Source organism: Squalius cephalus, assembly GCF_949319135.1.
Source record: "Squalius cephalus genome assembly, chromosome: 3".
Lineage (NCBI taxonomy): Eukaryota > Metazoa > Chordata > Actinopteri > Cypriniformes > Leuciscidae > Squalius > Squalius cephalus.
In genome coordinates, this window is record NC_137124.1 from 37,189,953 (window position 1) to 37,478,310 (window position 288,358).

Here is a 288,358-nt window from a genome sequence, read left to right on the forward strand (position 1 = left end):
CAAAGAAGGGCACAGTAATTTAAGGCAATGGAGTTTTTGACAGCTCCATTTCAACCAGTCAATAATCATTAATGTCTAACTCAAGTGACAATCAAGCCATACATGGCAGTAATCATTTATTTTATAGGATATCCATCTCTTTCTCCTAGCGCTCTTTATGAACTGTTTTATGATTCCTTGCCATTTCTATTAAGGATAGCCATTTTCATTGTTTTAACTTAAAAGGAGATTTACTTACACTAATCCCATTACAAACTTGTATGATTTTCTTTCATGGTAAGGATAAAATTCAGGCTTTGCAAAAGGAGAAATCCAGACTGTGCCAGTCACTCTTTCCCATTGAATTGGACTGAAGCTTTCAAGCACTAAATACAAAAACAAACAAAAAAACATTGGTCCATACATTTTGTGCACTATAGTTGAACTCAAACAATGAATCATTTCATTATTTAACTCTTAAAAAATTATTTGTTCACATATCAGGTATCACATCATGAAATCCTTCGGTCTGTTTCTAACACAAAATTATCATATGGCTTCTGAAGACTTAACATATAGTCTAGTGCATACTTTCTTATGGACTACTCTTACGACATTTTATTGTGCTTTTGCATCCTTTAAGCTTGAAATGGTCTGCTGCCCAGATTCATTTTCATGATTGCGTGAAATACTTGATAAAAAAAAAAAAGTAAAGTAAAGTAGTGTATTCAAAACACACAACATGCCGTGATGCAAAATAAATTGTCGGTTTCTAGCCAAAAGTGCAATGAGTTGTTTATCATATTCTATTATATTTAAAAACAAAGTAGAAAATGTCCCAATTTTTACTTTGATCATTACCTTTCTGCTTTCAGAAAAGCACTAACTACTATCCTCCTCTGACATTCAGCTTCAAACCACAGCAATTTTCTGGTCACAAAAGCAATTTCATCCAACTTAAGTAAATACCATTTGGAGGTAAAAATGTCAAATAGTTTATGTATAAATTTTTACCCCTCTTGATTTTCTAGGGAGATTCCATGTGGCCTACATTATATTCTTTTATAATCTATTAAGTGCCATTTCCCCTCTTTTCATTCATTCATTTTCAAAACCTAAAAGCAGGGAACAGATGTCAGTCAGTGATATGTAGGGTTGTGGAGGAACAAATTGCTTGCCATTTTGTGTTGTGCTGCATTTACTACTTAAATAAATGAATGCAACTTTTGTTCCTAGCCATTACCAGCTTTAAATGAGAGAAATAAGAATAATTAAATTTCATAGAAGGCTTCAGAACAGACATAAATCTCAAGCAATTATGCGGTCACCTTTGTTCCCTGCTTTATCATTCTGATTTGACCTCAAGGTTGCCTGACAAAAAAAAAAAAAAAAAAAAAAAAAAAAAAAAAAAAAAAAAAAAAGACATATGGAAAGTCATCACCTGACAGGATTCCAGGATGAACATCAACATATTTACACATAGCCTACCGTAAACAGACAATTTTCTACCAAATAACACGCATGCTGCATCCTCTCCTATAAACCAATATATTATGTTCTGGCAGAAGACTTTGGTGATTCACTGACTTTTCAGTTGCATTTTCTGAAATACCTGTCAATTTTATTATCTCAACTTTACCCTTAAAATAAAACCCCAAAATTAAAATTGTCATTACTCGCACTCATGTCGTTCCAAACCTGTAAGACTTTGTTCATCTTTGGAACACTTTTTAAATGACATCTGAGAGCTTTCTGACCCTCCGTTGACAGTCTAAGCAACTAGCACTTTGACACTTCAAACCGTTCATAAAGAGATCGTAAAAACTAATCCATATAAAGTGAGCGGTTTAATCCAAATTTTCTGAAGATAAATGATAACTTTATATATTCACATATAAACATTCACACACATCATCAGTTGTGATAAACGGAAGCTAAAGCATGTTCGCTTGACGTGCGAGAACCAGTAAGGTTCATTCTTGTGTTACGCAGCAAGTTTGAGCTGATCAATGTGAATAAAAGACTAAATAAAATCTGTTCATCATATAAAGTGGTTGTGTCTCTTCAGAAAATGTGGACGATAGGCCTACCACTCGATTCATATGAATTAGTTTTACGATGTCTTTATGAACTTTTTGAAGCGTCAAAGATGTATTTACGTAGACTGTCAATGGAGGGACAGAAAGCTCTCAGATTTTATCAAAAAGATCTAACTAAATTTTATTTTATTTTTTCCATTTCTCCCCTCTCTCGTCTCTGTCGCTCCTCATGCTTCCGTCTCCTTTTCTCTCGCCTCATCTATCCATACCCCCAGGTGCCGCAGCCCTTAAAACTAATCAAATCAAATTAATAATCAAAATGATATTTAAACTTTTTTTGTGTGTGTGTGAAAATGCTTGGAATATAACTCTAAACCCTTGCTTCATATAGTACATGCGGATCCATGAAAATACAAATTGATCACTGCCTCCGCTCAATCACACCAGCTCAGAATACCTGATCCACTCAGTCAACTTTAGAAAAAGCTGCACAATGGCAAGTGCAAATATTGGTTTAATTCAGCCATATATTTTTGAACCAGAAACTGATTCAGAAAAAAAAAGCAGCAGAAGAGTTTTTGGAGAGAGGTTTTGGTCGAAAATGAGTTATTGATATTTTTGGCACATTCAAGACCTCCTTTATCATGTGGATAAGTATCTTGAGTCAATTCCGTTGTTTTTTCGAGAAAATAATGGGTTGTCTTAACAGTAACTTCCAAAAGCCAATGATAAACCAAGGCAGAAGTTACTGCAGAAACGCACGTTTAGCAAGTCTTATGCCACTCGGTACCAATTGAAGATATATTTACCGCTATGGAGGTATTTTGTATGTCTAATGTGTTTATGCCATCAGAATGCAACCAAAGCACAGGATAGTAATAAGTAGATGGCCATAAGTAATTGTAAATCATACAAAATAAATGCCATGATCACTAGATTTTATACAGCTTTGTTAATGGTGATCAGCAACCAAATATTGATAATGTAGAAGTTACTGCCTTTTGCCTTTGTATTGACAGCGAAAAAGTCAAGTCGTCATACCAAGGCAGAGTACTCTAATAGTGGTCAAAAGTCAAGTTTGAGCTCAATATTTTTTTATGTAGATAATTTTCATTACTAAAACATTTAATTGCCAGACTTCCAGTGTCTTATCTATAATTAATTTGGTGGGACAACTAAACATCTTTAAAGTCATTTTTCACAGTTCCACACTCTAGCAAGTTAAGGTCTTTTGCCTTTGTAGGGCAGTGTTGCTCTCAAAAACGTCGGACACATACAGTAACAGTAATTTGACTTGACTGCATTATCAAACAGCTAATAATGTGTTGCTAATGTTACACAAACCATGTTCTCATCTACCATCTCAGACATAGACATATAATCAACATTAAAACTTGATTTTCACCACAGGGGGTCTTTAAAAAAATTCCAAGTGTTCTTCTGTTTGTTAGTATAGGGCTGCACAACTTGGCCAAAAATTTGTAATTATAACATAACTATGACAATAACATATTGACTGGGAAAAATTTGGGAAGATTGATGGTGCCAGTTACGTTCCCAAATGCATGTTATAAGCAACCAAACCTTAGAGCACATGCAGATATTAGTTCATTTGGAGCAGAATTTATCACGAACTGAGCTGCTCTGAGACACCACAAAAAACCAGATCATGAGCTGCTCATGTGTAAAAGAACAGTCAAGTTTCACTCTGAAACATGCAGCGCATATATCAATTTAATTAAATCACAGCCTTTGCGATTTGCTAATCTCACTTAGCCATATTGTGATTTCGGTTTTATTTTTTTATTAATTGTGCAGTCCTAATACGACTTGACGTTTGCAAACAAAGTTGTCAATAGTACTATCTAAACTTGTTGCAAGCAGTGCACACAGACGTTGTCCTGTCTTTGTGCATCGTTTCCTCAAAAAAACAATAGTTTTGCTTTGGCCTGTCTGTAAGCGCAGGCTTAAATTAACATTATTTCACCCCTCTGTTCTCCCATTTTAGCAGGTCCCTGTAGCAGCAACACTGATCATCAAATGAAAATGAAACATTTGTTCTGCAGGCATCTGCAGCACCTCAGCAGAAGTGAAGCTTTAGCTCAAGCTAAGGAGCTTGAGGCATATGATTGATGGCAGGTAGAGGGAGGCTAACTTTAGCCCTTAATGGTTTAAAATATGCTTGCGTCGCTCTCTTATTCTCGGGCCAAATGAGCCCGGGTGCCAATTTATCAAAGTGCTCTGTCCTCAGCTGAAAACCGGGCTCTTGCTTCCTAATGCCCTTGATAAATGTCCTTCTTTACTTTTCTGTATTCATCCTTTTCACCTGCCTGCTGGTAACTGGATCCTTTCAGCAATTAATTTCAATCAATATTTGTTTAGATGTGTGAGCCCTCACTTATCATAAGGTATGTCTTCTATGAATTCCATCACAAATGCAGGCTGCTTTCGAGAGTAATCCCTGCTGCATGTTCTAATGGATCAAATTAAAATTAATATCAAGGTCTATTGCTATACATCCAATGTCTTTCCTAGGCATCATATTACACCTACCAGCCACAATTACGTTGTAGAAAGAAAAAAAAAGTTTTTGCCTGGTCCTTGTGATTGTTTGGGTTTTCATAACTTTAGTGTTTCAATAACTATTTACAATAAATAATGCATTAAATATTATGTATCATGAACTAACAATTACATTTTTAGGTACATTTATAAAATGTATGCTCACCAAGGCACAGTACAGTTATTTGATCAAAAATACAGTAATATTGTGAAATATAATTTAAAACATTTTCCATTTTTATATATTTTAAAATGTAATTTATTCCTGTGATGGCAAAAGCGTTATTTTCAGCAGCATTACTCCAGTCTTCAGTGTCACCTGATCCATCAGAAATCATTCAATGCTCATCTTGTTCTTGATATTAATATTTTTGTGGAAACCGTTATGCATTTTTTTTTTTTTGGATTTTTTGACGAATAGAAAAGTTGAAAAGAACAGCATATATCTGAAATAGAAATATTTGTTAATATTATAAAATGTTTAACTGTCACTTTTCTTCAGTGCTAACACATTAAGGTTCACTTATATTACTGCATAAATATTAAAAGTCAACATATCTAGATTAATATACAGTATGAGGTACTGTTAATATAGTTCATGAAACCTAATGCATTAACTTATGCTAACAAATGAAACCTTAAATGTCAAGAATAACCTCAATGCCTCAAATAATAACTTCATAAGCCAGAGACTTGTAGCACCATATGCTCATATTGTACTAGAGACAACTTTATCATGCAGATACTGTTAGGACCTGTTTGGATTTAAGTCTTAAAGACTCCCAAATGAAAGTCTTTTGAACAAAAGAGTATGTCAGTGAAACAGAGACTGTTCTACTGCTCAGACTGCCCATTAAAAGATCAAAAGATGTCACTATGCCACAGGACAGCAATATCACAGCAATTAGCTCCCATTATCCATGTAAAAATGACATTATGCTATTCATCCGTCTTAAGATGAACAGAAAGACAGCGAGATCATCTAATGGCTCCTTAGCAAAGGCTGGCACAACACACACACACAGCCTTGACCTTTTGCCCTCTGGAAAGGTCAAGCCATCATCCGTCAGATTTCGATGTACGGAGTGTCATTAACCTCCACCAGAGTGATCAAGTGTTAAGTACACACTCCTTGAAATGCATCAAAATTGCCCTGACCATTGGAGCTTGTGATTCAGCTACATACAGGAACATTTTTCACAGCCTTTGTCAGTGTCAATGGGCAGTGGGAGGGAACCCATCCAGATATCACAGGGATGAGCAACACTGACCTGCTGTGTCAACACAGACACCGTGTCTCAATGCTGTCTGAAGCCATACCAATGTAGCAGGATAGGCTGTGTCTGATTTAGAGTGCAGATCGGGCCGAATTTTTCTGTCCGAGCCCGGCCCGCGTCCGACAGAGCAGTAACCGAACCCGACCCGAGCCCGACAGGCATAAAGATATTTATGTCCGAGCCCGACCCGAGACCGACAGTTAAAATCCCATTTTTTTCTCATACTAATGACACATGTACGTTTGTTTGTGTGGAAAGCCCGCTTTTATTAAGCAACTGTAGGAAGGCATTCGGAAATGTCAACAGGATGAGTGCATCAGAGCGCACGGAGAAACAAGCGCACTTAACATAGGCGCGCATGCACGTGTTTGGTTGTCACGGCTACATAAACAAATTTGAAATTTGCGCACACAGGAAGACATGTTATGGTAAAATTTTACATGCATTTTAATCACAAAAACGAACGTTTGCATCAAGTGAAAGCATCAGGCACATTGGCTAACGTTACCTACATAATAAGCTGTTTTAAATTTAAAATGTTCAATGCCTTATCGCGCTGATGTGACCGAGCCCGACCCGAACCCGAACATAATTTCTAAATATCTGTCCGAACCTGGCCCGGCCCGTCGGGTACCGACGGGTCCCGTCGGGCTCGGGTCGGGTATCCATCCTCTAGTCTGATTATATGCTCTTTTTTGCTTGCAGATTATCGTTAGCCTATTAGAACCCTCCTTTTGTGAATACTAGGGAAGATACACAGTTCAAATGTTTTGTGTTGGTAAGATTTTTATTTTTAAATGTTTAATCCTTAAACGAATACCTCGGGTCTTTAGTGACACGGGACGTCATTCACTACCCCTCTCCTCGTTCATTCAGTTCAATTAGACATCAACCTTTTTAGTACAGTAGTCCTCAATTTATGCATTATAAACAATATAACAAGAAGAAAAAAAAAAAAAAAAAAAGCCTGTTTTCCCATTATTATTTTTTTGTAAAAATTGTATAGGTTTGCTAACGACCCGAGGTGTGTAACAGTGCTGTACATTCGGTAATGCTTTAGATTACAGCCCAGAAAGTACTGCGTAATTAAAGCGATTTTACAGTTTACTTTTGGTAATTATAGTGTACCTATAAATTACTTACATGTAAGTATAAGGGAACAATATGTAAAGTTTGGGGAATAAAGGGGTAACAACCAGGAGAATAAAAAAAATATGTATACTGTAAGTATTATAGAACTAAAGGGTTCTTATTCTACTATTATGATACAACAATCTTACTTTTGGGAGCAATTTAGCGAGAACATAAAATGCAGTACACCCTGAAATACATCCTCACCATTTACTCATATTTTACCCTCATGCCATCTAAGATGTATACGACTTTCCTTCTTCAGATTAACACAAATGAAGGTTTTTAGAAAAAGAAAAAAAAAACATCTCTGGGAATACATATAATGCAAGCTCATGTGTTCCTAAAAGTTAATTGGAGCGTCAAACAGCATATACTGCAATAACTGTAGTAATCCATATGACCCCAATGGATGGATCAATGTCTTCTGAAGTGAAACGATAGGTGTTAGTAAGAAAAATTGCAATATTTTAAACTTTTTAAACTGTAGACTATCGCTTCAGACCAACTGCAATACGTTGTTCTCTTACGAGAGGTTCTCTCGTACTTGCGTAATATCTTACGCTAGGGGAAAACCTCTTTTCCTCGAGATATTGAAGCCAAAAATTATCCTAAATTTTGCAATAATGTAAAACGCATTGCAGCAGCATGCAGACATGGGCGAGACAGCTCGCGCGCCCATTGGCTGCTCTGCGGCAACTGCATCAGCCTATCGAGAGAGGCCCCTCATGACGTCAGAACCAATGAGGGTGCTTCGCGCCCACTACGTCATGTCCCGCCGAAAGCGGGTGGGGCTGGGCTATAAATACGGCCCCGAGAGGCTGGTTTGGTCAGTTTTTCATCTCTTCAGCGAAGCCCACGCATCGCTGGATCCTAGAGAGGAAGCCGCGCCGTCTGATTCAAGCACTCAGCGGGATTAGTGCTACATCTGAAGCTGCTGGTCGACAACTCGCCGCCTTCAGTCGCCGTTCCTGCTAATGCTTTCCGGCGTTATATATCCTTTTTCTCTGCTACTGTGTTTTGTGTATGTGTGTGTGCTCGCCGCCGCGACACACACTCTCATTTCACTAAAAGAGCCGGGTGTCTTTTTCAAGACGCCCAATTCCCCCCCCCCAACCCGCAAAGCTCGCCGGTGCTCCCGCTTGCTTTGCCTGCTTAGGGGATGATACCCGCTCTCCCTCTGTTCGAGCCGCGCAAACCGCGCCGTTCACAGGGGATGTCAGGAGCGGATGGTCACGGGGCTAGCTTTCTCTCTCCCTCTGTTTGAGCCGCGCAAACTGCGCCGTTCACAAGGGACGTTGGAAGCGGACGGTCAGGGTTAGTTTTTCTTTACGTTACAAGAAAGCTACCCTGCCCCTGCGCCCCATTCACGCGTCACTCACCGGCGAAAGGAGAAAAGAGTGTTTTAGTCCCGCTGAGGCCGAACTGACATCAATTTCTCACACATTTCTCAGTTCCCTGATCAGGCGACTGGAAATATCAATATTGCAGCAAACGAGCCTGTTATATACACACACGCCTGCAAGCAAACGCCGAAGAAAACATGTTGACGCATCTGAAAGCCTTTGTGTTCCCCCCCTGTGGCTCAGTGGTGGAATCTTAGGTTTTTCGCACAAGAGACCGGTGTTCGAATCCCGGTCTAACGGCAGATAAATTATGCCGCCAATGCTTCGCTCTGTCAGTTCCCTGCAAGGCGACTGCAGATGTGCATTTTGCAGCCAATGAGCGCGTGCTACAGCCCGCTCGCCTGCACCCAAACACCGTTTCTATGGTTCCCGTGCGTCACTGGCGAAACGAGAAAAGACTGTTTTAGTCCCGCTGCGGCCGGGCCGACCTACATTTTCTCACACATTTCTCATTCCCCTCTGAAGTTCAGGCGACTGGAAATGTCAATATTGCAGTGAGCGAGCCTGTTGTAATACACGCACGTCTGCAAACAAACGCCAGCATGTTGACGCTCTCTGATAATATTCGCGCTAACTGAATGCCTATGTGTCTTCCCCTGTGGCCCAGTGGCAGATTCTCAGGCTTTCGCGCGAGAGACCTGTGTTCGATCCCGGGTCTACCGGCAAATAAAATTATGCCATCAATGCTCGCTCTGTCAGTTCCCTGCAAGGCGACTGCAGATGTGCATTTTGCAGCCAACGAGCGCGTTCTACAACCCGCTCGCCTGCACCCAAACACCGTTTCTATGGTTCCCGTGCATCACTGGCAAAACGAGAAAAGACTGTTTTAGTCCCGCTGCGGCTGGGCCGACCTCCATTTTCTCACACATTTCTCATTCCCCTCTGAAGTTCAGGCGACTGGAAATGTCAATATTGCAGTGAGCGAGCCTGTTGTAATACACGCACGTCTGCAAACAAACTTGCGTATCTTGCCGTGCATGCGTCATGTTCTGATTCGCTTCGGCGATGAAAAACTGACCAAACCAGCCTCTCGGGGCCGTATTTATAGCCCAGCCCCACCCGCTTTCGGCGGGACATGACGTAGTGGGCGCGAAGCACCCTCATTGGTTCTGACGTCATGAGGGGCCTCTCTCGATAGGCTGATGCAGTTGCCGCAGAGCAGCCAATGGACGCGCGAGCTGTCTCGCCCATGTCTGCATGCTGCTGCAATGCGTTTTACATTATTGCAAAATTTAGGATAATTTTTGGCTTCAATATCTCGAGGAAAAGAGGTTTTCCCCTAGCGTAAGATATTACGCAAGTACTCGTTCCCTCTCTAGAGAGAACCGAGGTTACGTTAGTAACCGAGTACGTTTTTTTTTTTTTTTTTTTTTTTTTTCAAATAAAGGTTTCCGAATCAGTGATATTAGATTGTGTGTATGTATTTTTATTGCACTTACCTGGAACAAGAGGGTAACAAGCACCACTTTAAATTTACGGCCCGCAATGTCACACTTACCCTGTAACTACATGGAACAAGAGGGTAACAAGCACCACTTACCCTGTAACTACATAGAACAAGAGTATTTCCCAGTATTTAAAAAAATGCAATAGTTTTAGCTTTACTTGCCTTGAAACAAGCCCAAACTTAAACACCTGCACTTTTGCTATTAAAAATAAAATAAAATAAAATAAATAATAACACTTAAAAAAAATTTAAAAGCCTATACAGTATGTATTGGTACACAATTATTTCAAAAAGGTACACAGTGTATGTTCGCTAAATTGCTCCCAAATGTAAGATTGTTGTATCATAATAGTAGAATAAGAACCCTTTAGTTCTATAATACTTACAGTATAAATATTTTTTTTTTATTCTCCTGGTTGTTACCCCTCTATTCCCCAAACTTTACATATTGTTCCCTTATACTTGCATGTAAGTACTTTATAGGTACACTATAATTACCGAAAGTAAACTGTAAAATCGCTTTAATTATGCAGTACTTTCTGGGCTGTAATCTAAAGCGTTACCAATCTTTCTTTTTATCCAAAAGGTAACAATGTATGCTTTATTTTATTCTTCTGTAATTGTTACTCTAATATCAGGAGAGTTTAGTATTATTTTGACAGGTAGAGATCCATCTGTGTTAGATATAGGCTAGATCCAGGTCGATCCCGAATATGTAATATTGAAACATTCATGCATTTAAGTATGTTTGCAGATATTTAAGAAACATGCTAAGTTCACATACTAATTTCTCTGAAAAACAATGCTACAGCCAGTTATTTTACTTTGAATTTACTTTCGTGTGATTCCACCCACTGCCAATTTACCCAATAGTATTTCGACAACCCGGGTTGCACGTGTGCCGAAAACACAGTGTATTGCAGCCATAGAAGCCAGCAAACAAACTGCGTCAGAGATCGCAGTTTCTACCCAACCTGAAAATCCTTGGCATCCATCTAAAAAACTCTATTAATGGGAGCATATTAACACACGGATCCATCAACTCATTAACTTACAGTGTGTAGGTCTCATCACCTTCCAGCGTTAATTGTGCTTGCTCTTGTTGCATGTCCTCAATCTGGCAACCCAATCTGCAGTACCCATTTCAACTGCTAGCTGTCAATATTAGACACTGCACCTTTAAAATATTTTATGCTCACCAAGGCAGGGAGATTGATATTGTAATAGAGATTGGCATGGTAATGGATATGGCAATGTTAATATAATTGTTTTTTGCGAAAAAGATCTGCTACACTGCTGCTGCAGAGCAAATACATAGACTTGCTGCTGCCAATAAATTCACAGACATTGCTGTGAGCATGTAAGACATGTCGCTGCTGCTGCACATGTAACATACATGAATTAACCCCCCAACAAAGCAGGAAATAAGAGAAAAGGGAAGATCCCTCTTCAACGCAAATATCCAAACAGATAATTTACAGGTTGTACAGCCAATGACAATAAAGATGTGGGCAACAGCTGAAAGAAGTCTATTGCTATACATTTGTAAAACAACTTTTTTACCCTACACAGTCGCACAGGGTAATGGGAGAAATAAACAATACACATGATGTTGATTGGTAAAACAAGCTGCTGAATCGGCAGATATATCTGCACAATGATGACATAGACAAGAGACAGGAAGGGATAGGAACCCCCTGGCAAAGCTGAATTTTCAGCAGCTATTACTCCAGTCTTCATTTTAGTCCAATTATTTCCAATGTTGAAAACAGTTGTGCTCCTTACGATTTTTTGTAGAAACCATGGATTATGAATGAATTTAAATGTAAAAAGTTTTTTTTTTTTGCAACAATTTAAACATATTTACTGTCAATTTGATCAATTTATTGTGCCCTTGCTGAAAGTATTCATTTCTTTATAAAAATAAATAAATAAATAAATAAATTTAAAAAAACGTACTGCCCTCAAACTTTTAAATGGTTGTGTATATACACACATGGACATGTGCCACTGTTCAACAACCAAACCTTATGCCACCAGACATTGTCAGGTTCCAAAAGTTGTGTTTTAACTTAGCAATCGATGATTTGCTTTGTAATCCCAACCTAGGCTCATTGTAAAAACATAAACAAACACAAGTCTCTACACAAGTCTAATAAAATAAAAACACAAGTCTCTACCTAATTTTTTTGCAAAATTACACAAACAATTCACTTCAACCAGTTTCCAGCTTCAATGAACAGTAGTGGCAGTGAAATACCAACAACTTGTATTCCTGCTCACACAAATAATGATTACAGTAGCAAAATATTGATTTAAAATTACGGTTCTTAGCACAATACTATTTTATAACCGCAAGATAATTTAACCATAGTGCATGATTTGTAAACTAATACATTTTGTCATCTGTATCACATAACTAGCTCCATATGTGTGGCTTTTCTGACATAGCTGACTTGGTATGAGGTGCGCTCAGGTATGAGTTCCGTGAAACACGTCATGATAAAAGAGCTAAAAGACTTGCAGAAGCAAATTAAAATGGAATGGTTGCATAAACAAATGTGCTTTTATTTTGTTAATGCTATCAGTATGTTTAGAGTTTAGCGTAGTTGGTACGTTATTTTTAAACAATAGAGCATTAAACGTTTAGCTTCACTTACCAGACATTACATTCCCAAACTGTCGCAATACATACAACAAGCTATAATATAATGTTGTCAGATTCATGTTCAACTGTTTCAGATAAAACTGAACAAGCTTTTAGTGCCACTCACTAGACATTTCACTTTGAAAGTGTCACGAAACGTGCAAGAAGCAGCATAATATCATTTTGTTGCCACAGGCATGCTTTTCCCAATGAGCCTGGGTTAGGTAATCCAGCTATAGTTCAATTATCTTCCTGGCTGATTTGATACGGTGTAACAAGTGATTGCAAGCTTGTTAGTGTCCATTTTGCAAGATGTTAGGTTTTACGGTTTTAGACTTTTCTTTTTAAACAAACCTTTTTTTTTAAACAAACCGATTCATTAAAAGTAGGCTGATCTGCATGTCAGATTGTGCTTTATTTTGCCAGGGCTATGTGGCTGTACTTGTGCACTTCATGAGAACGCTGCTATCTTTCTTCCTTGCACTGAAAACATTGTGCGTCTGTCTGTACAGGAGCATTTTGAACATTTTGTTTTTCACACTTTGAGTCACTCTGCTTCCAGTATTACCACTTCTATTTTGTTTTGCTTTATTTTTACTTTTTTTGCTGAGTCTCGGTTTTCTTTGTATTTCTCGCTTGTGGTTTGAGTCAATTTACTTGTTTTGTTTATTTCATTTATGGGGTTTGCTTTTTGTAGCTGTCATTACATTTAATTTGTCCTTTGCGTCAACCTATCATTTAAAATTGTCAGTTTTGTTTACTCTTTCTGTTTATTTATTCATTTATTCATTTATTTATTTATTTTCTAAACACGTTTTTACTTTTTCACTACGCCCATGAGATTTACCATAGCTGCTCTCTGGTCTGTATTTAAGCCACTTTTTCACTAATGTAAACTATATTATCGCAGATCTCTTTATATAAGGTTGGATAAATAAGTATATCCAATTTTCTCTGCATATACTCATGTAAAGCGATATGGGAAATCTCAACTGATTGATTGTTTGTATTGTTGCAAAATGTAAACTACACTAAACAAAATTATAAACACAACACTTTGTTTTTGCCCCCATTTTTCATAAGATGAACTCAAAGATCTAAGACTTTTTCTATGTACACAAAAGGCCTATTTCTCTCAAATTTTGTTCACAAATCTGTTTAAATCTGTGTTAGTGAGCACTTAAAATAATCCATTTACCTCACAGGTGTGGCATATCAAGATGCTGATTAGACAGAATGATTATTGCACAGGTGTGCCTTAGGCTGGCCACAATAAAAGACCACTCTAAAATGTGCAGTTTTACTGTATCGGGGGGTTTGGGGGGGGTTTGGGGGGGGTTTGGGGGGGGTTTGGGGGGGTTTGGGGGGGGTTTGGGGGTTTGGGGGGGGGGCTGGGGGGGGGGATGGGTCCGAAAATCAGTCAGTATCTGGTGTGACCACCATTTGCCTCACGCAGTACAACACATCTCCTTCGCATAGAACTGATCAGGTTGTTGATTGTGGCCTGTTGAATGTTGGTCCACTCCTCTTCAATGGCTGTGTGAAGTTGCTGGATATTGGCAGGACCTGGGACATGCTGTCATATATGCCGATCCAGAGCATCCCAAACATGCTCAATGGGTGACATGTCTGGTGAGTATGCTGGCCATGCAAGCATAAACAAGCCCAAACTTAAACACCTGCACTTTTGCTATTAAAAATAAAATAAAATAAAATAAATAATAACACTTAAAAAAAATTAAAAAGCCTATACAGTATGTATTGGTACACAATTATTTCAAAAAGGTACACAGTGTATGTTCGCTAAATTGCTCCCAAATGTAAGATTGTTGTATCATAATAGTAGAATAAGAACCCTTTAGTTCTATAATACTTACAGTATAAATATTTTTTTTTTTATTCTCCTGGTTGTTACCCCTCTATTCCCCAAACTTTAAATATTGTTCCCTTATACTTGCATGTAAGTACTTTATAGGTACACTATAATTACCGAAAGTAAACTGTAAAATCGCTTTAATTATGCAGTACTTTCTGGGCTGTAATCTAAAGCGTTACCAATCTTTCTTTTTATCCAAAAGGTAACAATGTATGCTTTATTTTATTCTTCTGTAATTGTTACTCTAATATCAGGAGAGTTTTATATTATTTTGACAGGTAGAGATCCATCTGTGTTAGATATAGGCTAGATCCAGGTCGATCCCGAATATGTAATATTGAAACATTCATGCATTTAAGTATGTTTGCAGATATTTAAGAAACATGCTAAGTTCACATACTAATTTCTCTGAAAAACAATGCTACAGCCAGTTATTTTACTTTGAATTTACTTTCGTGTGATTCCACCCACTGCCAATTTACCCAATAGTATTTCGACAACCCGGGTTGCACGTGTGCCGAAAACACAGTGTATTGCAGCCATAGAAGCCAGCAAACAAACTGCGTCAGAGATCGCAGTTTCTACCCAACCTGAAAATCCTTGGCATCCATCTAAAAAACTCTATTAATGGGAGCATATTAACACACGGATCCATCAACTCATTAACTTACAGTGTGTAGGTCTCATCACCTTCCAGCGTTAATTGTGCTTGCTCTTGTTGCATGTCCTCAATCTGGCAACCCAATCTGCAGTACCCATTTCAACTGCTAGCTGTCAATATTAGACACTGCACCTTTAAAATATTTTATGCTCACCAAGGCAGGGAGATTGATATTGTAATAGAGATTGGCATGGTAATGGATATGGCAATGTTAATATAATTGTTTTTTGCGAAAAAGATCTGCTACACTGCTGCTGCAGAGCAAATACATAGACTTGCTGCTGCCAATAAATTCACAGACATTGCTGTGAGCATGTAAGACATGTCGCTGCTGCTGCACATGTAACATACATGAATTAACCCCCCAACAAAGCAGGAAATAAGAGAAAAGGGAAGATCCCTCTTCAACGCAAATATCCAAACAGATAATTTACAGGTTGTACAGCCAATGACAATAAAGATGTGGGCAACAGCTGAAAGAAGTCTATTGCTATACATTTGTAAAACAACTTTTTTACCCTACACAGTCGCACAGGGTAATGGGAGAAATAAACAATACACATGATGTTGATTGGTAAAACAAGCTGCTGAATCGGCAGATATATCTGCACAATGATGACATAGACAAGAGACAGGAAGGGATAGGAACCCCCTGGCAAAGCTGAATTTTCAGCAGCTATTACTCCAGTCTTCATTTTAGTCCAATTATTTCCAATGTTGAAAACAGTTGTGCTCCTTACGATTTTTTTGTAGAAACCATGGATTATGAATGAATTTAAATGTAAAAAGATTTTTTTTTTGCAACAATTTAAACATATTTACTGTCAATTTGATCAATTTAATGTGCCCTTGCTGAAAGAATTCATTTCTTTATAAAAATAAATAAATAAATAAATACATTTAAAAAAACGTACTGCCCTCAAACTTTTAAATGGTTGTGTACACACATGGACATATGCCACTGTTCAACAACCAAACCTTATGCCACCAGACATTGTCAGGTTCCAAAAGTTGTGTTTCAACTTAGCAATCGATGATTTGCTTTGTAATCCCAACCTAGGCTCATTGTAAAAACATGTCTCTACCTATTTTTTTTGCAAAATTACACAAACAATTCACTTCAACCAGTTTCCAGCTTCAATGAACAGTAGTGGCAGTGAAATACCAACAACTTGTATTCCTGCTCACACAAATAATGATTACAGTAGCAAAATATTGATTTAAAATGACGGTTCTTAGCACAAAACTATTTTATAACCGCAAGATATTTTAACCATAGTGCATGATTTGTAAACTAATACATTTTGTCATCTGTATCACATAACTAGCTCCATATGTGTGGCTTTTCTGACATAGCTGACTTGGTATGAGGTGCGCTCAGGTATGAGTTCCGTGAAACACGTCATGATAAAAGAGCTAAAAGACTTGCAGAAGCAAATTAAAATGGAATGGTTGCATAAACAAATGTACTTTTATTTTGTTAATGCAGTATGTTTAGAGTTTAGCGTAGTTGGTACGTTATTTTTAAACAATAGAGCATTAAACGTTTAGCTTCACTTACCAGACATTACATTCCCAAACTGTCGCAATACATACAACAAGCTATAATATAATGTTGTCAGATTCATGTTCAACTGTTTCAGATAAAACTGAACAAGCTTTTAGTGCCACTCACTAGACATTTCACTTTGAAAGTGTCACGAAACGTGCAAGAAGCAGCATAATATCATTTTGTTGCCACAGGCATGCTTTTCCCAATGAGCCTGGGTTAGGTAATCCAGCTATAGTTCAAATATCTTCCTGGCTGATTTGATACGGTGTAACAAGTGATTGCAAACTTGTTAGTGTCCATTTTGCAAGATGTTAGGTTTTACGGTTTTAGACTTTTCTTTTTAAATAAACCTTTTTTTTTAAACAAACCGATTCATTAAAAGTAGGCTGATCTGCATGTCAGATTGTGCTTTATTTTGCCAGGGCTATGTTTCTGTACTTGTGCACTTCATGAGAACGCTGCTATCTTTCTTCCTTGCACTGAAAACATTGTGCGTCTGTCTGTACAGGAGCATTTTGAACATTTTGTTTTTCACACTTTGAGTCACTCTGCTTCCAGTATTACCACTTCTATTTTGTTTTGCTTTATTTTCACTTTTTTTGCTGAGTCTCGGTTTTCTTTGTATTTCTCGCTTGTGGTTTGAGTCAATTTACTTGTTTTGTTTATTTCATTTATGGGGTTTGCTTTTTGTAGCTGTCATTACATTTAAGTTGTCCTTTGCTTCAACCTATCATTTAAAATTGTCAGTTTTGTTTACAGGTATTGGGCTCTTTCTGTTTATTAATTAATTAATTTATTTATTTATTTATTTATTTTCTAAACATGTTTTTACTTTTTCACTGCGCCCATGAGATTTACCATAGCTGCTCTCTGGTCTGTATTTAAGCCACTTTTTCACTAATGTAAACTATATTATCGCAGATCTCTTTATATAAGGTTGGATAAATAAGTAAATCCAATTTTCTCTGCATATACTCATGTAAAGCGATATGGCAAATCTCAACTGATTGATTGTTTGTATTGTTGCAAAATGTAAACTACACTGAACAAAATTATAAACACAACACTTTGTTTTTGCCCCCATTTTTCATAAGCTGAACTCAAAGATCTAAGACTTTTTCTATGTACACAAAAGGCCTATTTCTCTCAAATTTTGTTCACAAATCTGTTTAAATCTGTGTTAGTGAGCACTTAAAATAATCCATTTACCTCACAGGTGTGGCATATCAAGATGCTGATTAGACAGAATGATTATTGCACAGGTGTGCCTTAGGCTGGCCACAATAAAAGACCACTCTAAAATGTGCAGTTTTACTGTATCGGTGGGTTTGGGGGGTCCGAAAATCAGTCAGTATCTGGTGTGACCACCATTTGCCTCACGCAGTACAACACATCTCCTTCGCATAGAACTGATCAGGTTGTTGATTGTGGCCTGTGGAATGTTGGTCCACTCCTCTTCAATGGCTGTGTGAAGTTGCTGGATATTGGCAGGACCTGGAACATGCTGTCATATATGCCGATCCAGAGCATCCCAAACATGCTTAATGGGTGACATGTCTGGTGAGTATGCTGGCCATGCAAGAACTGGGATGTTTTCAGCTTCCAGGACTTCTGTACAGATCCTTGCAACATGGGGCTGTGCATTATCATGCTGCAACATGAGGTGATGGTCGTGGATTAATGGCACAACAATGGGCCTCAGGATCTTGTCACGGAATCTCTGTGCATTCAAAATGCCATCAATAAAATGCACCTGTGATCATTGTCCATAACATACGCCTGCCCATACCATAACCCCACCGCCACCATCGGCCACTCGATCCACAACGTTGACATCAGCGAACCGTTCACCCACACAACGCCATACATGCTGTCTACCATCTGCCCTGTACAGTGAAAACTGGGATTCATCCGTGAAGAAAACACCTCTCCAAAGTGCCAGACACCATCGAATGTGAGCATTTTCCCACTCAAGTCGGTTAAGACGACAAACTGCAGTCAGGTCGAGACCCCGATGAGGACGACGAGCATGCAGATGAGCTTCCCTGAGACGGTTTCTGACAGTTTGTGCAGAAATTCTTTGGTTATGTAAACCGATTGTTGCAGCAGCTGTCCGGGTGGCTGGTCTCAGACGATCTTGGTGAAGAGGTGAAGATGCTGGATGTGGAGGTCCTGGGCTGGTGTGGTCTGCGGTTGTGAGGCCGGTTGGATGTACTGCCAAATTCTCTGAAACGCCTTTGGAGACGGCTTATGGTAGAGAAATGAACATTCAATTCATGGGCAACAGCTCTGGTGGACATTCCTGCACAGTCAGCATGCCACTTGCACGCTACCTCAAAACTTGCAACATCTGTGGCATTGTGCTGTGTGCTGAGTGGCCTGCACTGCACTGCGGGAGGCAAATGGTGGTCACACCAGATACTGACTGGTTTTTGGATTTTATAATTTAATTTCATTGACTGGTTTATAATTTTGTTCAGTGTATATTATCACACAGCTTTAATCTGCTAAATATAAGTAACGATACAAACGATACAATACATTTCCAATGAACAGTACAGAAGCTGCATGGATTTCCAGGGTAGAATAGTTAGTTCCACCTTTTTACGATCACTTCACTTTCTTGCCACACCAACATTTGAAGATAAACCCACTACAGTAAAACAAGTTGATCACAGAGTAGACCTCTGAGCCAAGTGGAAATGGCAGAACTATAGCCTACAATGCAATGAAAACATCTCGTTTCATGCTTCTTTCAAACCTCTCCTTTTTTTTCTGCCTCACTGGACGATTGTGGCCGTTTATTTTGTTCTTCCTATATTTTCGGATTTAAAATAGGCAATTTTATTTTGACAGCAATTTGTATGTAAAGTGAAGCCAGGAGAGCCTCATGCATTCTGATACCTGCCTTCCTGCTGTTTGCTGATGCAGCTTTTATTTCCAGAATAATCCGTGACATTTCCTCTTTGAATTGTGGATCTCTGAGCTTTGAGGTCGTTTAAAACAACATAGCAAATTTTTTAATGAAAATATCAGGCATTTTCCATGGCAAGCCTCATTTTCAATTCACTATTTTCTTTAATACAATTGCCAAGTGTGAATGTGCAATCTTGCAAAGAAAAATGTAATTGCTTCTTAACTTTTGTCACTTCCTCTCGCTTTCCCTTTTCTTCTAAATGATTTTCATGTGTTATTTATGGGTGTATTAAGCCAAAAGCATCTGTTGCCTCTGAGAATTTATGATGCATTACTCCGATGGCTGAGGGCAAGCCATTCTGTCTGATGAAACATTACTTCAGATCATCAATTAGAGTTGTGGAGTGGAGCCTGATTTTTTTTTTTTTTTTTTTGTCTAGGAAACGATCATGAAAAAAGAAAGAAAAAAATCACTAATTTAATTAATCAAGACGAAACATTTTAATTTGTATATAAACACTGGGAATTACACAGGCCAATACAAAAATACATCCAGAGGTCAGTCATTTGTCTAGTGTAATAGTGTAAGAACAGTTATATTAATAATGTAAACACTAGTTACTAGAAATCTCCATTTATTTACATTTTTACTGTTGGTAATGCATTAACTAATTTCTAACTAGTCCTACTAAATCTCTCCTCTGACACAAATAGAGAGAGAGCAAGAGAGAGAGAGAGAGACAGAGGGAGAGAGCTGATTATGATGGATCTGCCATAGGTCAGTTATGAGTCTCTCTATGCCAGATGAACCTTGACTCCTGTACCTTTTTAGCACTGGCTATCGCTCAAAAATTTAACAGCTATGGCAGGGTTTAAAATAAAATTGTTTCACCACCTTTTATGTGTTGATTTCATGGATTGGTTAGAATGGTTTGAAGACCTTGAAAGGTCTTGTCATCAACTGTAAACTTTGTGGTCTAGAACAATTTGTGATCAGTCCTAAACAAATGATTGTTAATCTTACTTAATAAAAATTCCTCTCCAGTTGCGTGTTTCCATGGTGCATCAGAAAGTCTTTTCAACCCTCCCCTGTGTGCTCAAAACTGAGCAACCCTGTAAACATGCATCCTTCAAGAAACTTCCCCACAGCAATTTAGGTTCTATTAATAATTAAGTGACCCAAACTAGATGAAGAAATGAGAAAATGTCTTCAATCTTTGACAAAGGATTGACTATAAAGGAATGTTAAATTGCTCACAGTGGTTTTCACTTCCCAGAAAATCAATAATTAATCCTAAAACTTAATCCTGCTGATCCGTAATGTAGTTCTGCAGTGTAAAAAAAGTACTGTAAACAGCAAACGGAGCAATATATTTCAAAATAATATATTGAGATTTAAAATCCTGCTACGCCTTGTAACATGTTAGTAGATAGCAAATAAGAAATATTAAATAGAAAAATACTACTACTACTGCAGTCCAGCTATTAAGAATATAAGCTATGTTGTGCACTAAAATCGAAGGCAGTCTTGTGACAGTAAATTGGATTCGCTGTTATACAAACATTTCATCAGCAAAAAGCCAGCCACTAACATAACTGTAATGGGAAAACACGCTCTCTCTTTCTCCCCAGCGTATCTTATGCAAGTGTGAGTTGTTCACAGTCATGCTAGGGGTTACCAGGCTGATCCTGGTGAAGATGTGTTCATCTCTCCTCAGATTTGAGCCCTTCTCCCTAATTTACTAGTCTCTGAGTCCTTCTGCACTAGGGACTGGAGGAGGCAGATTTACATTCCATCTCAAATTATTGTTTGGGCTTAGACCCACAGGACTGATATACATCCGAGGTAAAGCTAACACACTGCAGCTTCATTTTTGCATCATAGATAACGTGGTAAGCTATTTGTTTCTGGATAAGCATATATCTGACAGCTAATTATTTCTATGGACTGGTGTTTGTTACACAGGTGCAACATTTCAACAGTAAGTGCTATCTGCTAGAGATACAGTATATGGGTTTATTTGGTACATTTGAAAAGGATACTTAAAGGTGCCAAGAGGCTCTGCTGTAAGAGCCTTGCGCCCCTGACAGGAAGGCCATGGTTCAAATCAAATCAGGGAACTATCATTGTGCCCTTGAACAAGGCAATTTACCACATGCTCCAGGGCCTTTGAAGTATGTATGAGTGTCTCTGTGCTGTAATGCCACTCTCCTTCGGACGGACAGACAGATTTTACTTGCAATAACAACAAGGGATCAGTGGACAGAAAGCACACACACACACACACACACACATTTATTTGCCCCCACACTTCTGCAAAACAATACCGCTCCCCGAATTCAAAACCAGCTAACCACAGCAGAATAATGCTCTCCCTATAAAATTTTCATGTGCTTTTCACCTCCAACCCAGCTTCTTTTTTTTTTTTTTTTTTTTTGTACACAGAGTTGTTTATTTAACTATTTATTTATTTTTAGGAAATGTGAAATTGCATGAGCCGAGATGCCTGCTTGCCATTTTTGTGCACAGTTCACCAATTCTTCAACCCCTGTTTCCACTATGCTGAAGATATGGATGCATGTGCCGTGTTTTGTTCTCAATAATACATGTGGTTTCTATTCAATGCATTGCATGCTGAGGTCCCATTGAAAAAGCACTCTGGGCAATTGGGTGTGGAGCAGAGGTTGTGGCGTAGTTTAGCTATTTTGGGTTGGCCCTGGAATAGTTCAAAGATGTTGTTTACTTCAAAGTTTGCTTTTAATCTTGAAGCGGAAGTAGCAACATATTTTCTTCCTTAGTGTAACATCAATTCTAAAAAAGAATCAATAGAAAATATGCAAGGTTAAACCTATTTTGACCCCATACTGGGGCTTATTTAGATAGGGCTATCATGGAACCCATGGACAAACCCATAGGGCCCATACCTCAAGCCCCTTTTTGAATATTGTGCCAACATTGGGCTTACCATGAAATGGGTGTCTAGTTGTGCTTCTCATTTCTTATTTGGGCATCCTTGTTTCCGGTCTTCACTTCATTCCCTCACATCTTAGCTCCACCCCCTTTAGGTTGCAGCGAAGGACAGAGGAATCGAAGGAAAGCTTATTTGCACATTGGAATATTCTTGATCACTCAAGCGTCACTTCAAAGCTTCATCAGCTGCACTGAAGGGATCTACCCTTATGTTGTTAAAGTTTGGTTATTTAAGAAACTCCTATCGAATATTAATAAAGCAAGATGCCCTTTTGAAATATTTGAGATTTATATGGTTTATCTGAACTGAAAAGGTAAAACATAAATAAACATTATTCTGACAGATGTCAAGGGGGACACATGTGCACCCTCACTCACAGCCCCTCTGGAAGCTTCCTTACTCCTTGTTCCTCGCAGGTCAATTAGTGAATTGAGATCCTTCAAGGCGGCTTACTTTAATTGGTTTCCGGATCACAGGCTAAAGGACGGAGGAACAAGGAAACGAGGAGGAAGCATCCATTTGAGTATTAAGAAGCACCCTGGGTATTTTGAGACATCAACTCTATACTCAAAGGATTCCAAACAGTAGGTAATTCATACAAGCAGAACTTTGCTTGTGTGGAATTCATGATTTGACAAAAAATACTCGTAATTCCTACCACAGGAGACCCCTCATATTCTCTTTAACCAAAGATACTGTAATCAAATCACTGGGGGGTGCGCTATGTATCGTCTATGATAATATAATTGTTTTAACAATGTGCAAGCTGACATTATAGAGTATGTCATTTGCATTACAAAAAACAAACAAAAACGCCTTAAGAGTGCACACTTTCACTATGTGATATAGACTATTTCAATGCTGTTGGAAAGTCAAGTCACCTTTATTTAAATAGTGCTTTATACAATACAGATTGTCAAAACAGCTTTACAGTGATAAATAGGAAAGTAAAGCAGCACTAAAAAGACAATAGTGTCATCATTCGGCTGAAGCCAGTTCAGTGTTGATTCAGTTTGGTTCAAGGACTGTGTAAAGTTCCTCAATTATAGCTCATTCCATAAAGCAGCTATGTCATCCAGTTCAGTTCAGTACTCATTTGATAGTGTCAGTGCAGTCAAATCAATAAAATTGCTCAATATTAAGTGTCCCCAACTAAGCATGCCAGACGTGACAGTGGGAAGGAACCCAGACTTCATCAGGTGACAGAAAAGGAGGAAAAAAAAACCCTAGGGAGAAACCGGGCCCAGTTCTCCTCTAGCCAAATGAACAAATAAGGTGTGATCTGATTCCATTCTGCATCACAAGTAATTAGGGCTGTCGCGGTGAAGAAATTTCCCTTGCGTTAATAATAGCTCAATAGTGCGATATGCGGTATTAATTGCCATTTATTTATTTATTTGGATTTATTTGTTGCTATATAAATACGTGTTACGATGAGGTCAGCATGCACAAAAACGAGGACATTTTCAGTAACCAATGTAACCGAAACTAAACAGTGTCTCTGCGCATTGAAAGGCTGTCACTCAGCACTCAGTTACATTGTAACGGCAACGGACTGTCTTTGAGTGAGTCATTAAACCGTTCATTCAACGAACACGTTCAAAAATGCTGATTCATTAAAAGATAGATGTAATGAAACATGGTGGTACTCGTGGTACTTTGTCATACACCGATCGGTCTGCACAGCGCCGCTTCAAGTCGAACACACCTTACCTCTCATCTCGACAAATCATGTGAATGCAAACAGAGTTGATCTACCCTATCGGAAGTTCTCTTTTATGATGGTAAATTGAATAACCTGAATGAATGACATTGACACCTAGGCCTGGTTTCACATACATGGTTTAGATTAAGCCAGAAATAGGCCTTAGCTTTTATAAGCTTTATAGTAGCTTTTATAAGCATGCCTTAAAAAAAAAAATTTGCACTGACATGTTTTAAAATATGTTGCTATTCAGTTGCTTTCAGTTAAAACAGCTCAAACATGCATTTTAGTCTGGGACTAGCTTAAGCCTTAATTGTCTGTGAATCCGAGGGATAATGTAAAAGTTAGTCGTGCAAGGAATTCTGTATTAATATCACAATTCTGTGATTGTTATGTTAGCCTGGCTTCAGAAGGGGACCAAATGGATGAGCACGTCAGACACAGAACTTCATCCAGAAAAAAATACTTTAAATACTGTCCATGAGCCGCAAGCTAAGCTAACCAGCAGTACTTACGAGCAATCTGCTGTAGCAGCAGCACAAACACCTGCAGCAGCAGCAGCTAATGTCACTGCTACTAAAAAAGACAATAACGATGATAACAATCGCTCGCCTGTTGGTCAAGGGATCAAATTATGTATTTTTGCTCCTAGAACAACTGGTTTATTTTCAAAGACCATAAGGTTGGCTGAAAAATAATGTTTAAATTATGTATAAAATATATTCATGTATAAATATATATGCATATGTAACCCCCATAAGAAGTCTTATAGGAATGTAATTCTTATAACTTAAAATGTTAATAGCCTATATTACTATTCATATTGTCATATTATTGTATTTTATGTTATTCCTCCAATTATACTGCATTAGTATTATACCTACAGGCCTATATATTATGCTGAATATAACCTGCATTGAGTAAATCTGCCTAGCAATTGTTGAGCGGTCATGAACAGGGAATTGTGATTGGTTAAACGTATTCAAGCTCCGCCCTACTATGTTGTGTGCGTGTTTTTGAGAATGCAGTGGAAGACGCTGATAATTGCGAAGAGTGCTATGAAAAGCTGCATAAACTCAGCGAAATTATTTGTGGGTTTAAAACTTGATTATGAGTAGAAGAAAAGAGTATATGCATTCAGGAAGAGGTGCAGAAGATTTATAATTTTCATTTCTTGTTGATTTCGGGAACAAAATAACATTCATTGAATCTCGGTGAGTGCTCATTTATGAATCATATTTACGACTGGAGACTAGATTCATGTTTTATGTTTATGTTTAATGTTTTATTTCTTGTTTTGTGCTACACTTAATTGATATAAGGTTGATTTAACCGAACTGTGTGTGATTACTGAGGAATGATGCATTTTGTTTACACTTGTGCAATGGCAAGATGCTAATTGCTATATTACAAATATGCAAGTTAATATTGCGATTAACTGCTGTTGTGTTCTAACAAAACAAAAGAACATTTCTGTTCTTTTGTAATTTTGTTTACAGTTATCTGTAAAGTATTATATTGACTCATTTTGACTTATTAATGTGTTAATATGTTGATTAATATGTGATAAACATGTATGTGTTCATTTTCACTTAATGTTATGTGAATTCAGGAACTGAGTTATTGAAATTCTAAATTTTGCATTTAGTATTAATGTTTTTGACAGACTGTTTGATTAACATTAATCTACCTGTTCCTATGCAGGCCAGGTTTTTTGGTTTTCCTTGATTTCTCTCTTCCGGATGGAAGATGGCGAGCCACTCAGCTTGATTTTGGTGATCTTGAGGCGATCTTCGATTGTGCAGTGCGATCCTTGCCTTCCAGCTATGTGGTAGGATTGTACATAACTTACAACCCACGGATTTCATCTGCCAGAAAATTTCCTTTGATTTTAAATATAAAGGAAACTTCACTTTTGAACTAATCTGAGCTCAGCAACGTGAACTTGAGTGGACAGAACTTGTGATCCTTGATGGCTTATTAAGTCATACACGTACACTGATAACGCACCCACACACTTGTTTATTGTAATTGTTTATTTCAATTGTTGTTCAATTAATACAAATTGTGATTTCTGTATGCCAATCCTTGTTGTCGTGATTTCAATTTTCTTAAGGTGAAGTATTTTTTTATTAGGGGTAATTGTATATTCATTCAAACTAACCTAGTGTGTACTTACCCGTACTTGGGTTACACAGTAAAACTTGGCGAGCCAGCCAGGAGCATTTTGATTTTACGCAACCCTATACTAGATTTTTTTTCTTCTTCCTGTGAAAAAATTCATAGAGAAAAAAAACATGGATGTAATACTTAAGGAAAATTTGAAAGTTCCCAATTGTGTCTTAATAAGTGGGTTATCAAACACCTCTGTTGATGATGAAGTTTTTGAGTTTTTGCACGAGTATGGAACCATCTCTAGAATGGTAGCGATAACTGATGCTCAGACAGTAGTTGAATTCGAATGTGGTTCTGCCTTGGCAGCGTTAGAGTCTCTTCCTTTACCTCATCACAGACCCTGTCATGGAAATCCTGAAATAGTTCATCATATTCAGTGTCTTGCAGGCGTGTACAGTGAGACCTGTGGCACCAGCACAACAAAAGCCTACCTCTCTGAGCTTAAACAGCTAGCAAAGTTGAGTGGGAAACAGTTTGAAGATGTTCTCAAAGATGAACTAAGTAGGATCAGTGAATCTGTTATGGATCGTTCTGTTCTTGATGTCCTAGACTCACCTTTAGATTCAGAAAGGCCTTCTTTACCTGGAAAAAAGGGAGAAATGCCAAGCGATGGGTTCCAGAGTGACTTGCATGGACTTCCGGAGGCCACAGGCTTTCAAAAACCCAAACTGACTGCAAATCCTGAGAACATTCCTTCTTTAAACATTAATAGTCCTCCTGTCATGCTTGCTTCCAGCCATTTCACACCACCAGATGTTCAGCGTGTGGTAGTGGAGCATGTAGTCAGAAGTGGTGATTTAGTCTCGCAACTCCATGCACCCTTAAAGCTGAAACCTTTCTCTGGCAGAGTTCCTCACCAAAACTTTGAAGTTGATTATGATACGTGGCGTGGAACAGTCAATCTCTATTTGAATGATCCTATGATTAGTGATGCACAAGTAGTCCGGAAAATCATAGAGAGCCTCACACCTCCAGCCTCTAACATAATCAAATCCTTAGGCCCGTCAGCCTCATCCAAAGCCTATCTTGATCTTCTTGATTCTGCTTTTGCTGCAGTCGAGGATGGGGACGAGCTTTTCGCTGCATTTCTCAATCTAAATCAGAATGCTGGAGAGAAGCCATCTGATTATCTCCATCGTCTTCAGACAACATTGAGTTCTGTGGTAAGAAGCAATGGCCTTGCTGCGACTGAGTCAGATAGACAGCTGTTGAGACAGTTTTGCAGAGGGTGCTGGAATAATTCTCTGATCTCCAATCTTCAGCTTGAACAACGGAAACATAATCCTCCAACCTTTCCAGAGTTCTTACTCATGTTACGCACTGAAGAGGATAGGCAAGCATCTAAAAGTAACCGAATGAAGCATCACCTTGGGGTGACCAGAGTAAAGACCCAGCCTAATGTACAAGTTACTTGTAATCCGTGTCTGACAAATCTTGACTTACCAGTTGACGGTGACTATATACCTTCGGCAGCAGTGCAGTCATTGCAGAAGCAATTAGCTCAACTGCAAACTCAGGTCGCAAAACTTTTGACGCTTCGTGATGGAAAGAAACCTCAAGGAAAAAGTTCTAAACAGGAAAAATCAAAGCCGGTTCCACATAAGATGGATACTAAGCTGATGACAGGCCATCCTGTTTCTACTTCAAGGCCTAAGCCTTGGTATTGCTTCAGGTGCGGTGAAGATGCCCATATCGTTTCTTCCTGCTGCAATGCACCAAACCCTACCTTAGTGCAACAAAAAAGACAGGAGCTAAGAGAGAAGCAACGTGCTTGGGATAAGCAAAATGGTGCTTTGGAAAAACAGGATTTAAACTAGTAGAGGCCCCTGCCTTGGAACACACAGGGGCCGTGATTAATTTATGTTCCACCTCAGGGAATTCTCAAGAATGCGCCTTGAAGACACACGCTGTTTCACAGAACAAAAATCTGCTAAGACAACTGGTTGGAGAAAAATGCACTGCGGATGTACAAGTATTTGGGAAAGACTGCCATTGTTTATTAGATACTGGTTCTCAGGTTACAACCGTTGCACAGTCATTCTACAACGATTGTCTTTTTGACCAAACCATACACCCTATTGATCAATTGCTTGCTGTGGAGGGAGCCAATGGTCAACTAGTGCCTTATTTGGGGTATGTTGAAGTCTGCATAAAGTTTCCAAAACATTTTATCTATTCAGAACCTGAGATATTTACACTTGCTTTGGTTGTTCCGGATGTCAGTTCTAGCAGTGAAGTTCCATTGTTGATTGGCACCAACACGCTGGATGCCCTTTATGAGCAGTGTAGCAACCAAACACCCGAACAAAGAAATTCTTCTCATCATGGTTATGATCAAGTCTGGAGAGTACTGAGCAAGAGGCAAAAACAGATTTCGAGTGGTAGGTTAGGCTTAGTGAAACTTCGAGGAAGAACAAATGAAGTCGTTCCAGCAGGGCAAAAGATTTTGCTTGAGGGGTACATGGTCCAGTCTGTTCCAATGGGAGATGAGACATGGGCTGTTCTTGAACAGCCATTAGAATCTGCTCTTCCCGGTGGAGTGTTTGTGGACAACTGTCTCATTACCTTACCAACGAACAGTCCCTTCAAAGTCCCTGTCTCTTTGAGGAACGAAACTGATCATGATATTTTGCTTCCCAGTAATTGTATCTTGGCTGATCTCAGTATGCCATACCAGCTCATCCAAAACCCTTCCTTAAAAGAAGAGAAGATGACTTCAGCCGACTGTTTAATTCAGCAAGAGAGAACTCCTGATCCTAAATTACAGTTTGACTTTGGGCAGTCTCCACTATCTCTTGAGTGGAGGGAGCGGATAATCCAGAAACTGAATAATTTTTCTGATGTCTTCGCCCACCACGATCTTGACTTTGGTCACGCTACAAAGATAAAACATCATATCAAATTAAAAGATGAGACACCTTTCAAACAAAGAGCGCGTCCAATTCATCCCAGAGATTTTGAGGCAGTAAAAAAACATTTACAAACTCTTCTCAGTGCTGGTATAATTCGGGAATCTGAGTCTTCATTTGCTTCGCCAATAGTTGTAGTACGGAAAAAGAACGGAGATGTACGCCTTTGTGTGGATTATAGGAAGTTAAATATGCAAACCATACGGGATGCCTATGCGCTTCCAAACCTGGAGGAGTCATTCTCAGCACTCGCGGGATCGCAGTGGTTTTCTGTGATGGATTTGAAGTCCGGATATTATCAGGTGGAGATGGAAGAGGACGACAAGCCCAAAACAGCGTTCACTTGTCCATTAGGCTTCTGGGAGTTCAACCGGATGCCTCAGGGCATCACAAATGCTCCCAGTACTTTCCAACGCCTTATGGAAAGATGCATGGGAGACATTCATTTGAAAGAAGTTCTCGTTTTCTTGGACGATTTAATCGTTTATTCTGACACATTGGAAGAGCATGAGAGTAGGCTCAACAATGTTTTAGGACGCCTTAGAGACTACGGACTCAAATTGTCTCTTGATAAATGTAAATTCTTCCAGACTGAGGTGCGCTACTTGGGACACATTGTGTCTAGGGGAGGAGTGAAAACAGATCCTGAAAAAATCCGCACTCTAAAGACCTGGCCGAGACCCCAGAATCTGAAAGAACTTAGGTCATTCCTTGGATTTTCAGGGTATTACAGGCGTTTCATAAAAGACTACTCCAAGATAGTCAAACCATTGACTAATCTCACAGTAGGTTATCCGCCTCAGCGAAAGGGATGCAAGGTAGCTACCAGTGGTCTGTACTTCCATGCCAAGGAGCCTTTTGCAGAGCGTTGGAGTCAAGCGTGTCAGGAAGCATTTGAGACCATTATCGACAAGTTAACTTCTGCTCCAGTGCTGGGTTTTGCTGACACAAAACTGTCTTACACCCTGCATACCGATGCTAGCACTACTGGTTTAGGTGCAGCATTGTACCAAGAACAGGATGGTCAAACTCGGGTGATTGATTATGCAAGCAGAGGGTTAAGTCACAGTGAATCAAGATACCCAGCCCATAAGCTAGAATTTTTAGCCCTTAAATGGGCTATAGTCGAAAAGTTCCACGACTATCTTTATGGTAGTCAATTCACTGTGGTTACAGATAATAATCCACTGACTTACTTGCTCACCACAGCTAAATTGGACGCAGCAAGTTATCGTTGGCTAGCTGCTCTGTCCGTCTTTGACTTCAACATCAAGTACAGGGCTGGTAAGCACAACATGGATGCGGACGGATTGTCCAGAAGACCTCATGATGTGATAGAGGACGACGCTATTTCCGGAAGTGAAGGTCAACGGATCCAGCGGTTTACCTCACATCTCTTATCGTCTTCTAGTCCACTGGGAGATATCACTAGAGAGACAGTTGAAGCAACATGTCAAAGACATATTGTTAGCCAAAACATTGAGCACCTTCCTTACCTTGGCTATGTGGAATCTTTAACAATGCAGTCATCAGCAGTTCCGGCTAGCTATGAAGAACAGGACATTGAGTGTGGTGTTTCAGTTCTTCAAAAGTATAGTCAATCAGATCTCAGGAAACTGCAAAGGGAGGACCCTATCATTAGTCAAGTCATAAAGCATCTAGAGTCTGGAGAAAGAGTGCCTACTAGTATTAAGATAAACAGTCCTGATCTTCAGTTGATGCTACGGGAGTGGGATCGATTCCAGCTAAAGAGTGAACTCCTGTATAGAACGCGGATGTGTGATGGCCAAACAGTCTTCCAGTTAGTATTGCCAGAAGTGGTTCGACCCCTGGTACTCCAGACACTCCATGATGAAATGGGCCATTTGGGGATTGAACGAACGCTCGACCTTGTCAGGTCCAGATTTTATTGGCCTAGAATGTCCTTGGAAGTGGAAAGGAAAATTAAGACTTGTGAAAGGTGTGTCAGAAGGAAAACTCCACCTAATAAGGCTGCTCCTCTTGTCAACATATGCACCACCAGACCCATGGAACTGGTGTGCATGGACTTTTTATCACTGGAGCCAGATAGTCAGAACACCAAGGATATACTTGTTATCACAGACCACTTTACAAAATATGCAGTGGCCATTCCCACAAAAGATCAGAAAGCTGCTACAGTTGCCAAGTGTCTGTGGGATCAGTTCCTCACTCATTACGGATTTCCCGAGCGACTCCATAGTGACCAGGGCAGGGATTTTGAATCTCATGTCATAAAGGAGCTATGTACCATCACAAACATTCGTAAGGTGAGAACAAGTCCTTACCATCCAAGAGGGAACCCTGTAGAGCGATTCAATCGCACTCTGTTGAGTATGTTGGGAACACTGCAAGACAAGGACAAAACTCACTGGCGTGATTATGTGAAGCCATTAGCCCATGCTTATAACTGTACAAAGAATGAGGTTACTGGTTTCTCACCGTATGAGCTAATGTTTGGCCGACAGCCAAGGCTACCAGTCGACATTGCCTTTGGGTTACCCGTCAAGGATGGTAGAACTACCTCTCACTCTCAATACGTGAAGAATCTGAAAGCCAGATTAGAGTACAGTTATGGAATTGCTATCCAAAATGCAAAGAAAGTAGCTGAAAAGAACAAGAAACGCTTTGATAAGGTTGTTCGAGAGTCCACTTTGGAGAAAGGAGACAGAGTTTTAGTCAGAAACTTGCGCTTGCGTAACAAACATAAACTTGCTGATCGGTGGGAATCTACCATTTACATTGTGACCAAGCGTATGGGAGACTTGCCTGTGTACTCCGTTAAGCCTGAGAATGCGGAGGAACCTGTACGGACATTGCACCGTGATCACCTTCTTCCTTGTGGATTTCTCCCTGAAACAAAAGAGACAGAAGAAGTAGTTATTCAAGCTAGGAAGCCGAAGACGAGGCAGAATTGTATTCAGTCTGACAAACCTGAATCAGAAGATGATGAAGATTACTGGCAACATACATTCATCATGCCAACTCTCACAAGTGAGGGAATTGTGGAGTCATGTGAAGTGCCCTGGAGCCACACTATTCCAGATGAGCCTGAAAAAAAAGATGAGTTGGAAGGAATCCCACTTGCGGCTTCTCCAGGCCTGAGTACAAAAGACCAACCCTTACCTGACAAAACTGTTGAGGAAATTAATTTTGAAGATACAGATATTGAAAATCAAACAAAAGACGAAGCTTCAATCAGAGTTGAAGAGGGAGATTCACTTGAGACATCTGTGAGCAGAGGAAATGAGATCTCACCTGAACTTCCAGCTGAGTTGGATTTGTTGGTACAAAACAGTCCACCTGACATTAGTGTTGACAAACAAAACTCTGAAGTGATGGAACCTGAAAATAATGCTGAAATTCCTCCAAATGAACCATCAAGTGAATGTACTGTGCGCAGATCAGAAAGAACCCGTAGACCTCCAGGATTGTTTCATTACCCGACATTAGGGAAACCTATAATCTCGTTTGCACAGACATTACTGGAAGGGTTTCATCAAGCAGTAATTGACACATTTGTGGCAACACAGGATGGTAGCTTAAGAAATCCTACAATCTCAAACTGCGATGTAGTTTAGTAACATGAAGAGACTCATGTTGATTCAGAGGAGGAGGATGTAACCCCCATAAGAAGTCTTATAGGAATGTAATTCTTATAACTTAAAATGTTAATAGCCTATATTACTATTCATATTGTCATATTATTGTATTTTATGTTATTCCTCCAATTATACTGCATTAGTATTATACCTACAGGCCTATATATTATGCTGAATATAACCTGCATTGAGTAAATCTGCCTAGCAATTGTTGAGCGGTCATGAACAGGGAATTGTGATTGGTTAAACGTATTCAAGCTCCGCCCTACTATGTTGTGTGCGTGTTTTTGAGAATGCAGTGGAAGACGCTGATAATTGCGAAGAGTGCTATGAAAAGCTGCATAAACTCAGCGAAATTATTTGTGGGTTTAAAACTTGATTATGAGTAGAAGAAAAGAGTATATGCATTCAGGAAGAGGTGCAGAAGATTTATAATTTTCATTTCTTGTTGATTTCGGGAACAAAAGAACATTCATTGAATCTCGGTGAGTGCTCATTTATGAATCATATGTACGATTGGAGACTAGATTCATGTTTTATGTTTATGTTTAATGTTTTATTTCTTGTTTTGTGCTACACTTAATTGATATAAGGTTGATTTAACCGAACTGTGTGTGATTACTGAGGAATGATGCATTTTGTTTACACTTGTGCAATGGCAAGATGCTAATTGCTATATTACAAATATGCAAGTTAATATTGCGATTAACTGCTGTTGTGTTCTAACAAAACAAAAGAACATTTCTGTTCTTTTGTAATTTTGTTTACAGTTATCTGTAAAGTATTATATTGACTCATTTTGACTTATTAATGTGTTAATATGTTGATTAATATGTGATAAACATGTATGTGTTCATTTTCACTTAATGTTATGTGAATTCAGGAACTGAGTTATTGAAATTCTAAATTTTGCATTTAGTATTAATGTTTTTGACAGACTGTTTGATTAACATTAATCTGCCTGTTCCTATGCAGGCCAGGTTTTTTGGTTTTCCTTGATTTCTCTCTTCCGGATGGAAGATGGCGAGCCACTCAGCTTGATTTTGGTGATCTTGAGGCGATCTTCGATTGTGCAGTGCGATCCTTGCCTTCCAGCTATGTGGTAGGATTGTACATAACTTACAACCCACGGATTTCATCTGCCAGAAAATTTCCTTTGATTTTAAATATAAAGGAAACTTCACTTTTGAACTAATCTGAGCTCAGCAACGTGAACTTGAGTGGACAGAACTTGTGATCCTTGATGGCTTATTAAGTCATACACGTACACTGATAACGCACCCACACACTTGTTTATTGTAATTGTTTATTTCAATTGTTGTTCAATTAATACAAATTGTGATTTCTGTATGCCAATCCTTGTTGTCGTGATTTCAATTTTCTTAAGGTGAAGTATTTTTTTATTAGGGGTAATTGTATATTCATTCAAACTAACCTAGTGTGTACTTACCCGTACTTGGGTTACACATATATATGCATTCGTTTATTGTGTGTTAGTGAATTTCATTCATTCTTTTACTAATTTATTAATATTTCTCATTGTTGTCAGTAAATTAAATATAATTATTTAATGAATGCTTTAATTCATTGTTTGAATTAAAATGTAGATATGTTCACTGTATACACATCTAGAGTGTATTCATGCATAGCTATGTCATATGACATGCATTGCATTTTGTTTGTTTTATTGAATTGTATCATTTTCAGTAAAAAGTAATATAATTAAGTATTGGTCAGCATTTATCGTTGTTATTATTGTATGTTTTGGGGTGGGATAGCAATGCAATTCATTCTGGGGTAATATTAATTTTTAATATTAATGATACTTAAATTTTTCGAGTATAAAAATCAACAGTTTTCTCCAAAGGCGAATCTTCGCACAGCTGCCCTTTGTGCAGACATTACAAACACTGAGGAAAACGGTGGGGCTGTCAAGTTACTGATGTTATGAGGTGTGTGTAAATATATATATATATATATATATATATATATATATATATATATATATATATATATTTAATATGAGACTTTATACACAGGAAAAAAGAACCTACAATGTTGAATATCTTAATATATATTTTATTAAATAATTCATTATACAGTGAGGAAAATAAGTATTTGAACACCCTGCTATTTTGCAAGTTCTCCTAATTCGAAATCATGGAGGGGTCTGAAATTGTCATCGTAGGTGTATGTCCACTGTGAGAGACATAATCTAAAAAAAAAATCCAGAAATCACAATGTATGATTTTTTAACTATTTATTTGTATGATACAGCTGCAAATAAGTATTTGAACACCTGAGAAAATCAATGTTAATATTTGGTACAGTAGCCTTTGTTTGCAATTACAGAGGTCAAACGTTTCCTGTAGTTTTTCACCAGGTTTGCACACACTGCAGGAGGGATTTTGGCCCACTCCTCCACACAGATCTTCTCTAAATCAGTCAGGTTTCTGGGCTGTCGCTGAGAAACACGGAGTTTGAGCTCCCTCCAAAGATTCTCTATTGGGTTTAGGTCTGGAGACTGGCTAGGCCAAGCCAGGACCTTGATATGCTTCTTACAGAGCCACTCCTTGGTTATCCTGGCTGTGTGCTTCGGGTCATTGCCATGTTGGAAGACCCAGCCTCGACCCATCTTCAATGCTCTAACTGAGGGAAGGAGGTTGTTCCCCAAAATCTCGCAATACATGGCATCCTCTCCTTAATACAGTGCAGTCGCCCTGTCCCATGTGCAGAAAAACACCCCCAAAGCATGATGCTACCACCCCCATGCTTCACAGTAGGGATGGTGTTCTTGGGATGGTACTCATCATTCTTCTTCCTCCAAACACGTTTAGTGGAATTATGACCAAAAAGTTCTATTTTGGTCTCATCTGACCACATGACTTTCTCCCATGACTCCTCTGGATCATCCAAATGGTCATTGGCAAACTTAAGACGGGCCTTGACATGTGCTGGTTTGAGCAGGGGAACCTTCCGTGCCATGCATGATTTCAAACCATGACGTCTTAGTGTATTACCAACAGTAACCTTGGAAACGGTGGTCCCAGCTCTTTTCAGGTCATTGACCAGCTCCTCCCGTGTAGTTCTGGGCTGATTTCTCACCTTTCTTAGGATCATTGAGACCCCACGAGGTGAGATCTTGCGTGGAGCCCCAGTCCGAGGGAGATTGACAGTCATGTTTAGCTCCTTCCATTTTCTAATGATTGCTCCAACAGTGGACCTTTTTTCACCAAGCTGCTTGGCAATTTCCCCGTAGCCCTTTCCAGCATTGGGGAGGTGTACAATTTTGTCTCTAGTGTCTTTGGACAGCTCTTTGGTCTTGGCCATGTTAGTAGTTGGATTCTTACTGATTGTATGGGGTGGACAGGTGTCTTTAAGCAGCTAACGACCTCAAACAGATGCATCTAATTTAGGATAATAAATGGAGTGGAGGTGGACATTTTAAAGGCAGACTAACAGGTCTTTGAGGGTCAGAATTCTAGCTGATAGACAGGTGTTCAAATACTTATTTGCAGCTGTATCATACAAATAAATAGTTAAAAAATCATATATTGTGATTTCTGGATTTTTTTTTTAGATTATGTCTCTCACAGTGGACATGCATCTACGATGACAATTTCAGACCCCTCCATGATTTCCAAGTGGGAGAACTTGCAAAATAGCAGGGTGTTCAAATACTTATTTTCCTCACTGTAATACTTTTAAAAAATACATTTTTTTGTTATAGGCCTAGGCCTGAGGGATGAAACGAGAGTTAAATTCAACAAGAAAAAGAGGAAAACAAAGCAGTAAGCCACTTTTGCTTGTGGATGAAAATGTTTGGATATAAAATAAAGAAATTAACAAAAATAAATATTGTTAAGGATAAAACGGTGGGTCACATTAGAAGGGTTAAATATAAGAACTTAAATTAACCCTAAATGTATTCACAAAATAAATGGGCAGCAGTTTCTTCAAAAAGACCACAAAATGAGCAAGTTTAATCAATATCAAGATATTTACAGATAGATGAATTAAACGTGTCGTTCAGATCTTTTAAGTTGTTGCGCGTGTGATAACGTGTCGTAGGTCACATGATAACGTCAACATGGCAGATGTCCGGTTCGCATTCATACTTAACGAGATCAGGCTATAAAGTACCTACTCTTTTAGCGCTCGTTAAGTAAGTATTTATTGAAATTAAGTACTTACTCATTGAGTATGTGCTTTCGAATGCAGCCAGTCATTAAAGGAGTGGCCAATGGACTATCGCTCCACTACAGTATATAAGCCTGTTGTTTATGCCTCTTGGCGTGCGTCATGGTTGAAAGCCCACCCCTTCCTTTCGTGGCTTCGTACTATGGAGGTATGTTTTTAACTGTGTAGCTTAGCCATGTAGCAAAACATGGCACGCTTAGTAGCAACCACCCCAGAGTAACGGTTCCCAGAAAATGACCCAAATTTAAAAAAAAGGGCACACAAGTACGTTCCACTTAAGAAACGGCAAGAGGCCTGAGTTTCCGTACAAAAATATTTGCTTTTATTAAAGTTACAATAGTTAGCCAATAGTCATTTAAGGTCCGTAATCAGCACCATTGCCAGTAGCGCTGGGAGAATTTATTTATTTTTATTTTTTTTACAATTTTAAAATAGATTTTTTTATTATTATTATTACAGAATCGATATTAATTCAAATTCAATTTCTTTATTTTTGTCCTTGCTTATAGACGAGGTTGACAGAAGTTGGCCACTTTCGTTCTAACAGAGGATGAAATGTGTCATTATCTTTGAGTGTTGAGTGATGTAATATCGCGTAAAAGCAACGTGAGACTGAATGCATTGAAAAGCCCTCGCGCTTCTCATATGCTGAGAGAGAGATAAGACAATAGAGCTGCACGATTCATCTTTAAAAGACTGTGATCTCAATTCAAACGCCCACGCGATCTTCTTCCATTACGTCTGTCTATTAAACTTTGACAAAATCATATCGCAAAATTCAAAGCTGTGTTGGTGCTGCCACTGACCCGGAGAGAGTTGTCATGAAATCGCTTCACAGTCTCTTCAACCTCATAGTATCACTATTTCTGTGATACAATATTTCAAATTATCATAGAAGTACTGGGATAAAAGTTTAAAGTTCAAATATAAACAATGATGTCTACGACAGCAATCAAAACAAAGTAAATCAGCTTTTGATAGAAACTTTGATAAATGCTTAAAGGGATAGTTCGGCCAAAAATTATATTTAACCCATGATTTACTCACCCTCAAGCCGTTCGAGATGCATATGTCAATCTTTTTTAAGACGAACACATTTTCAGTTACATATGCATCTCGAACGGCTTGAGGGTGAGTAAATCATGGGTTAAACATCATTTTTGGCCGAACTATCCCTTTAAAATAACGCATTTAACGATTACTTTGTTTCGCCACTAGGTGGCGACAAGTGACTATTAAAAAATGTATTTGTTATTGAATCATATATTAAAGAGAATGTAGTATTGTATTATGCTTGTTTTTGTGTATGAAAATGTTTTTGTAAATATGACTCATCTTATACAACATGTAGCTACAGTCTGTATAAGTGTATGTTTTAACTTTTACCCATGGTCTAGTGTAAAAAAAAAAAAAAAAGAAAAGAACGCAATATTGAATCGCAATACTTGTAGAATCGCAATTCTTAAAAATAAATAAATACATTAAAAAAAATAAAAAAAATAAAAAGCAATACATATCGTCTCGGCACCTAAGTATCGTGATAGTACTGAATCGGGAGATGTATCATCCCATCCCTAATTGCCAGTGTTCGAATGAAGCAAACAACAAAACAAAAACAATAATTGCAGGAGGGCTGAGGCTTCCAATATGAAGTACAGGCTGGTACGACAGCACCAGGTACACAGAAGAGACACCGCGCCAATCGGAATCACACCCACCAGATTCACTGCAAATAATGACACAGCAATAATGACAACCCTTGGTGAAGTAAAGCCTGTGCAGCAAATAACCAGCCCACTTCAGAAAGCACTCAGCTCCTACAAAGGAAGGAACAAAAAGAAACAGAAATCACATTAGGAACAAAATAAACCAAACGTTTATAAACAGGAATAATGTAAATAAAGAAAAGTCAAAATTACAATATACTCAAAATAAACAAAAGAAAGGATAAATATTACAGAACCATACACATTAAAAACAAAACAATGACTTATACTGTCACAGAAGTATAAAGATCACACCAAACTCAGAGCTAACTACAGGTCATAGGTTAGCAAAAATGACTCAAACATCTAAAACCACAATTGATACAATTGATGGAGACTGTTGCAAAACGGTCATAATCAGTAAACAAGTCGGTGACAGTAACAGAACAAATCTACAAAAATAAATAAATAATCCAAACAAAACCAAAAAGGAACTTTCACGCCCACTTGGGCTTTGGACGAGGAGGTGATTGGACCCCAAAAGCAACAGCGTGGCTCAGAGCGAGGGATAGGAAGAGAGCTGCACTAACGTGACTGCTCTCACTCAGCCTGCCCTAAAACATGCACAGATGACCTTAAAACACAACAAACATTTATTAAAATCTCAATTTAAAGCAACACTAAGTAGGATTTTTTACCTTCAAATAATGTTTCCAAAATCGTTTCAGTGGTTCAAGTCGTAACAGGGTGAAAGGCACTTATGCCACGGCTTTGCGGTCCTTTATCTGGTATATCCACGCTCTGTAAGATTGCCAGATCGGGTTGCGTTTCTGTACTGTAGTTCTAATGAGACATAAGAAAACTACAAATTTGACTTGCTTTACGGCAAGCGTTACAATAGATTCCAAAGCCGGTGCTGGATAAACAATGAGCGTGCGCAACGTGTGCGACAGTAGGATGCGGTAGGATAAATTATTTACGACAGCGGTAATGGACAATTCCACTTCCAACCTGTAGGGTGACCGCAGAGGAAAAGTTCCTTGGTGTGGTTTTAAAAGGCATACAAGTTTATTTAGCGCACAAACAATTGCCTACCTTGATTCAATGACGCAATACTCACAACGGCACATAAAGAGATCGTAGAGTAGCTTCTTTAGTGGCTTTAACAGCAACAGTCGGTGCTCCGACCTGGCTATGGTACCACACAGATGGGGGCCCTAAAGGCACACCACACCAAGACCAACAGCACTCCACACACAGCCAGCCTTGGTAGCCCAATGTCACACTACACAAGTAAAATCGTATACTGTCACAAAATAACACAAAGATCAAACAGCTAAGCTACACAGCTAAGCTACACAGTTAAAAACATACCTGTATAGTACGAAGCCACGAAACGAAAGGGTGGGCTTTCAACCCATATTAACACATATCACAAACATCACTACATTTGCACTTCTAAATGTCTGTCTAAAACAATTATGACTAGTAAAAGGCCTAGTTGAAAATGCTTTACAAAACACATGCACATCTCTTCCCAAATACAGGAAATACTTTATGCCAGGGTTCCTCAAATTCGGTCCTAAAAGGCCAATGCCCTGTAGAGATTAGTTCCAACTGTAATCAAAAACACATGAACAAGCTAAATCAAGGTCTTCAGAGTTACTAAAAAATTGCAGGTAAGCGAGTTAAAACTCTGCAGGACAGTGGCCCTCCAGGGCCTGATTTGAGGAACTCTGCTTTTCGTTTTAGTACCAAATTGAATGCAATATCCAATTAAACAAAGTGGAAAATAAGGGCAGTGAGCTTTGGCATTTTTTATATTTTGAACAGTCTAGTGCACTTAATTTATGTTGTGTGCATGTGTTCAATGACCAAGACTGTACTTGTACAGGCCCTTAGTCAAAATGTTTAAGTATACTTATATTCATTCAAATGAATGACCATACAAGTAAACAGCTTCACCTTTGATATGATGTGCTTTTTTTTTTTTAGCTCAGAATAAAAGCAGATGTTTCTTGAAGATTTCACTGCTTTAACGTACATTTCAAAGCAAATAATCCACAACAGACACAGAGCCGATATCAAATAAATTAGAGATAAAGTTGAGGAATGGTACAAGTCAGCAGATGGGTGTAGAAACATTTCAAAGGCTTTATGTATCCCATAGATCCTCCCTCCAAGCTGGATGAGAGAGAAAGGAGACTAATCACATCCACCGATAGCCACAGGTTTAGTAGTTAGTTACACCACAAACTAAATGGCAAATATGGTTGCCATGTTTGAGCTAATTTAAGAAATCTTAAAAATAGTCAGCTACACAAGTCATTTGATGTCACTTGGTCATGTCATGCGTTTTTCATAATGTAAAAGACGTAGGCTACATGACGCAATTAGGATGAATAGCAATCTGATCACTCAAACCTCCTCAAGAGTTGATTTGAGACACATAAAAGCCACGACTTTGGACAAATGTGTTTGTGGGACAAAGATAATTGTCAAAAAAAAATAAAAATTACCATTCGCAAACATTCTCTTCAGTTACTGTTGCTATGTCCGAAGGAACAGCCATGTCGCATTCACGCCACACGTTATCACGCAGTGAAAAATACATCTCGGAGCAGAGAGGACACTGACAACGAGCTGACAGACAGGACACTTTCAAATGTTGTAATTTTTTTAAAGATTTTATATTTTTTTATTTAAACAATAAATACTGTTTTGTGTCTCTTTAATGTTTGGTGACAGATCGCTGTAGCACCTCTGTTAAAGCTGCTCGTGAACTGATCATCTCTTCCTTCTAGTTCATTTATAGCATCAAATAAACATGAATGAACATCAGAAGGAACGTTGTTTCAACCGCGGAAAGACGCCAGTACATCGTTTTTCAAGTTCAAGTCCACCGACGTTAATCTACTAAGGCCCTGTCCCAAATGGCACACTTCTTATGCACTTTCGGTCTTGTGGACTTACAATGGCTGCAGCGTGTCCGTTAAGTCCCCGAGACCATAGGTTTCAGAAGGGTGCTCGCGAGCGCCCCCCAATGCGGTCGATTTGCGCCCTCGGTGCGCACTTTTGCCGAGCCTGCACTGATGCGAGCTCCGCAGCAGACTTCTTCCCAACAGTCAAAGCGGCGTTACGTCACTAAAGTGCGGACTCAGAGGAAGACCACGAGTGCTTAGGGTGCCATTTGGGACAGGGTCTAACTCTCCTGACTGCTTTGTCTGTCAAAATGGCAGATGTTGGATTATGATTGGTCAGATCGTCTGTCAATCAAACTCCCGGCGAAGGGTGAATTGGGACATTTTAAAACACTTCAAATCAACATGAAATGGAAGTTGCGATATTTTTTCTTCCCCATCTGAGGGATGGAGGTATGTCTGAGTGGAATGGCTTCAATAAAAAATGTAGGATCAGGAAAGAATGTAGGAGGGGAATTGATTTTGTCCATCGGGTATTGATTGGATCGATGACACTTGCTAATTACTGCAATCTCATGTGATGTGATGGTAAGTTATTTTGATTAAAGATTACAAGGGCATGTTCATGTGTAACAGAGGCCTTGTTAGCGCACCTTCCCATGAAGGATGTTGCACAAGGATAAATTGGTTCTCTTACGAGAGGTTCTCTCGTACTGCGTAATATCTTACGCTATGGGGAAATCTCTTTTCCGCGAGATACTGAAGCCAAAAATTATCCTTAATTTTGAAATAATGTAAAACGCGTTGCGGCAGCACGCAGACATAGGCGAAACACCTCGCGCGCCTATTGGCTGCTCTGCGGCAACTGCAGCAGCCTATCGAAAGGCCCTGTCGTGACGTTAGAGGCGTCCTGTCTGGCGTTATATCCTTTTCTCTGCTACTGTGTTTTGTGTGTGTGTGTGTGTGTGTGTGTGTGTGTGTGTGTTCGCCGCCGCGACACACACTCTCATTGCACTAAAAGAGCCGGGCGTCTTTTTCAAGATGCCCCTTTCCTGCCTGGGTGAGGTTCACGCAGCTCTCGTGAGCTACTGCCTATGGCGACCCTGAGGACTCGCCTGGCATCCTTTTCTGAGACTGCACCTCTGCCCGCCGCGGTAACGCGCCATAAAAAGCGTTGTGCTCGGAACCTCACAGACATGACAAGCCCAGGGCTCGCACAAATAAAATCAGCTCATGTCGATTGTGCGTTAAATATCCGGCCACGGCCGATGGTGTTATGAGTGTAGTAAAAATGCCCACTGCCCAGTGCTCATTCCTACACACAGACACAGCCCGCCCCACAGGGCTCACGCACATAAAATCGACTCATGTCGATTGTGCATTAAATGTAGTGAATGTGCCCACGATCCAGTGCCCACAAACACTACACACTGCATATCTTTCGGTTTCTGTAAAAACGAAACCAACACACATACAGTCAGCTCAGGCCGACGGTGTTTTCAGTGCAGTAAATGTGCCCGCTGTTCTGCGCCCACATTCACTCACAAACATGACAAACCCCACGGGGTTCCCCCGCTCGCTCTCTCTCAGCTATCCACCCAAAGAGAGTCGAGCGCGGACAGGCTGCCCACTGTGATCAGCGCGCCCCCCGCCTCAAACGCTGCAAGCACTATGTTACAGCATACCGAAGCTCTCCAGCCGCCACTATGTCACAGCCAGAGCCCAGATCTCATTCAACCCCTAGATGCATGGGCAAAGCTTCCCGGGGTATCAGAATGGGTGCTGAACGTTATAGAAAGAGGCTATTCGCTACAGTTCACTCGACACCCCCGCAGTTGCGCGGCTCGAATCGAAACCACGGTGAAAAAGGAAGTAGCACATCTACTTCGAACCGAGATTGCGAAACTGTTGAGCAAAGGGGCCATAGAGCCTTTATCTCAAGCTCAGAGCGAAGGGGGTCTGTACAGCAGATATTTTCTGGTACCGAAAAAAGACGGGGGTCTCAGACCCATTCTAGATCTAAGACAGCTGAGCAAAGCGCTTGCAAAGCGCCGGTTCAAAATGCTCACAACCAGGAAAATCCTCTCGCAAATTCGCCAAGGGGACTGGTTTGTGTCAATAGATCTGAAGGACGCGTATTTTCAAATACAAATACCATCACGTCACAGGCGATTTTTGAGATTTGCCTTCGAGGGCCAGGCATATCAATACACAGTCCCGCTCAGAAAGTTTCAAAGGATGCTGGGTCTCATGGCCTCAGCATCATCAGTACTTCAGTTGGGTCTGCTTTGCATGCGCCCACTGCAGTTCTGGTTAAAAGCGCGAGTGCCGCGCCGAGCGTGGACCTCCGGTCTTTTTCGCCTCAAGGTCGATCAGAAATGCGTCTCAGCTCTGAAACCTTGGAAAGCGATCGACTGGTACCAGTCAAGTGTAAGCCTGGGGACTTCCTCGAGTGTGAAGGTGGTGTCTACGGACGCCTCCACCTCGGGATGGGGAGCGCTGCTCGAGGGCAGACCATTCTTTGGCCAGTGGTCATAACGGGAAAAGCTTCTACACATAAACTGCTTGGAAATGATAGCAGTTGACAACACTCTGAGGCGCTTTTTGTCCCCAGATAGCAGGGCACCACATCTTGGTCTGTTCGGACAACATGTCAGTGGTGGCCTATATAAATCGCCAGGGAGGTATCAGGTCCCGAAACCTTTACAGGCTGATGGAACGCCTCCTGGTCTGGGCTCAGCTCAATCTGCGCTCGCTGAGAGCAGCGCACGTGCCCGGCCACCTGAATGTGGGACCAGACAGACTGTCCAGGAACAATGTTCCAGCAGGAGAATGGTCTTTACACCCACAGACAGTCCAGCTGCTGTGGGAGACATTCGGCAGAGCGGAAATAGACCTGTTTGCGTCTCAAGAAAACGCTCACTGTTCGAAATTTTTCTCCAAGAGCAAGGATGCGCTGGCCCACGTCTGGCCCCGCTGCCCGCTCTATGCTTTTCCCCCCGTCGCGTTCCTACCTCAGGTATTAGAGCGGATCAGGGAAAACGGATGCTCAGTGCTACTAGTAGCTCCGTTCTGGAAGAACCAGGCCTGGTTCCCAGTTCTGATGCAGCTGACAAGCACTGCCCCATGGCCGATACCAGTGAGGAGGGACCTCTTCTCAAGCCAGGGGCTCGATCTGGCATCCTCGCCCGGAGCTTTGGTCCCTACATGCGTGGGCCATCAACGGGTACCCGCTAGCCTCCCGGAGGGAGTGTTAAACACGATCACGCAGGCTAGAGCCCCCTCTACGAGACGGCTCTATTCCTCAAAATGGTCTGTGTTCTCTAGCTGGTGCACAGCCCGTGGCATATCACCCCCAGATTGTGGGGTGATGGAGGTTCTCTCCTTCCTGCAAGAGCTACTGGATAAGGGCAGGACCGCATCCACGCTCAAGGTTTACGTGGCGGCTATAGCAGCGTTTACTAAACCAACGCTTGGCCAGTCATTTGGAAGGAACAATCTGGTCATTCGCTTCCTTAGAGGAGTTAAGAGGTTAAATCCTCCCAGACCTCCCTCAGTTCCCATATGGGACCTTTCCACGGTCTTGGAGGCCATGAAAGGTGCCCCATTCGAGCCAATCCAATCAGTGGATATCAAACACGTGTCTTTCAAGACAGAGTTTCTTCTGGCTCTCGCTTCAGTGAAGCGTATTGGGGACTTACAAGCGCTCTCAGTGAGCGCGACATGTATGGAGTTTGGGCCAAATGACTCGAAAGTCATACTCAAACCGAGGCACGGGTACGTTCCTAAATCCCTCAACACACCGTTCAGGTCTTGGGTGATTTCCCTGTCAGCCCTGCCGGTCTCTAACGAGGAGAAGGATGCCAGCTTCCTTTGCCCGGTCAGGGCATTAAGGGCTTATGTGTCTCGCTCATCTGTCTTCAGACAGACAGAGCAGCTCTTTGTCTCGTTCAACGGACGTTCTAAGGGACTAGCCGTGTCGAAACAGAGCCTATCCAGATGGATAGTTGATGCTATAGCGCTGGCTTACGCCTCTAAGGGCTTGCAGTGCCCTTTAGGTGTTAGAGCGCACTCCACGAGAGGCATGGCCTCATCGTGGGCTTGGTCTAGTGGGATTGCCTTACAAGATATCTGTATGGCGGCAGGCTGGGCCTCCCTGTCTACATTTATAAGGTTTTATAACCTAGAGGTTCCCGCTTTGCAGGCTAAGCTGCTTTCGGTCTGATAAATCGGTATTGTCTGCCCCGATGTTTTCGGCCCAGAATACTGAAACTGCTTGAGCAACGCTCGCTGATCGATCATGCAGCTCTATGGGCAGTGTGTAAGACCCATAATATTCACCAGACTAGGCCGAGTTTTCGCCCTGGCTGTGTGTGAAACACTATCTATATAATTGCTCCTTTTAGGATGCTATTTATTACAGGAATGATGCTATTCTAGCCCCTCTTCCTGGACTCTCTGTGAGTCCCTGATGATCATGTACTATATGGGCCCCAGGCACCTACCCTTGGGACTTTGGTACTGGATCTCAGCATGCACAGCGTTTTACACTGTGTTCCCCATAGCGTAAGATATTACGCAGTACGAGAGAACCTCTCGTAAGAGAACGTACTCGGTTATTAATGTAACCTGGGTTCTCTCTAGAAGAGGGAACGAGTACTGCCTATCTTGCCGTGCCTGCAACACGCTCTTGTTCGCTCTGGCGATGAAAAACCAGCTATACCAGCCTCTCGAGCTATATTTGTAGCCCAAGGCCACGCCCGTTTCGGCGGGACGTGACGCAGTGGGCGCGAAGCGCCCCCATTGGAGCTGACGTCACGACGGGGCCTTTCGATAGGCTGCTGCAGTTGCCGCAGAGCAGCCAATAGGCGCGCAAGCTGTTTTGCCTATGTCTGCGTGCTGCCGCAACGCGTTTTATATTATTTCAAAATTAAGGATCATTTTTGGCTTCAGTATCTCGCGGAAAAGAGATTTCCCCATAGAGTAAGATATTACGCAGTACGAGAGAACCTCTTCTAGAGAGAACCGAGGTTATGTTAGTAACCGAGTACGTTATAAGCACTGCAATATTCCAAAAAATAAGAATGTAGCTTACGTTACTGAAACTATGGCTCCTTTTCTCGAAAATCTACACACAAAACCACAAAACACATACATAACATCACACAACTCAAAAAGAAAAAATGCAAAAGTGCATTTTCATTCATTCAAAACTATTTTAGCTCTTCTAAAATTTTTTTTTTTTTTTTTTTTTGCAGTTATTCTACATACAAACCATTAAATGATTAACTACTGTATGTACAATACACGCCAAACTACACATGGATATGACAAATGTAAAACACTACTCTTGCTTCTTCAGGGTACAGTGGAGTGTACATGAGTTTGTCATAGCACTCACACATGCATGTGCACAAATACATTGTATATACAGCATGTATGCACAACTCATAACTTCACAGTTATTGAACTGAATCTACACTAAACTAACCCGAGCTGTATAATGACACTATTTTGCTTGTTAGAGCTGATTTACAGCAGTGTTTGAATGTGTTACTATTGTGAAGCTGCTTTGAAAATCTGTTGGTGTATACAGCACTACAGAAATAAAGGTGACTTGACTTATGCATATTTTATTCAATATATATTTACAAAATAAACAGATGCAAGGTGGTAAAAATAATGCATTTTCTAGAAACAGAGTTTTGATTTCTAAGTGAACAAATGTATAAGTGTTTTCACACATTGGGTGTAGTAGGTAATCAGTAAATGAATGTGGCATTGGCAGTGTTTTCCAATTGAAATAAGAGCTGTTGTTCTAAATGACACATAGAAAACGTAACATTTTGTTAAATGTTTTTTTTTTTTTTTTTTACAATTGCAAACTGAATGTAAAGCAGATAATGTGCTTGCTTTTATTGACAAACACCAAGATTGTGTGCTAATTTAATATTTCTCGAGTTCAAAACCACATCTCTGAGTTTAGAAGAGATCAATTCAAAATTTAGTTTAAATCCTCATTGATCACTGCAGAGCACTGTACGATAACCGTTGTACTTCGCTATATTTTGTATGGATTTTAAAGATGTGCGCTTTTATTACTGGAATGCTGGAAAGTATTTACAAGAACAATATTTCATCACCGCTCCACCTCAGCGAGTGAAAAGAAAAGCAATCAAACATTTGAAATGAGCTGTTACAGGTAGCCAATGCAAAACTATTTTAAAATATATGCATTAAAATGTATATATATAAATATATAAAAAGACATTTAAAAAAAATTTAAAGCAGTTCAAATATTGAAATCTTACCAGGATGCAATTTCTCTTATAGTTTAGGCTATACTCTTTATTATGCACATAAACGGACCAAGGCGAACACATTTAGACAAGTTGTGAACCATGTTTTGTTTTCAGACAGTTACAAAAAGTTGCCTAGCTTTCAAAAAAGTCCAGTACAAACTGCGCAATATCCGCGTGCTTCAAAGTATGCATCCTCTGAATTGGGACTTGATGGCTGATTCTGCTTAGACTTTGCTGCTTGCTGTACCGAACCGTGCCGTACCGTACCTGTCATGTGGTTGAAGGTAGACGAACCTAAAAGCAGACTGAATGCTCACACACAATTTATTGTAGACAAAACAGAGAAAACAAAACCCACGAGGGGGCAAAACAAGACAAGAGGAAATTAGCCTTGACTAAGACTCGACTTGACCTTGACAATGACTAGACAGTAACTAACAGCAAAACAATTCTCACTATACGTAAAAACAAGATTCCAGACAAAGTACTCACAGAGGTATATCATAAAGATAGACAAGCAACGATAGACCGTGTTTGACAATGAACCGACAAAGGACAGAGAAACACAAGGGGGTTATAAAGGGAGGCTAAAGATGAACACAACAGGTGAGACTAATAAGGTAATAATTACAAAACGAGGATAACAAGGGGGCGGGGTTAGAAACGAGACAACGCAAGCACATGGCCCAAACAAATGGCCATGTGCTGCACATGAAAACATGGGTCTGTCATGATTCTGCCTCAAGACGAGAGAAAATCAAGAACAAGATGGCAGAATCATGACAGTACCATGCAGTGGAAAAACGCCATTTGAATTACTTTAGTTTAAAAAAAAAAACAGACAAATTAACTGGCAATAGAATGTCTAAAATAAGCTGCTTAGGAAAGGAACTGCAAGGAACTGTTGTGTAAAACATAATATGTTTGTGACCTTGTCCCTACAGCTGGTGATATTACATTGCAAAAGTGTTAAATATAACGGAAAGTATTAGAACAAAACCAAACTTTCACTCAATAAAACGGTTTGGAACAGAACTGAAATCAATTAACTGTAATGTTAGTGGGACAACACACTGGTTGCAGTCCCGTTGCTTTTGTGCGTGTTGGCAGTGAAAACAGAAAAGATCATCACAAACTTAGCCAAGACGATAAATAAAGAGTACCTCAATGACGTGCAACCTGAATCAATGATCTCCACATGCAAACTCCAGCTGTTTATTTTAGACTATCCAAATGTCTCGTTTTCCAGAAATCAGTTAATCAAAGTCCTCCAAACTCAATGGTAAATTCTCTCCAGAGCAGACACGGGTAAACTAAATATATTTTGGAATCCGCTATCCCAAAGCAACAACAATAATCATAAACCGAAAAAGAAAAAAATGATTGTATTCGGCGCACACACACCCTTCAATTAACCCCATTGTACCTGTGCATGCATGGGTGAGGTTTATTCATTCAGTAGCCAATCAAATAAAAGAGAATCTGCTACCAAACTTTGTAATTTGGGGGTAAGGCGATCTTGGCTATATATGGCTTATTCTTTGAATCATTTAATAAGATTATTATAGCTACAGATAGTTTTGTGGCAGCAAGCTGACAAATAAAAGTAAATTATTTATCATGACTACTAGCTTTATTTGTTTTTTTTTATATGGATTTATTGGATCATCATACAATCAAACCCCACTGCTGATAAGTACATATGGAATGTTACAAAATAAAATTATCATCACATACAATATATATTTTTTTAAAGGTAAGGCACAAGATGTTAGCCTGACGTCGTCATATCAGATTCTAGTCAGAATGTGAGTCTGATACTGCTCCATTGGGCTGTGATTATGGGGCGTGTTTCAACCGAACCAGGAAGGACAATGCCTCTGCACTCAATTGGATAGACCTACAACCAATCAGAGCAACGGAGTAAGTGACCTATGATCTTCATTCATCTTTCCGATCGACAAATGCCTTGATCGCGGTTCTCTGTTCCTCTTTTAAAATTAATGCGCTGTCGATATATTCTATAACAGATGCAATGGCGGAATCTACACATAGTGTTTCATAAACAAAGTTCGGGAGGAGCACGTTCAAATAATCAATCCAATCAACTTGTCATCAAACAATTACCATGTCTACCCTATCAGCTTGAGAGGAAGCATATTTATTCACTCTGTCAACTCACCTAACATTCCTTGACAGTTTTAAGCATCCCTCCACTCACTCTTGGCCTTTTCTTCCACAGCCTGGAATATGGGGGGAGTACTTTGGGTTCGGGCCGAATACCGATCCCGGAGCCCTCTCCTCGGACAGTACGCCAAATATGCATTTATTCTATATGACTTATTTGTAAGTGTGAAATCTCAATTCTCCAACGACAGTCATCTTTGTTGTAAACAAATTCAACCCAAGCGTTTGTGGGTGACGTGTCCATCATCGTATAAAGTCCGTCCTGACAATTTGATTGGTCCGAACAGCTTTGGTTCGGGCATAATAGTCCAGACCAAACTTCCCGACCTAAAAATGTTGTGGGCGGGGCTAAGTTCAGCTGGCATCCAGACTAACAAGATGTATTATTTCCTTGCTAAATTCAATTTTGTATGTTACTCAAGCTCTTTGTGCCCAGTGCATTCATTGTTTGGATCTGAAAACTGAAAATTGAGTTATAATAATATTGTAAAATGATATAGTAGTATCCTTTAAGACAGTGCCACTTAGTTGAAAGTGTCATCTTTCTATCATAATGCTTAATGCAGTTAACTATAGTTTAGTGAGTAGAGTAGACTAATTCATTGGAGAGAAAAAAAAATTGAACAGAGCATGCAGGAAATGGAATGGTTTGACAACCAAACATGGTGGAACAGCCAAAGATCAATTTATTGCAATAAAGGGAAGTCACCTATGCACATTATGATAAACGCTTCATAAATGACAACTAATTCATGTACTGTATAATTAGACTGTGTGAATTTTGTAACTTATTTACTGGAGTAAAGTGTGGCTTAAAACATAAGAGGAACTGCTTATTGTCAGGGGTTCATATAATCCAATGAGAGATGTGTGACAAAGAATGAACACATAAATATATTTTAAGAAACAACAGGAATGAATGAACACTACACAAATGAACATAACATTAACACTATGAACATAGGAAAACTGAATGTTTTACACTGGAAGAATACTTGAAGTGTACTTAATCTGTTTGTGCTGGGATTACATGAATGATTTGTGTTGCAATAACTGAAACTGGGCAGTGCTTGTTAGTTCCCAGCATGCTTTGCATGTGGCTGAATCAAGTTATTTTGTGTGTTTTTTTTTCAGCAAGTTGAGAAAAGGGGGAGACTTGATAGCGTGTAATAGTGTTTCATATTTAATGTTCAATTATGTTGGAATTAATAGAACCATTTAAATTACACTGGGTTACCATTGTGGAGAAAAGTGGAGCATTTTCTTGGACTGATACATCTAATTTTATAACTGCATTGCTGAAGGAGCTTTTAATGCTAACCATTATAGCTTTTTAGATGCTAATGTGTGCTATTGCTAGCTAAAAGTTTTCTAACTAGATAGTACAGTCTTGTAATTCAGTTGTGACACTAAACTATATGAAATTGAATTGGATGAATGAATATGTGTAATTGAATGCCTGAATCATGTCAAGGAGCCATATAAAATTCGCTTTGAGACTACTTAATTAGGTCACTTAAAATGACTTCATTCCATGATGAAGTTACATGAACAAATTATGTTTAACTTAATTGAGTCATCTGAGGCTGATGTATAAGATTAAATCATGTAAATCCAACACACTTCAAATATATATATATATATATATACATATATATATATATTTATTTTTTTATTTTTTTATTTTTTTATTTTTTTCAATGAAATCTATGTTACATGTATGTATTTAATATACACATGTCTCCTCATACATATTTCCTTTGTATGCACCATGTTTGCTTTTCTTTTAAAATATTGTCTGTCTACTTGTGCACAGCATTATAGATTTTTTTTCCTGCAATCTAATGAGGAGGAAGATGCAGGTGGGAAATAAGGTGATGAAACAGATTATTCTGGGAGCTCTGTTTTTATTACTAATTTTAGTAGGTATAGTTAGAAGTTGTAGAACTGACGCTATGTTTTAACTCAGCGATAACCACCAACATTGAATAAAAGATAAAAGGCTGCACTGTGAAAGAATAATATATATAATTGTATAGTGATCCTATTAATTTAATTATTGTAACTTCGAATTTCCCTTTTTAGTTTTTTTTTTTTTTTTTTCAATTTACATTGTTGTCATAACATGTTAAGGAGGATTAAAGCCCACCCAGGGTTTAGAGCAAAGCACAGGGGCCTGCGTTGCCTCTGGTAGTGTGTGTATGTATTATTTAGCACTGCAATGGAAGCTCTGTGATAAACACACCATGGCATCTCCAACCAAAAAAAAAAATCTCTTTACTCTCAACCCAGCTAGAGGAAAGAGGAGGGTTTTGTTTTGAGAGTGATGTGGCAGAAAATAGCCCTCCTGAGGTTCATTTCTTCTATAAGCCAGATATAGTTTCGTGGCAATGCCCTGATTTAACCTCTAAACAAGCAGACTGTAGTACAAGTGTCTTAACTTAAATATTGTAATATATATATATATATATATATATATATATATATATATATATATATATATATATATATATATATATATATATATATATATATATATATATATATATATATTGTCAAGCTGCTTTAAAAAGAAAAAAAGGAACAGTTTTATAGACACTGGGCAGGAGGATTTCCATTTCCCAGCATGTTACTGTTTAATCATTGAGCTTAATCGGACGGTTAAGTGTTATTTAATGTGTTTCCAAGAGAAGGGAGTAAGGGAAATGCATTAATTTTTAATGTTCAGTTACTCTGGTTTTAAGAAGAGTTCTGCTGGGTTGAAATTTTGGAGGGTATGCCACTAATAAATAGTGGGATTTTTCGGTTCATTGGTTTTTAGACTGTGGTCGGGAGTACTAGGGGGTGGAAAAGTTTAAAGGAAAAAATAGTGTGCAAAATGAAAAACATAAAGTAAAATAATAATAAAATAAAATGGATGTACAGATTTTGACAATATTACTATTTCATTCTGCTTTCTAAAGACCGGTCGGAAATCATGATATTAAACCCAGTTATTATTTATTTATATTTTTGTCTATTAATAGTTATTCAGATTGATATATTTAACAATAATCTAATTGGTAGAAAAAAAAAATATATAGTGTCTTAATACAACATTAAATAGAAGCTCAATAGAAGCCAAATCTTTTTCAAATAATATTTTACACATATTTTTTTTTTTTTTTTTTTTTTTTCACAGCATAAATTGGGTCTTTATTTAAATGTGCCTTTTATTTTTAGGAAGGGGGTTTCTTGCAAGGGGAAACCTCCTTCCTAGAGATATTTCTCTCCTATTCTCTCCTTAATATGTTGGGGTCTGTGCACTTTATCATAAAGTTTGAAATCTCCTGTCTGTGACACACCAAGCCGACATCAAAACATGACTGTGTTGTCACCTCACGTCGGCTGTGTCTGGGCCAAAAAGCTGTGCTTGAACACACCAAAATGACTACAGGCGACTGCCAACTAGCATGTGTGTTCTGCGCCTGCGTGCATGGAAATAACTGTCTATAGGGGCTTTCGCACATGAACTTAGTTATACTAGCCACAAGGGTGGTTCTCCGAGAACCAAATGTTCCCCTAGGGCCTTTTTCCTGGCTCCATTCGCACTGCCAGTAGGATCTCTAAAGTGATGTAAGCCGGCCGACAGCAACATCATTTAGGCACAGCATTCAACATCTGGAGAATGGAGGATGCCATGATCGGAGCTGTGTTTTTGGGCACTGTTTCGTATGGCTTGTCTTCGATCAATCAATACACTTACATCACTTTTATTGTGCTGGGATGGAAGTCTACTACTCTGAAGTAGAAGCTAATTTATTCCCCCCAATAGACGTTCCTAGATATTCTTTTGTTCCCAGTTCCTGCGCCAAAAAGTGGGTACTTTCGGCATTAATTCTAGGAACTATGAAAAGGTTCGCCCAGTGCGAAAGCTACTTATATCAGCAGGTATCAATAGTCTATATTCATCATTCAAAAAAGGGAAATTGAAACTAGGACTGCAGATATACAAACCGTATTCCATTTTGAATAACCATGCTGATCACTTTCTTCATTCCAGGTGCTTATGAAAATATTTGCGTATTGGATGACGTAAGATAACGTAAAAAAGAACAGCCTACTGTGTGTGCCGTCTTGACTTCTTTGCTTGCTTTCATCACTTTCGTTTTTATTCTCATGCACTGACTCATTCGCTAAACTGAACAGCCAATCTGGGGTGTGTTTCCCAAAGCCAACTATGGTCGCATGTTCCTTCGTTACCAACAAAATTCAATGGAACTTGCAACCCTAGTTGGCTAAAGATGTTTTTGGGAAACTCACCCCAGAGCGATCTCTCTCTCCAATTCAACATGCTGAATTGGGCAACCTCCCACCAACATGAGTCCGACTAGAGCTGTATGGAATCTGATTGTTAAATGCAAAGACTGATATCATCTTGTTCATGCTACAAACCAGCATCTTATACTGCATTATAATAGAATGGCACCATGCTTTTTAGAACTTGAAGGATGTTTATATTGCTAGCACTTTTAGGCCTGAATACTTGTTTTAGATTGGTTAATTTTGATTAAATTGTAATTATGCTAAAATCTAATTTGCCATTAACAAATTTAGGACAAAAATTGATAAAATCAGGTTATCCCCTAATTGCATATGGATGATTCACTACCTTGCAGAGCAGCACTGCTTTGGTCTAAAATTAAATTCTATTAGTGCACCAATTATCACACAATCAAATAAGATGGAAGAGAGCAACAAGATGAACTGGCCCTTGATATGCTGGTATCAGGGACAGGAACAATTATACCCGTATTGATCGTATACTCTGATAATTGAATTTTACGAGAGGTAAAAATCAATTGTAATTCTGGCTGTGGAATGCGTTTATGTCCATTTCACAAGACACCTTATTTCTTGCCTCACTTTTTCATACCAGTTTAGGTCAGTCAGGTGAGATATGATAACCATAGCAACCATCAGAGTCACAGATTCTTCTGTAGTCAAGAGCAGTCTTTGAGTGTCTTTCTTTTCTATACTGGTCTCATGTTCTCACTTAATGCATCAGCTATAGGTTTATGAGTTTATGTCTGTTGTGTGTATATTGTGGGCATTTGTGGAATATGGGTCAGGTATGTTGTAATTGATTTCTTCATTTTAACTCCTCTCAGACTCGTCGTGCCAATACGCAGGTGTCTTTAAGCCCGTTTGTGCATGTATTTCACTTTCTTTCATCCACTTTTATTTCTAGTCATTGCCTGATAAAGAGTACAAAGACCAAGTTCCCTTCACATCTTGTCATATTGTAATGACAGGGCAAATGTGCCCTTTCACAGTGAGGCTTTGCTCTTGCATTAAAGAACGTCTCCCTTATGATATTAATCTCATTAGACTGAAACCTACTAATTAATGTTTCATGACAATACACAATGAGTTCATCTCCATCTGGTGGAGTAAGGCCAAAGAAGACATTGAGTTTCACTGGACGAAATGGTTAAAACTTTTAAATATTTCCTTTTCATAGAGAGTGAGGATAGGCTCACTGCACTCATTTATTTGTTGGATGACTTGATGGATTATTGGCAAATTATTCTAGTCTCCTCCTTTCTGTGCTTAATCCATCTTCAAGATTGTCAACTGCAGTACTGTAAATATCCCCAAATGAAAAATATGGCGTCCCATTTCTCCAATAGTTTTTATTTTAAATTCCATTGTGATTGATTATCATTCTCAACGTACTTTCACTTTTTTTGGGGGCATTCTTTGGCCAACAGAGCTGCTGATACACACTCAAAAATATTTGGCCAATGTGATAACATCAAAATTAACATTAACCGTGGGCAAGAAATGTATATATCTGGGCTATGCCAACAGATGTGTTAATTTGTGGTCATAAAGATCTCAAGATGAACCAGTTGCTTTAACTGAGTTTTAAGATTTGATTTTGAACTTACTTTACTGTGTCAGCAAACACTTACTGTATAATCAGAATGATTTCTGACTAGGCAAGACAGCATCAATTTGAAATAACACTAAAACCAACTTTAAATTCACTATTCTGAAAGCCAAGCCACAATGTTAAAACTATGTGCTATCTGCTTTCTTTTTGGCCTTAAAGGGACACTCCACCCATTTGCATTAAGCTTTGCATTGTTAGAAACCCAGTCATACTATTGAATGGTCGTGCAACACTCTCTCATTTTCCCCTGAGACGGGAGAAATCCGTTATTTACCTTTTACACTTCCTCCTACAATGACGCAAAAATCGTCATTTTGCGTCATTGTAGGAGGAAGTGTAAGAGGGGGGGATTTCTGTTGAGACTACAAGCACTAGTTCCTCATCTTTCCCAGGGGGCGGGACCCGCTCACGCTACAGACCTATTACAGATCAGTGGGTGGGACTTTACTCTCTGAAACTGAAAGCAATATCCTCCATCTTGTTTGAAGCTAAGCTAACAGGCGCTGTGGAGACAGATGTAAAGTAATGACAATAGCGGAGGAGAGTGCTCAATATGATATGAGGATTTCGGAAGTCTGATGCTTGAATCAGGTGTTTGTGGCTACCTTTACAAGCCACATTATAGTGAAGAGCAGCCGAGGCAGAAGACCTGCCTGCCGCGGACGAGGAGCCCGGACTGGCTCGAGTTAGGGCGGACTGGTGGCGCCGGTGATCTCACTATGCAACTCATAGACTGTAAGATGCAACTACGAACACAGAGATAGAGTCCGTCTGTGGCAAAGAATTTCAACGATGACAATTTCTCCTGGACGAAATCTCTGAATCAGACGAGGACACGGACGTTTGTGTTGAGAACTATCCTAGTTTCGCACCGCATATGTTCTGACTGAACATCCAGGTACCATGCAATAATTCACCTTTTCGAAAGAAATACAAACGAGGAGTAATGCACTAATGAGTTCGCCAACTAACTAGACATTTTGTGTGAATGTGAAATGAATTTCAAGCTCTGGTAGTAGCTAGCCTTGTAGACGGAAGAGTGATTTCTCTTATAGGCAGATATGCGCTTTCTGGATTAGTGGGAGTGGCTTGCGGAGCTGTGCAATGTGGTGCATTGTGGGAGTTGTTGTCTTTCATACAAATGCGTCCTGAAGTTATTTTTTGTCTTTCCTCGGTCACGAAGGCACCAAATTTAAAATTGATTTTACATTTCGACTACATATATGACCCACTTTAAATAAAAAACAATGTTCAAATGGGTGGGGGGCATTCCATTTAAGTATTTTCAGATGAAAAGCCAACAACAACCCTGCAGAGAATGCATCTGTTTAATCCATCCAATGATATACATCATCACTTGAAGGTCCCACCGGCTTCTGCATCTATTATGTAAAATTAAGGCTTATTTGTGACCCTGGATCACAAAATGACGGACAATGGAATACAAACTAGTACTTAAAACATTTAAAACAAGTGCAAAATCAAACCTTGAACAATAATAATACAATAATATAAGGTGCTAGGAATTTATTGGGCTCCTGTCTTATTTTTGATACACATTTGATCGCTGTGTTCTTGATTAGCTGTCAACAATAAGCGACCTCTTGTTCACCTTGCCGCTGATCTAATCCCTTTAAGACAGTGGGTCGGATCAGCTCTACGGATGCCAAGTGAATAAATATGTGCTCGTAGAAAGCCTGAATATAAATCTTCGCATTCATCCAAATCGGTCTATCCACAAATCTCCTGATGCTGCCCATCTTCATACCATTGTCTTTAACCCTTCCATAGTCAAATGCTAGGGATTACTGAGCAGTTACATATTTTCATCATCTCACACTCTTTTTATTTCTGCAAAGGGCGTGGCATCGCGAGGAAAAGGATGAGCTAAACATTGAAGTTAAGCTGGGCTGAAGAGAGAAAGGTCTTTCTCCCGAATCCCCAGAAGAACAATAAATTGGATGATCTTATAGAGAGAATACTAATAGCGGGCTGAGGTCAGAATGGACCCCCTCACGCATCGTGCCTCCGTTCTCTTCCATTATCATTTCTCACCTTGTTAGCCTTAACACCGGGCCTAGGTATGTTAGCAAGGCTTTCGTGGTGTGATCAATACTGCACTGAGCCCGGAGAGAGCCTGAGCGTGGAACAGCGAAAACAGAACAGAGATGATAGTGGAGGGAGAGGCTGGGGGAGGACTTTTCCCAGCGAAAGAATGGTCAATGGTTTTAAAATAATTGGCACTACCTCATCCCGGTCTGAGGCAGCAGATGAATCAAGCACTATCAGAGAAGGCCCACAATGTTCAATTATTCATGTGTGTGCCTGTTACACCAGCTTGCTCTAATACAGCCCCCAGTTGCACCATTTGTGGAGAGCCGCCCAATCAGTGCCAAAAGTTCGATGAAAAATATAGGGCTCTGGCAATGTCTCTGTTTATCCTGCAAAGGCTGCGCAAACCAAGCTCAGCTGTAAACAGAGTTCATCTAAGGGCAAGGATGAGATTGGATTTCCATTTTTGATGATATGCTGTCTAAGCATATACAATTACGTGCCAAAAACTATTCAGTTCAGGTATAGGTTTTCGTATTCTTTGTGAGCGCGAGAGACCCAACCTTCTTAATAACTCAGATTGGTATCACTGAATGCAGTTATTGTAATTGATAAAAATTATGGATTAAATTAATCAAAAGGTATTCTAAATTATGTTTCATTAGCAAAGTTCGGGAGGAGCATGTTCAAATGATTTAACCAATCAGCACAAGGGGAGTCCATATATATAGCTGACTCACATGTTCCTTGACAGTTTTTTTCTGCATCCCTCCTACACCCTGACTCCTCACTCTCGGCTGGTTCCTATTCCAGCCAGGGATACGGGGGAGTACTCTGGGTTCGGGGCACATTCCGAGCACAGAGCCCTCCCCCGGACAGCAAGCCAATTACGCATACTCTTTTACTCTATCTGACTAATTGTAAGTGTGAACATATGAAATACCAGTTCTCAGCTATAGTTTCATTTAATTGCCAAATAAAAGGATGAGCAGAGAAACTTTCATTTCCCTTTTTTTTTTTTTTTTTTTTTTTTGTGTGTGTGTATGTGTCAGGGGATTGTGTGGGATGTTAAGTGACTACATTCCAAAAAAAAATTGGAGTGGCCATCTGAGATGACTAAGTCAGTTAAAAACTTAAAAATTGGCACTAACAGCTAAATTCATAGAAGAGCAGTATTGATTACTAGGAATCTGGACAGCAAGTTCTGCCAACACACTGTTGAAAGAATACCTGAGATGACCACTTAAACGCCACTTAAAAAAGGTTATACACTAAGAGCTTATCAAAGTAAGCACACTGCAAGGCGTGTGATTGTTGAGGAGTTTGCACACTGAGTCTGAAGTTATGTCTGTTTCTAGTTAAGCATTGCAAAAGCAAAGCACCTCTGACTAAAGCAGCCTTCAGCAAAAAAATGTACTGTAGAAACAGTCCTCCACATGATCCTTGGGAATAAACTTTCGGTTCCACTTGATTGCACCACTGAGATTGCAGTTTAAACATTGGGTGAGTGAGTCATGCTATCATCATAAATTATAAATAATAATAGCAATCATAAATGAAATGTACAAGTAAAATTTTAATAGCAACAATAGATTAAGCTGATATATTGTATTTGTATATGTTTGTATGCAAAAGTTATCACATGATGCATCATTGGAAATTCGATTATTTTTTATAGTATAAAACAATATGAGGTTTATACAATTAATTGTATTTTTTTCTTGGATTGCATTGCAGGTTATCACTAATTTCTCACAAAATGATTTTTCATGGAATACTATGGGATTATTTTTGTGCCTTTAATATTGAACAAAACTTTTCAAGAAACGAATGAAAATATCAATAGACACTGAATAAAATGTCTTTGAAACCGGAAAAAATAAATAGCAGGCGAAATTTTTGACTGTGTTTTTAATACACTGCATGTTTTGCTAACTGTTTTCTCCTCTTTCTTCCGCTGATCTGTACTTACAAATGTGCTTCCAAAGTTTTCATTTACGCTTCTGAAGTTTTCGTTTTCTGAGTTTTTGTTCGCCATTCTGGCACATTTCTCTCGTGGGGGCGGGGCTAACAGTGGTGTGTACTCATTGGCTAATGAGTTTTTCATTTACATATTCTTGACAAGGGGTGTGTTTCCCAAAGGCATCGTTAGCCAACTATGTTTGCAAGTTCCGTCGTTATCAGCATAGTTCAACGAGTCAGTGTTTCCCAAAACCATCGTTCTAACGAACAATCGCAAACAGCATCGCAAAGTTGTGTAGTTGGAATGACAGCTCTCGACCTGTGGTTAGAAGCATAGTTTCTAGTTTGCAAGACATGTGGACTAAATAAATCCTTATATTGAGCAAAATAAGCAAGCTGACATTCAGTACAACCTGTGTCTTTTATTTAGAATACATACAAATGTCATTTACGTCTTTTAGTTTGTCAAGAGATTTAAAGCACCATTTTTGAAGACTGCGCATGTGCGAACATGCTCTAGGCTACTATGTAAGAACGAGCCTATGATTGAATCTGGAAATAAAGCAAAATAACTGAGAAAAATGAGAAATAGTCCTCAGATGCCATTTCTGTAATTTATAGCAAAACATCTAGCATTAATTCGATCTCAAACAGATTAATTAAAAGAAGTTATTACTCCACCACGTGTGTGACGTCATAAACTAACGTGGTTGAACGACCACTTTGCGACAATACGGTTTCGGGAAACAGTCGTGACTAGCTAGTTAATTTCTTCAACAATGCATCGTACTATGGTAGTTAAGCAGTGAGTTACGTCGTTGTTCGGGAAACGCACCCCTGGAAGTGAAGACGTCAGTGGTGTGTTTACATGTGTGGATGTGAGTGTCTGAAAGCGGCTTCCTATTTCATTTTAGTGATATAAAGTTAGGAAATAAACTTTCACCTCTTCTGTTCATTCTATATACAAACATGTGTCAGAGCAAATATGTAAATAGAACCATTATTAAATATGCGGACGACACCGTTATAGTGAGTCTGCTCCATAAAAATGATAGAGGCCATGGTCCATTAATTGAAGACTTTGTCCAATGGTGCGAGGAGTCGCACCTTCAGTTGAACATATCCAAAACGAAGGATATGTACATTGATTTTGGAAAAACTCCAGGATATGAGGCTATAACTATAAATTATCAACTAGTGAATCAAGTACAATCCTAGATACCTAGAGACAATTATTGACTCTAAATTAAATATCCAGGAGAATTGTGAAGCTGTCTGTAAAAAAGGACAACAGCGTCTATACTGTTTGAGAAAATTGTACCATTTCAATATAGACAAGACTATGATGACATTATTTTATCATGCTTTTATTGAAACCATCATATCTTTCTCCTTAGTGGCATGGTTTGGTTGTGTCTCAGTCAAGCACAAGAATCGCCTAAACCAAATTGTAAAATGGGCAAGTAAGCTGACTGGGGAGCCCCAGCTGCACCCCACATCCCTGTATGCTAAACAACTACAGCGGCTAGCTATGGCTATCAAAAAAGATAGCCTACATCCTCTGAATAGGGAATTCCAGTATCTCCCCTCTGGATGGAGACTAAAAGTTCCTGGTTACAGAACCACAAGATTTAAAAACAGTTTTGTACCAGCGGCAATCTCTCTGTTAAACAAACTGTAAAATTATTTGCACAAAACGCACAAGCACTCTGGTCATGTACTGGTCTCTGTTCCTCCTTTTTTTTTTTTTTTTTTACTTTTACTACTTGTTTTTATATGGTTTAATGTTTTGTGTGTTGCATGTTTTAAGGATGCCCTGCCTCTTAGACTGTAAAACTACAGTAGTTTACCTACGGGTACCAGTAAAGTAACCTAACCTAAGGAGTTTTGTTTTTAAATTTTATCTGTATTTGCTGCTACACTACATTGTTGAGATGAGTTCCTAGGAATAGCTCTGACGAATAATATCATCATCATCATCATCATCATCATCATCATCATCATCAATCGTCGTTATCAGTGTAGGCTAATGGAGATGCTGGAGACTCGCGGTAAGTCAAAAAGGTGGAGAGGTATTTTAGAGCTCATTGAGAGCCCACACCATTATACAGCAGTGTTGTCTTTATTAAGCACAATTCATTACACAACCTATATGCATACAATTACACAGTCTTTCTTCGATTACATAATGTTTGCTTCTTCATAGGTGCAAAACCTAAGAACATAATGAGGTTCAGTAATTAATAATAGAATTCTCATCATGTGTGACATTTTTAGCAACTTTTATTTAGTAGCCTGAAAATCCTTTTCAAACAGGCTAATCGATAAATTAATTAATTAGTTTGAAATGAATAGTTTAAGTCTTCAATTTGTTATGTGCAGTTTGTATTGTTAGACTAGTATAATACTTCTTTCTCATCTTGCAGGGAGTTGAGCAACTTTTCCATAAACAAAATTCTGATGCTGACCCAGAGGATGGAGTGGTGTATTACCAGAGATCCACTGTCCCTATCAGACAGGAATCTTACTTTCTTCAGACACGACACATTACTTTTGAATGACAAGGATCTTGATCTTCAGACACCTGATATTATGCAAATATTTTAATTTATTTGGAGTGTTAGATAAAGACAAACACAGTTCACAAGTACACAATAGGTTGCACTTTATTCTTATAAATCTATGCTGATCTCGGATTAGCATACCGTCAGCATATGAATGTTAAGGGGATAGTCCACCCAAAAATAATAATTCTCTCATATTTTACCCACCCTCATGCCATCCCAGATGTATATGACTTTCTTTCTTCAGATAAACACGAATGAAGAGAATTCATCTGTGAGTCCATACGGTAATGCAAATGAATGGTTATTTAAAAGTTGACACTTTAAAAAACACACACAGTGACTGTGATGGGTTATACATACAACCCCAGTGGATGAATCAATGTAAAACAACAGATAATAAAAATACTAATAATTTAAACTGTGTTAACCATTCAATGCACAACTGTCATACACACTTGGACTACAATATACCTGTATATGGCCCGGGTTCACGGGGATGGATTATTTTCTTAAATATCTTTGTTTGTGTTAATGTGAAGAAAGAAAGTCATATAGTACTGTACATCTGGGATGGCATGAAGGTGAGTAAATGATGAGAGAATTTTCAGAGTATTTGTTTAAAGACTTTAACTTTAACTTTGTACTCCATGATAGTCACTGCTTTGTCACATTTACTGTAACAAGAACTGTTCAAATGATCATTGCATCATTTAAAATATGAATTTTACACAAATGTTGTATATTATGTACTTGTGCATTTTTAGTACTTGTGTATTATGAGAATGCTGAGGTCTTTCCTGTCACAACATCCAAGACTTTCATACTTATGTATATTGACAATAAAGAATATAATGAAATATCTTTGAAGGTCTGCACCATCTGACAGCAAGCCACATGGTTGCAATTTTCATATTGTTTGAATTCTTCAGAATTGAGTGATCATTAATTGTGATGGTGTAAGTGCTATGCTAACAGTGTTAGTATGATGTATGATGGCCAGGGTTGCTAACTTTTATTATCAGGTTAGAGTGAGACTTTATAGATGGCTGGAAATGTCACACACATGTATATGACACCAGTATTCTCTTTAAATTGTTACATCACAATCTAATCAAAGCCTACAATGCAGGCATTATCAGGAGCAAACAGATATTCTCCAAAAGCATTGGACATTATTATACAGTATTTTAATGTACAAGTATACATCTAGACATTCATTTTCTCTCGCGCAGAAGAATTTTGCTCCTGAAAGCTTACACTGATAAAGTAGTAGAAGAAGATAAATACACATAAAATAAAAAAAATAAAAACTCCTAACTTTATATTACTAAAATTAAATAGGAAGCCGCTTACAGACGCACACATCCACACATGTAAACACAACACTGACGTCTTCACTTCCAGGTCCAGAATCTGACAATCAAAAACTAATGAAAACACACCGCTGTTAGCCCCGCCCCCATTAAAGAAATGTGCCAGAATGGCGAACGAAAACTCAGGGAGCATAAACGAAAACTTGAGAAGCGTAAATTAAAACTCTCGAAGCGCATTTGTAAGTACAGATCAGCGAAAGAAAGAGGAGAAAACAGTTAGCAAAAAATGCAGTGTATTAAAAACACAGTTAAAAATTTGGTCTGCGATTAATTTTTTCCGGTTTCAAAAACATTTTATTCAGTGTCCATTTATATTTTCATTTGTTTCTTGAAAAGTTACGTTCAATATTAAAGGCACAAAAATAATCCCATAGTAAACTACTAAACTTTTTGTTCCAGGCAATACTGGGATTCGTACTGTGGCAGTGGTCACACTCACACATAATGCATCTACCGCCTAAAAGCACACGAGAAAGGTGAATGACCAACTGTGTGTATATGACCTGCCTCTACCATGTCTACTGTCAGTAATTGAAATCACTGAGGCTGCATTACTGCTGACCTAGCTGAGTTTTGTCTTCTTCAAGAAACCTGCTAGAAAAAAACAGGTGATCATCCTCATTTTAAAGGATATACTACTGGCCCGCTCTCCCCCTAAAGCAGGTTTGAGGCTGTTAAGTACAATGCAGAACATGTCATTTACCACAAAGAGTTCTTGTTGCTAGAGGATTCATCACCCCCAGACAGTCACAAACAACCTCCACCTGCTGGAGGAGAAGGAGAAGGCTCATACTGTCAAGTGGTTTTGATGTCAATTCAGATCATGAGGCAGAGACAGATGAGAATCCAAGGAGGTTCTTGACCATCTCCATGAAGCATTCCACCTGGCCCTCTCAAAGCATCAGGACACACATCCAAAACAAAAAAAGGGCTTGACTGAGAGATTTGCAAGGGTTGCAGATGTAGCATACATGGCTCTAAGGCTACATTCACAGTGCTCAATTCCGATGTATTGCTCAGATCAGATTTTTTGTTGTTTTAAATGTGGCCAGTATCAACTTCCAGTGTGAACGGATCATGGTCCTGGACTGACCCGCATGCGCAAAAGAACGATGAAAAGACGTCAGGCAGCAAGCTGTTGTACGGAAGTAAACACGGAGGACATTAAAGTAAGTGATTACGTGTTTATTTATGGTGTGATCTGACACCAAAGCCAGCGAAACAAATTTATGTGCAGACAATATAAAAAACAAAGAAGATGATATGAAAATTGAGAGCAAAGTTTTTAAACATTTATGATGCGAGCCCTCATGTTTTGCTTGTATATAGAGCTGTCACTGTAATACTTATGTGTTATGGCACATCACTGTCCTCCCACTGACTACCCTTCACAACTGTCTTGATAATTTTGGGCGTGTACAGTCTTTGAAGTGACTCCCATGAGTGTAGAGTTGTGACGAATGTCGCTCTAGAGTGACGTAAAAGTCACATGAATTCCGATATGGCGGTTCAGACTGAGGTCGCACTGCAAAACATGCATGAACGTGCCAATGAACATTGGCCAGTGAGATTTCATGCCGAGTCACACCCATCCAGACATACGGGTATACATAGGACCGGCATTTCTCACTTCTGCTCTTTCCAATTCACCTCTACTGAAAGAGACATTTCTAAGAACAAATAACACCAATTTTAACTGCCATCTTGAAAAATGCATCCTGCCGCATTCCAGCGGAGTTTGCATTCAACTGTGCATACAGTGAAGCATTTTGGTTAAAAGACCAGTTCCCTAAAATAGCAAGCACGGGCGGTCAGCGTCTTTTTCAAGATGTCCAGGTTTGAGTGGAACCCTCCACCGTGTCCTGAGCTCTCACGGTTGGATGATTGGTTCATGGGTACGCATGCCGCTCCAGTGCCTTTCTTCCTGGAGGTGCAAGAGAAGGTTCAGAAGTCGTGGAAGGCAACTCTCACTGCCTGAAGCCGCTCTACTTCCTCTCACTACTCTCGATGGCGGGGAGAGTACAACAGGGTTACGTGGCCAAGGGTTACGCGGACACTCCACAGGAGCCCTTATCGCCGCAAAGTCCCGCCGTTCTCGTCTCCTGTCCAAGGCTGTTCAGATGACAGTAGCCCTGGCTGCTAAAGCTTACTCCGCCGCCTCTGGGCCATACTGGGTCTGTGCTGACAGTGAGCTACACTTTGCTTTCTCACTCTTGGCCACACCATCATGCACCACGGGTGGGGAGTCTGCGTTTTGAGGACGCACTGCCTCCTCACACCTCCCCGTTGAGTCCCTCAGGGAACCCATGGAGCCAGGTAAGTGCACCACACTCACCGCCTACTCCTCCCCTACTCCTCCCCAAACGGATGAGGTGTTTATATTTGACAAGCTCACTGTTGTACTTTTCTTTGAAACGAAAACATCAGGAATCACCGGTGAGAAGAAGTAAGGTACACACGTGACTGTGGCTGGATCCCAAATGGCACACTTCGGCCTTGTGGACCTCCTTCGAGTTCACACTTGGTGACGTCAGGAAGTGCAGACCTAAGGGGCGCTGGCCTCGAGTCTATGCAAGAGTGTATTTTGGAACAGGCTTGATGACATCATGCCACCAAAAGTCAAACAGCCACGAAACTCCTCCCCCCTCATTTATCTGATTGGGCATTTGCAATGATTCCTGGGTAGGTAACTCGTGTGGAAGGTGCGAAAGTGCGGGCTTCACCGAAATCCGCATCGAGGGCACAAAGGCGGCGCTCGCGAGCATACTTCTGAGCATTGAAATGCCGAATGGGACACCCTACGGACTCGTACACTTGGCGAGCACATGCAATTTAAGGCCACAAGACCGCGAGTCCACATGAAGTGTGCCATTTGGGATCCAGCCGATGTTTGTTTTAGTACACTTCACCAAAACCACGCAACAAAAGAATCATGTAAAACCCAGTAAACCTTGAGATTATTGCTTGACATTAGAACAAAATATATGGATATGAGAACATGTGTATAAAACTAAATTAAGCAACAATATCTTAAATATTTTCTAGTTTAATTAAATTTAATTATTAATTTAATTTCATGAACATTTTTATCAAACAGGGACCTTTATTTTCATTAAAAAAATGCCTATTTCTGCTGTTGTAGGACCATTTTGTAAATGTAAGCAATTAATTTAGACAAGCGCAAACTGGGTGCCAGTAAGATGCCAGTACAGAAGTACCTGTTCGGCCAGAATCGTCTCGAAGTCGTGCATCTTCGGAAGCAGAACCGCACACAAAGTTGCAAAAAATGCAGCGCACAACGTCACACAAAATATGTCTCGTGCTTGACCTCCGACACCACAATGACATCATTTTTGCCTAGCGCGTTGTCGCACTCGTGTGGACACGGTGAGTTTAAAACCGAGCTTCAGGGAACTTTAACATGTTTTTGCTAATGTTGGGATGGGAAATGCAATGGCTCAAAACTTGGGGGAGTTTCCCAAATTTTACATAAAGTTATTGTTAATACTTCTGGCGTTTAGATAAAATATCTATAGTTTTCATAGTACATTAAAATATATTATTTTAAAAGACCAGGGAAAATTACAGTCATTATTATATGAATATATATACTTTGCTAACAGTTCAATATGAATCGATAAGTTATTTGAGCATATCATAATCATTTTATTATTGGAAAAAGAGAGCCCAAGAAGAACATCAGAACAGACAGATATCATCTAGCACTGCTTCAGCTTGTTGTTGTAGTGATAATGGAGTAAATACATTCAGAAGCACACAATTCTTAGGGCCTGGGGTGGCAGGCAGCTTCTTGACTTGTGTCACCATGGTATCAGATAGCGCTTACTTTGATTCATTAAATTGGCTTTAAAGAAACTTGATCACGTACTAGAGTTTGGCCACTTTTGCAAACCCCTTAAAATACACTGCAGGACATAATGTAATTGCCTCTTAAGTTCAAGGCACATAAAAAAAATTCAAGCATAAGTCAGGTAATGACCTTTTCCTTCTTTTCAACTTCTTTTTTTCCCCCGTTTTTTCCCCCTCTCAGAATCTAAAATGTATCCATTTGTCTAGGTTTTCTGGATGCTCCTTATGGAATTCTGCCTGGTTCCAATCCTGATGGACCTTAATGAAGTACAAATAGTTCCTTAGGGAAATACTTGAGGAGCATGTGTCACTGACACCATATGGGAAAAAGAGATATTGAACAGTAGCCTGAATTACAGAGGGTCAGATAAAACTGAATTATGGAGTTCTTTGTTTTAAAATCAGCTGACTTTGGGTTGACCAGGCAGGCTATATCAGGTAATCAGCAGACAGTTCAGCTGATTCATGATACATACAATTCAGACACTTATCATATTGTTAATAATCCATAAGGTAACATGCCTTTTTCATGACTTTTTTTTCCCCATGGAAGTAGTAATTAGTATGGCACTAAAATTTGCATCATAATATCTGAGTTACTTTTTTTTTTTTATTTAGTTACAACTGCCAAGGCAAGTCGAGACAAGGCAAGTTTATTTATAAAGCACATTTCATGCACAATGGTAATTCAAATTGGATTACTTAAAGATTATTTGAAACATAATCATAAGATAATAATATAGCTTAAGAAATAAAATTGCTTTAAAATTATATATATATATATATATATATATATATATATATATATATATATATATATATATATATAAAAATTACAAGTACCTATATCCTTGATTTTTTTTTTTTTCTATGTGTGAGCACGAATGTAGGTATAATGTGTCTTGTATAAACAAAATTTTCTTTGAGTCCAAAGTAATTTCTCAAATATCCTGAGCTGACAACAAAGATAGCAGGCAGGGAGAAACATACTTTTTAGAGGTTTAGATAAAGGGGTTTGAGTAATTAATTATCAGTATCTAACCTGACGAAAAAATATTTATTCAATGTTATCTGCAACAGCATTGTGAACTTTTGTTATGATACGTTTGGTCATTAACTTTTAAATCCATCATTATGCAAATAGCAAACACATGAGGAGAGTTTTAAGTTTAAAAGTGTAATTCGGCAATTTCTCAAAAAAATAAATAAATCCTGTTGTCACTGGGGTGCAAAGAATTCTGGGGTAGGCAAGGCCATGAATGATCCATTTGTTGTATCCTTCATTTAACGGGAAACAAAGGACACACTTGGAGGCCGCATTTGGAGGAGCCTTCGAATTGGGACAGGCTTTGTTGTGCTGTGGTAACGCAATCGGCCTTTGAATGCAGCCTCTGAATTGGGACACAGGAAACTGAACCAAGAACCAGGTGTGCAACATAATTATTTACCATGACAACAAATGAAGAGTGAGAACACAGGGGAACAAAGGAAACAGGAACAGAACACAGGAAAAGGTGAGACAAACTAAAAGTCCATAAACCAGAATGAAAACAGCTTTTAAGAGCCTATCAATGGAGAAACATACTTTTTGTGTCTATCATAGCAGGGAATAACTGCACCATACATTCGGCAATATGCCGTTATTGCCGGTAATTGTGAGTTTGGTGCTAGTCACTATTCACTCTGTATGGACGAGCACAAGCAGAACATTTTTAAAAAATTATCCTCTTGTGGTCTGAAAATGAAAGAAGGGCATATGACATTAGAACAACACCAAAATAAGGAAGTGATGACTTCATTTTCATTTTAGAATGAACTAACCCTTTAATCTTAAAACTACTCTTTGTGTTTTTTACAATGGTACAACTTATTGTAACCAAAACTTTATTCTTACAACAGGAAAAGCAATGTTGATCTGAGTCCAGCTCTGAACAAAATACCCGTTACCATCTTACCACCCAGGATGACCTCCCTCGACACCTTCATCATCATATCTTAGAGACGACCCTGCATCTTATTACACTTCCTCTGCACTGGTCCGCCCCTGTAATTATCCCCAGATTTTACACCTAACCTTTTGGTTCTCACTCATTTATTACCTCCTGCCCTCCACTTCCCCTAATTGACTACAACCAGGTACAGTAACATTTAGACTGTACAGGTTCATGATCCTGCACATTCTCCATATTACAGTCTCTGTGAAAGAGGAGAAGTTGACTAATGATAATTATGATGTGTGATTCAGGCCCACTCAGAAGGTGTCAGACCTTAAGGGACCCAGTAAGGAGCCTGGTTATTATATTTGTTCAGTACCAGATGGCACAGATGAAGACACATACTGGAGCCTCTATATTTGGGTCAATGTGATTGAGGAGAATTTCCAGTGCAGAAAAAAAGAAAAAAGAAATGATTGAATAACGTCTAAAATTTTTAGGAATTGCAAGATCTGTAGAGCTGTGCAAGGCATTTGTAGAGCGGTGTGATATTAGCAATAAATAAATATAAAAATTAAAAAATCATACATTTAGATTATATTCTAAGAAGACTAAAACATTATAATAAAAATAATATATATATATATATATATATATATATATATATATATATATAAAAGAAAATGATCCATTCAGAACTGATTTTTCATTACAGAATTTGAATTGAGCGAAACTAGGAAGCAGAATTGCAAGATCAAAAGAACACCATTTATTTGAAATATAAATATTTTGCAACTTTATAAATGTTTTTACTTCACTTGTTTTAAATGTGTTAAATGTCACTTTTGATCTAATTAGTGCATCCTAGCTGAATAAAAAAGAAAAAGAAAGAAAAAAATCTCACTGTCCTCAAACACTTAAACAGTAGTGTAGACACAATGTTTTCATGGTTTCATACCCAAACCAAACAACAGTCTTAATTTGAACAGATTCATCCCTTGAAAACATAAAACCTCTAGAACTGGATGCTGCAAATAAAGTTTCCTTGCAAACTTAAGGCAGAGTCAGACAGCATGTATCTTAACGTAACCCCACAGCTGCAGGCATTGCTGTTCATGGGTCAGACACATGCCATTATAGCAGTAGACATGACCATGCTGACATGATGACCCGTCCAGGAGGTAAATGTTAGAAGGGCAGTAGGGCGAACCTCCCGTGCAAAAATCTGACAGATCATAGGCTCCGGCTGGTCGAGGAACATGGTGCCGGCCTGCTTCAACTGTGGGCAGAGTGCATGATAAGGAGACTGAGGTCTTTGATGAAAGTAAAAGAGAGCAGGTGGTGGGCACACTACAGAGAAAAAGTGGAAATGAAATTGTGGCAGCTGGTACTTCTCAAGATTGAGGAAACACAGGCAAGGCTTTAGCCCCTCACTTTCCAACTATTCTGATGATAGATAGATCAATTTCTCTCAGTTTTTCAATTTCTGTAAATATAATTACATTATTCTAGAATATACAGTACTAAAACAATTATAATACCATACAACTCTGTCATATTAACACACACGGACATTCATATAACCTATATTAGATATAGTTTGTGATGCTTGCTTAAAAAAAATCCATTAGTCCCTTTTAGATTCTCCTCTTCTTCCGCTGCCTCCTCTTCCTCCTCCTCCTCCTTCTCCTATTCACCCTTTTGTTTTCCCAGAGTTGAAAGCAGCCCGGAAGGCTTGCATTTGATGTTTTAAAAGGTACTCACGGAAAGAGTGCTGAGTTTGCATCAACTCTAAAGATAGATGGCATTCAGTAAGTGGAGGAGGCGGGCGGCCCAACCTGGCTCACTGATGAGAACTGTTCTGAACTCTCACCGATTGAATGCGGGCCAGAAGAAAGCCTAAAGCAAGAGAAAGAGAGAGAAACAAGATTGATAATGATGCTGTGTGCACCAAACACTGACTTCAAAGCCCACCTCCAAAAACATCTTTAGTTGTTACAGAATAAACGAGAAGCACCGAGCACAGATCACTCTAAATGAGTTGTAAAAGGATGATTGGTCTTTCTTGCTTTGCAACTAGCATATTTTCAAAACCTACTTTAAACATTTAAACATTAAACATACTTTAAATATATTCTGAATCAAATAGTTTTCAGGCTTCAGAGTCACGCATCTGTTTAGCGCTTTATACAAGCAAATGTACAAAATGCCTAATCAAAAACCACTCCTTTAGTGCACTCAATATATAAAACAGTCCAGATGCATAATGATATCTAAAGTTAATGGCTCCACTTGGAAGAACATATTTGAAAAGTCAGCCTTGAACTTGAAAAGGTATATAGTAGTAAGCCTATAAACATGGTTCCCTAAGAAGGGAACGAGATGTTGCGTCAGAAGTAGCAATAGCAACACTATGGGAACAACTCTGCATGTTTACGTCTTGAAGCACATGTGAAATCAGTCCAATGGCATGGCGGGACGTCATCCCGTAGCATGTGACGTCAGGAACAGGAAGCTATAAAGTGCACCTGGACCAAACAAGGACAGCTTCTGATTGGCCAAATCAAGTCGATCACAGGCATGCAGGAAGTATGGCAGGGCAATTCAGTGTCTCGTTCCATTCTCAGGAAACCATGTTTACAGTCGTAACCTGAGACAGTTTTAGAATCAGATATTTTTCTGAGACAGACTCGCTCAAAGGGTGTCGTGGACAGACCTTCTAGTGCAGGGTTCACCAATCTCGGTCCTGGAGGGCCGCTGTCCTGCAGAGTTTAGCTCCAACGCCAATTAAACACACCTGAACCAGCTAATCAAGGTCTCACTAGGCATACTAGAAACTTTCAAACAGGTGTGTTGGAGCTGGTTGGAGCTAAACTCTGCAGGACAGCGGCCCTCCAGGACCGAGATTGGTGAACCCTGTTCTAGTGCCAAGGCCAAATACTGAGCTGGAACCTTTGCAAGGCTTGCAGGTCTCAGCCTCAAAGTGTCACAAAGGAATCGAGATACCAGTGGGTTTCTCCCCAATGCCTCACCACCACAAGTGCCATGGCACCCAGCCCTAGCAGAGCTGGATGCATGAGGGAGAACCAGAGCAGACAGTGTGTCGATTCTTGATAAGCAAATAAGTCCACTTCAGCCTGGCCGAACTCCCTCCAAATCAACACCACCACCTCAGGGTGGAGTCTCCATTCCCCAGGCCTCAGCCCCTGACTTGACAGGATGTGTGGTCCCTGATTTAAGTGCCCAGAGATATAGACTGCTCTCAACGAGGACAGTTTGCCCTGGGCCCACAAGAGGATCTGGTGGGCCAGTTTGTAAAGTGGGCACGATAGCAGACCCCCCTGATAGTTTATGTACAGTAGGAGACCACTGATGTGATGTCTGTCTGGACAAGCACATGATGGCCCATCAGGTCATTTGCCGGAAGCATCATGTGACAACAAGATTCCCCAACATAGTACTTTTCATTTTCTCAACATTTCTGCCCTTGGTCTTGAGCCACCACTGCAAAGGTCTCATTTACAGCAGGCCAAATGGTATCACATTGGACTGCCATCAGACCTAACAGTCTCTTAAACTTTTTCACAGTGAGTGACTGGCCTATCTTTATCTTGTAAATGGCTGCCAGGATCAATTTGATACAAGCAGGAGATAGACATGACTGCACTGTCATTGAATCCTATACCATGCCCAGCCAACCCCGAATTCTTCATATTAGCGAGGATGATATTTCAATGCTGAACCTCCCTATGCTCTGATTGAGCCAGAATCAATCAATTATCAATATAATTGAGTATGCGGGTGCCCTGGAGTCACAACGGAGCCAGAGCTGCATCCATGCACTTTGTGAAGGTGCAGGGTGACGACGCTAGACTGAATGGAAAAACTCGATACTGGTCATGGTTTGCCTCTGAAAGCAAACCTGTGCTGGGAAGCATACATGGAAGTATGTGTCCATGAGATCCTTGGATCTGATTTGAGTCACGATTAGTTTAAAAAACAACACTTTTAGTGTACTTATTCAATGTACTATTCAGCTGGTGCAGATCTAGAATTGGACTCAACCCCCATCCTTTCTTGGAACTATGAAATAAAGGCTATAGAACTTGCACTTTCTTTTGGGAGAAGAAATGTTCTCTATAGTCTCCTTCTCCCAAAGAGCTTTGACTTATTGGAAGCAACACTCTGCACCTGCTGTGCCCTATATGAGGAGTGGTGTGACAGCTGGGACTGCTCCCGCCCAGCAGGCCCTGAGACCTGGGTCCAGTGAGGGAGAGGCTAAAAGGAGACAGCAGAGAGTCCAGGAGTAAGGCTTTGTCTTTCTCCTTAATACCAGACAAATTGAGCTATAAATGCCTCTCCTTGGCCACCAGGGCTGTCATAGACTGGCCGATAACTCTGATAATCTCCTTGGTGGCCTGGAGTGATAAATCTGTGGCCTGCGGCAGTTCTCTAACTGCCTCCGTGCCCACTCCCTCGCCTTCAGCCAGGTCTGTCGGCAGGTTGGCCTGGTATGCTTGTAAGATGGCCATAGTGTGCAAACACTGACCTGCTGCCATGTATGCCTCCAAGGCCAAAATTGTTCTGCATGGCCTGGTGGGTAATGTTGGGTCCTTGAGGGGCGATGCCATGTCAGGGGAGATATAACTCACAAGCGTCTGCTCCACCTTCAGCATCGCTCCATACCTGTGCTCCTTCAACCCCATAATCGATGAATAGTTGGGGACATGGGGGCAGACAGGGGCAGATAATGGTTTCATCCACGATCTCGACACCTCAGTATGGAGATCAGGGAAAAAATCCCTGATGTGGAGGTTGCACTTTGCTAAGCAGGAAGCCCTCATCAAATTTGCTTTTAGGACCAGCATCCTGCCTCTTGGCCGGCCAGTCAATGTTTAACTTGGCCACAGCATGAGAGACAACTTATAGCAGCTCCTCATATGTGAGTGAGGTGGCGAGTCCTCAAAATCTCCTCACTCGGGGCGAAAGAACACTCTAAAAGTGCTTCCGACACCTGAGAGAAGACACTAGATCTAGCGGGTGAGGGCAGAGAAAAGGCAGCGCCTTTCCATCTGCAATCCCCACAATCTAAGCTGCTGTTGTCTTAATTGATAAATGAAATTGTCAAAAATAAAGACATATTAGACATGACAGGCAAAGTATGGATTGCATATACTATTCTCTAGCATTTTGCTTGCAGGCAATGCCTTACTTGTTAAAAGATACAGGAAGTGAGGCTATCAAACTCAAAGAGTGCTTTATAAATTTAATGAGATCATTCAGCTTGAGAGGAATTCATTAAAGTAAAATAAGGCAACAGACAGAGAATCTTCCCAAAAGCCTAATCATCTGATTAAATTGAGGCAAAGACATTTTTTAAACAGTGACTTACAGGTGGTCATCCTAAGACCTTCGTTTTATCTTGAAAGCTTTAAGCTCATAAAATATACAGTTTAGAATTGAGCTCTTTAGCTGATTATGTGACATGATTTTTTTCTAATGAATTTAAAGAATTGCAGCCAATTAGCTTTAAGAAAAAGCCATCCCTGTAGTGTCATTAATCTATGCCACCAACAGGGTGTGTGAAATAGTTAGCTTGGATCTAATGACGGTAATCAACAATAATTAAAGGGAAATTATCATAATTTACCAAGATAGCTGATGGCAAAGCACTCTATGTGACCCCTCAAAAAGAAACCAGACAGTACTGTACCATGAGAACTTTTTATTCTGTTATTTTAAAATTGACTGTGATTCAGAGAGAGTGATGTGGTTGGGACCAAATGGATCAAACCATATGGATTTTTAGATACCCCAAAAATAACCAAATATGGAAAACACAGTATTTTTTAAACTTTCAGTTGTAATAAGACATGTTTTATAGAAATTACCTTCTTAGAAATACATTTTTGTTATAGTCACTCTACTTACAAGTGTTAGGGTGAAAACAGAAAAGGGGCTTGACTTTTTTTTTTTTTGTTTGTTTTTTATCCAAACAGACAATTATGTAAACAGGACCATTCAAGAGTCACACCTGTAAGTAAATGGTTGTCAATTCTAATCTTTAATTCATTTGTAATAGCTGTAACCATACCGATAGATAACAATTTTAAGTATTAAGGCATTGTGGTAAGTATTTTAGGCTATAATTCTTATACAAAACTATTTCAGTCAGATCCTGCTGTTTTCATTTTTAGATACAGAGCCAAAAATCATCTGGTTCCATACAGGTTTTTATTTCACTTCCGCCCAAACACTTAAACAGGAGTTTTGTCTTTCTTCCCAACCGAACAAGCCAATATCCATATTTTCCGCCATATTTCATAACCAGAGAGAGCTCTAACATACTCTAGTGACTGACAGCAAAGAATAACCTACAACATATGGCCCATGACATACATATGTCAATGATGCGACTGACAACTAGTTTTTGACTGCAGTTTCATGCATGCAGCATGTCAACCTAAATTGCTCTGAAAATGTAGTCCTGAAAATGTAAGGTTAAAGTACCTACAGTTATAGAATGTAGTTGTCACTCTTGAAACGAACCAAACTGAATATAAACTGACCTGCACTTAGCACTACAAACAGGACTGACAACCATAAACCATACTCTGCTGCTGTGTGAACGTAGCAAAGGCCATTCAGAGGTTGTCTATATTTCATCTGCTGAAAACATTTTCAGATTGACAAGTATATTTGAGTGGATGGCCTTATATATTTGTATAATTTGCTTATAACATGCACTGAGAACATAAAGTGCTATTCACTTTATTTAGTTTAATTTACTTTAAAATAATCAATAAAAATGTAATGCAACACAATGACAAAAGTGACCTTTTTTGTAGGAATAGGTGTACAGAATTTTATCAAATTTTAATATAAGATGTTAAATGTTTAACTGTTCAAAAATGTAAATAATGTGTGTTGTTATTCTTTTTTTTCTTATTTTTTTTTTTTACAAATGCACATCTAGTTTAAAGTGATGCCGCCCCACACTGCCTAGCACTTTATGCAGGCAAAGTAAATGTTTGGCCTAGTCCTTGGGTGAATAACAACTTAAAGAAATCATAGTACTTGAAGTGAAGTTGAAGAATAATATTAATGAGATGCAGGAAGGTGAAAGGTGATCTGTCCAATCTGATCAGGAGGTCCCAGTACTGCCAGTGCCTATAGGGGCTTAAAGGGGCTTTTCCAGACAGAGGGAGAAAGAGGAATCAACACTTTGGTCAATTTCATTGTTGGAAAAAAAGAAATAATAATTGGCCAAGTCATGATGTTGCTGTCCAACGTATACTTGAAACATAACAGCAGAAAGCATCCAGTCATTTCAGAATCATCAGGAGTTTGCTCAAACTGTGGAATTGGCTACCTCACATGTTCCACACTCTCAGTTACAGCATACACCCCCTACCAAGAAGCCAAAAACTTTGAATTAGCACAGGAAATACAGTGCAAAGCTAAACTCATATCAGCGCACAGGTTTATTGTATGTGCTCTGCTGGGAGCGCTGAGCTTTCAGCTTGTGTTCTCTTGCCAAGGGCATCAACATCAGTGCTCCCTCATGCCCCATATGTGCTTGATCACTGACCAATGGGGAGATGGCTGTCACTCCCAAGCTACTGTGGCAACATTCAGGAGCCCCTGTAGCATTCTCTCAAACAATGGTTCAAAGAGGCTTAGCCTTGTGGAAGCCTGGAGTACAGCTCACATGTCAGAGAAAATTAGGTTCCAGTCTTGATTGTCCTCTGCTATCACCTTCTTTTCTGCCAGACCACTGTTGACTGGGATCAACGGCTTCCCTAGTTGTTTTTCACACATCGGGAGATTCTTCAGTCATCAGCCAGCTTCTTCTTGTTTGAACTGCTGTACTCTTGACAAGCAGGAGGCCCCCTGGACTTACTCAGAGAACACTGGAAGGACCCAAAGCATTATCATCTCTGTGGAGCTCAAAATAATTGATGGCATTATGAGGAGGTCTCAAAAGGTCTGATATGACCAGAAGGTCTAAACGAAAGCTGGAGGGGCTGTTGTTGCTGCTCCTGAGATCAAGCTCTTGACCAAGTGGTGTGTGCCACAACAGTCACCTGATAGTCCAGCCCACTGATTTATGGGATTTTTGGAGACAAGCAAAAGGTACCCCACAGTACTTTTCTATTGCAGGACCATTGCAATCCACAGATCTGTCACATTGTGTTTTAATATCTCTCCTGTGAGTGGTGCTCAAGATGCTTTGATGTTGTAGAGTTGCTTCCAGATCAATGGCTGCAGAAGAAGTAGGGCTGTCAGGGGTTTCTAGCCAGCACAGTGAAGTGAGAGTTAAACTCTGTTATGGCAGAGAGATAGAATAAGCATCTTACTTGGTGCACTCGGTAAACAGTGCTTGTTTTGAGCCCTGACTAAATAAAATCATGGATAGGTGATACTTTCCTTCTTCCCTTTTTTATGTGTGCCTGTGTTTTGTGGAATGACATGAATCATACTTACTCCTAAACATAATATTTCGGGAAGACAGGATGGTTGTAACACAGGGTGAGTTGTTTAACCACTTAGAACAGTGAAATCACTATGAAATCACTGTCATATAGCCTTTCTGTGACTCAAACCAATAGAGCATGGCACTAGCAATGCCAAGGACATAGGTTTGATTCCCAGGGAAAGCAAGAACTGATAAAATATATGCTCTGAATGCAACAGAAGTCACTTTGGATAAATGGGTCTGCCAAATGCATAAACTGTAAAATGTAAATAATTCATGACTATCATCCTCTTGAGGTGACAGAAGACATTTAAAGAAACTGTGTAAACATGTGAAGCATAAAAACTTGACTGATTTGATATACACAATTTTCTCAACTTTCTAACTACTTTTAACTAAATGTTAAAAAGTAGAAATATCATAGCTGAGCAGGCTCAGAGTGTTGTTTACTATAACACACACACAAATTGGACAAAATGGAGTGTAACACTATATTAAAGTCCAATGTAAAAGAAGACAATAAGGGTTCAAAATGAATGGTGCAGAAAGTGTTGATTTCTGGTAATGCTGTTGATATTTGAAATCACCAAAACAAACATGTTACCAAACACCTACCCAAGAGGATCACACTCGTATCTTGATGCATTTGCACCCACATTCACATACATGCTATACAACACAGGCAATGACTATGGCGGAATCTGCCAATGGGCCTGCTGCCCGAGGGTATGATGTCATCAATAAGTGAAAGCAATTTGTGTTACTATGATAATTCAGGTCGAATGTCTAATTGTTATTTAGCTCCTCTACCCCTTCGATGGCAAAGTCATCCCTTCCATCCCAAAAAACCAACACCGTTTTCATGAACAGCTCCCTACATAACACAATAGTCCAATAACATATTACAAATGTGACAAGATTAAGGGGCTGTAGCATTACCAAAAAGGTGAACCAAAAGAAAAAAACATAGATTAGGAGTGTTATCTCACTTTTTCTCACACTGATGCTTGAAATGGTCGATGGAGGTGGTTTACACGTTCCAGGCTTATAATTATAATACTGCAAATGAACAAACAAGCGAAGATGACAGACGACTATATACAAGCAAAATACAGCATATCTTAGTTCTGTGAAACACAGCAAAACTAATGTTATTTGTGTATCGTGAAGTGACGAAATAAAGCAACCTTGCCGTCCGTTTTCTGTCTGATACACTTTTCAACAGCGTTTTTCAAAAATCGTTTACTGAACCTTTAAAGTAAATATTTATTAAAGGAGAACTCGGCAACTCTAGCGAACTCTAGTCACTTCTTCGCTGATTTTCCCTTTTGTTGTCGCATGTTTTCCCCACGAGCTCCCCCTACAGCTGTGGGGCGTATATTTCACAGCACTCACTGTCGTAATAAAACTCACTTGCGGCGGCCTCCTCCCCCTCTCTACCGCTGCTCATGTGCGTTTGTTTTGATCGGAGCAAGCCAACTGTATCGTGTGGAGCTATGTCTACCGAGGTGGGTAATACATCATACATGCTTGTGTGTTTATGTCGAATTGCCGTAAAGCAATTCGTGTTTCGCGCTCGCTCTCGTTCTCGTTCTCGTTCTCGCTTCTCACGAGACTTCCAATTTCTATCTTGCCGGGACGGTAGTCCCCAAGTTGCAAGGTTGGTTTTCCGCCTGGGAACGCTGGGGGGAGCGGGGAAAGTCACCAATATCACCAGAACAGGTTGTTTAACCATCCAAATGAATTCTAGGCAGTTTTATTAAGTTAAAAAAAGTTACCAAGTTCTCCTTTAAATAAAACAAACTCAGGTAGAGTAACAGGCAAACAGCGATCAAACAGCGTGCTAGAATATAAAAAAATGCTAAAGCAAAAGGGTCATAACAATCCCCAGTTTACTCAGATTACTTGCGAGACTTGTGATGGGACATTAATAAAAACATTTAAAAGAAATTAAAAAGTTCTAACATACTTTAAATAGACAATTCAGCTGTGTGCGTCCTTGTCTTTTTGACCTTTTTTTAACTAATCAGCAAATCTTTTTTCTTCCAGTTTTGATCCCAAAGTAATGCAATGAAATGATTCAATTTAAGATAAAAAAGACAATTAGAAAAAAAAATATAATTTTATGCCAAGAACAATAATCCCCAAACATCATACAAGACAATCTCCAATGAGCAACAATCTGGTTTTCTCGGGTTCATGTCTTGAACCAATCAGATGGGCTTTGCCCTCGTTGTCAGCTGGTGAAGACAAAGTATAGTGCATGCAAAACATTTTTTTTAAGCTTCCAAAGCAATCTTCTTGTCTTCTATTGTCTACATTGAATTAAGCATCAAAGGAAAGTGAGAAGAAAGTTCCTTCTAACAGTTAGAATATAGTGCATGGTTTGCAGGGAGCCAAGTGTCTGACAACAACTTGACAGAAAATGAATTCTGATAAATATAATCACAGCTTTTAGTGTCTGTGAACTTGCCTAGTTATGAGTCAACGTCTGAAGCAATTTGTATTAAAAGCAGTTTACATATGAATATGTATGTCTCAGATGTAATCATACCTGTGCCTTGAAATATGGGTTCAGTACCAAATGGTTCATATAACCCTCCCAAAGAGTATAATTTTCTCCCTTTTTCAGTAAGTTGCTCTCATAATACCAATTCACTTTGTCTAATGTGACAATGTCAAAGGTGACAGACAGGCATATTAAATGCTAAGCAGATAATGCTTGCTAAATAATACAACAAAACACAAATCCCTTGTTTTTTCACCCCCGTTCTTTAAGGTGAAAAAGCTTAATAATAATTTTCTCCTTTGTCCAATGAATAATACATCCCTCTCATTTCAGGTGAGGGCACATACCTCTAGAATTGCAAAATAATATAACCATTTTATGATTGTGGCAAAATCCGTAAAGCTGGATTAATGCTTTTAATCAACAGTTTATGCCTGGGAAGTTATAAACCTGCAAAAATGTAATGCAATTATTGAAAGCGAATTAAATGTTTTTAAAGTCGGCTTACTGAGCCCTGATAAAAAATAATATAACTATAATGGTGAATTTTTCTTTTTTTATTTCTCATGTATTCTTTCAGCTTCTTTTAGAAAGCAATTTGATTATAGCTGCTTAATATTTACCTTTTAGAAACCCAGAGAGCAAGAGGGAATGAGTTTATGACGAAAGAAAAAACTGTTGACTCTGTGACTCTGGGAGCAGCTGTTGTAATAAGGAGCAATGATACACAATTATCTCCTTTAATGCTCATTATGAATAGAGGGTATAAAACCTGGAAATTATAAGGCCCAATACATAGACTCAAGGCCATTCAGTTTAAAAAAAAAAAAAAAAAACATTCAGGAATATTATACAATATGAACACATATTGACATACTTTTAATGAGGATTAAACCTAGCAACAGCAACAAAGCATTCCAACATAAGGCTGATTGAGAGGATAGCGGAGAGCAGAAGGGCTTTTAGAAAGATGAAGATGGCCCTTTTTCCAACAGAAATCGATTAAAACTGCCAATTCCCATTGATTAGACAAGCAGGAGACTGACTAAAACCCATTGGGATTAGAGGCAATGCAGATAGCCATTAAGATATTTCAAAAGCAACAAGAGGAATGTTTTTTCATACCCCCTTCGCCTATATTTTCATTTCTTTTTATAGATATTTTATATTTAACATTTAGATATTGGCTATTACTGCACTTTATTCATTTCTAATAAATTACAGCGGTTTGTTAGTGAATTCGACTAGGTTTTCTTAGTGTTCTGTTGAGCTGATGAAGTTCTCAAAAATCATTATATCTTCAGGGTGACAAAATGGTTCTTTAAAAACTTATCATCATGCTCAGCTCCTACAGTGCTTCAGTTTTGGGTCTTGTTCATACACTTCAGATTATTTTAGTATTAGTAAAAGTTCGAAATCTACTCACTTGGAACCAAAAAAAAAACAAAAAAAAAAAACTGATCATATTCTGCTGTGGGAATGTTAACAGAATCAGATGCTCAGCATCTTTCCTCTCTTTAGATTGACATTCTCACTCAGCTTTCTGTGTTTCAAGACTGCTCCCAGTGGATGACAAAAAGCCCAACTTTAAATACTCTTAACACTAAAAAGCATATTTCAGACTGAGGGCCTTTGGGGTGCATGTGGAGGCAGGTGTTCTGGAAAGTTATTTGAATGATTAAATCAAAGGCCGGGGGTAGTGATGTATGAAGAACTGTAGCATTTCAGCTTCAGTGGCTGAAGGGAGTCATTACAATTTAAAATGAACTTTAATGTTCTTTCAGAGCAGCAGGTAATTTTAGTTGGGCCTCTATAATGTCAGCATGTGTATTTGTTAAAAGGGAGAGAGGGGAAAAGAGAGTAAAGGAGATCATAAAGCCATATGTACAACCACACACAAATCCATCCTTCCTTTACAAACTGGCCACATTGAGGATAATATAAATGAGAAAATGTGTGTATACATGTGTGGGTGTGTCCATATGTGCATTTGCTTGTTTGCACACATAAGTGTGTGATTTTTTTTAGAAGGAAATTAATGTAAGCTTCCAACAGTGTTTACTGATATTAAGTGTGGTCCAGACACTGAAGCAGATTGCATTATTCAACACTTAACAGCATATGACAGCTGTTTGATGCAGATGAAGTGCTGTTGGCTTCTCATACTCTTAATATTTAACACAATTCAGGAGTTTTGGCTGGCCAAGCTGGGCTGCATCACAGGTCAAAGAATGAAATGTCATGACTTTCGCTTCAATGTCATGATAATCATGACATCGAGAAGAGTATTAATTATATATTACTTTATAGTTAAATAAAAAATGTGTTGCATCAAATATTTAGACGTCCTTTCACTGAAATTAAGTTTCTTATTCACATGTCCAGTGCTCATATTTAATATTAAAACAATTCAAGGGTCTTCAAGTGAGACTTGCATTTGAAGGTCATCAAATGATGATGCTTTGGCCATTGTTCTAGAGAGTCCCATTTTAAATAGCAAATTAGTCATGCATGAAGTCTAATTTACTTTTGATTGTCAGTTCTGTTCCAGTTTGCATTATATTTTATTAGTTATTTATTAGTTACCCTTAAAAATAGGCCCATCTCATAAATGAATCCTTTCTCCTGCATGGTCATTATTGTTAAATGTGGTATGCAAGGTTTAATTTCTTTAAAATCCCTTGTGTCTTGGAATGATCTTGAGCTTTTGCAGACATTGGCTCTATGCCTCTTCAAATGCAGTATTGTGCAATATATTTAGTATCCCTAAGACACCCATTATATCAACTGTGCTTCATATACTGTATGTGAGCTTACTTAAATTAAATTTGGTCCCTCTTGGTTTGACAGTAAGCTAAAAATACAGCTAAAACTGGAGAAGATTGGTGAGGTCTAAGACAGGACAGAAAAAGACTGTGTCTTGCTTATTGCGGTGCAATAGTGACCAGATGAATAACACTCGACCGTGGTCTTTAAAATCTTTGTTACAATTTCCAAGAAAGATTGAGAATTATATGGCCATGAAAATGAGGGATAGAGGAGGCCATTGAGATGGAAGAGCATATCAGTAACTCAAATATTAAGAAAAGGAAGATGAACAGAAGTGCAAGCTGTGTGTTCAATGTGTGTGTTCACTGATGTGTCTCTATATCCACAGATCTATCTTATCCTGAAGACCTTAGATGGATAGTTCACCCCAAAATTTAAATATTAATTTTGTTCCAAACCTGAATGACTTCCTTTCTACTGTAAAATACAATATATGGTTATGTTTAAGGGTGGGTTAAGGGAAGAGTCAACAGTGGAATAGATGCAGAAATTAATTACAGCTGTAGGTATTTTTAAAGTGTACAAGTTTAATGTAAAATGTGTATGTACTCAATAAGTATAGTAGTTAAAAACACTTATAAAAATATAAAGTGGAACATCTATCCCCTAAATGTTTGCAAGACAGATATTATGGTTATTTAGCCTTTTGAATTGTGGAGACATGTCCCCGCATCATAATAGTTTTCATGTTTTCATACACTACAAGGACATTTCCATTTCTGTAATACTGTTGGTGAACCAGAAACAGGCAAGCAAGCTACACATTTAAAATGATGCAACATCTTTTCTTCATTAACCTATACATGCTTCCTTTTACAAGCTTTTACCCAATCACTGCCATGCTGCAGTTAGATGTGTACTTTACTTCTGGAAATGTTGACTTAGTACATCATTAGCTGTCTCTAAGTACACCATTAGAGGGGGAGAGGAAGGGGGAAAGGGAAAGTGGAAGGAAATGGTCATGGGCTCAGAGGTCCCCATTATAACCTCCACCTCTCATCTCTGCTATTCAGCACTGGTCCCAAAATGGAATATAAAACACTCTCTCTCTTTCTTTTTACATCTCTCTCTTTCTATGTGTCAAGGCTCTGGAGGGGTCTGGTAGGGTTGTGGCATTGAAGTAAAAGTTAACCTCATAGGGAAGCTTCTTATAGAGCTTGTTAAGCTGGACGGCTGCATGCCACCACGGCCCACTTCAGCATCGTTTAACTTCATGTCATTCCCTTTACCCCTTCATCATTTTCCTTTTCCTTTTTCCCTCCCTCAGAAAGGTTATGACATGCTGGAGGAGAGACACCGGTGCTAAAGATGCTTCAAGGAAATGGGATAAAATTGTAGCGATGTTAGGCACCCCGCTGAGGCAGAATGAGCATCCCCCGCCTGACATCCATGAGGGCTGTGAGTTATGCAGAATGGTGGAATGAAAAGCAAGAAACGGCTATGTTCTGTGCTTCTGACATGCAACAGGGGCAGATAGCTATAGGAAAGTGAGCAAGAATGACAGAGCGAGATTTACAGAAGGCAGAAATAGTCAACTTTCTAGTCATTCTCTTGACATTCAAACGATGAAAAATGGAGGAATAGAAGACCTGAGAGCAAGAGAGAGCTCATGTGCTCCTGGATGTGAGTGACTCTTGGACACAGGGCGGATACCTCAACAGCCTTATCAATAGGTCACTCTCATTATGAGCACATTTCCATGGTAACCATCAGGTGATGAGTAATAGCCAATGGCTATGACCTGTAGACTCCTCATTTATTATGTAAAAGTTAAAGAGACCAGCTTTGGTTAACGTATTTAATAAATTGCGAGATTGTATGCTTCATACAGACAGTAATCACAAATGTACTCCTATCACCCAAATATATGCTCCTATATTCTTTTCATAATTGTTCCTGTTCAACTGTGATTGTGATTTGTATAAACGTGTGGGTGAAAGAGAAAACTTCCTTTGTCTATGTGTCCTGTTTATTTTGTGACACAGACAGACACTGGGAGTCAGGTGCTACATGTTCCATTAACAAATGCCACTCATCTTATGTATTCTTAGCTTTCCTTTCTGTAGGAGTATGGGATGTAGCATGATTTCATGGTCCACAAAGTTTGGCAAAACAAAGTGAAGAAATAATTTAATAATTTCAAAATACCTTCCTACGTCTGAAACTCAGACACTCTCCACTGTGTAGAGTCAGATAAGAACAGAAAAGATAAATACTGAATACATTTTTTTAATCCAAAAGGTGGAATAATAGAAGAGATTAACATACATGTATATTATATGATTAGTATCTGCCCCCTTTACAGTATTTGATATGAACTTATACCACTCTCCACACTACAACCTGGCAGGCCATTGTGACACATATTATTCTTCTGACTATGGTCACGTGCGGATTGCAAATTTTCCATACTAAAATAAAACAATTATATTATTGTTCTGTGTACGGTAAACAAGAAATTGCGATGAATGACAGGTGGTAAACATAGCAACGTATTGGAGTCTCAAGGCTTTGAGCAAGAAACATTAATGTTAGCAGTTTATGATGTTTGGTGTCTGATCATTTTGACCAAGGGAATACTAGAGACCAAAAATCCATTATGTAAATCACTGTTGACCATTTTGCTTTTAAACAGTAATTGATTCAAGTACATGTTTCTTTCTTTCTTTCTTGATTGAGCTCCTAACATTATTATATATATATATATATATATATATATATATATATATATATATATATATATATATATATATATATATAATGAATGTCACTATAACTTTTTGTTTGTTTCATACTTCTTGTTTTACAGTATAATTCCTGTTCGGTTCTGAATACCGTTAAATGATAAACATTAAAATATACAGTTAAAGGACTGAAAGGATTTGTTGTGGAGTGAGGGGATCTAAAATACTTTGTATAGTGTTTATACTGTTTGTAAATGTTTTGCTTTGATTACCAGTATTTTACATTATTTCTGAATGTAATGTCAGGTGACACAGAAGAAAAGATTTGTCACTTCTTCCATTATATTGCAACGAACGTTAATGCAGTTATCACTACCTGATTTTTTTGGTAATTCAGTTGTGGAATGCAGTTGTCTATGGAAGCTTGTTTCCGCCACAAAAAAAAAAAAAAAAAAAAAAAAAAAAGGTAAACGCAATTGTGAGTTATAAAGTCAGAATTGCGAGACAAACTTTTATTAAAATGAATTTTAAGTTATTAAAAATAAAGCAAAACCTTTTTTCACCTTTATAAATTGTGATATATATCATGCAATTCTGACTTTATAACTCCCAATTGCAAGTTTATATCTCGCAATTCTGACTTAATAACTTGCAAATGCGAGACTATCGCAGTTCTGACTTTATAACATGCAATTGCAAGTTTATATCTCACAATTCTGACTTTATAACATACAATTGCAAGTTTATATCATACAATTTTGAGAAAAAAAGTCAGAATTCCGAGACGTAAACTCACATTTGTGGAAAAAATTTTTTTTTGGTGGAAACAAGCTTTCATAGTTGTCACTCACATAAATAGCCAAAATAAGTGTGTACAGAAAGGAATTGAGCTTGAGGAGAGACTGGACAGCTGCCCATTCCAGTGGCAACTCTAATACTGTGGAAGGTTAATTAAACTGGCTAGCCCTCCCCCATCCAGTGGCATAAGCTCCGAGCACACTGGTAAGTGGAGTCAAAGTTCAACATGGCATCATGTAGGAGGAGTGTCGAACCTGCACTAGGAGAAGCTTTCATTGGAACACAGTAGCTAGTTTCATCCAAAACCGTCATGCAACCTTCTCCCATCACCTGTGCCCCTGATCTGTCAGTGGTGTTCAGACAAACAAGATTTGGGTGCAGTCATGCAGGATGGAGAGTTTGACCCAGAAAAAAAAGCAATGGTGAATGATAGTCATTGTTCAGGGGTGAGATGAGGGGCAGAGACCACTATTGCCTCCGTTATTGCTTGTGTTTAGTGCAGACCAGGGTCTAATAATGGACGTCTGTTGAACTGCCTGCTGCTACTGGCAGATGATAGCTGAGAGGAAAGTGACCTTGAGTAGATGTTTGGCTACAATCCTCAAGTCCAAAAAGAAGATGCCAATGGGAGGGTTTTGTTGTAACATAAATGCTTTATTGGCTGACAATATGACACAACTGAGAGCCACAAGTTGGCCACTTTTATGGAACAACGAAGCATTTATGTGCCTTTCAATGGGACATGAATCGCGCGCCTTACACAATTACTCAATACGTCATTGTCTTCAGTTCTGCCAAGAAAAATAATGTATTCTCCTCTCTCAACTCACTGAAGGATGGCAAGGTGTTCCATGACACTCAATCATAGCTTTGATCAGGTGGCACACGCTAATACTTTTGATGTTAAAAGACAAGAGATGCCATGCCACAATGTTGCCTTTCAACAGACTTTTTTTTTGCCACATCACAGCATTACACCTTTAACAGCAAACAAGTTAAAACTCATCTGTGAAATGGGTTTCAAAGTATAGCATTTCTTTTGAACAAATTCCATAGGGCTAATGTATTTCTTATCACAAAAAGATGAATACAAGCCGTCTCATTACTGCTGATAAGCCATTTCGTTGAGATCAGAAGTACAGTATTACCCATTACTGCCTTCCTAATGGGCGATATACTGATGCTGCTTCAGGCATGAAGCCATAATTGCCCTCACTGACGATGCCCAAAGGAAAGAGAAACAATCATTATGTTTCAGAGTGATTTTACAACATAGCAATTAAGTTTTCATAAATTGAGGAGAATGAATTAAAATGGGGGGTTATGAGGACCAAGTGTAATACTTGAGCTCAGGTGTGAAGATAAAAAGGTGAGCAAGTTAAAAAAGCACTCTGTCTCTCTCATTATGCCTCATTTTGAGTTGGGAAGATTGCTGTTTTCTCCTCCGTGTTTACTCTGTGTAAAACCACCTTTAAGACTTTGATGTAAATGCGGGGAATTTCTTTGAGAGAAAGATCTTTGTTTGGGACTGTCATAATTTCATTGTACATGTTTGCAGATTAAATAGAAATGAATCAGAGTCTTCGATGAGAGGGACAAATAAGGTGAAAAAAGTGTGGGAGGGAAAGATTCATAGTTATTTTCTTCCTGTTAATAATCCTTTCAGTTTCAGTCTCTGATTATTATTTTTTTATAGCAACAAAGAACAAGGTATGTAAAGTAAACTTTGTCAGGCATGAAACAGTTACCTTTTAATAATTAACTTTCATTGCAAACTTTCACACAAACACGTTCTAATATCCAGTGAAACTTTAAATTAGGGAACACATATTTACCATAGTGTAGTTGCTTATTAGCATGAATATTACACATTGGCAGTTTATTAGTACTTATGAAGCACATATTAATGGCTTATTATGCATGGCTATATTTTGCATGTCTTAACCCTCCCCTATCAATTACAACAAATACCTTACTTACTATCAATGCACAGTGATTAGGAGTTTATTGAGGGAAAACTCCTTGTTAATAATGAACATGTTCCTTACTCTAAAGTGTAAGATTATTCATCACTCATACCATCACTGATATTTATCTCTTTTTTTTTTTTTGGACAACTACCTCTTAACCTCTGATTTATCTAAATTCACTTCATACTGCAAGGTTAGTGTCTCCAGGGCACATTGATATTTATAATAATAATACTATGGCATCATCATTATGCAGTCAGAATTAATTACCTTTCATCTGTACATCTTTTGTTCTTTTGCATTGTTTTGAGAACTTGTTTAGCTGTAACGGGACCAAGAGGGGAATAATGTTCATAGAGTGTGATTTGTTTTTGATGTTCAGAGCGAATAAACCAGGTGTTAACAAGTGCAGACAGTCGTGGCAGTGCTGGGGAAATGCTTACAATTCATAATCATAATTACTTCATGAATAATCATGCAAGTAAGATCAGGTACCATGATAATTATTTGACTGAGAAATGAGGAAAAAAAATGAAACATTAAAAGTTAACTTTTTCCTCCCAATTTTGTTACAGTTCGTAAAGTGTCAGATAAGTTGAAATCACTCTTTTTAGGGTAATTTTCATCTCCATCCAGAGCTCCTGTGATATGGTGAATTGAAGAAAAGCACTCCCTGTCCTCTAATATGTCTGTCTGAGCGATGGTCCTTTGAATGCTAACAACACCGAAGGTTGACAGGCCCTCATGCCTTTTTTTTAAGATGGAGGGATGGAGTGCATGACCTGACTCTTTATCTTGTCCGCTCTCATTTGATTCCCCATTGTAGAAGGACAGCTCAATCATACTATATCGTACAAAGCCACAATAGAGCAGTGAATGAAATAGGAAGGGTGAACGTGGCACCAGGGCTGTGATAAGGGTTGACGAGCGACACCGTCTCTTCTCAACGGCACCTGGTCATTATCACCTAGTTGAGATTCTTCCATGCTGTATCACCAGATGTACCTGTTATTATTCGCGAGAACAGCTGTTTGACAAAGCCTGGAAGATGCAATCTGTCAACACTGTACTGTGAAGCACATTCATAATAGTTCTCTGTTTTTATATACTGTAGCCCTTTTTTTTGGCACTACTCAAAAGCTTTACATTGAGAAACTGCTCAATTAATGTTAGTCATCCATCCGCCTTCAATTATGCATCAGAAGCTACTGTATAGTGCAGCATTTCTCAACCAGACTGCCGGGGCCCACTAGGGGGCCTCAACAAACTTCCAAGAAGGGGTTCAAGATTAGATACAATTATTTAAAATAAGCATTAAAATAAGCCAAAACATAAATGCATTCTTAAATAAAATCTTAAATAAAAATGTGATTTTTTTTTTATTATTTTTTTTTTTTTTTGTCTGAAAAACCTGGCTATATGAAGTAGCCTCATTTTGAATTTCTAAGTTCTATATGAGGAAATGTCATGTAAATTAATAAACTCCATGGGCATTTTTACAATGAATATACATGTTTTTTTTTTTGTTGTTGTTGTATTTTGTTTTTTTTTTTCATTATGCCAAGCTCTAAAGTTTTTTTATGATGTAGAAATTATGAGTAAAAAAAAAAAAAAAAAAAAACATTCAGTCAATCACACACACACACAAAAAGTCAAAAACTGGTATAGTACAAAGAGACTTAGGGCCCTATTTTAATGATCTAAGTGCATAGTCTAAAGCGCAGGGCGCAAGTTAACTTAGGGCGTATCCGAATCCACTTTTGCTAGTTTAACAACGGGAAAAATGGTCGGCGCGCCAGGCACATGGTCTAAAAGGGTTGTCCCTATTCTCTAAATGAGTAATGGGTGTGTTGGGATTTACGTGTGTTAAACCAATCAGAGTCTCATCTCCCATTCCCTTTAAATGCCAGTTGCACCATAGCGGATTCGCTATTTACATGACGGAATTTGATAGTGAAAAGACCGAATCCGTCTCCAGAGCGCAAACGGATCTGCTCGTGCGCGAGGTAAAAGTGCGCAAGCAGACCATCTACTGGACAAGCCAGATTCCACCATATCCTTATGTAAACAATAATAATATTTTACATTGTAATCCTGCGCGCGTTGTGGACCCGCCTAAAGGCGCACATTTCTAACATGCTCTTTAAATAACAAAAAGAAAAAATATATACATATTGCGCCATTGACTTTAGACTAGGTTTCAGTTGTTCAATGGCACAGTCTATTTCTGTAGACTCAAAATATCAACGTGCTAACAATTCGCCAGAACACACCTGGTTTTCAGACATGGGCGCACAAATGCATTTGATATTTAAACAACGTGGCGCACGACATGCAAATAATAACTGCGTCAGACTGAAACCAGCAAAAAGCACTTGCGTCGCGCTTGGCGCTGCATTGCGCTGCATTGCGCCAGGTGTAAAATGGGGCCCATAGTCTGTTTAGAAAGAAATACTATGTGCTACTTAATACTAAGTAGATCATTAGAAGTATTCCAAAATGAATGTTTCAGACAGAGGAAAAAAAATACAGCATTTTGTATTAGAATTTCACACTCAACATTGCTTTTTAAATGAAAACTTTGAAATGTTTGACAGACCTATCAAATCATGGATTAAACTTTTTTTTAAATAAAATCACTCTGGAAACAGAATTTCAGATGTATTACATTGCATTATGGGATACAGTTGTAACGCTGAAATCCACAGCAGACGAAGATAATTCCAAGGTTTATTAAACAAGATCTAACAAAAGAGCCAACAATACGAAACCGTGCTATGCACAAACAATACCGGACACTGAACTGACGACAAGCAGGAACTAAATACACAGATAACGAGACAATGACAGACAGCTGTGATGATAGTGTCCATGGTGATTGATGACGTGTAGGTGATCAGGTGATGGCTGATAGTGTGCAGGTGGGAAATATGAGGGATGCTTGGAAGTGTAGTGCCGTTGAGGTGTGATAGTACCTCCCCCCTCCCAGAAGGTGCGGCATAGATAGACCAACTGCGGAGGGAGGGAGGGGACTCAGGAGGAGGACGAAGAGCAGGTGAAGGGCAGACAGAAGGTAGGAGGGTGAGCAGGGTATGTAGACTCCAGGGTGGTGCCAGCAGCTCGGGAGACCAGGGCGGAACAGGCTATGCAGGCACCCAGGGCGGAAACAACCGTGCAGGCGGCCATGACGGAGACGACCAAGGGAGGATTCATGATGGAGAAAGGGCTGATGACTCCAGGGGGCCGACTGACGGAGGCGGAGCAGGTGGAAGAGGATACCTGGATGAAGCCGGAGAGCTGACGAGCCAAGGCGATGGTGACGAAGGGACGAGGCAAAGCCAGAGGAGTGTAGTCCCAAGGTGAGGGCAGGCGGACGAATAACCAAGGTCGGAGCCGGGGGGGAAGAGGGAGCCCGACGGAGCTGGTGGACTGATGGTCCTGGTCGCGGAGGTGGAGACCGGGGATCCACCTACCCTGATGGAGTTGGCGACTGGCAGACCTGCGGCAAACCCACATCACCTAAGATGGACTGAGGGGCTGACAGGAAGCAGTGGAGGCAGGGATGAGAGATGGATGATGGTAGGAGCAGGAGAGGGAAGCTGGGTGGGAGTTCAGAAACAGGCTCAGGTTCTGGAACAGACTTGGGAACAGATTCAGGCTCGTGAACAGATTCAGATTCAGGCTCGGGGACCAGATTCAGGCTCTGACGTGGTGGCGGCCATCCTGGCTGAAGGCTCAGGCGGTGTGGCGTCGGCGGCCATCGTGGCTGAGGACTCAGACGGCAGCCATCTTTGTAAAGGGCTCAGGCGGTGAGGTGGCAGCAATCTTTGCCGAGGGCTCAGGCGGTGAGGCGGCGGCCATCTTTACCAAAGACACAGGCTCGGCAGGCCTGATGTGAAGAAGCTCAGGCTGGGCAGGTATGACGTGAAGACATTCAGGCGGTGTGGTGAGGAAGATGGTTGGTGATGGTGGTTGAGTGGCTGTGTAATTATCAGCCTCACCCACGGTGAAGGCTGAACCGTTTAACAACAGCACATGATCCAGGTATTGTACAAATGAACATGGTCCAAGCCCAAACACGTTCTTTAGGACGTCATCTGTCCAGTTGAGCTGGTGTGAAATATCTAAAAACTCTTTCACATATTCTTCAATCGAGCGGCCATTCAGAAAACAGGTTAGTAGACGATCAGTTGGGTTTTGATGGGTGCGGGAAATGCCCATATTTTATGTTTAAGGTCCGGTATTCTGTAACACTGAAATCCAACGAAGACGAAGACTATTAAACAAGTACTAACAAAAGAGCCAACAATACAAAGCCGTGGGCTATGCCCAAACAATACCAGACACTGAACTTCTTCTTTAGGGTTTATCGGCAGCTTGCATCCATTAGCATTGCACTACCGCCATCTTCCAGATTTATTTCCCTGTCATGTCCAGTTACATCATATTCTTCTCATCAGACCTGTTCTTGATAAAAAAAGAAAAGAAAATATTTCCTCTGCTTTGTTCATTCTCCCCACTTTCCAGTATTTCCTTCACTCCTGTCCCTATTGTTCCAACTTTTCCTAACTCTTCCATCATCTTTTTCCTCTGTTCTTCATATTGACTAGACACTGAACTGATGACAAGCAGGAACTAAATACACAGATGATAATGCGACAATGACAGACAGCTGTGATGATAGTTAGTGTCCATGGTGATTGATGACTTGGGTGATCAGGTGATGGCTGATAGTGTGCAGGTGGGATGCTGGGAAGTGTAGTGCCGTTGAGGTGTGTGACAACAGTATTCCATTCAATATACGATTTGTTGTATTCTACACATTTTTGCAAATGTGTCGTGCTGAATTCTAGCATACTAGCATAGTACAATGTTTATTTCTGCCATAAAAAATTGCATAAATAGTAAGAGTATGCTAAGAAAATTCAGCCTCTGTCACCCTATGCATTCAGAAAATGTGAAGTACTGCAGAAATAGTAAGTGTTAGTATGCTATTTGAAACATTCTAAGAGTGATTCTAAATAATATATAAAGAATTATTAAGGATGTGGACAATTGTTCCGAGTGTTACTCCCTGGGATTTTAAACGAACACGAGGAATCAGGATCTCATCCAAATGAATGTGGCATTTTACAGTATAGTGCCCCTATCACCATAGTGGGGATTTAACTCTCACACAGACTACAGGTTGAGTGCCCTCTGCTGGTGTCACTTATACCCCTTCCAGTAGCAACCTTCATTTCCCCTGAAGGTCTCCATACCGTCAGCAGGGGTACAAAACATACAGTTCCTGGAGGGCCACAGCCCTGCGACGTTTATCTTCAACCCTATTTAAATACACCTGGTCCAGCTAATAAGTCCTTCTGAATTATTTTAAAACTACAGGTGTGTGTTGGAGCAGGGTCTTAAGGACTGTGGCCCTCCAGGAGCTGAGATTGGCACCCCTGCTATGCAGGTACAATACTTGACTGACTGAACTGAAACAGTCAGCAGCAGGGTGAATAGGGTTAGTCAGAGAGACTAAAATCTCCCATGTTTTTCACTCTTCTTTCTCTTTCAAAATGCAATCCAATAACACTTAGTGGTCAGAGATTACAGTAGGAGTGCTGATGTAAAATATATACATTAGACCTAAAGTTCTGCTTCCACACAAGACTAGACATCAGAAGAAATTTATTGTTACATGGATCCTTTTCATTTTGCAAATGTTTTCTGATGCGCAGTACATAAATTACAGGGACAGTGTACCCCAACCTGAGATTCAGCGATATGTCGTATGGATAAATCTCTAGTTTATCCCTTCCTGTGTCAGGAAACCAATAGCCATTTTGTGTAAAGAAAATGAATGATAACCACATTTGAAGGTGGGTCTCATTCACTAAGTGTGTGTACGATTGTTTCACAAACAAATCTATTCTAAATCTGTACTAAAATTTATTCAAAATAAAATAAAAACAACTGAAACCACATGCACGCAAAAATCCCATACTCTGGGTGGCCTTATAATCATGTTAAGATAAAATGTTATACAAACATATTTCATCTTAAATATATTTCATCAAATACAATGAGAGAGTAAGAAAAGCTGTGTTATAGCTCAAGCTGCCAGGTTTCTCAGTATAACAACACAGATACGCATATGTACTGCCGGCTAATGAGAGGTCTGTAATCTGAGTCTGTATGAAAGATCTTTTTATTGTGTTCGGATTGATTTTGAGGATGACATGACTGTCATTGCTTGAGGATCCTGCTGTGCGTGTTTTCAGGTGAGAGAGCACCTTTAGACAGCATCACATGTTTGCTGAGAGTTATAAAAAGCAGTAAAGGAAAGTTTGTGGAAAACCCTTATATGGAGATGGTTTGGGCATGTTTTATGCAAATGACTAACCTCGGGCACGCGGTAGCTCATTTATAATTGTCCAAATTCATTAACATTCAAACAAGGTTAAGACAAATTCATGTGCGTACACACGTGTAGTGAATTAGATGGGATTTTTTTTTGGGGGGGGGGGGGGGGGGGGGTTCTCCTGTGTGTACAAAGACACAATAATCCACAAAATTATTAGTGGATGAGACCCATTGTTTCAAACAAAGACACACACACACACACACACACACACACACACACACACACACACACACACATCTGTAGAATCTAAGAAACACAAATCTGCATCATTTAACCACAACATTCTGGAAGAAATGTGTTTCCACTTTTATTCCTTTTCACCCTATTAAAAGTTGGGGACAAGTTAAAATTGTATTTTAGGACATATAAAACTCTTTATTTCCAGTTTATTTGAAAGGACCCTGTGATAAGGCTTGCGATACAGCACCAAGTGAGGTTGTCGTTAAAACTCCCGAGGTGGTACAACGGTGTGAAAACTGCTCTTAAAACACAATGGTATTAAGATAGGTGATAAATTTGACAAGTCGAACAGGGCCTTTCATGATTAATGTTGTATTATTTATGGCCCCATACTTGAGCTGCCTCTAAAATATTGGTCCTCGTGGAATACTGCACTTAATAAAAAGTGAGCAGAGGAGGCAGTGAGGACAACGTATTTGTATTATACAGAGCTTTCCATGACACAATGAGGCACTGCTTTCATATACGGACAGAGGATAGTTTAAAGACTGGATTACATGCAACCTTTCTGAGATAGCATACTATTATCAGATTTAGATCGGAGATCTTTTAGAGAATGGGAGTTCATGTAAACTGTTAGTTAGCTTACCTCCTTACACTGGCACTTAAATACTCTAATTTTCAAACAGTTTGTTTTCAATTTGTTCTTTTTGTCTCCAAATAGCTTACATTTTATAAGTAACTCGAGTCATCAGTTATTTTATCCGTTTCAATTATCGTTTCATTATATCATAAACCATACAGAAGGTACTCAACCAGAATGCCTATTACCGCCGCGCCAGCCACCACGGCAAAACTACCGCGGCAAAAATAAACCAGTCGCATTTCAAAGTCATTTCAAATTTTTTGTTTCATTATTCAATTTATTCAATTTAATTTCAGTAATTTCAGTATTGTGATTATGAATTTGCTCAATGTTTCATTTGAATTGATCTGCTACCAGCTTTCAATCGCTCTCAATGAGCCGCGGCGCGGCGGCAGATTACGCAATAGAGAATAAACTGACACTTTGCAAAGTCTGTGATTGCAGCACCTCTTAGCGGTAAGAGACTGCAAATACACACCCGCAATTTACCGCCGCGGGAACGTATTATTCTGGTTGAGTACCATCTGTACGTATTTGTTCTATTATATTTAGCTAATATTGACTTATAGAGCCTTATTGGAAAGTGTTATGTGCAAACTGTTTAACAAACTCAGTACACTTTATTTTGAATTACATTTGATACCATCTCGCTCAATCCAATCTATATTTGTTTCTTTTATTCACTTATGGTTATTTTAACTTGTATATATATATATATATATTTTTTTTTTTATTCACTTATGGTTATTTTAACTTTTTTTTTTTTTTCTTCTGATGAATTTACTGGGGTGGTATCATGTCCGTTTCTCTCCATGAACACCCCCAGCGTAGTCTCTTTTTTTATAACACAGTGAAAAAACAACCTTTCCATAGACCAACTTGTTCCTCCATTAAACTAATGATGGATGAGGGAAGAGAAGTGGAGGGTAACATGTCTCTTAGATCAACAGCAATGTGGACGGATACTGATACAGGCGAGAAAGTGTCCTATAAATAATTGGGTAACACTATTTTAGAGTGACCTTGTTACACATAGTAATAACAACATCCATGCAACTAACCCTAAACCAAACCATAATCCTAAACTAAATACTACAGTAATGTATTTTAATGGTTCCTAATTTTTTTTGTCTCCTTCAGGTTTGCATAAAAGGTCAAAAAACACTTTTTCTCATAATAGACATTGCACATCACCTGATTTACCTAAAGACTCCAAAACGACTCGTCCGAAGCAGTCCGAAGATTCAGTCTCTCTAAATCCCTCCTTTCCATGAGGGAAAGGTTTGATTGGCCAGGCGGCCGAGTCTGTTGTAATTGGTCTCCCGCTAACCACCATAACTAAATTTCAGCTCCGGAGGCTTCTTAAATCCTCAGCGATTGTACATACTGAAGACAGTAACAACGATTTTACCATATCAATCAGAGTGCGAGTCTGATGATGAAACACTGGAGCTAGTTATTCAACCCGAACCTCCATCGCAAGGACGACTTCTTAGTGATACGTTTTTACTGAGTTTGTTGTACATTATGAGATGTTGCAACTGTAATTACTCTACATCAGCAATTATGTCCATCAAAAATTTATGTGTATATTTCTAATTTATTGAGGTGCACATGTGGGAACTGTGTTAACTGTCTTTCGAAAGTCATATTTCATATGTTACAAGAACAGCCTTTTTCCACCTTAGAAACATTGCTAAGCTACGCAACATGCTATCTGTTTCTGATGCAGAAAAGTTAGTTCATGCATTCATGACCTCGAGACTAGATTACTGTAATGCTTTATTAGCTGGTTGTCCTGCATCCTCAATAAACAAGCTACAGTTAGTCCAAAATGCAGCTGCTAGAGTTCTTACTAGGTCAAGAAAATATGATCATATAACACCAATTCTATCATCTCTACACTGGTTACCTATTAAGTTCCGTATCAATTACAAAGTATTACTACTGACCTATAAAGCCCTAAATGGTTTAGCTCCTGGGTATTTAACGGAACTTCTATAGCCCTACAATCCATCGCGCTCTTTAAGGTCACTAAATTTGAGGCTTCTGGTCATTCCTAGAAGTCCACTAAAGGAGGGAGGGCGTTTTCACATTTAGCTCCTAAACTCTGGAATGGCCTTCCTGATATTGTTCGAGGCTCAGACTCGCTGTCCCAGTTTAAAACTAGATTAAAGACGCATCTCTTTAGCCAAGCGTTCACATAATACTTACCTTTTATACTACAGTTGAATCGGATCGAATGCATTAATATTATGAACAGCAGCTATGCTAATTATTTTCCATCTGCTTTTCTGTTGTTTCTGTTGTATTTTCTGTTGTTATGTTGGTAAATAGAATTCGTCAGCTCCAGTTTGTATCCAGCCTCTCATGGAAACTTCAGATGCCCCAAACACCCGTGAAGAGATGACTCGGCGCCTGTGAAGAGACGACTCCACACTGGCGATATGTTATGCCCTAAATTAATACATGATTAACTAACTGTATTTTTCTATGTACATTTCTGAAATGCACTTTCTGTAAATCTGCTTTGAAACAATATGTATTGTGAAAAGCGCTATACAAATAATTTTGAATTGAATTGAATTGAATTAACTGTATCAATAACAGTGTATACGTTAGCTGAGAACAAAACGTGAATGACTGATGTAAAAAAGTTTGTAAAACAAATCTTGCTCCATCCTTTATCAATGTCCAATGTAGCAAGAACGAAAGACAATCTGCATTGATTTACAATCTGCATTAATTTTAGCAGAAGTATTTCAGAGTTATAATGTTGCGTTAGCCGGTTAGCCGGAGACATAACTGCACTGGGTGTACAAAATATTAAACACAAAACTATGTATTTTGAACACCCAGTAGAAAATATGTACATTAATAATTAACCACTTACAGTCTGTGATTCTGAGGAGCAAGTTGGTCCAAATAAAGTGGATACTGCCTCATCTGCCCCATCATTTTTTGCTTTTCCTACTGGACAACCCTGTTCACTCAACACAATACATATTGTATAAACACACACATGGTCTGGCCAGAGACAGTGTTTACAACTGCTCAGCCTAAACTGAGCCACAGCAGAAAACACACACACACACACACACACACACACACACACACACACACACACACACACGTGCATTTATACGTATCCTTGCCAGTTGTGTTGCTTATAGCCAAGTAATTTACTAGTCTTTAACAAATGATCCCAGGGGCAGCACAATGTATGTGTAGCTCAGCCCTCACTGAACTTGTATCTGAATGCGAATGTGTGTGTCTATGTGTGCAGGTGTAAATTGTTGTGAAATATCCCTGCATTGCTGGGGCTGTTAAATTATTCAGGGCAACAGTGCACATTGGTTGAGGGAGTGTGGGCCGAGGGTGGATGTTATGGGTGTGTGTGTCTGTGTGTGTTTGTGGGAGTGTTTGTTTGCGTGGGTGCTTGTCAACTTCAAGAGACGGACGTGTGAAGGTGTGAGTAATAGTGTGCATGTGTGTGTATGCAAGAGTATGTATACGATGTGCTAGTGTCATGATAGTGATGAACAGCTTATTCCCCCCAAAAATGTAATTAAGGTGGACTCACTCATGGGAAAGTGTTGTGAAATCAACTTAGTTTTATTGTAACTAGGCAACCAGGATTGACTAGATCAATGTTTGTGTGAGTATATGTGTGCTGGAAAGCAGCTCTTTCTTTCTTTCTTTCTTTTTATTTTTTGTCTAAAACCACCCCCATGTCTAAAACCTCCCTTTTCTCCTCCTGTTTTTTTTTTTTTTTTTGTCATTGTGTGTCCAAACTGGAAGGTAACTGTCCTTACGTCCACCAGTCTTATCTTTAATGTAATGACTGAGACAGATCAGACACACAATTATTTGATATATTTAATAAATAATCCACATTACCCCTCACCCAACAAGCAAACTATGTGATAGGGTTATATGGAACTACCCTCAAACTGCAAGAAACACCCAGAAGCAGAACCAGGCATTGGTTACCATAGCAGCAAAGACACATCAGCAAGATAAGACTGTTTTATAAATTCCAAAGGAATTTTAGAGAGAGTTAGAGGGATCACGCTTAGGGAGCCTGTCATCTTCGAGTATTGATAAAACAAGCCAATGCACATTGGCGCCGACTACATCTCCTTTCCCTCCTTCAGGGAACAAGGATTACATACGTAACCGAGACGTTCTTCTCTTAGCACCCAATCCAATTTCATATGCAAAACACAAAAGATTGTAAAATGACCCTCCAAAAGTACAACTCTTTATTGGCTCACTCACCTTCACAATTTAAAATATCACCAATCACAAGATCACAGGCAGATTCTTAGAAATTCTAACATGAAGATGATGATGCTGAGCTATAGGCTAAGTCTTTGAAGGACCATTCGTTTGCGCCAGGCTGTGGCCTGTGGCCTTGTCTTTCCAACCATCAAAGACCTTCTGCATCATCCTGGTTCTCTCTCTCATCAACACAACTTCAGGAAAGATCAACTGAAACCTAAACAAGTTGCATCAGGAGTCTCTTTCAAAAGACGAGATTCTAAAATTCTATATTTTTCTATATAAAAATATTTGATATACTAAGTAATACCTACCCCTTGTCCCAAAGGTGTTTTAGAATAAATAAAGTGATGTTTCTTTCAGGCTGTTGGTCTTCTGAATATCAAATAGTGACATAACTTCCTGCTTCCTCCCAGCAGATCTATGGCCAGGAGAGTGATATCCTAATAGTCTATAGCTGTTCTCACTAAACATTGCTGGACGAGTGCTGGTGGGACGTTTAAGACTGATTCTGCCAGGAATCCCCCAAATCAGTTACTTGATCCAAATACTTTTATTGATTATGTTATTAATATGAACATATTTCCCTTTTGGCCTAATTGTCTGCATTAAATTAAACTCACATTTATTAGTTTATCGGCCATACCCAAAGCAAGCCGAGGCGCATTTTGATAGAGTTTATACTTCTAGGAAATCAACCTTTGCCTGATTTGTGTGTTCTGTGCACATTAAGCTTAAAAAGTAGAAAGTATTTTAACCAAAAATTTCTATACAGCAGTTCTGACCATTGTGCACAGTTCAAATCTCATAATCATTTTGCAGAACTAACATGCATTTACATTTAATGTTCCTATCGATTGGAGGAGTTGTTCATTATAATTGCCCTTTCAAAGACATCAAATGTTGACAGAGGTCATAAGAGGACTGACACACACATATGCTCTCTCTCATTTTTAGACACACTTGCAGCGTCAGCGGTTATATCCATATCAGCTCAGTCAGTGATCTTGCTTATTTTCTGCAAACCTGTATTTCTGTTCAACAAGTCTTCTCCATGCTTCCTTTTATGCTTATTCTACCTTGAACACCCCTCTCTTTTCTTTATTTTAATCCTCTTTGTTAAGTTAATATTTGATGAATTCTCTTCATTTCCTTATTTGTTATTCTGTCGCCACATTACACACCCCATGTATGTTGCTTTAGTAGAGATGCAAGCTCTCTGTCTCTGTGGAGAACAGAAACCTCATTCGTCCTGCACGTTTGCCCCCTATACAAGCCAAAGTTTGTGGCATATGGTTTGCATTAAACTGCATTGACAACAACACGTTATTTTGGGGGATTTCCCCCCTCTAAATCATGAAAGAATCACTGAACCTAATCTCTGATTATAAATTGTATGGTAATGCTTTACAATATGGGTGGACTAATAAGCATTAATTCAAGCTTAACTAATATACAGATAATCATGAGTTAACACATGACTCCTGAAGAACTAAGCCATTAATTCATTGATTGCCGCATCAGCAACTAATAAAGTCTCTCTGATTAATAAATTAAGTAATATATGAATTGTAATTAAATGTGTCATTATCAATTAATTCCTTACGAACATATAGTATTAACTAATTAGTGTGTTAATTACGTTAATAATGGGTCAAAGCCATGCATTTTAACTTTCAAATTTTCTGCTTTAATTAATCATTAGCTAATTATTTGCAAAGATGTCATTATGACATGACTTTACTTGTTGAGGCACATGACTATTAACTCATTATTAAGTAATATGTCATTTTGGTTTTGATATCCACACTAAGCCTTGGATTTTAATATCAATCCGTCTACAACTGGGATTCCACTGTATGGCGCATCCAGTATCCTCTTGTTCATGGCACAGGATTATGTCTGGTTAAAGCTTGAGGTCTCAAAAGTGGGACACTAAGAACATGCGGCCGGTCATTGCTATTTCATAATACTGTTTTTACACTGGACGCAAGCGGTGAGGCGCCACACAACAAAAGACAATATAAGCCATTATAATCAGTGACACTGTCTACACTGTATGCAGCATGATGCGACAACAAATCCCCAACAGTAAACCTGTGCACCGTTCTATTTATTACATACTCTGAGCGTTTGTGCTACTTCTGATACAAAGGACAGATCGATTTGCAATGGTCTGTCACGTCCATTATAGACAGCTGTTGCGGAGGGATGCAACGGACACGTCTGGTGCGGCCCAACTTAAAACACATTCTCTGACATTTGACATTACATTCACTGTGCAACTGCCCCACAGACCTCAAACTTTAGTGGGTATGTCAAAACCCATAACGACATATTACTTAGTCATGCGCCTCAAGTCATAAAATAATAATATCTTTGCCCATCATTAAATATACTGATTAAAGCAGACAACTGGAAGTTGAAACATGTCTGACCCATTGTGGTAATAACACATTAATTTACACTATTATTTAATAATAGATGTTGTTAAATAATTAATACATGATGACACATTTAATTAAAAGCTGTTCATTTACTCAATCTATTAATCAGATAGACTCTTTATTAGTTGCTGATGCAGTAATCATTGATGAATGGTTTAGTTCTCCATTAGTCATACATTAACTCATGATTATCTGTGCATTAGTTCAGCATAAATGAATGCATATTAGTGGACCCGTTTTGTAAAGTGTTACCAATTTTCTATTTAAGCAGATATCGCTTGAGGAAAGGTGTCATATTAACTCTTTAAACCCGAAGTGTACCAACCGCGAAAAAAGACCCAGAGCCATGTGTAAATAATATACGGATGCAGCTTTTATGTTACGTTCTTGCACGTAACTTCATGAAACATGTGCCAATTGTGGAAAATGCTAATCATTATTTTCAGCAGATTCTCACGATTATAATGAGTCTAAACATAATTCATTGCATCGATCACAAGATATTCCTTACGGAGTTGCACGTAAAACTCCACAGGCGCTAACTAAAAACAAATTGCATGTGGCGTTTTCACTTGTAACTTCATGAAACATACACATATTTTTAGAAAATGGCACATCATTACTTACAGTGAATGCTTCCAATTGAAATAAATCCAAAATCAACATAAACCATTGCTTCGATCACAAGATATTCCTCATGGAGGAACAATTTTAAAAATGCCTGTTAAGGGGTGTCAAGGGCTAAACAAAAAAGATAACTTGGTTCCAAATGCATAACTTTTGATTACTTTATGCTATCACCAATTTTATCCAGATGCAGCTCACATGTAGGGGAACTTCGCCAAAAAAGTATTGTCCTCCTAACCTTATTTCCTTCCTTTTTAGAGTTATTGCATGTCAAACAAGAAAGATATGTAAAATTATAATGAAATATATATATATATATATATATATATATATATATATATATATATATATATATATATATATATATATATATATATATTTGTTGTCTTTTATCATCAGGTTCTAAGCATGAGAATGTCCAAATGTAATGATATGAGAATGAGAGTGAATGATACTCTCATAAATTTGGCTGGTGCAACTTTAATTTATGGGTTTAATTTAATTTATTCAGCGACTTGTTTAGTTTTTGAACAAATCGTTTTAATGAATGACTCACTCATAAAGACAGTATCTTGTTCAGTTTCTGAATAAATTAGTGTTTTGAACACATCTTTTAATCGAACGATTCAGTGACTCACTTATAAAGACTCATTAAGTTCCTCAATAAATATGTGTTCTTGAATTAATCGTTTGACTGATTGAATCAATGACTTACTCATAAAGATGATCACTTGTTAATTTCATGTGTTTTTTTTTTTTTTAAAGAATCAGTTGAGTGAATTATTTAATGACTCGTTCATAAAGACAGTCTCTTGTCAGCGTCTTCTGGCCTAAAGATGTAACATTCAGAAAGAATACCCAGTCTGTTTGGAACATGTGAAAAGAATCAAATTTGAGGACTGGAACTAACTGTTGTATAATTTAATCCTAAAGGCAGAGTAAAGTTTATCTAGAGCAGATGTTGGCCATTACTGTGGTTATAATGGAATCCTTACCATCTCTTATTGTCTGTCAGTGGGTTTTCTCTTGAGACTAATCTGGGATTCATTTTGGAGCAGATAAGGCTTTGATTTGTCTAAGGAGTTGGTCCATGATCAGTGTAACAGTGCAGAACGTTTCTGGTGAGCTGATTTTGTGATAATTGCCAGTTGGGAAAAATGTAAGTAAAATCTCAGAGCTGAACAGATTGCGTCTCTTATACTTGTCATTGGTTGTCTCCCATACTGTGCAAGGACCCCCTTAACTAACAGTAGAAGTGGGAGGCTTATTTACATGGTTTTAGGGGTTTTTCTGTTGAAGTTCCCAACTGACACTTTCAGGTGAACATCAGAGTTCACCTGATGTAGGTTTGTTCGGTGAGTCATAAACTAGTCAGAGAGGGCAGATAAGATCCCAATGACCTGTGTGTGTTGTGTGTGTATCCTACACCCAAGTGGTGTTAGGTTATCCCAGCTCAAGGTGCATGTAGGGTAAATTATGCAAACAAGGCAGAGCATCTGATTTTCTTATGCATAATGTATGTGGCACATGATGAACCCGAGAAGGCGCTCTACTCTTAAGTAGTTTATATGAAACCTTTCCATATGACCTTTCTGCTTATACCTGCCAAGATGACGCACCACCTTATGTTTACTGCTGAGCTACACGATCGTACTTATCATACAACATATCATCATTCAGCGACAATGTTTTTGTCTAAAATGCTCATCTCGGAATTATACCAGATTGGAATATGTAATGTTCTGATCCTGGCACTAAATACAATTTTCTCCATAATAATTACTAATATATGCAACTTTAAGACAAAAAAAATAAGGATTGTTTTTTGGCCTTTTTGTGTATTTTGGCAGGAAAGCGTGGGATAGAGAGAGAGAGGAATGGGATCGGCAGAGGACCTTGAGCTGGGAATTAAACTTGGGTCGCCGGAGGCTCAGTTGGCCATATGTCTGCACGCTAACCACAGGGCCATTGGCGCCGACAAGTAAAATAAGGATTTTTTAAGCTAAATTTTATCACAAGTAGAGGAAGGACTGTACTTGTGTCTTTTTTGTTTTTACTTCAGTTCTCTGCATTAATTTTTCTGATGCAAAGCAGATAATGATTTATGATTTACTTGGGACGTTTGGTATCCTAATTGATCTAATGAGATGATTTTTCACTTAAACTTAATGGAGCAAAGTTCTCGTGCTCATTAAATCATGAGCCACAGTCTTTCTTCAGAAACAAATAACTTGATGTTATTTTTAGCCCTACTTTGGTGAGAAAAGTGTCTATCTGTTATCTGTACACTGTTATTAATTCATTTCTTGACAGGACGCATTAGAGTGCTCCCCTGTCACTGTGAAACCATCTGTTAATCAGCACTTTTGTGACTGCCGGCATATGTCTAGAATCAAAGCCTATGAACATGAGCACCAGCATCTCAAAGGTTTACAGTATCACTGGAATGCAATAGATCTGGTTGAAGAACATAATGAAACCTGAAGATAAATAGTGGAAGAAGGAACTGTTATATCCGAGTAGTAAACACAGTAAAAATACATTATAATTAATATTTAAGAAATACACTACTGTTCAAAAGTTTTTTTTTTTTTTTGTTTGTTTTGTTTTTTATGTTTTTAAAAGCCGTCTCTCATGGTCACCAAGGTCTCATTTATTTTATCAAAAATATAGTAAAAACAGTTATATTGTGAAACACTGTTTTCTATTTTAGTAATCTCTAAAACATTATTTATTCCTGTGATGGCAAAGCTGAGTTTACAGAAGCCATTACTCCAGTCTTCAGTGTCACACAATCCTGCATTATAAATGTATTCATGATGTACATTATATGTAAGGGATAATGTATAGAGAGGCGGTCGTTATAGCGAATAACAAGCCCGACAGGCTGAACGAGACCCCGACGCGAAGCGGAGGGGTCTTGACAGCCTGAAGGGCTTGTTATTCGCTATAACGACCGCCTCTCTATACATTATCCCGCTTATTACATGGCTACCTACAAAATAAATAAATCATTTGCCACGAAATATTGATTTAAAAAGGAGTTTATTGATTTAAAAACGATTGTATTGCTTCCGCCAAAGAAAATAGTCCGTTCCGCGTCCATAGCAACGCGCTGTTTTTCATGGCAACGGTCTGTTATACTTCGCAGCGGTCTGTTATCAAGAAATAACAGACCGCATTCTACATTGGAATTCAGCCCAGCCATGTAATAATTTTTTATAAATAATTGTAACCAAAGTTAAAATGCAAAATTCTAATATTTGTAGAGACATTGTTACATCTGAAATTGGTTGTTTGTCATGTCTTTTAATGTATTGTACTATAAAGTATTATAATGTATTATAACTGTATTACAATTATTCATGTGATCATACAATGCATTATAAGGTGCATTACAAGGCATAATTAATGCATTAAAATACTTCTATAATGCATTATATATAAAGGCTTTAAGTAGTTAAGTGTTACTTACTGTCACTTTTGATAAACTGAATGTGTCCGTGCAGAATATAAATATTCATTTCTTTAAAAATTTAAAATCTTACTATCCCCAAACTTTTGATAGTGTATTTGTTCATTAAAATGTTCTGTAATAGTTTAGCATTGACCGAAAACACATTTGTGATCGTTACATTGTATGTACGTACATAATTACTTTATTCATGTGTTTGTTAACATCTCCACTATTTTGTTGTAGGAAGAAACAAAAGTCAGAGGAAAGATTATTTCAAATATTTCACTGACCAAACAGTGGGTGTGGTATCAGACCCTAGAAAGATATTATATATTTGAATAAAAGTGAGAAATACAAAAAAAAAAAAAGAAGGGGAAAATAGAGTTTCCAACAGTTTCCTTAGTCCTACATGCCCATAGCAGAAGTACTGTAACAGCATCACGCATCAGACCAATAGGGGAATACAGGAGCCCACCTCTTACCTAACCCGAACCCTTTTTTGCATTCCCCATGATCCCTAGCACAATGTTCTCATGGACCCTCTATTTTCCATGTATTAACTCATTCTTTTTAAATGCATCTCTACAGCCTTTCACCACACCCACTGCTTCTGCTCTTCTCTACCCCACCAAAAAACTCTTAGTTTGGACAGTTTGGCAGGAGCTGACATGCTGCCAGGATTCTTCTTCTGAAATCAATAGCAAAAATGCAAATTAATAATTTCCTTTCTCCCAAGGCAGCAGTGAAATGAATACATATTTATGTCAGAAGGATATGTAATTTGATCTACAAAGTTAACTATATTGCATTGTGGAGGTCACATCACAGTGGGACTGAGTGCTAGACTGGGGCGCACGAATCATATTGTTATGAAGCCTGTAGGGAGATAAAGGCAGTAGCCTTGACAAAAGAACAAAAAAGAAAAAGCAAATTGCACTGATTTATAGAGTTATAGCCTGGAATTGTGGCTTTTTCCAGAGTATAACAGCATAATATATGAAAAGGGCAATGAATTAAGGCAAGTGGCATATTATGAAAGTAAATTTAGTTTGGATCACTATGAATGTATAATATACCTTACAGCTCACAATGTAAACTGAAGTTAGCGGGAATTAGTTCTAGGTAGCTAGCTCGAGAAACAGACTGCAATATGCATGAGTACGTCTAAAGTAATAAGTAGGCTACACCGTTTTTATTGGAGGGTTTTTTAATGTCACCATTGGAGTGTCATTTCCACACATAATGCTGGCTTGCATGATTTGAAAAGCTAGCCAGCTCTTGATAATGAGAGACTGTTTCATAATCAAAGCCCTCAAACCAGAGAGATGAAAGGAGAGAGACTGCAAAGCCTGCCTGACACGTGTACCAAGCCTCTCTCTTCTTTTCCCAGAAAGAGGGAGTAAAAAAAGGGAAGAGAGTACGAAAAAAAAAGAAGGCAAAGACAGAGAGAGGAAAGAGCAGAAAGCAAAACCATCACGCTGTGAGTTTTGTCACCTATTAAAGAAGAAAAAAAAAATCATAATCTCCTTGCTCTGCTTGGAGGGCCGAGGAGGGCTGATGCACTGCAATGATCAATGGACCTCACAGTGGAGGATATCACAATGTCTCTAATTGAAACATTCCTTCAGGGCCTCCTGTGGGGGTCCTGTTTCGTGGAAAAAAAAACCTAAAACACATGGCTCATCCTCACTCAGGACTTTTGTTTCAGGATGTGGTTGTTATGGGGGGAGTTGGCTGACTTTCACATGTCCTGTTAGTTTACTGAGGCATGCTCACATTACTATAAACAAAGAAACACCAAATATTGCAGAGCAATGCTTCATGTACTTTCAAATAGAAACATCCAAGGGCCCCAAAAGCTATTTGGACACTTTTGGACCAGTAGCGGCTTGTCAATGGAGGGCGCTGGGGCGCCGCCCCCATCAAAATTCCAGAAATAAACATGTATACAAAAATGATATAAAAATGAAATAAAAATAAAATAGTTTACTCATACAATGTAAGTAGTAAGAGCCTCAGCATTTAATAAAAACTGGCTTTAATCGGTTAACTATTTTCTTTATTATGTTTTTCAATAAGTTTCATGCGGTTTCATGTGAGAGGGACGCCGGACAAATGGATGTATATCTGAGTCCTTAAATCTAGGGGCAGCATGTGACCTGAAGCTGGTCTCTAATTGGTTTCTTAAAGATTCTCCTCCGGACGCAGGTCGCTGCGTCCCTGGCGAATCAGAATTGGATACATGTTATTTTATCCAATCTGATTGGTTCTCGTCACCTGCCATTCAACTCAACGCTCTTTGCCACTACTGTGAGTGCGCGGGCGACACCGTCACTCCGACTCCGTCAAAACCTTGCTAGGCTGATCATTTTCGTAGAGAGAACGGCAGAAGTTAAACCAAATTCTGTCATTGATTTAAAAAAAAAAAAAAAAAAAAAAAACCTTTCACAAGGCGTTCGCTGGAAGAAAAAAAAAGGATAAAGGATCTCCGACCAGACCAACCCGATATACAGATCCAGCAGCAGGCCAGTGACAGAGGACGAAGCTACACCCAGAGCTTCACCCGCGCTTGTTATGAGAAACGGAGGTGGCTGCTTATTTGCTTATTTGTTATGCTGTTCAATTCATTGCATTTTGACGTTCATGTCATGTATTTGTACTCAATATATAATCTAACTGTACATATCTGTTACAGTTAGTAAGTGTAGATCACATTTGTACAATTATATGAAAAAAAGATAATTGAAATAAATGATAAACTCTAAAAGTTCAACTTTTATCTTTTTCAGGTTTGATTCTAATCATAATGTAACATTATTTGAAAAAAAAAAAAATTCAGTACAAAAAAACATTTTTATTGTTAGAATTGTGATTTCATAATATTTAGATATGAATCCAACTGGAAAATCTTGTGAAAAGATATCTTTCAGTTAGTCAAATAGCATATAGTGGATCTCTATGGCCATCTAGTAGCTAAAATGATCATTTTTTTACTTTACTTTACTTTACTTTACAAAATATGGGCAAAAAGTTTACACTAAACCATGTAAAATGATCCATGTTATCCCCATGAATGAAAGTTAGAAATATGGGTCTTTTATAAAGTGAATTTTACATAAAATGCTGTTTTTTGTAAAAAGCCTATTTAAATAAATATTTATTTATTTTAAGAAATTTAAAATATATCATAAATCTTCCAAAAAACTGCACAAATGTTGAGTAAAAACATTAATAAACAGTGTAAAATTACATTTGTAAAAAAAAAAAAAAACAAAAAAAAAACTATTATTCTGTTACAAAATTAAATGTTATTGTCTGGGGACCCCAAAGATAACTAGTGTCGTCCCAAATGAAGATGATCAGAGGGTTAAATACACCCCCCCCCACCCCCCACCCCCCACCCCCCCCCCCCCCACACACACACACACACACACAAAAAGCGCCCCCCCCAAAAATAATTATCACCAGCCGCCACTGTTTTGGACACCTAAAGGGTTGTTCATACCAAGACAAATGTTCAGCATGAAAATTTCAGCCCAGAGTCATTAGAAAAACGTACCTGTGGCAACATTTTTGCAAATGCAAAATACGTTGTGTCGTGCACGTTTCGTGACAGTTTTAAAGTGAAAAGTCCAGTGAGTGAGTTTTTTTTCCGGAACAGATTAATGTGAAAATGGCAACATTTTATTATGTTGGAGTTTGTACGTATCACTGCAGTTCTGAATTGAAATGAACGGTACGTGGAGCTAAAAGCTTAATGCTCCATGCTTTTGTTAACAAAAGCAAATGTGACAATGCAATTGTAACCATGGCTTTTTAGCTTGCTTTTTTGAACTCTTTGAGGTCTTTTATAGTGGCTTGTCTTTCATGAGATTCGTACCGAGCTCTCTGCATCACAAGTACAATTCTGTACCAGCTGAGCTACTGAGTAAGCTTAGTAAGCCAGAAAAGCCAAACAAATGGAGCTGGTTATGTGATGCAAACTCCAAAATCTATTTGTTTAAAAATCATGCACTATGCTAAAAAGTGTTTTGAGGTCATAATATAATATTGTGCAGGGAGCCACATGAAAACAAGTCTTTATTAATCCATAATCTGCCCTGTAATCATAATTGTGTATGAAAACGATTAAAAGTGATTGCTGTTTTACTGCATCTAGTGTGCATTTCTGTTGGAAACTGTAGTGTACATATTGGTACCTATTTTGCATTTTGCTAAAATGTTGCCACAGGTACGTTTTTCCAGTGAGCATGTGTTGGAAAATTTGGTGTGATAAACATTTTAATTTAGCCTAAATTAATCACTGTCTATTAATAACTGACTATTGCCAAAAAGTGAAATTACTGAACCTAAACATTAAAAAAAAAAAAAAAAAAAAAAAAAAAAATGCTTGTTTTGAAAAAGAAAAATGTTGGACAGACTTAGAGTTGTTGCATCTGAGGTCTTCATATACTGTTTGACTTCCTTTCTTCTTCGTGTCAAGCAGGGTGTCAGAAACTGTAAGTTTTCAGTTTTTGTCTTTAAAAATAAATGCCATTTGGTTTGGTATTTTATTAAATAATGCAAAGAAATTCACATTATGTGACCCTGGACCACAAAACCAGTCACATGGGTACATTTTTTGAAATTGAGGTGTATACATCATCTTAAAGCTGAATAAATAAGCTTTCCATTGATGTATGGTTTGAATGGGACAATATTTGGCCGAGATACAATTATTTGAAAATCTGGAATCGGAAGGTGCAAAAAAAAATAAACATTGAGAAAATCGGCTTTAAAGTTGTCCATTTATGTTCGCGATTGTGCTGCATTCACTCACAAAAATAAATGTTTTATATATTTACGGTAAGAAATTTACAAAATATCTTCATGGAACATGATCTTTACTTAATATCCTAATGATTTTTGGCATAAAAGAAAAATCGATAATTTTGACCCATCTGCTTTTGCCACAAATATACCCGTGCGACGTGACTTGGTTTTGTGATATGGCTTGTATAAAATACATTTTGGGGATGCTCATGAGATTTTTAACTTTTAAACTGATCTGTATATAATGTAATATAAGTGTTTAGTATCATTTAATAGTAACAGTTCATAATAAATATAAACAAGTATATGGGTGAAAAAAAAATCACTCTAACTTTACTCAGGAAAGCATTTTCTATGCAATGGACAACAGCAATCAACATTGATTTCCCATGATTCATTGTTGTATTTGTTGTGAAAGTCCTAATGGTTTGTATTAGCGTGAAACTGCAGAAGCTTCTGATTTTGATGAAACACTAACCACCATCTCATCCTTGTCTAAAAGGGCTGACACACAGGCAGCTAACACAGATGGAGAAACCAGTGAACAGTGTTAACCCTCGTCTTCCCATTCACTCAAGCGACAGTTTGGGCAGGGAGGAGTCAAACATGGATTGACAGCAGAAGGGATTGGTTTAGTAACCAGACAATCAAGATCAGAGTCATTGAACCAAATCTATTTCTTTTTTTTTTTTTCTTCTTTTTTTTAGTAACCCATTTACACACAGAGAGAGAATAAAACAAAGAAAGATAGATGGAGAGAGAGTTAAAAAGAACATGTGCTTATCTATTGTAGTATATTGTACTACATGGATTTTTTTTTCCTGATTTATGAATCTAAAAGCTCTGAAAACATTCAAAGGCACAAATCAGACATGTCCCCTTTAAGACATTGAGTTTTTGCAACACCTATTTGCATGCCAGTTTGCATGTGAGAGCTCCCAGGTGTTCAAGTTCACAATTCATCTGTGTGTTCAAATTGCCCTATAGTGCCCTGCAAAGTGAAGCCATCTTAAGTTTAGATTCCAAATTGTAAAGTGGATATTTGTTTATTCCAAAAGGCACTGCAAATGGCATAAGGATTGATAGATCACTTCACAGAAAGTGGAGAGGGAAATTTACCAATCTATCACTGCGTACCACCTCAGTACTACACCCTGTCCCAAATGGCACACTACCATTTTTGTGATGGCCGTTGTTTCTATGAGACCACAGGGGCTGCTTTTATTTCGTATTGAGCATTAAAATGACATCAATTACTGACTTTTCAGAGATTTATTACATCTCTTTGTGTAAAGGATCTGTTGCTATTTGTTTGGAGCTTGGTTTATCAAGAATCTGAATGCAGTTTAATGGCAATTGATATTATGTTCAAAATTATTTTCTTATTATTACTATTATTTAGTTTTCTTTTTAAAAGTCTGGGTCTGATTTTGAAAGAAATTAATACTTTTATTCAGCAAGGACACATTAAATTGATGAAAAGTGATAGTAAATAAATGTATAATGTTAATGTTTAAATAAATTCTGTTATTTTGAACTTTCCATTTATTAAAGAATCCTGAAAAAAAAAAAAAGAATATAACGGTTTCCACTAAAATAGCAAGCAGCACAACCGTTTTCTACATTGATCACAAGAAGAAATGTTTCTTGGGTGCCAAATCAGTATATTAAAAATTTCTGAAAGAAAGAGGAATCATGGCTGTTATCGTCTTCACCTCCACAGACAATGGAAAGCAATCTGACGGGACTCAGGTTGTTCATGGATGAGCTAATGTATTAAAGTGAACTTGAACTTTGTTACAGTTATGATTGATTCACTGCAAAATTATATCGTTCAATTTATCTGATTAAAATATGTTTGATTGTGTATACTGTTACTTGGTGGCTGGTATGAGACACTTGTTGCACATTGCACTATAAGCTAGATCAATATATCACATAGAATATCACATTAATAAAAGCTGGATGACTTGTGTTTCTAAATGGCATGCAATTAATTTTAAAATATATTGCATGGTGGAGAAAATGCTCTATTACTGTTACTATAAATAAAGCTCTTTCTGATTATGCTATGTTAGCCACTTGACAAAATAGTGTTGTCTCTGAGGCATGGTACATAAATGTTACTCATGGGAAAACAAAGATTCAAACAATAAGACTAACTGCATTGATCTATATAACAATGTATTTATCTGGATTTAAACATTGATGTAAACATTTGGGATAATATATAACACAGTTCTAGTAGTTTTTAGATGCAATAATCTTACATGTTGTCCCCTTGAAATTGTTATAATACTTCACAAAATAATTTTTGTGTGTATTTCTGATCAATTGAATGCAACCTTGGTGAGCATAAGATACTAATTTCAGAAGAGTAGTGTATGTTGTCATCATACTTGAAAGCCCTAATATGTGGGTTTCATTTGCAGGGTGTTCTAACTGAACAAATTTTGTTTGGTGAACTTCTACAGATATCCCCCGAACACTTTGTATAGTTGGAACATAGCTAATTTGTTAAGGATTTGTATTTGCTGGAAATGTTTGTTTAACCATTTATTTATTTATTTCTGTATTTTATTTCAATTGAAGGATACTATTGAAGTCCAACTGTGTGTCCAACAAAGAACTTATCAGAACTGTACTTGTAAAGTTATAGGTACTTAAAAATACCTTTTAAATACCTATTTTTGTTATGCTCCCAGAAGTCAGTTTTTTTTTTTTTTTTTTTTTTTTTTTGATAGGCAGCCACTGCTCGATGAGTTTTGGTTTAGGTAACAGATCATTACACAACCATAATTACAAACTGAGTCTCTTTTCACAGTACAGCTGTAGACAGTACAGGCGGTTTCCTTTCAGCAGGGCTGCCCTCTGCTCCTCTGCCAAAATTTCTCTCCCTCTTTTACCTCATGAAGAAACTAAAAGAGATTCTTCTGTGAAGCTGTGGTTGTTTTTCCCTCATAAATTACCATTTTACCCTTATTTTCTCCACTCCCTTATCTCAACCCTGACATTTATGAGGAGTGACAGACTATATGCCGATGTGCGGATGGAGAGTCCACAGAAGCATTGCATCTTTTTATGGATGTTGTTTTTCACCACATCAGTGGCCCACAACCACCAGCGCTCACTCAGTTTCACACAGCACCCTCTGTACCCGGCAAGTGGGAACTCACAGGTAGATGCTGCTAACTGGACCAGATAAAGCGGTTGGGACATAATTGGCACAACACCACGCGTTCCTGCCAATGCAATGTTCTCAGAGTGTTGTTTGCGATGGTAATGTGGTGTACCGAACCATTTTTTTTTTTTCTCACGGCTGATGCAGAAAGCAAATGATGCCAAAAAGTAGATTGGAAATGAGGTTTCAAACAGATGCAGCTTAACATTCAAACTCTGAAACCAAATAATATATACACTGTTAGCAGAGCTTGACATTTACTTTTTGCTCACCAGCCACTGTGGCTAGTGGTATTCCAAAGTTACTAGACACTCATAGATCGCATTTTCGCTGGCCACAATTTTGACATAAACTGAAAAACTGCCATATAGATATTTTAAATATTATCTCATAATTTGGCAGCCGGTATATTAGGCTTCTGTCACTTTAAGATCTGACGCACAGACCCATTATACTGTTTTATATAGCCAATATACACTCACCTAAAGGATTATTAGGAACACCATACTAATACTGTGTTTGACCCCCTTTCGCCTTCAGAACTGCCTTATATATTATAATTATACGTGGCATTGATTCAACAAGGTGCTGAAAGCATTCTTTAGAAATGTTGGCCCATATTGATAGGATAGCATCTTGCAGTTGATGGAGATTTGTGGGATGCACATCCAGGGCACAAATCTCCCGTTCCACAACATCCCAAATATGCTCTATTGGGTTGAGATCTGGTGACTGTGGGGGGCATTTTAGCACAGTGAACTCATTGTCATGTTCAAGAAACCAATTTGAAATGATTCGAGCTTTGTGACATGGTGCATTATCCTGCTGGAAGTAGCCATCAGAGGATGGGTACATGGTGGTCATAAAGGGATGGACATGGTCAGAAACAATGCTCAGGTAGGCCGTGGCATTTAAACGATGCCCAATTGGCACTAAGGGGCCTAAAGTGTGCCAAGAAAACATCCCCCACACCATTACACCACCACCACCAGCCTGCACAGTGGGAACAAGGCATGATGGATCCATGTTCTCATTCTGTTTACGCCAAATTCTGACTCTACCATCTGAATGTCTCAACAGAAATCGAGACTCATCAGACCAGGCAACATTTTTCCAGTCTTCAACTGTCCAATTTTGGTGAGCTCGTGCAAATTGTAGCCTCTTTTTCCTATTTGTAGTGGAGATGAGTGGTACCCGGTGGGGTCTTCTGCTGTTGTAGCCCATCCGCCTCAAGGTTGTGCGTGTTGTGGCTTCACAAATGCTTTGCTGCATACCTCGGTTGTAACGAGTGGTTATTTCAGTCAAAGTTGCTCTTCTATCAGCTTGAATCAGTCGGCCCATTCTCCTCTGACCTCTAGCATCAACAAGGCATTTTCGCCCACACGACAGTCTGTCGATACTGGATGTTTTTCCCTTTTCAAACCATTCTTTGTAAACCCTAGAAATGGTTGTGCGTGAAAATCCCAGTAACTGAGCAGATTGTGAAATACTCAGACCGGCCCGTCTGGCACCAACAACCATGCCACGCTCAAAATTGCTTAAATCACCTTTCTTTCCCATTCTGACATTCAGTTTGGAGTTCAGGAGATTGTCTTGACCAGGACCACACCCCTAAATGCATTGAAGCAACTGCCATGTGATTGGTTGATTAGATAATTGCATTAATGAGAAATTGAACAGGTGTTCCTAATAATCCTTTAGGTGAGTGTACTTGTCTTTATGTGCACACACTTTGGGTGTAAGCACAAAATCTGCGGGAATGAGTAAAGTTTGCTCGATACGTGCAATCCTACTCCAACAATATTCATCTGGAGCAAATGAAAATGAAATGAGTGAGTAAAGGGGTTTTTGTGTCAACTCTCTGTCAGAGAGATGAGAGGGCTAGAACGCACAGCTGGTATTGTGTATCCTGCGGAAGCGTTTCAGATATTATTATAAAAATATATTATTCGAAAAATCTATATTTTTGACAACACTAGATTGCACTAAGTTTATTATTTCTGCTGCCTTTTTAAAAGACCACAATTGAAAAATTTATATTATATAAAATTCAACCTGCCAAAGTGGCGTGTACTATACATAGTATACGCCACCGCTGAAATCCACCCACATTTTGCGGCTGTTAATGTCAAGCCCTGACTGTTAGCATAGAAATTGTAATGGCTTTTTGATGAGAAGCTGGAAAGTGTAAAAAGTAAGTGTAAACAATTTTTGCAGATACCAAAAAAAAAAGAAAAAAAAAAGAAAATAAATAAATCAGGGCAAAGTGTGAAATTAGATTAGGAATTTCTGATATTAAAGGGACTGTTCAACCAAAAAGACAAAAAAAAAAAAAAAAAAAAAAAAAGAATCTGTCATTATAGTGACTCATGTCTAAACATAAATGACTTTCTTCTTTGGAACACAAGAGAAGATACTTTGAAAAAGTCATTGACATTATGGACAAAAACAGTTGAAATATTCTTCAAAATATCTTCTTTTTTTTCTTCTTCTTCTTTAGACTGTGGTCCTCAGAAGAAAGTCAAAAAATAATTCTTAAATATTAAATTAATATAGTATGTAACAAATCTCAAAACAAATGTTTTTCAAACGAATACTACTGTAGTGAAGTGCCGCTGTTGGGGTTGCGTCTTCTCTGCGTGTGTCGACTCCGCCCTAGAGGCCCGCAGGTAATCAGCGTCTCATTCCCACGAGTATATTAAGGTGGCTGTTTTGCCACCGGACATGGCATCAATGTGCGACCACCTGTTTAGCGTGTCATTCTGCTGTCGGTCTGGTGTTCTGACTGGAGGTGCTGGGCTGTGTGCGGATAAGTGTTTGCAGCCATTGGCAATACGCGCTGTTTGCCGGATACCAACGCATGTTATATATTGCACTAGCGTCACTGGTGTATTCCTGCTTGGCTTCCTGGTAGGTCTCTTTCTAGCTTTTGTAGCCGTATTTAAGTAATGTATAGTGATGGGGTTTATGCCAACCCTCCCGATTTTTCCGGGAGACTCCCGAATTTCAAAGCCCCTCCCGAAAATCTCCCGGACCGACCTTTCTCCCGAATTTCTCCCGATTTCCACCCGGACAACAATATTGCTACACCATCCGTCACTGGGCGCCGTTTCAGACCAAACGCTTGCGCTCCCATGGCATCTGTCGTTGCTATGCAACCAAACTGCGCTCTCCATGATGTCGACGAAGAAGTATCAGCAAAGGACTAATTGATTTCTAGCCCTCGCATTAGCTTTACTACTAGATATATTTCTGGAGATGAGAAGGAAAAACCCGCCTGGAAAAACTAGCGCACCACGTTGCTCCCATTATGAGCGTGCTCACCGCGGCCGCGCGCCTACGGTTGAAATAACAACCTTGAGCGCGAAAAAGACGCGATATGTGAACGGCCCCTAGAAGCAGACGTCTGAAATGAAAGGCAAGAACTGCTATTTATATAGCTTTAGACTGTTACATGAAAATTAAAAAATGAAATGTCATAATTATAATGTTTTGAGAGTTTACTTAAGTAATTGTTGCATTAGGCTATGAATTAATAAATGTTTATAAGATCTAGCTATTTCATGTCTTTTCATTTACAGTAACGTTAGCATGAACCACGAGTAGTCGAGTAACTCCAGTATTGTTTTGATAAGAAATCGACTAGCAGAAATCAGTAGTCGTGCAACCCCTAGTAGAGGAGTGTTGTTGTTATTGTACAAATTAGGGTCTAACCTCCTGAGGAGAGGCCTTAAGGAATTGAATTTGTCAAATTTGTCACCTGCTTTGTATTTTTTTAGCTTATATTCAGCCTTTTGCAGGTGAATTAATCTGCCTGTATAAGGGCACCTGAAGACTGCTGCTCGGATTGGGACTCCGCTGCTGTTTTGTTCCTACTATTCTAACTTGTGTTTCAATTGTTTTTGTTTCTCTCAACATGCACATTTGAGTGCATTTGCTCAAATGTGAGCATGTTTCAGCATTGTTGAGGTTTGTTTTTGTTTGAGTTATTTTGCTTTATTATTGTGTGATTTATTTAATTCATCATTTTCTTGTAGTTTGCTTGTTTTTGATTTCTTTGTTGTTTTGTTGTTTGGGTGCTGTCTTTGTATTTTTTTTGTTGTTGTGAACAATATTTTCTTTTTATTGATTGTTATTGTGAGTGATACTCGGCCGGCCAAAGGAAAGAGGGGTTGTGAGTGGTAACCGGCCTGTGAAGTTTGGACAGGTTTGTGACAGTGGTCTATTCACAATTACTGAAACCGACGAGTGCAGGTTTGAGTGGATCGTCTCTTTTTCTTTTTGTTATACTGTTTTTGTGTCTTGTAAATTGTGTACCCATATGTAAGAACAATTTGTTTTCTTTTTTTTTTGTAATTTGCATTTCTTGTGTTGCAGGCATTGTGAGTCCGGAGCAGGAGGGCTAGTTGCTTTATGTGGTGGTGGGTCCTGATGATGCACAGTGTGTGGTCTACAACCCATAGTGATTGATCTTGGTTGACGTGAGTGTGTGTGTGCAGTGTAGTGCACGTGTGGGTGCTCCTTGACCATCGCTGACGTTGGTGAAGTTTGGCACTAGCTCGTCCTGCTTCTGGTAATCACGAGTCCTAGTAATTCTTTATTGTTATTGTGTGGTGGTTATGATTGAGCCTAATTGCCTTGCACTTCAGTGTTTTATCTTTGTCCAATAAAGAATATTTTGTACTTTTTCATATCCACGCCTCAGAGTCTCTGTGTAAGGGAAAAACCGAACCTGTGTGTCCTCATTGGGATACTTCCCTGGCTTAGTGACCAGGGTGGCGTAGTCGACTCTTTTCCTTCTTTGCTCTTTCTCTCTTTCTTGCTTTGTCTCCATCTTTTCTAAGTTCTTTCTGTCATCAAACCTACTGCTCTTCGCCACACTACCAATACAGAAGCTCAGAACATTTACACTTAAACACAATAGTGTTTCAAGGATTCTACAATTTCATGTTCTTTAGTTTCACAACAAAGTTTGTTGGCTACAAAAATAAAAATAAAATTACTCAAACTATAATATATAGTTGTGAAGAATTTAGCAGGTGTTGTGTATGATAGAAGCCAGGCTGAATGACCTGTGGAGTGGACATTCTCTCAATTCTAACACCAGTTGTTTTTTTATGAACCATTTTCCACATTTTAAGCAAGGAAAAGTGCACTTGGAAACGGAATCAGATCACAGTTGTGGGACAAATAATAACAGACTTTTGCAGCTATATTCTTTAACAGCATCCTTTGTGGTTCCTCCTAAAAGCCCTGCATGAGTGCCACAAATATGCTTTTACCACCCCCACCCCCCCGGCACCTGCAGTCACTGAATTTGACCTGTAAAAGTGCTGACAGGTTTGCTTGATAAAATATGTACATAATGTAACCAGAAGCACAAGGCCACCGCAACCACACAACCCAAACTCAATCATCAATTGGAACTTATGCATGTACATTAAATATGAATGTGTTATTACTGTAGATGAATTATTGATTTATATAGTAATATAATTATGCATTACATAGGTGGACGTTGGTCAGAAATTGATATGTTATGAGAAGGATATTAATATTTCAGATTATCAAAATCACTTAGGTCAGTCCAAAGTTATGCTGATCAGCATGCATTAACATTTACACCAAAGGGTTCCAGGTATTATGGGAAAATCAAAACAATTATGGATATTAAATATTAATTTAATATCTGTGAGGCTTCTGCGTATTACTCAGCATGCATAAATTCCAGTTAATAACAGAGACCTAATAGAGAGGTATTTCTAGTCCGGCTCTGGAGTCCCCCAGCACTGCACATTTTGGATGTCTCCCTTATCTTACACCCCTGATTCAACACATCAGCTCATTAGTAAAGGCTCCGAGACCTCAGTAGGGTGTGTCACACTAATGACTGTCCTGGGGGTCCCTAGAAGCTCAATTGAGAAACGCTGCAATGCAGAATTTTTATTAGAAAGAGAACACATTTCCCTTTTACTCAGAGGTTACTACTTCAAAGCTCAGACGCCTTAATTTATGTAATTACATTGTCTCAGATGTGTCCTAAAACTCCCTAGTAAAGGGGTGTCCAAACCTAATCCTAGAGGGCCAAGAGTTTAGTTCAAGCTTTCCCCAACAAAACTGCCTGGAGATTTTGAGTAAGCCTGAAGACTTTGACTAACTGGTTCAGTTTGGTTTAAAGCTAATATCCACAGGACAGTGGCCCTCCAGTAGTTGGACACCTCATGCCTTAGTTAGGAGAAATAAAAAATGGAAACTAATGAATTGTTGACATAAATTACTAAGATTTATAGACAAATCATGTACTGTAGATAGCATAACTCATTTGGCCTTGAAAAGAAAGGTGTTTTTTTTTTTTAACAACTTTTTTAACAAGCATTAAAAAAAGAACTTTTTTTAACAAGAAGAAAATCATTTTTAACAAGATAAACTGTTCTATGTATCAATACTAATCGAAGAACTGCCCACAGCCTACTTGAAAAGGTGAATTCTCCATTGACAAAATCAAGTCCCTTCCTACTGTACATTATTTTTGCTCAAGAAGCCATTCCACAAGGATATACGTAAAAAATAGGGTAGAAAAGACTATAGACTATATCGTTTTATGCCGAGCGTCTTTTCTTCCCTATTATGACATATATCTGAGAGAAACAGCTTCTCGAATGAGAAAAAAAGTGGGGCGGATATGCTGTATTGAGAACAGACAAACTCATATAGAATTCTTATTGAGAAGAGAACACATTTCCTGACTCAGTTTGCGCCTTCATGCCTTGTCTCTCAAAAGGAGGAATACCTTGAAAATGGAAATGTGAATTGTTGACATATAGTAAGAGAACAGAGCTATAAAATATGTCTAGATAGTATAGTTCAGATAATTTGGCAATGGAAAGATTGGATTCTTTTGAAATGTTTGAGTTCATATTAAAATTTATTTGACGTCTGATTGCAGGCTTTTTGGCTTATCCGAGCATAGTTTTTGACATTGCTGAGATCTTTTCCGAAAGTCATGTGAGATAACGAGGGCCTTTTTCTCCAGAGAAAAATCTGAGCAGGAGACTTAAGCAAATGTTTTCCATTTAATCGCATTGCCGTCGAGGAGAAAAACTTGAGATATTAAGAGATCTCATTTGTGATTTTTCATCCCAATGGGCAAAAGCTTTTCTGCACACACAAACACACAAGCCTACACACAAACCCACTATAAACTCTCTTCTGTGTCTTGACATCCTATTTTGGAAAAGAATGTAAGCAATTTAGGCAGGAGCTAAATGACGTGTAATGCTGCGGTTCTGTAAGTGGGTGTGTGTGTTTGCTCCTTCTCCTGAACCCTTTCGCTCGGCCAGTGACAGATGTGCGTTTCTGCTGACAGTGCTGATCTACAGCAAGCTGGCCTGGCTTCTCACCAAGCTATTACTTAATTCATTGACATTTGCCATAATTGCCTGGAGGCAGTTTCCAGAGGAAGTATAGGGTTCTAACAGGATTAGATTAGAAAAATACAATTACCATTTCAGATTTAAGGAGAGTAATCTGACCCGAGACTTCCAAGTGAAGGAGAGGCGAGGAAGGGGAGGACAAGGAGCACAAAACTACCAGAAATGTTAATGTGTTAACTTTAAGGTGGGGAAATGAGGGATGGAAAGGCGAAAAGACAAGTGTAGCTATGTGTTATGGATGGCCACTCATTTTTTTCTCTCCTGTTTCTTGCCAACTTATGGTTGATCACGGTGGCTTGCCTGTCGAGTCGGCAGAAATGGACTGTCAGGGCAGCTTAGATATGTCGATTCAGAGATAATGACATATTGAAGCCTCTGAACCAAAGTCGTATCCTCCCTCATGTAATTGGTTTCTCCACCAGTTTATTGTCCCCGGCTGTAATGCTCATCATTTAGAAAAGTGTGTATGTGTGTGTACACTACCGGGTAAGCCCGAAGAGGGCTGTAAGAGTGTAAAAAATGAAAGCAAGAATCCCCCGACCAATTCAAGTCTCACCCTCACAGGTTTGAGAGATGTTAGTATGTAAAAAAGTACTATCTGGGCTTTTCACATTGGGGAACAGGTCATCACAACTTCACAAAGAGGACTCATCTGCAGTCGGAGATGGTGAATGAACTGATTCACAATAGGACTGCAATCTAACTAACTCTCTTGACTCCCCTTCATTTACATAAGATTCAGATGAAGGGTGTGGTATTACCTGCAAATGTATTTGATTTGTGTATCATAAATCATGCCTTAATATGAGCTATAGAGCCACCAGAGGCTTCGTTCTCATTTGCAGCATCCTGTTTCTGTCTCTTAAGGTCTTAAGACAAAGCAGAGCAGTCCCATGCAGATTTGCATTTACTGGGGCCACTTGATTAAATGTCATACAGCATATCTCCAAACCCTGCCTGCATCTTCCTTTCGAAGAGAAGCTGTCTGAAGTTGCTTGTGCTCCGGATGACCTTGCTGTCGAAGTGAGTCACCACTGAAGGGCAAGGCTCACGCTTCCATGATTTAGTCAAAGGCCTATCACAGATAATTCATCAACCTTGAGATTAATTTTTCATACACAAATGATAGTCATGAATCAAGCCAGTCTATGGACACACCTTTCTGTCCTTAGCTGACTCCCGCATGTTTTGAATTGGTTGGTGGTACTCCACTTTTACTTCGATTTTTCATATTAAAACGTAGTTTTGCTTAGACTATCCTACCACATGTAAAATTACGAGCTAATGAATTTTGCCGGCACTCACACTCTAAAGCATCTCTAAACACTTTTCTGCAGTCTCAGATATCACAGGGAATTTTTACACAAATATTTATACATAATGCATCAATATCACACAAGCAAGAGTGGTGTTATTCCAAATATGATATTACTCCAAATATTGATACTGTATTTATACAACAGTTCAAATAATGCAATGTTAACATTGAGTAACTTACATTTTGAACACAGTATTACAGTTACTTTGTCTGTTTTTGCTCTGCCGACGAAACCTGATGAATCAAATCACTCGCTCAGTCAAAGTCATTCACTTTTCTCCTAAGGGTGTAACTTATACTGTATAAAATAAAATCTCCAACACTATTTATAGTTTTCACGTGATGTCACATCCTTAAAGGAATACCCACCTGGAGGGCAAACCAAGTTGTTTTCTTAGCCAACTTTGTTGTTTAATCGGATACACTAACTGACTAGAAGACAAGTATGGGTTTGATGACTTACACATTAAAATATTAAAATACCCAATTCAGTATAGATCTTATTGATGATGCATACTATATACAGGCATGCACATGTCCATGGAATATGATGTCAATGTACTAAATTGCACATTAAGCATGTACCCCTCAAAAAAACACACCAAAAAAAACATTATAAGAAAAATCTTTATTGTGGCTTAATCTATGCATCAATACAATGGTACTGGCAACTTAGCACGTTATGTTCTGGCCTCATCTGTTTGCCTGTATATAGTATGCATCATCAATAAGGTGTATACTGAATTTGATACATTAATCCATGTTAAGCATTTTCTTTTGATAGCTTTTCATGGGGGAGACAAAGATTAACGTAACAAAATTCCTATTGCTCAGTATATAATAGTAATAATAACCTGTATAGGTCATTGTTGCTTGACAGATTAGATATCTAGCTAACGTTATGTCGAATGTCAGCATTTCTGAACTTTTGTTACATTATTTTAAATTTGTTTTTCATTGAATCAAAATAACAATAGAAGACCTGTTCAAAAGACATTATTTACAGATTATGTCTTCTTTTTGGAGAGAAACCCAAATTACGTAATTACCAAAACTATGTTCCTCCATGAATAACTTGCAATTTTACACCTCAACCGCTGGAGGGCCAAATGTCTAAATGGCACATAACAATAAAACTAATTGTGGTTGTTTGCTTTACCTGGTCAGACAGACCCTTCTTAAATAATTCTAAGTAAGCTGTTCTTTGCCTGAATGAGTTGTAAATTGGACCAGACAATTCCTATTGCCGGCTGCCAACTTTCTGCATTATGTGCAAACAGTGTGGATTATACAGTTATGCTCATGGATTTCTAGTTTGTGTTCAAGCCATCTTAGACTGAGAGTAGCTATACAAGATTAGAATGTGCAGTAAGCTGGGTGTTATAATGAAATTGATGCGGTGTTTCTGTCTAATCCTCCTCAAGATGGAATGAATAAAGATTATGACTGCTGTGTTTAGCTGTATTTCATGTGTTTAAGCGAGGGCCAGGGACGCATCAATGACTGCTACTGGCGATCATTGACTTTTACCTGGCCTCCATCTTGTCTGATTTATCTCAGAACTTTCTTCATAAAGGGTGACAAAGCTCATCCAGTTTTGTCCTCAGGTTAAACAGCTATGCCAATGTCAGCAAAACCTCTGCCTGAAAATTTCCCCTTACTATAGGGAGCTAACACATTTACAATTGGAAGATTGTTGAAATCAGAAATGTAGGATGACAGTGGTGTTATACAATGTTCCAGGGAAAATAAACATTTCATGCAAGGAAAGTCCAAGACTGTAATTTGCTGGAAATGACAGTTAACATTTTTCAGTCTTACTTATGGTTACGGAACATTAGAGCTTAAATGTTTATATTGTAGCAATATATATATATATATATATATATATATATATATATATATATATATATATATACTAACCTAAATGATTATTAAGAACACCTGTTCAATTTCTCATTAATGCAATTATCTAATCAACCAATCACATGGCAGTTGCTTCAATGCATTTAGGGGTGTGGTCCTGGTCAAGACAATCTCCTGAACTCCAAACTGAATGTCAGAATGGGAAAGAAAGGTGATTTAAGCAATTTTGAGGGGTGGCATGGTTGTTGGTGCCAGACGGGCCGGTCTGAGTATTTCACAATCTGCTCAGTTACTGGGATTTTCACGCAAAACCATTTCTAGGGTTTACAAAGAATGGTGTGAAAAGGGAAAAACATCCAATATGCGGCAGTCCTGAGGGCGAAAATGCCTTGTTGATGCTAGAGGTCAGAGGAGAATGGGCCGACTGATTCAAGCTGATAGAAGAGCAACTTTGACTGAAATAACCACTCGTTACAACCGAGGTATGCAGCAAAGCATTTGTGAAGCCACAACACGCACAACCTTGAGGCGGATGGGCTACAACAGAAGAAGACCCCACCGGGTACCACTCATCTCCACTACAAATAGGAAAAAGAGGCAACAATTTGCTGACTGGAGAAATGTTGCCTGGTCTGATGAGTCTCGATTTCTGTTGAGACATTCAGATGGTAGAGTCAGAATTTGGCGTAAACAGAATGAGAACATGGATCCATCATGCCTTGTTACCACTGTGCAGGCTGGTGGTGGTGGTGTAATGGTGTGGGGGATGTTTTCTTGGCACACTTTAGGCCACTTAGTGCCAATTGGGCATCGTTTAAATGCCACGGCCTACCTGAGCATTGTTTCTGACCATGTCCATCCCTTTATGACCACCATGTACCCATCCTCTGATGGCTACTTCCAGCAGGATAATGCACCATGTCACAAAGCTTGAATCATTTCAAATTGGTTTCTTGATCATGACAATGAGTTCACTGTACTAAAATGGCCCCCACAGTCACCAGATCTCAACCCAATAGAGCATCTTTGGGATGTGGTGGAACGGGAGCTTCGTGCCCTGGATGTGCATCCCACAAATCTCCATCAACTGCAAGATGCTATCCTATCAATATGGGCCAACATTTCTAAAGAATGCTTTCAGCACCTTGTTGAATCAATGCCACGTAGAATTAAGGCAGTTCTGAAGGCGAAAGGGGGTCAAACACAGTATCAGTATGGTGTTCCTAATAATCCTTTAGGTGAGTGTATATATCCTAGTTTGCATGGATGAGTGTGGAGCATTATAAATTATGTATTTGATGTATTTGTGTTGCATCTAACCTCAACCCTAACCTTAGACTACATATAGTTTTAATTATCCAAAGAAACAAAAAACAGGTCCCAGGCACTGTGCCTGTTTTTCCCTACCCCAAGAGCACCTATCACGGACTTTATAACTTTACCTGAGCACCTGGTTGAACCTCTTACAGTACTTTTAATTATATTTGAATATTTTCCAGTCTAGTAGATTTTTATTCAAATTAAGCGCTTATCATATATTTACAGTTGTAATACAAAAGATTCAACCCCCATTGCAAATCAGGTTTACTGGCAAAATGTACAGACATTCAGCTGTTTGCCATGAACAAATCAAACAAAAGTAATTGAAATAGCCCAACACAACAATTGTTTCAAGTGGTTTCCCCAAATTCAACTGAAAATGCAACTTTTAACGACTTCTGCAGTCTCAAAATTATTCAACCCCTTCATGGCAAGCCTCTTTAGTACTTTGTAGAACAGCCTTTTGCTGTCATGACCTGCTGAAAACGAGATGTATTAACTAGACACCAGCTTCTGCCAGTGTTTCTGAGGAATCTTAGCTCATTCCTCATGAGCAATGGCCTCCAGTTCAGTAATGTTCTTGGGTTTGCGTGCTGAAACCGCCTTCTTCAAATCCCACCAGAGGGGTTTCTAAGGGGTTCAAGTTAGGTGACTGTGATGGCCACTGTAGAATCTACCAGGACTTCTTCTGCAACCAGGCCTTGGTGGAATGTGAGGTATGCTTGGGATCATTGTTGTCCTGTTGGATGGTCCAATGAGGCCCAAGCTTCAGCTTTCTCCTAGGATTTCCTGTTACTTTAATGAATCCATCTTGCCTTCCACACGCTGCTGGTTTCCACAGCATCTCAGAGCCACCACCATGCATAACTATAGACAGATTATTATTTTCGGCATATGCTTCATTCTTCTTCCTCCAGACATACTGTTGATCCATTGTTTCATTGCTCCACAGAACAGAATCCCCAAACAACTGTGGCTTATTTATATGATTATGAGCAAATTGGAGCCAACTTTTCTTGTGCTTATGGGTCAGTAGTGGTGTACATCTTGGTGTTCTGGCATGAACTGTGCAAACTGAAACCTCAGTCCCTGTTGCCACCAAGTTTTGCTGCAGGTCTTTTGCAGTCACTCAGTGGTTTTTCTGAACCAGCCTTCTCAGAAATCTGGTTGCAGCCATTGATAGCTTCCTTTTTATGCACCATCCAGGTAGTGTAACCACGGTTCCTTTACATTTGAATTTGCAAACTATGCTTCCAACAGTGTCTCTATGAACAGTTAGTTCCTTTGCTCTCTTTTTGTACACTGTTCCTTGTCTGTGAAGGCCGATGATATTCTCTAAACTTTTTGGACCATTCTTTTGATTTATGCCTGGGACCCACTAGATGATTTTTGAATCTTAACTGATTTTAAAACTGTGGGAGACCACAGATATAAGGGCAGTTTCAACCGATTTAAAGCATTATAATCCTCTGAATGCACACACTAGAAGATTTGTCCAGACGGCGAGATCACACACCTGTCGATTGTAACATTTACATAGTTAGACAAGATCTCACAGAGACCTGCAAGATCAAACGTGACTTGAGAATAAAAACAAATCTTCTATCGACGTCGTCAGCTGGTTCTCCTTGTGTGAGTTTTGTTTTACGGGAAGAAAAACAAAAGAGAAAAATAAGAATATGGGTGAACTTCTTTCTCAATACTCCACTTTCGTTGCATGTTTATTGCAGCCAAGTTTCAGCTATAGAAGCACGTGTCATCCGGTTGGTGAAGCTTGCTCACTCTCATTGGCTATTGCAGGTATCACTTCAGAGGCAGGCCGATCAATAGGCGGTGTGGTATAGTCAACAACAAAAGTGTGTGGCCAGCCTTAGCTGTCAAACGTGACACTCAAACCTAGTACAAACCTAGCTAGTTCAGATATTACATGTGTTCTAGCTCAAGCACACCTGGTGCAATTAATTAAGCCCTTGATTAGTTTCATCAGGTGTGCTTGAGACAAGAGGTGTTTCTCAATGTCAAGGATACTTCCTTGGCAGGACTGGTCCTTCCAAGTCACTTCCTTCAGAGGCTAGGCGAGGCTCCTCTTCAGCATTCTACTGTCTATGGTTTTTCAACGGCTCTGGAACAGGCTAGCAAGTGCACGTCAGTGCGTCATTACGTCAGTGAAAATGAAAAACAGAGCGTTGCTATGGACGCAGTTCTGTTCACTCGGGCAATATAATCGTTTTTAAATCAATAAACTCCTTTTTAATCATATTGATTATTTGACTGTCAAGTGTGTTTAAACAGTGCAGGCCAATTTGATCCATAACATAATGGATGTAATTATTTTTTAAACAAATGTTTGGTAACGTAAATATATTTACATTTGAAAGCATATTAACGCTCCGACTCCGCGTTAGTCCGTTAACGTCTAACATTTTGAATTTTTTTAACAAGATAGCAAAGCTGCGCGCATAGGATTGTGGGTGATTTGAGAGCGTGAAGAGCGCGAAGTCTACTCATATGCATCCTTTCCTGTGTATGGGATATTTTTCGAACGAAGGACGCAGTCCTTGGTTGAAATTCCGAGGAGCCTCGACATTGGAACAGTCCTTCGACGGATGTCGATGACGTAGCATCCTCGGAATTCTGGCTTCCGAGGATCCTTCCTTGACATTGAGAAACGCCTCAGATCTGTTTTTTCAGATTTGTGAGATCTTAGTGGCAGGCCAACAAGTAAGAAAGAAATATCTGCCAAAACATGTTTCTTGATCATGTTTCAGTATAACTCCCATCTTCTGTCCCTGTGGATGGTGAAATTACTCCCATTGCATTTGAAACTTAGATAAAGCTATTTGTTTATCATTCTTTATTAAAAACATCAAACGTTCCATTAACAAACATAGTTCTGACAGTGTCGAGAAAAGCTGTTTATGTTATTACCTGATGGATTTCAGAGGGGAAAAAACAGCATCTCTTTGTTTTGTCCCTGTTGCCCTGTTTAGAACAATCTATCTCCAGGGTAACCACCACATCCTGTCTGTCTGATTTTCAATTACTCACGAGGTCCTGTCCTCCACTTCACTGTCTCAGCGAAACCTTATCCTGCTTACAGGCCCGATACCATCTGTGTTCTTCCCTTTTGTTTCTTTTTCTCTCGGCCTGTCTCCTCCTATTCTTTGTCTCATTCTTTTCCTTCTTCAGCCATTACCTCTATCTTTCACGCTTTCTCCAAATGTCTTCTCTGTCTTTCTCAGTGTCCCTTGCTCGCTTTATTTGACCAATCTTATTTGCAGCTTGTGAACAAACCTAAAACTTGCACTACATATGTGATGTTATATTCTGTCCAACCTTTTTTTTTTTGTTGTTGTTGTTGCATGAGTCAAATTTACACAATACAATCAAGATATATAATTACAATTTTAATATATACATATTAAATATATTAATGCATTTTTAATAATATTTTACAAATACAATGTTTGCATTGATATCAGATGACGCAAACTCTGAATCAACATGCACCAATGCTACAATTTTCTGTCATAATCATTTGTTAACAGACACGTATTCATTACTTCAATGAGCTCATTGTTCCTGCCTTAAATTATTACATTGTTTAAATTAATGCATATTTAGATAACTGTGATTTGTATATACATTTCTGAAATACATAACTTTATGACAGTTGCCTCTGATAACACACCACTCTAAATTGTAATGAAACTATGTGTATTGTGAAAAACGCTATACAAATAAATGTGAATTTAATTTAATTTAATCAGTCAGATATTTTGAATAGTTTAACAGTTGATTATTTCAAATATAATAATAATAATAATAATAATAATAATAATAAATACATTGTATTTAAATTCATTAGTAATTAATAAAAAAATTTATAGAAATGTAATGCATTCATTGATATTTGTCAGACATTTTGGATTTACCATTTATTATTTAAAATAATAATAATTAATCATTAATAATAATAATAACAGTTTAGAATTAAATGTAATAGTATTTAAGTAATGAATTATTAATTGCTTATTTATCGGAAATGCATTGCACTCATCTGTCAGACGTTTTTCAGAGAAGATTGGATTCACAGCTGCTGCAGTAGAATGCTCCATATTCATCACACTCATAAATGCTCTCTGCATCAATTTTTCACCTCACTCACACTCTACAAAGCCCTTCACTGCATCAAATTTCAAGTCTCCTGAATCTAGACAGATCCAGCCCCCCACTCCCTGTTCTTCAGTGTGTGATTTCAATGCCACCTCATTGCATTATCAGTCAAACAGTGAAGTGCCTTGTACATTAACCATATGCATGTGTGAACGTGTAAGTTGCATGATGCGTTCGCTATCTTTTATTCACAGTTCCGCTGCAGGGCTTTTGTGCGACACACAGTAAAAGGTGTTGTGTTGCCTGAGCAGCGACACTGCTGCAAGTGAGAGAGATTCACAGCCAGCCACTCCCTTCAGATAAGCTGCCGTGAACGCCAGAGAGAAGGATTTCCATTAAAATAATCAATGGGAGAGCAAAATATCTCTCTGTGTGCTGCTGTCGGACATATGCATATCTGTAACACATTCTGATCTAGTCAAACTCAGACACGCAGTGGGATACATAGGAAATTCTTCGTAGGAGAATGAATGTAATCAATTCCCACACATTTTAGTTACATCCTGAAAGACCTTGTGTTGGTCGTTTGAAAAAAAAAAAAAAAAAAGCAGTACGTTTGCGTACTTCTGTGAAAGGTCAGGTATTAATCCCAAAGTAAGCGAAGTTGACAATAACAGTTGTACAGTGTACTTTACCAGCATTGTGCTGAGGGTCATGAAACTTCTTAGAATTGAATGTCGATGTCCACATTATTACAGTTTTTCTGAATTGCTAAAACACTTTCTCAAAACCTTGAGCACAAAACCAAATTTTCAAACCACATTCAGAGAACCTCTGACTCTTCTGGCAAAAATCAAACAATTGCCTCAAAACCATTTTATCTGTGCTCAAAGTCAAACAATGATTTCAGATCAGACACACTGCGAGTAAATATTATAAACACTACAGATCATTCATTAGACACTACATCAAAAAATGGAGAACACAGAATCCAAAGCATGCAGTTACAGAAAAAAAAGTATATTGTAACAAAGTAAACACATTTTGCAATTACATAAAAAAGTATTGTACTGAACATTGTATAGTATTGAATGTCTGTATATTTAGCACTTGCATACTGTGAAAAAAACAAAAAGTTTACAGTAAAAAACTCTAAATGAAAAGCATGTTACACTCAGAAGAGTTCAGGAAACAACATTCAAAAATCAAGGTCAGTGAGAGAGATTTTATTCAGCTTCAGCATCATGTCTTCATGTTGGGTCTGGCCAGAGGACTTCGTCTACATCACTGGCAATGTCATCTCTGCAGTCAAAGTGAAAAACCCTAAAGCCAGATCCAGCCTTGACAACATTCTCCACATCTTGCTCTTTCTCGTCCTCATCCTCATCCTCCTTGTTCACCACCTCTTCCACATACTCTTCCTCCTCTCCCTCCTACAGTTTTTCTGAATTGCTAAAACACTAAACCCCATTCTCTGAACCAAATTAGCCTAAACCAATTTGTTGAATACATCACTCTTTCTGTAAAACATTCAACAAGTTCAGGTAGTTAAAACACTGTTTACAAATCTCATGAACTCTTTTTGCAAGACTCTAAATACATTCTCACTCACTAAAACACATTTCGCACAGTGATGCACTTTTGTTTCTAAACGCTAAACACAGGCAGGCAAAAGTTAAACTCAACTACAACACTCTTGTCATCGTTTACACACAACGACTCAAAATAGTTCACACTTGTTCCTAATGATGTGACCAAACCAACTGTACACCGTTCAGAGTGCCAAAACTGACTCACTGAATGTTGATACCAACAATGGATGGAAACAATATAAGAGGGAGAGAAGGAAGAGTATGTGTAAAATAGGTGTATAAGGAGGATGAGGATGAGGACGAGAAAGAGCAAGATGTGGAAAATGTTGTCAAGGCTGGATCTGGCTTTAGGGCTTTTCTCTTTGCCTGCAGATGACATTGTCTGTGATGTGGACAAAGTCCTCAGTCTGAACCCAACATGAAGACATGATGCTGAAACAGAATGAATCTCTCTCACTGAACTCTTCTGAGTGTACTTTATTGTAACATGCTTTTAATTTAGTTTTTTACTGTAACCTTTTTGGCTTTTGCACTTGGGTCACTTTATTTTTAAAGTATGCAAATGCTGAATATACAGACATTCAAAACTGTACAATATTCAGTACAATACTATACTTGCAGTGCATACAGTATAAAATGTATTCACCTTTCTACGGTAAGTTGTAATGACTATACTTTATTACTTACAGTTTTTCTCAATTGCTAAAACAATAAAACCCATTGGCTGAACAAAGTTCTCAGTTGCCTGAACTCATTTAGCTAATTGTGCAGTCTGTTGTCAATACCTTAAACCATTTCACATGGTAAAACACAATTTGCAGATCTCACTTAGACTTTTCAGCAAAACTCTAAACACATTCTCATTCTCAAAACACATTCTGCACACTAATGCACATGTCATCCACACTGGTAAACACAAGTGGCAACAATCAAATACAAATAGAGAACACACGTCATTGATTGAACACAACTGCTCAAAATTGATTTAACCTGTTTCAAATTATGCCCAAAGACAAGAAGAAGCACACTGATCACATGTTTACTCCTTTGATGTTTGTCCATTTTAGTATTGTATACTGTAGTACAGTGCATTGTAGGCTGTATACTGTACAATGAACACATTGTATGGCCCTGAACATTGTGCTTTCCATTTGTTAACAGTACTGACTGCTCAATAGATTTTGACTGGTTGCAGGTTCATATCAACAAAGAACAAGAATTACAGTATCACAGAGACAAAGGACAAGTTTGTGAGATGCAGGGTACAGTACTGTAAAAATAGGGGTACAAGGAGGAAGAAGAACAAAAAAAAAATTGCAAAGAGCAAAGCAGAGAAGTAATTTCTGATCAATTTTGAGCTACTATGATGGAACATGTTTTCATTCATCAAAAGACAATGACGGAAACATATGAAATTTGTTTTGAGATTAAAAATGTACTTCTCCCTGAACTTTTTGATGGTACAGTAAGGTGTCACAGGTAAGTCTAAACAGAATAGCAGTCCAGAGATATCTTTCGAGAACTATATGTTTTGAACAATGTGTTTTCTATTTTTTGGTGTATTGTTTACTGACTGCTTGATAGTGTACAGTATATCATTTTGATCACTTTGATTTTGAACACAGGTAAAACTGTTTTGAGGCGAAAGTTTCATTTTGCAAGAGGAGTCAGAGGTTTTGTGAATAGTGCTTGAAGATGAGGTTTTGTGTTTAATGTTTTCAGAAAATGGAGCAAGGTTTCAGAAATTGTGTTTTAGCAATTGAGAAAAACTGTAATTGCAAAATTTGTTTACTTTTTCACAAAATAGGCCTACTTTTTTCTGTAACTGCATGCTTTGGATTCTGTGTTCTCCATTTTTTGATGTAGTGTCTAATGAATGATCTGTAGTGTTTTATAATATTTACTCGCAGTATGTCTGATCTGAAAGCACTGTTTGATTTTGAGCACAGATAAAATGGTTTTGAGGCAATTGTTTGATTTTTGCCAGAAGAGTCAGAGGTTCTCTGAATGTGGTCTGAAAATCTGGTTTTATGTTTAAGGTTTTGAGAAAGTGAGTGATGATTTCAAGAAATGTGTTTTAGCAATTCATAAAAACTGTATTGTTTCCATCCATTGTTGGTATCAACATTCAGTGTAGCATTTTGAGTCAATTTTGGCAATCTGAACTGCCTGTCTATGGGTGACTGTTGGTGCAGTGTGACTTGGCCAATCATAATGTCTGATAGTTTCCACAATATAATATTACATTATATTATTATACATACATATATGTTTTACAATCACAAGGACACTGTTAAGATAGCAGTAGCCGATGGAGGCCCAAAGTGACAGAGGAAGCCGTTGGTCAGGTTCAATAGTGCTTTTTATTTGCCACACGATGACAGTCACCCAATAATTGTGGGAAAAACACAAAAAATGCAACAAAACACAAACTGCACCAAACACATGGTCAAATAAACTACATCAACAAGACAAAATCTGACCTGTACGTGCAGGCGCATAACACTAACAGCACTTCCCACCCTCATACTACATTTCTGGAGCCGTTTTATAGGCCTGACTCCTCCCTCCCCCGGGACTTACCACTTGAAAGGGTAAATGTGTTTCACATAAATCACATATACGTAAGTAATAATAACAATAATAAATACAACAACTCATGTCTGCAGATACACATCACAGCATAAATACACACATAAATAATAAAACAAATAACTCATAAAACATTTCTTTTGTACAGCTATGATGGATGGAAACTCCAGTGAAGTCACACACACTGACACGCTACCAAGATGGCGCGAAAACCATGTATAAATGGACCGGATATTTAACTGAACAGGTTTGGCAAATGACTCGTCAAATGTGGTAAGTATATTTGTATCATTCTTAACACTGTACTTAATAAACCATATAAACCAAATAATAGTGGTGGGTGATTTACAATCCTATGTTATCATATGTGCTGATGCGCTAACTCACGTAAACCAGGTAATACCAACATACAGGACATAATACACCACAACACACCAGGCTTTAAACACACAATACCATCAAATGCTACACAGACTGTGTTAACATGACGCCACTGTATGTGCGAAATGTGCGTGTGTGTGCGAGTGCGTGTTCAGTTCGTGCATAGTCACAGGCTTACCCTGTGACAGATACATTTCTCAATACTTAGGTCTCTTTTTCATAACTCTTCACAGAGTGATCACAGCAGCAGTCTATATGAGCTAAACTATGGACCATTTATCATTGCTTTGGCACAAAATGCATTCAATGACGACTTCTTTCAATTTACATAAACTATTTTCTCACCACCAAAACTATATGTACTATACAGAACAATTTGCACGTTTGCGTACTATTTTTGAAACTCTTAAACTTAAGTTCAAAACCCAGCACAACACAAAAATTAATAAGACAGAAATTTGCAACATTTCTACAGCAATACAATGTTGAAATATATTCTGAATCTAAAAAAAAGAAATCTAATTCTATCAAAGTAATTAGATGTAACTGAACACCTACACAAGGGAAAAAATGACATAAGTATTGAGAAATGTGTCCTAGCGATTGTATAAAACTGTAACATTGATAATAATAATTAATGTTACTTCAGCACCAAATCAGTATATTAGGATGATTTCTGAAGGATCATGTGACACTGAAGACTGGAGTAATGATGCTGAAAATTCACAGGAAAAAAAATAGCGGTTCGAGTAGGACCAGTCACATTTGGTGCCGTGACCCGGATGGGAGTGAGGTTTAGCGGGGTGAGTGTAACAGACGTAGGTCAGTAAGAGCGTGCGTGTAGACTTCACTCCCCTGGCCTCAATAGGCGCGTTAGCGACTGACACTAGAGGCTGTAGTCTTTAGTGTCCTTGTTAGCGCACCTGCCTCCTATGCCAAAGACCCAGGTTCGATTCCCACATGGAGCGGGTCAAGTAGGACTGGTCACACAAGGATATGTCCTAATATATGGTCCAACACAAAACAATGCTTTAAAACTTCAAACTAACTTTCAAATTTACAAACAGAAAACTTGATGATGGCAGAAGTTCAGAGATTTCATGAATGAAACGTTTCTGACACTGTTTTTTAAATCAGAAAAACTTATGCTTATACACAAAGTTGGCACTCATTTCCACTCAAGTCACAGAGACAGAGGAAGGGCTGACAAACGTCACTAAGCAAAGCAAACAACACTCATAACACGTCTGCACAATCTCTTTTGAAGGTTCACATTCCTGGAGATTCATCCACTGCCGCCCCCCTCCCCCCTCCAGTCTGCCACTTCAAAGGCAGGAAGCTCAAGAATATGGTATTCGGTTGCACAACATGGAGATGCGGCAAACAGACAGCTACTCTGTCATTCCTTCCTCTCACGTATACCATATATTCATTACAGGAGGAAAAGTCGAACGAGAGTGATTTTGTTAGTCTTACATATCAGAACAAATCTTCCAAGAACAATTCAGCTCTATTGAAGTATCATGACATATATGGGAAGTAAAATACACTCAATCCTCAATAGTTTCGGAAAAGAGGAAAATGAGTGTATGTTTCTTATAACTTTCATAAAGTACAACTACGATAAAAGGATTATCTTCTAACATATCCCTAGGGCTCCATTGTAGGCTTACTTTAAATCAGTTACATCTACAAGATTGCATGGACCAGTTTTCCCCTTAAATCTAAACCTTATACTATCTTAAAAACGAGTTGGAAATTTTGAAAGATATATCATCTTGGCTGTATAGTCAGAATATGACAATGTAAAAGGTTTTCAAATAGCATGGAAGAAAGAGTTAGGTCATTTATGCCGGTTTGGATTCCAACACAATTCTGAAAATACATCCCAGCTGCAATATTCTGTATCATCTTTGACCCATCAACACTCTCAGTGGTTTCCAAGACCCCACTGATATGAGAGGCCAAGGCATGAAGGGAACCATGCATGTGAAGAGAGATTTTGGTTTACCACAGCTGGTGAAGTGTAAATTAGGGGCAAATCAGCTTAGAGTAATCCGCAGGACTGTTGTGTTGGATCATCCGATGCAACTTGACACTACTGATGTGCTTGTTAGTTTGATGCGAGTGGCTCGACTTTCAGCTGTCTAGAGAGAAGAATGAGTCTGCAGTATTTTAAGGCTGAGGTAATTGCGGCATTTTGAATATCTAGGACAAAAGTTCAGGTCGGACTCATCAGAGCCTTTGGGATACATTTCATCTTTCTAACAATAGCAGCTTCACAAATTGTGTGCCAGTAAGGTGACTCGTCTCTTGACCGATCATTATATGCTTAATCTTTCCATTATTAGGTACACAGAGGGGAGATTGTAGCTCTGTCATGTTCTGGAGCTGAACATAAATATTTTATAGCCATCGAGCCTGATAAATATTTGTAGTATGATGGCAGACACCGTATGTGTTTTATAATCAGCATATATAAAGCACCGGGACTCTCTGCAGTTTTACTCTTATGATCAAACACAAAACTATGTTTTTCTATACATGAAACAGAAGGGAATCCCATCAGGCCTGTGCAATTTAGATGAGCTATAAATGCACTCCTTTTTGCTTCTCTCTGATCCCTACATTTGAAAATTATTAATATGAGAAGCCTCATACATTGATATTTGAGAAGGTTAAACAGGAGATTTTGAAAGATATACTTCTCATAAGTGCCCCTCTAATTTTCTTGTCAATGAAACACAATAAATTAAACATAACAGATTTATTGCTCTCTAATTGTCTCTGATTAAACCTGCATGTACTGTATGTATGCCCCGAATTAATATATCTTGTTGAAAGTCAGAACTAATTGAATGATAATTCTCTCTGCTAATTGAAAATGGAAACTATCTTTTATTTGATTCTTATTTTTATTAAACAGTGACATGTAGCTGCACACAACACAATATTAATAAGCAAACCTGAATGAGGATGCAATCACGAATCACGGACAACTGCACATTGATTTTGCCACATTTAAGATGATGAAAATTAGGCAAGAGGCATATCAGATATATTTGCAGAGTACATTTATTAAAGCAAACACAAATAACTAAATACCAAACTAGAAAGCAAATAAAGGGAACTGAAACAGTGTGGTAATCTAACCATGAACATAGCGAAATGAAGGCCTTAAATACACAAGATAATGAACTCAATACAAAATAGGTGTGCACTAATAAATCGAACACTGCTCGCCAAACGAAAATTGGAATAAAACAAGATATACTAGAAACAAACTAAGAGTCTGTGAAACTGAAACCAAAACACTGACAAAATATGAGAGATGTACTAATAAAGAATCTGATTAAAGCTTAATTAAACATATGGTTATTGTAATGTTAAAATCTTCATAATTTTTTGTGGCATGACTATCCACACATTCAGTTGTGATGAGTTCATTTCAGGAAATGTGACAAAATAAGAATTTGTCCACCTTATAAGGTAGCTTTCTTAAAGTGATAGTTCACCTAAAAATAAAATGTTTTATGCACCTTCATGTAAAACTAAAACTAATTGTATTTTTCCCTAATAAAACACCTTAGGTGATGGAAGACAAGATTGTTGTTATTGCTAAACTGAAACTGAAAGTAAAACTATTAAAAACTAATTTCAAATAATTGAAATAAAGCTGAAATAAAATAGAAATATTACTTGTAAAACTTAAACCAGAATAAAATGTGTTGCTTCGGCAACAAACTGAAATAAAATATCAATAAATGCTATAATTGTATATAAGTAATACTAAAAACCAGCATCACAAGTCTTCTAAAATTGTGTGTGACCAGCTAAAACATTGTATTGACTGAAAATCTTCACATCTATTGAAGCTCTCAAATCAAATGTGAGACCTAACTAAAATGCAAATATCCTGTAAGCTTACCTAAGGGGAAAATGCTTTAAAAAAACTGCCTTTATTTAGCCAGAGGTGTCTTGCTCACGATAGAACTTGAGCTTTCCCATTCACACTAGCATCTGAAATACGGTGTAATTAGATTCACTGAGAATTTGACATTGCTGTGAATTTCTGCACCTTTTTCCATCCCCAACTTATTTCAGCACACTCAAAATGAGCAAAACTGAAGCTAGATCTAAAAAATTATAGAACCATCCACAAGCAAATAAACTAAAGCACATAAACCAGTAGAAAAAAGGGGAATTCTAGAGCTCATTTAGAGCTGCATGAATATTCTATACACGATGTAGAACAAATTAGCTTAGCGAGGTGGACATATTAAAGCAGTTTCACACAAGCATATCAACTCTTTGACAGAACCTGGTACCAAAGCAGCCAGGATGAATATGCAATTTACTGCAGCTCACAAGACTCCATAAACAGCTTATGATGATACCAACTGAGCACTGGACACTCTGAAAAGTTTGCACAACTTGAAAACTTAAGAATAACTCAAATAGCTTTTACACTCACTTCCAAAAGACATGAGAACAGATTTATTTTGAGGCACATAACAAATATATCTGCTTGCCTGCTTATCGGCAACCTACAAAATCCCTACTCACATTGCTGAACATCATCTGTCACTTAATTAATGTGCAATAATTAACAAATATAATGGAGAACAGCAATAATTTAATAAAATATCAGCTGCCAGATGACCTTCTGCCTAGCCCCAAACTGTGGAACATAGAAAGCGGTTACAAACATGTAATAACAAACAAATCACAAAGGCATCAGCTGGCAATGAGATTTGAAGGCTCAGGGGATGTGTGGCACAGATTTTCAGGTTAATAATCACTTGTTTGTGTGGATGTTAATGAACTCAACAGGGTTTACACCAATAAATGCCTTCAAGCCCCCACGGCACTTTATAGTTAGAGTCACAGCCTGGCGCCCTTCATGAATATACAGTATACGGCTCCAAAAATGAGCCCTCTCCTCATTTAACTAATTAAACAGGGGAGAGAAAACAGTAAACAAAGCTCTCTGACCCTGTTATGTTTGAGGGGAAAGGGGAAAAAGAGGCTTTGAGGGAAAGGGTAGAAAAGGCTGAGGCCTCTGTGGAAATCTGAGAAAGCTTTCAGTTAACTGTTCTTGTTTGGTGCAAACCCTGGAGTACTATGTGACTTTGGGACGGTGCCCTCTTTGCTCGCATAGCTGCATACATCAGCATTGTTGGTGATTGTGTTTCGGGTCTGACTTGATTTGATAATGGTTTATTTTGATGACTTTGTATACATATATATATATATATATATATATATATATATATGAAGGCTTCAGATGCAAAAGCCTCTAAGTGCCATCTGAAATTTTCTTCTAGAATGATCATTTTTATCAAGCTTGTATGTTTATGTTCAGTTATTTCACTTTAACCCTCTGGAGTCTGAGCGGTTTTCTGGGCCCTGGGGGTGTTCTGACATGCTCTGACATTTGTGCTTTTTTCAGTTGCTTATAAACATATTAATGGCAAAGGTGTAAATTCACTCAATATAGCACAAACAGGACTACAATCATATGTGAATTCGACCTAATAAAAAAATTACCTAATAATTGTCATTAAAGTGGACTGGACCTAAATATACAAGCTTGATAAAAATACTCATTTTAGAAGAAAATTTCAGATGGCACTTAGAGGCTTTTGCATCTGAAGCCTTTATATATATATATATATATATATATATATATATATATATATATATATATATATATATATATATATATATATATATATACTGTAATATCAGCACTTTTGGCACAATTTGAAAAAAAAAATATATATATATGTCTAACTCCTCACTGTTTTTATCACTTTGCTTGTCTGTGTTTGTGCATTCCAGACTGTCATTAGTTGGTGGGGATTTTTCAGTGGCTTTGTCCAAAATCATACTCTCTAAGAAAATACTCTTTTTTTTTTAAATTACTTCACAACCAGCAAAAATTGATATTATTAGTTGTATATATTATGAATACGAGTAGTGTGAATTGAATCCGGACATCATGTTGTCATTGTCATGTGACCTACCAGCATCAGTTACGTCGCTTCACCTATCCTGTGGGCTCATGGGATAGTAATCTGCCTCATCTGCCTCATGGGATAGTAATCTGCCTTTTTATGAATACTGTGAATCCGGTCATGCTACTCTTCTCACATACTGTTTTTCACCTACTATACAATATAAAGCCTACTATATAGAAGGGAAGTATGCAATTTCCGATTTTTCAAAATATTGGTAGTTCCCTACTATTCAGTGGGCAAAAAACAGTTTGTGAAATCTGAGTTGTTTTGGAGTGGAAATAACGCTTCCGCCTCGGGAGGGTTTCTGGTGTCTGCAAAGTCTTCATAAAAAAGGATGTGAAAAATACCAACTAGTTCCACTGAGATTCCATCACATCTGATGGACACTTTGGGACTATTTTAAGAGGCCATGGGAGAGGAGTCATGGCACCCTAAACCCACACAGTCTTCCTCCGTGTCCACACTTTCGTGATGTATTGCTTTGACTGTCTGAAAACAGTGTGGGCTTACACAAAAACTGCTTATGGCTAATTATTCAGATGACACAGCAGTTGCATGAAGCCGGTTTCAGTTGCTACCCAGGTAAGTTTGAGATTAGTTTGAGCAAACTCTGTTTTTTTCGGGCTCAAGAAGGTGGATTGTTTTTTTGCGGGTTTTATCGCCATGGTAATTTACGCTACACGGATTACCTGTTCCGAAGTGTCTTTTATTCTGGGTTTGAGATCTCAGACCAAAACTGTACCAATCAGCTGTGAGTAAAGTGACGTATCTAATGCAGTAAAACCACACCCCCTGTATCTCTGTATCTGCTCCAAATTAAAGCACTTTAGAGTAAAATCATTTTAGAGACAAAATTGCCCATCTTTTGCTTCTAATCATTTATCATATTTATATTATATGAATTGAAATTATGTATTATTCACATATTTTCATATTATTATAACAATTAAATTTAAACTTTGCTTTTAAATTCATATATATCTATATACCTTGTTGCAATCATCCAGCAAACACAGCCTCAATCAAGCCAACAAAGACGGAAGTGTGGCAACTGTGGCTCCATTCGTCACGCCAACAGGTCACCAGACTGCCCAGCTATCGGCCAAAAGTGTAGGCATTGCGGTAAGCTCAACCATTTTGCAAGGCGGTGCAGATCGAAGTCCAGCACAGGCTCACTTACCACATCTCAGCCCTCACCAGCAGTAATTCACATAGTTGGTCCTCACTCAGTCACTTTCTCTACATGTGGTGTACAGCTGAAAGACTGTTGCATTCCACTTCTTCTTGACACAGGAGCTAAAGTGTCATTGCTTAATATGGGAAATTTTTCTCTGACGTGGACTTAAAACCATCACCTCTGAAACTCTATGGTTATGGTCAAGCCAACATTGCAGTGACTGGATTAATTAAGCTGCCGGTACAATATGGGAAAAAAAACGTCTGGTAGAGTTCCCATTCTACATCACACAGCACGGTGCTAATATTCTGGGTCTAGACCTGTTCATTAGTCTGTTTTTTTCTCTGCATGACAACAGTGGAGTGACTATCCTTCAGGTGGACTCTCCATGGCACACACAGTTTCCCACTCTATTCAGTGGTCTAGGTTGCCTTTCTGCTTTCGCCCACAAACCCTTGCTTAACCCGGATGTACCTCTCATCATCCAGCCACTACAAAGAGTGCCTCTCACCATGCGTGACCAGGTTTCCACTGAACTGCAGGGCATGCTAACAGCAGACCTCAGTGAGACCATCAAGGCCTCTCCTTGGGTCTCAAATCTTGTAATTGTGAAAAAACGGTCAGGGGGCATACTTCTCTGCATTGACCTTCGGGGCCCTAATAAGGCAGTGGTGCCAGTCAAATACCCACTGCCGACAATTGAGGAACTCACAACACTTTTCCATGGCTCCTCAGTGTTCACAAAGCTGGATCTTAAGCAAGGTTACATGCAGATACCCCTGCACAAAGACAGTAGAAACCTGTTTGCATTTGTGACTCACATGGGGATGTTCCGTTTCAAGAGTATTCCTATTGGCCTTAGTTCAGCACCTAGCTGCTTTCAGAAAATCATGGCCACTGTCCTAGCAGGGCTTCCGGGTACGGCTGTGTACTTGGATGATATTGTTGTACATGGAAAGTATGTGGCCGCTCACAATGAATGCCTGAGACAGGTGTTCACAGCTCTGTCTAGACACAATCTGATGTTGATATATATATGAAGGCTTCAGATGCAAAAGCCTCTAAGTGCCATCTGAAATTTTCTTCTAGAATGATCATTTTTATCAAGCTTGTATGTTTATGTTCAGTTATTTCACTTTAATGGCAATGAAAATTACCTAATAATTGTCATTAAAGTGAAATTACTGGACCTAAATATACGAGCTTGATAAAAATGCTCATTTTAGAAGAAAATTTCAGATGGCACTTAGAGGCTTTTGCATCTGAGGCCTTCATATATATATATATATATATATATATATATATATATATATATATATATATATACTGTAATATCAGCACTTTTGGCACAATTTGAAAATATATATATATATATATATGTCTAACTCATCACTGTTTTTATCACTTTGCTTGTCTGTGTTTGTGCATTCCAGACTGTCATTAGTGGTGGGGATTTTTCAGTGGCTTTGTCCAAAATCATACTCTCTAAGAAAATACTTTTTTTTTCTAGACACAATCTGATGTTGAACGCAGAAACATGTGTGTTTGCAGCCCAAGCAATAGACTTTGTTGGCCTTCGGGTGTCCAGATCGGGTATCACACCGCTGCAGTCCAATGTAGAGGCCATCCTCAACCTTCCTGTGCCAGCCTCGGCTGGAAAGCTTGCATCCTTCCTTGGCATGACTGCTTACTATCTCAGATTCTTAGCTGACCTCAGTAAGCGCCTGGTGGTCTGTTCTGAGAGTAAAGGATCGTCCATACAGTATAAGCACGCCATTACCTCTCTCTCTCTCCCACTGAGTACTTCTGTTCCGCAATACTTAGAGCCCGTGAAGCAAAAGCAATAGGCCTTTCAGTTCTGCCATGCATCTGTGACAGGACTGCGCCGACTGCCACCGCTGATGCATCACATGTCACCAGAGTAGGACTGGAGACAAAATGAGCTAGCGTTGGATATGACGTGAGGAGGTGCTTGAGCTGTTGAATAGCACGTTCGCACTTTGCTGTCCATGCCCAGGCGGTGTTATGTTTGAGCAGCTGTCGCAGGGGGGCAGTGATTGCCGAATACTGCCCTCATGTCCTCTGCTGGAACTGGCCAAAAGCCACTCAGACTCCACCGATGGGCTGACAGGTTGAATCATTACAATTACCAGCTGCAGTTCAGCCCTGGAAAAGACAACGTGGTTGCAGATTTACTGTCACGTTCAGCTGTGGAGTCAACCAACACAGCCAGGCAGCTGGAGTGAGATATAGTGTCTGCAGCAGACCCACTCTTCATTACCCTCAGCACCTACATTCGGTCAGGATGGCCAGCTTAGGTGAGCTCTGACCTGATCCCCTACTCACGAGATAAGACAGAACTGACATGTTGGGATGAGTCATGAATTGCAAGGAGGCACCGAGCAGTCATTCCTCCGCCCCTTAAGGAGCGGGTTCTGTCAATGGCACACGAGGGTCATGTGGGGATAGTTAAACTGAAACAGAGATGTAGAGACTTGGTTTGGTGGCCAGGGATTGATAGAGAGCTAGAAGCTCTTGTACGTGACTGCACACCTTGTCTGCTTAGTGGCAAAACAGGAACTCCAGCCCCGCCACCCTTGCAGCCTGTCGACTGGCCCATGAAGCCATGGGAGCATCTACAGATGGACATCTGTGGGGAGCTCGCCTCTGTTCCCCACCATCAGCGGTTCCTAGTCGTGGTGTATGACCTCCACTCAAAGTGGCCTGAGGTTGTGCCTATGGGCTCAGTTACAGTCTCCGCAATGATCGATTACCTGGAGCAGCTCTTTTCCCGTTGGGGCATCCCGCGGTCCATTTCCACAGACAATGGGCCACAGTTCATTTCCAGTCAGTTTTCATCCTACCTGTCGGCCAAGGGAATAGCCCACATACGTACTGCCTACTACCATCCCCAAGCTAATCGTGTCATGGAAAGATTTAACCAAAGTCTGAAGAATGGCATACGCGCACCTTGCCCAAGGTTTTCCATTTAAAGCATCTCTCTCCCAGACACTCTTGCATTATCGTGCCACTCAGCATGCCACTACGGGAGTTTCCTTTTCAAGCTACATTTCATACTTAAGCTTGGTGGGGGGGGGGGGGGGGGGGGGGATGTTGTGGTTGATAACCAGTTCTTCATTGTTATCTGTTGTCGTAATACTTTTGTAAAGTCATGCTTGTGCGCATGCCCCTGAGGGGTGCAGTGTTATGTGACTGTCGAAGTTGAAAACTGCCAAAGCACTGTTTGTGTGTCTTTTCATGAACATAACAATAAGCTTATAAACAGATTAAGTTTAAGTGTATTCTTTTGAGGTCTTCGTGGAACTACACTGAACAAAATTATAAATGCAACACTTTTGCTTTTGCCCCCATTTTTCATGAGCTGAACTCAAAGATCTAAGACTTTTTCTATGTACGCAAAAGGCCTTATTCTCTCATATATTGTTAATAAATCTGTCTAAATCTGTGTTAGTGAGCACTTCTCCTTTGAGATAATCCATCCACCTCACAGGTGTGGCATATCAAGATGCTGATTAGACAGCATGATTATTGCACAGGTGTGCCTTAGGCTGGCCACAATAAAAGGCCACTCTAAAATGTGCAGTTCTCTTACGAGAGGTCTCTCGTATTGCGTAAGGTTAGCTTACGCATCGGGAAAGTCTTCTTTCTTCGAGATCTGAAGCCAAAAAATTATCCTTAATTTTGTATACATTGTCAACGCAGTGCAGCAGCCGACAGACCTAGGCAGGCTGTATAAGCGTGCTCATTGGCTGCTCGGCGGCAACTGCTTAAGCCTATCGGTGAGCGCTCTGAACGCGGCAACCAATGAGGGCGCTTCGCGCCCTCCGCACCCTTCTAACCGTCAGAATGGGTGTGGCCAGCGTGTATATATTCAGCGCTCATAGGCTAAAATTCTGATTTTCTTGTCTTCAGCGACGCTCTTCGCATCGCTGGATCTTGAGAGCCGCCGCCGTTGAAACCAGCGACCAGCAAGCTTAGGACAGCGCCTGAGGAAGCCGGCCGTCTTCGCCGCCTTCAGCCATCCGTGCCTGCTACGCTATCCGGCGACATATCCTTTACATTATTACTGTTTCTGTGTGTACTCTAAAAGAGCACGAGGCGTTTTTGTAAAAACGCCTCGTTTTTGCGGCTCGTGCCGCGCCCCGCTCAGCAACGGAGACCGCCACCTCTCTGCGCTCTCCGCCTGGGCCGCGGGCACGCCGCCACCGCACTCTCCGAGTGCGAAGAGCTTTCAATGTCGACCCTGCGGGCTCGACTTGAAGCTTTCGACCAAGCTGTCGCTCCGCCTGTCCCTGCCGGGCCGCGCAATAAGAAGCGCCGCTCGCAGCGACCACCGGAGACTGTTGTGACTGAGGAGCTCGCCGGAACCTCTCCCTCGAGCTCTCTCTCGCCCTCTCCCTCCCGGCCGCTCAACCGCCGGCTCTGCCCGCGCCGCCGCCGCGTCAGGAGATGAGGCGAATGTGATAGATACCCGTACTCTCCCTCTGTTCGAGCCGTGCAACTACGCCGCTCACAAGGGATGGCAGAAGCGGACGGTCTCGGAGCGAGTTTCCTCTCCCTCTGTTCGAGCCGCGCAAACTGAGCCGCTCACGAGGGATGGCAGGAGCGGACGGTCTCGGAGCGAGTTTCCTCTCCCTCTGTTCGAGCCGCGCAAACTGAGCCGCTCACGAGGGATGGCAGGAGCGGACGGTCTCGGAGCGAGTTTCCTCTCCCTCTGTTCGAGCCGCGCAAACTGCGCCGCTCACAAGGGATGGCAGGAGCGGACGGTCTTGGAGCTCTCTTTACGTTACAAGAAAGCTACTCCGTCCTCGCGCGTCACTCACCGGTGAAAGGGGAACAGAGTGTTTTCGTCCCGCCGTGGCCTGGACTATAACCTCCATTCTCAAACATTTCTCAGTCCCCTCTTAAGTTCAGGCGACTGGAATTGTTACTATTGCAGTATACGAGCCTGTTATAAATACACGCTCGCCTGCAAGCAAACGCCGTCACAAGACATGATGACGCTAACCGAGTACTGATGTATTCTCCCCTGTGGCTCAGTGGCGGAATCCTAGACTGTCAAGCTAGAGACCGGGGTTCGATCCCCGCTCTCGCGGCAGTTAAAGTTTATGCTGTTCGCCTCTCCGAGCTCACGGCCAGTTTTTCTTACATACAGAAAACAAGCCCGCTCTCTCCCTCGTTGGGCCGCGCAGATTGCGCCGTTCAAGGGATGACAAAGCGGACGGTCACGAGCAGCGTTCAGCGTGCGCGCCTCACTCGCCGGCGAAAAGAGAAGAGAGTGTGTTAGTCTCGCTACGGCTGGACAACCGCCAATCCTCACACATTTCTCAGTCCCCTCTTAAGTTCAGGCGACTGGAAATATTACTATTGCAGTAAACGAGCCTGTTTTAAACACACGCACGCCTGCAAACAAACGCCGACGCGACACATGAGGTCGCTTTTTATATGCTCGCGCTAACTGAAAGCTTATGTGTTATCCCCTGTGGCTCAGTGGCAGAATCATACGCTTTCATGCGAGAGATCCGCGTTCGATCCCAGCTCTCGGGGAAGAAATAAATTTATGCTGCTTGCTTCTCCGAGCTCGCGGCCAGTCTTTCTTACTTACAGAAAGCGAACCCGCCTCTCGCACCACACCTTCTCAGGGTGCTCGAGTATTTTTGAGCGTCTAAACACGAGAGAAGAAAAGACGGTTAAATCCCGCAGCCCTGCGGCTGGACCACCGTCGAAGCTTAACGCTCTGTCAGTCCCCGTTGCCACGGCTACTGCAGCTGTTTACCCCGCAGTCAACGAGCCGGTATCTACCCGCTCGCCTGCGCGCATCCGCCGTTCTCACGGCAACCCAGAAAAATTTCAAAAGAGCATTGTCTGGTTGCACGGCTGACGCCGTATGTGTTTCTAGTACAGTGAATGTGCCCACGTTCTGTGCTCACCCCTATACACAAGCACTATACATCCCGTGTCTCTCACAGAGCCCACTCTCATGAAGCAGGCAAAAGCCGCTTTAGTGTTAAAAGTAGGTCACGTGTCCACTTCTCCGTGCCCACACCTACTCACTGCCCGCTCTGTCACACGGCCTCGCACGACCGGTCATGTTTTAAATGTAAGTCCTGTGCCCGCCCTCGAGCGCTCACACATACTAACTACATTTTCGCCCCGACGCCGACATCGCGCGTCGCGCCTCACACTATATGTTCCCCGTCCAAAGCCACCGGGACACTGTGTGTAAAACGGCCAGCTATCGCTACGTGCGATCCGCCGTATCTAACCACCAAGAGCGCGCGCGCCGCGCCCGCCCCTGAATGTAAGTCCTGTGCCCGCCCTCGAGCGCTCACACATACTAACGAACATTTTCGCCCCCGACGCCGCCATCGCGCGTCGCGCCTCACACTTTATGTTCCCCGTCTAAAGCCACCGGGACACTGTGTGTAAAACGGCCAGCTATCGCTGCGTGCGATCCGCCGTATCTAAGCACCAAGAGCGCGCGCGCCGCGCCCGCCCCTCCGTTTCGAGCTCTCGAGCCCGCGATGCGCGGCGATCGGAGCCCGGAGGCCATTCTGCCCCTGGCTGCACACGCAAAAGCGTGGGAAACTATTCCAGGCGCATCAGAACGGGTGCTAAGCACAGTAAAACAGGGCTATACTCTGCAGTTCGCTCGCCGCCCTCCGCGCTTTCAAGCGCGTATCGAGACCAGAGTGAATGGGGAAGTAGCACATCTACTTCGAGCAGAAATAGCTACACTTCTGTGCAAAAGGGCTATAGAACCGGTTTCCCCTTCCATGAGCGAGTCGGGCTTTTACAGCCGTTATTTCCTCGTTCCCAAGAAGGACGGAGCTCTCAGACCAATTTTGGATCTGAGACGTTTGAACAAGGCTCTTATGAGAAGACCGTTCAAAATGCTCACAACCAGACAAATTCTCGCGCAAATTCGCCCGAGGGACTGGTTTATATCTCTCGATCTAAAAGACGCGTGCTTTTCAGATCCTGATAATACCCCGTCACAGGCCATTCTTGAGATTCGCCTTCGACGGTCAGGTATATCAGTACACGGCCCGCCTGTCGACACAGCGCGCGCGCTGCATTCGACGCCTGGCCGCGTCCCTCCGGCCGGGCAGCACCGTACCTCTCAAAACATTTCAGAGGTTACTAGGTTGTATGGCCTCAGCCGCAGCAGTGCTTCGGCTGGGTCTTTTACGAATGCGCCCGCTACAACGCTGGCTGAATGCCCGAGTGCCTCACAGAGCATGGGCTTCCGGCGGTATCCGCATCAGAGTGACTCAGAGCTGCGTTTCAGCTCTGAAGCCCTGGTTAGCGGCCGACTGGTACCAGCGGGGAGTGACAATGGGAGCTATCTCACACCGCAAAGTTATCTCGACGGACGCTTCCACCTCAGGCTGGGGCGCTCTGTTCGAGGGCAAACCGGCTTTTGGCCTGTGGTCAGACCGGGAAAAATGCCTCCACATAAACTGTTTGGAGATGATAGCGGTCGAGAACGCGCTCAGGCGCTTCCTCCCATTCATACGGGATCACCATGTGCTAGTCCGCTCGGACAACACGTCCGTGGTATCCTATGTGAACCGACAGGGCGGTGTCAGATCCAGGAATCTGTGCAGGCTGACAGAACGCCTTCTCGTGTGGGCTTACCGCTCGCTGCGCTCGCTGAGAGCCGCGCACGTGCCGGGCCACCTGAATGTCGGTCCAGACAGACTGTCCAGGGACAACATTCCCCCGGGAGAATGGTCTCTGCACCCCCAGACAGTCCAGTTTCTCTGGCGCCTATTCGGCAGAGCGGAAATCGACCTCTTTGCGTCGAAAGACAATGCTCAATGCCCGAAGTTTTATTCGAAGAGCGAGGACGCGCTGTCCCAGACATGGCCCAGCCTCCCGCTGTATGCTTTTCCTCCGATCTCCCTGTTGCCACAGGTCATTTCGAGGATCAGAGAAACGCACCACTCAGTGCTGCTTATAGCCCCGCGATGGGAAAACCAAACTTGGTACCCAGAGCTAGTGAGGCTGTCGCACTCACCCCCATGGCCGATCCCGGTGAGAAAGGATCTCCTCTCCCAAGCCGGTGGATCGATCTGGCATCCCCATCCAGAGCGCTGGTCGCTGCATGCATGGGTGATCAACGGATACCCGTTGACCTGTCAGAAGGGGTCGTGAACACGATCACACAGTCGAGAGCCCCCTCCACGAGACGGCTCTACGCGTCTAAATGGTCGGTGTTTTCTAAATGGTGCGCTACTAAAAACTTGGATCCGCGCGCATGCGGGGTCCCGCGGGTGCTCTCCTTCTTACAAGAGCTGTTGGAAAAGGGCAGATCCCCTTCCACGCTCAAAGTATATGTGGCCGCTATTGCAGCGTTCGCTGAGACGACGCGCGGCCGGGCAATGGGAAGGAATGAGCTCATTATCCGCTTCCTCAGAGGAGCTAGACGGATGAATCCCCCGCGGCCCCCCTCGGTTCCCTCGTGGGATCTGTCCTTGGTCCTAGCGGCCCTAGAGGCTTTTCCCTTTGAACCGCTTGAATCCGCGGATCTAAAGTATCTGTCGCTTAAAACCGTTTTTCTGATAGCTCTGTCTTCAGTCAAACGAGTGGGTGATTTGCACGCGCTATCTGTTAGCCCTGCATGTCTTGAGTTCGGGCCGAATGACTCGAAAGTCATTCTCAGACCGAGACACGGTTACATCCCCAAAGCGATTGGAACCCCGTTTAGGGCACAAGTTATGTCCCTCTCGGCTCTGCCAGCATCCGACAGTGGGGACAGTGATAACCTCCTATGCCCTCCGGGCGCTGAGAGTTTACATCACGCGCTCCGCCGCTTTCAGGCGTTCCGAGCAGCTCTTTGTTTCCTTCGGCGGACGCACCAAGGGTCTTGCCGCCTCGAAACAGAGCTTGTCCAGGTGGATAGTGGACGCGATAGCAGCAGCTTATGCCTCCAGACACCTGCAGTGCCCTCTGGGCATCAGAGCCCACTCCACTAGAGGCATGGCCTCGTCGTGGGCCTGGTCCAGCGGAATTTCTAATCACGGTATTTGTATGGCGGCGGGCTGGGCCTCCCCATCAACATTCGTGAGGTTTTATAACCTGGAAGTTCCTGCCCTACAGGCAAAAATACTGTCAGCATAAGTGACATGTATGCTCTGCCCATTTCTCGTGTGCAGACTACGTTCATATGCTGGCGCTATTCTGGTACTATACTCAGGGTGAAGTGTTTGACTCAGACCGGCTGATCCGCTCTGTTTCCTATTTCCCGTTACGCGCTGTTGTCGGTGCTGGCCCGCGCTGCTGGCCGCCCGTATTATTCTCTGTCGCGCGGGAATTTTTCCCTTCATGTGAGACCGACTATGTCGTTTTTCTCCTACCCTTATGAGTGCTTATGTACTGTATGGGCTCGCTCTGCCGGCCCTACTGTTTGTACTGTTATATGTTTATAGACCGGCCGCGCCGCTCTATTTCATATGCTGCATGAAGTGCCTGTACTGCGCTGGCCCGTCTCTCCGACCGGCCACATTTCCCAGCAGAGTGTTTTCCCCGGTTTCCCTGGGATTCATGGGCTGGATGCTCGGCGCACACGGCGTTGACAAAGGGTTCCCGATGCGTAAGCTAACCTTACGCAATACGAGAGACCTCTCGTAAGAGAACGTACTCGGTTACTAATGTAACCTCGGTTCTCTCTAGAAGAGGGAACGAGTATTGCGTAACCTGCCGTGTCGCGCCACGAGCTTTTGCGCTTCAGACTGCGAAAACCAGAATTTTAGCCTATGAGCGCTGAATATATACACGCTGGCCACACCCATTCTGACGGTTAGAAGGGTGCGGAGGGCGCGAAGCGCCCTCATTGGTTGCCGCGTTCAGAGCGCTCACCGATAGGCTTAAGCAGTTGCCGCCGAGCAGCCAATGAGCACGCTTATACAGCCTGCCTAGGTCTGTCGGCTGCTGCACTGCGTTGACAATGTATACAAAATTAAGGATAATTTTTTGGCTTCAGATCTCGAAGAAAGAAGACTTTCCCGATGCGTAAGCTAACCTTACGCAATACTCGTTCCCTCTTCTAGAGAGAACCGAGGTTACATTAGTAACCGAGTACGTTTTACTGTATTGAGGGGTGTCCGAAAACCAGTCAGTATCTGGTGTGACCACCATTTGCCTCATGCAGTGCAACACATCTCCTTCGCATAGAGTTGATCAGGTTGTTGATTGTGGCCTGTGGAATGTTGGTGCACTCCTCTTCATGGCTGTACAAAGTTTCTGGATATTGGCAGGACCTGGAACACGCTGTCCTATACGCCGATCCAGAGCATCCCAAACATGCTCAATGGGTGACATGTCCGGTGAGTATGCTGGCCATGCAAGAACTGGGATGCTTTCAGCTTCCAGGAATTGTGTACAGATCCTGTATATCAATTATAAGGCCTATTTATTTGATGCATTGATATAGTGTTTATTCCTGCCTTGTAAATGCATTTAATTTCATGATATTTTTTCCATAATGATCTCTAAATCTTCATCAGAGAAGTGAATTGTGCCAGCTCTCTTGCGAGAAGTGAATCAAACTGATTCTAAACCAGGTTGGATTGAAATGTATTTGCCAAATTTAAACCTACTCTGAAACTCAAGAGTTTGTCCAACTAGCTTCATGCAACAGGCCTCAGGAGTTGAATAATCTCAACCTCTCAAAAAGTAGCCTTTTTTATTAATTGCTTGTTCTCTGTGTTTTTAAGTAAAATATATTGATACTGACTGAGAAACTGACTCAGAGAGAGCAGTCCAAATGAATGAGAAGCGATTCAGAGCATTATGCCAACCTGTTTGACCGATTCACTGAAAAGAAAGAACCGACTCAAAAGAATGATTAATTCACAAATGATTGGCATCACTGGTTCAGTTCACAGAAATACAAGACACACATAATAATAACAGCTGAAATATTTGCAGCCGTTAAATATTTCATCGTTCAGAAGGATCATGGTGTGCACAGTGCGTTCAGCCTTACAGCTGTAGGTGCCACTGGCAAAGTAAGTTCCTCATCAAATGTAGTACCTATTCTGTATGTTATTTTGGATGCAGCTACAGTCTTCATGAGTGGGTCAGTAGCTATGTAAATCCCTCAATGTGCAAAAAAAAAAAAACAACCTCACCAGTGAACCCATTTCATTGCACAGCATCTCAAATGTTGGTTTGATAAGTCTGAAATGCCTGAGCCAAAGTCTGTCATAAAAATGGTTGGGTATAATTCCCTACCAGAACTGTCTCACATGACTGCATTCTCAAGCATCTGAATGGAAGATAACATGACAGCGTTTATTGTGTTTCGTCAGTGCACTGTAAGCTGGTTGAAGCAACTTCCATTTGTATGAGAGAGAGTTTGCGCCAATTTCCCAGAAAGTGACGATTTTGTTATCTTGAACGCATGGGATGGAAACGTTGCTTTATTTGCAAATGTTTTATGCAATATTCCAATCTTGCATATTAAATGTAATATCTCATTCCACTCTCACTCTGATAATCTAACCCCTTCTCCACTGCCTGTAAAGCTGTTGTCGGAGTCAAACTGACTTCTTTAAATCTATTAAATTTGGATGTGTCATAAACCTAATTATCACCAGAGAGCAAGAATCCCATGACCCATCCCTTTGTATGACCCACCTTTTACATTTTGTGTGTCTCACAAAAATGGATTAATAGCCTTCATTAATGAAATTTTTGACCCCGTCCCTGTTCCTCAGCCTTCATCTGCAATCAGTTTAACAATGATGAGAATGTTTGAAGCTGGACAATGAGAGACGAGTAGTGTAGGACAAGTGCTTATTGTTTTATTATTATTTTAATCCCACAGAAAACAACCATAATCAATGAATATAATCAGTTAATATGCACATAGTAGTCAATGTGAACAATCGCAGGTCGCAGTGAGCTTATGGGCCAGCTTTTCTTTCACTTATTCAGCAGGAAGAAGTCTGTTAATTTTTAATCCTAACATTTATTATTAAACCAATTCACATTAAAAATTCAGAAACTAATCATATTAAACAGGATTGAATGATGAGAGGTTTTTTTTTTATTTTACTTTAAGGACAATCTTGTGACGATCTCAGTCTATTTAGTTTCATTGTGTTTTGGTTTCGTTTTCATTGTGTTTCCTGTCCTGATCAGACTGAGTTCTACTTAGTTCCCTAAGTTATGGATTACGTTCACCTATTGTTCATTTACTTACTTTGTTATCTCTCTGTATTTAAGCCATTAGTTTCTTCTGTTGATTGTTCTGTGTAGTATTAATATTACGTGGCTGAGGCCTAAAGTTTGCACGAGGATGCTGTCATGGGATTTGGCCTTTGTTTTACAACAAACCTGTCCTTGGCACCCTTTGAGCCTACTGAGGTGGTTTTAGTCCCTGACTCTTAAAGGGGTCATATAATGGTACATGCACTTTTACAAGTTGATTGTACTGAAATGTGTGTTGGCAGTGCCTGTACACAACCATCATAAAATGATAAAAATCCATCCAGTGTTTTTTTTTTAAATCTTCTTATATGTTTTCCCTTCTCTCAAATCAAGCCGTTCGACCTTGTGACGTCACAAGGTCGGACGCCCCTCCCACGATTGTTGATTGACAGCAGCGTTTCAACACAGACCCTCCCTCGCTCGTGAGCGAGCTGTCAATCATAGTCCGCACGTCATTGTTGATATGCTGGAGCACTATGAGCAGAATGGTGTCTAAGCGATTGTGGTGTTCTGTTCTTGGGTGTAATAAGGAACACAGCAGTCATTTTGATGTTCCTAAATCTGAACCGCTGAAGGCGCAGTGGCTGAGTTTTGTTTTCGAAGGGCCCACGATCAATGCTTTCATGTTTGCGCGAATCATTTCACACACCAGACTGCTTTATAAAGGAGGGTCAGTATAAAGCTGGTTTTGCTAAGAAGCTGCTCCTGAAAAAAGGATCGGTACCAACTATTTGTGTTCCTGCTGCACCTCCAGAAGAAGAAGTGAGTATAACGTTTTATTAACCTTTATATTAATCTTTATATTAATCTTTGCAAATCGCAAGCACGCTTCACGATGAATGCGGCTAAGGTTTACACTCAGGGTACATTACGGCATGTTTTCTATGTACAACGTTCTCAATATAATTCATAATCCCACGTTTATAATGAACAACGCCTTATGGTTATTGTGTTATTGTGTTACAACAAACGGTCTACGCACAGAACAGAGGGGCGGGGTAAGCAAAGCTCATTATCATTTAAAGACACATGCACTTAAACGGCGTGCTGAAAACGATGAGAATTTTTAATTAAAGTATATTACAAACTTTTAATTTAGACCCTAAAGAATCATATTAGCTTGTACAAAAATGGCATTATATGACCCCTTTAAAGCATTGGTCCACCTCCATTCCAGGATCCATAACAGGAAAGAAATAATCGCCTGTGTCCAGTTCGGGCTTTAGATCATTACGTCCACAGAGCTTCCCTGTGGCGTAAATCTCTGAATCACTGTTCGTCTGTTCTGGGTCTCCTAGCAAAGGGTCCCCAGCATCTATACAGCGGACAGACAAGTGGATAGTTCACCTAAGTATCATTCACGTGGATAGACACTTGGTTGATACAGCGGATGAACAAGTGGATAGTATCATTCACCTAAGTTAGTCTGGGCCTACTGTACTAGGAGTATGATTGCCTCTAAGGCTATTTTATCAGGAGTTTAACTTCAAGATGTTTGTGATGTGGAGGGCTGGTCTTCAACACACACAATCGTTAGGTTTTACAACCTAGACTTGGGCTCTACACCAGGGTCCCAGGTGCTCTTGTCTTAGTGATGCTCTTCACGATGCTCTTTCCACAGAAAACAGACACTTTCATTATGGCAGCATTGTTATAAATGTTCCCACAGCGTCATTTTTGAGGCAGCGTGAGTTCCCTTGAAAGGGAACATCTCGGTTATGACTGTAAACTTTGTTCCCTGAAAAGGGAATGAGACGTTGCGTTGCCCTGCCATACTTCCTGCGTGCCTGTCAGTGAATTACTTCATCCTATTAGAAGCTAGTGATGCTTAATTTGGGCATACTTTATAGTTTCCTGGTTGTGACGTCACCCACCTCTGACGTCCCGTCACACCATTGGACTGATTTCAAACATGCTTCACGACGCAATAATGCAGAGCGTTCCCACAGCATCATTCTACACACAGGGTCTCGTTCCCTTTTCAGGGAACCAAGGTTGCAGTCGTTTCATTACAGTTCTGTACACTTCAAGCTTTCATTACACTTCTGTAAAGTGATCTTACAATAATAGATGAAAAGCACTAGAAATGTAAAGTTAAAACACCAAAGGATTGCACATGAACATGCAACATTGAACATGCAACACAATACAGTATACTGCCAATTGCAATACAATAAAAGTAAATAAATTCAGCATCCTCAGCACCTTCAGATAAATTTACATTACGGTACATATATTGTACTATAGCAGTTTCTTGGTCCTCTGACAAAATACAAAATAAATTGGCTACAAATAAATTTGACAATCATGAGTTTGAAGGTGTACAACGTGCTACAGTTTACTGTACACAGAATAGTGAAATCTCTCTTATCTATAGTACTGTTACTGTGTACTGTAATTATACCGTATATGTGTAAGAAGAATAACATACCTTGTAGATGATTCTTTCAGCTCTCTCTAGGATACATTTTTTAAAGCACAAAATCACCTGTGCTACTCTTTATAATACCCTGAGATTCTGATTGGTGTCATCAGTTTTGCTATTTAATATTTACTCATGGATAAATGTGTGCTATTTGATTTCTCATTGTGTTGCTTGAGTTAATTATGTGTTTTATGAATGCAAACATGGTTAAACCTGTGTAAAACGAGGGCTTTTTGTGTAGTGTTTTGCAGAAATCATTAAGAAAATTGGACTGTGTGAAAACAGGTGAAATGACTTAAACGTTTTGAGAAATGTTTCAACAGTTTTGAGAAATGAATGAATGGTTTGGAAAACTGTAACAACTGACTCTATAGCCGCTTTCCGACCAAGTAGTTACGGGAACTTAGTTATAGGAACTGTCCACTTCTAAACAGTTCTATGAACTACTCTCCCCCAAACTCGGTTTTGCTGTTTGCGTTCACGCTGGCCAAGTGGCCATAGGAACTGGTAGGAGGGGCAAGGGAGTGACGCAAGCACGGCGACTTTTATTTTGATGGAGCGACGGACCTTTATTGTGATGGCGCTGAGAACGCCAGAGCAAACAATGCTCGCATTCTCTGTGTTCATTAGTTAGCGATCTGTCTAACAGTACTGTTTAACATGTTATTAGATAGAATTGTTATAGAAAGTACACAGTATATGAAAAAAAAGTTATTAGCCTATGCCGTGTGGTTGATGTCCAGTGTTGCTAGCTGAGCAGAAATACATAATCATGTTTGACTTGGTCCCCTCAAAGTTGCGTTGGATTTTCTCTTCAGCATAAAGGTTTAGAGGCCCATCTATCACTGTTTTCCATGTTTGTGTCTAGTTTCTGGAGTAAATATATATAATCTGTGTGTTTACATATAGCTGTTTTAAAAATGGCAGGTGCTGGTATTTTGCGTGCATTCGGTCATCAGCGTACACTAACGTCACGGGTAGTTCCTAAAGTGCTGGTTTAGACCCTACTCTGAAGTAGGGGCTAAATTAGTTCCTCCAAATGGAGTTCCTAGAACTAAAGTCGTTCCTAGTCAGCGTGTTCGCACCGCAGGAACATACGGGTACTTTAGAATAGTTCTAGGAACTGTGAAAAGGTTCCTCCGGTCGGAAAGCGGCTTATAGTGTGTTAGCAAAAGAGAAAACCTGTAATAATACCAGTTAAAAAACAATGTTAAAGATTTTGCCATGTGATATACTGAATATCTTACATCATTTAGCTTAGATATTCTATCGTGATGGTTAATGCTGATGAGACCCATCACCTTGAAAGAACATAGTTTGTCTTCTTCTCTCTTTCTTATGCTTTGGCAATGATGTTTTGGTTCCTGTTTTTGAAAAGTATGTCTTACCATGATACTCTGAGAAGAGTTGCTTTTTGACACGGGGCAAAGTAGCTGGAATAAATATGTCATCTCTGAGCACTTTACAGTCAGCTTATAACTGCTGAATTCACTTTTCATGACTTTTAGTAATTTATAAGAGACTTTGAAATTTATTTAGAAGATTATTTCGACATAACGAAAGCTGGCTGGAAATCTTCCAGTTCCTCCAGGTTGTGATTCTCTCTCACCTCTAAGGAACCCTGGGATCAAACCTCCCATCTCTCACAATGCAAGCCAAGATTACCATCCTGCAGAGGCAACAAAATCACACACACAAGACAGCACAAAAAAAAAAAAAAAAAAAAAAAAAAGCCTCAGGTGCAAAGTTGATCTATTTGTTTTACTTTGTTCCTTTGACTGTGTCAACGCTTTGAAGTCATCTTTTATTCCAACAGGGTTGATTTTCATTTTTTGCAAGCTATGGCAGGACCACATCATTATTTTCTTACAATGAAAGCAGAAGAAAACAAGATCTTGACAATAACACATCTCTCACTCATTTTTCCTCTCTCGCTGTCCTTCTTCTGCTTTTCTCTCTGTCAGTTCAGACTGCTCTGAAAACTCAGTTATACTTTCAATTATCCTCAACAACAGAGACCTCACAAGTGAGACCAAAAACTGTCAAAGATGTGGCAGTGCGGCTGTCAACTTGAAAATCATTTAGTGTCACTCTCTCTCTCTCGGCTCTCTGACATTAGCTGGGACTTTTCTGGGTGTCCGATTTGTGAAGGGCAGCAATGTGCGCTAGAAGAGACGGGAGGAACGAGAAGAATGTTGCTGTTGTTCGTTCTTTGAGCTGTCGCTCTCTGCTAATTAACGGCATTCACAATGAGCACACAATGATGCTCACTTTTATTGTCTGTGTTTGATTATGATGAACATGCTTTTCGGGTCTTCCGGTTCACCTGTTCAGCACTCTACGATTAAAACTCATTCTCTCTTCACAAATGGAAGGGTCTATGTCATTTTGCTGTCAGCTAGACAAGAAATATTTCAGCCCACAATCAGCCCCAGCATTGTTTCCAAGAGTTTGTACTTTCAAACTGTTACTGAAACAGAGTTACAGAAACTCAAACACAGTGGAAAGTAGAAATAAACCAATGCATATATACTGGTGACTAATCAGCCTAGAAACACAATAGAAGACACGCCTGACATATCTTGACACAATAAAACATAAAATATTATAACTAGGCGCATAAGGGCTACAAATAGTTTTTCAACTTAGCATGAAGCAAAATATGCACACTTTATGAAGTTCAAAAAATCACTGTGTAAAAAAAAAAAAAAAGCTTGCTTTTTAAAAGTGGATTTTTATTCAAAATGCAAAAAAATAAAAATAAATAAAAATAAAATATTTGGTAGCATACTACACCTGCTTAGAATTTTATACATGTGGTCCTACTGTATTATTGTAAAAATATAACAAAATTCAAATTGACAAATCAGATACAGTATTATCATTGCCAAGCATGTATTGGCTTCAAATTTTGCCTGTAAAAACAGATCTAACTGTGCTCTTGTCAGCTCTCTGCAATGATTTTAGAAGTGCAAGGGTGATTGCCAAGATGATTTTCCCCAAGCATTTCACTTCCTTAAAGGAGAACTCCGGTCAATTTTAACATTGAGCTAAATTTTTTGTAAATTTGGAGTGCTGTCAGTACAGAGAACAACGACAAAAATCGGTGTTGCCTACACCGTGTTATCCTCTTTTTAAAATTTGCACCCTGTTGACTTAAATGGGGCAAGTTTTAAACCTGCTTTTAGCCTCTTAACATCCTTGATGTGTCATTACAAGTGCACAGGTCATGTGAGTGATTCCTTCAGAGTGAACACGAGTGAATCTGACTGCAGTAGATGTGAAAGATATGAATAAAAATGAAGTTAATTCGGCCAGCGCACATACCTGTATTTATTTCCTGTTTTCGGTCGAAGTCCACAGTAGTCGATTGTCGAGTTCTCCACTGTTACTTAGCTACCTATGATCACGCGCGTGAACTCGACAATCGACTACTATTGACTTCGACCGAAAACAGGAAATAAATACAGGTATGTGCGCTGGCCGAATTAACTTCATTTTTATTCATATCTTTCACATCTACTGCAGTCAGATTCACTCGTGTTCACTCTGAAGGAATCACTCACATTGACTGTGCACTTGTAATGACACATCAAGGATGTTAAGAGGCTAAAATCAGGTTTAAAACTTGCCCCATTTAAGTCAACAGGGTGCAAATTTTAAAAAGAGGATAACACGGTGTAGGCAACACCGATTTTTGTCGTTGTTCTCTGTACTGACAGCACTCCAAATGTACAAAAAAAATGAGCTCAATGTTAAAATTGACCGGAGTTCTCCTTTAATAAGAAACCCATGATTTCAGTTTTTGAAGTAGGGGATTGACTAGTGACGGCCATTCTATAAAGAACAAGCTTTCTAAAATGTACTTATCTCTGCTTACATAGCTGTATGAGTAATGACTTGAGAGACTGGGAGAGTCAGTTGTAACACCATCACAGAATCACAGTTTATTAAGATTTTAATTTTAATGTGAGATGGACAAATAAGAATCAAATCACTGAGTATGAGAAATTAGTGAAGGTTCTCCAGTAAAGTGCAGATGTAATGTGTAAGCAATGGCTCCACCACAACAAGAATAGCAATGCACATTGAGACATTTAAGATTATTTACAAGTCATTACTTTTACAAATAATGGGAAAGGAATTAAAAAAAAGAAAAAATGTAATATTTTTCTAGTAATCGCGTATCTATTTTGACATGTCATATTTTTGTCCCGTGCTAGTTATCACTATATGTCAATTGCAATTTTGAGAGACAAATCCTGCATTTATGTGTAGATGTCACTTCCAAAACATTGCAGAGTGTAATTACCCATCAGTCCTTTTAGCAGCATGAAAAACAATACTTTTATTCAATGGATTATAGCCTCAAAAGCACGAACGAACGATCACTTTACAATCAATAAAAAGCTGTCACTCATCTCAGTTTGCGATCTCACAACGTTCCATTCAAATCAATAAAAGTTGTCTACACACTGCATATTGAATCTTTTACATACATTGTGTCTTTCTTTGTTGAGAGGTTTCGCGAGAGTTTTTTTGAGCAATGGAGTGTTTGCCAAATCTGGCAAATCCACCCCCCACCCCCCCACACCTCCCACCTCCCACCTCCAACCTCCACAATGGTTGCATAGGTGCACTGGAACAATCCTTCCTAAAACGCATTAAACTTTCGTTGAAAGACGTGAAACTCACCGAGTGGTCAGGGGTGTTCACTGATATGCTCACACAAAAATTGCTGCAAAAGATGCTTTCCAACAGGTGTTTTACCATTCGTTGTAAAACTGTGGACCTATTTTTCCAAACGCCTCACACCTGTACATTCTTCCGTTGAGAGCTTGAATAATAGACACTCCAGCTCACAAACAACCCCATTTCTGTTTCTGGCGGCGGAGTAATACAGTACCTCACAGCACATCCAATACAAGTCAATGGAGTTGCACAAAAACTACGATAAAACCTGTTGGAAAGCATCTTTTGCAGCGATTTTTGTGTGAGCATATCAGTGAACACCCCTGACCACTCGGTGAGTTTCACGTCTTTGTAAACGAAAGTTTAATGCGTTTTAGGAAGGATTGTTCCAGTGCACCTATGCAACCATTGTGGAGGTGGGGGGGTGCTACCACAGAAACCGAAAATTCTCGAGACAGCAGCATGTGTCCAAATTTCAATCTTAACCGTTCTATTTCATCAGAAACGATCTGAAAACAGGGCTTTAAGTGTAAAATACCGAACTTGTCCTTTAACAAGCAGTTTATAAAGACAGCTATAAATGCTTTATTCTACTATAATGTTTAATAATTGTATACTTTATTAATGATCAGTTTATAATGTCTAAATGAAATATTGCATTATTTACAAACCAATTATTTAGGAGTTGCCAAGATCTAATAAAAGCCCTGATCGGAGTGGAAAGTTGTGTGGGTGATATACTGAGAATGCACAAATTTAACGTTACATCAGGCACAAAATTAGTTAAGACATGTGGCAAGCAGGGTGAGGCTGAGAGCCGGGACGGAGCGAGGCCGATGGCGCGACTGCTAATGAGCATCACCTGTGCCCGACACTGGTCTCGAGTCTCACGGAAGGTGATCTGAAAGGATAAAAGGGGGAGTGATGACAGTGCAAGATGAGAGAGAGGACCAAGCCTGGACTATTTATGTTGGTGTTTTATTTTAGTTTTAGCGACAGTTGTCTGTGAGGGGCCGCTGCTTTACTTTTGTTTTGTTGTTTGTTTCTTTTACAATTAAAGCATTTCGTTAAACATTCACCGGTTCCTGCCTCCTTCTTCCCTTTAAACCTCATTACACACATGCTTTTCTTGGGGGTGATAAATAATGACGCAATTACCACTGGATTGACTATACAGAAAAATGTAGTAAATTACATTGATGTCAGTGAAAAAAACGTAAATAAAAGAGCTAGATCTAAGTGCAAGCAATCATCAGAATTAATCAGAATAAATGTAAAACTACAGTATGGATGAGATCAGACCAAGAACAACTGAAAATCAGGACTATTTATACAAACTCAAACCAATCAAAGAAATTGATATATGCATTATAATTATTTATAAATAATATAGTAAAATAAGTATTATATTAATTTACAATTAATATTAAACATAATTTGATTTAATATAAATACATACATATAAATACAAGCTTTAATATATAAAGCTTTTAAAATGACTAAGCTTACGTGTTTTCTTTTGAGCTCTTTGTGAACCTATATAAATTATTTAAATTCAGATTAACTTGCATTGATATAATCAGATATTTTCTTTCAGTTGCCTTCTCAAACTTTCGCAGTAGGAGCAGTTTATTCTTGCCTTGTAATGCGTTTGAATTCATGATATTTTTTACGATCTCAGATTACGATCAAAGATTGAAGAGATCTTTGAACGATCTCTTAATCTTTAGCAGAGAAGTGAATTGCCCTGTAAAAGTATTTGGGGCTTTGGGTGCTCGAGCCCCTGCCCTATTTCAAAATTAATCAAAAGTGCCCTTCTCAAACAAATAGCAATGATAATATTGTGGTCAATAAAACAAAATGCATTTGATTATAATTAACATGACAATGTGTACATAACGCGTTGCTATTGCGTCACCTGCGTCAAGTTGAGTGTGTCTTGCTTCGGTCTTGACTGACGGGGTCAGTTTCTGTTTTCGAGGGTCTAAAACTCCAGAGTAGTGTGTGGACGGCAGGCATAACTGTAGCAAAAGTTATGCGTTTTAAAATGAAAATGCACTAGTGTAAACATAGGTCTAAACATAGGCACAGTCTGCTCTGGAACCGATGCTCTCGAGACAAATATGGTTCTTTCAGTGTGTAGGCTATATGGCTCGACGGCAGGAAAAAAAAATAAACCAAACAATTGTTTTGTTTTTTTGTTTTTTTTTGTTTGTTTTTTTTAAATAAAATGTAGTGTCGATTCAATAAAAAATCCACAAATCACATTTTTTTAATTCATTGAAGCCTGTTTGTCATGTATAATACACCGACCAATCTGGCACAAGAAGTTCAAATTTCATTGGACAATGTGAAGTGGAGAGGTCATTTTCCGGTCATTTATAAATAAATAGTTTGAAAATTACATGGACAGACGAATTTACATTTATGAAGCGATCTGAATCTGCGTTGTTGAACTACTAAACTAAAACCAGCACCAAAAGCATTGATGGTAAGTAGTATTCAAGACACTTGTAGTCTATATTGATACACCGTTTACCATTTGATGAAACTGTCATACTTTGTTTAATGGAGCCCAGGGGCCTCATGTACAAAGACTTGCGTTGAATTCATACTAAAACATTGCGTACGGACAAAGGTGTAAATGTGCGTACGCACAAAAAAAAAACAGATGTATGAATCTCTGCGTACGAAGGATCCCACACATATTCTCTTTGTACATCCCAATTAAGGTAAAATTGAGCGCACATGCACGAGCACAATGCCCCACCCAGTCTCCTCCCTTAATTAAATCAATTTAAATATGGTAATGAGTCCACTTTGGCAAAAGAAAGCAGTAAGAAAATGGCTAAAGCAAGCGGCAAGAAACAAAACTTTACAGAAAGTGAATTGGAGGTGCTACTATCGGAGATAGAAACGAGAAAAAATATTTTATTTGGAATTATATTTTATTTTATTTTATTTTATCTGATAAGCCAGTCATCATCCTGGGTCAGAAAATCATTGTGGTCCCTAAAAACTCGTTCTCTTCGGATTCTGCCATTAGCAATGTCCTCTAATAAGGCCAAAGCTGCCATTGCCATAGACTAAGGGTTGTATCAGTTTGCATAAGCTTTTATATGTTCTTACTTAATTGCATAATTGATAGAATATTCCCATAAGGCTCGTGTGACAATATATGTCAATTATTTTATAAATTGCAAATTAATAGCAATGCTTCCCACAGGTGGTGGTGCGATAGACTTGTTGGTGAAAATTCGTTGTGTAATGTTTGCAACTTCACTTCATTGCCTGTAAGAGTCGCCAACAGACAAAAACAATGAGAAATGTACATACACCAGACATGAAATTGGCGTAGAGGAACGCACATTCTCGTGAGTGCGAAAGCTGGCGTACGCAAAGTTTTTGTGCGTACGCAAGATTGATACATGAGGCCCCAGGCCTGCAGGCCTATTACGTGAAGTGTAGGCTGACAACAACACGCGAAATGGTGACTTTATTATTTTAACATTTTTGATAATTTTGCAGCAATAGTATAATAGTACAGTACTACTGGTCAAAAATTTGCACACACATTACTATTTTTTTATTTATTTTTTTAAGAAGTCCCTCATGTGCATCAAGCCTGCATTTATTTGATCAAAAATACAGATTTTTTTTTATTTTTTTTATTATTACAATTTAAAATAATGGATTTTTATTTTAATTTATTTTGTATATTAAACATATATATTATGTGTAAAGTTATTGTGTTGGTACAAATGATGACATAGCCAATACTTTTAACACAAAGCAATACCATTCATGGTAAGACAGGATGTAAGATGTGTAAACAAGTTTAGTCTGACCCTGAAGAACACACACATCCTTCTTATCAATCACAGGTGTCAATACTCAATAATCACAGGTGTTCATCAATACTATTCTTAACCATGTGACTAACCTATTTAAATATATACTGTATATATATATATATATATATATATATATATATATATATATATATATATATATATATAATATATATATATATATATATATATATATATATATATATATATAATATATCTATCTATATATATATATATATATATATATATATATATATATATATATATATATATATATATATATATATATACACATTTATAATTGGATCAAATTGATTGGATCAATTTGATCAAATTTATTTTTTGAAATGCTCAACAACTCTACTGCTTTTTCTTTATTTCTCATATTCAAAGAGAATATCTCAGTTCACTGTTGTGAATCCAACAGTGCTGATCAATCTCCCTTTCACATTCTGTCCCCCATTCCCAATCAATGCTTTCCTCTCCTCACATCCTTTCCCATGACTCATGAAGACCTACATCAATACCCATCATCCAGTGATTATATATATATATATATATATTAAAATAATTTAAAAGAGAGAGTGTCAGCTCATGGGAGAACAAAACATTGAAACTACCTTGTGCCCAACATTAAAGGGATTTTTCAAATGATCCAAAATTATTTAAATCTGCTATAAAATGATTCCACCTGCACACAGCTATAAGAGGAGAGTCACCTTGCACAAACCGCTCCACATATGCTAGAGTTTAATTAACTAATGCAAAATATCCATCAGGCCTTGTGGTGAGCCATGTGCTACTGAATAAATGAAAGTTGGGTAACATTGTCTATGTCCATGCTTATAATGAATTATAGCTGCATTTATACTTATAAGTAAGTATTACTAATCTATAAATTGTATAAAGTCTCATTAAGAACTCCATTATAAGACCTCCGTTACTCCATTATAAGAACAGTTTATATATATATATTTAAGTCATGCGTTTGCATGCTCATAATCCATTATGCACTGATTCAGTGTATAATGGATTATGAGCATGCGCATTGAAAAAGCAAATGAACGACTTGCAAATATAATATACATGAAAGTAACTGTTCTTGTAAGGCAGTATTGTCAGACTGTGGTTATCTCAAGAACAGACTGAAGAATCGGTTTAAACACGCAAACTCAAACTTTAAGGATAACTCTCTGGAACATGCTGACAGGCAAGGAAAACGATACTTGGTTACTCATGTAACCTCGGTTCTCTCTAGAGAGGGAACGAGCATTGCGTAAGCTTGCTTACGCTGCGGGAAAAGTCTTCTTTTCTCGAGATACTGAAGCCAAAAATTATCCTTAATTTCATATTTTGTCAACGCAGTGCAGCTGCAGGCAGCTGAGCTAGAGCGGCATACTGCACGCTCATTGGCTGCCGCGCGGCAACTGCTTAAGCCTACCAGTGAGCCTGGCGTGACGTCACGCCCAATGAGGGTGCGCGCGCTCTCGCGCGTCACAGCCCGCCAGAATGGGCGGCGTCAGAGCGTATATAAGGAAGGTTCGTAGGCTATATTCTCTGATTTCTGTCGAATGAAGCGACACGAGCTTATAGGCTTTAAGCACGGCAGGGAACGCAATACTCGTTCCCTCTCTAGAGAGAACCGAGGTTACGTGAGTAACCAAGTATCGTTCTCTTACGAGAGGTTCTCTCGTATTGCGTAAGCTTGCTTACGCTGCGGGAACCCCTTGTCCACGCCGTGCGCGCCTAACGATCACATATGACTCTTTATGAAAAGCATAGAGGTGAAATGACAGGAGGCCAGCGGTGCGGGCCAACACATGTTCATAAGCACACCTAGGGAACACAAGAACGGCACGGCCGGTCTATGCATACTGATACCCTGAGCGTGCAGCTCAACAGACAAGCTAATCGATGATACAGCCTGCGCACATGAGCAGGACATGAACACGACTAGACTGACAGAAGTTTAGCCTGCAGGGCGGGAACTTCCAGGTTATAAAACCTAACAAATGTAGAGGGGGACGCCCAGCCCGCCGCCATACAAATGTCATGAATGGAAATCCCGCTGGACCATGCCCACGATGAGGCCATGCCTCTGGTGGAATGAGCCCGTATGCCCAACGGACATTGCAGGTCTTTTGACGCATATGCTGCTGCAATAGCATCCACTATCCATCTGGATAGCGTCTGTTTCGAGGCGGCGCGACCCTTAGCGCGCCCTCCAAACGAGACGAAAAGCTGCTCTGAGAGCCTGAAGGCTGCAGAGCGCGTGACATAACACCTTAACGCCCTGACCGGGCAAAGGCGGTTAACACCCTCCTCGCTGCCGGATGACGGCAGGGCCGATAGGGTAATGACTTGAGCCCTAAAGGGAGTACCTAACACTTTGGGGACATAACCGTGCTTCGGTTTGAGAATGGCTAACGAGTCGTTAGGTCCAAACTCGAGGCACGACGCGCTGACAGACAGCGCATGCAAATCACCCACTCGTTTGACTGAAGCCAGAGCTAGCAGAAAAACGGTTTTAAGCGTCAAGTATTTCAACTCCGCAGAGTCCAAAGGCTCGAAGGGATGCACTTTCAGGGACTCTAGGACCAGAGACAGGTCCCAAATAGGGACTGACGGGGGCCGAGGAGGGTTCATCCTCCTGGCCCCGCGCAGAAAGCGGGTAATGAGTTCGTTCCTGCCCAGTGAGCGGCCGCGCGCCGAATCGGCGAACGCTGCTATGGCCGCGACGTAAACCTTGAGCGTGGAGGGGGACCTGCCCGCGTCCAACATCTCTTGGAGAAAGTTTAATACCTGTGGGACTCCACAGGACTGAGCATTAGAACCTTTTTCCACACACCATTTGCTAAACACCGACCATTTAGACGCATAGAGCCGCCTCGTCGAGGGGGCTCTGGACTGCGTGATCGTGTTAATTACCCTTTCTGGCAGATCAACGAATATCCGTTGATTTCCCACGCATGCAGAGACCAGTGCTCTGGATGGGGATGCAGAATCGATCCTCGGGCTTGAGAGAGAAGATCTCTCCTCACCGGAATCGGCCATGGGGCTGTGTCTGCCAGTCTCATTAGCTCGGGGAACCACGGTTGGTTTTCCCAGCGCGGAGCTATGAGGAGCACTGCGCAGTCCGCCTCCCTGATCCTGGCTAGCACTTGAGGCAGCATCGAGATCGGGGGGAACGCATACAGCGGAACGCTGGGCCAGGTCTGGGCCAGCGCGTCCTCGTGTTTTGAGAAAAACCTCTGGCACTGAGCGTTCTCGCTCGCGGCGAAGAGGTCGATCTGCGCTTCGCCGAAACGACGCCAAAGCGTTTGGACCGTCTGGCGGTGTAGAGACCATTCCCCTGGGGGAACGTTGTCCCTGGACAGTCTGTCCGGGCCGTCGTTCAGACGACCGGGTACATGGGCTGCCCTTAGGGAGCGCAGCGGGCCCTGAGCCCAGGATAGGAGGCGCTCTGTGAGAGCGCGCAGGGTTCTGGATCTGATTCCGCCCTGGCGGTTCACGTAAGACACCACTGACATGTTGTCCGAGCGAACTAGCACATGATGTCCCCGTAGAAGCGGCAGAAAATGCTTCAGCGCTTTCTCGACCGCCAGCATCTCTAGACAGTTTATGTGAAGGCTTCTCTCCGTATTCGACCATGGGCCGCAAATCGGACTGCCCTCGTGAGTCGCTCCCCAACCCATGTTGGATGCGTCTGTCGAGACCACTTTGCGGTGTGCGATGACCCCCATCGTCACTCCCCGCTGATACCATTCGGCCGCCAGCCAGGGCTGCAGGGCTGAGACACAGCGCTGAGTCACTCTGACTGGTGCACGGCCCGAAATCCATGCTTTGCGGGGCACTTCCGACTTTAGCCAGCATTGAAGCGGGCGCATTCGAAGTAAACCCAGCTGCAGGACCGCTGCGGCTGACGCCATATGGCCCAAAAGCCTCTGAAAGGTTTTCAGGGGAAAAACTTTTCCCACTTGAATGGAAGCGGCGAGGTGTCGAACACAGCGTGCGCGCTGTGCTGACAATCTGGCCGTCATCGCCGCCGAATCCAGATCTATACCCAGAAAAGTGATAGACTGGCTGGGGGTTAGAGAGCTCTTGTCCCAGTTCACTGAAAGACCCAGGCTTTCCAAATGACCGAGAAGCGCTTCTTTGTGAGAAACTAGTTCCTCCGTTGAGTGCGCTATAATGAGCCAATCGTCCAGATAGTTCAGAATTCGCATTCCCCTTGATCTCAGGGGTGCGAGAGCCGCATCCATGCACTTCGTAAATGTACGGGGTGCCAGGGACAGGCCAAACGGCAGGACGGTGTACTGAAATACCTGACCGTCGAAGGCGAATCTCAAGAATGGCCTGTGACGGGGTATAATCTGAATCTGAAAATACGCGTCTTTCAGATCGAGAGAGATGAACCAGTCTCCCGGGCGAATCTGCGCGAGGATTTGACTGGTCGTGAGCATTTTGAACGGTCGTTTCACGAGCGCTTTGTTCAGATATCTCAGATCTAATATAGGTCTGAGCGCTCCGCCCTTCTTGGGTACGAGGAAATAACGGCTGTATAAGCCTGCCTCGGTAGCCGGAGGGTGAACTCGTTCTATCGCCCCTTTGTGCAGCAAATTCGCTATTTCTGCGTGAAGCAGGTGAGCTGCATCCGCCTTCACCTGAGTCTCGACCCGGGCGCGAAAGCGCGGGGGGCGGCGAGTGAATTGAAGCGAATAGCCCTTTATCACTGTGTTTAGTACCCACTTCGACACTCCCGGAATAGCTTTCCATGCATTCGCACTCATAGCTAGGGGTCGAATCGCCTCCGGGTCCCGCCCGCCGCACAGCGCGGGACGGGGAGCCTGTGGCGGTATGTGCGCGAGTCGCGCAGTGGCAGTGAGGGGAGACGGGGGCTCGCTGATAGCGGCAGCCGGCTGAATGACGCTGTGAGAGAGCGTTGTGTCTAACGGCTCGCGGCGCGGAAGCGGGGCGGGCTCGTGAGTGTTTACATGAGAGTGTGCGTGCTGTGTAGCGGGCACAGGACTCTTTATTAACACACAGCCGGCGGCGGGGTGCTCTGGTCCCCGAATGTGTGAGACAGAGCGAGCACTGTGTAGGTGTGAGCACTGGGGCGTGGGCACGTGACCTACAACTAACACTGGAGCGGCCGTAGCGCGCTTTATGTGAGTGCACTCTGTGGGGTACACAGGGGAGATTGTGCTTGTGTGTAGCAATGAACACTGGGGCGTGGGCATGTTTACTACACTCATAACACTGACGGCGCGAGCCGAATGACCAGATTTTGCACTCTTTATTTGATTTATCTGGGTCGCCGTAAAAACGGCGTTTGTGTGCAGGCGAGAGAGTTGAGAAACTGGCTCGTTGGCTGCGGTGGACACTACTGCAGTAGCCTTTATCAAGGGGACTGGCAGAGGGATACAAGTTAGCTTTGACGGCGGTCCGGCCGCGGCGGGACTCAACCGTCTTTTCCTCTCGACGAGTGCTAGGAGGACTTCGCAGGCTCGGGTTTCAGCGAAACTCTAGGCCGGGGACCCCGCGGGGGTGGCGGCCTGTGCTGGCTGGTGGAGCGGGACCTGGGTCGGCCGCGCTGGCGCTGCTGCGAAGCTGGAGGTCGAGACGGGCGCTGCGTGGAGCTGCGTGCAGGAGGCTGAGAGTTAGAGCGGCCTGCAGCGGAGCTCGAACGGCGGGGCAGAAAGAGGTTCATGGCCTGTGACGCCTTCTGTACTTCAGAGAAGCGGTCCACGAGGCCACTCACCGCAGGGCCGAAGAGACCGGTGGGTGAGAGCGGGGCGTTGAGAAACACGGACCGCTCTTGTTCCCCCATGTCGGCTAGCGTTAGCCAGAGGTGGCGCTCTATGATGGTCAGCGAAGCCATGGAACGTCCGATAGCTTGGGCCGCTGTCTTCGTCGTGCAAAGGGAGAGGTCCGTCGCACTGCGCAGGTCGGTCAAGGCAGACTTATCCAGTTCTCCCTCGTCGAGCTGGCGGAGGAGGTCGGCTTGGAGAACTTGAAGGACCGCCATTGTGTGCAGGGCTGAGGCGGCTTGCCCAGCGGCGGAGAAAGCGCGGCTGGCAAATGCCGAAGTAGTCCTGCAGGCCTTAGACGGGAGGGCAGTCTTTGAGCGCCATCTCGCGGATGGGGGGCAAAGATGCGCTGCAACCGCCTGTTCGACCGGTGGAATCCGGTCATACCCCTTCTCCGTGGCTCCGTCCACGCGGGAGAGAGTTGATGAGGCCGGAGAGCGGAGTCTGGCCGAAACTGGAGCGTTCCACGATTTAGCAAGCTCCTCGTGAAGCTCCGGTAGAAAAGGTGCTGGTCTGGACGCTGGAGCTTGTCGACTGGCGGGCAGGAAGCATCCGTCGAGCCTGTTGGGCGGGGGCACCGCTGGCAGAGACCATTCGAGGCCCAGGTGCTCGACTGCCACAGTGAGGAGGCGGAGAAGCTCGGCGTCCACACTGGCGTGAGTCCTGCTGGACTCTCTGGTGTAGGAGGCGGAGCGGACAGAGCCGGACCATCCCTCGCTGTCCGACGCCATTAGCGAGCACGTGTCCAGTAGCGCGTCGTCATCCGCTTCATCCCCTGAAGTGACGGCATCGAGGGCGAGAGCCGTCGGCTGCGCGTCGGAAAGCGGGGGCGGAGAAGGAGAGAGCGAGGCTCGCGGGAGAGGCTCCGGCGAGGCCCTGGCTCGAGTCTCAGGCTCCGGTGGTCGTTGAGAGCGGCGTTTCTTTTTTCGCGGTCCAACGACGGTTGGAGCAGGCTCTGTGAAAAGGGCGAGTCGAGCCCGCAGGGTCGACATCGGCAGCTCCTCACAGAAGTCGCAGCCGCCCGTGGAAAGCGCGACGGCTGCGTGGTCCCGGCCCAGGCAGAGAGCGCAGAGAAGATGGCGGTCTCTGTCGCTGAGTGTAGAGCGGCATGAGCCGCACGTGGTGCGAGGCATTTGCAACAACGCCTCTGCTCTTTTAGAAGGTGCTGCGAAGCAAAACACACACAAAAAGAGCTTGCAATGAAAAGGATATCGCCGGATAGCTGAGCTGGCACGGCAGGCTGAAGGCGGCGAAGATTCGTCCGGCTTCCTCAGGCTGTCCTAAGCTGGCTCGTTAGCTGTTCCTTGCAGGACAACGGCGACGGCTTCCTCTCAGAGCTCAGCGATGCGAGTGCTTCGCTGAAAAGACAGAAATCAGAGAATATAGCCTACGAACCTTCCTTATATACGCTCTGACGCCGCCCATTCTGGCGGGCTGTGACGCGCGAGAGCCCGCGCACCCTCATTGGGCGTAACGTCACGCCAGGCTCACTGGTAGGCTTAAGCAGTTGCCGCGCGGCAGCCAATGAGCGTGCAGTATGCCGCTCTAGCTCAGCTGCCTGCAGCTGCACTGCGTTGACAAAATATGAAATTAAGGATAATTTTTGGCTTCAGTATCTCGAGAAAAGAAGACTTTTCCCGCAGCGTAAGCAAGCTTATGCAATACGAGAGAACCTCTCGTAAGAGAACACACATTAACACAACAGACATCAGACAAAGACTGAAAGAAAGGGTGCATCTTAAATAGCAAACAGAAACAAGATAATGATTCATACACAGCTGGGACAAATGAACGCATAATGAAGGTACCATAGAAACAAAGGAGTGGCGGGAAAGAACAAAGGGAAACAGGAACCAATCAAAACGCAAACAGGAAGTCCAAACATGAAGTGACAAGTATAGGTCTTTTATAAATACTAGTGCAGTGCCCGTGCAAAATCAGTTTTTGTGAGTGTTTTTAGTAATTGTTGGTTCCGTGTGTTTGAGTGCTCATTGTTACAATTACACAGCAAAAGTTCAGTGACATTTTTATTTGTGCATGGTAGAAAGCAAATACTGATACTGACACATAGGCGTAATTTGCGGGTGGGGCGGGTGGGGCGGATGGGACATGTCCCCACCACTTTTTGCCAGGGTCGATATTGTCCCCACCAATTTTTAAAACATCTCGTGGCACGAATGTACCAATTCTACAAATAAAAAAAACATCTCCAGTTAACTGGCAGAGCATTCATTTCGTTCGTTTTTTAAATAAGAGACGATCTAGCGCTGAAATGTGTTTTTTTAAATCAAGTGAAAAGTCAAAGTGCTCGTTGCCGCTGCGATCAGTGAGATACAGTGTTTTCTCGTGTGGCTCGCGCACACGCCGCACTGTCTTCACTCGGGCTTCAATCCGTTTGCGGATACTTTCTATTCGTTCTGGTGAAATCACAAAACATAATGCACATAAACTTGTCCCTGCTTGATATGCAACCACTGATGAGCATAATCGGTTTTGATGAGAAAAAAAAAAAAACTATACGAGAAAAAAAAACTATACGAGCGCGGATTAGAACCCAGAACCTCTGACACAGTTGGCGAAAGTTCTACCACTGGAGTTCTACCACCCCACCTCACCTGTCCCACCCACTTTTTAAAACAAAGGTATGCCACTGTACTGACATAATGACATACAATAAATATGGAAAATTTAACTACACAATTCAGGGAGCAGGCTTCACAGTGAACTCAGAGAAAACGCTACGCTTGAGCAAACAGTTTGTGAATAGGCTACTAAAAATGATGGCCCTGAAAGAGACTGTGAACACATTGAATAGGATATGTTTAGTTGGTGAATAGCAGCTACTATTACACAGTAGCGATAACATGAAACGCACCAGAGTAAAAGATAATATTCAGAAGTAAACAGTGTAGCTGACTTACAGATTCAGTTAACATCCACAAATGAATAAGCACGGCGATTCAGGGAGCAGGCTACACAGTGAACTATGAGAACGCTACGCTTGAGCAAACAGTTTGTGAATAGGCTACTACAAATGATGGCCAAAAGCCAATGTATGCTTCTTTTACCGATATATTTAACAATATATTTTGCATTTCTAATCCAAACAATGTCAAACTTGGCACTGCACTTGTGCCCGTAGCAAGACACCTGTCAAGTCTGAAATCCATCAGACTAATGGTTCGATAGATATGCGAATAACAGACACACAGACAGAAAGACATTCCTGTAATTTATAAATAGATATTTATAGAATAGTAATACTTACTCATAAATAAGTATAAATGGAGCTATAATTCATTATAAGTATGGACTTCATAGAAAGTGTTACTGAAAGGTGCTTAGCAGTAGGGATGGAAATAGTCTAATAATTCCATTTCTTAATTATTTGAAATTGAGGAAGATTTTTTTTTTTTTTTTTTTTTTTTTTTCAAAAACAGAAATGCAATTTTCTTTTCTGGGATAAAATTCAATATAGTAAAACAACAAATAATTAATTCAACAAGTAATTCAGTGATATTATAACATACAATTGATAAATATTTAATTACACATTGTCAGATGAAGATCCAGTTTCACTCTCATTTAAGTTTCACAAACCTTTAGTACAACATAACACATTGACAATTCTGGTTTATGGAGGCAGATAAGAAAAATAAAATAGAATTTTGGTTGCAAAAATGACATTTGTAAGTCAGTTTTTTTTTACTGAATCACAATTAGATTTAGTAAAAACTGAATTACAAATGTAATTTTCTCAAGATTTTCAAAAGTCACGTTGTTTGCTTTTTGTTCAGTAAAACTAAACACCTCAAAATTCCTTAGCTCATAACCAAACTTCTCTGGCTGCGCTATTTATTTATTTATTTTCTTTGATTCACTGAGGGCACGTTTACACGTCAATGATGTCCTAAAAACGGAAAAGCTTTTCCTTTGCGTTTTTCGCATACAGGCGACAACGTTGTCAAAACGATCAACCCGTTCACACGGATCCGCGAAACAACTAAAAACGCTGTATTCTACATGCCAGGCCAGTAGTTGGAGATGTCACTTTGTAAAGAAACACTATGTGCCTATAGACAGAACACTCTGTATGCGCATGATGTCACCGTTTTCACAAATTCGCATTTTTATAGTTTATACAGAGACGATAATTGAATAGTTTTAAAAAATATGCACCTTGAATCCCGTTTCAGGCCCCCAAAATGCCGTTGTCATGTCAATGAACAGCCAAAACACATAAAAAGTTTTCCGTTTTCAGTTGAAAATGGTGAAACGAACCAACCCGATCTCACGCCAATTCGTATGAATTTTACGAGGTGGCTAATTCGTACGAATTCGACCTCACTCGTACGAATTTGTATGATTTTTGCTAAATCGTACATATTTTACGAGTTGCCCAATTTGTATGAATTCGTACAAATGACCTACCCCTGACCCCGCCCCTAAACCTAACCGTCACTGGGGTTTAGACAAATCGTACGAATTTGTATGAGTGAGGTCGTATGAATTCATATGAACAAGTCAAATTTTACTCACTTGTACGAATTTGTACGAATTGGTCGTGAGATAGCGTTGAACGACCAGTCATTATCTTGGGAATTTGACTTCTCTGGTTGCGCTGCATGTTTCATTGTGAATAGTAATGCATTTTCAATGTATTTCAGTTCGGTGTTTCACCTGCATTGGCAGAAAAATGCACATGAGCACTATTAACATACATGATAATCATTCAGCATTTAAAAAAAAAATGCTTGTTAGCAGTTAAGTGGAAAATATGTAGCACATTGAAAGGTAAAATGGATTCAGAATTTTCAGAGTGCATTTTTAGTGTGAGTTTTGTCCGAATGACAACAGATAACAGACAAAACTAAATTTGAGGCCTGTAGAAAATGCAGTCTGGTTTTATTTCTTGCAAGTGGTCGGAGCTGTGGTGCAGCAATAGCACACGTGTTTGCAACAAATTAGTGCTGTTGTGCTCCTGGGAATTCAGATTCAACTCTGAATTAAAAGGTGCCATCTCTCACAAAACCTTCCTGTTTCTCTAAACACAAGTCCATAAATAATTGATAAAAAATAAAGTTCATACAAGAGTGAATAAAACAGTGGGAGGAACGAGGCTTGAACACAGACTTCATTATTTATTACCTTGAAGGGGCATTTATTTTTAAATACAAAAAGGTGAACGTGGGCAGTCGCTGCTTGTGGAAAGTACTCAAGACTTTTGCAGTGTTTTGAGTGACATCGATGGGCGAGGAAGTGTCGTGGCTCCATGAAGTGAGCTGTGCTGCCTGGTCACTCTGTGAAAGAGAAAAGAGAAATCAATGTTAGAATCATCCTTCACTCGTTCCTCAGATGACTGGGATTCCAACACTTCTTTTGTGCTCTGTGCTGATGATCATGCAGCTTATTTGTGCTTCTGATCATGGAGTTGTAGACCGAGCGACAAGGGACATATTCACTGAGGATTCATTCGGAAGCAAGCACAGAAATAAAACCAAATGTCCTCGATTGTTCACTAATGAATAATACACCTCAGTCGAGTTTACTTTTTCCAACTCCCGTTTTTCTCTCACGCAAACGTACGCAAACGGCATCCTCATATCTGGGGCAGCTTGTTTAGCAGAGTGGAGTGTTGTGGCTCATTTCTTGCGAGGCTTTATCTCTTTGACAAACACATGCCGCAACATTTCACTGATGAAATAAAGCGTATCAGAATAAACAACAAAGAATAAACGTCTCTACCCAGGTTTGTTCTATAGCGCACTCAGTCAAGCCAAAGAAATGCAGACATGCATTTGTGTAGATGAATAGTGTGGTTTGACAAAGAAGAGCAGTGAAAGAATAAATAAATGAACGGGGGGAAAACAGGAAGATGAGAGAAGCGGCTGGCAGCAGAGCTCGATGATTTCAGGCTGTGCACGTATTGAAAATAAACCACACAGTCTAATTTTCACAGTGATATACACAGGTTTCATTCTTTTAGCCACAATAGAATGAGAAAAGCTTCCACAGGGCCACTGAAATTAAGAGGCAAACCTTTTATTCATTTCATTATTTTTTTTTTAATTTAGAGTGCATGAATTAATTCCAATTGACTACATTTCCAAGCTTCATCATGCACACCATTGTGGTGGCCAGAGATATCAGCTTGGCCTCCCTGTCTAACACAGCACTGTGTCTTCAAGAGATTGCCCAGGTGTTCTGAGGTCTCTATAGTGTATGCTGACAGTGACAGATCAGCTTTGGGTCTTTGCACGGCCTTCCTCCCTCAGCTCTCTGGTTCCCAGCCCCAATAGAGAACATATTTCATTCGTTTGCATACAAACTTATCTAGGTCACAGACATACTCTGCATATCGGCCTGATGAATGGGCTGTGTCCAGGGCATTTATGCAAGTAACACATCACACCCACTTTTCCATATTGGAGCAAGCCACCATCACCGTTTACAGGTTTTAATTTTTCTCCTCCGTGGATGTAAACATACATATTTTGCATGTTAGAGGTCACAGGGGCGGTTTGGAGTTAATTACTATACTGTGTTTGTGTATAAAAGTAGCTGGTAAAAGGCAAAGGACGCGGTTTTACATACGGCCTAGAGGGCCATTCCCTTCCAGTTCTGTTCAGGGTCTCAGAAAGCCCAAGGTCATTTTAGTAGCATGATATATAAAGCTTAAAGGTGCAGTCACATTTACAGAAAGCTGCTTAGTTTGAAAGTGACTTCTCATCGCTATTCTATTGACAATAGAAAAATGATCTGCCCAGCAAAAGTTTGCTAACGGTGAAGTTTTCTTGTGAGAACTGATTATACTCAAAAATAAGGGGATATAAAAATTCTAGACAATACAGATAAGCTGATAAATATTGACAAGAGTGAATATTAAAATTCAAGGCAATTGAGACATCATGGAAGTGCCCAACGCTATCTCACGACCAAGTCGTACGAATTCGTATGAGTGATAAAAAAGTGGCTAATTCGTACGAATTCGTACGAGTGAGGTCGTACGAATTTGTACGATTTGTCTAAACCCACGTGATGGGTAGGTTTAGGGGCGGGGTCAGGGGTAGGTCATTCGTATGAATTCATACGAATTGGCAATTCGTAAAATATGTACGATTTAGCAAAATTCGTACGAATTCGTACGAGTGAGGTCGTATGAATTCGTACGAATTAGCCACCTCGTAGAATTCGTACGAATTGCCATGAGATCAGGCTGGAAGTGCCATGTACAGTCCAAAAATGGATTTTAATTTTGACACGTTAGCGATTACATTTAATAGTGTTAGTTTATTTCTCTAAATGAAAAAAGATGGAAATTAATGGGCACAATTAAATATCCAATATTGCCTGATAATGACAAATTAAACAAAATTCATCATAAGTCAATCTCTTTCGTCATATCAGAACCTTTATGTCAATGTTGAAATAATCAAAATAACCACTGTACTGCCTTTAGCAGAGCAAAAGCAAATTGTTAAAGCAAGAAGCCTTATCTGAGGTTTTTCCACAACAATACAGCCATTTTACAGCTGTCAGGTTCAAAGTACCATCCAGCCGCTTTTTTGAGAATTGTTACTGACAGGTGACAACAGCGTTTTCATAACTAGTGTGCTTGTAGTTGTTGTTTTTTTTTTTTTTTTTTTTTTTTTTTTTTTCTTTTCTTGAGAGAGATTTTCACCTCCAGTGTCACCTTTCAACTGCCATACAAACCTCCGGCACCTCTACTGTGCCTCTTTAAAACACACTAAAGTCGGTAAACATTTGTCTGTCTGTGAAAGCATTCTGACTGAAAAACTATACACACATTCAGGGTGCCTTGGGGGGAAACATGCTGAGCTTGATTGGCAAATAGCAAAAGCTTTTTCTGCTCTCAAACAAGAATGCAATAGAAACGTGTTTATGAGAACCCTGTCTGTTTAATGTCCTCTCGTGTATATTTCACGGTTGCAATGGAAGGAGGGAGTTTTAAAACGTTTTCGCTTATCATTTTGGCAAAGCATTCAGCGTGATTTGCAGTGTGGCCTAACACCACGGTAAATGTTTTCACAAAGAAACTTTATTCCAATGACCTTGCTTCACTAATTCATTTTCCCCCAACATTTAAGCTAATCTGGATCCATTTTTCCATGCTGTTACCTCGTTTATGTGCTTCATTTGCTTTGTTTAATATGATTCAAAAAGGAGGAGACTTAACTCTTCGAACAACTGTGCAGGCAGTTACTGTATGTAACTGCAGTGAGAATGTGTTGTTTACGTCTGGCGCGCTTTTAGCATCACAATAGCAGTATTCCGTTTTCTGACAGAAACACTCCATCCAAACATTGTAAAATGGAAATAAAAACCCTGCTCCTCTAGTAAACAACAGCAGTTCATAATTAGAGCCAGGTTGGGCTCTAGGCCTGCTTATTTTGTGGTGTTTAGACCACAAAACTAAATCAATGTAAACTCTCATAAGATTTTCTTTCAATAGTTATAGATACAATCACACTATACTGTAAATGCATTGTTTTTAAAACCATTTAACCACCGTTTAGACTCTCAAACCTAAACAAGTCACGCCTCTCTGGAAATAAACTGGAAACCCCAAACTGAGTCTCAGTCTGAGACTGAGTCTACAGAAAACTCAACAATAGCATATTATCTTTAATTATATTAATCATCCCTTAATGCTTGAGCTCATGCAGTAGGAATTTTAATGTTGTACACGTTACACTTTAAATGTTAAAATTTAAATGCTCATCATTTCAGCTGCTACAATATTCCAAGCAGAAACTGAGAGCAGTGAGCAGGCAGAGAAAATGTCCCAGTAGTTATTACTTTTTTCCACCTCTTTTTTCCTCCTTTTTTTTTTTTTTTTTTCGTAGGCAGCACACAAAACATACACAATTTAAAGACATCAATTCAAATATATACAATAATATGAATGGAATGGAATATAAATGAAGATATTTTGAGGTTATTTTTAATTTTTATTTTTAGGTTTCTTTGTGTTCCACAGAAGAAAGTTTTAGAACAACATGAGGGTGAGTAAATGATGACAGAATTAAAATGTTTGGGTAAACTATTCTTTTAAGAGAGCAGTCAGTGTAAAGGACACTGCATAATAAAAATGAATGGCAGCAGACAAAAACAAAAAGTGTTATTGTAACATGAGCGAGGAATAGAAAATAAATAAATAGGGAAATTAATTTCTACCACTTTTGCTGATATGCTGTGCAATTATTTAGAGTAAGTTTTTAAAGGTTAGAGAGGGACCTTGAAATTTGAACATATGCCTAACACCATAGTTGATAAAGTAAAATATACTTAGTCAGTATATCTGTCATCGATATAGGCTAAACTCATAACACCTTGATTTGATCATATAACCCACAACACATTTGTTAGTTATCATAAATCATGAGGCTTAACGTAGCTTTAAACAAGTTTTAATTCATTTTATATATGGATGTAATGCTTTGATTCCCAATAATTGTACAAGACAACTGTGATAGAAGATTAACATGTCCATATACAAACTCTGGGATCAAAACATTTAACAAAGAGAACGCTTACATTCCTCAAAGCTGCACAAATGACACTTACTGAATCATCTCCACATTAAATGAAGACATCTTCCCACTTCACATTTTCCCTCATAATTAAAAACCACTTGTGAAGAGTAGCACCATTCATAACATGTCAAAGACTTTTGCCTCAGAGTGGATTCGACTCTGTAAGTAATTCGGTTTTAATTTGGTTATCATTTTATTTACTCACTTTGAAAATGTTTTCTTTGAATTCATATTGTGGATAAAACATTTGTCATTTCTCCGACATTATACTGCGTAAATAATGTACAGCTTGGTAACAGTTTGAGAAAAGATGGGGGTCAAGGTTTTAAGTATACTTAATATTGAAGAAAAACAATTTAGTAAAAATGCAAGGCCACAACACACACTACTGATCGTACTAGTAGTCTATTTTAACCAACTTCATTTACTGAGCTGTAACATTTCATTTTGTTACAGATAAAAAAAAAAAGAAAAAGAAAAATAAATCATTTTACTTTAGTGTATCACTGTTTTTTTGGGAAAATGTTTAATTCTAAAGATTATATTACTTGAAGCTAGGGTTGTCAGAATGAGAGTCGTAGATCCAATTGCAAGTGAGCAGTTTATTGTGACAGCGGAAAAATACTCAGCACAGGCTAAGGCTGGCAAAAACTCAAAGCACAATCCAAGGGAAGAGAGATGAAGAGACAGGAATCAAACACAGCGAGGAAACTCAGTCCGGATGGCTGGTTGAAGAAAAACTCTAGACGCTCTCCGAGCTGCTAGGAAGCACTGACGAGATGGAGGAAACTCCGCTGGAAACTCAGATAGACTACCGGAACTGGGTAAGAGACCAAAACAAGAGTGACGAACCGACACCAAGCATATCTCACTCCAACTAGATATGCTGACTAGCTGCAGCTGAATGACTGATTGAGTGATCAGCTGGTTACTAGGCAACAAACAAGCCACCACACCTACACAGACCCAACACCTACAGACACACCAGACAGATACGCAAAATGAACAAAAAATGAGCAAAATGGGGTTGGCAATATCGGAGAGGCTAGCAATAGCAAGCTAGCTTTGAAAGCAAGATTCCATCCTCCCTTCAGCAAGCTGCCGTTAAATTACCTTGTGTCTCAAAGCAGATACAGTAGCATTACAATAATAATTAACGTAAACAACTTAAAGAGCTCTAACTTGTACCACCTGACTGCTGCAGATTCGTCACATCGTTGATAGTGTTTGCCATAGAAATGCATAATTCTGAGTCCGTGGATGTGAACAGCTACGAGTAGAACGTCACGGGCTGCCATCTCTTACTTACGGTAATTACGACATGGAGTGAAAGCAGCATAAGCTCGTTGTTTTGGTTCTGAAAAAGGTGGCTGCTGTTTGTTTGCGGCGCTCAGTGACTGTCCACAACTCTGCATAGCCTTACGGAATGTGCTGATGACGTGATGTCTGTGCAAACGGTGTGTGGAGGCATGGAAATACAGTGATTGTGATTTCACTGTTCTTTTTGTTCCTCGATCAACAAAAAATATGTTGATTCAGGAACATGTCTTACTTGGCAAAATCACAGCAACCGGACAGGTAGGTAAGACATCCTATCATTGCATTCGGACCTAATGCAATGATTGGACGAACATTATTTTGGTCCAGAGACTTCCACAGAAGATATATGTCCTTTTTTATATTTAGATCCTTTCTATTATTGTTTGCTATCAGGATGTAAAGAGAGTTTCAACCAGTATAACAAAAAGTGTTTATGAAAAACATTTGCGTAGTCTACCTTGAATGGCACAAAGTCACTCTTGTGCTGTTCCCGGTTAAAAATGGCCGGCCATTAAAAGTGAATGGGAGAGACTGACAAATTTAGTTTTCAGGAGCATGTTATGTTCATGTACACATATGTGCATGTGTGCTTGCAAACATCGTGCCCTAGGACCTGTGAATGTGTGGATACATGCATACGCACGCTACCCAAACACACACACACACACACGTTGAAACATAAACTATTTTGAATATTACACACTTTTTCACAGAGAGAAACTTGATCCTACCCTGAACTGCATCTGACATTACCACACACGCGCACACACACACACACACACACACACACACACACACACAGAGAGAGAGAGAGAGAGAGAGACATTAAAACACACAAACTATTTTGAGTATTACATTCTTTTTCACAGAGAGGGATTTGATCCTAACCTGAACTGCATCTAATATCCATTCATCCATCTGACATTACCACACACACACACACGCACAAACTGGCATACATGTTTTAGTCCGCAGTGACCCTGTTTCAAAAGAATCTTTCTTTCATGTTATTTCTTTTATCAAAGTTTTCAGACAAAATATTATGACATTTTGTTTTGGGACTTCGAAGTTCTCACACAGAAAAAGATGAAAATTTACAAATAAAGATGTTGTAGCACAGACACAGTGCATAGCACAGTGTCTTGTCTGGCATTTATTTTGTAGCAGCACAATGGCGAAGAAGCTCTGTGTGCATGATGTTCTTCATCAGATCATTGATCAAGATTCTAGTGACGAGGAGGCAATGCAGGATGAATCTCACAAGAAAACCTACCTTGCTTCATAGGTGGGGATGAAGACCAGGACAAAGTTCCATCTTTCGACCAGAATGTAACCGTAGTATCAGCTGGGCCCTCATCATCAGAAGACTGCTGCTCTTCAGTTGTTTCAAGGTCTATAGCATGTGGTGCCTTCTTCTTCTGATACATCTTCTAATGCTCCTTCACTGCAAGATTCATCCTGCATCGCCTCCTCGTCACTAGATCTCAATCAATGATCTGATGAAGAACATCATGCACACAGAGCTTCTGCGCCATTGTGCTGCTACAAAATAAATGCAAAGCAAGGCACTGTGAGGCATTTATATCTGTCTGTGTTATAAAATATTTATTTGTACATTTTAGTCCCAAAACAATGTCCTAATATTTTGTCTGAAAGCTGTTATGAACAAAGAACATGAAAGAAAGATTCTTTTGAAACATGGTCACTGTGAACTAAATCTAGTTTGTGCATGTGTGTGTGTGTGTGTGTCAGATGGATGAACGGATATTAGATGCAGTTTAGGGTAGGATCAAATTTCTCTCTGTGAAAAAGAATGCGTGTAATACTCAAAATAGTTTGTGTGTTTTAATGTACGTGTATATACACGACGTATAATATTCGATTTTTTTGCACCCATTAAATTAAAAAAAGGTCAGAGAGAAAATTAAAGCACCATGGTACAACAATACTACGCATGTTCTAAAGAGAGAAACCCGTAATTTAGAGCGTAAATGGAAACAAACTAATTTAGAGGTCTTTAGAATCGCTTGGAAAGACAGTACGTCACGTTATAAAAAGGCCCTAAAAGCGGCCAGGGCTGAGCACCTCCGCAAACTAATAGAAAATAACCAGAATAATCCAAGGTTTTTATTTAACACCGTGGCTAGACTAACAAATAAACAGACGTCACCTGAACAAAATATCCCGTTACAGTTTAGTAATAATGATTTCATGAACTTCTTCACTGAGAAAATAGAAAGCATCAGAACCACAATTGTAAACGTTCAATCTTCAATCGCGCCTTATAACTCAGCCTCGATTATCACCCTGCAAGAACAATTACAGTGCTTTACAACTATAGAACAAAAAGCGTTAAATAAACTTATCACTTCATCTAAAACAACAACATGTTTATTAGATCCTATACCAACTAAACTACTGAAAGAAGTGTTACCTGTAGTGGAAGAGCCTCTCCTCAATATTATTAACTCATCTTTAACTTTAGGTCATGTTCCAAGAACATTTAAATTGGCAGTTATAAAACCACTCATTAAGAAATCACAATTAGATCATAATAACCTAGCAAATTATAGACCCATTTCAAATCTTCCATTTATGTCTAAAATATTAGAAAAAGTGGTGTCCGCTCAACTGGGCTCTTTCTTGCAAGAAAATGACATCTATGAAAAGTTTCAGTCTGGATTCAGACCGCTCCATATCACTGAAACTGTGCTCATTAAAATCACAAATGATTTACTCTTAGCTTCTGACCAAGGCTCTATCTCAATACTAGTTTTACTTGATCTTAGTGCTGCGCTTGATACTATAGATCACACAATACTCTTAGATCGACTACAAAATTATACTGGTGTTCAAGGACAAGCATTAAGCTGGTTCAGATCATACTTATCTGATCGCTACCATTTTGTCTATTTAAATGGAGAAAAATCGATCATAACTAAGTAAACTGTGGAGTGCCGCAGGGATCTGTGTTAGGCCCTCTATTATTCTCAATATATATGAATCATTTGGAAATATTATAGGGAAACATGGAATTAGTTTCCATTGTTATGCCGATGACACTCAGATATATATTTCATCATGGCCGGATGAAAACGCTAAATTATCCAAATTGACAGAGTGTATTAAAGATATAAAAGATTGGATGACGCGTCATTTTCTTTTATTAAATCCAGACAAGACAGAGGTACTACTTATCGGTTAAAAAAACCGCCCACAAAACCTCTCACAATACAACTTTAACATAGTAGGATGTCCTGTTACTTTATCCTCTACAGTAAAAGACCTGGGTGTTATATTAGATTGCAACCTGTCTTTTGAAAATCATATTTCATATGTTACAAGAACAGCCTTTTTCCACCTTAGAAACATTGCTAAGCTACGTAGCATGCTATCAGTTTCTGATGCAGAAAAGTTAGTTCATGCATTCATGACCTCGAGACTAGATTACTGTAATGCTTTATTAGCTGGTTGTCCTGCATCCTCACTAAACAAGCTACAGTTAGTCCAAAATGCAGCCGCTAGAGTTCTTACTAGATCAAGAAAATATGGTCATATAACACCGGTTTTATCATCACTACATTGGTTACCTATAAAGTTCCGTATTAATTACAAGGTATTGCTACTGACTTATAAAGCCCTAAACGGCTTAGCTCCAGTCTATTTAACGGATCTTCTATCGCCCTATAATCCATCGCGCTCTTTAAGATCACTAAATTCGAAGCTTTTGGTCATACCTAGGATATCCAGATCCACCAAAGGAGGGAGAGCATTTTCACATTTAGCTCCAAAACTCTGGAATAGCCTTCCTGATACTGTTCGTTGCTCAGACTCACTCTCCCAGTTTAAAACTAGATTAAAGATGCATCTCTTCAGCCAGGCATTCATATAATATTCTTAATCTTACAGTTCAAACTACAATCCGGCCTCTAGTTCATAAACACCAGAGGAGAACTGGCCCCCGACTGAGCCTGGGTTCTCCCAAGGTTTTTTTTTTTTTCTCCATTAGGTCACCTGATGGAGTTTCAGCTCACCATTAGGTCACCTGATGGAGTTTTTTTTTCGGTTCCTTGCCACTGTTGCCTTTGGCTTGCTCAGTTGGGGATATTTTGGGGATATTTTGGGGATATTTTGGGAATATTTAATTTAATTTTATCAATCAATAAATTTCACTAGAAACAAACCTTGTTGTATTATTTTAATGTAATACTGTGAAGCTGCTTTGATACAATCTGTATTGTGAAAAGCGCTATACAAATATACTTGACGTGTGTGTGTGTGTGTGTGTGTGTGTGTGTGTGTGTGTGTGTGTGTGCGTGCGTGCGTGCGTGCGTGCGTGCGTGCGTGCGTGTGTGTGTGTGTGTGTATGTGTGTGTTTGGGTAGCGTGTGTATGCATGTATCCACACATTCACAGGTCCTAGGGCTCGATGTTTGCAAGCACACATGCACATATGTGTACATGAACATAACATGCTCCAGAAAACTAATTTTTTCTCTTATTTTTAGTATCTCCCATTCACTTTCGATGGCTGGTCATTTTTGACCGGGAACACCACAAGTGTGACTATGTGCCATTTTGTACAAAATAAAATCTTTCAAAACAATCTTCCTGGTGAAACATTAAAGTAGACTAGTGTGATCGACAGTGCAATTTTTATTTCATATTTTATTTAATATTGTGAAAATTATTCATAAATAATGCTTGTTTTACTCAAAAAATTAGATGCCTACTCTCAGATAAATGAGGCCTACGATTAATCAGATGCAAATAGAAATATAAAACCAGTCCTAATTGAAATAGAACAAGTTGACAAAAAGAATGAATCCAATATTGGGTGATAATATAGCAATAACAAGTGGTTTATAAGCTATTTTTTGTAGGCCGGTCATTTTTGACCGGGAACATCAAAAGTGGGGTTTTGGGTTTTTAACACAACCTGAGGGCTAGTTAGGCTTTTGGAAACCTCTCTCTCTCATGGGCAGAGCTGCTGTGAAATGTGTATATTTTGCCGGTACATGCAATGTTTCACGAACTAGCTTTTTTTTTTTTTTTTTTTTTTTTTTTAGAGTAAAAAGAGCCAAGGTCATGCAGAAGAGAGCCTGAACCCTGATGTGAAGGATCATGATGGACCTGTGAAGTTGTGGGGCTTTTTATCTTCCGAAGGCCCAGGTAATATTTCTGAGAAGCTACGTGCCATAGACATAGGTTTCACATCAAAATTTGCCTGACTCTGCCATGGGGGTTTAGAATTTTTTTTCAACTGTACTCACCTAAACCCAATTGAAAATGTGTCCTGTTAAAATGTGAAAAGGAGAGATTTTGTATAGTCTGATGGTTTTATATCCCTTAATTTTTCTCTCTTCTCATCCATTATACTATATAATAGAGATTGTAATCTCTAAAGGTAAGGTCTTGACACCAAATAGTTTTTTTGCTGTTTGACCTGATTCATTATGATTCCAATTTCATTTTATGAGAATTATGTATTTCTACTTATTGAAAATTGAAAAATATGTCTTCACTATAACAGATCACCATGGCAACAAAACTGCTGTGAATTCTAGTTCTGTGAATGTCTATATAGTATGTGCCACTTTTGTGATCCGTTAGCATAGATTAGTTATTGATGAACGGTGAAGCATGTAATTTGACTATAACAAGTGAAAAATAGAATACCTCCATTAATGAGACATGGTCATTAATGAAGATTTCAGGATATCGTTCTTCTTTGTATGTAATACCTCATCGGAAATACATTAGGGCAGTGGAAGGACGTATTGCATAAAATGTAATCTAGTACAAGCTATTATTTTTCATGGGCTTCTCTGTGTGTTTATGAGTATGGTTTCTTATGTGCAAGTGGAAAAAGCACCAGACAGACAGGAAATGGATCTGTGACAAAATGCTGCAGCTTGGAGCTAAGATTAGAAATTCATCTGTCTACAATGAAATATTCAAGCACACATGACCCAGTCAGTGGCATTACTGAAATGATGGCTGTCTGAATTACACTGAACAATATTGGGGCCATACATCCAAAAGTTTAGTCCAACCACGAGTTGTAAGAGTGAAACTTTGCTATTAAATCCGAGCCAAGGGCACGAAGCGTTTGCACATGTAAACAACTTCTGAGTAGTTTACAGAGTTCTGGCTTGGGTCAGCATCTACTGCACATAACAAGTGATATATGAAGGCACATACAGGCCTTCCTGACAGCTGCATGATATGTTCAAGAATCAGTAGCATCCTTTCACAGTCCTCGCAAGCCGAAAGGGAAAAATAAAAAGCCAGCAGCCACTTAAGGGTCAATTTTCCAAGGCTTTAAAATCAGAGGAAGGGACAGTCCAATTTGCATGCTTTAAGATAATTTAGTAGTGACCTTCAAAGTGTAGAAAAACCCAGCGCAACAAATATGGAATGTGAAATGTCAGAGTGATTAGAGAAGATGGCTCCATAGTTGCACACAAAGCTGGTGCTGTTACCAAAAATTAGACCATTTTTAGCAGCTCCTGTACTTTATAATGCCTGAAATCAGCTGCCATGGCCCCAGACTAAACAATAATTCTAGAGAAGGACAGAAATAAAAAGAAAAGAAGTGAACTTGAACTATAGGAATGACTCCAAACTTTAAAAGTTTGAAATGTCAGGGAGTGAATTCGAAACACGTTTTTTTTTAGACGTTATGGAATAGGCAGGGATGAAAGTTTAATGGCTGGGGTTAAAAATTGTGGTGTAATATCTGACCATTTACACATCATTACATGGATAAAAGTCTACTTCAGAGGCAATGCTACAGTATTATTAACTAGTTTAACCATAGGATTAAAATACTATTGTTATTCCTGTTTTAAAAGAGCATTCTCACATAATTTTGTTCACATTCCCACCATCACAGGGAGGATGTACCCAATAGTTTCAGTCAAAATCCAAAACAAGTTGTTTGGGCAGCCTGGTTTCAATGAAAGCTGTTTTTGTACTAGGAACTTTTGAGTTCTGAAACTTCTATTTTTATAGTACAATGACCTCATATATGTCAAATGATCAAGGAAAATTTGATTTCTCAATTCATGATCCCTTTAAAATAAAGTGTAACTGTCAATTCAGTCAGATGTTGTATAAACAGGAGCTGATTTTCTCTGCACTAAGTTTGAGTACTGCAGCTGTCTTGGAAACAGATTCCTTATTTATGCACACCTTCCAAATCCCCCTCGCACCCCACCTCTAAAGAAACACAACCCCACAGCCAAGAAAACACAGCAGCATAACTGAATCACAGACTGCTTTCTGATCCAAATCGCATTGTAAATAACATTATTAAGGAATTTAAATAGACATTTATGATCTTGTTAGAGTTAATTCGCAGAGACAAATAATGTCACAAACAGATTGGTTAGACCATTAATTGCTTTGATTTTTTTGATGACAACTTGGCAGCTGAAACTAACAAAAGCCAACAAACTAACAAACTTGAGATTTATATTTTTTTTTTAAAAAGGGTCGATTTGGTCAGATTTTGTTATTTTTTTCCTGGCAATTAGTTTCTAACACTGGAATAATGTAATTATAGGGTTATTTGCTGTGATGGATCGCATATATAGTTGTCAAGATGGACAATTATCTAGTGCAATAAAGTGAGATAAATAAGTTATTGCAAACTAATTAGGAAGTTTGTATTTTGAGCTAAGAGGGAATTGAGTTTTGTGTGTCTGGTAATACTGATTAAGATGACAGTTAAGACAAAGAAGGAGAAAGGAAGCTCCAATTCGCAGTTTTCATCTCAACATCTTTCCACAGATTTTTGTAAAACCCAAAATAATTGTAAAAAATAAAGTTACACAATGAAGGTGCATTTAAAGGTCTAATTTATCGTTGTTTGGTAAATGCAGTAATTTAAATAGGAATCCATGGAATCATTATTTTGCGAGAGGGCAAAAGATTTGTCCATGCAGATTTCGCAAAAAGTGACTTCATACTGAGCTGTGCTTCATACATCAGTATTGATAATAGATCTTTTTTTGCCTGTGAAAACTTGCAAATATGACTGCAAGATTTTAAAAAATGTTGAGAAAGGCTACAGAAGAACAATGCATAGCCTAAACGCTCCATGATTAGATTGAGAAATTACGAATTAATTTTGGTATATTCAGTGCAAAACCCTACCCTGGAAATCCAGAGTTTTCGTGAGAGCACAAGTTGAGTTTGGTCAGCGTGTTACTCTGGCGTAGAGTAATGATGCTCATTAAACATGCCCTTGTATCCGAGCTGCACCAATCACATCGGGTTATCTGATATAGGCGGGCCAGAGGCGAGTTAAACAGATGACGACAGCGCTGTGACGTCGAAGTCATTAGTAAACATTGCAAGATGGCTAAGGATGAACACCAGTTGTTTGAAACGGCTTTGGCCGCTACAATGAACGAGTTAGACTTGGCTTTTTATCTAAAAGAGGAACAGAAGACGGCGCTCGAATCGTTCCTTTGCAAGAAGGGCGTTTTTGCTGTTTTGCCGACTGGATACGGCAAGAGTCTAATCTACCAGTTAGCTCCGCTGGTAGCTAAGCGTATGGGGCTTGTTGTGATTGGTCGTAGTATTATCCAATTGCGTGCAGTGAGATTTTCAAATGCATGCTTGGTGCCGCCCCTCGAGCTGGCCGATTTTCATTAGTCGATGCCAGACCATTAATCTTTCAGATTTAGGTCTGGATTTCCAATCTAGCAAAACCCTGCATCTTTTTCACAAACCACAAACAAGATAACAACATGTTAACAAACATTAATTAATAAATGCGAACAAAAAAAAGCGCTATCAGGGAGTGCATTTTAGTTCATTTTTTTAGTAAATCTAACTCAGTGACCAAACCAAAAAGCAAAACATAAAAACAATACAAATAAATGTGCTTCTTAACAATTGTTAGCAAAAAAGTTGCACCTCTATCCAGCTCACAACCCATCCAGCTGGGTATAAAGTGCTTCCATTTCATAAATCATAACACCGAACATATGCCCGAGCTGCGTGAGTGTGTGCTTTCATCTTCTTCAGCCACTTTTCTTCAACACTTCTTATCCAAAATAAACGCGCAGCACAGAGAGGTAGTCACATCTCATACTTGTTTGCTTCCAAACAGAGGGCTTAAGGTTGCATGGAGCTGGAGCTGGATGGGAAGTTGGCTAGCGGATAGATAACTGTGTGCGTGTGTTTACGTGTGTAACGACGTGGGTGGGGGCAGGTCACTCGGTCACGTCCAAACTCAAAAGAAGTTGATCACTGCCGGCTTATCGCAAGCCGAGCCAGGCCACCCCTCGCGAATTAAAGGAGAAATAGTATCTTGCTCACTCATTTTTCAACCTCCCTGAGAAGCGGGAGAGCCCCGTATCCTTTCTTTCTCATCCGCTGCTGTTCAGCAGAGATAATCCAGGGCCCATTCTAGGCTGCTGAATCCATCTTACTCCAGGAGGTGGACCAGAGTCCTTGGCTCCAGCGAGGTCATTGCTTTTACAAATCTGCCTGAGCGCACACACATACTCTCTTGCTTTCTTTCACATTTTCATTTGGGAAATTTGGGCTTGTTTTGTTTAACATCTTTGCTTCACTCAAGAAGATTGTACAAAGTAACATTTGTTTTGAATAACAATAATAAAGCAAATTGAAGGGACATGACAGCATAACCATATACAGTTTATCCAGCCGCATCACATGGGAAAATATAATGTTACGAGGTGGCTATGTTGTATGAATTATTACGATGTGAACTGTACAAAAATGTACAAGAATGTTTATTAGAAAAAAAAGCAAGCATGAAGGTCCACCCTTAAAGGAGTCGTTTACTTTCAAATTAAAATTAGCCCATGATACTCACCCTCAAGCCATCCTATGTTTATATGACTTTCTTCTTTCAGACAAATACAATCAGAGTTATATTAAAAAATATATATATCCTGGCTCTTCCTCTAATAATGGCAGTGGATTTGCAACCAACAGATTGAAGCTCAAAAACGTGCATCCATCCATCGTAAACGAACTCCAAACGGCTCCTCAGGGTTAATAAAGGACTTTTGAAGCAAAACTTTGTGTAAGAAAATTGTTTAATATTTAACACGTTACAAAATAAAATTCTAGCTTCCGGCCAATGGCCATACACAGTCTACTTGCCCCTAATGCGCATCTTATGAAATTAATGATGTCAGAAGTAGTGTAGTGTGTCATGGCGTAGCGTAAACATCAGCAGTACGTCGCATTACTCGCAGAAGTTGCACTTTACACTTAAGTGGAATCCGTATGTTCGTTTGGCCGGAAGCTAGTTATTTTACTTTATAAAGTTTTAAATATGAATATTTTTAGAAAGTCATATACACCTAGGATGGCTTGAGCGTGTGTAAATCATGGGCTAATTTTAATTATAAAGTGAACTAATCCTTTAACACCACCCCTAAACATACCCATCACTGGGGCGTAAGACTGTATGAAAACACATAGCCTAAATAAGATTGTACAAATTCATACAAATTAGCCATCAATTGGTCAAAATTTTAAATAATTATGAATTGCAATGAGATTGCGTTGAGATACGTATGCGTACAATATGTGTCACATGACTAAACGTGGATTATTTACAGGTTTTTTTTATTCACTTTGGTACTATTATCACAAGTATGTGGTATAACCTCACAACTGTTAGAACAAAACTCAAAGCAGATCATCAAAAAGTCTGTTTTTTCAAACATGTAATCACATGTTCAATTGACTAAGTACAACACACAAAATGACACATTCACTTTTTCACCACACCTAATCAGTGTGTCATCAAAGAAATACCTTTCGTATGAAGTAATTGTCTTTCACAATGCAATGCTCACAATACTTTTGATATGCTTCTCATCTGATTTGCGTAAATAGTTTGACCAACACTTAATCCAACTGATCTTAATGGTTAATCACTGAACCATTTGGTAAACCTATAGATTTTCATTTCAGCAATATACAGTATATGGATTTTGAGAACTACAGAAATAAAATGTGTGTTTGTACGAACATATAAATTACGTGTAACCACACATGATGAATATTCGTTATTGCTAATTGATTTCACATAGTGGTAACCATAATTGGTCACTATATATAAAAGTGGGGGTGTAAACACTGGCAATTTCTTTCAACATGGAGCAGGATAGACAGCAAGGAATAGGAAGAGCTCGTGGACAAGGGATCCATCAGCGAGGTGGGCATGGGCACCAACAGAGAGAACAGAGAGGTCAGAGAAATGGGCACCAACAGAGAGATCAGAGAGGTGGGCATGGGCACCAACAGAGAGGTCAGAGAGGTGGGCATGGGCACCAACAGAGAGGTCAGATAGGTGGGCATAGGCACCAACAGAGAGATCAGAGAGGTGGGCATAGGCACCAACAGAGAGGTCAGAGAGGTGGGCATGGGCACCAACAGAGAGATCAGAGAGGTGGGCATAGGCACCAACAGAGAGGTCAGAGAGGTGGGCATGGGCACCAACAGAGAGGTCAGATAGGTGGGCATAGGCAGCAACAGAGAGATCAGAGAGGTGGGCATGGGCACCAACAGAGAGGTCAGAGAGGTGGGCATAGGCACCAACAGAGAGATCAGAGAGGTGGGCATGGGCACCAACAGAGAGGTCAGATAGGTGGGCATAGGCACCAACAGAGAGATCAGAGAGGTGGGCATAGGCACCAACAGAGAGATCAGAGAGGTGGGCATGGGCACCAACAGAGAGGTCAGATAGGTGGGCATAGGCACCAACAGAGAGGTCAGAGAGGTGGGCATGGGCACCAACAGAGAGGTCAGATAGGTGGGCATAGGCACCAACAGAGAGATCAGAGAGGTGGGCATAGGCACCAACAGAGAGGTCAGAGAGGTGGGCATAGGCACCAACAGAGAGGTCAGAGAGGTGGGCATGGGCACCAACAGAGAGGTCAGAGAGGTGGGCATGGGCACCAACAGAGAGATCAGAGAGGTGGGCATAGGCACCAACAGAGAGGTCAGAGAGGTGGGCATGGGCACCAACAGAGAGGTCAGATAGGTGGGCATGGGCACCAACAGAGAGATCAGAGAGGTGGGCATGGGCACCAACAGAGAGGTCAGATAGGTGGGCATAGACACCAACAGAGAGATCAGAGAGGTGGGCATAGGCACCAACAGAGAGGTCAGAGAGGTGGGCATGGGCACCAACAGAGAGATCAGAGAGGTGGGCATAGGCACCAACAGAGAGGTCAGAGAGGTGGGCATGGGCACCAACAGAGAGGTCAGAGAGGTGGGCATGGGCACCAACAGAGAGATCAGAGAGGTGGGCATAGGCACCAACAGAGAGATCAGAGAGGTGGGCATAGGCACCAACAGAGAGGTCAGAGAGGTGGGCATGGGCACCAACAGAGAGGTCAGATAGGTGGGCATGGGCACCAACAGAGAGGTCAGAGAGGTGGGCATGGGCACCAACAGAGAGGTCAGAGAGGTGGGCATGGGCACCAACAGAGAGGTCAGAGAGATGGGCACCAACAGAGAGGTCAGAGAGGTGGGCATAGGGCCCATCAAAGGGTTGGTCATTAGAGAGAGGGAGGCAGAACTGTTGTCTCTAATGAAGTCCGGGCCATCATCGTTGATCATGTGGTGAACCGAGGCCTTACTATGGCAGAGGCTGCCAGATTAGTTGATCCAAATCTAAAAAGATCAACTGTCAATTCTATCATCCTACCTTTTCGCCAAGAAAACCGGTAAGTGTGGAGGATGTATACTGTTACATTTACAGTAAATTGTAATGCATGTAAATTCATCAGACATGTTACAGTATTCGTACAGTATGATCTATTGACAGTATACTCTGTTCTATGCTTAGAATTGACAGAAAACCCCATAGTGGTGGCCGTGGCCGTGTGCTGACCGACCAGCAAGAGTGGGAAGTGGTGGAAATGGTGAGGGTCAGGAATGATATATGGCTGTCAGAAATAAAGCAGGCAATTGAGGAGAACAATGACACCTTTGCCAATGTGGCATCCATCAGCCTAACAACAGTAGGCCTTTTAAAGAGGCACCAGGTATCAATGAAACACATTTACCTGGTGCTTTTTGAGAGAAACAATGACCGGGTGAAACAACTAAGGGCTGAGTATGTTCAGGTACAGCACTATATATTGTATTACTGTTACTATTTGATGCATCACTTACATCATATGTATATTGGAACAACACTGTAAAAAGAACTACCCAAAATATATATTTTTAGAGGGTTATGGTGCTTGACGCTGATGTGAACCATCACAAGTACATTTTTGTTGATGAAGCGGGCTTTAACCTGGCCAAAACTCGTCGCCGTGGTCGGAACATCATCGGCCAACGGGCCACTGTCCAAGTGCCCGGACAACGTGGAGGAAACATCTCCATGTGCGCAGCTATCTCTGAAGATGGTGTCGTAGGACGTAGGCCATTACTTGGCTCCTATAATGCTGCACATCTTATTGAGTTTCTCAGTTAAATTGAGCCGGCCTGTCAAGGTGAAGGGGTCACATATGTAATTGTGTGGGACAATGTCAGGTTCCACCACACAGAGGTAGTTCAAGCATGGTTTCAGGCCCATCCCTGATTCATGACCCTCTACCTGCCTCCATACTCTCCTTTCCTCAACCCTATTTTTTTCAGCATGGAGGTGGAAGGTCTATGATCGCCAACCCCTTGAGCGTACCACCCTCCTTCAGACCATGGATGATACATGTGATGACATCAGTGTAGACCAATGTCAAGCATGGATTCGTCACGCCAAAAGGTTTTTTTACAAGGTGCATGAACAATGAGAACATTCATTGTAAGGTGGACGAGAATCTATGGCCAAATGCTCAAGACAGGCTTGATCCAAATTAATGTAATGTGTGCACTAAATGTTATGTTTTGTTCTCATTTAGTTACATTTCATTATAGAAAGTATACCTATGTTACAATTATATCTGAAAAATAAAAACTAATTTGCCCAAATGATTGTAGGATGGATATTTTGGAAATTATAGATTATGTAAATGTTGGGTAATGTTAGTGTATTGCCTGTATGTGAAAACTGTGTAATCTGTCTTTTATAGTACTGTAGCATATTAATTTCATCACTTTTGAAACATGTATCTTGCACTGTTTGCTGTTGGATGAACTGATTGTTAAAAGTACTAAACTGAAAGAAGATCATACTGTTGTGTTTCGGTGATTAAACCAAATGTTATTAGCCTACATATTACAATAACCTTGTGTTTGAAACAATGATTATGTGGACTGAAAACATGTGCAACTGACTGAAAGCATTACATCAGGTTTTGAAAGAATGACTAGCTGCGTTAAAAGTGTGATCAGTTTGGATTTTTGTACTAAGAGTTTTGAAAATGTACACCTTTCTTGAGAAAATAGTACCAAAGCGAATAAAAAAAAAAACTGTAATACATCTGTTTTCACAGACTATACTACATTGCAAAAACGCTGTTGTCAAAATTATCCACTTGAGAGCGTTTTCAAAAAGCTCAATTTTTGCCGGACAAAATGCTCCTGTGTGGATGGATTTCAAAACATCGAGAAAAAGATGAGTATTCAAACGTGCTCAGATTAATTACATAAGACTAATTTTTAACAAATTAAATACCAAGAGGTAGGTGTGTGTGTGTGTGTGTGTGTGTGTGTGTGTGTGTGTGTGTGTGTGTGTGTGTGTGTGTGTGTGCGTGTGCGTGTGTGTGTGTGTGTGTGTGCATGTGTGTGTGTGCGTGTGTGTGTGTGTGTGTGTGTGCGTGTGTGCGTGTGTGTGTGTGTGTCCACAAAGATAGCAGTATACGAAATCCCTATCCTTGTGGGGACATTTTTTGATCCCCATGAGGAAAATATATTTGATCCATGGGATATAATATACAGTTTGTATAGAATAAAAATCATGTCTATCGAAACTACTATGCCATCCTCACCAATACTTTGATCTGCACATGGAAGACAAATACCAGGTGTTGTTAGGTTGCAGGGTATCTCATTTGAATGTGTTCCTCACTTATGTATCTTTCCTGGGAATAAACTCCAGTGTATCATTATGAACACTGTATAACGCTCACATAAAAGGAAAGAGTGTCTAAGCTGTCATAGTCTCAGCTGCATATATATGAAACATGAATATTATATCCCCGTGTCTGCATGCATACATTGGACAGTATATATATTTTTTAAAAGATTAATAAAGAATTCATGGTAACATTGAACATGAAAAATAACTGTAGAGTTAAATAATTATTTTAAATAAGTAATCAGAAAGAGCATTTTATGGGGACAGTAATCAAGATAGGATAGCAATGTAGCAACCATCACACAAAGAAAGAGCTAAACCTCTTATATTCTCAGAGAATTTGCATTTATATATAATAAATAACCAATGGAAATGAATGATTTACTGGACTATCAGTACTGGACAGACAAAAGGGTATAAACAGACTGAACAGATATATAACTGCACGTAAGCAAATCATTATTCTTTTGTGTACACGTGGACAGCATTTACCATATAAAAAAAAAACATAATAATAATACAATACTTTACTAAATATTTTGTACTTTTCAGATCAAAATACTCAGCAATGGTGCTGACTTATGAATTTGCACATGGTTTGTCTTAAAGCATATTAAAAACGCCACATAGACATATTTTTAGTAATGTTTAAAAAAAAAAAAAAAAAAAAAAAAAAAAAAACATTAAAAGCTTGATTTTCACCACAGGGGGACTTGTTAAGTTAATTTAGATTTGGACATGACAAAAAGTGATGATGGTGATGATATCTGAGTGGGTGAGTTGTTTACTTTATAATAAGTCTATTAGTTTCCACCTGTCTGATGCACTCAATTTGCACCTGTTATGAAATACTTTTCTAACATTTTTGTATTAAAATGCTTGTAATGAAGTTGTTGATGAGAGTTTGTAAATGACAATACAGTAATAGAAAGTATATAAAAGTGTTACAACCATCCATAGCCTCTCCTATATCTGTAAAAAAAAAAAAAAAAAAAAATGTTTTACTGCTTTTGTTAGCATGATTTACTATTGTACTATTATATCAATACAAACAGATTAGAGGTCAATCGATTTTGGATTTTTCTGATATACTAATAATGTGTTTAAAGAAAGAAAATAAGATTATTGTGCCAATACTATTAAAATCTGTATATCGAATGCTACATTATACATTAACATTATACAAAATAAATAATTAAATTTCACTTTGTTTTTCACCAAACCCTATGGTATACCCCTAGAACACTTGAAAAATAACAACACCAGGGTGGATAAATGATTACTTAATTTTCATTTTAGGGTGAACTATATCTTTAAGTCTTTATTTCCTTTGCCGGCCATGAGTTTGCATTGAATTAAATGCCAGATACAGTTTGCAGTTTTCTTCTAGTTTGTTAGAATAGATTTATTTTGTCAATTTGAGCCAATCAAGCTTAAATAAAAAAGCAGAAACGGTATCACGTTCTTTTAAAGTCATGTTCCACATGCACATACTACTTATCATAATTACAATAACTGTGTAATAAGTAGGTAAAAACCCTTAAACCAACCCCTAAACCTAACCTTAACCCATGTAGTTGCCTTATATTACACAGTACTTTTTTTATGTAAGAATACTGTAAAGTACACATAAGTGCATGTACTGTGATATAAAGCGCAACCACGGAAAGCCTAAAGTAGTAATAGTAAGCATTTCTTTCTGCATGGTAAAAAGCTGTACTTCATTATTCAAATGTTTTTTTTCTTTTCTTCTTGTTCTAAGGTAGTATGTACGATTACATTAAGTATTCAACATACTTGTACTCATTAAATTACTGAATTTCAGCAAATAATCCACAGTATTTTCTTATCAAAAGAACACTTTTTGGTCTTGATTTGAACCTACTTGAGGCTTCTGTAAGTATTATGTAGTGCTTATGAAAGCTGCACACAATTGAAATGAATTCCTTCAGTGCTCTGCAATCACTTGAATGTTGTGCAAAATAAAGTCCTCTAAAGCTGGAGCCAGAGTTTTTGCTTGGCTCGGTCCTGGCATCAGGCTGATTCTTGAACAGGACATCAATCCACACAATGTTCCACACAGCCTCCGTCTCATCACAGTGACAAATTAGGGGAGCTGCTAATATCAGACTCAGAGGAAGTGCTCTTGCCAGGCACCATTGGGAGAGAGCCTGACCGATATTAACAGAGCATCTCCCTGTTCCCTTGCACCATGACGGATGAAAAGCATTCCAAGGGGTGGCACACCATGCGTGTCCCTCTCCATCCTGCCTTCTGGCAGAAAATATCACTTAACCAGGCATCCAGAAATCTCTGATGTTGAGCATTACACCTTACACCAGGTTATGGGTCTTTGTGTTGGCCTTGGATACATGGTTTGTGAATGAAGGCCCTGCCATTTACAGCTTTGTGAATCTGACAATATGCAGATGTTTGGTTAAGATTCCGATTCATTTCATTGGTTATTTTTAAGGCTGTACAGCATTTGGGCTGTTGAGCTCCTGTCTCAGCAGGTCTCCTTATACTTTTGGGTCCAAACCTTTTTGCTTCATAAACGTAAGTGCCACAATGAGGCAGTTGTTTCATGTTAAATATAAACAGATACACTGTGTTATTAAAGTATTTGTCCCTTTGGATTTAACAGGATTTTTTAAAATCAAACGTAATGATTTTAAAACCAGCACAAATCAAATGGAGCATTGTGAGTTTCTTCTTCTTTCTTTTATTTATAAAGCACATTTCAATACAACCAAGGTTGCCCAAAGTGCTGTACATCAATAATAAAAATAAATAAATAAAATAATGATAATAAAAACAAACTGAGCAGATCTAATACAAAAAGGCAATGAATTCCAAAGTTTGGGGGCGGCAACTGAAAAAGCACGATCCCCCTTAAGTTTTAATCTGGATCTGGGAACCACTAAGAGAAACTGATCAGAGGATCTCAGGGGCCTCACAAAGGAGTGCCAGTTCACTAATGTCTCCAGGCATTTTGGTGCCAACCCGTTCAAAGACTTAAAGACAAACAATAAATGTTTAAGTTCGATTCGGAAACGGATCGGCAGCCATTTGAGAGAAGATAAAATAGGAGTAATATGATCACGCATTCGAGTGCCTGTCAGCAATCTCGCAGCCGCATTTTGAACTGTCTGTAGACGGGCTAGGGCTTTCTGGCTAACTCCCGTATAGAGAGTGTTACAGTAGTCCAGACGTGAAAAAATACTAGCATGAATAACTGTCTCTACTGTAGGTCTCTGAAAGAGAGCAAAGGCTTCAACTTAAGTCTCAAATTAAAAAAGTATGATTTGATGATTTGATTTATTTGCTTGTCAAATTTAAGTTCTGAGTCAAACAATACCCCTACATTTTTCACCACTACTTTATTACATTCAGACCAAGATCCAAGAATAGAATGTATAGTGGTGTATAGTGTATAGAATGTATATGTATAGTGGTAGAAGTTTAAAATACTTTTTTTTTTTTTTACTTCACATTTTACTTTATTCAATTTATGCACATGTATTGAAATTGGTTCATGAAATTTCAGACATTTAAGGACCCACGGAAACACTCTTTAAGTCAAATCACATAAGCATCAATGAGAAATGCACTAAATATGGTAACACTGTATTTTACAGTGTCTTTGTTACATATGTTACATGTGCTTACTAATAACAGTAAATTATGAATAATTAAAAGCAACTAACGGTTACACACTATATTAAGGTGTCTTTGTTACACTATAATTATACATTTAAGTACTGAGTTGTACTTACTATAGGGTTTGGTTTGGTTTAGAGCTAGTTACATGTAATTATGCATAATTAATAGTTAGTACTATAGTAGCTACATGTAGCATATGTAACAATGACACTAAAATAAAGTGTTACCCAACTCTAAACCAAACCCTAATCCTAACCCTTCCCTATAAGTACATGTTGTTAATTATGATTACTACTCAGTACTTGTATAAATACACTAAAGACACTTTTTTTGTTTTGTTATACAAGATTCAACTAATTGTTTTAAGTCAGTTTAATGTCATTTAAGTTTAGATGACTTAAACATCCAAGTTGATTGTACTTAAAAATATAAGGCAGCAACTTTGTTTACAGTATACTTTCATGACAGCTAGTAATCATTTGTATGTGATCATGTGATATTATGCTTGGATCATATGAAAATGTATGACTTTGTAATAATAATCAATCGTGAAAAGAAAACAATTGTGGTTAGGTACGGTTTTTATTTTTTCATTGTTTTATAATAATAATAAAACACTGTCACGGTGGTTGCGGGAAGGAAAAACACAGACGAAGATAAGAAATCCAAAATGACAGGTTTAATGGTAATTCTGGCAAACAGACAATCAACACACACTAACCAAGACGGTGAACAGACAAGGAGTGACTGAAAAGGAAGAACTTATATAGGAACACAAACTAGGTAACGAGCAACACAGCTGAACAGAATGAGCTCATAATGAGGTGATCATGGTAACTAAGAAATGGTGGGAATACAAACAAAGGAATGCATGTGACGTGAAAATAAACTGAATGTCCATGATAACTGAAATAGAACAGAACAGACTGTGACAAACACTATATATAAAGCAATAATAAAATGCTTTGACATTATTTGCTTTTACTATTTTAAAGTGGAATAAGTCTGTAATTATGGCGATATATTCGACAGCAGTTACTCTTGTTGGTTCTAGCTGTCTGTTGACTGCAAAACAGCACTTTAGACAAACATGATTTTAATAAATGTAGACATGGCATCATGATGTCGGTCGTACCCTGACAGAGTGGAACAAACTGATCTATTTACCTCATCCCATCATTAGCATTCACATCCATGCATTATCAGCATCAACACCACACTCATCCTTTCTCACTTGTTTTCATTTGGCATGTTTGTAATTTCAGGGGATGATTTCACATTCATCATCTTTCAATGCAAGCTCACATATTCTGCTTCTAAGATGCATTAGTGTCCCAATAGTCAAAGAGAGATATGCATGTCGATTAGGAGAATAGCAAATAGACAAACATTTCGAATTTGGCATTGATGATTTCATTTTGAAACCAGAAAAATGAAGAACAGAGAGATGAAATACATGGAGAGGGATTCCTGAATGTTTATTCACTTGGGATCATTAAAACGTCCCCCATTCCTCTCGGCTCTATGTCTGTGACATCTTTAGCAATGCATCATTGATAGGATATCAATGGTAGGACATCTGGAGGAACACTCACTTTACACAGTATCAGCTATAGAAAGCTGAACACAATTACTGTATCTAATGTGCTCCTACTTTAATGTGCTGTATCTGCGGCAGGAGATGGACAGCACAGAGGAATTGCCTCTTGTGAAATAAAACAATGTTTCTGCTAGTCAGGAATCATAATCATTTCAAATGTTTTGGTTGCCCTTCTCTTTGGGATTTTGCATTATAACGTATCATTTGCAATTGTTTGAAATTACATCAACAGCCTGTGACCTGTTACACAAAGCCAGCTGAACAAACTCTGAGTTTCAGAGTTGACAACACCAAACAAATTCAACCTGGTTTAGATGAGGTTCTGCAGGTTTACTGCACTCGCTATAAATGTTCTGTCAACAAAGGGTTTGATCCAGAGTTTATGATTAACTCTGCTGCATGTGCACATGAAAGTGTGACATATGCAGTGAACAGCCAATCACACAATATAATGAGATCGTCAAGTTGACTCACTTCTCGCAAGAGAATTTAGACAATTCACGTCATATATTAAAATGCATTTAAAAGGTAGAAGAAAAAACAAAAACGCTGCTGCAATGAAAGCTTGAGAGAAAATATGAATAACACTATATTAATACAAATGAAGTAAATTAATTTATTTTATCATTTATATAGGTTCACAAAGAGCTTAAAAGAAAACAAGTTTTCTGTATTATATAGTTTGTAAAGCACGTGTATTTATTTTAATTGAAAAGTTGAATAATAATTGTCAAAATATAATTAATTGTAAGCAAAAGCCAAGCAATTTAGTCTAAAATGCTTTTTACTGTGAACTGCTTTAGGGTACGTTTACTAAAACAGAAAATGCGTTTTTGGCATACAGACGACAACATTGTCAAACCGTTCAGCATCATCCCCGTTCACACGGATCAGTGAAAACGACTAAAAACGCTACGTTACGCTGCCAGGCCATTAGTTGGCGATGCGAAACTTGCACTTTGAAACCCGTTTTCAAAAGTTTGCATTTTCAGGTGCCCAAAACGCAGTTGTCGTTTAAATGAATGGCCAAAACACAAGAAAGTTTTCAGTTTTTAGTTAAAAACGTAAACAGCCCCTTAATTTGGAGCAAGAGATACAGGGGACTGAATTTATTGCAACAGATATATGTCACTTTGCTCACAGCTGATTGGTCCAACTTTGTTTGTGATCTCTTACCTAGAATAAAACCTGCTCCAGAGTAGGTTAACCATGTAGCGTATGAATGAATAGGTGATGAACACTAAAAAACGATCCGTCTTCTTAAACCAAAAAAAAAAAAAAAAACCTTTGAAACCGGCTTTGTGAAATAGGCATGAAACGTGGGATTGTTTTGTGGTAAGGGCTGTGCTTAAGCTGTAGGATGTTTTATGATAGAAGAGTTACAGAGCGAATAATATCAATAACTTCACTGGCTTTATTCAGAACCAAAATTCAACTTTAGTAGTTAAAAAATGCTTTATGATTCAGCCACCACATCACATGTTTTTTTTTTAACTATTAAAGTTGAATTTATTAAAGAGAGAGTGCTGAACCTTTTTCCAACTTTCATGAATTAGTTTCTCTCTTCTGCACCTCCTCTTCTGTTGGTAGAGCACCTCTTTTTAATACGTTTAGTATGCTGACTGTATCAGTTCAATGAAATCATCATAATATGCTGGTGTATGTATAAATCAAGGCCAAACTCCTCCATAAATATATCTAATAAATAAGCACCTTTCATTCAAATATTCATTTTAAAAATAAATCTGAAATATAGCCAGTAGACTTATTCGGATGTACATGCAAAGACTTGGGATTTCGGTCGATTAAAATTTAAAGATCGTTTTATTTCAGAATTTTTGCAGTTTGCTATAGTTTGATGTTGAGGCACTCAAGTCCTTTTTGTTCAAAAATATATAGTATAAATTATAGTGATAGAATTCCAAATTGGGGGAGTGATATAATGCCAAATTGGCTTACTGTCTATAAAATTTAAGTTAATGCTTTTTCAGTCCTTTTTCAATTGGCCACTGTAAAATATAGACTGAGGCAGAAGTTATAGAAGTTATTTACAGTTTGTTACTGTCGTCCTTCATCGTTGCGGCTTTTCCGGACCTTGGCTCCTGTTTATCTAGGGGCATTGTTTTATTACCTTCAAAACTCTACTGGGAGGATCTTTGCAATGGAGTTGCCTAGCAACAGGAACTGGCTGATGATCCGCTGGATCTGAGCTTGCTGAAGGAGCGAGAGAGAGGAAGACAGGGAAAGGGCATGGGGAATGGTCTGCTAAAAAAAATGTGGATCTACCAGTATGATTAAAAACTCAAAGGCAACAAAAGAAGCAAATAATCAAGATTATTTTCCTCTTATTTTCATAGTAAAGAGACATTTTCAATTGATGTTAGCATTTTTTTTTTTTTTTTGCATCGAATATTGAACCCACTGAACCAGAAGAGCTGTGTAATCGGAAGAATAGAAAAGAAAGGGACGAGGGAGAGGAGAAGAAATTGGATGAAGCTTTGCTGCTGTGGTCACCTTGTTTTATTGCTGGCTTTGCTTATAAAGAAGGTCAACCGCAGGGGAGACCACTTTCAAAAAGTGCCTAACAAGACATTTAGCCACAAGCTTTCCTCTTATACCTCTCATGATTTGCAATTCCTTTGAGAGGAGTTCTACTTGCTTCTCTTTATCCTCTGAAATGAAACACCACTATTTCTCACTCTCACACACACAGGTATATTTGATAAGCACTTGGCACCAAATCAAAATCCAAGCCTTACTTTCAGGCTAAGGTCAAAAGTATTCCATGAGTACTTATAGCAAGTACATACATTGAAAATAAAATTGGTCTAGAAACATTTATTTTTTTCTCAGAAATTGCTAGTAAATTTCACAATTAACTACAAAAATTATCACATTGACTTAAACATGACATTTTGAAGTAGAAAGACTGTTTTTTGCTTGTTTAATTTACAACTTTGAAAATGTATTTTTTGTACAGTTTATATGGGTGCACAATATAACAAAACCTAATTGGACAACAGATATCTTGAGTGAAAGCTACATTTACATTTCTGAGATCTTACAAGAATCAGGAATAAAGGGTGTTACAGTCCCTCGAGACAATCGGGACCCCTTCTGGAGCTCTTCTAGCATAAAATAAATATGCTCCGTGGCACAGGAGAGTGCTTCTCTGGCACAACACCAAATGCGTCATCATAATTACAACAAGAGTTACAAGATAATTGTTATTGGTGAGTCTACAACAACACAATAGTGAAAATGTCGGGTCTGTTAGCAGGCCACTTTTTTGTTCTCTCTTCTCAAGCTTCCCTTACCTTTTTTTATGTTTTAATTATATAAAAAATTAAATGTAAAGTATGTTAGTTATTCAACCCTTAACTACAGGGCCGTTGAATGCTTGAATCTGATTGGTTGACGAACGCTCTAAGGTGTGCATTATTTTCAGGGAAACGCACAGCTAAAGTAGTTCCAGGCAGGTCTTGACCGCATTACAGTTCCATATCACTTCGCGTAGTTAACTGTAATAAGGGAAAATAGGATACAATTCATAACAAGAAAAAACATGCAGCCCCATGCGCTTGATCTGCAATTTTCAATGTCTAGCTTCACAATCAATGGAAACATGCAGTTTAATTTTAATAAATAAAGTATAGTCCTATCTATAATCAATAGAAAATTAAACTGAATATAGGCTAAATAAATGGATAGTCCTGCAGCACGGATTTTTATTGCAGATAATATAACAAATAAATAATTATTGATAGGCCTTACTTGTTAAAAGGCTTTTTTTTTTTTTTTTTTAATTTATTTGGCTAGTCTACTGTCATCTGTCAATAATAGGGGAAAAAAAGAATGAACGTTAATTAAAACGAATTGAATTAATAAATAAATAATAATATTGACGCACATGCTTTTCTGTCTCATTATTGCAACATCTCTCTCTAATAACTGCATAAAGCCGAGCCGAAGACACACTTTAAGGCCGGTTATGAATGTAATTTGATGACTGATCATGCCCAAACGCGTGTTCAGCACGTTCAGTCTGTGTTCAAAGTCGGTGTTTAAAATATGCTGCGATGAAAACAGTCAGAGAATGTGTCAGCTAGTCGTGTGTCCCCAGCATTAGTCTGCTATTAGTGGCTCAAACCTCCGTTACTAACTCTAAAATGACGTTTTGGAATTAGCAACGGAGGCATTGGATTAGATGCGTAAGAAATTAGTCCTACATACAAGAGCGTTTTAATGACAAAAACTTTACAAACGTCTTGAAATACATAATCTGAACAATGTTTCGAGGTGTGGTAACTGTAGTATAAGCAGAATAATTGACTTCAAGCCGTTGAATTATTAGAAAAATTATGCACACCCGAGGTGTAACGGCCACTCCGCTTCGCGTCGTGACCGCATTACCACCTCGGGTGTGCATTATTTTTCTAATAATTATTCCTTACATAAGCGTTATGTTTGTGTAATATATACCACCACCACTACCTTATTTTTTTCTCCTGACCATAAATGACACAAAATCTCATCTCAGCACCTTTGATTATTGGCTACGCTATTTTTAATTTTATCATTTCATCTGAATATCAACATTTGTGAGATTAAGTCAGTCGAAACATTTTTTAGGTTGATCTAATCTAGATCTAGGTCTCAGGAAAAAAGTGAAAATCTATGACCTTGAATTATGTTACTGTAAATATCAAAGTAGTTTGTATCTATTTGTGAATGAGGGATTTGTGAACACAATGTTTTTAGATTTGTGGAGTAAATAGTTTTTATTTTGAAGTAAATAGGTAATGTTGTTACTGGTGTAATTATTATTAAATGTCTTACCCCTCTTTTAATATTTGATATTTTTTTAAGATTTAATATTGCTATAACAACTAACTTTGCAAATGTTTCTGATTATTTTCTATGACAAAACATTGGCTGATGCATCATCATCCAGCACTTGCTAAACTTATTTCTAAATATCTTACAATTTAAAAGTAAATCCACATTTTTCTTAAGGGGGCCATCTTCCCCCGTCCCAACTTATAATATAATATACTTTAGCTTTTTATTGTTCAAATAGCAGAACCTGATTTTACCAAGTGCAACTTTAGGCTTAAAACCAGGGTTGGGTGCATCTACATTATTATTATTCACCTCTCAGTCATTTCCCTCTGATTGTAGGGATAACTTATGGGTAGTATTAGGTTTAGTGGTGGTGATATGGTTAGGATTACATTTTTGGACTGGAATGTTGTATATACATTCAAAATTTCAGTATTTTTTTTTAATATATATATATATATTAAAGCATCAGGAAGGATGTATTAAGCCCGATTTGGGGCTTAGTTCAATTAGGGCATTTAAATAGCTTGCATAAACGTGCCTTAGAAAAAAACATTACTGGTGTGAATCTTGAGACTAAACAATGGCAAGTAGCTTTCAGGTAAAACAGCTTTTTAGGTAAAACATGCATTTTAGTCCGGGACTAGGATACACCTTGTCTTTGAAAATGGGAGATAAAGAACTAGATAGTATGTGTATATAAAACTTTCTGTTTCTTGTTGAATTTGCTTAAATGCGCACCCGCACACAGTCAGGAGAGAACTTTAGTAATTAGCAAAGGGCTAATGGTGTGCACTGAAGCCTAAAGGAATGGACGCCAAATCCAGGAAGAAAGCAGAGACTGAAACAAATGATTTCTCTAGAGGGGATCTGTGGGACAGCTCTCCACACCCACACAACAGCAGTGGAGAGACATCGCAACCTTCCATAAATCACAACCGCATCCTGTCATAGAGGGGATAGACAGGAAAGACAGGACGAGAGATCCAAGTGTATCATGTCCAGATAATCTAACGGTTTACAATGTCTGACATAAGCACAACTGTCACTAACAGAACAGTAATGTCCTTGGTGACCAGCGGTTCTTGTGGATACTTGTCTACTGTACTTGTAGTTCAAGAGATTCAACACAAAGTGGGCAAAAATGTTCAATGAAAATCTCATTTGATTTTTTGCTCAACCACAAAAAGGAAGGAAAAGTTGGCAACCAGCAGCTCCACAAATGGAAAAAAAAAATGTATTTCATGTTCTCACCACAGGTGTTGTTTCTTCAGCAGACAATGTTGTAGACAAACTTGTAGTTTAACCCTCTGGGGTCTAAGGTGTTTTTGGGGTCCTTGAGATGTTTTGACATGCCCTGACATTTGTGCTTTTTTCAGTTGCTTATAAACATATTAATGGCAAAGGTGTAATTGCACTCTATTTAGCACAAACATGGCTACCATAATATGTGAGCAACATGTATGTACATGTTTGTATTTTTGAGAGAATAATGTTTATGGATGGTTTTTGAAAAAACCAAAAAGTGTCTGATATAAGTGTCTTGGAAAGGCAATATGCGTGGGGGCGTGAATGATCATGAATAATGCTCCGATGCACACCTGAGAAGACAATGACCTGCATAATGTGCTGCATAATGAGCCTTTCAGTCAGGTGTGTCACTGAGAGGGTAGCACAAGAAAGAATGTGAGGACTTATTTTGTATGCATGCAAATTGTGTAATATTCAAGGTAAACATTTCTAGTAAATATGCAGATCCTCTCCCCAAATGTGTCACTAATAAAAAACAATAATAAATAATTTAATGAGAAGGCTTATATTGACCTATTAAGATGTTGCTTACATCTACCTTGTAATATATGTTTTGCTATTTTATTAAAAAGTTTTCACGTCACAAACAACAATTACAATTTTTATCAATATTTCAAGTGACATCTTTCTTTGTAAAAAGTATACATTTTATCATACATATTTCAAAGTTAAGGATTCATTAGCTTGAATATTGGAACAAACATTATAATAACATCTTAGTTGATAATTCAATATACCTACTCTATTTTTGACAAAACATCACATACTATATATTTAACATATGAGCAGAAATTGGCCAACAAAAGCTTATTTGATGTGACAGTAGTCTTTTTACAGTAAAAACTTTATATCTATCCAAAACTAATTAACAAAATCTGTCGAAACATTCATATTTCATCTGTAACATATCGTTTTTATGATATATTAGCTTATAAATGTTAATTTGCAGTTTAATATGTCGCTTATACAAAGACATTTTATTTCAACATATTTCAGTCGATTTTTACTCATCTCAGTATATCAATATAGTTTGGTAAAAGCTAAACTAGTAGATGTGTTCATGTAGAAATAACATGTTTACTAATGTAAGTGCGAGTGTGAATGAATGGCACAGATGCAAGCTGTTCTGTAGTAAACGACAGCACACATCTGTACAGTTCATTCATTCACACACAGACACGCGATTCATATTTAAACAGTCTTTTTGCGTTTACAGACACTATTGCATATCGCGATTAGAACAAAGCATTTAAGAATAAAGAACTTACTATTCACAATCCTCAGCTGGATCTGTTGCTCCTCAGAGTGAAACTAAACCAGCACTTCTGAGGTAAATTTCCCAGGATTATTCCTCACAGCGAAGCAAGACGACGTAAAGTACATGAGTCTGATTAAACTTGATGTGTTTTATCCAGCTGATATGGGCATTGACACGTTTGCATGGATTGCCTCAGATCATTTGCGTTTGAATAGCGCACGCTCTCCGTGGGCGTGTTCACATTAGCAGATAATGAACTATAATGAGCTGAAATGAGAATGACTGACATCTCTCTCTTTTCATACAGTTTACATAAACTGAGAATATTTGTTTTGTTTTTTTAATATAAATTACTTAATTTAAAAGAACAGAATTCAAGCTTTATGTCTGTGTGCCTGTGTGACTGAGTATTCGCTGAGTTACAGTTCATTTTCAGACGCGTTTCAGAATGGACTTCACTGACAGAGAGAAGGCAGAACTCGCATCATGTTTATTTTTCTTTATTTGGCAAAAAGCACAACACTTTGTTTTTATTTTGAGTATACACAAAAAAATAGACACTTGAATGATGTATAACACTTATATGTAAGATCAAAATCAACAGAGTATTTTGATTCTGTTTTGCACTGATAAGAAAAAAAGCAAGCTGGTCACGCCGGCGTGATCGCCGACTCCAGGGGGTTAAAACCATACAATTCAGTTTGGTCCACTGATGTGCAGGAGTTTACACTATGTGAAGAGTGAATTATATCTGTCTATATACATATACGGCCATCTACGAGCCCCTCACAGCAAAGAGTGCAACAAAAACAAAACGTCGCCACTCGGGCTCCTCCACATTCAGGGGGGTCTGGGTGGCGGTCGCAGTCGAAGCCATCTAAAGATAGACAAGATCTGAGGACTGTCATTATCTCCAAAAGGGCTTTGACTAAGAATAAGTCCTGACACCAAGGCCGTCAGACTTCTGAGGGTTGCGCTCTATTCTAGACCTGTGCCAACTAAACCTCAGGGTTCAGAAACTCAAGTTCAAGATGCTTACACTCAAACAGATTGTGTCACAGATTCAGTCCAAGGACTTGGTTTGTCACGATAGACTTGAAGGATGCATTCTTCCATGTAGCCATCCATCCTCATCACAGGAAGTTCCTGAGGTTCGCTTTCAGGGGCAAAGCATACCAATATCGGGTTCTTCCGTTCGGCCTAGGTTTATCACCCCGCACTTTCACGAAATGCGTGGATGCAGCTCTGGCTCCACTGAGACTCCAGGGCATCCACGTGTTGAATTACATCGACGATTGGTTGATTTTAGCTCAATCCGAGCAAATGGCAGTTCGGTATCGACATGTCCTTCTGTCCCACATGAAAGAGTTGGAGTTGAGGCTGAGTGTGCTCCTTCCATCTCAGAGGACCACTTTTCTAGGCGTAGTTTGGGATTCGATGACGATGCAGGCACAACTGTCCCCTGCTCATATAGTATCGATTCTCTCAGCCGTGAATGGGGTAAAACTAGTCCAGCTACTCACTGTGAAACAGTTCCAGAGGGTCTTATTGGCAGCTGCGTCCAATGTAATAACTTTTGGCCATCTGTAAATGAGCCCCCTGCAGTGGTGGCTCAGAACCAAGGGGTTTTCTCCGAAGGGAAATCCGTTTCACATGATCAAGGTCACGCTACGCTGCCTAAGTGCCTTAGTTATGTGGAAGAAGCCTTGGTTTCTCACCCAAGGCCCAGTGCTGGGGGCTCCTTGTCGTCGCGTCACGCTAATGACGGATGCTTTCCTCACAGGTTGGGGGGGCGATCATGAGTGGTCACTCGGCGAAAGGTCTGTGGGAGGACCATCTACTTTTTTGGCACATAAATTGGCTAGAAATGATGGCGGTGTTTCGGGCTCTCAAACACTTCCTCCCAGACCTGAGGGGCCATCATGTGCTTGTCTACACAGACAACACATCAGTGGTCTCTTATATCAACCATCAGGGGGGTCTGAGGTCATGTCACCTATGCAAGCTGGCCCATCAGATCCTCCTATGGGCCCAGGGGAAATTACTGTCTCTCAGGGCAGTATATATTCTGGGGCATCAAAACCAGGGAGTGGATATCCTGTTGAGACAGGGGCTGAGGCCCAGGGAATGGAGACTTCACCCTGAGATGGTGAAGCTCCTATGGGAGAAATTCAGTCAAGCACAAGTCGACCTATTTGCATCTTCAGAGACAACTCACTGGTTCTTCCTCATGCATCCAGCTCCACAGGGGTTGGATGCGATGGTTCAGGAATGGCTGAGGCTATACCTGTATGCATTTCCCCCAATATTTTTGCTCCCAGGGGTTCTGGAGAGGGTTCGCCAGGTTGGAGCCCATCTTTTTTAAGTAGCCCCGTTCTGGCTGCCCCGAGTCTGGTTCTCGGACCTGGTGTCCCTTCTAGATAGCTCTCCGATGGAGATTCCGATCAGGAGGGACCTATTGTCCCAAGCAGGGGGCACGATTTATCACCCTCGCCCGGAGTTATGGAAACTGTGGGCTTGGCCCCTGAGGGCCAGATCAACTATTTGTCTGTTTCGGGTCACCCAGAAAAGGGTACCCTGCATCTAAGCAGAGAATGTGCAAGTGGGTGGTTGAGGCTATCTCACTTGCTTATGAAGCGGCTGGTCAGCCATCAGTCCATTCTACTAGTAGTATGGCTGCCTCTAAATCTCTGTTATCGGGGGTTTTCCTTCTTGACATTTGTGATGCGGTAGGCTGGTCCTCACCACACACATTTGTGAGATGTATAACCTAAATCTAGGCTCCACTCCGGGGTCTAGGGTGCTTGTATCTTATGTGCTCTATGATTTCACACAGACAGGCATTGATTATTAAGGCGTTGTGGGTATAGTGTTCCCACCGCGTCCCGACGCAGCTCAAATTCCCTTGAAAGGGAACGTCTCAGATTAAGTATGTAACCCTGGTTCCCTGAGAAGGGAATGAGACGCTGCGTCGCCCTGCCATACTCCCTGCATGCCTGTGATCGACTTGCTTCGGCCCATTAGAAGCTAGCGCGGTCTGTTTTCGGGTATGCTTTATAGTTTTCTGGTCTGTGACGTCACCCGCCTATGATGTCTCGTCACACCATTGGACTCATTCTATGCGTGCTTCATGACACAATCACGCAGAGGCATTCCCACCACGTCTCGACGCAGCGTCTCTGAGATAAACCTTGATCTGGGGCACAGCTGGATCTGATCTTCAGCGACGATCTACGTGCATTATAGCTGCATATTTATAATCTAAAATGCTTTGACCCGCTTCCTCAGCACATACACAGCGGGAACGTCTGCCAATTCCTCCAAGTGGATTAAACATATAATTTGTATTAACATTTATTTATTTATTAACATCATGACTTTTAACATTCAAAAACAGATATGTTCAAAATCCAAAGCTTGATTGTATTAGTAAGACTGACTTACTACAGGTGAATTTTTTAATTCCTTAATATATTTACAGTAAATAATTATTTTTAGGAAACAAAATTTCTGTAATATAACAAAAGGGTTTATTTTATTTATTTTTTATCATTTGTTCAAAGGTTGTAGTACGTTCCTAGTAACCAGACTGACTTACTACAGGTGAAATTGTGCCAATATCTCCCTGTATGCACAGTACACAATTTGTTTTTTCTAAAAACATTACTGTAATTGCCTAAAGGATTTTTTCCATGTTCCAAAGCTTGTGGTAGATTCCTAGTGACCAGAATTACTTATTACAGGTGAAATTGTGCCAATACCTTCCTGTAATTCTGCAATTCACCAAATTGTTTTATTTTTATTTATCAAATTAAATATATTACATATATATATATATATATATATATATATATATATATATATATATATATTTATATACATATATTATAATAAATTATACAAAAATACATATATTATAATAAATTATACGTTTTAACCACTTGGAGGAATTGGCAGATGTTCCCTTAGGGATCATGCTCTGTGGAAGCGGGTCAAAGTATTCTCGATTCTAAATATGGAGTTCATTCATGTAGGTGATTTTGAAGTAATATTTTAAGTCGATATACAATGGTTACATACTGTTAAAACAAATCGTGGTGTTGATATATTTTTTAGACTGCTGACTCTATATAACAGTGGCATGGAAAACTAACTTTACAGAGCCCTCTAGTGCTCCGAGAGCCCTCTAGTGGTCGGGAGCATTTACGCCGCACTATTTTAGAAAGACATAAATGGTATCTGTATCTGTATGCTAGTGCTGGCTCATGCTATTGTTAGAGAAACAATTCTCTAACATGGTCAACATAGACATAAATAGTGCACTCTAAAAGAATACAACTCTTCTTAAAAAAATGCAATTAAGACAAAAAAGGATAGGAATGAAACTTAGTCACTTGGTCAACTGTCTGGACTTTACACTGAATGTTCAGTGCCTTTCACTCAAAGAATGAAATTAGGGACATACAAGAGCGAAAGCTCACATGTGAAAGAAAGACATTTGAGATGTTTACTGATTTATTTCTCGGGACAGAAATAAAGAGCATCTCAGGGAGGAGGACTACGGCATTGCTAGATGCGCGTGATATTACTTTGTCGCAGTATCCGATGTGAACTTTCTCTCATCATCTACCTTTCACTCACATTTAATTAAATAGAAACATCAGTAAGATCTTTCTGTCTGTAGCCTTTTAAATCTCCTTTCGGTGCCACAGCTTATCAGTACATCATCACACTTTTTGTGTAAACCCAGAGGGTTAACCTGTTGTTCCCTATCGAGAGGTCTCTCGTATTGCGTAAGACTTTGCTTACGCTATGGGAAAACTCCATTTCTCGAGAATATTGAAGCCAAATTTTTAAAATGCAGTGCAGCTGCACAGCAGACACAGATGAGCGACTAGCGCGGTCATTGGCTGTGCTGTGGCAACTGCACGAACCTATGATGAGACGGCTCAGACGCGCGAACCAATCAGGCCGCTTCGCGCCCTGGCACGTCAGAGCCTGCCAGAATGGGCGTGGCTTACGTCTTTATAAGCATCCATTCTTAGCCAAGGAATTCAGATTTTATCTCCTTCAGCGAACTCTCCACTTCGCTGACCTCTGGAACTAGAAGCCTCTTCACCGCCGTCGAAAATCCTTCAGCGGGACAAGCCACCTGCCTTGCAGTTCTGAGGACGCGAAATGGATGCCGCCTATGGATGCCGCTATATCCTTTTCAAAAGCTAATATAGTGTGTTCGCCGCTGTGACGCACTTCTAAAAGAGTGAATTTCTGAGGCGTTGTTGCAAATGCCTCGAGTCACGTACGCCTCGTTCAGAGGCCCTCTCTTCGGCTGAGATTGTCATATCTTCTGTGCTTCCTGTCTGGGCCGTGTCCACGCAGAAGCTGCGCTCGCCAAGGGTGGCTGCCCTGACTGCGACAGGATGACGACATAGCTTTTCAGCAGAAGGAGCGGCCTACGAATAAGAGTTACCGCTCGTCCCCTCGTGCCCACGGCTAGCTCTCTCTACGTTCAGCGAGCTACCCTGCCCTCGCGCCCCCGTTTCGTACGTCATGCAGAGCCCTCTCGAGCTCTCTGCATGACGCAGACGGAGACTATGAGTGCGTTTCACGACGCTCGCTGAAACTGCGTCACTCACATCGGCGAAAGAAAGAAAGTGTTTGAGTCCCACCGAGGCCGGACCAACCTCCATTTCTCACACATTTCCCAGTCCCCTCTTTAGTTCGGGCAGCTGAAAATGTCAAAATTGCAGCAATCAAGCCTGTTAGAAAACATGCACACCTGCAAACAAATGCCATTTTTTACAGATGACACAAAACATGCCACTCTCTTCTCTTCTTACGTCATTTCCCCCGTGGCTCAGTGTTGGAATCTAAGGCTTTCAGGGAACCGAGGTTACGTTAAACCACACCGGTTTTAAATTGTGAACACACCGCATTAGAACTTATTCTATGAGACTTCATGATGGTGTAAAGAAACATGACAATACGTTGTCTATTTATCAGTTTACCAGGCAAAAAAATAAAAAATAAAAATGTTCTCACTGTTTGCAAACAGCCGCAGGCCTTGGCAAAGTAAATGTGTTTTGATGTGTACAAAGCAATGGTGTTACGAATGTCATACCATTTTATCCAATTCAACAACTTTTTCATTTAGAAAAATAAAGATGATTTGCATATAATTTCAGTTACACAGTATAATTATATAAAGCATCACAGAAACAAAAGGAAGTCAAACTTGACACAACTTCACACTTCAGCTCTATATAAACAAAACTTGTTTAAACAAAAATGTTTATCATACAGTACATGTACAAAAGAAAAACATATCACCATAGAAATATATAGTCATCATTGTCAATAATATATCCAATAAGAAGAGAACTCTCTTCCTGTGAATTCACTAAGAATGTACAGTATTGAGGCATTTATGAATTTAAGCTTTTTGCATTGTTTTGGTGCCTGTGCTGTATTTGGCAGACACTTTCTTCCAAAGTGACTTACAGCGATTTGAAGGAACACATTTTATAACAGTTGTTTTATAAGTACATATATTCCATGGGAATCAAACCCACAACCTTTGTGTTGCCACTGTAGCATAATGCCAGATGGGCTACAGAAACATGTTTTACATAATTTACTGCCTGCTTTCCACAGGTCAAGCGAATAGCACCTTCTGTGAATAAAACAAATAATCTATTATGTGGCTAATTTACATAGACAACAAATTATGCAGAGAAAATAATCACAGTGACTTGATTGAAATTCAACATTATTTAGTGTCCGGTTACACTGGTAATTGAATAAGACACAGTTTTGGCACTGAAACACGCAAATGTGGAGCAACAGTTTGGTAAATTTGCCTTGAAACATCTATAATGTTTGGTTTGTTTGAAGCTGTGCAACACTTTAAGTTTAGTTTCCGATGTAATGAGAGCAAGCTTGTCAAAGACATTCATCAGGTTATGTTCATCACACAAATTATCACCATGCTGTAAATCACATATTTCACAACGTACAGATTTCCTGACCTCATCTTATGCCGGAAATAGAGGAGGAGGGAGGCATGGGCAGCTGTGGAGTACGAAAAGAACAAATCTGCGCCCGGAAATGTATAATTTAATCTTGATCATGAGTTAATACACCATATGCTCCTTGCAATTAAGCTGTCCATGGATAACCCATCTCTAATTTGTTAAGAGTTCAATGCAGCGTAAAATCTGGGGCAGGTCATTCCCCTGAGTTTAATCTAGCTAGCATGGTGGGAAGAGAGAGAGAAAAGAGGGAGGGACAGTCAGAGGGACAAGGAGAAAGATAGTGAGGGTCTCTAATTACCAGGGCTAAATCACCAGTGCTTCAAAGCTCTACTCCGTCTTCATTCAGTGATTTATAATTAGACAAAGAGCGCAAGAAAAAGAGAATAACAGAAAGCGCCGAACATACACCCATTTATGTGAAATGGAATAGCAGTGCAACACCAGAGGATGCAAGTTACCTAATGGGGAATTTACACTGCCAAGACATTTAATTGCAGGCCATAGAATAACTGAGTATTCTAGCAAAGGCCATGCAAGATCACAGAACATGTATACTCATATTTTTGCAACCACAGATCCAGGGGTGTCATGCAGCTATTTTTTGAAGGGGCATCAGTGACAGTCCAGGCTCACTTGACACCTTAGGCAAGATCAGACATGAGCAAATAACAAAGTAATAGAAACAACACTTTCTCTATAGCACAGGTTTTCACATTTCTGATGCCAAGAACCTCAAATTGTCACGAAGTCTAAGCGTTGGAGTAGGCAGACGAACGGACGAAGAAGATGAATACAAAATAAACTTTATTACAATGAAAGCAAACCATAACCAAACTCAGGACATGCATTAACGAGAACTGACAAAGGAGCACTGAAACAAGGGAACTTATATACACTGACAAACAAGGAGAACAGACCACAGTTCTGTCAGGACCACTATCGTCAAATATGATTGACAATTAGCACCCTTCAGGTAAAATATGTAATACAAGCAATTTGAGGATGAGTAGATGACGACGTAATTGTTTGCAGTAATAATTATCCAATGATTTACCAAATATGCAGAAGAAAATTTAATTTCTACAACAGAGTTTAAGTTGTTGTTCTTTTTACCAACAATAATTGCACTTCATTTACAAGTTGTTTCCACTTGGCTCAAAAAAAATATATATAATAATAAAAAAAAAAACATCCTTGTAGCCTGGAGCATTGTTTGAATGGACAAGATGCTTCCATTTAACCCCCCTACCCTCTCCTTAGACACCACACCGTGGTACAGATGCTAAAATGTACAGAGTAAGAAATAACACCGTGAGAGGCAGATGAGGATGATTCATTTTTCATCCAGATCATCACAGATACCTAACTACAGTGTCATTTGCTGTTGCAAATCTGTAAGACTGTTCCATGACTAAGCTATGAAAACAGAGGAGGTGCCCGGAGCCGGTCAGAGCTGTGAGCAGGAAGTTAGTCCGAAAGGTAAATCATGGCTTGCTCCATAACATAAGCCTCCATTGGGAGAACTGTGTTTTAAAGCCCTGTCTGACTTATCGATCTAGAGCCAAAATTGCACACAGGCCCCTAAATACACACACCAATACTTGACACTCACTGTTGACTCATTTAATTAGATATGGTCACAGGGGAGGCTCAGGTCTCTGAACCAAGCCTCCATCATTTTGTATATAAGGACGTGCCTTCGCCACATCTAACAAACAACTAGAGACATCCACAATATTTTATTAATTAGTTGACTTGCATTATTGCGAGTTGGGAACAATGACAGGACCCAGTCGTGGAAAAGTGTATAACACAGCACCCATCCTGCATACTGATGTTGCGGCTGGGTGAGCTTTAAATCCAAACAGGTCTTACGGAATATTAATGGATTTATTAGCATTCACATCACTTGCTCAAAACAGACTTAATTGAATCGGGCACAGCAGTTTTGAGTGCCGGAGTCTCGGTGATGTTAATTGTGACGTTTGGAAAATTGAGTCTCTAATTAATGGCTGATGAAAATATCGTGTGAGAGCGAGGAAAGTCAAATTAGTACTTCTATAATTTTATCTACAAGAGCTAATATGGCAAAATGAGTCTTTTTCACTTAAAAAAAATGCTTGTCCTTTAAAGATATTATGCATTAGAAAATAACTGAGGACAATTTTACGTGTACTTCTATCTCTCTCTCTCTCTCTCTCTCTAAGGGACATTGGAGCATTAGAGAAACCCCTTTTTGAAGTGAAGAGCCAGTTCAATACTCATCTAGTACCTTAAATGATTTGTCCAAATGCATGCTGGCTGACAGCATCAAGCTTCATTTACAGAACAGCACTGCTAGACTGCAAACTGAACTGAGTGAATAAGCAGTGGTGTCGTGACATATACAGTACATGCACACTATAACAGTATCACTCAATTCCCACAGGCCTCATTCAGAGCAGAAGCTTTGACTGATTCATGAGCAAAAATATGTCTGCTCTCTGCAAAACTGACAAAACTCTCTAGAGGATTGAGTTCAAAACCGTAAAAGAGGGACATATTTATGTGATTAATTTACTTTTTGGATGTATTCATTATTACATTTTTATGTATTGGATATTTTATGTTGCTGTACTTCCATATTTAACTTTCACCAGTCACCACTGTCTTTTTCCAAGCATTTTTTCTCAGTCTCTGCCACTTCTCTCTTAGCGTTTCTCACTCACCCTCATATCATGTCAAACCTGAATGATACACAAAAGAAGATATTTTAAAGAACTGTTTTCGTCCATACAATGAAAGTCAATGGGGTCCAAAACAACACTGGGAAAAACACATTCTATGGGGAAAAAAAATGAAGATCTTCTTTTGTGTTTTACAAAAAAAAAAAAAAAAAAGTAATTTGGAACGACATGAGGGCGAGTGAAAATAGCACAATCCTCACAATTCATCCATTCAAGAGAGATGTGGGAAAGACAGATTCATTACAGAAGTAACTGTTGAAAGTTAAATATGGAAGTGAAGCAACTGAAAACCACATGAAAATGAGTAAATGATGTCAGAATAATGTAATGCTATCCAGAAAAGAAATAGACATTGTAATATATGTGTATAATTATACATTTAAATACAGAAATATTATAACGTAAATTGTACTTAAAAGACATTTATGATTACCGTAATCACTGGCATTAAAGGGATCATGAATTTGCAGAGAGACGATGATGAACGATGCTGTGCCTTATATTGGCTCCGACAGGAACGGTGCAACACACTTGTGCGAGTAAAAGCACACTTTGTTACAAATTGTTTGATATGTACTGATTATGTTTACGTGTCTAACCAAAATCACCAGTGACCAGTGGTTTATGATACTGATTCATGTACAGTCGGATGTTCTTTGTCTCAAAACCGTTTATAGCTGTTTGTGTCAGTAAATCAAACAAGTGACTAAACAGTCAACTTCACATTGTTTCTCTTAGTAGGATGAAAATAAGCTGTTATTTATATTGTGATTAAATTATATGTTGAAACTGTTCAAAGAAGTTCCCTTTACAATCATTGGAGCTGTCAATCAAACAGAGTTTTGGACTCATGCCAAAACTCCTGCTATAATCAACAAATCTCTTATTTACATTGTGTTTGCACTGCCAGTTATGATGAAAGCACTCGTGAGAGGACAGAAATCGAGTTGCAATGACGAGATCACTGCATTCATGCGCTCAACATGTATGTGATTGGCTACAATGCTCATCCCTGCAACCTTTTATGCCACAATCTCTAAATATAATGCTATTGATCTTAATATAATGCTATAATCAATTAGATTGATTAGTAAATCTTGAGAACTGTAATAGTAAAAATGTGCTAAAGGTTTTTGAGAGAGTTCCACGTGTTATACTATTTCATATTACTATTTAGCTATTTCATATACAAAGATGCTAGCCAATCACAGGCTAAAATCAGGGTGCCTTTTATTTCTAAATTATAACGATTTTTCATGTAAAAATCATACTAACATTATAAGTGCACCCCAGGAAAGATTAGAAAATAATACAATATTGCAGTTCATGATCTCTTTAAGAACATGGCCAAGCAACTGCCTAGTGAGAAGCAAATGTGTTTGTAGGATGAGATAACTCGCTCATCCCCTGAGAATCAATTGTTGTTTGAACGCACAAGTTTTATCACATTGGAGTCATGCAAATTTCCTTCCACAGACGTCAGTCTGAGAAACAATTACAGTCCGAACAGTGTTAATGACTTAATTTAAATACTCGCATCCCCACAGCGTCACTTCAGCGAATTCAGTGCCTGGTTAAACTGGATTATGGGTCGTTACTGAATAAGAGCTGCAACTTTAGTAAATTCCCCCCTATAGATACTGACCCTCTGTTGCTGAGTTCGACAAAGGTAAAGATCACACAAGAAGATGAAGAAGTGTGCTGACATCAAGCACATCCGAGTACAAGAGGGAGATGAAGGTTTGTGTCCAACTGCCAGAATCAATAGGTACATCAAAACTATCGCTGATACTTCACTCTCCCTTTCCTCTATTTTATTTATCTCTTGTTTATCTCCGTCAGCACACAATGCCAGAAAGCAAAAATGCTGACAAACACAACTACAGCATTTTCATTTTTCTCTCAAATAAGATAGCTGGTGCGTAGCTGCAGAAGTCTAGCTGAAGGAAGTGCTTCCTGACCTCCCCTCAAGCCCGGCACACTCAATCTTACATGGCTTGATGTAGAAGTGAAACATCATGACCTCCTCTCTGTCAGACAGAGAAGTATTTGTTTCAGCTTCATCTGAAGAGGAATCGAAGCGAAGTACCCTTGACAGGGTCACGGAAGAGTTGATTTGCCATTTTGGGAGCCTTTTAAACTTAAAGTGACCTAGTTGTAGCCATGGGAACCCTGTTGCAACCGCAATGCAGCTAGACAAGGTGAGATTCATGGTCAAGAAAAGCTAACTTTGAGCCAGCACCCTTTCAACAGCATGATTAAATCTTCCTAATACTGCCTCAGATTCTACTGATAGGTGTATTCCTTAAAGTCCCCCTCTGGTGAGAATCAAGCTTTTAATGTTGTTTATATGTCTATGTGGTGTTTTTAATATGCTTTAAGAAAAACCATGGGCAAATTCATAAGTCAACACCATTGCTGAGTATTTTCTCCTTAAAACTGAACCAAAGACAGTCTCTAAAACGCAGTTTGAAATCGCTGGTATTTCTGACGTCACAAACTACTTTGTAACCAATCACATCAAAGTGTGATCGTCAACGAGTGGATCGCTGAGCTGGTGTGAGTGAGTGGGATGCGGGGCTAATTTGCATATTCATAGAACCGCTTATACTAAATGATGCAAGGGTGTAGAGTTGAATTCAAGCTATTTTAAGACATGAATATATTTTTTTCAAGGAAAAAAAAAACTTTTAAATATGTAATTTTGGTGATCAAAGATTAGTTTCAAGGGATAAAATGATTCCCCACAGGGTGACTTTAAATTTAGCACAAAAAAAAAACCCATCCATGCCTATTTTATTTCAGTTTTAAAAACTTCTCTCTGGTGACGTGTGGTGGACTTCTCCAATCAATTTGTCTGCTTAAACCCCATCCTTTTCTTACAATCGACTGCAACTCGCATTAAGATCTGCCTCTATCCAATCAACTGCACTCTCACAAAACGTGCAAAAATTTCAGCTTTAGGGGTACAATAGCTTGTCACTGGGGCAGTACATTTTAAAGGGATAACTTTGTACCTTTTTACCCTTAAAAGGTTCATAGTACTTTAAAGGCCATGGCACACCAAGCCGACGATCGGCTGTCAGACAAAGTTGTGCTGTCGGTGAGTGTATGTCAGGCTAGTTTGTCCAGTGTGTTCCACACGTCTGCTCTAGTTGGGCTCACATCGGTGGCAGTTCACCCGATTCAGCATGTTGAATCGGCATCGGGGCCATATCTGTGAGTGAGATCGGTCTGATTGCCTGTTCAGTTTAGCGAGCGGGTCAGTGCATGAGAATAAAAACAAAAGTGATGAACAAAGTCGTCAACAAAGATGGCACAGACATAAGGCTGTTATAATTTTACGTAATTGTACATTGTAAATGTAGGTAATTTCATCTTACCTGAGCATTCCAATACGCAAATACTGTACTTTCATGAGCTGCCTGTAATTAAGAAAGTGATCAACGTGTTTGACATTCAAAATGGTGTTTGGTTGGTATATCTACAGTCCTAGTTTCGGTTTCCCTTTTTGAATGACAAATATGTACTGCAGATACCTGTAGACTTTGAGCTTTTTCCCCAGACGCAGCCAACGTGAGGCGACAAGACAGTCGGCTTTCATCGCCACTAGTTCTTTGACATCGGCTGGGTGGGTCACGGCCTTAAAGGGTTAGTTCATCCAAAAATAACCATAAGACCTTTATCTTCGGAACACAAATAAAGATATCATTCAGTTTTCTGACCCTTCCATAGACTGCAACATTATTACCACTTTCAAGGCCCAGAAAGGTAGTAAAGCCATTGTTAAAATAGTCCTTGTGACTACAGTGGCTCAACCTTAATGTTATGAAGCAACGAGAATACATTCTGTGCAAAAAAAAACCTTTATTCAACAATTTATTCTCTTCCATGTCAGTCTCTGATGCTGTTCACGTTGTAAACACAGTCCAGTGCTTCTGGGTTCTACAGCAGAACGCCGGCTCAGTATTGTCCTGCTCCTGTATCACGTGAACTGGTCAGAGGTGGACACGGAAGAGAAGAAATTGTTGAATAAAAGCGTAATTTAATTAATATCTATTTTTTTTCTTTTATTTTATTTTATTTTTCTTTATTTTTTTTTGTTCACACTGCCTGATCAACACCATTGGTTTGGAGCGCTGTCAATCCTTTGGCAATGTAAAGCATTTTTACCATGACGATAAAGTTACTTGAATTGCGATTAGGAGGGTTTTTTTTTTTTTTTTTTTTTGGTGCATGACTTGACCACAGACCACGTCTCTGTTCATGGTAAGTAAACAGTAAATTATATATTTTGAAATATTGCCCTGGTCACACAGAGTCAATATTTATTCTGATTAATCCTGCAACATCAAGCCCCGCCCACAGCACCCCGATAAAAATATGTTCCTGCGGCTATGCTGAAGAGTACATATTATTACTCCAAGGTTCTAATATACACCCTTTAAAGGTACAAACTTGTCATATTAATGGTACTGCCCCAGTGACAATCTGTTGTACCCCTAAAGGTACAAAAACTGATAAACTGAACCAAGTTCCCACTCTACATTTTTTGATAATTTGTTTCACTCACACATATGTCTCAATACAGACAATAAATTGTCTTTTTCTATGTCCATTACATCGCAACTTTACTTTATATTTCACCAAATATGTTGTTTAGTTCCATCAATATTAAATAAATCCTTTTGTGTGTAGGTTAATGATTCAAATGCAACGCATTAGTACAGCCAACTGCTTTTAATGCAGTCACAGTCAGATACCATCAGGCTAAATGATCTTGTTCCAGCTGTGGGATTACATTATTTTTTTCCAGGTCATCATCTTAATTTAGGTCTAGGGTCACTTTCATTTAAACTCTGCTGTTGCTTTGAGTCCTGAAATGAACCCATGACTTATTATTATTTTTCTTTTTTTTTTGCATGTAAGCTGACATTTAGCCCCTCCAGCTGAAAATATTTGCATCAAATTAGAGGGCTCTAATGGAATCTTTGCCATGGCACCTCGACACAGTATAGCCACGCAATCCTGAAGCTGCCGCGCAGCATTTGCATTCTGATTTTATTCCCTTCAGCAAATATTAGTGAATAATATTCACACACGTTCTAAACTGCTTGTTCGATGCGGCAGTAAGAATCACATGCCCATTGTGCTTCCTGAGTCCCTGCAATCATCCTTCCTGCCGGAATCAAAGCCACATAAATCACAGCACATTAACTTGCAATTAGGGAGACCTTTGAAATTCCTCTCTCATTTCGTAAAGGCTTCTACTAAAAGAAAACCAATCATTTTGCTTTCTGCCACTATGACCTCCCTCCCTCATTGAGAAAAAAAAAAAAAAACTATTCTTCCATCGACACCCTTGAGTCACAGATAACATCGAGAGCGTGGCTGGTCAAAAGCCAATTAGGCCCCAGTCAACACACGTTTATTTTCAATCCGGTTCTTTTTCTGACATAAAATTGGTGGCATTAATGTTCTTACTGCAGGATTTTTTAATAAGGAATTCATGTCCAACACAGCTAACAGCAAAAGAGCTGATTTCTTCATTATAAATTGCCTAGAAGGAGTGAGGGGAACTTCAAAGTGTTGCAGAATTATATTCAAATGTTCTATTAGTTCCTTTAGAGGAGAAATACTTGGATAAAAATAAAGGAAAGAACCTGGGCTTTATTACAACGTTTTGAGTCTGTTTATATCACAATTTCAATAAGCTATTCAATTCAACTATTGATTTAAGCCATCAAATCATTTTTACCAGTTTGCTATTGAGTTGACCTTTCCAATCCCACTGTTGTGTTGCTTTTAAAGATACCGTGGGATTTCTCTTAATTATTTAGTTTCCAGACATCTCATAGGTGGTGACACATTTGTTGACAGGTATCTTTCCATTAGAGGGAAAATACCACATTCCTTCTTATTAATGAGGCTAACCAACTGATTTGCATGTATCGGATTAATTGACTTGTATCTTGAAGTATCTGTATTGGAATATGCCTTTGAAATCTCTCTTTTTACCCATGCATCCAGGGTAATTATTTCCGCTATGTAAGAGAAACAAACAATTTTGGGAAATTTGAATAAAAAAAAAAAAATGAAGTCCTACCGAGAAGCAATAACAACATTCTAATTAAAATAAACAATAAAAAAAAAAAAGTGATGACATGGAAAATGAGCAGAGAAATAATCCTGTTTAGTTAACTTAATTCAGCGGTGTAGCTTTAATTTGAGCATGGATGTGACACTCTCATCAGGATTTCATCTGTAAAATGTTAATTGCATTAATGATGATGATAATGATATTTGTTTTTAATGTGAACACGCAGTGATAGACTACAGAGTGTTTATAAATATACAATGCAGATGGCTTGTACTGTATTATTCAATCATGTTTACTGACATGGAATGAAAACACAGTATGTGAGAATCAGTTAATTATTTTATACATTTGCATATGTATACAACCATGCGACATTTTGGGGTTGATAAGATTTTACAAAATACAGTAAAATTTAAAATTTAAAAATAATTGTTTTCTATTTAATATATTTAAAACGTAATTTATTCTTGTGTGAATTATCAGGATTATATTCCAGTCTTCAGTGTCACATAATCCTTCAGAAATCATTCCAATATGCTGATATGACAATAAGAAATGTTCCTTGAGCACAGATGTTGAAAAATTGTCTTTCTTTTTTTTTATTCTGTGATGAATAGAAAGTTTAAAAGAACAGCATTTATTTGAAATAGAAATCGTTTGTAACAATATAAATGTATTTTTATCATTTGTATGTGTCCTTGCTGAATAAATGTATGAATGTTTTACTAAAAATGCATGGCCTTGCAAAAACCTTCATATACCACGATAAAGAGAATTCTAGCAAACAATCCACTCACATGTACAGTAAAATGGACAGATATGAATTGTAGCGAAGCATTTGAACCCTGAGCGTGGGGCATCTGAGAGGGATGGATTGCAGAGGATGCTCCCTCAGCTATTGGATGGGTGTAGCTGCTCATTTCAGCAGTCTGTGACCCTCGATCTGATTACATCTGCCATTCTGTCCCTCATGCCCCGCTGAAGCTGACCTGAACCGATGAACTCAGCCCCAGAGCAGTCAATCCGCTCTGCAAAAGCCGATGCCAGCCGTAAAGAGTCTTAGTGGAAGATGGCCTGTAATGCTACGACCAGCTTTGTGCTTTCTTTTAAAATGGTTCGAGGGTAGTTCAGACAACAAAATATAGACTTCTGCCTCACCCTGTCAGAGGCCCTATTTTTCTGCTGCTGACATGTTGAGCCATGGTCTCCAAGCTGCCACCTCCTCCTGTTCTTCTCAAACCTGGCCACAAGGCCTCCAGTCTAGAGAAATGGCTTTGGGTGAGTGCTGAGCTGTCTGATCAGTGGCCCGACCAGACCTGACAACCACCAGAGGCCTCTGAAAACGTCACTTTCTCTGAAGTATAGGGATGGTGGATGTGGGGTTGGATGAGTCGAGCTCACAGCGAGGACTCTTGGAGATTGTGATGCGGATATGAGAGAGATTTCAGGTCATCGAGGTCTTTTCCTCAGATAAATGTTGTCAAAACGTGTCTTGGTTATTTTCAGTCAATCTGCTGGAATAGCCGCACTCACATGAAACAATAAAGAGCTGCGTAAGAACACTGGAAAGATCAAAACACTTCCAAATCACTAAGAGAGATGCATTCTCCTATAACGGGAAGTCTGCAGCGACCTTTTCAAGAGAGGTTTTGTCATGCAAAGCACAAAATTTGGTGATTGACTTACCTATGAATTCCCCTGATGGCCATGAACTTGAATGCCACATCAGCCAATCTAGGGGAGGGGGGGTGAATGGAACAATAAGGAAAAGTGCACAAGAGAAATTGAAGTAGAGGGAGAGAAAAGAAAAAAAAATCTGTGCTTTTGAGTTCTGCAGAATGCAGTGTCACATTCTTCACCTCAGGACTGGCGAACACTTAACTCGACGCTGTCGCGATTCCTCCAATTACTCCTGACAGCCTCCCCGTTCGTGTGGGAGGTGGCTCGCCCCTGAAGTGCTCGGCGGAATACCAAGGCGCCACAACATCAATTATTTAGTCCGTCTTCCCATTCGCATGCTGCCTTAACAGCCTCAGTTTTGTCCCATTAGAAATAAAGGGGCTGACGGGATTTTTGCCTATGATGTAGCATGCGTATGGGGCATATTTAAATAATCATATTAGATATGATATGAATGAATCAATTAAAAACGTACTTAAGCTAGACAATGACTTTCTTCTAGAGCAGCTGTACAGCAAAAACTATCTTTGTTGCATTCATTTCCTATTATCACTGCAAAGGTGCTTTGAAACCATCTGTATTTTAAAAATTGCTATATAAATGAAGGTGACTTGACTTGACTTGACATGACATGTGGGAGGTTCGCATGTGGTTTCGTAATGAATATAAAAGTGACATGAGTTTAATACAAATCGGGGGGCAATTTAATCTCTATGCAGGGTTTGTGTGATGGGGAGAGTGACAGAAATAGTCTTAAGAGTGAATAAATGGTTATTGAGGTAGTAGGTCTCATTTATCATGCAGGGTCAGTGCTAAATACAGGTGTAAATGGGGCCCAAAATCACTCAAACCACATCCGGAGTGATTGAACTAAAACTTCAGTTTTAAACTTTGCAAGTTATGTAATACTCCTGTAAATAAGCAATATCACACGACAGCTGAGATTTTGGTGTAAGTTAAGTTTTTTTTTTTTTTTTTCTCCACCAATGAAAATAGTTTAAAAAAGGCGGAAATGCATCTAACTAAACTAAAAGAAAATAACTGTACAATAAAATAAACATTTAAAATACATAGACTACCATTCAAAAGCAGGCTCCTTAAAAAAAAAAAATCCTTTATTCATCAGTGAATGCAACAAATTGATCAAAAGTGACATTAAAGAGATTTACAATGTTTCATATTATTTATATTTCAAATAAATGCTGTTCTTTTAAACTTTCTGTTCATCAAAGAATCATGTTTTCTACAAAAATATTAAGCAGCACAACTGTTTCCACTGATGATTTAAAGAAATAAATAAATAAATACAAATATTGATCAGCAAATCAATATTAGAATAAATTCTAAAGGATCATCATGTGACACTTAAGACTGGAGTAATGGCTGCTGAAAACTCAGCCTTTGTCAATTAACATGATTGAATAATACAGTATTTGTAAATTGTTATAATATTTCACAATATTACTGTTTTTGATCTAATAAATGCATGCCAGGGTGAGCTTAAGAGATCAAAAAATCTTTCCAAACCCAAACATGTAAACATGTACAGACATCACTGAATATCTTTGGTATGCAAAGATAATTCACACTGGTTAAAAGTGACTGCCAGTGCCAAATGAATAAATGTAAATTAATGAATGTAGAATATATGAAGTACATGCATCCAAAGTTCATGTAGCCTGATACAAGTACTTGACCAGGCATTCCCCTCAATGTCACATACTGAATTAAAATTAGAGCAACCGTTTTTTGGTGCTTTTTTATCACTAAGTAATGTATGCAGTAAAAAAAAAAAAAGAAAACACAGACCCGCTCCTCGCTGAAATAACAAGTGGTCCCCAAGAGATGCATTTAGACATATTAATACCAGGTGTAAATGGTAATGTGTCTCATCTGACCACTTGAGATCAGATCGCCAGGTTTAAGCAGGGCCGTAGAGACATACTGTAAAGAACGAAGCTATGGCTCTTACTAAGAGCATACATTACAGCAGATAATTAACCCATATCAGTGAGAAAGAGAGATGGGAGATGAGATGAGATGAGATGAGATGAGATGAGATGAGATGAGATGAGATGAGATGAGATGAGATGAGATGAGATGAGATGAGATGAGATGAGAAGAAAAGAAGGCTGAAACAGAAATAGAGTAGAGAGAGCTGTATACAAGTAAAGAGTGGTGACAGTTTAGCATCAGTATACTTTTGGTAACTTATTACTCCCAAGGTAAAACAAAACATCAAAAGAAATACATTCAAGCGATGCCCCGAGTACAACAAATACAGGTAGAGAACATAGCAGGGGAGAGAGACAAGAGAGAAATACATAAACTGTGAAAATAATCAAAACTAATGTCACAGCTAGCTCTTCATTGAGATGGCTGAATCAAATGCATGGTCCCTGATGATTTAACACTGCTACAAATAGAAAATGCAATGTCTCTCACTTTTCAGCAGACATGCAGTATTACACATAAGAGAATAAATTTCAAGTTTTGAATTAAATTAAAATCCCTGTATTTAAAAAAAAAAAATATATATATATAAAAAAAAGTTCTAAGTAGTCTCAATCTTATAATTGGGCATGAATGTATGAAAAGACAAGAGTGCATCAATTGGTCTCAGAGGGTGATTCACATGGCCGACAGCAGAACTTAAAAATCACAGTGTTTTCACTGAGGTTTCCTGAGTTTATATTTTTAATCTTATACAGTGGGGAGAACAAGTATTTAATACACTGCCGATTTTGCAGGTTTTCCCACTTACAAAGCATTATAGAAGTCTGTAATTTTTATCATAGGTACTCTTCAACTGTGAGTGACGGAATCTAAAACAAAAATCCAGAAAATCACATTGTATGATTTTTAAGTAATTAATTTGCATTGTATTGCATGACATAAGTATTTGACACATCAGAAAAGCAGAACTTAATATTTGGTACAGAAACCTTTGTTTGCAATTACAGAGATCATACGTTTCCTGTAGTTCTTGACCAGGTTTGCACACACTGCAGCAGGGATTTTGGCCCACTCCTCCATACAGACCTTCTCCAGATCCTTCAGGTTTCGGGGCTGTCGCTGGGCAATACGGACCTTCAGCTCCCTCCAAAGATTTTCTAGTGGGTTCAGGTCTGGAGACTGGCTAGGCCACTCCAGGACCTTGAGATGCTTCTTACGGAGCCACTCCTTAGTTGCCCTGGCTGTGTGTTTCGGGTCGTTGTCATGCTGGAAGACCCAGCCACGACCCATCTTCAATGCTCTTACTGAGGGAAGGAGGTTGTTGGCCAAGATCTCGCGATACATGGCCCCATCCATCCTCCCCTCGATACGGTGCAATCGTCCTGTCCCCTTTGCAGAAAAGCATCCCCAAAGAATGATGTTTCCACCTCCATGCTTCACGGTTGGGATGGTGTTCTTGGGGTTGTACTCATCCTTCTTCTTCCTCCAAACACGGCGAGTGGAGTTTAGACCAAAAAGATCTATTTTTGTCTCATCAGACCACATGACCTTCTCCCATTCCTCCTCTGGATCATCCAGATGGTCATTGGCAAACTTCAGATGGGCCTGGACATGCGCTGGCTTGAGCAGGGGGACCGTGCGTGCGCTGCAGGATTCTAATCCATGACGGCGTAGTGTGTTACTAATGGTTTTCTTTGAGACTGTGGTCCCAGCTCTCTTCAGGTCATTGACCAGGTCCTGCCGTGTAGTTCTGGGCTAATCCCTCACCCTCCTCATGATCACTGATGCCCCATGAGGTGAGATCTTGCATGGTGCCCCAGACCGAGGGAGATTGACCGTCATCTTGAACTTCTTCCATTTTCGAATAATTGGTCGAGATACAACTATATGAACATCTGGAATCTGAGGGTGCAAAACAAATCGAAACATTGAGAAAATAACCTTTAAAGTTGTCCGTTTATGTTCATGATTGTGCTGCATTCACTCACAAAAATAAAAATATTTTATATATTTACGTTAGGAAATTTTCAAAATATCTTCATGGAACATAATCTTTACTTAATATCCTAATGTTTTTTGGCATAAAAGAAAAATCGATAATTTTGACCCATACAATATTGTTGGCTATTGCCACAAATATACCTGTGTAACTTATGACTGGTTTTGTGATCCAGGGTCACATACATATATATATATATATATATATATATATATATATATATATATATATATATATATATATATATATATATATATATATATATATTATGGCAAGCCGTTCAGGAAATAATTATATTTATAATATGAAGTCTGAATATATAGAATGAAAGTCTGAATATATAGAATGGAAGTCTGAATATATAGAATGAAAGTCTGAATAAATATAGAATGAATGTCTGAATATATAAAATGAAAGTCTGAATATATATAGAATGAATGTCTGAATATATAGAATGAAAGTCTGAATATATATATATATATATAGAATGAAAGTCTGAATATATATATAGAATGAATGTCTGAATATATTAAATGAAAGTCTGAATATATAAAACGAATGTCTGAATATATGGAATGAAAGTCTGAATATATATAGAATGAAAGTCTGAATATATATGTATAGAATGAAAGTCTGAATATATATAGAATGAAAGTCTGAATATATAAAACGAATGTCTGAATATATGGAATGAAAATCTGATGTTATCAGCGCCATCTTGTGTTATTCATCTACTATTTTTTATACACATTTTGAACAATGAGCGAGTCCGCACGAAATTTAGTAGCAGCAATTTTAAGTAACGATCGTCTAATTTACACCCTGGCGAATGCGTGTACGGGCCAAAATACTGGCAACCGTACTCAACATCGTTCTACTGATGAAGAAATTTATTCGCTATTTCATCGCGGAAGAGCGAATACGGTGAATTCATAAGATTCGTAAATTCCTTCGAGAATGATGCATAATGTTCTTTCAGCAACATTTTGTTGAACATGACTGCCCATAAGTGCAAGAATGGAAATATGATCCTCGAGATGACGTGATGTAGACTCCAAATTGTTTATGTTGTTTGGAGTATGACCAACTGTTGCAAAAAAGTCTTGTAGCTCACCAAAGTATTGGAAAATTTCAGGGAATGACATTTTTAAATGAATCACAATTCAAAAGGCTAAAACAAGCTACACATTATTCAGTGAGAATTGTCAAATGTACACTTTCTTTTCACATATTCACACTTTCACATACATTTAGACTTTCATTCTATATATATTCAGACTTTCATTCTATATATATTCATACTTTCATTCTATATATTCAGACATTCATTCTATATATATTCAGACTTTCATTCTATATATTCAGACTTTCATTCTATATATATTCAGACTTTCATTCTATATATATTCAGACTTTCATTCTATATATTCAGACATTCATTCTATATATATTCAGACTTTCATTCTATATATTCAGACATTCATTCTATATATATTCAGACTTTCATTCTATATATTCAGACTTTCATTCTATATATAGTCAGACTTTCATTATATATATATATATATATTCAGACTTTCATTCTATATATTCAGACATTCATTCTATATATATTCAGACATTCATTCTATATATTTAGACTTTCATTCTATATATAGTCAGACTTTCATTCTCTATATATATATATTCAGACTTTCATTCTATATATTCAGACATTCATTCTATATATATATTCAGACTTTCATTCTATATATTCAGACTTTCATTCTATATATAGTTAGACTTTCATTCTATATATATATATATATATTCAGACTTTCATTCTATATATTCAGACATTCTTTCTCTATATATTCAGACATTCATTCTATATATATTCAGACTTTCATTCTATATATTCAGACTTTTATTCTATATATAGTCAGACTTTCATTCTATATATATATTCAGACATTCATTCTATATATTCACATTCATTCTATATATATTCAGACTTTCATTTTATATATTCAGACATTCATTCTATATATTCAGACTTTCATTCTATATATATTCAGACTTTCATTCTATATATATTCAGACTTTCATTCTATATATATATTCAGACTTTCATTCCATATATATTCAGACATTCGTTTTATATATTCAGACTTTCATTCTATATATTCAGACTTCATATTATAAATATAATTATTTCCTGAATGGCTTGCCATAATATATATATATATATATATATATATATATATATATATATATATATATATATATATAGAACAGTGACCTTTCAACATTAAAATTGGAAAGAATTTGTTTAGCACTAATAGAAACGGAGGATAAAAACTAAGAGAGATAAAAAAAAAAAAAAAATTGGTATAGTGGGGGAAAGTAGTCAAAAGTCAAAAATCATTTAAGATTGTGAAGTTGGTATCAACAGAAGCCACACTCACATACTGGATTTTAATAACACAATTCTTCAAAGGTGCTCAGCAGATCTAGACACATTTACATTTCAAAAGGATAAAGATTGCTTTCATTTCTGATGTTTTCCACAAAGGTGACTTTATATATATAAAGAGTTTTTAAAGATTTTATATATCAATGTGTTTGACACTATGCACTGTCATTCCATTTAATGTGTTTTTCTCTGTTTTTAAAACTTTTTAATCTTTTTTTTCTACCTGGTCTGGGGTAATTTTAAGATATTGCTTTCAAGCCTGAACACTTGGTTCTTCACAGATTTACACAGAGTATATCTTATATTGTTTTTGATAATAAATCTGTAATTCAGAGAAGGGCATATTCCACAAACATTTTGAGAAAATCCTTTCAGTAACTTTGTATCTTTGTTAAATTCAACAGGTACAAAAAAAAGAAAAAAAAAAAAGAAATAAGTCGTTTTAAAATGAGAGGGACAGTTTTCCTAGTTAAAACGTGTTATATTCTTTGAAATAGTAGTGTTCATCTTACCAGCACTGTTTATGCAAACCAACCTGTCAGTAATCTGTGGATTAACTCTCTGTAACTTTTAGACAAATGCCTGGATGACAAGAAGACTTAGAGAGATAGATGGACAGAATAGACTGTAATATATATAGTTACACAAGCCAGGACTGCAAGTTCCCATTAGCTGAATCACCTGAGGTTCTCAGTGGGATTTTGGGGAGAATTAATTTGCATAGGTTAATATCCAGCAACTCTGGAAATTACACTTGAAAGGATAATTACTTAATTTCCCTCATCCATCCCTCCTCAAATCTTTTTTTCCACTCATCACAGGTTATGTAAATCAAGCCATCAACTGGTGCTGCACTAGTCAGTGTTTAGACAGTGTGAAACGCAGGCCTGACGTTCAGACACTGAACAGCCATATTGATTTACATTTACTTTAATTCCCCTTTCTGCACCCTTTGTGTCAGTTGCATAGGGAGAGCAATTCAGTTCAATTCCAGGTAATTTCTGCAATAACAGGAGTCATTAAATATGCCTTGGGCAAGCGCATACTTATTTATTTTATTTTATTTTTTCCAATTGTGAATTCGTTTAAAGACCTCTCATAAGTCTTAGATACAGAATTAAAAACAAATGCTCGTTCACAGCCCTCGGATATGATTAATTAAAAGACAAATAACACAATTTCACAAGAATAACAACATTAAGAAAAATGAGAACATGATGTCAGATGTCAGTTACAAATTAGCTCCTTATGCTTCATAAATGCATACATTTTCAGGCATTTTACTTCTGTGAAACTTGTTAGATATTCCTCCACATTCACTCCCACACACACACAGACATCTTTGGACCAAACTCACAGTATGTCAGCTTTGATATCGCGTTCGACCCATGGGGCATCATTAGACATTTGAAAGTAAACAATGTATACTTTTTTCTGCTTGTTTTGTGTTAAGGGCCGAATCTGGAAGAGTTTATGTGGACGTGAACATGAGATGTGCAGCTGAGTGTAGCTGTACAGCTTTATTGTTTAAAAAAAAAAAAAAAGATACAGCATCTGTCACATAAAACCAGTGGTGAAGATCTCCAGATAAGTGCAAAAGTAGCAACATTCAGCATTTATAATGTTGTGGTTGGGATAAGGAGTAGGTACTTATAACTTTTGTTTATTGGCTGCAATTTTTCTTTTAAATAAATATGTTTTAGGTGTCTGTTGGGATAAAGTTTGCACACCTTGAAAAAAAAAAAAACTAAACTAAAATAATCACAGTACTAATCACATACTCTCAGTATAGTTCAGGAAAATAGAACAAAGACATTCTGCCACTGTGCGCAACCTTTCCCCTCAATTATGCTGTAATTTTTTTTTTTTTTTTTTTTTTTTATAACAAGAGCAAAAGAAGATCTGATAATTTAAGTTTTAGTTTTACGAGTACTTCAACTTCACCCTGAATGCTGTAGAGTCTAGAAAAAAAGACTAAGCAATACTTCATCCTATCATACGCATAAACAGACACAGCAAACTTATAAACAAAAATGTCTATGATATCATGTGCTGTGTAAATATTGGACTCGACCACCTGCAGTCACAGTCCTCACTCTGTCATTGTAGAGGCGAAGCATCACCCTCCCTCAGATCCCCGTCCTCACAACATCTTTCAAAACAGCTTTCACATACTTGATGCCAAATCCAACTACAAGACTGTAAACACAACCTCGTTCATTATTGTCTCATTGCTATACTTTAAGTTTTTCTCCTCTAGCACATTGTTTGGGGGTGCTTATATTCTCCAGCTGAGGATCCCCATGGTGTATTGGGTCACAGCGTGTCTTTAGCTCAGTGGGGGATGTAGGTAATGAACACAGATGCTGTCAGTTCACTATAATTAGCTGTATGAGCAGGAATTGAAGAGCTGCAAGCAGGTGGCACCACCCAAAGTGCTCATCAGAATCAACACTGAGAGTTTAGCTCAAGTTGAAATTTAAAATGGTTCAAGGTTACATTTAAGCTGAAGTGTTGACGACGATGGCTTTATCGTGGAAGACGTTTGGAGCATTTCTCAAGTTTTAATCAATGCAACTTTTCCAGCTTTTTGCATAAATTGTCATTAAATCAAACTTCAACAAAAGACCATCCACAGACATTCACGGCACTGGTGGAAAAAGTACCTGTGCTCTTGAATTAAATAACTGGTTGACCCTCCTTTGGCAGTAATAACCTCCACCAAGCGTTTCTTGTAATTGCGAATCAGACCTGCAAAATGTTCAAGAAGAATTCTGTACCATTTATCTGTACAACGCTTTTTTAGTTCAGCATTTTTTCTTGGTATGTCTGGTGTAATCCGCTCTTGTGAGGTCAGGCCAAAGCCACATCAACAGAGATTCTTGCCTGTTCCAGATATTTCTTTGAGTCTTTGGCTGACATTCTAGAGTTCTTCTGAACATCACTGAGCATTCTGTGCTATGCTCTTAAAGGAGAACTCCAGTCAATTTTAACATTGAGCTCATTTTTTTGTAAATTTGGAGTGCTGTCAGTACAGAGAACAACGACAAAAATCGGTGTTGCCTACACCGTGTTATCCTCTTTTTAAAATTTGCACCCTGTTGACTTAAATGGGGCAAGTTTTAAACCTGCTTTTAGCCTCTTAACATCCTTGATGTGTCATTACAAGTGCACAGCCAATGTGAGTGATTCCTTCAGAGTGAACACGGGTGAATCTGACTGCAGTAGATGTGAAATGATGTGTTATCATCTCTGTGTAAACTACAATTTTTTTTTGACATTACCCAGAAGACAAAGTAATACTGTAGTAAAAGAAGTACTCGTGCTCTGTTTCGCTAAGCCGAAAAGTCAATCAGAGTGATCTGTTTCACCGACTGCCCGACAGCGATTCAACATGCTCAATCAGCCAAAAAGCCAGCAATGGGGTCTAACTAAAGCCGACAGTGCGGGACACACTGCAAAAACTGAGCTGACAGACGCTCAACGACGGCCAGACAGTCATCTTTGCATGTTTGATCAAAGATGGCACAACGTTTGAGAACCACTGTGCTAAACAATTGGACATAATTATTCTACACGCTTTAATGTTGCAATTTGAATCAAGGAACAATAATAAACCAGATAGATTTTGAGTATCCAAGGGAACTGTGTGTCCAGGCTGCTCTCCCATTCCATAAGAGCCATGGGGACGTTGTTGTTAAAATGAGTGGGAAACCTGCTAATCTGAGGAGCTAATTTAGCTTTTCAACCTAATGTGCGGTTGTAAAAATCATTTTTATATCACTTTTTTTTTTCTGTTTCTGGTTGCGAGCTATAATTATTTTGTCAGTGTTCACCTAATTGTTTAAATCCCACAGCTGATTTTATCCAATGGAGATATGTTTGTTCTCACAGCATGAGGTATAGATCTCTTGTCAAGCGGTCACATCAGCATCAGTCACCTGCCAACTGTTATTTTGCTTCATGTCACCTACCTCAATACGCTGATTCCTGCTCATGTGGCACAAGCTAAACAGGTTTTCGTTCACGAAGAGGACACAGGACAGGACCTGAGCCAACTGATCAGTAGAGGCAAATTTATCACATTAATTCATATGCATAATTCAGTCTTCGTTTTCTGGCTTCACAAGTGTCTGCTGGAACAAAGAAGAGGAAAAGGGCCCAACGAAGAAGCAGAACACAGACACAACTTTAATAGCGCTGGCCAAATTGGCAGTTTAAACCACAGTTTTACTTTCTTCATCATCAAATATGTTGTTGGTCTGACAGATGAATGAACTAGCATAACTCAAGATTCTCAAGATGGTTGCACAGACACAGCAATGCATTGGCAGTATCAAACTAATTTCAGAAGTTTATAATTATAGAGGATATTTCAGTTGTTTAGAAGGCAACAAGGAAGAACATTTTCTTTTCTGTTTAAGCCGGTGCTTATTGCAAAAACATATTTTTTTCTGCCTAGAACAACTGTGCATCACTCTGACTGCTTCACTACAGGGATTCCAAGCCACTTTCCCTCCAGTTTCTGCTAACCAAGCAGGCAAACTCCTGAATAAAACATTTTCAGGCATCAACTTACAGAATTGCCTCCTTGAATGAGAGGAGAGTTTTTGCTATGTTTCAGTTTTCAAGTTATTTTTTTCTTTTACCACATTGAGTTTTGGCAACGAGGCTGCAAAGTGTGACAAGCATTATACAGGTTTTTACAGAACACCTGTTGTGCTAATGTGACAATACATACACGTGCCAGCTACTCTATATACATGGTTGGGAACCAAACCAACAGATGCCCACTTGTCATGAATTTCGAAGTACTTAGTTTGTTTCCAAGCAAAAACTTATTTCTACAAATACTTCTGTAAATTGTTCTTTGTCTGTTTGTTTCAAAGTTTAAGCTACTTTTTAAAAATGCATTTCAGTACACAATAAGTGGACTGTGGCCCAGGTCCAGACCCCACATTGGTTCTATTCGTACTGCTTATGAATAATATGAATTCAGTGACTATTTCTGCATGTTACATTATTGCATTTGTAGGTGGCGACAAGTGACTTTATGATTGAGTCATTGAATTATATAACTGGATTCGATCAAAATATTTATTAATTTAGGAACAAAAGAAGTTACTTAATTTATGAGTAAGTCATTGAATAATTCATTCAACCAATTTGTTTGAAAACATTCATTCTAGAACAAAACACCCCTACTATGCTGTTCAGAAATGTAACAGTTGATTCCGTTTTGAATTACGAGTTCACCTTTCCATGCAATCTTAATAAATTTCCCTGTCCTTGAAGGAGGGGCTCGGTCCCTGACAAGGCTCAATGGCTGCTGCTTATATACGCTTGTGATAATGATTGACAGGACTGAATGAATAGGCTCCCCTGAACTTGACTTTGGAACTTGATTTCTTCTTTTTTGAACTGTTGAATTAAATTAATCATAGGCCTATTCGCAATCGATCAGTTGTAATCCTTCCGCAATCGATCCATTGAAATGCACACTGCTTATTTAATTTCATAGCCATGCAATGCAATGACTCCAGAAACAGTGTAAGATATAATTGTTTTGACCTAAGCTGAGAAGTAAATTTAGAAACTGAACCTCTTGGAACCGTTGCTTTAGATAATGGATTCTGGAGACTCATGATTAGAGAGACGTAGCCTAATATCTATTTTCTTTCAGTTAGAGGCATCACAATGCTGAAATGTATTCATTATTACCCTCTTTCTGAGTTTTCTGAGCATTAAACATGTTGCCTACTAACATCTTTTTTCCACATTGCTCTCTGTTGCTAACAGTGAGATGCCAATTAATTATTCCAATATTAGCCAGCTAACTAGCGAAAGATGTTACAGTTCACTCTTGGGTTGAGGTTTGGATTAGTAATATAATTCTCAAATACCTCAGTCGCTTGCACACCTTATTCCATGAACCATTTCATATCCATCCTAATTTTCTCCACAAATTTCTTGTAAACATAAGTATGAGTTATAAATGAGGAAAGTTTAAAAAAAAAAAAAAAAAAAAAAAAAAAAAGCATACCCCTTGGGTTTTAATTGACTTTTTACTTGTTCAAGCTTGAATATAACTCATTAGCATAAAGTATGATTTTAACAAGTAAAAAAAAAAAAAATCCATATTTGACTTTTTTGGGTTTGTAAAGTGAAGATCAGTTATTTATAATATGAATAATACATGGGAATATACTAATTTACAAGTTAAGAAAAAGGTTAACAACACAAGCAATGTATATGAAAATACATTTACTTAAAATGCACCTTTCAGAACATCAGTGCATTTTAATGTACATTACTTTCATTTTGATACCACTAGTTTACATCTGTAGCCATTTTAGACAAATCCTGCAGTGTATTTAACAAAAACCAAATACATATGTGAAGCCGAATTTCATCTATTGTTTCATTCTGCTTCAGCACACCGTCCCTCCCCCCTCTCCGCTTCATAACACACACACTGACATATCGGTCTTACCTGCTGGTCCCTTATCCCAGTCCTCTTATAGCTCTCATTCAAGTTCTGACAGCCATGGAGCACGTTTACCACATCAGTGGGACTCCAGATCACTAGGGGCTTTGCCAGCACCACTATCTCCATAAATTACTTGGATCGTGGGGCACGTAAGCAAGCTTGTTAAAACTGCTAATGAAATAAATGGAATTGAGGGGAAATGAGAAAAGGAAAGAGAGAGAGAGACAGAGCAAAAAGAGAGATGGTTTTAGGAAGTGATTGAGTCAATATGAGAAAATACTTTGAGAAGAGGTTGATGCTGTTACGCCCACATGGGAACATCTCAAGGAAGAGAACGAGATGCTGGTGAAAAAAGAGAGAGGGAGCTATCAAACATCAAAGCTATTCAAATTTTAAAAGAGATGATTTGCAAATGAAAGTTTCATGGGTGGGTCCACTGGGATAGATAAAAAGCTCTCGGTCTTCCTGAGGTTATGAAGAGTGGGTGTCATGTCAACAGATGAGACAAATCCGCATGGGGCCCATTTCTTTGCACTTACACCTAAGTTGGACTTTCTTACAATGATTGTTTCTTGATTTGGAGTGTATTTCAATGTGAACAGTGGCTGTAGAATGTCTACATAAAATGGAAATAGATTGAGAGTGAGTGATTGTTGGGAAGAATTCATGAACCAGAAAGCATTAACACAACAGGCATTGTTTAAGGTAGGGACAGTGGGGAGAAATAACATATGTATCAAATAAAAAGTAAGCATGTCCAGTTGCTGAACAGTGCTCATGTGTTTAAGTGATATAACACATACAGTAATAATGCTGGGATTAATTATTAATGTTTTACTGAGTGATTATTGCTGTTCAGTGTCTCTATCACTTTTTCTGTGGTCCATCATCCGTTCCAATGAAATCATTAAACAAAATACATATGTGTCCTCAGTCCTGATGATGCTGATCAACTGACGCACCACTGCAGTTTTGATTTAGTAAAATAATGTATTAGTAATGTACTGTGTTAATATGAAGGAATGTTCCGTATTTATTTTTCATAGGTCTTTTACCAGTATTTTGAATTACGCATCACATTGTCTTGTGTTTTGGGGTTAAAGGAAATGTCCCCAAACTTAATTGATAATGTCCTGGCAGAAAATGACCATTACCATTTATTTATTTTTGTTTTTAATGTATTTCTTTCACGGGACAACAGAGGTACAATACCATCCAAAAGATTGTGGTCTGTATTTTTTTTTTTTTTTTTTTTTTTTTAAAGAAGTGCTCACCAAGGCTGTATTTACAGCATTTGATCAAATATACAGTTGTTAATGGTAATAATGTGAAATTTTCACAATATTACAATTTCAAAATAACTATTTTCTATTTGAAAATGTTAAAATTTAATTTATTCCTGTGATGGAAAAGGTTAATTTTCTATTAATTCAGTGTCACATGATCCTTCAGAAATCATTCTAATATGCTGATTTGATGCTCAATAAACATTTCTTATTATTTAAAAAAAAAAAAAACAGTTGTGAAACATAATCTTTTTTGTAACAACGTAACAAAGTTTTTACTGTCCCTTTTGCATCCTTGTTGAATGAAACTATGAATTGCTTTAAAAAATCTTACTGACCCCAGTCTCTTTAACAGTAGTGTAGATGTGTTAAATATGGGCAACACTTTGGATAGGGTCCAATTCTCACTATTAAGTTGCTTATTAGCATTCATATTATTAGGATATTGGCTGTTTATTAGTACTTATAAAGCACATATTAATGCCTTATTCTGCATGACCATATTCTACATCCCTTAATCCTACCCAATTAAACTTAACAAGTACCTTACTAACTATTAATAATTAGGAGTTTATTGAGGTAAACATCACAGTTAATAGTGAGAATTGGACGTGTGCATTGATGACGCATATTGTCCGCAAAGCACCCTTGCGAGGACCCTTCTGAAACCTAAATGACAAATGGGACACTCTACGGTCGTGTGGACTTAACAGACACGCACACATGGCAGTGTAAATCCACAAGACCGCAAGTGCAGATGATGTGTGGCATTTGGGACAGGGCCAAAGTGATGCCCATGACTGACACCAATGTACTGTACAGAAGTTTTTATACCTTATTTCAGTAACTAAGCTCTGTTTCTCTAGCTTTTAAAAGCAATTGTACAATGTCAAGGTTTATTTGTAGATTACAGAAACAAAAATCAAATGTCTAAAACTGCCCCTAACAACATGGAGGCAAAGCGCAGCTTCACACTCAATCACATAATGGATAAATGTATTTCAGGGCTCAGCAGGAATAGTTGGATTATCATCTCTGGCCAGAACCACAATTTTACGAGATAACTATACAATGAATCAATAGTCTCGATATTAAACGGTCACTTCATTTCCTGCTTCATAAACACCTGCTGTACATGAACAAATGTGTGGAATCCTAATGCTACTGGCCTGCTGAGCGTTCGCTCTCTCTCTCTCTCTTTCTAAATCAATATGCCTTTAACCCATGTGTATGAGTCACAAGGCAATAGTTGTCTCCCGCTGAAGTCGGCTGGGAATAAGTCAAGAAAGAGCAAGCGTACCAACAAAGAGTTTAACGTGTCATTTTTCGTGGTTGCTATTAAGCCAGAGGTCCTGAACTCCAAATTCACAAAACTGCCAAGTTATTCTCTATTGTAAAGGTCCATTTTGACTGCTTAGTGTCTGGCCTCACTAGATGTCTATTGATTTCTTCTTCTTCTTTTTTACTGTGAATTCATTGCATTTTTAAATGGGTGTATTTAGGCCTTCAGCTTTAGTACTGCTGTTGAAACGGAGCAATGCTATTAGCAGAAGAGCTGAGACAAGAGATACAGCGCTTCATGGTGAAATGCTTTGGTTTCTTCAGATAGACTACTAATACCACTAATGCTGTATAATCCCTGACTAACTGTAGGTACGGCTCACTCAGAACATGTCACTGATCACACACTGGTCAAAGCACTGCCTTTTTATTTGAGCGAGAGAAATACTGTAGGCTACAAAAAACAAAACAATGTCCACTATCAGTTCATGCCAGAGAACAGGACTTACATGGACTGGCTTGCAGATATATGAAGCAATTTCAAAAGGGGAGACCAAAAAAAAAAAAGGAAGAAAGAGACAGGCTGAAAAGAGCAAGTTGTATTATAGCATAAATTGAGGGAATTTCTCTCTCTTTTACTCGGAAGATAAAACTCCAGTCACAGCACTAATCTTTTGGTAATTTACACAAAAACTTTTACCAGCATGTCTCTCATGGTGCGATTAGCAGAGGGATTTATTTTGTATTCGCCGCCACTGGAATTAATATCTAAATCTGGCGGAACCAGTTGTGTCAGTTTGAGCCGATAAAGGGAAATATGTCTCTGCTAGATTGCTTGCTTTCCCTCCCTTTCTCTCTCACACACACACAATTTCACACATACCCTTCCCTTCAATTTCCCCTGTTCATTTTGTTTTTATGTTTTTCCACTGGTATAATGATTTACATTTATTAGACGGTTCATGGCTGTTGTATCTGCCTGCGTTTCTTTTAAGGGCTGCATTTGCGTCAAAGCCTCAGCAAATCTCATTCACAGCACTAACACCTGTCTGCATCAGTGCCATTAAATGGCTTTCCCCATTTTTGCTCAGAGGTATTGAGGAAAGATGCACTTAACTCGTGCAGCTAGGATGAGCAGCAGATGAGGCTTTACATATCAAAGATTTGTAGGGTTTAGTTTAGAAGATCAAACATTGTACCTAAGATCTAGTTTATTGTATTACCTTTCACAATGCACTATTAGTATACTATTCCAATAAAATTAATTTGTCTTTTGTCTGATATTTTGGCAAAACTAACAAAAGTATCATTGGTCAATCATCATGGCACTGCAGTTAAAGTTACAATATAATGGAAGTAGTGACAAATCTTTTCTTCCGTAGTGTGCCGTAAATCAGAGGGGAAAAAAAATTAGGGCAGAGATTCAGTTCACAGTTGTTGATTGGATGGATTCGCTGAATGTGATCTTGCAGCCAATTGTAAGAAAGGGGCAGAGTTTAAGCATAGTAAATGATTGGAGAAGTTCGGCATATGTCACCAGAGAGAAGTCTGTTGTTTCACAAGAAGATCGAGTATATATTTTAATTAAAAATTGCAAGATCAAAAAAAAAAATAATAATAATAATTAAACATGCCTGCAGGATGAGTCGTTCATAAGATTAATAGCATGCAATAGATTTTCATTTCATGCTGACTTCAATATTTCAAGTATAATGACTGATAAACTGTCCCTGACAACCAATCTCCAACACTGTAGTTTTATGCCTCTTTCACTCCACGCTGCATTTCATCTCACATGATAGAATCATTTCAAGTCAATATATCTTGCAGATTTATTTATTTAAGTAGCTGTGTGATAAGTGTGATAATACACAGTGGGCCAGTCATTAGTGCAAAAGAAACCTCCACAAGGCCTGATTTAAAACCTACTGACTGGACTATTTTATGCAAGTGTGATAATTACTCCCCATTTTTACAATAATTGTATGCCATTTTTATGGTTCAAAGTATATAAAATCCAAATCATGGAGATCACTTTTCAACAGGTGTCTCGCCGAGGTCGGTTTCCTTTGCTTACCTCAAAGACTTCCCCTCAGTGCTCGTGTCCACCAGGAGCCCTCTCAATGTTCCAGCCAGTGCCCAGAATCAGCAGGATGGCTGCTGCTCTCTCTCTTCCCCATCACTGTGCTCTGAGCTGGGAAAGAGAAACGGGGAGGTGGGCCAACAGCAGGAGGAATCACCCCCGGGGAACAGAGGGAAAAGTGGGTTGCATAATGATAGGCCTGGTTGTATAATGACGGGGATATGTGTGTGAGCCGTTGAATTTCCAAATGCGATACTGCGAGTGACCACCGTTGCCGACAAATGACGACATGAATATTTTTTCAGCCACGATTATTTGAAATGACTGTATCACTCAGTGACTTTCATTACAATCTCATTCCAGCGTGCATGCTTGCATACACATGGGAGACGCTGAACTGAATATCTGGATCTACTTGAGGGAGTACCTCTACATATTCCTGGCATCCTGGGACCTATTTCCATAGACTCCACATCAGCTGCCCTATACACAATGCTGGGCACATTAATGTTTAATGCAATGTAAAAAAAAAAAAAAATTGAAAACATTTTTTGAAAAAAGTAGTTCTACTTTAGAGCACACAACCACAGCAGTGAGACCGGTCTAAGCTGCTTGCGCTTATAAGATACAGCATAACAAATTTGCTCACACCTCAGCTCAGGAGACACTATTTACTAACTAAGCACTAATGCAGAAAATTGTATATCTGTGAAACATGGCATTTAGCAGTTATCGTTCACTGAATGTGAGCGGTGTCCCCCCAGGAGGTTTAAAAAAATAAATAAATAAAGAACGTGAGATGCAAGAAATACCTGCTTCCCTAGGCATACCAGATCTGCTTAATCTTTTTTTTTAAAAGCCTTTTTACAGGTTTGCATTTACAGATATCTAGTAATCACTTAGTAAACCATTTTTGTACCCTGTTTGTTTAAAGATTAAAAGTTAAAATGTATGGGTTATTATATTTCAATTTGCTGTATTTCTTTTATCTATTTTAACTATACTGCAATTTATGTCCTGTGAAGCACTTTGTGCTATACTGTTTAAAAGGTGGAATATAAATAGAAAATTGTTATTGTTATTATTATTATTATTATTTGTGATATATTAGATATATTGGATGATATTTCATTTTCAACAGCCTTGTCAATATGGATAATAAACATTTTGGACCATTTTAGTGAATTTGGAGTAAATATGTAAAATAAGTGCAATTTTATTTTAAATCTTATTCAACATCATTACATTGTTAATGTACAAAACTGTAAACTGCACTGGTATCGTAAGGTATGAAAGAGAAGAAACAAAGACTTAAAGGTAAAGAATGTGAAAACAAAGAGGCTTATATACTTTATGTGGAACTGTCTGTGACTCAAGCTAAAATGTTCCTTCCTGGAAATAACTACAAAACACATCTTTATGTCTGAGGAATTCTCGGAAGGAATGAGGCAGGCAGCAAATGCTATTTTCATTGTGAACGACTGGATTATATGAATCAGCTGCTCTTTAGCTTTCATTATAACACCACAAATAGAAAAAGAAAAGAATGGGCAAGAGTAAAGAGCTGGACAATGCGTCATGATTGCCACGTGTGAGGAAAAGACCACAATTTAAGCTGGTGTTAATCTTAAATGGGGGTAAATTGGTACTTTTAGACACGTAACACCAGGTTTGACATCATTAATAGCAAAAGCCACTGGTTCTCACGTGTAATGTGACTGATCATAATGTGACTAGCTTGAATATGCAACTGCATTTGAGAGCTATACAGTATGAGGGGAACATTTTCAACTAGGCCATATATGGTGTTCCAACCTGATCTCACGGCAATTCAACAAGGTGGCTAATTCGTACGAATTCATACGACCTCACTCGTACGAATTAGTACGATTTTTGCCAAATCGTACATATTTTACGAATTGCCCAATTCGTATGAATTCATACGAATGACCTGACCCCGCCCCTAAACCTATACCCATCACGTGGGTTTAGACAAATCGTACAAATTCGTACGATTGAGGTCGTACGAATTCATACGAATTAGCCACCTTTTTATCACTCGTACGAATTCGTACGAATTGGTCGTGAGATAGTGTTGGGTGTTCACTACATTATCGTGGCTAAAACAATTCACAATAAAAACAAAATAATCACGGTCAACACTTCCAGCAGACTGGGGTGTCCAACATCGAAGATTAAAAAAAAAAAATACAGTTTTTTTTTTATATCACGGTTATAGTTAATACTAGTATGTGACACCCCTATTTTCAACTTGATTGATTCACAAAAGTACGATTCTGTTGCATGGCTCTCACAGAAGACTTCTACAGAAGGAATATAGCAAACTGGTCCTTTTGGGCCACTTTTATGGTCGTTTTCACGGTGTTTCATTTTTGGAGCGTGACAACCCTGGTTTTCATTCACTACAATGCATGAAAAAAGCAGTTTCAGCTAAACTTGTGTTTGATGGAAGAATAAAAGGAAAGAAATTTAGGTGAACTATAATTCAGTGGGCTTATCCAAGTGACTGCAAATAGATGAAATAAATAAATTGATTATTTAACTGCAAAATAATTGATTATTTAACTTCCCCAAAAATGCTTGGCCTTGGTGGCAGGGAACTGGTGAGATTTTCTGTAAACATATGTTTTATAAACTTCATATTTTATGCTATGCATTTATGTATGTATTAAAAATCTGAAAGTCAGGCTGATCTTCACCTTTATTCCCCAATGAGTGGCTCAGTATTTCTGTGGTATCAGCATCTGTATCTATCAAACTAATTTTTTATTAGACTATAATGTAACTGAGAAGTGTCGTCATCAGCAGAGTTTATCAGGACAAAGCCACCTCATCATCACTGCCAAATCCTTCCTCTGATTTCAAATAACCTTCACTTGAAAATATCTGTAACACGGTTTACAAGGTGTCTGTGCTGTTAGTGAATGTCCTCTATAGGCCGTATCTGGAACGGGTTTCCCTGAAGGTCCAACAACGATTATGTTTTATTCAGCCTGAACAGCCGAGGGAATAGTTAAGCTTGCTGCCTCATTTTACTGCAAGATTCAATGAGCATTACTGAGGGCTGCCGTCCTTCCCTCTTTTCTTTTTCTGACAAATAGCAATGACCAGAAATCATCTCAGTCATACGTGCACAAGTGGTTTCCCACACATTGGGCAAACACACACACACATACATGGAAATCCTAGCCCTGTGTTTTCGTGGGAGACAGGAGAATCATTGCAACATGTAGTCCATCTGGTGGAGTGTAAATCCACCTAACACATTCAAATACACAAAAACACAACATGTTTCTGCATTCCATTCATGTTCTTCTAAAAGCAGCTGTAGCACATTCGCAACAAACTGATATTTGTGTGTTCATCTAAAGAAAGCGAAATCAAATAACCGTTTGACAACACACAAAGACCACAATTCTTCACCTGTACACATATTCGCACACACGCTGTGACATACAACCCAGCATTTTGCTTCAATGTTCTCTTTATATCTTATCTGCTAAGAACAATGGAAGTGTTTGCTGCACCAGCAGGATCAAGCCGGACTTCGACTGTATTCTTCATACTGTGGTGCAATACAGACCCCTACTGTATGGAGAACGAAACAACAATCTGGTTTGGGGGGGGAAAAGCATGTATATGGCAACATGCTTACTATGGGCCATAGCTGTGTTTATATTTGACCTCATAACCTCACATTTTAGCCCAGTATGGAACTCTTTAAGGGTCAGATTATATCTACACCTGAAAACACAGACACAACTTAATCCTTGCATTTCCTACACCTCATAATATTAGCTTTCTTGCCCTTGGTTGATTAGTTTTCACATAAATTGCATCTATTCATTAATATGCACATATTACCTACATTAAACATGAGCCCCCTGCTGCTTTCCGAGGCTGGTGCTCGCTCTCCTTCCGCCGCTTTCCGACTCTTTCATTAAAATGGAGTTCAGCTAAATGGACAGAATGATTCTCAACCTCCTCCTTTTCCCCTCCATTTAAGAAAATCTCGTTCCTCTCTCTATGCCCTGAGGTTTTATCGCTTTCCCCTTCTCTTTTCCTCTCTCTCTCTCTCTCTCTCTCTCTCTCTCTCTCTCTCTCTCTCTCTCTCCCCGCAGGTCCCTTCAGTAGATTAAGTTCAGCGTGGTTGTGAGACAGAGCGTTGCTGATTCAGCCATATTCTTCCAAATGACCCAAATCCTCTCTCGCTCTGGAAGAACCTCATTCGCTCGCAGATGACTCTCTCGCTTGCTCAACCTCTTTCACCTTCTGTTCTCCCTCTTCTTTTCTTCAGCCGCTCTTCTGATCTTAGTACTTTAAGCTGTATACGTTTCTCTCTCTGCTGATATTCATTGTCAGTACTCCTCCTACACAGCAAACATTAATAATAACAGACATTTAATGGACTTTGTGCGTAATTACAGCATTTTCTAATAGACTCAAGGCATGGAGTGATGTGTAAAACAAAAGAGAAATTGAGTACGAATTATATGCATCTACAATTACTTTGCCTCTTGACACACATTTAGCAATCAATTGAATCACCTGTCCCGTTTTCTTGTCCCCTTTTTGCAGACTGACTGTGATGGTGCATTCCATCTCTCTCTCTCTATATATATATATTAAATTGCATGTACATGTATAGCTCTACAGTTTACAGTATATTAACATGAGATTAAATTAATTAATTAATTTAAAAAAAACGGATACAGTGGGGTTTCTAATACAGCTGTTGAGGAAGTCATGGAAACAAAATAATGATTTTTTTTTTTTTTTTTTTTTTCTGCAGATTTTTTTTTATTATTGTTATACACTCCTGGGCCACAAAATGGGCCAATCTCAAAATGGCTAAACACATAAGCTTTTAATTGTCTTAACCACTCATTATTGGTAAGGAAATTAGCTAAATTTTAAGCTAATGCATTACTTCAAACGTCATTGTTGTCTCAGAAATACATCAAAGGCAGAATTAAGATTTTGCCAGAATATGGGAAGTTGTGTGTGGAGTGATGAATCACAATGAAACATGAGATTCATGGTGATGCTCCAGAGTGGTGTCTTAAAAAATCTGGTGAGAAATATAATAATAAATGCATCTCTACCACAGTGAAGCATTGATGAAGAGGTGTCATTGTGTGAGGACCCTTCTTAGCTGCTGGCATTGATGAGCTACTGTGAAAAGTCATTTAATGCTTTTGAGTACATGAGAATGTTGCAGACATTGCAGGCTTGCTTCCCACAAATCTATCTAAAGAGGAATAATCAGATGTAATTAGATCAGATGTCTTGTTTTATCAAATAGACAATGGCCCTGGCCAAATTGCAAAGACAACCAAGAAATGGCTTAAGAACAAGTCATTCAGGCTTAGGTTAAGACCACTAAAAGAACACTAAATCTTTTGCCATGTTTGGCTTGGCCCTTTTCTTCTTCTTCTCTTTTGCCCAGGAGTGTATACTGTATGTTACAAAATATGTCTATTACAAATGAATGCTGAAAACTGTTTTCAACCTTGATAATAATAAGAAATGTTTATTGGGCAGCAAACCAGCATATTAGAATGATTTCTGAAGGATCATGTGACTGGAGTAATGATGCTGAAAATTCAGCTTTGCCATCATAGGAATAAATTGCATTTTAAAACAGTTATTAAAATTGTGATAATATTTCACAATATTTTCAAATTTGAACTGTATTTTTGTGCAGATTTGGTGACCATAAGATAAAAAATTATACCGACTCCAAACTTTTGAACGATAGTGTGTGTCTATAGTAGTTCATCTTCTAAACCCAGAAATGTTGAAAGTGTCCCTTGTTTTGGATTTGTTTAAAATCAATTGAGGTGATAGATTTCTAATATGAAGTGCCTGGCATGACTATTAAAATGATTGACGCTGCTGTTCAAGTTGTTCTCTGATACTGCATACTCCAGATCGGTATTTTATTTTGTTTTTGAAGTATTCAATCATAACTACATATCAACACTGCTTCCTTTTGCTTCTTTGAGTGATGTTCCCGGCCAAATTGGACTTCATTAAACCAACACGAACACAGCTGAAATCCACTACTGTCATTCCCCTGCTGTGCTCGAGAGAGCTGCTCTTAACTCCCATTCAGCCATATTGGAATTGCTAGCCCATCGCTGGCACCATGGGGTAGACCAGAACCCATGAACAATGCCGGCCTCATAAGCGTCAAAGATCATTGGTTTATTTCAACAACTTGCATGCGGACTCTGAACAAACCACGGGTAGCCAAACAAAAGAACATCCAGCGTTTGGCCCCTCTGCTCATTGGCCTCCGAATTTGTATTGACTACTTGTGAATGTAAGCGAGACGCCAAGAGCTTTGCGTTATGGACTGTAAGCATGGATGAGCCCACCATGACTTCAAGACAGTTTTAAAAGTTAACTTTTCTCAATGATCCATTCTGTCCACTGAGAAATTATTGTTTTCATCGTCTGCTGGAAAGCGCATTGTGTCTGCTTTTAGGGAGTTGTGTTTGAATATGTGGATATTCGTATTAAAGGACTAGTTTAAAGATGAAAATTCTGTCATTATTTACTCACCCTTTTCTCTCTTCTGTGGAAGACAAAAGGAGAATTCTGAACAATGTTCTATTGAAGTGAATGGAGGCTGTGGCTTTCAAACTTCAAAAAAGGATGAAAAAACACTGAGTTTCATAAAAGTAGTTCATATGACTCATGTCCCATTTTCAGAATCCACTGAAGCAATGTGATGGCTTTATGTGAGTAAAGGCCTGAAATTTAAGCCTTTATTAACTGATAATCTTCCTTTCCAATAAACTATTGCAGTAAAAACTACTGTGACCAGGCCGATGAACTTGCGAAAACATTCAAAACAGTTCTGTGAGCCTGATCAAGTGATTTAATGAAACGAATGGACTCAAAAGAATGATCTGACAAATTGGAAATTGCTACTGCTCAGATTAATGCACCAAGGAAAACTAGAATGGATGTCAAGATTTTCATTGTATCGATGGCTTTTATTAAAAAAAAAAAGATTGTGCCGTACGATATTCAAATCTCTTTTGTGTTCCACAGAAAAAATAAAGTCATACAGGTTTATTAAGTGATACATTACTTAATTTTAAGGTGAACAATCTCTTAAAATGATTTCAAATCAAACTGCTTCCTGTTCTCTTGCTGCCAAAGAAGACCATTATTTTGTTTGATCCTTTTGGGAATTTTTCCCCTGTTTGTTCATTAAAAAAAAAAACTCTTTGCTTTCCCCATCCAAATTTTAACTCTCACCCTTCACAGCCAGTGTGGTTATTAAAAAAAAAAAAAAAATCACCTCAGACAATGGTTGGATACTCCACCCCTTTTTTTCTCTGTTCTAATATCTTTTCATGGTTAGGATAAAAGGATGATAGAGTGAGAGGTAGGAGAGGGGAGTAAAGAAGAGAGAACACCAAAGATAAGAGAGAAAGTCAGTAGATGACAGCAAATTACGAAAGGTAAAAAAAAAAGGTGTGAGGGAGAGTGAGCAAGAAAGAAAGAAGAAATGATGAGAGTTGCACTGGAATCGATCAAAAAAAACATGGAAGGATAGCCTGAATCTTTTTGATCAGTTCAGCGCAGAGAGATGAGAATGAACGAGAAAAAGAGACAGAAAGGAGACAGAACATGCCACAAATACAAGTGAGTGAAAGAAAGCAGGGAGGCAGCACCATGACTGTCTACCTTGACGAAAAGTTACGATACAGTGCTTTTCAACTGCCACAAAAAGAGATGGGATTGGAGAGATGGGTGGTTTTAAGAAAAAAATAGATCCATATATCAGGCTTTACAGATATGGGCCCTTCTGCATTTGCGATACTGGCGGAAGACAGCTGCACAGGCTTAGCTAGAGGTGGCTGATAGTAAAGCTAACATCCTACCATAATCAAAAAAGGAGAGAAATTAAAGCACAGCTTCTCCCAGGCCCCTGGGGTGTTTCCCTTCTCTCCTCGCTGGCTCTCGATTTATATTTGGCTGAGATATGAGTGGGCTTGGGTTTATTTCTCACTCCTTTTCTTTGGGAAAGAAGGATTAAGAGGTTTGTTGTGAGTATGGAGAAGAGAGGAGAGGAAAGGCAAGAAGAGGAGCTTCTGCAACCCACTCAATTCATCAGATGACTGCACTGATCACACTTCAGACCATCTATTGGTCAAGATAAAGGGAGGAATTATATCCAATATGTTTGCAGATGCTTAATCCATGTATAAACCAGTGTTGGGGAAGCTACAATGAAACTGAAGCTTGAAAAGCTACAAGCTACTCGTGATTAGTTAATTATACTACTAAAATAAGTCATTTACATAATTGAGATAAAAAATAGCAATGAGCAGCAGATTTAACTAAACATTTCACTACAAATTCCATGTTAGGTCTCAAATATGTATTTACTTATAATGTTGTAATGAGTAGAAATGTGCATTGGTGCCAATGGGGTTTGGTTAGACGGGAGAGAAAAGAAAGGTTTCTACAGAGTACACTATCTAATTGACCTGAGATGTTCCTTCACTCTCACTCTTACCGCTGGGTAGAAACAGATCTCATTTCATTAAGATTATACAAGCAAATTACAGAAGCCAGGTAGCTGTAATCAGCTGGATTGACAATTGTAAAAATGTTATTACATTACAGATGTACTCGCAGGAATTACATAATTACATCTTTTACTCCTCCAAAATATGGCAGTAATAACTGTGACAAAACTATGATATATGTACAAGCACTTCAGTATACCCTTGATAAAAACAGGACTATGAAAATTGACTTCTTTAATGGCCAAATAAACAAACAAAACTTTTTTTTTCTTCTTTTTTTTTTTAGAGCACTATCATTTGAAGTTTGTTGTAAAATAGTTTTCTTCCCACAGGTAAAAACAAAAACCATGCAGTCTGCACCAATACTAAACCTCTGTCACAACCTAAAGTATCCACTGGGTGACGAACACTATGTGGACAATTGAGGCACAAAAATGAATCTAATTTAGAAACTAATTTAGAGTAAATGCCTCCTCTAAGTAAAAATAAAAGAAGAGATATATTACAATAGAGATCAAATACTGTGTAAAGCAGTCGTTTTTTGTCAAAATGAACACTGCCTACCAATGACACTAGTGTTTCGCTCGTTGGGTTTTCAATAAAACCCAATTGCGTGTGAATGTGAGGGGGGTAACAGCAAACTACAGGTTAAAGGTCACATGTGAGGAAACAGTGCCTCCACATCACTGTGATTACCCTGTCAATGGCATAATGTCCACCTATCATGTTTCCACAAATCTGCCGGAATAGGTCAGACTGGTGGAAATGAATGGACTAATTGCAAATTAAACAGTTTAATCGGATATCACCATTTATTGCATCTGCGGATGATTTATTGACCAATGGTCCAAAAAGGTTGGCTATCTATTATCCATAGGCCAGAAATGGTGTAAACATTAAACTTAACATGAAATATAGCCTATATAAATTTACATTGGGCTAAAAACTTAGAGAGGAACTCAACAACACACACACCAGAAAATGTGTGTAATCCAATAGATTGTGTTGCGATAAAGAAGTGGCACACGTCCTGGATACTGATGATGCATTATCCTGTTTTTGGCTGTCTTGCAAAGTTTTGAGCAAACAGAAATCCATCAGACTTTGGCGGGGATACATGCCGTCTTAACAGACATCTGAACGAGGTTTATAAAGAACCCAAAATAAGGTGTGGGATTATCAGCAGACGACTTCATCTCAAAAATAAATATTTTCGGTATTTTACACTTAAAGCCCTGTTTACAGATCGTTTCTGATGAAATAGAATGGTTAAGATTAAAATTTGGACACATGCTGCTGTCCCGAGAATTTTAGGTTTCTTTCGCTTTCCCCAAAACCTCTAGAATGGGTGTATAGGTGCACTGGAACAATCCTTCATAAAACGCATTAAACTTTCGTTTACAAAGATCTGAAACTCACCGAGTGGTCAGGGGTGTTCACTGATATGCTCACACAAAAATCGCTGCAAAAGATGCTTTCCAACAGGTGTTTTACCATTCGTTGTAAAACTGTGGATCTATTTTTCCAAACGTCTCACACCTGTACATTCTTCCGTTGAGAGCTTGAATAATAGACACTCCAGCCCAGTTGGTGGCGATAATGCACCTTTGCCAATTGCAAGCAAACCGCTGGCATTTCATTGAATACACAGAAGCAGCAGAAGAAGAAGCGGCGGAGTAATACCGTACCTCACACAGCTCTTTCAATACAAGTCAATGGAGTTGGACAAAAACTACGATAAAACCTGTTGGAAAGCATCTTTTGCAGCGATTTTTGTGTGAGCATATCAGTGAACACCCCTGACCACTCGGTGAGTTTCACGTCTTTGTAAACGAAAGTTTAATGCATTTTAGGAAGGAGTGTTCCAGTGCCCATAGGCTGCCATTGTGTAGGTGGGGGGGGGGGGGGGGGGGGGGGGAAGCGAAATAAACCTAAAATTCTCGGGACAGCAGCATGTGTCCAAATTTTAATCTTAACCGTTCTATTTCATCAGAAACGATCTGTAAACAGGGCTTTAAGTGTAAAATACCGAACTTGTCCTTTAAGTACACTTTTATGATGTCAAATTCAGTTTTATTTTAAAGTACATTTTAAATCATTTTGATGTGTTTTCTAACATACTAAAGCACATGTAACATATTTTGTTTTACTTTTAGCTGTATTGTGTTGTTCAATATTAGATTTAATGTAAATATATTTTAAATTGACTAAATTGCAAATTAATTAACTTAAGTAAAAATAAATGCATGACAGGTTTTTTTTTTACATTGCAAAAATTACATTCAATTTTAGTTTACCATAAATGTTTGTCAGAACACTATCAAAGACAAATAAAGCAATTATTCACTCTTAAGTTCATTTAAATTTAAACTATAATACATTTTAATTAAATTTCAAATAACATTCAATTAAGCGCCCGAAAACATTACATTCAGTGTGCACTTAAGTATATTCTTTTAAAGTTCATTACGTCCTTATAAGTAGTCTTTACATAGTATACTTCTTTTTCAGAAGGTTTGGTCAGTCAACAAAGAATTTACTTTCTGCCTCTCTGTTTGATAGGTTTACTCTCATCCTCTTCGTGGTCTTATGTTATAGTCATCAACCAAACCTAAACATGCTAATTCTTCTCAATTTATCTGCAGTATTTCAGGGCATCAACATAAAACATTGCAAAAAGAAGTATTTTTCTAGTTTATATCTTACCTGGACAAGAGTTCACCACGGGGAGCCTGGGCCCCTGCTCTTCTCAATTTACTCCATATCACAGAACATTCTTTCAGTCCGACAGCATCTCTTACCACTGCTGTGCTGACAAAACTCAGCTGCACATCTCATTCCCTCCTTCGGTCTTCCACGTCTGTGATCTAAAAGAGGTTCTCTGCATAAATCTCTGACATACCCAACTGAATGTGTACCCCTCACCTCGAACTTTATCTTGACAAGCATGAGATCATTTATCTTTCACCTAAGACTTCTTTTCTAAAACTCTCTGCCACAGCAGAAGATCATGAAGATGTTTCCTTCAGGTGATAACACACGATACCATCCTTCAGCAACTGACCAGCTATCATTTGAACCATGCACATGCGGTTTTATTTTGCACATGCAGGACCAAATGCACCAGAGTACGTTTAAAGAAGAGCTGGCAATTGATTCAAAAATAAAATAGAATTGATTTACATACTGTATGCTAATAAATCACAAATAACCTTTTTTTTTTTTTTTTTCAAACCAGTGCTACACAATGTCCCAGTGGAATTGCGTCCAACGGAGATAACTGGCGCCGCCAAGAGTTCTGTTTGGTATATGTAAATACTACTTATAGTTTGTGAAAATCATTTGCACTATCATTTTTTTTAAGACAATTTTCACAATTGTTTACACTTCTTGCTGCACTATTTGTGTTTGTTGTTCATGCTCAGACAGAATATACACACACACATATATATATATATATGTGTGTGTGTGTGTGTGTGTGTGTGTGTGTGTGTGTGTGTGTGTGTGTGTGTGTGTGTGTGTGTGTGTGTGTGTGTGTGTGTAAAGTCACTTTTGCTTCAGTGTTCTATTACAATATTTCTATTTATTTTACTTCCTGAACTTTTTTGGACATCTACATTGTAAGTAAAAACACCAGATTCTCACTGACAATCGCCTATAATAATGTTGTAATGAATGGCTATAACTTGCTTAGGGGTTGTTACATGTAGTCAAAATTTCATCTGGGAATCTAGAATATCAAAGTAAAACTTTCTAAAAAGAAAAAAATCTAAACGTCAGGAGGATTTGTTTGAGTTGAGTAAAAAAAAAAAAAAAAAAATCACAAATAGTTGCTGCTGTTTTTCTTAAAACTGGTAAATTCATCCATTCTAAGACAAAATAAATGTAAAATTGGTCATTTAAATGAGCTAGATTGAAACGTCAAGTTCTCATGTTTAAAATGATATATGACACTTGATGCTGACTGCTATAATGGGCTAGAAAATCAAAGAAAAGGACTGGCGAGTCAGGTGCTCCAAAAATGTTCTAGGTCTTTAAGGGTAAAGCAAAGCCCCCACATTTCAACATTATTGAAAACATTACATTATTGGGTCAAATAAGTAAAGCACTGAACAGATATTACAATTGCATACCACTATACAGACGTTGAAAGCGCTTTAGCATCTGTTTACTAGCTTAGCCCTCTTGCAAGAAACATCATAATACACCATAGCATATTAATAATACTAATACATGCATGAAGTAAATCTCAAACCTCAATAAAAAGTTATCTCTTTCTAATCAATGTATAATAAAACTATAAAACCACTGGTTAAAGAGCCAAGCTCAAGTACATATTACATCAGCCTTCAGAGTCATCCCTATTAATCCAGATTTTAATGTTTTCCTCGCCCATCATGTTATAGGATTTTTACTTTGCAATCCACTTGACCTTTGAGTGCTTAGATTTTAGGACTTCCATCTCTGCAGAGAAAATGTCTGGCCCATCCACAGCTGTCAAGTTTTTAGGCACTCGACTCAATTCAAGAGAGTTTCAGGCCTTCCTAAAAAAACCAGACAGATGAATCACTGAAATCTCCCAGATTCTCCACGTTGCACTGAGCTGTCATGTATCATGAGACTTCCCTCTGTGACCAGTGGCGGTTGCTCTTTATTTTCTGGCTATTATTTTGAAGTGTCTTGCTTCCCTAGTTCACGGTTTCATGAGCGATCTCGTTTTCCCTAAATAAGTTTCTAATACATGTCTCCTTGTCTGGTCTTGAATATGATTGTTAATGCCAATGATATATTTATCTGTGTTTAATTGTGAATATTAGATCTTCATCTTTTAAAAAACCCACTTGACTCACGGATTCTGTGATATCACACTCCCTTTTAAATTTTGTCATGCACATCATACTACAAGGTCACCCGCCGTTCACATCCTGCCTTCTCACTCTGACTTCATCTGTTCCATCATTGAACAATACAGTGTTGCTGACTTTATACAACTGACTAAGGTCTGTTTCACAGTGTGCACAAATAACATATATTCTGGCACCCATATTAACAGGTTGCAGTGCGATGTAGCAAATACAAAGAAGCGAGTTTCAGCTTTGAGTTTTGCAATGTAGGCTTTTATGAATCAAAATAAATAATGGCCCTGTAGTGCACAACACAATGAAAATGAACACCACCACAGAACCATGCATGCCACAACACAACATAAACAAGTCACAACACAACGGGATTGCCACAACACAATGGACACAAACCACAAAACTAGCCACAACACACAAAAATATGCCACTATAGAGGGTGCATTAAAGTTAACATAAGGGCTTCCTACTAGAGGTAATGGTCTAATGAATTCCAAATTTGAAAAAATAAAATACTGTACAAATATTTTTTTCTAAACCCTTAATAACCAATAACTAATTGGTATTCCAACTGAACTTCAGTCAGATAAAAGTTTAATTGGAATTAAATTACTTTGCCACGCTGAAAAGACCTTCACCTGCTTATCAGAAACTGTTGTTGGACCGATTGGGCAGGCCTTACAAGTGCTTTAAGTTTTTTGGTGGGCCTACATTAGATCTATTTAACAGTAGCATTCAAGTAAAAAAAAAATAGAGAAACTAAATAATCAAATGAAATCTTCAAATGATTTAAATTTACATTGATTCATAAGTTATCAAGTCAAGAGCAGCAAGTGATTTTTCTTTTGTTTGACAGACAGCAGCAGTTATACTGCATTAGGCTCATTCACACACAATGTGTATTTGCTCTGGAAAAAGCGAGACGCGGGATGTGGAATGGGGAAAAAAGACAAGGTCTCCAGACGCATTTTTTAAAGGGGTCATGAACTGCATTGTTTTATTGTTTTATAATGTTTCCTGTATGTTTTTAGAATGTCGTGTCATGAGCGATACTCTGCAAAAGACGCAAGCATGACAGTTATATGCGTCCGTCTAGCGCTTGTTTACAAGTTGGAAAAGTAGCGCATTGGAATGGAATTTTTTTTCTGTGTGAACGGCCCCTTGGGCTGCTGTCACTTTAGAAACTAATACAAGGATTCCAATCATACTATTGACATCCACTTTCTTTTCCCAACTGCTTACGTTCACTTGAGACAAAACCGACTGTTTTTACATGAATACTCGCCAAGCCAGGCATAACTGTGTGTAATGTGTATTTGACCATTCGAGTGCAATTGCCACGGAGTCAACTGAACCATCACTTCCTCAATCTGCACCTGATCACTGCACTCCGCCCACCCGATCACTGTCACCTGAGTTTTGATCACCGGCACCTGCACCTCATGATTCACCGCAGTATATCAGTCCCCCTTCCCATCACCTCAGTGTCTGGTCTTGTCTTTCCTATGACCCAAGACTACTCACATGTGTGCTTCCAGAGTACCCGTCTACTTACCTGTTGTGGTCGCCATCGCCATCGCCATCGCCATCGCCATCGCCATCGCCATCGCCATCGCCATCGCCATCGCCATCGCCATCGCTTTCTCTGCAATTGACATTGTTTTCAACCAAGTCAGCTAAGTCATCTCTATTCGGCATTCCAAATCAACGATCATCTTTATCTGCGTTGCTCACTCTGCACATTGTAAATAAACCTTTGTTGTTTCTCTCAACCTTTGTCTGCCTTCGTCTTGTGTGCCAGCAATAAGCAGAGAAAGATCATTTAATTCGGGATCGCATGCTCTTCGAGAGGTGGTTTTCTGTGAACGAGCTTCGGGTGTGTGTGTCAGACAGCAATGAGTTGTTTTCCACAGCTTATTGCTCTTAATAACCGTTTTTAACGTCAAGCAAGTCACACATAAATAACAGTCGCATGCCCAGTCTGTTCTCTGCTATATGCGTTGACCTAAAACTTTTACTTTTCACAACTTTTTGAACTAGCCTATTAAAATTATTCAGATGTACATATCGCGATATTGTGATATTTAGATGTATTGTGAAACCCTAGTCTTGGCCTACAAAAAATTGTCATTCCTGCAGCATTCTGTTAGTTGACATCTTAATTTAAAAATTAAAACAAACACAGTCCCAATTTCTTATGTTTTCTGTGCTGGAAAAAGAAATCAAGACACACAAAGGTTTAGGGGTTTAGTTGATCATTAGAGGAGAGGAAATGTGATGCATCTGTCACTATATGACATCTGTAACTTAGGCTACGTCTACATTAATCCGGATACATTTGAAAACGGCGTATAAATGCTCTCCGTCCACTAGCGTTTTCGGACGTTTCAGTGTGGATGAGAAACTTTTGAAAAATGCCTGAAAACGCTAAATTCACCTTACTTCGCATGTGTAAAACCCCACAAAAGATCCCTGATATGATTCAGATGGAAAAATAATTAAGTTATCGCGCAATTCTTCTGACAGGATCTTTTTTTTTTTTTTGTAAAATATCTCACCATTCACCAGGTCGCACACAGTCACCATATGTTTGGTCTAAAACGCTAAAACTGCTCTCATCTATTGCCGCAAGAAAGCAAATGTGAGTAAATTCTGTCATCTTTGCAGGACTGTGATATGAAGAGTGTGCAATGTAGAATATGTTTAGCAACAGTGTGAAAGCGAATAGCTCATAACAGGCACAATACTGGTATAAACATATGGATATCTATTGGTACAATATGCGTCACATGACTAAATTTACATCATCGTTTTTAAATACCACCGGTTTCACAGTCCACACTACAACGTGAAAATGGCATTTTCAAATGTATCCACTTTGGAGTGCGTTTTCAAAAAGCGTCGTTTTCATTCATAAAAACGCCGTCTCAGTGTAGACAGAAGGCCAAAACGGAGAGAAAAATATACGTTTTCAAACGAAGACGTATTAGTGTGGACATGGCCTTAAAATGTGTATGTATTTGTCAATATGTTCTACAGTTCTGCTCAATTCATCACACAGGCTGTGTTCAAAATTGCCCCCTATTCCCTCATTTACTATTCCCTACATTACTCCACTAATATAGTCCACTTGAAGGAGTGAATGAAAACAAGTGAGTGAATTCAGACACTGAGTGTGCCGGAAGGGCTGCTGCTTTTGCATTGTTTGTGCTTGCTGTTGAATAATCATTTGAAACATAGCAAACAGGTCCAGTATTAATATGAAAAGATTTATGTTGAACACTGTCATGGAAACTAGCATGTATAAACCTTAATTAAACAATTTAGTAATCATTGGAATTTATATATGTATGATATTACACTGTACATTGGACCAGATTGGAAAATTGATAATCACCTTCTTCTAGCGAGACGTGGGAATTCATTCGGCATCACAGTGCATTATGGGTATTATCTAGCAATTTAGCATACACCGGTTGTACACTCGTTATTGGGGTGCATTGTGGGATTGAATTAGTGCACTTGGTAATGTCCACGGTTTCAGACACCACTACAAATGGCTGTCCCCTGAAGTAGTAGAGTATTTCGAACACAGCCAGTCAAAGCTCTTTCTTGAAATACACATTCAGTAACTTTAGCAAAGCAAAGGTGTGGCAAATTTGCATTCCATTTTATAGGCCAGGGCACCTCCAATCTCATCCCATTGATTGAAACACTTGACACCAATTAGTCTTAGGAGAAGTCATTAGCCCCGAGGTCCACATACTTTTTTGTTGTTGACAAGAGGAACAATTGTTTATGTGTCAATAGTTGTTTGTTTATTAGTGTGATATCAGTAACATAAATTGAAATCAGATGATGATAATATTATATGCCCACAATACAATATAGAACTGAAACGATACAATAAATAATACTTATTGCTCTCAAAGAAAAAATCTGACTCAGGTCAACAAGTGAAACAAGACAATGTTACAGTGGTTAGCTGGAAAATGTATTATAGGAATATAACTTATTAATTTGCACAATGATTCAGGCATTAGTTCATGCATGGGGGAGCAAAGATTAATGCGAGTTTAATTACAACACTTCTTTGTTATTAAAGCCTAGTCAGTGAGCACACTCATCTTAACTCTTACCTTAAAGTGTGGACCGAAATTTATACCACTGGAAATCTCCTTGTAAAATAATTTCCTTTTCCTCTCAGCTGAAACAATACATATTCAGATTTACCTGCAATTACCCATCTCATCCATCAACCGAGGAGGGGAGCGAAGCAAAGAAAGAGTCACAGATGCAAAAGAGAGAATATATAGTTGATGGTAAGTGATGGGAATGAGAGGACTTGAAAAGTTGATGGAAAAGGATGCAAATAGAGGGGTTATAAGGCATCAGAAGAAAGATAGACATAGAGAAAAATGGGTTGGCAATGGAACTAAGAATGGTTTGTCAATCATTTTCAATTAAGTTTGTAAATTGCAAGTCTGGAAGCAATATCCTGTGTGCAGTTTCCCTAAATTGTGTAAGTTTAATATCTTACTACATGATCATTGTCTATCTTTTTATTTGGCTGTCTCTATATCTACATAGTCCATGACTCTACAACTGATCTGTTTTCTCACAGGAAACATTAGACTGTCAGATAGGTCCTAAATCTCATTTAGGAGTTTTGCAAAGGTGTTGCAAAGCTGTTGATATGCATCTCATCATGACTGAATCTTTCCTCTAGTCATAATTACTGACAGCTAACGTAGCATACACACACACAGAATGCATATAGGGCTGGGCGGTATAAGGCAATATAGCGAAAATTAAAAAGTGTCTATTGATAGAGATTTTGCTATATAGTTTAAATTGTGGTATGTAGAGCGATAAAGAAACATGCATTTTACACCTGAAGGGTGTACACAAAAAGCAGGCGAGTATTCACATAAACACAGTTGGTCACATCTTAAAGTCCCACTGGTGAAAATGTCTATGTGGTGTTTTTAATGTGCTTTAAGACAAACCATGTGCAAATTCATAAGTCGACACCATTGCTCAGTATTTTCTCTATAAAACTGCAGTGAACCAAAGACCGTCTCAAAAACGCGTTTGAAATCGCTGGTGTTTCTGACGTCACAAACTACCTTGTAAACGTCAATGTGTGATCGTCAACAAGTGGATCTCTGAGCTGGTGCGAGTGGGTGGAGGAGGGGCTATTTTGAAAATTCATAGAACCCCATATACAAAATGAGGCAAGGTTGTAGAGTTCCATTCAAGATATTTTAAGGCATGAAGGAAAAAAAATTCCAAGGAAAAAACGTTTAAATATGTCATTTTGGTGATCAGAGATGAGTTTTAAAGGAATAGTTCAGCCAAAAATGAAAATTAGTCCATGATTTACTCACCCTGAAGCCATCCTATGTGTATATGACATTCTTCTTACAGACGAATACAATCGGAGTTTTATTAAAAAATGTCCCGGCTCTTCCAAGCTTGATAATGGGAGTGAATGGCTGTTTGACATTGGAAGTCCATTAAAGCGCATCTATTCATGATTAAAGTCCTCCACACGGCTCTGTGATTGTTAATAAAGGTCTTCAGAAGTGAAGTGATGTGTTTGTGTAAGAAAAATATCCATATTTAAAACTTTATCGACTAAAATAACTAGCTTAAGGCAGATGGTCGCATCGATTTACGCCAAAAGTGGAACCCTTGAACTTGACGCACAATGGATATTTTTCTTACACGAACGCATCGCTTCACTTCAGAAGATCTTTTTATAACCTCCCCCAGATCCGTATCGAGCACTCTAATCATGACTAGATGAGCTTTAATGAACTTTCAAAGCCAAACAGCCATTCACTCTCATTATCAAGCTTGGAAGAGCCAGGACATTTTTTTATATATAACTCCGATTGTATTCGTCTGAAAGAAGAATGCCATATACACGGATGGCTTCAGGGTGAGTAAATCATGGGCTAATTTTCATTTTTGGGTGAACTATCCCTTTAAGGGATCAAATCATTGATTACAGGGGGACTTTGAGTAAATGTAAACAGTTATGTATCATTATATTGGATCTGTGCATTTAGGTCTTACAGTGGCAGCAGCCTAATATACCTGTTGCTCTCTGTGTTGTTAATGTATTCAAACAACACAAGAATGAGAGACCCACTCACTGCTCTTGACTGAATAACTGTTGCAGCTTTAATGGGGATCAATGTCTGTTTAATTCATACAGTTAAGATTATTTGATTTCTGTAGTATTTTGTACCTAAATACTACTGTAACATAGTCCTACTTGAAAAACAAAGCATTTTTATTTCATTTGTATCTTGTTTGCATTTTTGCTCATTTTTCAATACGAATAAAAAAAATAAAAAATAAAACTATATCCTGATATATATTGTTATTGTGAAATAAGATTTTGAGCGCAATAGTAGTAAGTTCTGGGTGTATATTTGTACATTTTATAAGAACTTTATGATAGTTATACTTTTATAACACTTTGTTGTTTCAAAGTTAAGGCTTTAAAAAAAATGTTTGACAGTTTTTACATTTTTATTTCTCAGATTATTATGTTTTCTGTGTTAGGAGCACATTACTTTTCACTTTTGACAACTGGAAAATGAATCTGTTAACCTTTCATTCTGGATTATGAAGGCGTAATGTTTAAGCAGAATTATACTGTGAGATAGGTGCATTTCCTCAGGTGTGAATAATAATGTGTGGGCCGGTCAGGTCGGAACATTCACAGCATGTAGTATTTCAGATCTAATTTAAAACCACCTGGACATCCCACCTGAAGGTCACTGAGGTTAAGTGCCTTTCTTGAAGACCACACAGTGGTGATACAGCAAAACTGCAGTTTCACTGATTCTGCAGTTCACACGTATATGAGAACAAATAAGGCAATCCCCCTTAATTTATGGCTCTGCAATAGAGGACAGTAACTGAATGACATTCATATATTGTACCTTGCCTTACTAGATTCACTCTTTCACTCTGGAGATTCACTCTAAATTTAGTGTGGCAGCTGTTAGCTAGATATCATAAATACAGGTGTCTTGACATGGGTTGTGGAAAAGCAAGGAGAAAATTTGCAGCTGGAAAGAACAGAGGGAATAGACGTGTTTAAAAAAAAAAAAAAATTGTGACAGAGTAAGAGAAAGAGAGAGATAGATGATGATTTGGAACAATAATCCAGCCAAACTCTCTCTCAGCCCCTCACTGTTGGCATCACCTTCAATCATGTGTAAAATATTACAGAGTAAAAACCCACTATTTTTCAAACTTCCCCAAAGGGAAAATTGGGATGGGAAAAGAGACGGAAAGAGAAAGGATCAGACACACAAACGTCAGGCTTTTCTCTGTGGATACATACATTCTCTTTCTAGTTCGGTCTGAAAATGGAGTATCTTTTTTTCTCTCTTATTCTGTCAGACATTTCCCCTCGACACGGTTATAGAATTACAAATGTACTTAGACCTACTGAAAACAGAAACATATACGAGCGTTTGAGTATTATTGAGCCAGCGAAGTAAGTGAATGAGTGTGTAGGAGGGACTCCATCTCCTTCGGGGGTCTATCTGGAAACTCAGGTCCTCAGTTTGTGCATCTTTGAAACACCTACACAAACACATTTAATTTAGTCTCACATACGAACTCTCCAACTAACTGCACAATGGCAAGGTGCCCTACCACCTGCTGTTACATCTGAGTTATAATGTCCCCATAGACAGAGAAAGAGACAAAATTGTGTGCGAATCCAGCTTCTCATATGTTGAAGTCTTAATTGCACAGAGTAATTTAGCAAACGGGCACCTTTTGTGTTCCTGTGATGACTTTTGTTAGACTGGATCAGCAAATTTAACAATGTGTGAAATGTAGCTATAAAAGTGAAACCAGTAAATGTGGGTTTCATTAGAGAAGGCACTTGTTTTTAACATCTAAAAAGAATCACAGGGATATATGCTATATATGTGAACATTGCATTTTCAATTTCATTTTCAGTACTTGTAAGACTTTCTAATGTTTTTTTTTTTTTTTTTTTAATCTCATTGGTTGCATTGTCACAAAATCTCATTGGTTATGATTGTGTTAAGATTAAGATCATTACAGTTATAAATAACTGATTTATACTCTAATATATTTTAAAATGTAATTCCTTCCTGTGATGAAAATGCTTAATTTTCAGAAGCCATAACTCCAGCCTTCAGTGTCACATGATCATTTAGATCCTTAATTTGGTACTCAAGAAATATTTCTAAATATTATCAGTACTGAAAAAAGTTCTGCTGCTAAATATTTGTAACAACTGAGACCAAATCAGACACATTTATTTGGCATATGTACCATAAAAATCTTTACACTCCACTCTGGAATCCCATCTTCCCCCAAACAGGGCAAGACGGTAGTTGTCATGACCACGATCAGATAAGGTTTTATGAGTGTTAAAGAATGTATCCCATGCTTAAAAGAGAGACAATGGAAAGACAGAATCAATCCTTAATACAGACTATCCTGCATTAATTTATCGATGACCTAATTAACCTGAAATTAACATGCATTCCAGAACATTTCGTGAGTTTATTGTCTTGTGTGGTGTCTTTTAATACTATTATCTGTTAATACTATTATCTCTTTGATACTATATATCTTATTATATAACCCACATGTTTGGTCTCTATAAATTGGTACTTCAAAGATCCAAATGATTATGTACATGATATGCTGATAGCTGTGCAACATATTTGTATTACAAGAATCTTTCTTAGTTTCATCTTCAAGAACCAACCCAGCGTGCCATTGCAACTGAGCATGCTTAGAACATAGTGTCATAAATCTTCCCCGCAGAGGAAACTCCCGCCAGAAATTCCACCCTTCTCATTGGTTGTGCCAGCCTTCAAGGTGTTACCTTTACCAGGCTTTAAAAGGCCTCTCCGCTAGCCCTTCCTTCTTCTCAGCGCTTCTCATCCGACAACAACGCAGTTTCTGCTGTTACTGGGGGAGGGGGGACCCCTTCCCCCCCCAATGAGGCCCAGCTCCCTGGGCCCAACAGGCCTGAGCAATGCCTGCCATGCTTTCATACTCCCAAAAGGGAGTCAGACTTTTCTTCAATCCAGAAAACAACTGCAACTTTACCATTACTGACGCAACGATCCACTCCTGGTCTTCTCGGCACTTGGGGACGCCGCACCGTCCAGCGTGCCCTCAGCAGGCCAGGGCAGCAGGCTTCGACTCACAACAGCCATTAGCTCGAAGCCACCATGCTCTTCTTCAATGCCACAGACCCATCAACGAATTCAATCTTCAACCACTTCAAGAATTGTCCACGATTGCAACTGCCATGCAAGTATACTTTAATGAGGTGCTCTGAAGATAAGCTTATGGTTCTTTTCAATGTTAAATAGATCTTTTCCATATTTCTATTTCCTGCTTCCGGTTCCACATCACTCACCCCTTTACCTATGCGTGAATGGATGAATGTATGTATGTTTGTGTGTTTGTTTAGTTTAGTCATGTTTGTGATTTAGTTAATAAAATTTGTGCACAATTATGCATTTGGTTTCTGATTCTCTGTTTGCATACAAAGTCCCTTTTACAATCTTGATCTTGTTATATGCTCTAAGCGCTGTACAGGCTAAGGAATAATTATTTTTCAGTGACCATGAAAGATGCATTGTTCAATTAATAAGCAATCAGTTCATTGGAACTGATTAATTGATTGTAATATTAATTTGGCTTACCTCAAAGTTAATCTAATTAACTGACCCAAATATTAAATATTAATCATAATTGGTAATTATGGATTATTATTAATATTTCCCCTTTGAGCTAATATCATTACATATTTAAACAAGAAAATTCAAAACAATAGCATTTCTTTGAAATAGAAACATTTTGAAGTGATGCACAAGTCTTGAAATGTCAAGAAATGTTTCATTAGCACCAAATCAGCATATTAGAATGATTTCTTAAAAAATATTCCAAAAATAGGGGGGAAATGTGTGTGTGTGTGTGTGTGTGTGTGTGTGTGTGTGTGTGTGTGTGTGTGTGTGTGTGTGTGTGTGTGTGTGTGTGTGTGTGTGTGTGTGTGTGTGTGTGTGCGTGTGTGCGTGCGTGCGTGCGTGCGTGTGTGCGTGCGTGTGTGTGTGTGTGTGTGTGTGTGTGTGTACGTTATGAGGACCCAAATGTCCCCACAAAGATTGTAATACAGTCATTTGTGTCCTTGTGGGGACTTTTTTTTTTTTTCGTCCCAATGAGGAAACAGCTTATAAATCATACGAAATCCATATGAAAAATGTAAAAATGCAGAAAATGTCCTTGTGATGGTTAGGTTTAGGGACTAGAAAATGTCATTAGCTCAATATAAAAACCATTACGCCTATGGAATGACCTCATAATGATAGGAATACGTCCGTCTGTCTGTCTGTCTGTCTGTCTGTCTGTCTGTGGGATGCACCAATATGAACATTTTGGTCGACACAATAATACTTTATATTTGCAAGCCGATAACCGCTATTTTGGTCGATAAATCTAAATCAAAATATTGATATAATTTTTTGAGAGCCTGATTACAAAAACAAAAGGCTCACCATTAAAAGCCATGTCCCAATCACTTTAACATTAATCTAACATGTACAGTGGCCTAATTTGAACCAGTGTAAGATATATATATATATATATATATATATATATATATATATATATATATATATATATATATATATTCCGGATTCATCTGATATTGGATGTTTTCTGTTGAGTTATTTAACGACTTGTTTAGCCAACATAAAAATAATATTACAACTTATATCTGCACAAAAAGTGAACTTGAACTAAGCTATGTGCTTCTCAGAATGAGTAACTGCTGTTTTGGATGCGCTTTACAACACTGGCCAAGAACATGCTGAACACTAAGTACTTTCCATCTTGTTGCTAGGACCTGATTTACTCCAATCTCAATAACTATGATTGAACCAAACATACACACGGAGACAGATTAAGGGGTGGATACGCATATATGCACACTTACACGCATCTCAACAGGGCATTCATTCCCAAAATCACGCAGTCCAAACACATGCACACTCATGTCTTGACAGCCTCTGCTCTCAGGCTGTTTGCCCAAGCTGTCTTGATTATAGTTGTTTGTGACACTCAGAGGTCCACTCTCTCCATTTTGAGTGTGGTTCACTCTCCCTCACTGTCCGGCCTTACAGGCTAATGGGAACTCACTAAAATGCTCATTAATCTCAATCTCACAGTTAGCTGCCTTCAATTCACCTCTGAATGATAGTATTTTCTTCCCTCTGAGAAAATAGCTTTTAAAATTGCTATTGTATGGCAACAAATCATATTTTGACATGCCCAAATACAACGGGTTAGAATCAATCAGCCACCGTCGTGAACTCTGACATTCAATAAACGTCAGCGATATTTATATGCACTGCTAAACGTCTGATGAAACCAAGGCTCATAGATTACTAAATAGGATAACAATTACTGGAGAGCTGGTCGTCCCAAGGGGTGTGGATCATCAATGATGAAGAGAAGAGCGCGAGGGGATGAGGGACGGGGAGGGGGGACCATCAAATTAGCCTGGTCGTTTACTTGAGTGCTATGACTCGTGAGGGGGAGAATTGCTTTAGACTGTTTGCTTCTAATGAAGCATGTGCATGTGTGAGATGGAACCCAGAAGTGTGAAATCAAAAAAACAAGTTTAAAAATGAAAATGCAAAAATCCTCCCCCTATCCCCAAGCACACATTTGCAAGTTATCTTGTACCCTGCTCGCCTTTTTTATCTGAGGAAATGTCATTCAAGTAATGTTTACTTTGCAAGTTTGAGGTCACTGTGAGTTTGAGATGGAACTGTGAGAAACAGATCATAACTAAGATTTTATACGAGATGGAAAGGAAAGAGTGGAAAGCAGTGATTCCATAATGCACTGTCAAACATGCGAGCTGAGCCTGTGCCTGGACGAATACCTTAAATGGCACACATTTTTCACGTAGCCCTTTTAAAGGTAGAGCTGCATTGGATCAAAGTAAAGAAAATGTCACCTTGTTACATGTAATTGTTTTCTGTTTGTTTTTTTTTCAACAGAAAAAAAAATATATTTGAATAGAGAACTCTATCTAATTTATTTTTGAGATACTGATAACATACTGATAATTCAAGAACTGATAAGAATGTGATTGTGTATACCTTGAAATGCATTTGTGTATTGACTTGAAATGTCGCTTTGGATAAAAGCGTCTGCCAGATGCATAAATGTAAATGTAATATTTATCTAAAAATAAGAATAAAAAAAAATCTGTAATCATAAGGTTCATAAGTTAACATTAGGTAATGTATTAACTAACATGAACAAACTACATTTGCTACTGTATTTATTCATCTTTGTTAATGTTAGTTAATAAAATTAAAATAAAGCTGTTCATTGTTTTTTCATAGTGAATTAACTAATTAACAAGATTAATAAAGTATTAGTAAATGTTGAAATTAACAACATTTCATTCAGTGCAGTTAATTATTATCTCATGCTAACTAATGTAGTTAACTAATGCACCTTATTGTAAAGTGTTACCAATATTTCCTTAATCATAATATCGATAACACTTAGTTTAGGGTCCAATTCACACTATAAACTAGTTGCTTATTAACATATTACTCTGATATTGGCGGTTTATTAGTACTTATAAAGCACATATTAATGCCTTATTCTGCATGACCATATTCTACATCTCTTACCCAATTCTTAAACTTAACAACTACCTTACAATAACTATTATTAATAAGCAGTAATTAGAAGTTTACTGAGGCATAAGTTGTAGTTAATCGTTAATTAATAGTGAGAATTGGACCCTAAACTAAAGTGTGACCATAATATCTTATAAACAATTCCTAACTATGAATTAAAAGTTAAGCATGCTATTAGGCAATGACTTTGCAGGCAGTTTGAGCACGAAGGTACTTCACAAAACTGATTTCGTACAGACTCCTGAGTCCTGAGGCAGTGTAACAGTTTAATGATCTACAACAAGAGAGAGCTTTGGTGACAAAGCAAATAATTACTACAATACAAATTTTTCGCTATAAACTGACCACCAACCTCAGAACTTTATTTTTTAGCTCAGCTGTCATGAAATGGAACGCACATGACTGTGTGATATCAAAGGCAGCGAAGGATCAATCTACGCTGCCTTCAAAAATCGATCGGATGAAGGTGTCTGAGGAGACAGGATGTGGCACGATCATTGGATTCCGACATGCCTTATTGCCTTCCTACCTCTGTATCCTGCCTGCGGAGGCAGCATTTTATCCGTCCTCAACCTGAGCAACCAAGCTCCACTCTTCACTCTTAAACCGTCAACATGACAGAACATTGAACACTAACAAGTCTCTTCTTTTTTCTTGCTAAAAACACACTTTTGACATTCAGTCCCATGCTTGACATCCTTTCTTTCAAGTTGAATGGGAAGTTTGAGTTGAACATGGTAAACAAGAAGTCATTTTGTAAATAAATGTAAATCAATCAAACTCATTTCTATTATGACAAGACAAAAAAGGTAGATTTATCAGATCAAGTATAAAAGTTATTTTGTCCTTTGACAACCCATTCACACTTTTTTTTTTTTTAGCGCGCTTATCCTATTATCCCATCTAATCGTGCCAGTCTCCACCACTGGACAAAGCAATTTCACAATCAATTGACCATTTTATTCATTTTATGATGGAATCACATTTTGTGGCTGTTAGATTGAGTACAACACATGGGAAATAGTTTTGTTTCATATAGATAAAGGACAGGTCTTGCACAGTAACTACTTCCTCCAGTATACTGTTATATCAACCAGGTTAAATGCAGCAAGCCCAGCAAGATGACCATCAAATCCATCAGAGATATCGGCTCAGACACTCAAATCACCCCATTGAGTACTGATGGCCTTGCCTGTCGGTTGTCTGTGTCTTCAGGTATAGGGGGAAATAGTGGTCAGCAGCACAGAGCTTTCACTCTACATACATTTCTCACACTTTTAGGATGAAGACTTCATACTCTTTTAAAGCTCTGATTGCTTGTATCCTAAATTTGTTCAAGGCTGGCATGGAAGTAAGCAAATACACATTGAAATACTGGTTGTTGTTTTTTAATTTTTTTATGTGTGATTGGTTCAATAGGAAACAGAGGCGTCTGCAGTGTGCAGTTTGTGTATTTGTTGTGCAACTTTTGAAAATGGTGTGTGTACGTGCAGGGTGCACATGCTTATGGTGAGTAAGTGAGAGTAGAATTGGAAATGGCACGCTTGGAAAATGGTACTCTAAGTGCCAGTGGAGCATCATGGGAAATGGGCTGTTGTTGTGGCGTTTCATGATTTGCAGATGATGTCATTTATTTTATTTTATTTTTTTTTATTTTTTTGATGTGCTGTTTTTTTAACAGTTTTCTATTCTGTTGATTTCTTTAAAATAAAGTACAGTTTTATATAACACACTTTGTGTCTCTCTCCCTCTGAACGCTGGTGTAATTAAGGATTACCATAGAATTAATTGAAGAAGTTTTACAGGGGCTCCAAATGGCTGCTATAGAACATTGCATTTTGGATTATGATTCCTGCTGAGAAAAAAAAGCTGTGTAACATTTATGTGAAAGAGGAACTGTAGATAATAATGTAATATGCAGTACTTACCAAAAATCATTAAAATTACAATTTAAGTATAGCAATGATGTTTCTTCTTTTTTGATTACATAATAATGGCAATATATACCCGTCACAGTCAGTCATGACACTACAGCAGCTGTAATGTCGGATTAAACTGGTCCAGGTTTCATTTTCAATATCTTTTACTAAAGATATTAGTAAACAAGGTTAATACACAACACACCAATCAGAATACAGTTTACAGATAGTTAAGGAATTATTATTTTTATTTATTTTCCAAGTAGAAACAGCTTTTTAAACCAGCTTAAACTGGTTGAAAGCTGAAAGTGTCCCCAAACCCCTCTAAAGCCACCAAATAGACAGCATGACCAGGTTTAAGATATTTTTCTTTTTTATATAATAAGATGTGTTTTCATAGCTTGTGTTGCCCCTTATCAATGCAAAGTCATCACAAAATACAACTTCATGCCGATTTTAACTCTTAAAATGGGGGCGATACTACGCATACCGATATTCTGAAATACTGCTGAATCTCCAGATCAAAATGTGCAAAGAAACAAGAAACAAGCGACAGAAGCATTGCTTAGGCACATGTAACGTGATCATCAAACAAGTAACAGCACATCGAAACTGCCTAATGTTACCGGATAAAATGTCTAAAAATTTAGTTTTTTTATGAAACTTACCCATATTAAAGTGTTGATAAAAAAGAATGCATGAGTGAATCAAGAATAATTTTGTTTGTCTGTTTGTTTTTTAAGCAGAGGGTCAGTTCTTTCTTTTAATATATATGTTCAGATATTCATACAAAAAAATATACTAGGGGCCATGCAATTTTGTGCAAATGATAAAAAATGCTATACACTTGAAAGAGTTCAAATCTTAGAAAGCACACTTTGCAGTGTGTGTGTGTGTGTGTGTGTGTGTGTGTGTGTGTGTGTGTGTACAATGATACTTAGTGAGGGTATGATCTCCATTATCCAGATTCAGTGCTTTCTCTCTCTCTCTCTCTCACTGTGACATTTTCATTAAGGTCCTCATGATCACACTTATACAATCTCTCTGTCTTTCACTGTGTCAGTGTCAAAGTGAACTTTGTATCATTGGCCAGAAACATACAGTGTTTATTTGCGTGAACCTACACTTTTTTTAGAGTACACCGATGATGGTGGTAATGATGTGCTCTCCCACACCTCCTTGTCTCCTCTACTGAGTGTGTATCCTGAGATGTGCCAAGCCATCTGCTGTGTCTGAGTGTGTGTTTTTATGTGTGTACATGCAACCACTTTCTTTTGATCATGTCTGATCAAGTCCCTGTTCCCCATGTGCTGTTACTGACTTTGATATATTTTAAGGAACCACTCCATATTTTGTCAGATCCAATAATTCTGCTCACAGTTATTACCCCCCCCCCCACACACACACACACACACACACACACACACACACACACACACACACACACACACACACACACACCAAAAAAAGAAAAGCATTTCATGACGCCCACACTTTGAAATTTACTCAGCCAAAAGCTGTCCTTTTTAAGATCTGTGCTTTTTATTTGAAAGAGGGACATGACTTAGAAAATAATTTTTGACTGGGTTCTGTGATTATGTGATTGTTTTAAATGCAGCAGAGCAGCTAAAATCATAGCTGAGAGTCGCAGTTATGGAAAGAGAGAGTGCACAAACAATATACTGTACATGACAGAATGAAACTGATTGTCTGAAATTGTATGGACATTGAGAGGAAGCTAGTTTCTTGTGAAATCAAATGTCTTGTGCTGCTACTTTACCAAACATTCAGACTTATACTGGTAGATGGGAAAATTGGTTAAAAACATCCCACATACAGTAGACATACCTTAGAAAACACATAGAACACGGCAATGCACTGGCAACAAACTAGCAGAAGTTAAGCTCAATCAACTTGTGGCATGAATAATGATCATCAAATAAATAAACAAATTAATTAATTAATGAATTAACAGTAGGGCACTTACAATGGAAGTGAATGGGTCTGATTTATAACTACTCACTGTTTCAGTAGTATAGCTAAACAAGATTTTAGTGTTGACAGAACAACGTTACAGGTTAAAAAACAAGTCAAAATTGTTTGTGGTAATAGAAACATTGTGCTTTCAAATGCTGTCAGTTGAGCTGAACTTGTATTGAATCCAGAATATTCCTTTAAAGGTGCATCCGAAGTTATTTAGCTAGCATTAGCATTGTTGTTCTTTGTGTACTTCAAGACCCGACAGACAGTATAATACTGTTAGACGCTATAGTGTGATTCAGCATGATTGTCTCTGAGGTTTATGTAAATTGCGCTGATACTATTTCTAGAGTGGTGTCTACACAATTCATTCCCTTACCTGTCCAACAAAATAAGAAGAAACTTGGGCATCACTACTAAGCATTTTCTCTGTCATCAAATATTTCCACCTTATGTATGTTTTACCGATGTTTATAGTTGTTTTTTGTATTTGTCTGTCTTTATGTCTTCGACGTTTTTTCTGTCTTCAGACCTTTTCTGTTTCTTTGGCCATACAGGTACTGATTCGCATCACAGTACTACAGTACATTAACTAGCATATCTACAGAAGCAGCAGCCAATCCCTGCTGAAAAATGAATTCCATGCTGGTCCAGAGGCCCGTTCTTCATACATGGATTACTCAGTTATCTGGATTTTACTGTTGACGATTTGACATGATCCAGGATTGTTAGGTTCTTTGAAGCTCATCCCGGAGTTGCTGTCATAGCAGCAGGTCCATAAGCTCAAACCTGCCCGGGAGCCAGCTTATTTCATGTAAACAGGACTAGATTGCATCTTTTTAAGTGGAGTTGATACTTAAAGTATGTCCCAGCCATTGCTACTTTCTTACAAGAGTACCCTACTGAACCAGTGACAATAATAATTTACAAATTAATTTGAAAATAATATTATAATGTTGTGTGTCCTATCATAATATAGACACAAGCCCGTTTTAATAATTGAGAGATTTATTTGTGAGGGAATAATTACCTAATTATTTTATTGGAATCTTATGCACATGGTGCACAGTAGTCTACTATGCCGTGCATTAATTTCAACGGTGACAGCTATTATGGGAGTGGCTTGATGCAGCAAGACATGCAGATACCTTAGTAAAAAATGTTGTCTGCTGTGCCATTAGAAAAATGCTCCATTAAGAAATTTTAATTAAAGGGGTCATATAATGCCATTTTTGTACAAGCTAATATGATTATTTAGGGTCTAAATTAAAAGTTTGTAATATACTTTAATTAAAAATTATCATTAGTATTGTAAGAAAACACTAATTTTACCTGGTCAAAAACAACTCTGTTTTCAGCACTCCGTTCAAGTGCATGTGTCTTTAAATGATAATGAGCTTTGCTCACCCCGCCCCTCTGTTCTGTGCGTACACCGTTTGTAACACAATAACACAACCATAACGCATTGTTCATTATAAACGTGGTATTATGAATTATTGAGAACGTCGTACATAGAAAACATGCCGTAATGTACCCTGAGTGTAAAAATACCTGCATTCAACGTGAAGCGTGCAAGCGATTTGCAAAGATTAATATAAAGATTAATATAAAGCTTAATAAAACGTTACACTCACTTCAGTTCTTCTTCTGGAGGTGCAGCAGGAACACGAAGTTGGTAGTGGTACCGATCCTTTTATTAGGAACAGCTTTTAGCAAAACCAGCTTTATACTGACCTCGTTTGTAAAGCAGTCTGGTGAGAAATGATTCGCGCAAACATGAAAGCATTGACGTAGATCGTGGGGAATATTCCCTTCGAAAACAAACTCAGCCACTGGGTCTTCAGCTGTATGGATTTAGGAACATCAATATGACTGCTGTGTTCCTTATTACACCCAAGAACAGAACACCACAATCGCTGACGATTAGACACCATTCTGCTCATAGACAGTGCTCCAGCTATCAACAATGACGCGCCGGTCCGCGCAGGCTATGATTGACAGCTCGCTCACGAGCGAGGGCGGGGCTGTGTTGAAACGCTACTGTCAATCAAGAATCGTGGGAGGGGCGTCGATTTTGTGACGTCACAAAATCGAACAGCTTGATTTGAGTTGGGGGGGAACATAAAAGAAGATTAAAAAAAAAACACTGGATGGATTTTTATCATTTTATGATGGCTGTGTAACACACATTTCAGTACAATCAACTTGTAAAAGTGCATGTACCATTATATGACCCCTTTAATGCTTTCACGTAACAAATCTGCTATACATGTAACATTAAATGAATTGATCAATTAAAAATGTAAAGCCTGTACAAATACTACAAATCGTGAAATAATGGAAATAACTGGGAATCATGTAACAAACCGTACACATTTCATTGATCTACTATAACTTTCATGTCGTTTTGGTCATGAAATCGTGGCTGTTTTCTTAATAAAGGTCCAGAAATTCATCAAGTTTTTCGTCAGGTGTGTGATGTTCTTTTTTTAAAGGGATACTCAACCTCTGGAAAGATGAATGTGTATTTAAATTGGGTCGTTTATGTAGAAGAAATGTGAAATTATTTTTGAATTTGGATCTTTCTAGACTGAGAATAGCCAGAAAATGTATTTTTGGCTTATGTGGATGAAAGACAACAACTCCCAGAATGCACTTGCTTCGCTGCTCTACGAGGCCACTCCCAAGCCACGCCTACCGGTTAGAGAGCAGTTGTAAACAATAAAGCTAACTAGTCTCCGTGAGTCTGCCCGGGTTTTTGAGATCGCATCGCACAAAATGTCCGGGATTCGGCTTTTGCGTTCTACAGTCGCCATTCATTGTGTTTACTGTGGCGAGCAGGACGAGACTAGGGCCGCGGGAGAACGACGAAGATTGAAAACAAAAGGTGTGCATGTAAACAATGAATGGCGACCGTAGAAAGCAAAGCCGAATCCCGGACATTTTGGACGATCTCGACGGCCGGACATGCAGGTTTCTGCCGGTGAAATCAAACGCACTGGCACTGATCTGCGATAGGTCTGTTAGCGCATTAGGTTACACTTCCTCCGACAATGACGCAAAATGACGATTCTTGCGTCATTTTAGGAGGAAGTGTAAAGAGGTAAATACAGATTTCTCTCGTCTCAGGGGAAAATGAGAAAATGTTGCACGATCATTCAATAGTATGACTGGGTTTCTAACATTGCAAAGCTTAATGCAAATGGGTGGAGTGTTCCTTTAATATGATGTCATTACGTTGCTGTCTTGCCGTCAGCCAATCACTGCATAGCTGATCATGGTTTCGAGTATCAATATATCTGCCAATGAACAAAGAACACAAGAAAGCACAGTAATATCAGACAAATTAATCCAGATATTTAATCAAATCCGTGAATTTGTTTGATAAACCAAATTAGCCAGAGATCAGTTATCACGAATAGAATATCTGGCATTCTGTCAAATTATATTAGATGTATTAAGTGAGGTATGAAAAATGGGCCCCATGCTGGTTTATGCATGTATAGTGCTGGTCTAACTGGTGGACCAGCATAATCATGCTGTTCTCAAGCAAACCAGAGCTGGTGAACAGTCTTGCGGGGTTGAGTGTGAGGCCAGTCTGTATGCAAGCAGTGTTTTAGGGTAAAAAGCTTCTTTTTTTTTTTTTTTTTGCTTCCATATTTCTATTTTTAACACATTAATGATGTAAAAATGAAGAAAACAGCACAATCATAAGCAGTTTGTTCAATAACAGGTGTTATGAGAAGAGCTCTTGCTAAGAAAGACTCAAAATTGAAAGTTGCTGTTTTTAAAGACTTGAATGGTCATTTGGGAGTCACTGATCCCAAAAAGTGTACATAGTAAAAGGTGTAATTGCAGTCAGGAGCATGAAATAATGTAGTAAATAGTGAGAGCATGCACTTTCAACAATTGCTGAAAGAGAACTAATTCAACCAAAGTCAAGGGCCAAGTGTCCAACTCAAAGTCACATAATGAAACACTCAAACAGAATTCAACAAATTTCAACATATATGCAAGTTTTGTTGTGGTCTTGCTGGAATCATATCAGCACCCAAAAGACAACATATGCTGGTCCACCAGCACACCTGTTTCTCATGCTGGGGACAGGCAAACCAGCAACCAGCAAGGGTGTAACGGTACACAAAACTGACGGTTGGTACGTACCTCGGTTTTGATTTCACGGTTCGGTTTGCTATAGCAGTGGGGGAGAAAACTAAACATAAAATTGCTTTTTTTGTAATAAACAGTGGCTTAATGAGGCGCCTATATAGTGATCTGTCATGCCACTTTAAGTAGCGTCAAAACGGCATTTATTGTTTTGTCATAAAATGGACATGATTTGAAAAATGACACTTTGTATCTTATTGAAAGTAACAAAATGCGGAGCATATTGTGATTATTGGTGGTTAATGGTGGTTAGGCTACAACGCTGTATTCGTCTTGTACACAAGATGAATATGGGTGCCGTTACACCCTAATTACTATTTAATCAAATGTCAAGGAAGAAAAATTTGTTTTGTGACAGAAGGTAAAGTGCGGTCAACCTTAACAATGGGCTAGGGATGGGCAGGGTGTGTTCTGTATGCCATGAGAGTATCGCACTACATACCGTATCACATTTTTTCGGTTCGGTTTGAATATCGTTACACCCCTAGCAACCAGCATCCCATATTGGGCACCAGCAAACCAGCATCCCATGCTAGGGAAAAGCAAACCAGCAACCAGCATCTCATGTTGGGGACCAGCAAACCAGCAACCAGCATCCCATGCTGGGGACCAGCAAAGCAGCATCTCATGCTGAGGACCAGCAAACCAGCATCCCATACCGAGGAACAGCAAACCAGCACCCAGCATCCCATGCTGGGTACCAGTAAACCAGCACCCAGCATCCCATGCTGGGTACCAGCAAACCAGCACCCAGCATCTCATGCTGGGGACCATTACATCAGCAACCAACATCCCATGCATCCCATGTTGGGGACCAGCATCCAGCATCCCATGCTGGGGACCAGCAAACCAGCAACCAGTGTCCCATGCTGGGGACCAGCAAACCAGTATCCTATGGTGGGGACCAGCAAACCAGTAAACCAGCAACCAGCAAACCATCACCCCATGTTGAGTACCAGCTAGTCTTGTGTAGCCAGAGCTTCAGACTGACGGCAGAAGGTATTGACTCTATTGCAGCTTTTCTTAGTCAAGGACCCCACAAGAGTACGTTTGAGTGACATGTAATGAAACCACAGTTCGTTTTGTTCCGTGTCAGTTTTTGGGGCGTGACAATCAAATGTTGATGTCCCTACAATAACAGACTGAAGTGCATCTAATAAATTATTCATTCAGTAAGTTTATATATCGTTTACATATAGTTACATATAAGTTTACAATAGTGCCGCAAACTTCACATGCCAACTTCAAAATCCAGCGTTTAGTTGATCCTGATAAGCGTTCATTGTCACAGTTGTAAACACTACAGCGTTCTTCTTCCACGAGGGGTTTTGGTGCCACAGCATTTGTTTCCAGGCGGACCGCTAAAGAACGCAACACACACGTCTCGCAGACATCCTGTAGAATTCAACCAATCAGATCGTAACTTCGAATCTCCTGAAGTGTTTCCAGAAAAGTGTCCCATATGCATTAGACATTCAGCCAACGGTCCGTGGGCGTGACGTCTGAGGCTGAGACTAGGGACCAGCAAACCAGCATCCCATGCAGGGGACCAGCAAACCAGCATCCCATGCGGGGGACCAGCAAACCAGCAACCAGCATCCCATGCGGGGGACCTGCAAACCAGCAACCAGTGTCCATGCTGGGGACAAGCAAACCAGCACCCAGCATCCTATGCTGGGGACCAGTGAACAAGCAATCCAGCATCCCATTTTGGGGACCAGCAACCAGCATCCCATGCTTTTTCTCTTTTCTTTGTTGTCTACCTTTTTTTTATTAAATTGCTTGTTCTATGTGTCATGTGCAGAGGCGGACAGAGTACACAGCTTTATTACTTGAGTAAAAGTACAGATACCCCTTGCTAAATTTTACTCAAGTACAAGTAAAAGTACAACAGTCAGATGTCTACTCAAGTAAAAGTACTAAAGTACTTGTTTTTAAAAGTACTTGAGTACCAAGAGTACAAGAGTACATTTTCTAAATATTGCATTACTACTGCCATAGTGCTTACATTTATGTACAGAAACGTCCTACATGGAGTTATGAAAAATGTTAATGTTAATACTAGGGGTGGAACGGTACACAGAAGTCACGGTTCGGTTCATACCTCAGTTCAGACATCACGGTTCGGTACGAGTTCGGTACAATGGAGGGAAAAGCAAAACAAAAATGCAGAAGGCAATTTTTTTTTTATTGTGCATGTCTCAGGCTGTACCACCTAGTGTCATACAGTCTCTCCCCTGAGCTAGCTGCAACAGCCTGCCCTGAAGTGTGTAAAGTAAGATGTAAACAAAATAAGACAATCAGCTATAAAACTAAAAATAAAGCATCTCTTATTTATGTGTGGACGCACGAGCGCGAGGGTGCGCGCAGCAAAAATGTCGTCATTGTGGTGTGGGCGGTCATGCGCGTTGGGTGTGCAAGGCCACATTTTGCTTGGTGGTGTGCAGTGCACGGCTTTTAGCGCACGGCTCCGCATATGATCCGAAGACGCACGACTTCGAGCCGAATCTGGCCGAGCATGTACATCTCACAGCACCGGCACCCAGTTCTTGCGTCTAAATTAGTTGCTTACATTAACAAAATGAGCCTACAATAGCAGACATCAGCCCTTTAAATAAAAATAAATGGCCATGTTTTATAAAAAGGTTCACAAAACTAAATAAAAATGTTTAGAAATTATGTAAGATAACGTTAATTTAGTTGTAGGTTACGTTCTCATATCCATTTTTTTTTTTCTAATGTCACAAGGAATAATCTGGTTTACTGCTTTACACGATTATTTTGCTGTGTGGTTTTGGTGTACTAAAGTGTTGTTTTACTAAAATAAACATTCACGAGTGTAGCCTACCTTACTTCAAACCACTGATTCCTGATGGTTTAGAGGACAATTACACCCTGTCGCACCCTGTCGTTTCAAAGAATATACACCGGCGAGCGCTAAGTATAAATGCCTCGTCCATTTGGGGAGGCGCGCGCACGGTCAGCGGAGGCTCGCGCTGCGGAGGCAGGCGAAAGTATAAACATAGACAGTATAAGAAGGTATAAACAAACCTAGCTTAAGGCGGGGCTACAGATTAGGTGTCCCTAAAGAACCCGCGTATCTAACAGTAGTTCCGCATTACATTAATTAATTTGCACGCGAGTTTTATTTATTTTTATACCGTATTCTCTGTGTAAATTCATGTAGCCTACCGAACCGTGACGCCCGTACCGATTCGGTTCAATACGAATACATACCGTTCCACCCCTAGTTAATACCTTGGAGAATGTAAAGAAATTGAAAGTAAAATCAAGTCATTTTCATCTTTTTACCATGCTGCTTTATTTAACATTTTCACTTGCCCACAAGGCAATAGCACAATGGCAACGCTCTGACAAACCTCTGCTAGAGTTTTAATGGATTTTTGCACCCACATTTGAACCCGACTGTGTTAAACACACCGCATACTCAAGAACATCAACGCAAATGCTCAGCTTACATTAATGTGTAATATCAGAAAAGAAAATTCAGCTAACAATTGTGTGTACATGTGAGTTTCTCTTTTTTTCATCAATCAAATCACAGGGTTCCAGACTGCGACCAAATATGCGACCATTTTATTGAGAATGTGCGAGTTCAAATTGTATGTGGTGGCATTTGTGCGAGTGCATGGTCATGTACTACTCAGTTAAATTCACGCATGAATTTTCCTGCATTGAACTTGTTTTAGCGCTCGCCAAAGTGAATTTTTGTCCCGCCAAAGTCTTATTTGATCGGTGAGTAAAGTAGATGAACTGCCGCTTGTGACAGGGCGCATGTTTAACTGAATGAACGAGCAGAGAGAGAGAGATAGCCGGTCGCGCGCGCAGACACACTCGGTCTCTCTCGCGCACTGTCGCTCGCTTTTTCTTTTTTCCTTTTTTTTTTTATTTATTATTTTTTTAGAAGAAGTAACGGGTACTCACGGTTATGGATAGAAATGTAGCGGAGTAAAGAGTACAATATTTGCCTCTCAAATGTACTTGAGTAAAGTCATGAGTACTCCCCAAAAATGATACTCGAGTAAAGTACAGATCCCTCAAAATTGTACTTAAGTACTGTACTCAAGTAAATGTACTCCGTTACTGTCCGGCTCTGGTCATGTGTTTGACTATGTACAGTTGTACAGTCTGTCCCTATTTATTCCTGTAGCCTCTTGGCCAGGTCATGTTTGTAAATGAGAAGTGGTTCTCAAACAGTTTACCTGGATAAATAAAGGTTAAATAAAAAAAATAAAAAAAAACAGCAACCAGCATCCCATGTTGGGCACCAGCAAACCACCAGCAAACCTTTTCAGCAGAGATGAGTGTGAGGATTCTCTTTGACGTTTACTTCTGCATGTCAATGTGGCGATATACATTGAGAGAGGCAACCTGTACCATACATAATAAAAACACTTTTTGTAGAAAATTATTAGAACAGTGTAGTAACTGAAAAATTACACGTTTACATTGTTTGAGCCAGCCGCAGGAGGTGTGACCACTGCAGAAGTTAAAAGCCACTATCTCCATGACCCCAGTGGGTTGTTTGTGCAGGAAAAGAGTGGAAATATCAGGTACGACTGCAACGCTGCAGGACTTCGTTTCAACCATACATTTGTTGCATGACACCTACATTTTGCTGACCGCGCTGCCTCTGTCAACTTATCTGCTCTCCGTAGGGGCTCATGCAAGTCCTTCACACACAATGGACATTGACGGGTGAAAAGAAGGCATCATTTGAGCGGTTATAGTGTTTTCCTGCGAACTAAAGAACGTTTGGAAGAATTAGTCCAAATGCACTTGGTTTCAAAGCTGCAATCCACTGTTCCAGTACAAATATAAACGTGACAGCGTGAAATGGTGCACGCTCACAGCTAGTATTAAAAGACCGTTTTGAACAGGACGCGGCAGTCATGAGTGTCTAGTACATATTCACAGAGAACGCGTTTATGCATTCCAAAACGCTGTTTTTCCATGTAAACGTGTACTAGACGGACATGTTGGACGTCTTTTGCAGCATCTCGTGCATGATGCAGCATTATAAACACATGGCCCTCAAGTTAAAAGAAGGTCAACATTTTAAAAAACACACCTCTAGAAAAATAATTCAGCAGCAGATGTGGCCTGTTGAGGCATCTGTGCCTTTGTTCGTATGGACATCTGACTGCTAAGTAGGGCTTCAGAATGCACCCTTACTTTACTGAGAAAAGAAGGAAAGGGAAATGCATTTGCAACTAAGTCTGTTTATTTTTTTTCTATTTGTTACTTTGCAAAGGTTTTTGTACTATTTATTCAATTTCTTTTTATTTTATTTTTTTATTTAGGATATTAAATTGTTTGACACTTTAATTCCAATATCTAAATATTCATAAGAATTAAAAGTTTGTTGTCATTTGAAAGTGTGTAGGCCTACTTGCATTATTATGCAGATCCAGTGGCATAAAATGGTCTTAAAATGACAATAATATATTGTTTATCTCAATTATTTCTGGGACAATATATGGCCCAACAAAAAGCAGTTATCGTGACAGGCCTACTGTCACAGAGACGAACTCCGTGGTTCCCTCTTCCGGCCATCAGAGGGCTCCCTCACCCGAATATTGACTCTTTCACATGAACACTACATTTCCCATCAGCCCTGTACCTGGCACTGATCACATTGCCCAGCTGTAGCCTATCTGCTGGTCTTTTTAAACTGTCTCTTTCCCATCCCTCTTTGCAAGGTCTTGTTTTACTACGGTTGACATTTCTGAGCGTTCATTCACATTTTTGCATGCCTGTTCTGACCCTGTTTGTACATTGTTTATGATTCACTGCTGCCTGCCTTTTGGATTATCTGCAGTGTCTCTGGTTTGTGACTGTTCTGCGCCTGCCCTGACTTACTGCCTGTTTATCGACCACGATTGTGCTTTCTCTATGTTTGCTGGTGCTTGACCTTTGCCTGTTTGATCACGATCTTAATAAAAGCCTGCTTATGGATCCCACTTCGAGTGACGCTTTGTTACACCTACATCAAAACTTTTATAAGAGATTCCATCCAGACACTTGTATAAAGTACTTTTAACAACTAAATAGAGGTTTAGTATAAAATGTAAGCTCCTTTTTACCAAGGTGCTTTGAATTAAGAAACTGATGGCTTTGTTAAGGTGGTTAACTGACTATTACGTTTCCACAGCTTCAATCCCCTGAATCTGTTTCATTCCAAACTACTGAATGCATCTTTAATACAGCTCAGTCCATTCCCTTGTTTTAGCTAAGCATGCATTTCACAGAGGTTGCATTCAACTGTGATGGTTTTTAAGAGGAATTCTTATTTGCTCATTATGATTCCACTCTATTCAGCTCTTCTCTGTTGCCCATGAAGAAGAAAAAGCAGAAAGATTAGAAGAACGGAGAGAGGTGGTTGCCTTTGGTCTGAGAAACATGATGTTATAACACTCGCACAAACACACACAATGTACGAACAGTGGTGTGTATGGACAAAGATGCCAGCACACTTTGAGTAAAAGAAGAAGCAGTCTTTGATCTTGGAAGGTCTATTGCGTTTCAAAGCAGAGACAAAGCACAGAGTCAACACACACTGATACTTCACACACACACACACACACGTATAGCGGCACTCGGCAGAACCCCACAGCACTGAGTGTCCTTGGACGGCTGACTGACTGACAAACCAAGGCTTAGGTCACCGAATAGAGCCTTCGGCTGGTCTTACACACACACAACACTCAGAGCTGTCATCTATACTGTCACAAAAAGCGCCTCCATACCGCCAATAATAAGACTCACTTTATCAAATTAATGTGTCTCTCTCTTCTGTCTTTTTTTTCTACTGAGAGAATGAGAGATTCGAAAGGAAACCGAGGGAGTATATAGCGCAGGGCAAAGGGAGCGGGAAAGAGGAAGGAGATAAGGCTTCTCCTCCCAGGGCTCTGGCAGTGGGGCGACAGTGGAAGCAGGGACTGCTGGGGGAATGAAGGGATGCTAGTGAGATATTTAATAAGGAAGAATACAATGAAGGAAAGAGGCATGTATTATTCATCCCCACTCTCATCCGCTGAGTTTGCACAAATCAAATAGAAGCTCTCTTTGTTTGAGAGATCAAGCCTGGCTGTTTGACTTGTATAGAATTTATTAAATTCATTTGATCGAAGTCGAAGGAGGATGAGGAGGGAAGACGTGCTCCAGTCAAAGTGTGGAGAGGGAAATTTTGACCCTTAAACGGGACAGAGTGAATTGCAATGGAAGAATAAATTTAGACAGCGGGGACGAAAATGATCTTAGCATGTTGCTGTAACTCTGCACCGCTCTCTGAATCTCTGGAGGGAAGACATTTCCTGTAGGTTTTCATGGCAAGCAGGCAGACAGTGTGCGCGCGTGTATTAAGAATATTAGAAAAACACCCTCGGATTGTGATACCAAATGTGCAGCATCTAAATATGCACAGCCTTATGGTGACATATCACTTACATAAATATTCTCATGCACTGCAGGAAAGTGTGACGGCGTGAAAGAAGCAGAAAGAAAGTGTGCGCAACCTGGAGTGCATGAGCCGGTGAACGTGCAAAATACGTACAGAGTGAGTAACACAATGTACAGAGTTAAAGTTTCTGAAAGCTGCGAAAGAACTGTGTGTGTTGATATATTTTAGTTCTGGACACAAAATGGCTGCGTAAACAAATCTTGAGTAAAGGTACAGATATCCTCATAAAATATTACTCAAAGAAAAGGTATAGGTATTACTTGATTTTTAATGTACTTAAGTATTAAAAGTATTGATTAACCATGTTTATTTATTTTGGAAGATGATGAAGACATTGAATATGTATTGACCTGCAAAAGCAAAAGTTTTATTTTATTGTATTACCAAAGCACACACAAGTTGTCCGGACACTTATATTTTAACGAATTATAAAAGATGAATCACTGTATGGCCATCTGGGATTTCATTATGGAGATAAAGGTTAGGATCATGATTTTTCAGTAGTTCGTTTCAGCACTGGTCGTTATTTTCTTTTAGATTCTGATTTTGAACCCGGAAGAGGTGACACGTGACAAACTTCACGAGTGGATTGCTGTGATCTCATGCGAGTGACAGGTTGCCGCGCCCTCATGCCGAAAAACACATCAGAGAAGAGAAAAGATGTCATTGCAAAAGGGGAAGTTATTTTGACTAAAGATTATGATGGCACATAAATGAAAAAAATAAATAATAATGATAATTGTGAATAAATCGTTTATAAAGGTCCTTGCACACTGAGTCCAAAATTCGCATCCGAAATTTTCGCACATTAAAAAATAAATACGACCTCACGTTATGTCAATCACGCTTCCACACTGCCTCCGAAACTTTCGTCCGTCAAAAAAAAAAAAAATCGGATCAGGTTCGATTTT